Genomic DNA, 285698 nt, shown 5'->3' on the forward strand with positions numbered 1-285698 from the left:
GGGGGGGGGGGGGGGGGACTTCCGCCCACACCCCAGAAGCAACCTGGAAACTCCGTGTCTTCCTCGCTGCTCACCTTTCTTCTGCATTCTACAGGTTAGTACTTGGTCAAATGTGCCAGTTTCAGCTCGTGAGAGCTTTGCTTCACGCGGGCAGTTGTTACAAGGACACATGAATGTTATTTGAGCTTTTTGACGAACTTTAAGAACCGAAGAATCCCGCCAGAATCGAGGCGGCAGGTTCAGAGCCGCTCGGTTTGCAGACGCTATGCTGCGGGTCTGTTTCACCCTCTACCTTGTCTTACAGGCAGGTCGCTAAGGGTTAAAGATGTATTAGTTTTGCACACTGTTTGTGAAAGCTGTTTATTAATTTAGTGTGTACATCCAGAATATGAAAAATGAGTGATTGCTTGTTATAGATACAGTTTGGTACTGTGGTGACTTGCACTATAATCTTATAGTAACTGTGATTCACTTATTTGTCGGTGATGATGTGTATGGAAATGTTGTTTGAAGTGGAAAACAGATTTACTCCAGAAATGTGAGATAAATATGACTGGGAATGGATTCTGTGTAGTGCTGTTGAGGTGCTGGTATTCTTGGATGTTTCATGCACTTGAACTACAGTTATGGACTGAAAACAGAAACTGGATCTCAGAGAAATTTGTTTTACTGTAAAATGGAAATAAGCAAACTGGATGACGCACAGATCACTCTGTCTCTTTCTTGCTTCTGTATTGTTACTGTGGGACTAGTCTTGGGACCCGTAACAATGTAGTAATGTTATGAATGCATATGATAATATTTTAATGCTTATTGTAGCATTGGCTAATAGGACCAAAGTGCAGAGAACACAGCACATGCATCATTTCTGACAAAACAGAAGGTCAGGACCAGAGAGGGCAGAAATAATCAGCTGAACTAAACTGAACCACTCACCTAATCAAGGAAAGAGAGACTGGAACTAAGTTCACTTGCCGTCGCTTCTCCATGACTCAGCAACCAGGACCTCGAATAACAAGCTACTGTATGAGGCCACCTGTCCAGCACTCCCTGCCTGTGGGTGGATGCTGGCAAACATGTGACATGACTGCATTTTGACTTTTCAAATAAAGGAAATGACTTTGTTTTATTCAGATCACCCGACACTATGACCGTTCCTTCTTTATGTTAGGTTATCGCTGAGAGCTGAATATCTGTAGATGATGCTCTCTGCTCGGCACAGGTGGCTGTACTCATGCACTTTAATGATTCCAAACACTGACTCAAGAAGAAGACTAGACATCACATGATGACATCTCAGCCTGGACTTGAGTGGGGACGTCTCGTCTGCGTTAAGGCACAACAGGAGCTTTAATAGACAGATCAGCCACCATCATTCAGCTGTGGTGCACTGAGGAATGTGAGTGTGCATGAAGCACTCTACACTTCTGTGTATGTCATACACGCCCGTATTGATCTTACCTCAGGGGCTGTGATGCCCACACGGAAAAACACAGACCCACCCCAAACAGACACACACCTGCATTTACACACAGGTGGCAGGGCAGGTACAGTGTGCTCCTCTGTCCTGCCATCCACTGCTGGCAGATCTTTTATTTAGCCGCTGCAGCAAGCGGCTCCCTCTCATGAATTATGCAGCCGCGGGCCCCTGTAACAAGCTCCAGGCCGACTCTACACCTTGTGTGTGGCTTAAAATATAGATAAAAGCTGAACAGCCAGCTACAAACATAGTCTGTTTTTCAAGACAGAAGCAGGCTGGTGAGCAGAGAGTCCACAGCAATTAGGTGAGGCTGTGGTGCTGCAGAGTCGGGCCGCTCGGGATCTGCAGAGGAAAGTCCAGCTGTTGACTATGTGGAGGCAGAAACAGAACAGAGCAGAATGGAAGAGAATAGAAAAGAGCACAGCAAAGCCAAATACTGAACTGAGCTGAACTTATTAAAGCACAACAGAGCCGAGAAGCGCAGAGCGATTCACACCAAAGCAATAACAACAACAGCCGGAACAGTCTCATCCACGTTATTAGCTGAAGATGAAGGGCTGCGCTTGTCAAGTGAAATCTTTGTGCTCGTTTCTGCTCTTTGAGCATCTCGGGTGAAGGGAGTTCTTTGTGCTGGTGAGATGAGCTTGAAGTTGGCTCCCTCCACTGATTTCATAACAAAGCTTATGCAACTTCCAAGAAGAGAACAGCGTGTGCAGTAGCTGGTGTTATTTTCAGACAAAGCATGAAAGAAAACACTTGGTTAATTTTATAAAAGTTATTGAACAGCGGATACACACACACACACACACACATACACATTTTTTTAATTCTTTTTTTGTTTGTATTGTTTGTTGGTTCTTGTATGTGTATGGCTGCAAACAAGATTTAAGCTTCAGATATGGTGATGTGTGGGTGTTGTACACCTACAAATGGGTTGTCTGTGTAGATATTGTGCTCCCCATGCAGCTGTGTGAACACATGTGGCTGATGGGTTCATGTGGAACACCTCGTGCTCCTCACCTCTCTTGTTCTGTCTGGTCTTTGCTGATCATCTGATTTATTTATGTCTGTTTATGTCTCCAGAGTTAGACGGTCTGTAAGTTGTGCTGCCGATGGCCCTTTTACTGAAACATCCACATTTTTGTTTCATGAATATATATAAATAGACATTTACAATTTAAATTTACACTCAACAATCCATATCTTCATTGTTATTATTTATTTATTTTTCTGATATTCTTGCCTGTAGCTAATATATAATACACTGATAAATGAATGGGCATGAATGAATGACAGAGCTTGTTTACCATTCACCCATTAAAACCGTTGTAATCAGCATCTTAATTATTCAAAGTAAAAACCTGACATGAAACAGAATCTTAACATACAGTACGAAACATCACACAACTGTAATAGCTTCACTGTGTGCTTATAAATTGTTTAAAAACCTCATATAATCCTTTCATATACTGTTTGTAATGGTATCCGGATTCTTTGAACAGGAAAAAATGTGAATGTCACCGTGAATTCAACAGTGAGCATGATATCATACAACAGCGAGTTATCTATTCATGGCTCCATTAATGAATCATAGCCTCCCTAGACTTTATACTCCAGACATGCCCTCTTTGAATATGTCATAAGCTCTTATTCTTTTTTAATGGGCCAGCAAATCACGGCCAAAAACAAATATATAAAGTTGTGCAAACATTACAGCGGAGGAGGAGAGGGGAGGGGGCTCACAGAGGATCTCCGTGGGTTGGTCCAGCAGATGCCGGAAACCTGTACGAGGGAGTTGTGGTTCTACAGTGAGTGAGTAGAATGGTGCAAAATAACCTGTCTCCCTCTCCAAGTTACATTATTTATACTTTATACCCAGAAGACTCTTTAAACAAGTTAAAGCCTCTGTTTGCATCGCTTTGCTAGGCTGCACCTTGGGAAACATCAGTGCAGCGATGGACTTTAGTGTCTCTCCACAGACCAAACTCGGCTAAAGGTCAGATTTACAACAACATTGTGAACACCCTTTTTCCAGACACTGCTGCTGCTAGTGTAAGAAGAGTGTTTACATTGTTTCCCAGCTCAGGCTCACATCCACTTTAACTTTAAACAGCTTTAATATACGCAGCTCCGCTTTGCAAAGGTCAGCCGCTTTGACCTGTGTTTCTGTTTTGGATCTCTTCGGTTTCTGCAGTTACTGAGTTTACAGGTTTTCCAGTCGCAGTGTGTGATAGGACCACACGTACAGCTGAGACAGAGCAACCACTGAAGTCATGGTTTTGGCCACATGCACCTATATTCCATCTTTTTTTAAGTTTTAATTTCTGATTTGGTCTCAGCCAACTCTTCAGAAAATTGATTTGCTCTTTAGCGGTTACATCTTCTGCCTCCGTCATCAGCCACTCATGCTAAGCAGGCTGAAAATGCTTGTCTGAGCTTCTTCCCTGAAAACTTGTGCCATATGTCAGAACGGGCTAAACGTTGCTCACGGTACTTTTCAAGCTTTTCCAAAGTCGAGGAGTGAACAGCAAAAGCTCGGTCAATGTTTAAACAAATAAAACTTCAGTTTCAAAATCATGCACATTCACTCTTTCAGACTAAAAAATGAAGTGAGTAGTGGGTTTATTATAACCTGCTGAACTAATTTAGAAGTTGCTCCGTATTATTTTCTTCTCTGTCTCCTGAGTGTGTGTATGGAGCTCCTCCCGTCTCGTCGCGGTGCTTCAGGGAGACCTATCTTCCATTCACTGTGATCAGTCTTTAGCTTGGTAATCAACGCCTGGAGTCCGTTCACCGCTCATCTACTTCAGATCGATAAATAATGCACAGCTCGGCAATTAAAACACACAGATCTGATGCCGTGTCACTAATTTATTGATTACGCCTCAACGCTTCAAGATGACAGGGTTAAATGTCAATCAGATGATCTGAGTCACACTTCAGTTGGAGTTATTCATTCCTCCGGCCTGCAGAAAGAATACAATTTCCCCTCTGATGGGCCTATGTATTATTAACTGTTATGCTAAGTTGTGTTGGACTGCTTTAGGGAGATGCTGAGATCATTCCCGATTAGCTAGCGCCTTGGAGGACACTTTAAAGTGAATAAGAAAGTGCAGACTATTTGATGTTGGCAGCTGTGGCCACTCTGTCGTCACTAGAACAAAGTCTCATGAGAGCGATGGCCTCGCTGCCTGTTGTCTTCCTCTGATGGGCTGTGGTTGTACTGTTGATTCAGTCCGTCTTCTGATGTCCGCGTTTCATCTCTACGTGTTTTCGTAGATGAGGATTCCATTGTCCATGGTCTGGGGGAAAGTTGAGAAAGGCAGCGAACTCTGAGACTTTTGTGATCCTCTCTGGCTTTGAAAATAATGGCAGATTAACTTTCCATCTTTGTTTGACTTTCCATCGCTTATCAGCTCAAACTGTAAGATCATGTTAACATTTATCCAGATTTCAGTTGTATAGCATTAAACATCTTTTATATTTGTAGTCACGATCGTTCTCACTGAAGATTGGGATGAAGGATACAGGATGGAGGTGCAAGTATTAAATTCTAAAAACGCTTGTGTTTTTTCAGCCTGAAGAAGAAGAGCCAGGTTGAAACGCATGAGAAAAGGTGCAGGCATACCTCAGCTGATGTGTTTGCCAGGTGGTTGAACAGCATCCATAACTCCCTGCCCCTACACTTTTTGGACATCACAGTTTTCAGGGGCTTTATGTCAGCAATCCAACAGTCCAAGAAGTCGTCTTTTTACGTTCTTTACACAACAATTTCTGTCACATTTAACAAACAAGTGTGTTTACTGTATTTGGGGCACGGCTGTCTTAATTAACTTTGTTGTTTTTCGTTATAGAATTTAATTAAAGCACAGATGGAAAACACCATTTACAAACTGACCAATGCTACAACTCAGAGTTAGAGACTGAAGTTATGAGGTTTCCGGGAGAGCGGTGAGTTCCTCTTCCTGTTGACAGCATCTGCAGCCTGTCAGCTTCATCAGCGAGGAAACAGAGTGATGGATCCTCGTCTCACTTTAAAGTGATTTCCTCTGAGCTCTGCTGTCCTTTGGCTCAGAGTCCACAGTGACAGAGTGAAGCACTGTCTGACGCCTCTTTTATCGTTTTCACTTTCTCACTCCGCAGCCTACGTGTCTTCTTCTTTGGTTTCACCCTCAGTCCAGCTGTCCTCCTTCTCCTGTTCTCTCATCTCATCTTTTCTCTCCTCTTCTTTTCAGACATCTTGTTCTGTCACTGTGTATGAATCTCTGTGTCGGCATCTAGATTTGTTCAGGCTACAAGACAGGAGACAGAAAGACAACCAGAAAGAAAAAAAAAACACCATCTTTCTTTTTATTTATCTTTTTATTTATTTAATTTTCTTGAACATTTATGTGAGCCTAACAGTAAATGAGCGTTGAAAAAGAAAAACATCAGCAGAGCCCAAATGTGGGGCTTCGACAGAGGGACCTCAGGGACCCCATCATCCCAGTGTCTGCTGGAGTGACGGGGGCCTGGACGTGCAGCTCGCCCATGGGGCCCAGCAGACGGACCTGATCAGCAGGCAGTGTTCACTCTGTCGGCCCGCAGCAAGGCCTGCTGGGACACAAGACAGAGACAGGCATGTGGTGTCTGTGTGTGTGGTGGTTTGACACACATGGACACCACATCTGCCTCCGTCTCTTCTGCACCAAAGGCCCTACCCCCTCAACCACACACACACACACACTGTACTGCTCAGCATCTTTCTTCTTTGTTGTGCCCTCCTCACCAGCACAGATGTTGCAGTTGTTGAGAAGCCAGTGAGGCTTCGACCTCCCTGTCAATCATCTCAACCCACATTCTGGGAGGCAAAATACCCACACGTATAATAAGTGTATTTACCCAGATACTGCCGTTTGGTGTTTTGCCTCAGTGTTTCTGTTTTGTGTGAGATCATTTTAAATATTGTACATTTTAAGCAGCCACATTTATTAGATTTATTATCCATCAGGTTCACTGTAACCATCACAGTTTAACGACTGACTTTCTGGTTAAATTCACTTACCGTATGTGCCATATGATGAGGGATCACCACTGATATTTCGGTTTTGTTTATCTCTGTTTGGCCAAGTTGTTCGCTCACATCCTCTGGGCAGGCTCAGTGGGACGGCTTTTCCCAGGTGGTCGCCTGGTTACACCTTTGGCTGTAGGGTTGGTGGTGATTCGTGGCTCCTCCTGTCGGCATGTTGAAGTGTCCCTCTGCATGGAGACAGCACTGTCAACAATAAGTAAAGGATCTGAGTACTTTTTCACCTCTGAAACACTCACTGAGTATTTCTGATTGTTACCTGTATGCCTCCTCCATATCATCTCACTCCATCTTCACATTCAACACACACCACAAAAACACACACCTGGCCACCCAGAACACTTTTCAATTTCTATTTCTGATTCCTGACCTCTGATAATTGGCGATCCGGCTGACTGATGGCTGCCCGAGCGCAGTGCAGGCCTCCTGTCACCTGCAGCAACGCGGGCTCGGCAGTGAATTATTAATGGCTAATATCATTATGTAGGCACTGCTTGTCATAACAATCTAGCCTAGTGGAGGGAAACTCAATCTGCCGCCCCTGCCCCTGCGCAGACAATGCTTTTTAATTATTGATACGGACTAATTGGCTACAGGATTCGTGGGGCACAGTTACTTTTGTTCCCTTCACAGCTCGCTCTGCTCCTTCAAGAAACAATCTTATTAGGAGGCCAGCCCTCCCCGATGCCCCCATGTCAGCAAATTAGCAGGGAGGACGACCCCGCTCTCCTCTCTCTCTCTCTCTCTCTCTCTCTCTCCATGCCTGGCTTCCTCTCTCACCTCTTCTCCTCCTCTTTTCACACCTCGTCCTTCCTCCTCATCTACCCTTTTTCCTTTTCACTCAGAATTTAAGATTCTCCTCTTCCTCCTCTCCTCACCTCGACATCGGACACCAGTTAATTAAAACAGGACAGGGAAGGTAGATGGTAACTCGACGTGGCTGCATCGCTATTCACAGCACATCTCTGCAACACCGCAGGCTCGTTTCAGCAAAGGCTGCCTGCTAATGGACAGAAGAGGCAGAGAGAAGATGGAGGTGAGAGAGATGGCAGAGGGTTAATAGAGTTTAATTAGGGTCAGTGTGACGGTCCGGGGCTGCGGTCTGTGGGGCCACCGTCTCTGCTTTGCTGTTGTTGCCATTCATTACCATACTATTTAAGATCTGCCCTGCTCTTCCGTGTCCTACCTGAGGAACCACCACACCTTCTCTTACCACTGACCTACAACCGCTGACCTCTGTAACAGCTGAAATCCATAGATTTTCATACTTTGCACCCTCCCATAATGGCAAGTGGTGATTGAGATGGTAATCAAAATACAACAAAAACAATATACAGAACAACACAACTCCATCAGCTGGACAATGTCATTTTTCAGTGCCCTTGAACACAGTTAAAAATCAGCATTAGAGAGTGAAGTTAGTTTTATGGTCTGCTGTGGTTAAGGTTTGGTTTGGTTTAGGTAAAAATCATAGTTTGACACATCCATTCCAACCTTCTCCCTCTGTGGACTGTGGACTCTATAACAAGCAGTTTCCTCGACCTCAACCAAACATAATGAGAATCATCAGGGCCGTTACAGGGCTTCGTCAGTTGAACGTAAAAATGTGTCTGTTTTGGGGCTTTTGTTGAAACGAGTGTTTCTGTAATTTGCTGATGTAGCAGCTTAGTAAGTGAAGAGAAACTCGCTGTTTCTCTTGAATGTGACATGACATGACGTGAAATGGTAAATACGGTGCATTAAGGCTTGAGTCCGGCTGATCTCCTGAGTTTGTTGAGGTTGGGGATTGTTCTCCTTTGATTGAAAGTGTCCGTGTCCATTGCAGGTAAGATAATCACGTGTCTTGTTGGGGTCAGATGAAGCTGTTTAACTTGGGACGACCTCTAACTGCTGCTAATTCAGGTGAAATGTATCAGTCAGGTGCTTGTTTCTTTGAGCTGTGATGGTCTGAGCTGATGGTCAAGATGAATCTTTAATCTGGGAGCGAACCTGCAGTGTGGAGGGATGGGAGAAGGCCGTGTTTCAAAGCAACACATACACACATACACACATGCACACACAGACACACAAATATTGAGCATTTTCAGGGAGGCTGCTCAGGTGTGTAGTGTGAAGTGTGTCCAGAAGAAAGAATGTGCTGTGTTGTGTCTGAGTACTTTCATTGTAGGAAACATGCCTTTGAAGTTGTTGTGTGTGTCTGCAATGGTGTGTGCAGCTTTAAGTGAATGTGTTACCATTTGTGTGTTGTTGTACCAAATATCTGTGTGTGCCATAAACACCCATTTGCATGTGATGTGTGCTGCATGAACTAAGCTAAAAGTATCATGTGGAAAAAAGATTTAAATTCATGTGTAAATGGGCTTTTTATGTGAGAACACTGCTGCCAAAGGCTCTCACAGAGGAATTCTGTTGTACTTTTGTGTTATTGTGATATTTGTGATATTGTCATGTTCTCAACCTTGACACAAAAAATGTGTGGATTTGTTTTTGCCTCAGTATGTTGCCTCTATGGTTCCTAATGTAAAACCTTTAATTCCTCCTCCCTTTCAGGTGAGATATCTGGGATTGGAACACACCTGTAGACCACACTCAGAGCTGATGAGCTAATGGAAAACACCTTCTGCCTCCTACCACCTCTCTCCTGATTGGCTCTCCCTGTTGGTCTGTTTGCTGTTTAAGTCCCATGAAGCGCATGGTCTGTAAGTTACACTGCACAGGTCTTGTGTGTGAAACGTTCCCCTTTTGTTGCACTTTGATGAATGAATGAAACACGTGTTCTGCTAAGTTCTGTGATCCACCAATGAACATTCAGTGTATTTCAGAAATTCACTGAACAAACAGAAGTTCACAACACTGGCAACAGAGAAGGGTTTTAAAAAATCCCCACATCATTTAAAAAGCAATTTTCTGGTGACCTGGAGCATGGAGTCATACACAGGCTAATGTTGCATAGACAATACAACCTTTTGTTTCTTTACTCATTAAATATAAGATCAGTTGCATGTTGCAGCTTCAGAAAAAGTCACGCATAGCATATGTTATGTTACTCGTCTGAGTCTTGTCCACAGCATCAGCAGCCATCAGGAGGACGAGACATGATGGAAGGCATTTTATCCACAGAGGAGACACAGGCTGAACTGCCTCTATCCTCCACTTGTCTCTCTTTAAGAACAAGATTGTGGATGGCGAGGAAACGGTCAGGGCCTCTCAATTAAAACAGCTACAATATTTAAACATTGTCTGCAAAATGAGACGGGCACTTGCAAATTTAATGGGTCGAGTCTCTTTGAAAAATTAAAGCTTTGTTCAGCAGTATCATTGCCTGTGACTTCCCCTCTAATCTTATCACTGACAAATGTTTTTTTTTTTAAATCTTTTCTCTGTTGCAGTGATTTGGTGAAATAAAATAAATCACAGCTCCTGGAAATTCAGAATCAAGGTGCATCAGTATTTTTACTGTATGTTCACACACCACTCTTACCCATCTGACTAGCAGAGATAAACACATGAGATGGAAGCCTTCGTTTCTTTGCCAGCTGAAATATTAATTTTCTTTAAACATGCTGTCGAATGCAAAGACGGCAGACGTCTGAAAGTAGGGCAGCGCTGCAGCTGGCAGAGAGAGGTTGAAAAACATCAGAGAGAGAAGGCGAGAGAGAGGGAGAGAGAGAGGCTGGAAAACAGACAGATGCCCTGGCATACAGACAGACATACAGACACACAGATCAATGAACAAATAGATAAATATACAATATTGAGACACTGTGAGCAACAAATACTGGTTTTTGACTCCAGTGTCACGGAAGATTTGTCAGGAAGTCACTGCTCTCAACCAGGAAGCAGTCTGCCCCTAAAACCATAGACTGATGTTTTTTACAGCTATTAGCCTCGGTTCATGTGTTCATGCTAAGCTAAGCTAACCAGCTGCTGGCTGTATCTCCATATTTAACTGACAGACATGAGAGTGGCATCAGTCTACTCGTCTAAGACTCAGCAAGAAACTGAGTGAGCGTATTTCCCCCATCGATGAACTTTTTTTTTTTCTTTTACAGTTTCAGTCTTACAGTGTTTGATTAATTGTTGACATTGTGTTAATTGTCACATAAAAGTTGGTATTGAAATCATGGCCAAGTCTCAAATAATAGACAGAGGTGCAGCCACAATGAACAAATAAAAGCCGGCCATTAGGAAAGTTTAGGTAAGAATACTTTGAGGGAGTCATCCATAGTCTACAGGTTTTTATTCACTAAGTTTTTATCTGTCCCTGGAAATCCTGAAATCCTGATTTGACCTCCTGCTTCAGCTTTGATCTGCAGTACTCATTGCAGTTTTTTTTTTTTGTGCAGTAAAGGGGCTGTATAACTAACATTTCTGCCAAGGTCACTTTCAGTTTCACCTCTAAATGATGTAGTTTAGATAATTTGACTGTAAACTGTGTTTACTCACAGTCGGTCTGATCATCTGACTGCTCAGTTTCCTTCCCTGCTGGATTCTAGTGGCGCTGTTGAATCTCTCTGCTGGATATTAAATGTGGCTTAAGTGTATTCCATTTAATGGGAGGTAGTGGTCTGTACCATATGGGATATACTGTGTGTGTGTGTGTGTGTGCGCGCGCATCCCATAACTCTCATTCTGTACTGTGTCCAACTGCTACGTCTCCCCATTAAGACCAGTCCCGGGACACTGAACACACACACACACACACACATATGGGCCTTCGCTAAGTGGCTTGCCATCTTGCACTCTCCGTCTCCTGCCCTTTCACATGCTTAGACACACTCTCACATCCACACACACACATTTACCTAACAAACACACATGACACACACTACTCCATGTAGACAACATCAGCACCATGTTAGGAATGAGGGGAAACACAGGGGATGGAGATGAGCGAATCACACACACACTCACACGCACACACACAGACACACTGACACACACTCACACGCACACACACAGACACACTGACACACACACACATGCATGTGCTAATGCCGCCCTCCTGTTGGCCTCTGTGGAATAACCATGTCACAATCAAGAGGCTCCCTGGCCCTAATCTGCTTTTTAGGGCCCCGCTACAAACACTCATCTGCATAATCGGGACGACAAGTGTGGAGAGGGTGAAAGAGCAACAGAGGGAGGGGAGGACGGAAAAAGGATAGATGGAGAAGGAAAGGATGAAAGAAGGGGAAGAGAGGGTGAGCGGTTCGGATGGAGGGAGGTTACAGGCAAGGGGGGAGGACGAGGGAGGGCAGAAAAGTGGGGTGTTGACAGGAAATGAGGAGAGTAGGAAATTGTGAGGTGAAGTGAGAGATGAAAGATGAGGTGAGGGTGAAAAGGAGACGAGGAGAGGAAGGTGAAAGAGTGGAAAAATAACGACAGAAAGAAAGGGGAGGTGGAGGGAGAGGAGGAGGGTGGGGCAGACCAAAGGTGAGGGAGGATAGGAGAGAGGATGGGTGGCCATGATGAAAAGGAGAGGATGAAGTTAAGGTGTTTGTGTGTGTGTGTGTGTGTGAGTGTGAATAGTGGAGCATGAGGTGTGTGTCTGATATTGGTTATGACAGTCACACCTGCCGCCACTCCTCACCCCTCACCTCTCCTCCTCCTCCTCCTCCTGCTTCCCTCAACCATCAGGAGTCATTAACCACCAATTGAAGGGGGGAGGCCACTTTAAATCCTCCTCTCCTCCTCACCCTCTGTCTCCTTTCCTTGTTTGCCTGACAGGCTTCTCTCCTACTCAGTCCTTCCTTCGTCTGCCTTGTTTTCACTTTTTCATTCAAGCTGACTCTCAGATCAGTTGTCTCCAACCAAACATCATGCAAGTCTCTTCCTGATTTCTGTTGACAAACTACACGTGACTGGTCTGTTTGCATCAGTCTGTTTGTGTTGAAGCGGCTAAACCTATTTTTGAAATAGTACTTTGGCAGCAAACTCCCACACAACCTTCTTCATCTTTTTAGGAAGCAGAGTTCCAGATGTTCTGATCGAACTTGTTTCCTACAGAATACATTCATCTTGGATAACGTGACAATGGCAATGACTTCTTTCTAGTCCAGGAAGCGTGGAGTGTGTCTTTGAGTGTGGTTGTTCAGCGCTCAGAACTTTGACACCAGAAACCCGGGTCCTGGTCATATGTCCTACTTATTGATAGGTTACGGGAAACTGTTCTTTCCCTCACCCCAATGAAGTGCTTCAAGTTGCCTTAGTCATAAAAACATTCATCATACTTTAGGTGTTTGCAAATATTTTGGTCCAAAGGTGATTTCATTGGTCTCTTTCAGTGCAGTGTCATGCTTTAACTGCTTTCATGCTCTGTGGATTCTCTCACTGTCTCCCTCACACATGCAGATGTATTCACACAGTCTCTTCTCTCCACCTTGTTCTCATTTTCTTCCTTTTTCTTGCTCATTGCTTCTCTCCTCCTCTGCTTCTCTTTTGCATACGATGCGTGTCGCCCAGCGAGGCCAGTCCAGCGGCCACGTTAAAGAGAGCGGAACGGAGCTGGGGTTCAGGACCCCAGCCGAGGCCCGCATGCAGAGTGGGGATGAACAGGCACTTCCATGGACACCTAATTGAGGGCCTTTTAAAATTCCCACAGAGGACCAATCAGGGTTTTCATCTGGGGCTACGCGGGGACTGAGAGGGGCCAACCAGGGCCTCTCAAATAGAGAAAAGTGACAAGAAGATGTGGAGCCGCCCTGAGACCTCCAGCATAAATCTGCACATGGAGTGATTTTAATGGAAAAAATACTCCGTCTTATCCACTTAAATCACAGACGTGTTCAGTCTATTCCACTTCAGTCACCTTGAATTCACCCTATGAAACTGCGTTTCCAGGAAGTGGCTCATTGTTACAGTCAAACACATTTAGCAGTGAGTTGTTCACTCTCAGGTTTCTGGGTGTAAAGCATCAGACTACAGAACTAGTTGTTGAATATAGATGTGTACAGTTTACTGCTGATCAGCTGCTTTGTTTGGGCATCCTGGGTAAATAAAAGTCCCGTTCATTTTCTGAATTGACAGTGTGAGGTCAGTGTTGGTGCAGTCAAAGGCTTCAATGGGCATGAAACGCTTCTGGTTGAGTTATCTGTACAGAAGATGAGCAGCTGTGTCAATAAAGATCTATGTTTGCATACAATAAGTCCAGGGTACAAGGCTATGGACATGAAAGAACATGTGGTGGCAGAAGTCACCTGCAGCTCCCAAGAAGCATTTCAGTAGGAAGCAACCAATCACAGAGCTTGAAATTAAAAACAAACAGGCATGCAAATTAAAGTCACAGACCATTTATTTTATTTTTAGGTTGATTTTAGGATAAAAAAAAGAAAATGAAAGTACAGATGGATGGTGACAGTGTCTGGAGGCTGGACAGACTCCAAAGTAAATTTGTTATACATTCCACTATGATTTTTGTACTGATGTTCTCGGGTATCGATTACTCCACCATCAGCTTGTTATTGGACTAATATGAAATACTGAGGTGTGTTTTTATATATATAAATATAGATCTGAAATTTAAAGCTTCTGTTTTCCTTGCAACATGTTCCTAATGCTGAATCAGTTTTATCTCCCACCCAGACTGTTCCCACTGAAAGTTTATTTTGGGGTGGCCAGTGGCTTTGGATGAGAGGGTTCGTCTAATGAAAGCTGGTATGGGTGCGTTCCTGCGTCAGTCTGCGACGTAAATGTAAAACTATAGATTCATTATGACTGATTCACCAATTCTAACATAGTATTTGCGGCGGCGCGCTCACAGACATGATGCAAGCTAACAGCTACATGCATATTGTATCATCTCAACATATGTTTTCAGGGAACATCTCTTTTATGCATTAATATAAATCCCCCTGAGTTTCTGGTGCAAGGCGGCATGATCAACGAGGAAGATGCAGAATAAAGCGATCAACACAGGGAACCGCATTGAATTTCAGTGATGTTTCTGAAATTTAAAGACAACAATCCTCATAAGGTGGCAGGAATCAGGGTAAGGTGCGCCCTGAGGCAGGAAGAAATCAGCTGAGGGGAAACGATGTGTTGCTGGTTTGAGGTGGAAAGGATTAAGATATTCATGCTTCTAAAGGGGGGGAATAGTAATGACTTTGGTGATCTCCTGACCTTTCCCCCAGAGTGGCATTTTTTTATTTTCAGGGAGATGTCTCAACAGCAATTGGATGGCTTGCAATTAAATGCACTCATGGTTCCCAGAGGATGAATCCTGCTGATTTTGGTGAGCCTCTTACTTTCCCTCTAGCGCCACCACCAGGTTGATATTTGTGGTACAGAGTGAAATGTTTCGACATCTGTTGGATGGACTGCTGTGCAGTATGGTGCAGACGTTCATGGTCCTTCTGAACTGTGAGGATCTATCTTGTGCCATTACAGCCTCACATATTACAACAGCGCCACCTAACTCCACCAGCCATCCACTGGAACACTCATACAACCCTCTTTGTGCCATCCGGGGGTGTCCCTACAACAACTTGGAGTGTGCTCTGATCCATGATCCACAAATGCCGCCGCTCCTCCTCCTCCCCCTCCCCCTCCCCCTCCTCCTCTGTCTGTGGAAAAAGTTACATTAGTGGGTGAGGGAGCAGGCAGGGTAGGTGGATGGGTGAGTTAGTGTGAGCTTAGTGTATGGCTGCGTGCCTGTGTGTGTGTGTGTGTGTTGAAAAGAAGGGGGGATAGGGAGAGGAGATGGCGTAGGGAGGGTGTTTCCCCAGCGGGACGCATTAACAAGCCCATCCAGTTAAATGTAGCCCCTGCATTACCTAATGTACCGGCCCTTCTCCAGCAGTGTAGGAGACAGCAGCATCCATTATTGATCAGATGGAGCTTCGCCTCTGAAGCTGGAAGCCTGGTGGAGGGAGAGAGATGGAGATGGAGATGGATTGAGAGGAAGGAGGGAGGGGCAGAGGGGGAGAAAGAGGAGAGAGATTTGTTGTGAAAGGGAGATAAGTTGAAGAGATGATTATTAGGACTTTGCTCTCCTCTCACTCTCTTTACCACTCTGTCTCCCCAAATCCTCTCAGTTGCTGTCGCCCCCAGTCACATCTCCTGCTCACTTATCTTACTTCCTCCCCCCTCTTTCAGTCCCCATCTCTCTGTCCAACACCCCATGTTTCTCTTTTCTTTTATAGCTGATTTGTTAGCATCGATCACGTCTCGTCTTGCCTCCGTCCCCCGCTGACAGAGGCTCCACATCGCGTCGCTCACATCATCATCATCCCAGCCATGTTTTCCTTTAATCCCTCCATCGTCCGATCATTCAGCCGTCCTTCGCTCCATCATCTACTCCTCTTTCCCTCCCTGGTGAGATTGGCTGGGGGGAGAATTTGAATTTCACGGAGAGTCATTGGAGATTTGGTTTGCTTTTTGCTCAGTTTGTGGAGAGGGGGAATTGGGCTTGTTATTTCTCTCTTTCTTTCTTCGTTCTTTGCATTTCAGTCTCCTGATTTTTGTGTGTGTGTGTGTGTGTGTGTGTGTGTGTGTGTGTGTGTTATTAAATACACACTGCCATTCAACCCAAGAGCTGAAAATAAGCATCAGCCTAAGATCTTTGGCTTTGCCATCAGCCACTGTATTTACAGCTCAGCAGTATACTGGGTGGATTTCAATTCTGACTCCTGGCCATATTTGAATTACACTCAATATATCTGTCTTCACAACCTCTCTGCTACACCGATCTCTTTTGCCCTGAAGGCTGTATTAAGGTTGTCTTTTGATTTTCTTTTTATAGTTTTGTTCTTAGCTGCTCGACAGGCAGAGAGTGGCTGCATTCATCTGATAAAATAAGCCTCTGATCAGAATCATTGATGGGCTCAACATGAGCTATTCATGTAGCGATAGCAGCTGAGCTGGTGAACTTCTTGATATCTTGTAGAGCTGCTTGACCACAGCAGAGTTGTCTTCTTCACAGATCCTGATTTTGATTTTTTGGGTCATTTGCCTCCAACATAAACCATAAAAAAAGAATTCTGTGCTACGTGAACAGTGGTGTTCTGTTCTGTATGAAGTTTTTTTTTCATCTTATGAGAGTTTTGTTGAGGTTTCACATCTCTAACCTTACCCTTACACACCATAGACCCAACATTTTCACACACTACAACACAACAAGTTCTGCAGAACGAGCGTGCACACCAGTAATGTGTGTGTGTGTGTGTTTTTGTTTTTGTTTGGTGTACGTGTGTCACTGAGTCTTCCAGTCTTACTTGTCTGTGTGCATTATTATCAGTTTCCTTCAGCTAGTGTGTGTTTGTATAATGAAATGTGTCTGTGTGTGCATGTGTGTATGAGTCGGGGCGGGGGGCGGGGCTAAATTATTGATGGAGTTTCAGTGCAGAATTGTGTGACAGTTAGCTTTAATTTCCCATTTAGCTGGAATAGGGAGAGACGACAGTGCGCTAACGAATCAATACAACACAGTGTAGCAATACACACTAAGACTGAGGTAATGACACACACACACACACATACAGATGAGGTGAGCCCTGCTGATGCACATGAGTGCACATGGACACAACTGAGAATATAAAAAGTCACAGAGCATGTTCCCTCTGGGAGACAACCTGTATGGAAATACAGTATACACAGTACACTGACCAGCTTTCTAAGACACACACACACACTGGGAACAAAGGAAACAAACACTGACACACAAAACACTAAGAAAATCCTCTCACACACTCTATTCATGATATGGACAACACAAACATTTCCTCTCGCACACAAACGCACACAGGAATTTTCTATCATGCAAATCAAAAGAGACAGACCCTCTGTCCAGACCTGTCTGGAAAACAGATAACTGTGTATTTGTGAGACTGGCTCATGGGTCATTGTTAGGGTAAGAAAACATGGCTGTTTGCTCCCTCATTCACTCCTTCACTGCTCCTCTGTGAGTTTGTCCCACTGTGAGAATTTACAGAGCATAAATTTGACACTCAGAATTCAGACACGCAAATAAAATGGTGGACAAGAAATGTCAGACTCAGCCTTTGACGTCTCTTCATCAGATCTATGTTAAAGTACAAGTCACTTACATGACTTTTTCTTGTGATGCAGAGTTGTCATATTGTGGTATTACTGCTGAAGTAAAGGGTCAGAACGATTCTCTCACCCAAAAGTTAGTTTTAGTACATGAAACATACCCGTTCTTCCTTGAATGAAAAACAATTTTTTTTCATCCCCTCCCTCCTCCACCCTCTTGTCTCTCCTCTGTATTGATCTCCACCTGAAGTTGGATGATGATCGGAGCCGCTACGCCTCAAAGAACAATTAATTGTGCATGTGATCGATGTTCATCCAGAAATCAATAGACACTCTGCTCTTCTCTCTGTCGGTTTGAGTGTATCAGTGTGTTGTATGTGTTTGCTCATGTTGGTGTGCAAGAGAATGATAGTGTGCATGTGTGTGCGCACGTGTGTGTGCACGTGTGTGTGTGTTCTGGTTAGGGTTATTCTTCCACTTGCACCATGCACCACCAAGACAAATGACTTTTGTGTCCAACTGTAATAATTAACTCTATTTATTTGTTTGTGAGCGTATTTGTAGCAGTGTTGTTTTTGAGCATCTTGGGGTTGAGACAATGAATATTGTTTTGTTTTTCAGCAGCGTTTGTGTTATCGTCCTTTATAATGAGCACGTAAACCAACAAAACTTGGCTCAGTGATTCATGTTGGAAGAACAACCTGTTAAACTGATCATATTACATGAAGTTGCAGACCCCTTTACTGACACAGAGGATCCTCTTACAACTACAAAATCACATTTCTGTCTGTAGTAATTATAAAGAGGATGAAACTGACAAGGAGGAAGTCAGGTGATGTTGTTATAGAGACTCAATGTCCGCAGAGGGAGGAGGTTGGGGTGAAGTACTTATTTTTACCCAAACCATGATCTTTCCTTAAACTGGACCAAGTTGTTTTTGTGCCTAAATTTAACCAAACATTTACTTTAGCATTGTCACATCATTAATGGGATATTTATTTATTTTTCGTCAGTGATTTTTAGCCGTTCATCTGCACACCTCCTGCCACAGCGGGGGTGCTGATTCAGGAAATGCTCCTGTGGGTCGAATCAGAGTGCTGGGACAAACGACCTGGCAAACATGTTCAAGGCTACAGTTTATGCACAAACACACACAAAATCAAGCGCACACTCAGATGCAATCAAAGGCACACAGACTCCACCACCGTGCTGCTGTTCTCTCCTTTTCAAGATGTAAAATCAATGATCCATCCTCGTGGATGATACAGTTTGTAGAACCTCAGAGTAACCTTGGAATTTTGTTTTCTCCATCAAATCGTTGTTTTCCATTTTGTTTTTGTTTTCTGTTTCATAAGTGCTGGACGCATGAAGAGACTCAGGGTGGAAACAACAAAACTGAACTGCCAAATAAAAAAAGAGTGTAGAAATTATCATTCTTCAAACACTCTTGGAAAGTTTTTTCAAGAGAGTAAAAGTTTTTGGAGGTTGCAGCTCAACTCGACTCAGTTTTACAATGGACGAGTTTACTTTTTCAGTTTTAACTGAAACCCACAATTATGTTGGTTATTTGTAAAACATCCACAAGTTGCAAATAACTGACATGACCAATGAATCACTGAAAGAAAAGTGGGGGGGTAAAGAGGAGACACAGCTTTAGGGACATGGATAACATTCAACCAGTAAAGAAAAGGTGAACAGCCTGTATTCCTTTCTGATTTCCAATTATTATAGATATAGAGATGGAGGTCAGTTAGAGAAGGAAGATGGAGCTGTGAGTCAGAAAAGATGAGAAATGTGTAAATGAGCTCCGTACCAGAAGAATGTTAATGCAGTTTTAAGTTGGACCAGGAAACAAAATGAAAGGGAGAGGATGAGCTGAGGAGCAGAGAGGGGTGAGGCCACCCAGCTGAGTGGACTCATGAAAAAGTAAACAGGAAATCGGCACCAAAGATGGGGCGCTTTCCTCCTGCCACCCACCGGCAGAGAAGGGTGAGGGGGTCATAGAACAGGGGTTCGTCTGCCATGCCAGACTGCATGGGCAAATTTTTACCACCCCCCTTCCTCAGGTCGGAGTCAGACAGAGAGGATGGATGGAAAGATAAATTTTTGATTTGGGAAGTGGAAAAATGATTTTTAAAAATACATTATAAAAACACATGATGGCACCATGGAGTGTTATTTTAAATCTGGGCTTTCCACTGATTAAGTAAAATCACAAGATTTTATGTGACTAATTACATGTTTATTTACTTATTAAGATGCCTTTGTTTAGGTACTTACCATTTTGAATGGGTACATCATGAGCTGCATATTAATTTCAAGTTGAATTTCAGTTTTAACTTTAAATTAAACTTTGCATCTGGAGATCCACCTTTGTTTGTTTGCCATGTGGTCAACCTAGTAACTAGCATGTTGACCAAGGAGTCACATGTATCAGCCAGAGAGGCAGAACTCAGGGTGGTAAAGTCTCAAAAATACTTTTCCACACTGAGGTTGGAGCGTGTGTGATTTTGTGCTCAGATTACTGAATTACCTTTATATGTAAGAGAAGACAAAACAACAACAATTTGGGGTAAAAGACACTGAAGGACTGATGTATGATCAGAGGAGCTGATAAACAGGGCTGTAAGGACAGTTTTCAGTTTGGGATACTGTGAGAAACACCCAGTGCATGCTCGGAGATGTCCATGGCGAGACACAGATGAGTGAAATATTAATGAGACGTAACATTTTTGCAGTGAGGTTTTTTTTTCCTCCTAATCCCACTCATAGCGTCAGCAGGTATGTTGTCACCTTCTGAAACACACATGATGACTTCACACACACACACACGCACACACACACGCACACACACGCACACACACACAGACACACACACACAGCACTTCTAATGGCCCAGACAGGCTTGCGTCAAGAATGTGTGTGTGTGTCTGTGTCTGTGTGTGTGTGTGTGGAGGCCATTTGCAGGTAGGGAAATGAACACGTAGTGGCACTCAGAGGGCAGCTGCAGCCTTTCGATGTGTGAGATGCGTGATACACCCTGAGCTGGCAGCTGAGGCGGGGGAATGAAATGTGTTTGTTATTTTGTGCATGTGAAAGGTAAAGCAGTGAGTTTCAGAGTGCGCTGTGTGTGAATGTGAGAGGTACAGTCACTTAACCCTCTGCCATTTTAGGATGAAAAAGCCCCTGAGATGAATCACATCTCTCCGTGCTGCATCATCTGTTCTCCCTGGCACAGACAGCTGGTGACATGCAGGTGGTGACAAAGTTAAACATCAACTGATCGGGCAAACTTTTCAACTCGTGTCATAGTGTTTAAAAAATGTTTTGCTGATGTAGCAGGTAGGAAATAAAAATTTGTTGAACTGATGTAGCAGTTATACGGATAAAATGAAAAGAGAAGAAAAGAAAAGTCAGAGGCTAATGATAACGATAATGGGGTTAAGCCCTGATTCACTCATAAACGCTGTAGATAAAGCTAGTGTTGCTGGACACACCTGAAAAAATCCGGCTGACGGTTGATCTGACTCTAAACGATGGCCTAAGTGCTCGGGTTAAAACATTCGTTGTAGTGTGTCAGCGTGTCAAGATCACGTTTTCTCTTCAGACACGTTACCATACAGCACAACAGGATCCCGACTATGAACCAGTTCATTGTTACACTTTATTCTAACTGACTGGCTCAGTGTAAAAGAAAGTAAAGCAGGCAGCAGGAAGCTGGGCAGGTGTAAGAGCACTTTTTGACTCCACCTTTGGCAGCGCTTTCACCTCACTCAAAGCATTCAAGGACTTCAAGGAAAGTCTTTTTGTAAATTTTCTTTCTGCTGATGTTTGTGGCTGCAGATGCAGATGGGTGGGCAGCGAATGACGGAGGGAAAAAAGAGGAGATATAAATGGGAGAAGTGGTGAGTGGCCTCAATGCAGAAATAAGGCTGATGTTCGAGAGAAAGACTTGATCCAAAGGAAAGGAAGAAATGGTGGGGAGAGAGACAAAGAGAATGAGCGAAGGAAGGAGAAGGAAGAGGGAAGGAGGACAAGGCCCACCACACTCAGCTACAGGAAAGACTGCAATTAATAATTTACATCATCTGTCACTGTGCGCTCCACTGGACCTCTCAACAAACAGCACCCGTAATTTAAGGCAAAAACACACACACTCCCACACATGCAAGGGCACTGCACACACACACACACACAAAGAAAGAAAGAAAAGACATGCGTGCAAGGAGCTTTAACACACACATGCACAAACAAATGTGGTTGCATGCAAGCAGCTGCGCGCACACACACACACACACACACACACACACGCAACTCCACAACTCACCAGCGCAGCCCTCTGCCTGGCTTCCTGCTAAAAGCACAACAGCGGAGATCAAACGGCGGCACGGCGGCCCTCTCCTCTCTTTTATACCCGTTGTTTCATATCCCAACCCAGACCTCTGTCTCTCTGAGCCTACACTCCAGGAAGCGTGCCTCTCCCAGTCCTGCCTTTTGTCTGTGCAGCCGCCATGTTAAATTTATGCAGTGTATGTCACTGCTAGCTAGCACCCGACAGTAAATATTTGATACGTTTCCCATCCCTCGGAGAAATTCCCCCAAGCATACGATTAGACCTGTTGGGGGCAGGCCCAAAGCGAGAGCAGCCATGTTAAATTTACGACGTTTGTTTTGGAGAATAAAAATCCAGCAAATGCCCATGTGGAAAGTCATAATTGATCTGGTGTATCTACACCTAGCCGTCTGGTTCAGATTAAGGTGGTTTGAATATTCATCACTAACGTTAACTTTAGTTTTACTTTCTGAGGAATCTGCTGGAGCGACGAAGCTGCTACCACGAGACGTGGACTTAATCCATGTGCTAAGATGGATAAAAGACAGCAGCAATCTGCTCTGGTGTGACAGGGAAGCCCTTTGTATGCGCTCATTACATTACAGTAATAATACCACAGTGAACAACAACAGTGACTTGTACAAAATCCATGATTACGTTTTTTCTCAGCTTCAAAATCACATTTGAAATTTTGCTGACCAGAGGAAAACCAGCCAGATGTTGCAGTGACTGAAGCTTGTGCACAAGATGACTCATGACATTTTTCCGGATGTATGACTCATCATTTTTCCTGCTCTATGTGACTCATCACTTTACCTTAACTAGTAGATCATCAGCATTTTTAAAAAACAGAGGTATAGAACAAAGTTGAATGTGATTTGGCGTCCTGGAAACCTTAGACAATAATCCAAAGAAAATACATGTGAAATAAAACGGGAGATTTTTTTTATTTTTTTTATCATCACACATCCAAACAGTAGGAAAACAAAACCATGTTTGTAAAATATTCATACTGGCTGTCCATTCGAGAAACTTCACCTCGGCCATGACAACACAAAATTCCTTCATGGCCGTGACACTGTTGGAAAAACGACATCATGTGATCATCATGCTGAAAAGCATCATGCTGCTAAAAGAAGGCCGATGGTGTCAGAGGCTGAGAAGTGACTTCACGGGCTGCAGTCGTACTCTGAATAGTTTATGAACAGCTGAGTGGAAAGAGTCAAACTGTCTGTCCAGTGGTTTTTACTGCAGGGAGAAAATGTGTGGAAGAAGCATCTAGACAACAAACTCTGAGGAAAAAGAAGTAACTGTGCCAGAACGTAAACCTACCTCTCCTTTGACCTCGGCTGATTATAGCACCTCATGTGTTACTGGAAATAGCCTGGTCAGTGTCAGAGGCAAAATTAGCTATAATTAAGACCATTTATTTATGATACAACACATCTGCTTCTTGTGTAGGAAGGTGATAATCTTTGCAAGTTTGACAGCTTGAGGTATTTTTGTTTGCCAGCTCAATACAAAACACAAAAAGTAGAACAGACCAACAGACTTGTTGTCTTCTGACTTACACATGAAGGGCGGTGTGGCCTTCATGTGTAAGTCAGAGTATTAAGAAATTTAAATACACATTGGAATTTTGACAAGGCTGAGGGGAGCGATCACACTTCAAAGACAAGGTCGGTCACACACACACAAACCCAGAGCGGAAAACATTTCAATTTCACACTTCATCTGTCATAAAAATATCTGTCCCTGTATCCTACACACACACACACACACCCAAACACACACATACACAAAAGTGATGTCAGTCACTCATCATTGCACTGCCCCTCAGATTAATAGAAGTACAATCGAATGGGATGGGGTGATGTAACACCTGAGCCAAAACTTTGCTTTAAAATGCAGTTTCAGAGGGAGATCCCGTTTATTGAAGGAATTCCACATTTCAAAACATGATGTACATTTTAAAGGTCATAGTTATTTTATGGTCATTTAGCTGGCAGTGGGCGCAACGGTGGAATAAGCCTCTGTCTCTAAACCTGACCGACATGGCTGACTCAATCTGTAAAGTTATTTTTACATGAAAAAACAACACTACAAAAGATATTCCATACAGCAGATTCTACATCATGAGACAAGCCTTTAATCCGGTGTGTTTGCTCTACGGGCGTTCATGAATTGTGTGTTTGACCTGAGGCTATGAAAGTCTTGACTGCACCGCTGTATTGTATGACAGCTCACACTGAGAGATCGCGTTGCTGTTTAATTCGTCTGATTTTTTTGATCCGGGGTAAATTTAAGCTGAGACCACACCAAACAGCGAGCTGAGAGCGAGGGTGAGAGGTGATAACCGCTTCGTGGAAGACCCTCAGGTTGTGTTCTTAACATCCAATCAGCTACATCACAGACTCCGCTTCCCCTTGTCAATTAGTCTTTTTACGGAAATAGCGAGGAAAGTAAGAGATATCGTAGCTGCAAAGTGAAGTCTGTGAAGCTTCTTGTTGTTTTTATCTGTCCTTTGTATTTGTTTAGCTGTAAACATTAAACGGCCAGTTTAAAGTGCCAGTTCATCCGAAATATTTGATATTGTTTGTTTCATTGGAACTGTTTTCTACCTTGTGTCCTGTGGACTATGTGGACATGTTTGTGCTGTATGTTTGTGTTAATTTCACAGCTGCACCAACTGTAGCCAGTGAAGGGGAGTTTGGTGGTGTGTGTACAAATGTGTGTAGTGGGTTACATGATAAGAGATATGAAAATGACCGTTTGTCCATTTGATAAATTGGTACAAAACTGCCCTCGGTGATAAGATCCACAGCAAACGACATCTTCACAGCATCTCTGGAAATTCCTGCATCACAACGGCTGAACATCTTTCGACCTGATGGTCATGCTGATAGTCATGCCCTTCTGTGTGTGTGTGTGTGTGTGTGTTTGTGTGTGTGTTGGAGTTTTTCTTGAAATGCCAGTCATTCATGACCAGAGCTGGAAAAGATACAACTGTTTACCCCAAGTTATAAAATGTTGTGAAGCTGTTAGCTGTTAAAAGAAAACAAAACTGTCATCACAAACAAAGCATTATTTACATTTACAGTAGTCAGTCAGTCAGAGATGCATAGAAGCAGCTGTTTACGTTGACTGTCCCTTCACTTCCCTGTCGTTTCCCTTCTGTCTTTCTCCTGGCGATCTCCTCTGTTCAGTACGAGAAACTTTAGCAGGAAATAATAGAATAACAAAACCTTTAATATTGCTCAGAATGTATCTGGATCCTGTTCCAGCAGAACCACCTTTTTGCAAACAAATTTTAAACTTAATCACTTTAAATGTATTTCAATTTGTCTAATAAATTTTGATCCTCTAAAATTGGGTTGTAATTCTCATAATTCCTATAATTTGAGAGGTTTGTAAACACCTTATCGTAAAGCTAAAAGTCAGCACATGTTACAGTCATTCCTTTATTTCAAATTCAGCGTGCTGGAGCACAGAGCCGACTTATGAACTGTAAAAGTCTACATCACACATGAACACACACATCATAACCCCCAACACGTACAGTCTTTAAATACACAAACCACTCTAACACACTTACTGTGTAAGAAGCCCCCCAGACTGTGTGTCCTGCTGCTGGTTGGACCTCCAGGCCTCATCAATATTGTAAACTGGTACTTAGCGGACAAAAGACAGCAAAGACCGGAGGAGAGGACACCTGGGGCAGAGAGACAGCAGCGAGGAGGCAGGAAGAAAGTGGCCAAGACCTGGTGTGTTGTGGGAGTCTGTTTATCCACCTATCAGATTCTGCGTGTGTGTGTGTGTGTGTGTGTGTGTGTGTGTGTGTGTGTGTATAAATTTGTCCTAAAATGTGGTCAGATCATCAACATATCATCATGGAATATGATGTGATTTTTTTTTTCCATTAAGAGACCTGGTGACCATGTGTTGCTTCAGTTTCAGCACGGTGTGGTTGTACTGGGCAGCTCTGAGGTGGGAATATGTGCGACAGAGTGAATATGAAGCAGGACGATGCTGAAAAGGAGCGTCCACGCTCAGCTGACCATTTCTGGAGGAGGAGTAAAGGGACGTGGCCCTGTTGACTGACAGACGGTCAGAGATGTGAAAGGATGTGTTTACTTCTCCTCCTCCTGAACCCTGCCACTCAGCCTGCGTGTCCGCAGCATTGGCTCAGTTAACAAAATCAATAAGCTTGCGTGTGTGTGAACGTGTCGTGAGGAGTGTATAAGTGTGTGAGGGGGAGGACGGGGGAGCTGAGTGTGTGTGCAGGTGAGAGAGTTGTTCCCAAGGCGGGACGTCCCTTTCCCTCACATCAATTATTGAGGCGTCAGGACACACTGAGAGCTCCGGGGGGGTCACAGGTCAGGAGACCGGGACTCCAATGGGCTTTCAGGGACCTCATTGTCCCTTACCCCATCCACACACACACACACACCTTCCAGAGGAGGCTCAACACACAGTATACACTGGAGGTCAAGTGATAGAAAGTCTTTGAAGGGCAGCAGATTGTGCACCAATATTCAGCATATTCAGATTGAACTGAAATAGTGCGAGACAGAAAAGCCTCTTCAACCGCATTTAAGGCATCAAAGCGGCAAATCAGCCGCAGCACATCCAGTGTTACAGGTTAATGTGATGCACACTGACCCAGAGAGACTTTTTCCCTTTCACAATATATATAAACCGCTGTAAAATGACAAAAGAAATCATTTTTCTGTGCATTAAAACCAACCTGAAGTGATTCCTTATTATTCTTTATCTGAATTTGAATCTTATCCATCCAATAATAATACAGTGAGCTGGTCTGCTTGTGGACTCTTCAGCGGGGCTGGAGGTGGGGAGAACCCTGCGGTTCTGTCATCTCAGCGTCTACGGAGTCACTGAATTCCCTCACTGCACAGAAATGACCATTGAATCAGAAACAAAACTGCAGTTATGTGGTTTTGCAGCATCGGCAGCATCACATGTTCACGCTGAAGTACATTCTCCAGCAGCGAATACGCCGCAGCTCTCAGAGCAGCCCTGGAATTGTACTTCAGAGCCACAAACTGCTGTAAATCCCTTAAATCCACATCCTCTACTAGAATCCTGTATTTTCTCAGCAGTGCAGTGGCTGTTCAGCTCCGAGGGATTTTGAGGACTTTATACCCCAAGACAAGATCGTGATGATTTACTACATTCTCCTCCTGTCTCACCCTCGTTCCCCATCTCTGCTCCCCTTCTCAACCACCTCCCCCCATAAGATTTTGACATGTTTTGAGGGAGTTCTTACGCCATGAGACTTCCCATCACTTCGTCTTCATCATGTCTTTCGCTCACCTCCTCTTCATTTTTAGGAGGCTCTTCTGGCCCGAGACCACCAAGATACCCCCTCACCTCCCACTTCTCTCACCCTCACTTTACCATCACCCCCACCTTCGCTGGCTACATTAAAGGCTGGGATGGCTGATGCGTGTAGCGTTAAAGGGGCAGGCGGCCCAGCAGCGCCTGCCTGTGTCTGGGCCGGGGCCCGGCTCATGAAATATTGACAGGCGAGTGTCCCTTCCAGGAGCTGGCTCGCTTGGTCTTGGGAGGAGGAGGAGGAGGAGGGAGGAGGAGCAGGAGGGCCACATTAATATTTCAGACTGCAATCTCCTGCTTGACAAACTCTCCCACGTGATTGGGTAAAAAGCTGCTTGCATTGCCTAGCAAGCACCAGCACCACTCCCCCACCCACCCACACATCATCCCTTCCTCTCCTTTCCACTCTCTCTCTCTCTACATCTCTTTCTTTCTTCTAGGCTCACTCGTCCTTTCTCCCTCTGTTTGCTTTCTCACCCTCTTTTCTCTCTCCTCACTTCTCTTGCTTTTTAACCAAATGTGGTTTCTGAGTCTGGGTGATTGGTGTTTGGTCGTGGTGTGCAGATGCTGGGATGGGGTGGTGGTGGGGCATGGGTGAGTTGGGGTGGGGGGGGTAATTAATTACGGCCAGTGATTTTGGCCAGCTCTGGTAGTCGTGGGCCCCCGCTCTCGGCTGGCCGAGGCCTCCAGGGGTCCTGCCGGTGGGTCCCGCCGAATGAAGTGGCATCCATTTTTTATGAAGAGCAGGTTATCCTATTTAGTCAGATTAAAACAGGCGAGGAGGAGGAGGTGGAGGTGGAGGAGGAGAAGTGGGGACAGATCCAGGGAGAAGAGAGAAAGCCAGAAAAAATAGAACCACCCTCTTCTCCCTCCCTTCCTCCCATTTACCCCTATTTTCCTCCTCCTCCTCCTCCTCCCCCTTTTTCCGTCTGCTTTACTTTACTCTTAAGCTTCGCTCAAAAACAACCTTCCCCTCCCTCTCTCCACCAACACCACCGCCACTCCCATCAACTCCATCTCAGCCCCCACCACCCCACCCACCCACCTACCCATTAACCTGGTTATGGGTGCAGAGTGCTTCGCTGACCCTTTGCCAGGTGTGGCATAACCCTCAGTCTCCTCTTCCTCCATCTCGCTTTAGTCTCATCTCTTTCTTGTGCTGCTGTGACTCATACTTCTCTATTTCTTAGTCCTTCTTTTTCTGTCTCGCTCTCTGTCTTAGTACGGTTCCCCTTTTTAACTTTTCTGTGTTATTTCTGTCCATTTCTTCCCCGCTCTGTCCAGCTTTATTTAAGCTTCTCTCTTCCACTGCTTCAGCAGTGGGTGAAGTCAGGGCCTCTGATTGATTGAGGCAGGAGATTGTTTGCAACCGTGTTCAGTCATTTGTTGGTAACGGAGCGCTGGGAGTGAACCCAACAGTAAAACCTGTGAAAAACAAAAACAAAACAAAACAAACAAAAAATAACAATAAAAACCTGGTGTCGCATTCTTTGAATGTCACACATTTTTATAGCTATCTCGAACAGGGGAAACATTAATGTGAGTGAAATTTGCAGTTGAGAAAATTAAATTCTGCTGTAAATAATTTATCGACAGGAACCATTTCTGCCACCACTTCCACACTGGATGGTTTTATGGATCCGCCCCCTGCTTGCATATGCTTATATAACTGAAGACTGATATTTTCTGTCTTTCCAATACTGGTCTCTTCCCCAGCTGTCCTCTTTAGGAGGTGTATTCTTTGATTTTAGTCAGTCTGGTCAGTGTATTTGTCCTTTTATCCTTCTTTAAAAGACAGCAATAGGAAGAGGGTGGTGGGACATTTGTAAAAGCACACACACAGCATGCAGATTTTATACTTATACATATATGAACCTCCTGCCTCTCTTTCCGTCTCTCTTACTTCATCTGTCCTCTAATCCACCAGCTTCTCTCATGAAATCATGTTCATCCTGCAGACCGAGTGCTGTTGAGGGAGGCCGGATGAATGCTTAAAGGCCGGCTGCCTGGATAACTTCCCCTCCTCTGGGTGGTGGAGGTGTGAGTGAGATACATAATGTAAAAATAAAGATATACTCCTGCTGAACTTCATCACAACCAGAAAACACTCACACGAGCCCCCGGTGGACAGCGAAGAAGTGAAGAAACCACCCCCCCCCCCCCCCCCCCCCACCCCAAAAAAAGCTTAAAAGCTGGATGAATTAATAAAACTTACTCTGTCATTTCCTAAAACATTTAGGTGATCAGCGGCAAAGAGCATGAATCAGAGAGCAGTGGCATGAGGGAGCGAGACAACGTCTGAAATGTGGCACAAGAAATCTCCTATGAAATCAACACAAAAATCAATCCGTCAATCAATCAAACAAGCCAACTAGATTCAAGGTTTGTTGAGACTGAATGCAAAGTGAATTTTAGAGAGATTTTAGAAGCATGATTGTGTTTGTAAATTCACTGTTGGCAGCACAAATTAAGATGAAAACAAAAACAGCTGAACATTTTTTGATTTGATTGAATTTGATTGGAGTTTTTTTTCCTGACTCTTCCGCTTCATGATGCTCAAAGCTTCATGCTCAAGGTGTGTTTGAATTGAACTAGTTTGTATGATGTGTTGTCAGAACATGTCTGGAAGTGTTGTGGTTCTTCTGAACAGCCACTCTCAAGGGTGGGGTGAAAAGCTTGCCATCCCAGAGAGGGGTGAGACACGGTAACTGTTCGAATGACACACACACAGACGTTCATGGTGTTACACACCATTGTACATGTGAAAAGTGACAAAAGTAGTTGTGTTAAGGATGAAAATTAATAATTAAATCGTTTCCCTCAGATCGGAGAGATCGTCAGAAAAGCAAGGTGGTAAAAAAAAACGTTGACTGTGGAATATTTCACAGATGTCAGGCATGTGAGGCAGAAACTACATGTAAATATAGATGATGTGTGTGTGATTTGCCGTCTTTCATATTCTTCTTCTATAGTGGACAAGGTATTATGGGTAGCCCTCGATGAGTGGCTGAGACAAGTGGTAAACAGCGGAGTGGAAGGCTAAATGTTTCAGATCAGAGAAACTGTCAATAATTTGTATATTTGATAAAATTTTATTTTGGATGAGACATAGTGAGATTCTCTTTGAGCACACCAGCAGATTAAGTGTGCATTATTAAGAAGAATTTTTTTTTACTTCAGCTCCCTATCGCTCTCGTTCCCTCATCTCCTTATTTCTTCTTCTTTTTTTCCCTCCTCACTTATGTCTTTGCTTTTGTCTACTCTTGTTATTTTCTTCGGCTTGTCTTCATCCCCATGGCCTCCCTCAGCCCCACTTCACCCCATCCATCTCCACCTCCTTCTCTTCTTCTTCTACCTGTCTGCCGTCCCGCTGTGGGAGGTTACTGTTAAATGATGCAGGAGGCGGCAGACAGAACTGTAACATGGCAAAGCCAATGGCACGTAAAAACCAGCATGGCCAGCATGAAACATCCTCCTGGGGTTAGAGGTGGAGGAGAAGAGCAAGGAGCCAGGCAGGTGAAAGCCGAGAGAGGGAGGAGAGAATGGAGGCAGAGGAGAGGAAGGAGACATAACTGTGAGAGGTGAACGCAAGAAGGAAAGAGGAGGAGACTGGAGGAGACTCTTGAGGAAGCACTAAGCTACAACGCTCAAGGCAAAGGTCACATGACTGATGAAGGTAGCTAAGCTAACTGTCTGCTAGCGTGTTTTGAGTGGAATTTCTATAATAATAGAACAATAAAACAAAGTTGTGGCTAATGTGTATTTAGTTTTTAGTTTATTTGCCAAATTATGGGGATGACATCAATTTGCACACAACTAAAAAATGTGAAGGATGACACAGACTTATTCCCATTGTGGTCCATGATGTAAAAATAATGAATTGAAAGCATTAATATTCATTAAGGTTGTAATGTAATGTCATTTGTTGGAGAGAGGTACAGCCACTAGTCTTTATTTAGCTCCAGTTTGTTTCACACAGCATTTACATAAGGCACATTTATGAATATAAAAACTGTGTCATGTTTCTCTAATGACATACTGTTTTACAGTACAAGAAACCAAGCTTGCAAGACTATCAAAAATTAGCCCTCAGCTCTCAGCTGTGTCCATCGGTCAGACATTTGACCCTAACACAGAGCTGGTCTGATGTCTGCATCTGTCCACACAAACACTCCCTCACTCTCTCTCTCTCTCTCTCTCTCTCTCTCTCTCTGTCCCTGCAGAGCTGCCAGGGTAAAAGAAATCATGGCTCTCCGTTAGTGCTCCGAGTCCAGCCATGCAGATAATGTAAGGAGGTAACTCGGGAACACACACACTGAGTCACACACGCCAGTGAATTTCCTAACGGCTGTGTTTTAAAGGACAAGGCCGGTGGGACAGACAGTGAGCAAGAATCAATGAGGAGGTTGGGACTCCCCGTGTGTCTGTGAGACTGAGAGCTACATGCACTCGTGTGTGTGTGTGTGTGTGTGTTTTGGTTCAGTGTTTTTGGCCTCATTACCTTTGTTTGCAAATGTTAATCCAATGGTAACTTTTTGTTTTGTTTTGGTCTCCACCACCTGCTGAAGAACACACTTGGCTCTTTAGCTACCAAATGCCCCACTTTCTTCATGAGCCAGTCGCTCATGTTGTCCTGGGCCAGTAAATTCAGTTCATAAGAGCCTTTTCCTGCTGAAAACAGTGGAAATGAGGCTGATGAAAGGAAAGAAGGAGAGATGTGAATGGAAAACCAAAACAACAAGCTAAAAAATGCTGAAACCACTCCATAGAGTACGGGTGTACAGCAACAATTCCACATTTTTTTCATTGAATACTGCACTTGAAAATTGAATATATTCCACAATGAAAACTTCTGACACACGTTTCCCATGGTTGTCCATCACTTTATTGGCTCAACACTGATCTGGATCCTGGTGCACATTAAAAAAAAAATCGTAAACATTTTCTATTATTAAAATGGTAATAAACTTGGAGGACTGTGCAGCCTTGACTGAGATACACAATCTCTGTGCTGTCTAGTTTAGTTTGTATTTTGTGTGAATATTAAATATGAATGCTCCTTTCATCATGCCTGCATGTTCAGGTGTTTTTCCAGTGTTGGCATTTTGACTTTATCTCTTTATAACTGTCGCCGCTGATTGAATTGGGTTTGTCAGTTACATGTGGATTTGAAACTGTGGAAAAAAAGTTGCATGGATGCCTCAGGTAGCTCACACATGCACAGGTTCTCTAAGGTTAGAGCTGAACACACACACACTCTTAAAGCACATAGCCAGCCTTACTACACCCATGTCCCTACAGATATGTCCTATGAGAGGACAGAACATCCGCATGTGTAGTGAAAAAGCAACAAAACACTCACTGACACACTTCACTGGGCACCACAGATAATGACAGATCTCTCTCTCTGTGTCCCACTGGGCTCGCTGGCAGGACATCTGTTCAAGCACATTTTTTGAAACATCCAAGTGTCCAATTTAGGACAGCAGGATCTTGTACTTAATTTTCAACACATGAATGCATTTGAGTGTCCGTGACGGCTTCCTACTGCCACATGACGTGCTGATCACACACAAATGTTATTGTCATAAATGGGTCAAAGCCGTGCCACTGACAGGTTTCATAGAAACTGTTTCGCTGAGAGACGAGACCTCTCCCGATTCAAGGAACGCACATCAGGGAATGGCTAAAGAAGTTTCAAAATAAGTCACAAAATCACATTAATTTTTACTGTATTGTGGTGAGAGACAGATATCTCAAAACCACGACAAATAAAACCAAAACTAGCTGCATGGCTAACACTAGAGGTAGAGGAGGTGAGAAAGTTTTATGTATTTTGGATGAACTGACCCTTGAAGTTGCGATTCCTATTGTGAAACAAATAAATCTCGGTAACTGAAAAAAGAAAGTTAATCCTTTCTCTGACAGTCGTGCATTTTGGAAGTTGCACAGTGCGTTTTCACAGGTTTTTTAGGGGCTAAAAGGTCAATACGCTCACTCCCAACCCCTGAACGACCACGTTAACTTTCAGCCAGAGTGAAAAACATGAACAAAACCCCATCAAAACTGGAGGTAAGATGTTTTTACTCCCCCACTGCTCAGGACGAGATTACTCCATTAATGGACCTGCCTGCCTTTTTTTTTTTTCTCTCTCTCTCCCTCACCAACACTCTTACAGTACTCTTCCACCTAGTGAATTATGAATGGAGGGCCCCCTTGTTTTTCTGTCTCTGGCCAGCCCAGTGTCCACTCAGTGCACTCTACTGTACATGCACACATCGCATTTAAACACAGAGCAAAATGGGATGGAGCGAGGTGGTATCAGATCAGATCGATGAGACACAAGCTGATCACAGTCTTTTAGGCCAAAAAGACTGAGGCCACATTACTTTGGGACACCTTCGAAGGACAATTGAGACAGATACTGCGACACAGAGTAACAACAGGGAAACAGATACACAAAAAGAATTTAACAACATGGCGCCTCATTGCCCTCTATTAAGTTGTTTCATCCGACTCAAACTGTCATCCTTTAAGGAAACATCGGCAGCGCTAATGATGAGCTGCAGTCGTAATTAGCCTCATCAGAAGGACTTTCAAATTGTTTAAATTAGCTTAATCAGCTTTGGTACGTACTGCAAGTGTGTGAGCATGCAGGCACAGATGCACACAAGTGTGCACAGTCACACACGCGCACACACATACAGTAAGAAACGTGCACATGCTCCCTCTGTCCCTGTAGACGTGGCCTCAAGATCTTGTGCTAACGCGGCTGAGAGTTCACGAAAAGCTGCTGGTTTTAAAAGTTAAATGCCACTGTGTAAATATATTTCCAGGGGATGTCCAGGGAATAATCAACTTTTAATTTAGCTGCTAATCTAATTAGTCTCCACGGTGCTTGACTGTGTCCCTGAAGTGGTTTGAGGCAAAACAGAGAGAAAGAGAGCTGAAAAAACCTACAAGGAAATCGCTTGAAAAATCACTATCAAAGGTTTCTTACATTTTCTGTCCCGGGGATATCTGTACATTTGTGGAATTACAATAAGGGGAAAAATCTGAAAAAGAAGGGAAAAAGCGATGAGAGAGGGAAGATTTTGAAGAGTTTTGCCTGCAGTAGGGTGTCTCCCTCCCTTGTTAACTACAGCAAAGTTGATGCAATAGCATATTAAGTCAGTCAATGGGTTTTATCAATGCCAGGATCCATTAATAGACAACACCCTGCAGCACAAAGCTGCAGTGCAGAAAAGGCTTCACACATAGATTTGGTATAAGTTGATGTGCTTGTGATTTTATCATTTACAGACTGAGAAACAAGAGAAAAAAAAATAAATGGTTTTGATTTGGCAGAAATCTTATTTTTTATCCAAGCTGAAGTAAAACTGAATGTAATCCTCACTATTTAACTTTTGATGCAGTCATTGCATCGATGGGACACTGACCAATTTCAAAGCACTGACGGGCATCAGCAGTTTTACCACATTCCCAGCTACTATACCTAGTGCCGTGGACCTGCCTATAAACCCCTCTGTTTTAGTACAGCAGATGTGTTTCATTTACACTCCAACTATGACCAAGACTTTGGACTTTGATGATGAAATTCTGACAAACCCGACTGAATAATGATCAGAGAATTGGGACCTTAAAAATCTAAAGTGAAATAACTGTCCACAAGTCCAATGATAAACCGAAAATAAGACCTCTGTCTGAAGACAATATACCATTACAAATTTAAAATACACCTGTATTGTCCTGATTTTATGTCCACATTAAACACTGTACAAAACACCTACTGTTAATTACTGTGTAAAGTAATCCTATGATCTCGTGCTGCTCTGGTTAATGGTTAATGTTTAATGGTTAATGAGGAAATGCAATTAGCATAAAGCAGGTGGTGTTTGGGAGAGCTGAGGCTCCTGGATGGTGGCTGGTTGCTTAGGAATGCAAAAATCAAAGACTGTGATATGAACAGTGGTGTGTGTGTGTGTGTGTGTGTGTGTGTACAGGTGTGAGTGTGCGAGGGAGAGGAGGGAGTGTTGGCTTTTCTCAGTGTGTGATCAGCTCCTCAGAGAGACTCAGTGGGAAGAGGAGCAGAGCATTGCTGAAGAGACGATGGAGGGAGGGATGAAGAGATGAAGGTGAGGATGAGGCTCCCAACGCTGCAAAAAATGAAGGTAAAATGCAAGAGACATTTCATTTATTCATGCTTGTCAGCATTTAGTCAAAATCCAGCAGCAGCCAGGGCAGAGAGGCGATTCAGGTTTTCTCTTTTAAATGGAACTGTTGCATGGAAGAAGTTACAGCTGTTAACTAACGTACCTGGCATGTTCACTGACAACCTTTTCATTTTCTTTTCACCAAAATATTTGTTCTCACAATACAGAACAGTTATGTTTACACTGGCAATACTTGGTTAAGGTTAAGGAAAGGTCCTTTTCTGGTTTAACACAGAAAAAACTCATCATCACTTGAGCCACTGTGACTGAAGCAAACTTGCAGTCTGTGATCCTGCGATTAAAAAAAAAAAAAAAATCTCTTGTTCATTGCTTGACATTTTTTGCAGCATTTCCAGCCCAGCCTGCGGTGAAGAGGCCAGGGGCTTCATTAGAGAGATCTGGAGGCCGACCCTATCAGCCTGGGGGCACGCAGGAGGGGGCCGGGGGCCTATACCAAACTGAACTCCCGTCTCTCCGCTGGAGACAGGCTGGGCTCCCCTGGGCTCCCAGCGACCGACCTCCTGCTTCTGTGGATGGGCCAGAAAAATCAACTGCATTCCCCTTTGAACAACCTCCTCCTCCTCCTCCTTTTCCCGCTGCTCTGTCTCTCTTTCACGCTCTCTCTCTTTCTCCCTTTGCTCCCTTTCTCTGTGGACCTAATGAATGATTCATTTAACCCCTCCACCACCTCCAACGCCACCCAACTCATCGTCTCTTCACCCAACCACCCAACTACCCATCTTCCCCTCCTTCACACGATATTTTCTTTCTGTTCTCCTATTTTATTGCAAGTAGGGACTTATTTAATTAAAGAGAAAAAAGTGAAAGAGTGGGTTTGGGTGGTGGGACGGTGGTGTTGGTGCTGGTGGAGGGGCATGAAAAGGAAACAGAGGAAGCAACAAAGGAGGGAACAAACGCCCATTTGAGTCACAGATCCCTCCTTTATCCCATTAAAAACAATGTTTGACAAATTACTTTACACAGCTTGGATGTTGATTTGCTGCTCGTGTGTGTGTGTGTGTGTGTGTGTGTGTGTGTGTGTGTGTGTGTGTGTGTGTGTGTGTGTGTGTGTGTGTGTGTGGTTAAGGAGATGAAGCACTTGTCAGACACACACACTCTACACTGAACCGCTAATGAGGGCAAGATGGTAGAAAAGCCCTTTAAATGAGGTGTAACGACACACTAGAGCTGCAGAAAAAGGACGCCTGGCTGCCCAGATAAAATCAATTATAGCCCTTATTATCTTGGAAGAGTCGTTAATTTAATGGAATAATTGGCCGGGACATGAAATAGCTAATTGCCATGATGAAACCAAATTTCTAACATGAAAAGGGAAGTAAATGAATCTAGATGGCGCACATGAAAGGCTTTGAGAATCTGGGGACACTTTCAAAGATGGGTTTTATATTCTTGGATTTGTTTTCCCTGGGCTCTGACTCACAGGCTCCATGTGAAGAAAACAGGCGTGATTCAACTGGAGAAGAGATCTCTCTTAAGTCTGTGTCAGCTGGAGAAAATAGAACGCCTCCAACAAGAGGAGAGGAAGAGTCGGCAGAAAGGAAACAGGGCCGGGTTTGTGTGGAGGCCTTTGAAAAACCAACACATGCCACCTCTCAGAGATGATCTGGGATCTAAGCATTGTAAATATTTGACATAATTATGCAAAAGAACGACAGATTGTTTGAGAAACTGAAGGTCGTCTTGTCAGACTGAGGAAGAGAAAAAAGTATTACAGTATGAACAGATGAGAGGCAAGGGAAGAATACCACATCAGTGCAGGAAACATTAAGCTGTATTACTTTGCAATGCAAAATGTGTTTTGTATGTTGGGCTCAAATATACTATGACACAGGAACCGTGTAATGTCCCAGGAGGACACACAAGTTTAAAAAGAACAACACAAGATGATAATTGACAGATACTGAAAAAGGAACAAATCACCATCCATTGTTATTACCTGGCAACTTACGACTAACTCCCCCTTATTTTAAATTTGAATTTAAATCAGGCTTGTGATCTGCAGGGGTTCGTGAGGGTGGATGAAGGGTTCGGCGTGAGAGGCTGGTGGCTTCAGTCCTGGTGCAGCTCCTCGTGCTGTTTCAGTAGCTTCTGTAAGTAGCTTTTTTTTCATCTGTCTGTAAAAGTTAAACATGTTCCTGTGGTTCACTGTACTTATTCTAAGAGCAGCATGTTTAGAATATGGATAGTAACACACTTGCTATAATTTTACACCCTTTTAAACCCCTCGTGATTTTAGCTCCTGCTGTGAGCACCCACAATATGGTAAAACACAGTTGTAATAATGTAAACCATGTCCTCGTAGGAGAAGTAATAACTGTTGACAAACATCATACATTCATAAACACAAGTTTAAGTTTTACACTGTTTGGCCTTCTGGCTTGAGTGGCTGCAGATGGTCAAGATGGTGACACTTGACCCAGGATGGGACAGAGATGGATCTTTTATAATTTGTGTTATCACAAACGTCTGTATTATTTTAAATTAGGTTTTCCCACTGCTAGAATAGAACACAGAGCTCTGCTTTCACTCCAGTTCTTTATAAAGAAGCTTGTTAACCTCACTCGCACACACTTCTCGTGTGTGCACTGGTTGGCAGAAGTGTCTTCTTGTGAGCAGCAGTCTGTGCAACGCTTGGCAGTCACATCTGAGAGGCTCAAGAGACACAAGACACAACAGTCTCAGCCTCCTCCCTCCACTGCTGCTTCCTCTGGAGGAGACGAAGCCTGAAGACAACTCTGAGGCCAAGTGGCAGGACTTCAGAAATCAAGATGGTGGCCGGCCCCGTCCTATCCTACCTAATTATAATGCCAGAACTGCTATCAAGAGGGGAAGAAAGATTCTCTTCATCCTCGCCCATAATCAAAACACACTCCTTCACTTTCACACATAAACACAAACAGACACGCACAAACTTTTCCTTTTGAAGACAAAAATCTTAGATCCTCTGACATGCAAAGGAAGGACACCATCTGTTTTCCACCAGAGTGAGCGTAAACCCGACTGCAGACACAAGTTCGAGTCTGATTTCAGTTCTAGGTGTTCAGGTCCACCTGAACACCCAGAGTGAGGTGGTGCGCCTCAAAGCACACAACTTAAAAAAATATTCAACAAAAGAGTATTCAAAACAAAAAAAAACCCAATGAGTTTGATGGCAGCCCTCTAGAAGTTTCTTCTGATTGATGTGTGTTTTCAGCCTTTTGATCCGTGATTATCTGAGATAAATAATTTAAAGTACTAAAAAGTTAATAAAGACCCGAGAAAGTCTTTCCAATTTGGACTTCTGTGACGAGGGAAAGGATTTGATAGACATGAAGGACGGACTGGTGGTGTGGATGGTAGAGGAGACGGGTTGCAACTGGGGAATTAACAAAAAAAAGAAATTACATGAAAATGGACAGAGGAGGAGTGGAAGAGAGACAAGAGAGGAAGGGAAGTGTTGTAAGAGGAGGAGGAGAGGTGTGGCAGAACGGGCCGAGGGGAACCCGCCCCCCTAATTGGTACTTAAACACCCGCGCCAAGCAGAACTGTTGCTATCATAAGAAATTGATGAATTAACCGAGTGAGAGAGATAGGCAGAGAGAGAGCAGGAGACTGTGGGACGGCAGAGAGAGAGAAAGAGAGGGTTCTGAATCTTTTAAGAGGATAACTTACTTGGGCAAAACAGCTGTTTATGCATTATTTGTGCGGCGAGCCATTTACCACCGTTTAGGATGAAAACCTTGGTTCCCGGGCTGCAGGAGTTGCCCGCGGGGACACTGAGGGTTTTGGGAGGGACCCGGCGGCCCATCAGTCACTGATAAGAAAGGATGAAAAATTAATTTGCTGGTAGTTTCATTTTAAAGACTCAGATATCGGCCTGTCAGTCTGTGAGCTTCGGTTTAAGTGACAAACAGGCGTGCAGGGATTCAGGCGAGAGGAGGAGGAAACAGGAGGAGGAGGTGGGCATGGACGGACGGAAAGTTTGTGGACAAGGGAGGCTGCATCCTCATTAACTGATAATCCAAGAGACTTTTTTCATTTTATTTTGTCTCTGTCTTTTTTTGAAAAGCAGTTAGGCATCTGCTCTTCACTTCCCAGAATTCACCTGTCAGGTAGTACTGTAGGTAAAACAACACACCCAGCCTGCATCATGTTCATGTGTTATTTGATGCCTGTAACAAACACCAGACACGTCATGCCGACAGAACAACTAGTGAACATACAGGAGCCAGAATCCCAGGATCAATGTGCTGAAATGGCTGCATGTCTGGAGAGCTGACCGTGGACGTGTAACAGGAACTGGACTCAAAGATGGTTCCCACTCACTTTAATGAAAACTGAGCCTGTTGAGCCAGAACCTGTTGCTGACCTGAAGTTTCTGAATACCTAAAAAGTTCAGCAAGAACGGACCCGTGGAGGTGTGTATGGAGGAACAGAGGAATGGATCCTTAAACTCTGTCCAGAAGGACAATTTGACATCATCACTGCTTCACTTTGATCACTTCAAAGAAAGCCTTGAAGCCGACGCTGGAGAATCACACGACAAGCGTCACTGCAGTAAAACAGCCTCTGTCACTCAAGTCCAAACAAACTGGTGGAGCCTTGGCTCTGCATGAAAACAACAGGAGCAGAGAGTGAGTGTGAGTGAACTGGAAAACACACACAAAAAAAAGAAAACTAGAGGGTTTCTGAGTTTTGGGAGACTGAGGAGCTCACACATCTCCAAGGCTGTTTGCTGTTTGGTCTGCGTTGGGGCTCGCGTCTTTGTTTAAGTCACAATGGAGCGTTTGTGTGTGAAGGGTGATACTGAATGTTTACACTTTGCATCGTACATGCAGGCCTGACGGCCTTGGAAGGCTCCTATTATCTAAGATGAATCAGAATCCACTTATGTCCAGTCCTCGTGCCTTTGGGTACATTTGTTATTTGCTTTTAAATTTGCGTATGTTTAGTATTTCCATTTTCTCAAGGACCAAATATTTTTGGAAGCTCTCAGATATTTGAAAGCCTTTTAAGGAGAGAGTTTAAAGTTATGAATTTTAATAGAATTGCGGACATGTTAACAGATTTTGAAAGTACATGACAATCCCCACAAGCACAGCAATAAAAACCGATGTCTGCCCATGTACCCGGCAGCCTGTGCAGGCTTGTGGTTTACCTGCCTCCGTCACCTGCCCTCTCCTCTCGTCCTGTCTCCTCTCCTGTCATTCCTGCCATTGCCACGCTGACTGCCTCAGGGCGACAGACACTTCCATGTCATGTCGGGTGGCTGTGATGCTGATCGGTCCTGATGGAGAGAGCTTTGTCCCTGTTTGTTCACCTAAAGCGTCAGCATGTCACATCACCACCTGGGAAGGAACCTGTCTCTCACACCGACAAACGTACACAAACACACCCTGACACATACCACTCGGTGAATACTTCTGATCTTTCTCTGAGCTTTTGGCAGCGTTGGTTTCACTTTCTTTTCCTTTTACTGTCTGTGCAGCATTTTAACATCAATAAATCGTTTCAGTTTTGCAGATGTTAGAGTGGCGGTTAAAGAAAAGTGGGATCATTTTCATGATGATTGACGGATTTTACCAGCATCTTAACTGCATTTACAACGTGAGCCTGTGGAAAGATTTTTTTTTCCTGAAAAACAGCTAATTTTTTTTTTTTTACCATTTTTAGACAAAATGTGTATCACAAGGAGGATCCTGCTGTGAATTTATATTAATCTTGTGTTTGCATAATGCAGATGGTGGATTTCTGCCCTTACATCTGAATAGACTAGATCACTACTTAACAGGCCAGCTAGCTGCCTAACTGCAGAGATATAACTAGATAGTTAAACATATGTAGATAAATAGATAGATAAATAGATAGATGGATAGATCTATCAAGTCCTCTCACACACACACACACACTGACTCTCTCTTTTCCCACATAATGAGAGTTGGGTCCTAATGGAGGAGGGGGTGGACTTTGCCTGGAATATCATCATCATTCAGGGGCGCGCAGGGCGAGTCGTGATTAGCTGGCAATTTATTCTGCCGAGCGCGATTGAGAGGAAAGGGCCCAGAAATGGTAATGTGTTTAAATGTCAGAGGAAAGGTACGGTTCTCATCAACCTTTGGTCACCCGTCCGCTTTGAATATTCTTATTGCCGTCATGTATTAGTAATGAGAGTTGAAAAGTAAGTAAAATTTAACCTTCGCTGTACCTGAGGAAACTATGAATATTAACGAGGCCTATTATGTGTACCTGATCTGAAAGAATTTTAACCCCGCGCCTGGCTTGCTCGCTGGCTCTCTCTCCATCTCCACAATTTCCCTATATCCATCCCTCGCTTTGTCCCTTTCTTCTTCTTCTTGCATTCCTTTGCTCCCCATTTCTTCTCCATTTTTCTTGTTGTCTTGCTTTTTTCTGATTATCCCTTTTCCCCCTTTTCATTCCTCTGTTTTCTCTCTTGCCCCCATTCTTCTTCTTCTTCTTCTTCTTCTTCTTCTTCTTCTCTCCATTTTCTTCAATTTTCCTCCTGTTATTTCATCCATATTCCTCTTTCTCCCATTATCTTTCCTCTCTCATCCTCTTCCTCTCCCCATCTCTCTCTACCTCTTTCACTCTGTTGCTCTTCTCCTCTGTCTCTCAATCATTTCTTCACCTCCATCTCAAGCCCTGTTCCCTAATCCTGATCATTGTCTCAGAATTAATTTTCTCATCAGTTCATCAGTTATTGTATTAGACAGATTAGATGAAATAATAACATGTAGAGTGATTTGACTTTTTTTTTTTTACACAACAAAAGAATACGAAAAGTGATAAGTGAGTGAAACAGATTCATTGATTATAAAATCTTATTGGTCTTATTGTCTTATTGTAATTACATTTTTTAACTAATAATAACTTACTACGTTCAGTCAGTCCAGAACAAAACATCTGTCTCCAGGAAAACACGGACACCTGAGTCACAGCTGCGTTTGGTTGGATTTCTGTTTCATCAGCTGCTTTTTATTATGTTTTTATGCCTGATTCCTGTTAAGACGCTTCAAATAACGACTGAGATTTAGACCAGATGAGGATCTGGTGCTGATGACTTCCTTCTTCTCACTCTGCTCCACTCGCTCATTTGCTCTCTTCCATTTTCCTCTCTCTCTCTCTCTCTCTCTCTCTCTCTCTCTCTCTCTCTCTCTCTCTCTCTCCCTCTCTCTCTCTCTGTCTGTCATCCCTCCTGGCTTCTCATTTCTCTCTGTCATGAGAGGGGAGGAGGCTGTTTACCATGCAGAGATGGTGTTTGCATAGATCACGCCAAAGTGGGACGTGTGTGTGTGTTGGATGGAGGGGGTGTTACTCCCTGGATTAAGGCTTGATCAAGGCACCATCAACACAGACACCCTCAGTCCCTACTCCCCCATGAGAGCCTGGGGTTTTTGAGTTGGGGGGGGGGTTGTGGACTGCCACATCTATCTACAATGGACAACAAAGACATCGGATGTATTTGCTGAAAAATTCAAATCTCTCTGTTCCATCCTCTCTGTCTCTGTTATTGCCAGTCATGATCTGTACATGTCACACATGTTGTTTTTTTTTTTTTTTGTTTGTTTGTTTAGAAGACAGATGGTCAGGGTTCGGGCTGCACAGAGACAAAATCTATGTGGAATCTTTTAATAAAAGAATGTGAGTAATTAAACTTTATCAGGAAAAAAGAAAGAAGCAGATAAAAAAGAGCTCTGTGCACTATATGCAAAACAAATATGTCGTTGTAAACTACCACAGACAAAACATTTAGTGTGTATCATGTATGTGACGGATCATGAGGAAAAAAAGTGCATTTTTAATGTATATAATTCTATTACTTCTTCATTGTGTTGAATACCATTTAGGAATTAAAAGTAAACCCTCTCACCCCCCCATATCTGATACACTCCTCACGGGGGGGGGGGGGGGGGGGGGCTCCTCTCTCTCTTTTATCCCAGATAATGTTCACCAGCTTGGGCCTGTTGTCCTGAAAGCTCGCCCTCCCTCTGCCTGCTGTGATCTCTGGGTAAGCCGGTAACGCTCCAACTCTTATTAGCTCTCCTTATTGATTTGGAGAAGAGATTCAGAGCTGAACCGGTCTCATTAGCCCTGGATAAAGTCATAATCCACCAACCTGCAGGGTCAGACTCTGCTTTTCTGCCTCAGTGCCCGGCTGCCTTCCCTCTCTCTCTCTAACCCTCTGCCTCAAATTCACAGGTAACGAGTTGATTCCAAGATGTTTCGCTTGTTAAATGATAATGAGGCTTTTTCACAAAACCAATGATGAAACAAGGAGTTTTCTTTGAAACATTCTGACGACACCAACCTTTATTCTATAAGTGTAGATCGTACATACACACAAGAAAATGTTTAATTTAAGCTTTCTTTCCCATCTGTGCCCCTTTTCTAACAATTTCACCTCACTTTGCAATTTGTGTTTTTGTGTTAGTTTGGCCTTGTTCATTGCTACGCCACTTTAATTTGTTTTTAATGTAGTGTGTGGTTCTTTTTCCAGATGTGGGCCTTCTTAAGACACACATAAACATCTACACCTCTGTGTGTCTGTGGGACACTCTTGATGTTTTTCCAGAATATTTCTTAAAGTTACCTTGTGTTGTTTTTGACCATCAGTAGCACAATAGAGCAATGTTTACCTCATGAGAACGGGTTTGTGTGTACTTTTATACACATGCACAACAATGATGTAAACAATGCAGGTTTCAACCAACCCTGTCTGCCAGAAATGGTCTGGTTTCGATGTGTTTATTTACATTTACCCAAAACCACAACCTTTCCCTAAAATTAACCAAAGTGCTTTTCCTGTCTTATCCTAACCACAGACGGGACTGTGGAGGGGAGCCACAGCCTCCTCCTGGTGACTCCTTTAATAAAAATAAAGCTTCATTCACTCACTGAAAAGTTGCTTCTGAACATGATCTACTCACCACATAGTAGTGTACTCACAGAAATGCTGCTTTGCTTTTTCTTTGGCCTCAGCGTTACACAGCATCCATCCTGGTGAAAAACACTGAATGTAACATAAACTTTATTTCTTTCCAAGAAAACTAAACAGCGTACGTTTAAATGTTAGAAGGTTCATAAAATGGATTTTACGATCATCTTAGCCTTAAGATGCATTCGGGAAACAAAGCCCACAACAAAACTTTTCACGGCTGCTTCACTTCATTCAATATTTGGAGACGCTACAGTAGCCTTGAACAAGATTATAATCTGCCAACTTGACGCAAAATATAAAAAGTCTCCTCTCTCCTTTGGTCTAAGACAGTCGAATCGCTGTTTGTCAGCATGAGAAACTTTCTTCCAAACCAGGCCTTTTGTTTGGAGTGGATGTGGGTCCATGTAAAAAGTCATGTGGACAAATTTGCAAACATCTTTTTTTCCCCTCTTGTTCTAAGCGCTCTAAACCAACATTTTCCACCGTTATTTTCCACTTTTTTTCCTTCCTCTTCATAGAGTGTTAATTTGAAAATGCTGTTCCAGCATTGCACTGTTGCCTGGATGAGGAAAACAGAGCTATTCCATTTCAGGTGTCTGGTCGTCAACCCGTTCATTTTCTGAGAATCACGTCTTGCTGTTGCACTCCTCTACACTGTTTCTGTGAACAACAAAGTGTTTTTTTTTTTTTAATGGCTGAAAGCTGTTTGGTAGAGTTGACTTAAAGCTGCTGCCTCATGGCCTTTGTTTTCCCAGCAGAAAACTTTCTCTTGTTTTGGTGTTTTCTGGATGGAGAGTTGCTTTTCATGCCTGACAGGATTTTTTTCAGATTCACTCGTTTTCATTCATTTGTAAAAACAATAACTTTCAATCAGTTTCTTAATCATGTCAGATACTGTTTTCATTTCAGCCTGTCAATCACTCTCATTCTACTCATCACTTCTCCTTCCTCAGCAGAGCTGGTGGAAACCATCCTCACCCTCTCCTCCGCCTCCTCCTCCTCCTCCTCCTTGTCTTCCTCCTCAAGCCCTCCACACTGAGTTCACTCCTGGTGCGCTCCAAGCTGGGAGTTATCGATCTGCCGGTGTGATAGAGGTGGGAGGTGCGTTCGCAATGCGGCGGGGGTCTGGCTGCTCGGGCTGCATCTTTCAGAGGGCCAATCGATACCGACGCCTTTTCTCCCCTTCAAAGCTTTTCATTCACACAGACAAACAGGGAGAGAAAGGAGACGTGAGGAGCAGGGGAAGGAGGAGGAGGAGAGTGAGTGACATGAGAGTTATTTTTCTTTTCTTTCTTTTCTCTCCTTCGCCTTTCTCTTCTGCCCTCTCTGGACTCATTGCCCAGCCTCAGCGTCAAACTCGGGAAAGAGGGAGAAGAAGACAGGATGAGGGAGATGAAGAGAAAAGGAGAAGAGACGTGAGCAGCAAGTAAAGTCACGTGGGTGGGAAAAAAGAAAAGGCAGGTGAGGGAAGACTGAAGGAGCAAAATATATGTGATAAGCATCAGAAGATCAGTTGTGCTCACATGATGAAACACCACAAAAATAATGTGGTTTAGTTTCTGGTTTTCAGAAACAGAAAGTAAATATCTTTCAGTTCCATTCATTTCTAATTTAATTTCACCAACCTGTTAAATGCCCGCTGACGGATGCAGGAGACTTTGAAGGTTGAAGGCTGATGAAGATTGATGAGGAGACAGAAACGGACAGAAGGAGGGGAGGTATAGATGGATGAGGGTTTGCAGTGTGAGAAACAGAGAATGATTTGATGAGATAGGAAGCAGGCCTGAGGATGTGGGGAGCGTAAACACACACAGACAGACAAGACGTTTGCTCTCAACAGGCCGTGGCGAGGGTTAGACTCCTGTTGTTTCTGTTCAATAGTTGATGTTATTAAATCAATTAAGCATCCTCTTCATCCTCATCTTCCTCCCCACCTTCTCTTTATATCTTTTTACCCTCACAGTGCTCTCCTCCTTCTGATGACGCCTGTTCCTCCTCAGTAGACGCCAGTAGAAGCTGATGATTTTGAAGAATGTACCTAAACATTTTAGTGTTAAGATAAAAGTTTGCGAATCTAAAGCCGTACGTAATGAAGTCGCACATTTCAGTTTTCGTACTTTGATCGCCATTTTTGTGAGAAAGTTGTTTGTATTCTCATGTATTGATTGAAAAAAAAAAATCCTTGAGCATGTGAATACAAATTCATCTCTGTCAATGGACGTAAGCTGAAGTGTTTCTACGAGACACACACACATACACCATCTGATGAAAGCCGCATTAACCACAGTTTGGTCACTGGACGGCAGGAGATGATCAAAACATCATTCATTTGACATTGTGTTTGAGTCCATGCAATACTGCTTCAGTTGCTACAAGCAGCTATTGTACTACAAAATGTTATGTTTTGGAAGAAAACAAACATGTTGCCTGTGAATGTTGTACTGATGGTCCAATATCAGTTCACCTGCCATGGTGTAAGACTGTCAGTTTAGGACATGTATGTCATTTGTAAGACAGATGGGTTGGGGACAGTGTTGTAGCTGAAAAATTAGACTGTGTCTGTTTTTCAGACATATAAAATGATAACCCTGAGGTGTTTTCCAAAACCACACCATCATCTCCGTCTCTGCCTCTTGTTTTTAGAATAGGCTGAGGCTCGTAGATGAGAGACTCTGGGTGATAGTGTTGTGTGAAGCAAAGGTCTGGGATTTGTAAGGTTAAACCCTATCCATTAACAAACAGGAAAAATAAAGCCTTGATTATTCAAACACAGACGCCACTGTACGGCCTCCTCTGGGACCGTGATCCCAGGCATCAAAGGCTGTCAGCTCGTTCACTCTGCTGATCCACAGACAAAAACCTTCTTTTATCAGCTTTCATGGACGTCTTAAACAGTGACAGATGAAGAAAAAATTAACAAAAAAAATCTCACCTCATTGTGAAATATGATGGAGAATTCTCTCAAGCTGGAGATCAGCAGAGGGATTTTTACCTTCACACTGGACAGTCTGACGTTTTGTCCCTGTCAGAGCATTTTATTGAATACTACAGCAGCATCAGCGGCAAACTACAACAGCACTGTCAGTGAGTAAACTTTCCTTGAGAGCTTTCCTTGTGTCTCAGCTTGTAATGTTATCCACGGCTCCACGCGTCAGAGACAATTACGTTTTGGTGATATCTCTTCCTTTCTTCACCAGAGGTTCTCGCTAATTTGATGCTCTGGCGAGGAAGATTGTTGGCTTTAATACAAATCATGTTTCAATCGTTACTTGAAGACCTTAAGCCCTTCTCCAGCTCTCTGGAGGACCGCAGTAATGAGGCCTGCTGGGATTTCAATCATTTTTACATCTGTTGAAAAATAAGGAGAAAAGAGAAGAGGAAAAAAAACAGAGAAAAAAGAAAAATCAACTCCCCTCCCCTCCACCCCCTTCTTACTCTGCTGAAGAAAAATAATTTGTTTTGAGGATTGATAATGAAAAAAAAAATATATAAAGAGCTCTTTCCGTGTACTTGAAATTCTCTGGCCTTGAAATCTCTCAGCACAGTACCTCGATGCTTAAAACTCCCCCAACAATTTCTAAAGCCCTCTTCTTTCCCTCCCCTGGTTGCAAAATAAATAAATCTTTCTGATATTAGATTTCAGACACCTCTTTATCACACAAACTCACTCTTTCTCCCCATCATCCCCTCTGTCTCTGTGGCTTATGGTATTTTCCTTTCAGAAACCAGCAAGTCCCCCTCTGCGCAGAAACATTCCATCCTCCCTCCTCATCCTTCTTCTTTTTCCACTTTTATTCACTCTAAATAATTGTGCCCAAGGTCCAGGAGGGAGAAGCATACAGAAAAAAAAATCTGGATTAATATGGTATCATATCAGTCAATAGTGTCTGTCACCTTCAACAAGAAAATGTCCTCATTCCAATATGTGATCATAAACACGGACAGGTGGTGGCTCCTCTGACATCCTCTTTATCTCCTGTAGCTAAACTTATCAAGCTCGAGGAGGTCATGCTTATTTTCTTGTCTGGCGAACACCAGTGGTGTGACTGGAATACCGGTGTGAGATGCGGTGACGCACAGTTTGTTCCCACTTTGTCCAACCAACTTTTTGTGCTTGAATTTCATCACACCATTGTGAACTTGTCAGGACGGATGCCTGACTGCGAGACCAGAGTTGGGCAAGTTACTCGAAAAATGTAGTAAACAACTTAACGCATTATTCATTGAAAAATTACAAAGTACAAGTTACTAATTACTCAGCAGCTAAAATAAGACATTACACTACTTTACTTTCATTACTCAGTTTAACGAGCAGGCAGCTCCACAGTTTGTCCATCCAGCTGCTAGCTTAGCCTCGGTGACACACACCTTCCAGCTCTAAAAAGAGGTGACTCTTGAATCTACACGTACCTGCGGGGAACATCTGCCACATCAGCCAAGAACACCAGAAATTTAAATAAGACCAGTCAGGCTACTGAACACAGAAAAACCAAAGTGAAATCCCCAAAGGTAAAAGTGATGAAGTTTCACTGGGCTGTAATGTAACTGCAGAATTTCAAATTGTCATTCCCGACACCACCACGACTCCTTTTAACTCATCAGAAATTTCTTTAGCCAAACATACACTCATTCACAATTCACCTCGTCTCGGGACATCTGCATCATCGTTAAGACAATTTCCAAATTCACTCTCTTTTCTCTGGCTGGAAATGGAACATATTTGGTGGGGAGGAGCCCGAGGCAAGGTTAGTCCAGTCAGACTGTCCCAGGTGATGAGGAACTTCTCAGAAATTTGCATTGCTAAGCAGCTGTGAGGGTTTGCAAAAGTCTTGCAGCACTGATGTAACGGTTACAGAGGAAGTCGTGGTTCACACTGTCCCACGTACAAAGCTCATCATTTTCAACAAATGCTTAAACTACAGAGGTCGTGATACAAATTTTACCCTGGATTTTCCTACAATTTATTCTTTCAATATGATTTTCAGACATTTTACATTGAAATATTGAAAATGAGCATAGATGTGTGGACTGCATGCAACTGGAAAGCACCGCTCTCAGCAGTTATTGTGACAGTGTCACAGGCATTAAAATAAGCTACAACTGTGTATAAACAGAAAATGAGGCATTTTCTTACTCGAGGTGCCTAAAATGTTTCGACACCCGTGGCTACATTTGATCAGTGGAGTTTTTTTTTTTTTTTTTCAGAGCTCTAAAGCAAAATCAAACACATATTTGAATATCAAGCTAACAGGCGGACACATCACTGAAATCTGGCTGCCAGAGCAGCCTTTGATGCCTCCTGGCAGAGCTGCGCCAGGGGCCCAGAGCCGGCTGCAGTGGTTTTGGCTGCATTGAAGTTCTTGTTAATACTCCACCTCAACGGTGGATCAGAAGCACCCCGGAGTGAGACACCTCAACCCGAAGCCACAACATCAGAGGTCGGAGCCCGCCTCGATGTGTGTACAGGACATCCCGCTTTGCTTCCTACATCAACATCTGTGTGTTTGTCTGTTTGACTGATGCATCTTTCCCTGTGTTTTCTGTCTCCTCACTGGCTGCTCTGCCTGCGTCGCTGCCTGTCGCTTTGACTTCCCAGCTGTCCAGTTTGTCTTCCTGTTCCCCTGTCAGTACAGGACAGTACACGAGGAGACTATTCAGGAAGGGATGTGTGTTGGCATAATGGTGGCTGCATGCTTTTCTGCCACCCTTAACCTATCCTGTGCACATACATGTGCCATACTGTACTGTGCATCTCCCAATGTAAGCATGATTGCACAGCATGTTAAAGCGGCTTTATGTGCCTCCACTCTGACCCAGTTTCTTTCTTCAGTGTACAGATATAACATTTATTTGTCCTGCCCGCCGCATCTACTGTATCAGAATGTATGTGAGGCCATGCTGGTGTTACAGCACAGCTGACAATGTACAGAATGTGCATCTTCATATGGAAAAGGTCACATGGATCATGTTTCCCAGAATTTTGTGGAAATTTGGGATTTTTAAATGTATGGATGGCGACACTTTCACAAAACTTGAGACTTGTCTTTTCAGCTTAAGTCCTCACACATTCACACCATCGATTCACACATAGATTCTCACAGGAAATGCTACTGTTAGAGGATTAACATTAAATGTGTAGCTAACATACAAAACAGAGAGCTGTGCTCTGCGAATGTGCAGCTCACTGATCTCTGAAGTCGTCAGATTCAAACACGTTTCTTGTTTCTGCTTGGGGCTGTCAAAGTTGCTGATTGCAGCTTTAAATAATTTTGCATTAGAAAAAATAAACTACTAAATAAACTGTTGATTGAATGCACTAGATCCCAAATATAATAATGATTGATAACAGATCCGAGAACATCTGATTAACAAATAAGAGAATCTAAATTCCGAATAAATCAGGCATTTTAAGCTACAGCAGGATGGCAGTGCACGTAGACACTGAGTCGAGTTATCAGTCAGGTTGTCAGTCCATCAGTCAGACTTCAGAAACAGTCAGTTAGTCTGTTCATCAGCGGGGTACCCAGTTGGTCGGTCATACACAGTTCATCACTCAGGCAGTCGAACAGACGCACAGTCAGTTGGTCGCACACACAGATGCACAGACACATCATCACACAATCCGTCAGACGAATAAACAGACAGATAAACAGACAGATAATCAGTCAGACACATAATGAAACAGACACATAAACAGACAGTCAGTGAGTGAGAGTATCACAGGCTCAGGCCTTCTCCTCTGCAGATGACAGACGCTGGATGAGTGACAACTAACCTCCCTCAGTGCTACTTATTGATCAGACTGGGTTACACACATGCTCTGTGTGTGTGTGTGTGTGTGTGTGTGTGTGTGTGTGTGTGTGTGTGTGTGTGTGTGAGAGAGAGAGAGAGGGAGAGAATCTCAGCAACAGTCATCACTTGCGGTTCAGAGGTTTATAAATACAGTTTTCATTGACCCTTATATGAACTCCATGTTCTGCTCAACAGGTCCAGGCAGCCTGAATCCATCTGAGAGTGTACATGACACAGAGCTGACAGAGAACACGGCAGCTGAAACAGAGCAACTGATTTATCTTCCTAGAAACTGATTCTGATTATGAGCTTTGATCATCAGAAAAACAAAACAACTCAACGTCTTCACGTGCAGATCTGTGAATCGTTGACATTTTAAAAGCCTCTTGCTGCTGTTTGGAGATAAAGAAGAGTCTAATCAGCATCTGAAAAGAAAGTCCATCGCATCTTTGTACCTCTAAGTACAGTACAGTAAATTTAGACAGACAGACAGACGCAGGAAATAAACCCGAATTCATCACATTCACGAGTCACTTCAAATTTTGGAAAAACTCTCTGGCCCCACACAGAACTCACACCTGAACACAACACGTACACGTCTGTTTTCTGTAAAGGAGAATTCAGGGAATTGTATGAAATCACTGAATGAAGGTAGAAGTAGTCAAGACAGGCTGAAGTGAAACGGGGCCACACAACAAAGTGAATCACAACAGTTCATCCCAACATAACTTCTGGATTGTGTCAAACATAATAAATTGATGACTATATCTCCTAGCATGAGAGCACCAGAGGCTGGGTCTTCCCTTAAAAAACTTGGGTGGGGTGGGTTTGACTGAGGGAGTTCACCGAAACCAGAATCACTCCACCTGAGCTGCTTTGAGGCCACTGAGCTCCCAGGTGTGAACGTGTTTAACAGAGTGTAGCGAGGCGTCGCTGAGAAAACAGCATGTGTGCTGAGTCAGTCTCCCTCTGTAGGACCCGGAGATGAGATGACCACAGTCTGCACAGGTGGATTTAACCAGAACTGGTGCCAGAACGAGCTTGTTGAAGCTGGAGCTCCCTGAAGGTAGCAGGCTCACAGCAGATTGTCTGAGGCTCCTTGTTTTTATGGGCCCTGACTCCTTGCAGCACCAGAGGGAGCACACAGCGAAGCCTTATCACTCCATCAAGTCAACATTACAGTGCTCCAATACTGACACCCTGTGGTCAGAAACAGTAGCAGCTCCTGTGATGTTTCACTCAGATCCAAAACTCACCTGCTGTCCTCCATTACATCCACCCTTTCTCCTCCACTGCCTCTCTGCCTTTTCCTCCTTTTCATTTCTCCTTAATTGCTTTACCCTTCCTCCTCTACCTTCTTTCCTCTCCCTCTTAACTCCTCTCCTTCAGCAGAGGAGAGGAGTTCTTCCTCACCCTTGGTGTCCTCCTCTTCCTCTTCCTTCCCACTGCAACCCCCCCAAAACTTATAGTAGAAAATAGAGCATCTATTTATTATTAATGAGGGCAGCTCTGTGGTGAATGGAGGCAGGAAAATTAACTTTTGTGCTCCCTGCACTTTGCGGCTCTTTTGTTTTTACGGAAGACCTGAGACCAGCAGTACTGATGTTTTTACCTTTAAATAACCAGGATCTGTTGCTGTAACAGCCCCCCCTCTGGTTTTTGGCTTTCCACAAGAACTTGCAGTGAGCATCAGTGGGGTCAGCCTCTAATACTGAAAAAGGCCTGGCTCACAGTTCTAATTCTAGTTCAACCGCATCCAAAGGCGCTGGCTGGGGTTGAGGTCAGGTTCAGTCAAGTTCTTTCACCCCAAAATCATATCTTCATGGACCTGGCTTTGTGCATGTCTGCTTTATCATGTTGAAACAGTAAAGGACCTTCAACAAACTACTGTCTAAAATATAACTGTATGTTGTAGCAGTAAGAATTACCGCCTCCAACACTGAGGAGTGAGTGAAGCCCAAAACAAGAAAAACCTCAAACCAGGACCACAGAAAACGACTGCATTTGTCCACAAACTTTTGGCCACAGAGTGCAGGTAAAGAACTTGGGGGTACCTGACTTTTTTTTTTTTTTTTTTTTCACTCTGATTGACCAGGTGTGCGCAGGTGTGTAGGGGCGGGGACTGTACTGCTGCACGAATTCTGTTCCCGCGCGCGTTGCTGCTTCGAGAACTGACCACGAACTGGTTTGGAACCGGTTTCGGGGAAACTGTACCGAACCTTCGGAGTTGGATTATTTCGGGTGGAAGTTCAGATTCGGACTGTTACCGAGTGGGCAAAGCTTCACGGGATTTAAAGTCATTTTCACGGACTTGTTGCTGAGCTGCGCGTGTTGTGTATGTTCGGAGGACGCCGCGGACATCACGGACCACAGGTAGGACACACGCTTTTTATACTACACTTCATCTGCGTCTCTTGTTTTGCACTTGTTTTACGAAGTTTTCTGTTTGTCATGACTGGTTTAACAATCGATCAAGTAATCGATTACTCTGACAGAATTAACCGCCAAATATTCTGCGCTTTTCCTGAGAATTTGATGCTTCAGGCTTCTCTGAAAATGTTTTTCACCGTTCTTACCTTTTATAAACGAAGCGATTCATCGAAAAAAGAACAGATTAATTGCTGTGATTATTGTGATAATTGATAGTTGAGACAATCACTAGTTGCAGTTGTGATTTGGCGCGTGGTTTTACACAGCGGCCCTGCTGTTTCTGCTATGTTGTGTTTTGCTTGTTTTTTGCTGTAATGCGCTTTCTTCTGGTTTAACTGGCCTCTCATAGCAGTGCTTTCATTGTGTATATTTTATTAACAGTACAAATAACACATTATGCAGGAGCTGTACTTGTGTACTTGTGTGTATGTTTGGCTGACAACGGGATCTGGTACAGTAGGGTGACAAAGGGTGAAGTTTTGTTGTGGTTTATAAAGTGTGTGCTCAGGGAGAGCTGTTTAGAGCCAGATTAGTGGATGGGTAAAATCCTAACATTAGCAGGTTGTTCCAGCTTAGACTGATATAAAGGGAAGACACATTATGTAAAGTTATTGTTAGAAATCAGAGGCCTGACAGAATGTAATGTGAAAGGCTTTACTGTTGTTGTTGTGGGCAGCAAATACCTTCAGTGTTTCCTGGATTTGGTTAAAGCAGCTGATGTTCTTATTTGAATTTTTGATTTATCTTTGTGAAAGCCAAAGCATTTCAGAAGCTTTTCATAGTTCATCTGGTTAAACAAATATTTCAGTACAAGGGTTGTGGGTTTAACTCCTGTTTGAATCTTTAAATAAAAATTTGTCTCATAAAAACATTTCTCTGCAGAATTTCAACATTTTTCATGATAATGATTCATAATTTAATTGAAAGTCTGTTGTGAAAATAAGATTTAGTGGCAGTTAGTTGAGTTGAACACACCTGAGAATTTATTTTAATTAGTACTGTCAGTAATGTTACGAGTATTGTTCATCTTGTAAATCCCTCGAACAATGTCGGTTTCATTTAGTGCCCATATCTCTATAAGAACACAAGAGGGGGCTACAGCTTCACTAAAACTGAAGGCTTTTCTTCTTCTGTCAGCCACAGTAGCAGATGAACTAACACATTTACCAGGAACTAGAGAATAATAACCAACAAATTTAGAGTATGCGTCTGTTGGCTGGTGGTAAATTCCAACAATAAACCCGTAACTATGAAACTGTAGGTCACTCATCAAATAGCACATACTGCAGAATAAAAGGCTGCTTTGCTGTGGTTAGAAAACTGTGTGTGTGTGTGTGTGTGTGTGTGTGTGTGTGTGCGTGCGTGTGTGCGTGTGTGCTCTGACTCATCATATATTTGGCACACAGAGAAAAGATTCCCACACTCTCTCTGCACTGTGGGAAGTGCAGGACACTGTGGGAAGAAAACAGTGTGTGTGTGTGTGTGTGTGTTTCCAGTCTCCACCTTTGGACACTGAATTTGTAATTAGCAGGCTTTAGAATGGACTGAATGACCGCACTTTGTTGGTTTTGAGGACTGAGGTGACTGTGAATTTTCCAAACTGCTCTAGAAATTCAGACTGAGTCAAAATCACTAAAACGAGCGGGGGAAAGGGGGAGGAAGGAATAAGACAAGGATGAAAAAGAGATGATACAAAACAGTGGGTGCAGGCAGAGACAGAGAGAGGAGAGGAGGAGGAACCATAGTGGGAGAGAAGAGTGTTAGAGGAGATATGGGAGGAGAAGAGAAGAAGGAGAGATTTGAGATACCAAACACACCTTTAGCACTTTTAGCAGTTGATGTTTTAGTGCATGCAAACTGCAGGTGTTATGCTGAGAGTCACTTCACAGGTGATGCATACACTCCTGCTCAGTAGAAGAAGTTTCAAAAATAAATCTTGCACATAGGTCATACTGAGGTAATGAGACAATTTTCTTTTCAGTTTTTAGGCCATGTATTAACCCAAAGGCCAAATAAATAAAACCAACACATTTCAACCTGCTTTAATACATTTTTTGGCCACTTGGAGGCAGCAGTAACAGCTCTGGTATATTTTCATCTGATAACGTTCCTGAGAAAACATATCTGGCTCTTTAGCTGCTCCACTATGCTCACCATCTAGCAGCTAGCGTGTGTTAGCGTATGGTGGGTTTGTGAGACCCTGACCCTAACAGCTGCCTGCTGCAGCTGGACGCAACACTAATTCACAGTCTTCACAGAAACATGAATGACTTTGGTTTCAGTGTCACTGATGAGAAAGTTGACCAAACGGCTGAGCTTCCAAAAGCCTCTGTTCATTTTGAGTAATGGAAACAAATGTAGGCACTAAAAAGATCCCTCAGGTATTTTCAGTCAAGCCTGTGTGTGTGTGTGTTCCAGTGGCATGTTTGCGTGTGTGTTTGCACTGCGACCTCTCCTTCCTGCGGAGGCAGTGGGCAGTCTGTTACCCAGGGTCCTTAGCGGGGCCAGCTGTCAGGGCCTCCGTCCAGTGTTTTCCAGCTCAGACTGTGGGAAAGTGGGAACCCCAGTTCATCTCACAAGGCTCGCTAATATCTAACAACCGCCCCGCTTTCTCATCCTACTTCCTGGACCAAATGGCTAAATATAATACGCCCAGGGCCGTGGATTTCCTGCCCTGTCCCAAAATACAGCGCTGATATCGAGCATGTTCTTTCAGAGATTTTTCTCCCTAGTTTGTCACTTTCTTTCTCTCTGGAGTTGCATGAGTTCGGTTGCATTAATGAATACATTTACCATTTATAGCAAAAAAGTTGTACAGTTAGATTCTGTGGAAGAAGCTCTGCTCTTCGGGAGCGCTCTCAAAGAATCTGAGCAGCGACACAGACTCTGCTGGGAGAACTATACGGCTCTTGGAAACATATAGACAGAAAGTCTCGTCTTAGTGGTCAAAGTTATCAAAAATATATATTATTAATCAAAGTTAGTGTAATCAGATTGCTTGATTTTCACATGCAGTCTCTATTTGTAAATTAAATCTACTAAAGAAATTTGATGACTTTGTAAAATCAAGAATATGAAATCAAAGTTTAAAAGGTTTCAATTTTTCACAACAATGAAAAGATAAAATAGATGATACACACACACACACACACACAAACAAAAAAAAAACACATTTATCTTCAGGTTTTTATTTCCCTCCATTACTGCTGTTTCAGATCATTTCATTGAGTATTTTTTTAAGCAGCTTTCTTAAAGTTTTCCTCTGTAATTTCCCATATTTTTTTTTTGTTCTTTGTGGCTGTAAATAAACTTAAGGCCAAACCTAACCCGGATGGACTGATGGATGAATGGCTGGTTGGTTGCATGGCTGGCTGAGTACACACAGCACTTAACCCCATCGCTGAATACCACACCACCATCAGCAGCAGGCCATTACTGTTCAGGAAATATGCTGAATTATTCAATCACTTCCTCTGCATTCTCTACAGGATGCGCAGAGTCTGTTGAAAATCACAGAAAGTGTGTGTGTGTGTGTGTGTGTGTGTGTGTGTGTGTGTGTGTGTGTGTGTGTGTGTGTGTGTGTGTGTGTGTGTGTGTGTATTGAATTGATGACATGTGCACATGAAGGGACCGTGCTTGTGTGTATGTGTGTGTGTTGTAAAGCCCTGGTCATGACCTACATTAGGTTTCCTGCTTGTACCAGATTTACAGACGGTTACAATAAAACACAAACAATTTAACTTCCAGTCTTCAGTAAAAGAAATCATGTTTGTTATTATGTTCTTGTATTATTAATAGCCCACTGTTGATAACACACTGTAGGTTTCATAGCTTTTCATTTTCCTTATTTCTATGCAGCATTTGGTTTCAGCTGGTCTAAGTGAGTTAGTCATGTAATGATGTCTGCTTTTATTTTTGTCAGTTACGTCACGATTACATGAACATGCCTTTTTAAATAGTCCAAATAGGGTTGACATTTTGTCACTGCATAACCACAAAACAACAATGTAATGAGACAAAAATAAGCAGACACAATGTTCAGTAAATGCAGCTGTTGTGAGCAGTAATGCACTGTCGCTTTTGGGAATGGGCTAAAACACGATCCTTGATGTGAGGTGTGCAAGCCCTTGGCTGAGAAAATAGTAATATTTAACTGTATGTCAGTAATATTGTGGTTGGATGTGGTTACAGGTGAAGCAGTAGAACAGTGCTTTTTAATTCTGGTGTGTCGTTTTCATTGACCATAATTCATGTATTTGTGTGGTGACAGGATGAGGAGATCATCACGGTGTGGTCAGACCGACAGTTTTACAGAAGAAACGGCTTATTCATTAAACACTGGAGGAGTCAAAACACACCCAGAAAATAGAAAGGGATTTACATCTTCCTGATTCCAAGTCTACCCTCAGTTTGCTTTCCAGGTATGAAGTGTCATGTCAACATCTGTCGCCTCCTACCCATAAACACTTCTGTTTTGGGGTTTGTTTCACTGGGATTGACCTTTTTAAATGAACCACACCACATTTTGGTATTTCTCTGAACAAATAAAACAAGTTAAAGAAGTCTCAAATGAGGCTTTTTAAAGTGGGCGGGAACATTTTTGAACCAAATGGTTTATCTTAGTCCTTGAACACAGCTGCATCTGCTGACCCAAAATCAAAATGGGTCAGCAACAAACATCCGCAAATCTAGTGGACAGAGATACTTTACTGTCAGCTAACGTTGGTTTTACTGGACGGCAATGTGAACCGACTCTGGGTCATACAAGGCGTGTATGAAAATTCTGTGAAGTTTTAGTGATCTGATAAATCACGGTCGGGTTCTAAAGTCTGATTTATTAATTATTAATTTTCTGCTAAATCAGGGACATTTAAACCTAAACTATTTTCCTCTCAGCTCTTCTGATTCAGCACCTCATAATTTACATGAAAATATCTGAATGGGAATGCAGCCATTGTGAGTTGGTAGAGTGAGAAAAAGCTGAGGACAGGACTGGGGACGAAAGAATGAGAGTGGGAGGGAGGGATGGATGCGAATTCCAGAGGGCAGGGAGAGGAGTTTTGTCATCCCAGCAGCAGAAACAGGAAGTGAGTTAAAACCTCTCTCCTGACCTCTTGACCCCTGCAGATAACATTCCCACCCTCCCCCATCCCTGCAGCTGTGTGAAGCCCTCCCTCGCTCCCTGAATTTCTCTCTCCTACATGTTTCCTGTAAGCAAGTCCAACTCCACGAATCTCTGCTGTTCAATTTCTTTAGTCTTATCTTTCATGACTGATCATCAGAAACATCACTGCCAAAGCAGATCACAAAATTTTGAATCTGTTTGGTCACATGAGCACCTTTTAGCCAGTGTGAAGTTTTTGCTTTAGTGTCATGAGTTTTGAGACTTTTCCTCCTGCCACATTGCACAAATTTACACCAACACCTCAGGTCGGAAATTCTGTTATTAATTAAATTGAGGAGTGCATCTTATCATTACAGTATGTGGAAACTAGAGACTAGTTTACAGATGTTGCTAAAATGTCTCCAAAATTACCGACACACCCTTACGAGCACTTTCGGTCACTTCCCACCAAAACAAACAGTCTCAACAACAGCTCCTTCTCCACTGCAATACAGACCCTGGACTCCTTAAAGACACCCTGTGGAGGATTTGACCAAAGGAAGATGCATATGTTTGTACACAACCTACTGCAACTTGATCCACATTTCTGCCAGTGGTCTTCTATCATTTGACCCATTGACAGTGGCGGCAGTAATGTGCCAACAAATATAGCTCAGCTATGCACCAGCTAATGGCAGAGAAGCCTGCTAGCAAGTAAACATGGATGTTACCAGTGGCTGAGTTAAATAATTCAAAAAAGCATGTTAGCAAATGTTTTATGAGGAAAGAAATGCTTTCAACAAGTTTGTTCGGCCTCAGTCGTTCACATTATGCGTTTAAGAGAGTAACTTGCTGTAATTGTTGTGTTGTTCTTTATTTGTGATATGTTGATGGTCTGTAATGTACATGTAGGTGCATGTAACTAAAACTAATGCAGTAAATCTGCAATGAATCCCACTTTCATGAAGGTTATAATGTTCGGTTTTTGTAGAACTGTTTTAGAGAGGTGTTGATTCAACTTAGGTTGCAATGTGTGTTGAGTGTGTGTGTGATGCTGTTGAATTATTTTGTATTATACAGTAGCACCACAAGCTGCAGCCTAAAAAATGAGCTGAATCAATACGTCTGCAGATGTTGGATTAGAGGTTAGATTTTTTTTTTTAATGGTTTTTGCTCTGAATTCTTGATAAATTTGCGTGAGACAGTTCAAGAAAGTACTCACTTGCACAATTATGTCACCTCATATCTCCTCCTCCTGTCTTCATCCTTTCCTCCTTTCCACCCACGCAAATCCCTGACTTCCTATTGGAGCTTTCTCTCTCACTGACACACACACACACACACACACACACACACACACACACACACACACACACACACACAAGCCACAGCTATGACCTCTTATCTTTTCCAAACACCCTGCCAGTACCTGAGCCATCTGAATCCATTCTGTCTTGGGTCATTACATCATAGTCTTTGCCAACAATCAAAACAGAATTTCAGTGTTTCCCAGAACCATATTACCAGTTATGCTTCTTGTTCCATCATCAAATGTATTGTATTGGAGTTTAAACACACCTAAATGTTAGTTACAGCACATACCTTCATCTTGGTGTTGATGTTAAACATTGATAGTAAATATAAACAAATCATTTTAAATTGTCTTATGCAACAAATTATTGATTTTCAGGAGCTAGTAATAGTTTTTGATTGTATGATGTTTACCACAGTATATCAGTACTCACCACCGGAAACATGTTTGTGAGGTTCACATGTGTCAGCTCCCATTCACCTTACTGAAGTGTCCTTGAGCAAGACACTGGATCCCTCCCACCTCCTGGGCTGCTGTTCTGTAGCCAGTGCTGACCTTTGACCTTCTTTCATTTGCATCACTCAGTTTTTTTTCTCATTGCCCGTTGACAGCTATAAACCACAGTGATGTGTGTGTGTGTGAGGCCGATCTTATATGTGTCAGTGCTGGTCCTCTGAGGCAGCAGAGCGCCGGGATCGTCTGTAAACACACAAGAATAGTTTTTGGAGTGATTGACAGTTGCATGGGTGTTTGATGGACAGGCGGTTTTGTTCATGAGGGCCTGTGAGACTGACTCCCAGGGCGCACTGGGACAGCGCCTGTATAGAAAGAACAAGGCCCACAGTGAAGATGCACAAGTTGGCGAGGGTAGGGGGTCGGGCAGGATGGGGGGCGGCTCCTCACCTCTGGACACTCACTGCTTTAACAGTGGGGTCAGAGGTGACGGCTGGAAGTGGCATCACTCATCACAACCTGTCTCATCACAGGAGGGAAGAAAGAGAGAGCTTCTCTTAGTAAAGGAGAGTACATTTGCTTCTTCCCCCCACATGTCATCCTCCATAGCTTGACATAATTATTTAGGCACATGGAAGATACACCAGTTCAGAAACATGGATGTTCACAATCGTTTATTATAGGCGAACCTTAAATTCTGACCAGAAGTTTCTGCTGTAAACTCCCATCACAATTTACAGACTTCCAGGTCCGACTCTGACCCATGGTGCTTGTTGTAGCCATTTCCTGAGCAAAGAGAGACTATTGCCATTGTCGTGGGAGCGCTCTCTTTCAGTTTTACCTGACTGACTCATTTTTCTTCCCACGTGTCTTCCGTCCCTTTCCAAGAATTAAAGAGAGAGAGCGAGTGAGATTTCCTCTGGAAATCCCCACAGCGGTCTATCCTGTTAGGAGCACAACAGAAAATCCCTCAACTCACATCCAAATGACAAGTACAAGAGTTTTAACGAGGCGCAAAAAGTCAAACTCAAACTGACATTAATTCAGCTTTTAGTCTGGAGCTTTAGCATTAGATAAGCCAAAATCTGATTACACCTCTAATCATTATGGAATATAAGTGCTATTGCATCAGTGAAAATGCTTTGCTTAACTTAATTTGTTTAAATAGATAATGGAAATCACCTGTTGTTACAGTGACTAAACAGCTGGAAAAAAAAAAAACGTCCAAATGTAGATTCAAATCTGTGCCAGCACAGCCACACTCACATACATGTACAGATATCCTGCAGGTGCTATTGTATGTTGTAACGTAACTGCTGCAAGAGATTTCTACAACCTGACAAGAACTGAACAAAACCTAAACCTAGTATGAAAAATTAATGGCACTTACTTATTTACAGTATAACCTTTTCACTAGAGGGGTCAGAGGTCAGGGAAGACAGCCAGGGAGAACATTTAATGTGCAGCAGGTAAATAAGAAGACAAAAATGGTCAGTAACATGGGTGGATGCTTACACACAGCTGTGGGCGGTGGGACTGAACCACAGATCAGAGTCCAGGTGTCGGTGAATTGTGAGTTTATTGGTAAAAATGTTTGGTAATTTCTGGTCGCACACCTGCCAGAGTTGCGTGTGCTGCAGTAAGTGAGTGGGGGACTAGAGGCTTCTCTGTTTGCAGCTGCCTAGCTAGTCTCTACTGATAGTCTGCGTGTGAGGCGTTTAGGGGACATCTGTAAATTGTAGCTACAGAACATAACCTGGGATACACTCACCCACTCTGAACTGCACAAGTCTCTGCATTAACATCAATCACCCAAAACATATAGTGTGTGTTTGTGCGTGTGGCTCCGGAGGGAAGTGTGTAAGGGTTGAAGATGCTAAGAGCTCTGCTTTAATGGACTTTGATTTGAAATGAACAGAAAGGTTGTGCTGTTTTTTTTTTTTTTTTGTTTTTTTTTGCTCCAAGGCTGCACATAACACATAAACACACGTGCACACAAAAACACACACGTAAGTCTTGGTTTTCTTCCTCTAATAATCTCTCTCTCTTCCTCTCTTTTTGTGTGTTTCTTATGTGCACATGCAGACACACACACACATCTGTATTCACTGCTCTGGGAAGCCATTAGTGTGACCCAGCCTTGATTACTTATTTATGAACCCAACAGAGTAAAGTGAGGGGAGTGGAGTACCAGGGGGCCTCAATTATAAAACTGTTGTTTGACTTCACCCAGATCTCACCACAGTTAATGTTATCATTTCTAACAATATCAGCAAAATAAAACAACCGAGTTACAGCCATAGTGTTCAAGAAGGGCTCATTACTTTGGATCCTGAGATGCTTGAAAGTGGTCTGGACTGAAAGTCAGATTTCACAGAGTAGTGAGCTGGGAGGAGTTATTTTGGATGTCCTGGACTATGGGACAAAATCTGTCCTGGTTGAATTGCTAGCTCAGAAGATGAACAGCTGTGTTAGAAATTATATGGGTCTTTGGTTAAAACGTCAAAGGCACAAAGCTGTGGACATAAAAACATTTTAAGTTTTGTTAAATTGTCTTAGTGACTTCTTGATAATTTCATATTTGTGATTTTCGGTGGAGAGTTTTATTTTATGTCCAAACAACGTAGGCACTGTAAATATGACTTCATCAGCTGTATTAATGTCTCAAAGTGAATATAGTGTTAATTAACCGATAATAAGACGAGACAACTGCACTTAGAATCACTTATTTGATCACGAAGCACAAATTTGGTCTGTTTGGAAATTTTTTTTATTGGTTCATCTTTAGCCAGGAGGGTAGCAGCAGCCACACCACACTGAGAGGAACAAATAAACAAAACCAAAAGACAAACAACAACGACAACAACATTGGTGCTCTTCATTTCCTCTCACGACTGTAAAATAAATACTTCACTCATCAACATCATCCTCATGATTATTGTTACTGCTATTGTTGCAACCATTTAAATAAATATCCATGAAGCAATTTCAGCGATGAAACGGAAAGTGTGAAATGCATATTGTTCCATATATAATATATTCATTTTAGATATTTTTCTATATATATTTGTTCCATATACTCTCCTTAAATTCTTTTACAACATACAAGATGCCAATTTGTACCAAAAACGATGCTTGCTAAGACACAAGAGGAGACGTGTAGTGGTTATAGTGGCAGCCTGCACACGTACAGCATCAGACAGGTTCCTGACATGAGATCCGGTCCTGAGGGAGGAATGTTGGAAACACTGGAAGTGTTTGGGGAATCTTGGAATTCAGAGATTTGTATATTGGAGTGTTTTATTTGTACGTACAGATACACACAGCGTGGTCAGCAGAGACGAAATGACTGCCACGTCTTGTAGCTAACTAACTCCCTCATCAACTCTCCTAAAAGTTTTTAGCCATAATATTGATGAAAATTTAAAAAAGTAGTGTTTTTGGCAACTAGCAGAAATTATCATTTGAGTAAAACATTTGCTTTAGCTTTGTAAGATAATTTAAAAAATATATCTGAAGAGACACAGATTCAAACATTCAAATTATAACAGTTTAAGATGGTTAAAAATTAACTGACAAAATCTCTTTTGGAAAAAAAACAACAAACTTAATAAGTAAACATGAGAATCACTGGAAGTTGATTTGACTTGTGCCCCACAATGCACTGCTTGAATCACTGTGTGTATCTGTAGTCCTTAAAAACATTGCATACTTAAGTGGCTATGACTGAACTGTGACTGTAAATATTTTAAAGTTACTCTGAACGCAGATGAATCAGTTAAAAAATAAGCAAGAGTTTCCTCTGAAACATCATCCAGCTGAGATAGAAAACAATCCGGGTACAGATAAATGTTCCTCGAGTCATCTCCACAAGCACCAAGATCTGACTGAAGCCACCCAATCAATGTAGAGGAGAACAGTGTGTGTGTCTGTGTAGAACTAATCTGAGGCCATGCCCACAGTAATGACGTTAAATTTGAAAACATTTTCGTTTTGCAAAGGTTTCTGACCACGCTGTTGTTTCCAAACACCACAATCATCAAAAAGTAATCTTTGAAATGAAAGGCATGTGCAGATGATGTTCAGTTGGTCTGCACACGGCCGCCTACTGGGTTTCTGCTGTTTTTAAAGCATCGTCATTCACAGAGCATGCATGCAGGATAGAATGTGCCAGCGAATTATCATAAATGGCTCCCATGACAGGCATACAGCAGCATTTGTGAAAAGCTCAGTTTCTCCAGACTGGCATCTTTTTAAAAAACACATTTTCAGATGCTCTGCTTTGGGTGTATGAAAACGCATACTGTGGACGAAAAGCCAAAAAAAAAGTTTTCAAATTCATCAGCATTAACGTGGACATGATGTCAGCCTAGGTGATTTGCATTACTAGGTGTCAATTACATAGATTATGATTTTTGATTGCCCATACTCCTAATAATAATAATAATAATAATAATAGTAATTATAAAGTCATAGGTAACACTAAAAGTGGACAAAGTTGCAACACTGAAAAACAAAGCCATATTTAAGTTGAGCGTGTCCTCCACAGTTGCCAACCCGTCTCAAAGTGAAACCAGTAATGAACACAGAAACGTTTGGGGCAACATTTACCTTTTCTGAAAAAAAATCAAAAGCAACAAATTAAAACTATTAGAACATTTCTTGCCACAAATGCAAATAAACTGTTACAGCTTTGGTTAGTTAATGTCCTCGGCCATCTTAGCTTTCTCTGACATGTTAGCTTTGTTGTAATTCACCTTCTGAAAAAAGGGTGCAAAGTGTTTTGGCCAAAAAATGTAATGATTTACTAACATAAATAACTGCGAGCGTGTTGTATTGTGCTTGGAAAAAGGTAGTTTTTTACAAAATTTACAAATCCTCTGTTGTGGGACACAGCCTCTTGTTTCCACCATCAGACAGAGGTTTTCAGATGCTGTCAGATGTTCTAACAGGCACTTTGTTTGAAGCATGCTGAGGCCTTTATTTTAAAGCACGTCAAACTGTTTGATGCAGTGAAAAGTCCCACATGTTTTACTGATGTTACACACCTGAGAAAAATTGTTAGACAAATCCTAATGTTGTTCTTTTTAAGCCAGAAGAAAAAAACAGGGAATAATCCAGAATACAACTGACTGACAGCCAATCAGATTCAGAGCTTAGCTTTTGGTACTTGATACTAAAGAGTGTTTGGTCTCAGAAAGGTTCCTCAGAAGGGTAAAAAAACAAAAAACAAAAAAACAAGCCATAATACAGAGTTTTACTAAGGGAAGCAAGTCCTTGTTTAAAGTTTACTGTCAGTTGCCCCAAAAGTTCCTGTATTGATCAAGTGGACAGTAAATAAGTAAACGTTCGCTATAATGGAAAACAGCCATAATAATGTCAATCTCACAGGAACAAAATAAAGCAGAATAAAAATAGTTATACAGTTAATAGCCCATATTTACATATAAAAATATAGCAAAGTAACTTTTAATAAATCAGGTCAGTGTGTGCGTGTGTGTCTGTGCTCTGGGTGACACGTCCTGACACACATACACACACACATACACACACACACAGAAAAGCCCATATGCATCCAAACACGAACACACGCACACACACACACTTGCCTGATGCTGTGTGTGTGTTGTTTCTTTCATCAGCACTGAAGCCTTCCTTCCTTCCTAGCTAAGTCATGCCCTGTTGTTTCATTTGTTTGTTTGTGTACCTGAACTGCTGCATAGCTTCAGTACAAGCAATGAAAGTCATTTCAGCCTAAAAAAAAACAAAACACAAACCTACACTCCTCATTCTGTTGAACATTCATGGTCTCCATCTGACTTTGTGGCGACATCAACATCCTCTCGTTTTCCTTCACTTCACCCAACCTCTCCTTTTTCTTTCCAATCCTGCGTCCCTCTTTCCCCATCAGCTGTCCATCTGCCAAACACCACAACTCCACTCATCCTGTCCCGTCTCTCTTCCCTCCCTCCCACGCTCCATTCTTCTCCGGCCCATTAAGAGCTATCATGAAGCTAATTGCCTGTTTGATCAACTCTCTGTGGACCAGGAACTGGAGGCTTTTAGCCTTCTGAGCGTAAGAGGAGAGACAGACGAGTCAGGAGGGATATATGGGTGTGTGGGAATAATACGCCTTGAGTCAGTCGGCTTAACTCAAAATCTCACTTCCCCAAAACACTGGGTTGCCAAGAGCTCCAGCAACCCTGAGACCAGGTTTGGATTAGTTCTGAGTTTAAAGTTCTCTGGAAACTGGACCTCTAATGCATTTTGAGTAGAAACACATTTCCTTAGCATGATGTACTTCAGTTACAACCCAACCAAGGCTCAGTCGGTGTTATTGTGAATCAAGAAACTAAAGCCACTGTTTTTCTACCTTAAGTCACTCTGGACCAAGGTGCTAATGGACAGCATGAATGAGAGCGGGGCAGGGAGATGGTCTGCAGAAAAAGAACATTTGATTTGAGAATGGGACGAGACAGGAGGAGAGAATTAACTGGGTTGGAGGAGCAGGAGGAGGCAAGAATGATGGAGGTGGGGGTGGGGGTGGGGGGGCAGTGAAGGAGGTCGTTCAGAGGAGGGAGGTTGGCGACAGACTGACTTTGGGAGGAAACCCGACCAGACCCCCAGAGCTCCACTGAAGCGGCGTTGCTAAAAATAAGACAAGGGAGGCTTCTTCTGCTGACAAAACAACATACACACGGGCTCTACATACACAGGTTGTTGTACAGTAGGAGGACACACACACACACAGACACATTCACGCTGCCTAGTCACAATGGGTGCACCCTCCCTCTGGTTAAATAACCCCCATTCAGCTCTCGGCTGCTGGGGAAAACATTGTCCATCTACCTCACAGTGCTTGTCCTTTACAAATGAGCTTAATAGTATTGAAGTTCACACAGTTCATACAGTGCATGGTCCCTTTTTGGTGTCAAACTGTTGTTATGGGTGTGTTACAGGTGTCTTTATTCTCACTTTATGCCTTGGTGCTTTGCTCACAGTCCCAGTCAGATATTCACTGCAACAGAACATTGGTATCTTCATTCATTCATCTTCAGCCTTTTGTGGAGTTTTCTAAATGCCATTGTGGTCGAAGTTCTCAGTCTCTCATGCTTCTTCTGATTCTCTCTTTCAAGAGGACAGAAACTCTGTTGGCATAGACCATTCACATCACTACGGGTGTCTCTCTGTCCTGCTCTGGCCCATCGCCTATGTCTGTGCGTTCTCTTTGCTCACGGCGGGGAGGAAGGAGGTTCAACAATAAATAAATAGATTTTAAAACGTCCAGATCACACCACAGAATGCAGAGAGAGGTGATTTCTGTGCGGAAGTCTTGGTTAAGGTTGAAGGGCAGTCCAGCAAAGCACGACAGCTTCTTCGTTCAGGATGAGTTTTTGTTTTTAGGCATGAAGTCTCCAACACGAACAGGCACAGTAAAGCTTTGGTCCCTCCTGAGCTGGAGAAGAAGTAAATTCAAGGTACATGGTGAACAACACTTCATGGTTGGTTGGTTGGTTGGTTGGCTTGTCATATGTAGGTGGGTCACAATGGCATTGTTGTCACAATGTCAGCTGTGGCACTGTTGATTGGCGACAGCGTTGCTTTGGCCACGGCTTAGGGGAAATGGATTTACCTAGCCCCCATCCTAGCCTGTCATAACGGCTTCTCCAGAGCTTTGCTGCGGAGCGAGGGATGACCAGGGTTAGGGTTGGAGGCAGAAATCTTGCGGCACACAGTGTTGGTGTTGCTGCACCTGCAGCCTGGGCGGGTGGCCCGGTCGTGGGCACACTGGCACAGGGCAAGGCACAGCCTGGCAGGGGGGTAGCAGCAGAGGCAGGGCAGGCAGAGCGCCAGCAGCCCCATAGTGCCCCAGCGGGCACAGGCGTGGGCTGGAGTACAGGAGCACGGCCGGTCAGCACAGTTATCCTCGTCATCCTGGGCGGAGCAGTGATAGAATAAGCCTTTAACGCAGCACAAGCAAGTGCCGTACTCCACGGCACTCTCAGCAGAGCACAGACAGCGCTGTCCACAGGCCCAGCAGGAAGGCAGGCGGCGGGGGGCACAGCACTCTTGGCACTTGCAGCGACCACACCGCTCGCAGATGAACAGATGAAGGCCCAGCTCGGCCTCATCCTCTGTTAGGCCTTTACCCAGGGATGCATCGGGCTTGAGTTCCCCTTTAGGTTGAGAACGGACAACTGAACCTAGCAAAGAGTGAGAGGGCGTCAAACCTGCCAGTAGCCGCTGGTCTGACGTGGCACTGGTCCGAGACATGGAAGAGCTTATGGTACTGGAACGGCTCAGGTGGGACAGGTGAGCTTGCTGCTGCTGACTTTGGCTGCGTGGCAGGGCAGACTGGAAGGGGGGCTGGGAGTGATGAGTGTGGACTCCATGAGGGTAACGGTCATCGTGAGCATAAAAAAATCCGGACTGTGATGCCGGTTCCAGCGCCACGGGCCTATCCACATAGTCATTGTTGGCCCGGATGGCACGTATCTGGTCGAGCGACAGCACTGGAACCTGCCCATCCAGCTCCATCCTAAAGGAATGAGCAGGGTCCATCCTGGTGAGCCAGGCCGGGTGGCACCAGGGCTGCAGGCCGGGGCTGGGGCAAGGTGCTCCCAACACTCACGGCACATCAGATAAACCTGCAAACACACAGAGAAAGGAAGCAACAACTGTTAGTGATGTTTAATTTAACTGTCAGTGATTCAGTTATCTAAGTCCAGATCGCATTTATTTGTATATTTGTTCATTTTATTGCAACTAACACAACTAAGGCTTGTTATTGTTTGAAATCTTGCTACCCTTGTAGTTACAAGCCTTTTGATGTCATTGCAAGTTTACAGCAGTGAGGAAATTTACTCCCGTCTCCATCCTGATAGTCTTTGCCATAAACATCGATGAACATAATTATGTTATTTACAAATCACCCAGTTTCTAGAAGGTCATAAAATAGGGGAAAGTTCCCAGAGCCTAAATTTAAATTTAAATTGCTTTGCCTGACAAATGATCCAAAACGCAAAGATGGAAATTCCCAGAATTTGAGAAGCTGGTTTGAATGTTATTTAGTGCATTTAGATTTTCAAAGGATTCTTATAATCATTAGTCCAAATTATTGTCAGTTCATTTTATGTCACTCGGAGTGTTCTGGCAAACAGCTAATTGCTTCAGAAGGAGCACAGAAAGTAGCTTTGCCTACTTTTGTTTTCTTGTACTGTAAAGTTATAATCTGGAATATTTTCGTATAAACACCTGCGCATTTACATAATTCTCCCTGATCCAAATGATCTAATACAAGAACAGTTCAGTCTGTGTTGCGTGTTCACATCGTCTGGTGCACAGGAACTGATGTGTTTTGTTTCTGGTCTTTTAGTGAGAATGTGAACCAAAGCCACAGTGACTAGACAGAAAAAAAAAAAAAAAACAGAAATGTACCACCAACAGAAACTCAAACCCAGGGAAGAAATCATAGTCCTGCCCACAGTGTGACTCACAGACGAGCTTTATTACGATACTGCTGAACACACAACAAACAGTAGCTTTCTTATTAGTCTCCAAACATTTAAGCAGCACTTGGTCAAAGATGGATTTTGGCAGCAGAGTTTCCAACACAACCGTCACCCATGTCACCACGACTGCTGAGGTTCTCCACTGCTCAAGTTAACGCTATTATTAGCCTGCCAGAGCCAGAGAGATACAACCATGAGGCCCACACTGTAATTTAGTATCTGTTGAACACAGCTGCTGCTGCCTCGGAGGAAACCCACCTGCAGACAGAGAGGCTGGCAGCACGGCCGAGCAGCTACAGACCGAGGAAAAGTAAAGCCGCAGGTTTAATCCTAAAATAAATTTTGTTTATGATGAACAGACATTTCCTGTGGAAGGGTTAGAGACTTAACCTGCTTTACCTTTATAAGACTGCTCAAGTAGATGGATCATTCCCGTTCAGAAAAATCTCACTGGGAAGATGCCTTATTTTAGAAAACCAGTTTATAAATATAAAGTACACAGAGTTTTGGTTCGTGGTTCCAGCTAAGCAGCGACCACAGCTGAAAGCTGTAGCTAGTGCAGAGATGCTTTATGATACAGTTTCTTTAGCAGCCAACAATATCTGCATATAAAAAGTTTTTTAAAAAGTTATAAATCATCTGTTTTCATTGAAACTACTTTCTGCCAAAGAGGTGTGTGTGTGGGTGACTGGGAAAGATTTTGCTCTTTCCCAGCTGTTGAGCTTCTTGAAATGCTTTGAGCACAAATGAAACCTTGGGGCTTTAAAACAAAAGTATGTTCATGGTTACACCACTGAGGCTAAAAAGAAAGAAAAAACTTGGTGAACTGATCCTTTAAGAGGGACACTTTTTTTTTCTTCCTGCCTTTTGACCAAATCGTGTTTTCTGACTTCTGAAAGTGATAAAGATGAGCAGTAAAATTAATCTTCAAGCTTCCAAACAATCCTTTTAGAAAATAATCAGGGTTTTTAAGTAGACATTATTTCAAGTAATTAGTTCAAGTATTTTCATTTCCTGTGAACACATCATTGCCTCAGTTTCATGTACTTCTATTGACTATTGTGCTTTTGTGTCTCTGCACATGTTCTTGCAGTTCTAAGATGTGTAATCATGATATGTTAGTACTTAAGTCAGTTTTGTAGGAAATGTAATCGCTGGCTTATTCATGTTCAGAGGCAGTGTTTTTTCAACAAATGAGACATTTTATCGATGCCTTCAGTATCAACGTATTTAAAACTTGTTAAATACATAAATTAACAATAGAAAAAAAAATCCGGTTGCAATTATGTTTCCTACAAAATTTGTGCTTACAGTTAGAGATGTAATTTTGAGGACACATGGTTGGATAGTATGCAGCGTGATGTGTACTTATTGTAATTATTAGTAAGACTGCAACTAAATGCTTAAAAGGTAAATATAGATCTGCTTCCAAGTGCAGTAAATGCATAAGGAAAAGTCTAAATCGAATGAAAGGTCTGAAACTACTGGAATATGCAGCGGATTTTAATTCAGACATCAGATGAGCCCTGAATGAAAAGACAGAACTCTTGATATTTGTTGTCCACGTTGGAAGGAAAATGTGTATTTCTTTGTGTGTGTGTGTGCACGATAAAGACAGTACAAAACCTCCCCATTTAACATGCTCAAATACTGTACACTCATATACACACACACACACACACATACACACTCAGCTATACACTCACAAAGAAACTGCAGTCTTGCCAAGTGGCCAAGGGGGAGAGATAGCTGGCCCGCTGCTCACATGGGGCCGGTCCTCTCAGAGAGTAATGAGGCCAACTGGAAATGCATTTAAAGCAGCTCAGATCATGAGATTAGATAGAGGAGGAAGGTAAGAGGCAGCAGCAGCAAATACACAGTCTGAATTCACATCCATGTGATTCAAGACTTTTTGTTTTTACAGTTAACATCTACACTGAACTACCAGAACAAAAACCTTTTTTTTTTTTGTCTTAATTCAGTCATCCGATAGCAAACTGATGCATAACTGCCACTCTCTGCTGATCCACCTCTGTTGCAACAGCCATGAAAACTTGTGCGGTCAAACACGGTCAGACGACATATCACGTGAACTCCTTCGACCTTAACCACACCATCATGTTTCTTTGCTTAGCCTTAGTAGGTTAATACTTTTTTCTTGTACCCCTTGCAACGGTAGGTCCCACACACATCTCAACAATGTTTGTGCAGCCATATGTGTCAAACAACATTTGTTAATCTTATAGGAAGTGAAATCAGTGAATTGCAAACAAGAACAACAGGCTAATGTTATACATAAAGGTGTACACCCGTGCATGTTTGCTTTTACACATGCTAGAGAATTATGTTCCAGCCCTTAATCACGTCCTCGGCTGATTAACTGAGACACTTTGATGAGTTTATGTTGAAAACAAAACACAAGACATTTCATTGTATCGCTGCCCTGTTATGTACAGCTAAACCGTTAAATACAGATAGAAGGAAAAAGACAAGTGGCTTCTGGAAAATGCAGTGCAAAAGCAATAAGCAATAATAAGAGCAAACAGAAGTAGATATGGGGGAGGTGGATGAAACCCGAGAATGGCAATCCGTCACTGGTGAGGAAGGAAGCAGAGATGATTAGCAAGCCGGACTGTAAAAAGCAAAAATAAAACAAACAAAAAAAAAAACTCTTCCTGTCCTCCAGGCTTTCCAAGGAGAGACTTTTGAACAAACGATAGCAGCCGGAGCATGTCGGTACTCCCTGCAGCCTCTCTGTGTCTTTCTCTGGGACCTTCCAGCCATAAAGCAGCAGATAAGGAGGCCCAGGTTGGTTAGATGAGGATGCATTTTCAAATTAGTCCGAGGAGAGAGGAGAAGTCCTGGTGACTAATCACATCAGGGAGAGCGGTGGCCACGGCTCGCTCATACTCTGCCCGCCTATCAGGCCATCTAATTGTTAAAAAGAAGAGGCCTGCCGTCCATTTCCATGACCTCATTTTTAATTACTGGTTGAGCCTCCACCACCCCCCACCCCCACCAACACGACACCAATACTGCAAGTCATGATAAAAAGTTAGAGACCATGGCACTGAGAGTGGAAAATGTAGTGGAGTGTCTTTTAAAGTTCAGCTTCAAGTCTAAATGTGTCTAAAATGCAACGTAATAATTTGCTTCTTTTCTCTGTTTTATCTATTTATAAATTTAATATCTTTTAGTTTTAAAGACATCACCTTCAGCCGTGGGAACTAGTAATCTGTGTTTATTCTGACATTTTATAAACAATTGCTGAATAGATTAATCCAAGAAAACAAGCAGATTAATTCATATCGTCAGTAATCATTAGTTGCAAAAGGAGCATTTTAGTCTTAATTTGACTGTTTGGCTCATTTCAGGGCTAACTAACCATCACCAGTTGCATTTACCGGTTTTACCAAACTACAATTGTAGGCTACAAACCACTACCTGTGGTTGGCCTGGCCATATGTCACTCAGAAAGCAGTCAGCCAATCAGAGGAGAGGCTCAGAGACTGACACAAAACTTAATATATAACACAGGAAGAGTGTAAAATGTGGGACCTGTTTTTAAAACCCTTCAACCAAATATCATCTTATTGTCACTAAATCTTTTGTAATCAAGCCTGAACTGGTATCGGCATCAACACACCACCTGTATCGGCTACACTGATTGGCTGTGCTGAGGTGTGGGGATGTGGGGAGTGTCTGTTATCAATTATCCGGCAACAACAGCTAAGATGAGAGCTCTGTGTGTGTCTGTGTTTGTGGAGGATGAGGCAGGCATAACCCGCCCCTCTCACTGTGTTGTTTTTTTTATGTGTCACATGTGTGTGTCATCGTGTCTTCGTGATTGTGAGGATCCTGGGTAGATGACTTTCCAAACATGGTTTCCACGGACACATCTTCCAGTAGAGGGGTGGGAGATGAAAACCACAGCAGTCACTGATTGTCTGATTACATTCTCACATATACACATGTACATAATATGCACCACATAACTATAAACTGGTTTATAAGTTACTCTGACAGTGGGTTTGGGGTTTTTGTGTGTGTGTGTCATGGCACCCTGAGTGAGGCATTGATATGTATTTATAATGTTCTAATCTGTATTTATTTAAGGCTTTTAATTTCTAACTATCGACCTCCAGGTGCCTGGAATCTGGATAATGGCATCATTTTTATTCTCAAAAAGTTTTAATAATAACCTGAAGTCAGTTAATATTGTTACTGATCAACTTTTATATTTAAAAGTGGTAAGGATTCATTTTATTTTTAGTACCAGTGCCAATATGACGCCTGAGTGAGAAAGGTATTCGGGCAAATTTGTTAGCGGCCCAATCAGTAGAATCTAAACCTTCATATTTGGATCACATGCTTTCCTCGTCTTTAATGTTCCCACAAATGTGATGCTGGTTCAGGGGAAACTTGATGCAGGTTTATGGCAAACACTGAACCATCATGGCCGCCAGCACAATGAGTGTTTTATTTAGTAGATAATCCATCTGGCTCAGAGGAGAGAGGAAAGAAGATGAGAGGCATCTATCGCCTCTCTCTGTCTTACTCTTTGTGAAACTGGTGCTCAACAGCATCATAACATTTTAAAGAGAAGTGTCACTGTGGAGGAACAAGATGAAACGAGAAAAAAGGGGAAGCTGAAAAGCAGACGTTAACAAATTACTCAAGCTTCTTTTTTGACTTCTTAAATTCTGTCTCTTAATCTGCTATAACTTCCTGAATATGGCGTGTGTAAAATGTAAAAATAAGTGTCAGTGAAACAAACCGAACTGAAACCAAAACGGCCACAGAGAGCTGGTGTTTCAGGGGACCGTCAGTGGTAACCTGAGGATGGACCTCTGTGCTGGGGGAGTATCAGTAATGACTGAGCTTCTGCCTTGTAACGGACGCACGCACACACACACACACACACACTGTCACACACTCCTGCTCCGAGCACTCTTTTCCACAAAAACACACACTTTGTTTCTGCTGCCCAGTCAACAGTTGCTGATGTGTTGTCTTGTGTAAATGTTGGATAAATTCCTGAATAGTACAGTCAGTAAGTATCTTCATACCCAGCTGCCCCCATTGAACAGGATTGTGGAAATCAAACTGATCTAAATGAAAAGACTATTATTGGAGATGGAACTTGCAGCAACAGTGTAAAGATTTTTAGTAAGATTTTAAAATCTATAAGTAATTATGTCCAGTTCAGTAAAGAGTTTTTTCTGTAGAAAATGTAAAATGCCTGAATTTAAGTCGACTGAAAGCTGAAGAATTAAAGAAGTAAAAAGTGTCTTAGGTTTAAAAACTCACTGATTCAGATGTTAAAAGTCAAAAGAAACTTATGACCTGTGCTGATCCCTCGTCTGCTCGCTGACTCTCTGACTTCCGCCGAGTCTGGACTCGACCTGCCGATGGTCGATGGAGTTTAATGGACAGAGCATTGCTGCTTCTCACCGATGACATCATGGTTTCAGGCTATTTTAAAAGTGACCCTTCGCCGTGGAATGAGGAGGGGTTGCCCTCACCTCTCCTCTGCTTTCCTGTCTCCTTCTCCTCTCCTCCTCTCATTTCTCCCCCATCCTCTCACCTCCTCTCCTCCCTTCATATCACCTTCACCACCTCCCTTCACTCTCCCCTTTCATTCATTCTCTGCTGTCCTGCCCTTCACTCCCCTAACTTTTCTTTCTCTTCTCTGCTTTTTTGGGCCTGTCCGGTGAAACCATGCCGTCTTTGGTCCTTAATTAATAGGAAATAACACTTTGCAAGTGCAGCTCAGCAGTGACATTTGCAGTAAATGAATAACCCTAAAAATTTAAAGCAACACATTTTGGAAAATCCACTTATTTTCCGATGAGAATATCAATATTAATTTAATCTCTGTGTATTCACAATTCCAGTGAACCTACCAGCTATAAAAAAAAAACTTCCAACAACTCCAGTTGTTATGACGAGGCTCTAACATGGTAACCCAGATATCAGGACGGGACTTCTGAAAAACTTCTGTTTGTTTAATGTTGCTTCTCCAAGGACATGTGCATCCATTTCTGCAAACCTATGCAGAGAAGGGTGTTGTGGGTAGGGATGGGCGCTGGTAGCTGCTTTCACATCAGATCTGGTTCCAAGTTGGTAAAATACCTGTATTTGTTCAGCTCATCACCAAATACTTCATTCATGTTCTGTTTAGTCTCTTCTGCTTCTTCCTGACACTCACACATTGGCAAAGAAAAAAGAAAAAAGACCCGTCATGCACACAAGCAAGTGGAAACTCAGTGACGTTGTTGTTAACAACAAATATAGCAGATTGTTTCAAAATCAGTGGACTGACTGCAAAATGAAATACTTGCAGGTGGATACTCACAGTGGAGGGGATAACAAGCCCTTTGTTTAAATATCTAACTTTGTTAAAGTTTGTTAAAGTCAGAACTTTAACAAACTGTCAGCAACTGTTATTCTGTGTTCTGTGCTCGAGATGTAGCAACTGCTTCTAAAACCACAATGTTTTCTATATCTACATGTGTTAAATACACAGGATACAAAAATGTTTTAGTGATAAGTGATTTACAATAACTAGATAATTATTAGAACTTTAAATTCCTGATTAGGGAACATTACGAGCAAGCAGCAGCAAAGAAGGAAGAATGGACTATCTCATGATAGCAGGTCAGGAAGTCAGGGTGTGGAGGTGGTTGGTGGGCAAGAGACCAGAGTTTGTCTCACTGTGATGGACAGTGTGACTGAGGTGTTGCTGTTGTGTTAAAGTCATCAAAAAAGAATCACTTAAAAGATAAAATGTGGGTAAACTACACATGAAATCAATAAAATCCAATTAGGTCAGAGAAAAAGAGAATAAAGTCAACAGATTCATGGAGGTCAAAACATTTGACCACAGTGGTGCCATCTTTTCTGGGTGTATGACTGGGCGTGCGGCCTGTCAGGCACTAAGACCCAGGGGCCTTCCTCCTGATGCCCTCCGGGAGCACAGCAGGATTGAATGACAATAAACTGGATGAGATACCGGATGTGCCGAATCTGACCCCAACGGAAAGACTGAAATAGACACTGCAGACCAGCAAGTCCAGGCACGGGGGGTGGAGAACAAGAGAAGGGGGAGGAAAACAGGAAAGAAAGGGGCAGTGAATGAGTGAGGGATGGTGATACTAATAATGGTAAAAATGAAAGTGGTGCAGCCAGATATAGAGAGAGAGGGATGAGAAAGATGGAAAAAGTCAAAACAAGCCAAAGAGAAGGAAAGCGTGAGAGCAGAGGAAGAAGTAGTAGTAGTTTTGTCGTGTAACATTAAAGCCTAAACCAAAAACAACGATTAGAATGTAGCTTTGCCCAAATTTAGGCCGGGTTTTGGTAAAATCACTGCTCACAGCAAAGAACAAATGAAAATTTGACAGTGAAATTCACACTCTCCTAAACTGTTTCAGTGAATTATAACATAATTGCTGCAGCTTTTTCGTCGCACATGGTCAAACTTTTCCTCCCTCCTTTAATTATTTGTACAACATCTGCTCATGGCAACAATAGTATGGTTAGGAAATATTTAAGGTTTGGCCACTGAAGCACTTGAGTAAGGAACGATTGTGGGCGTGGTTATAAAAGCTAAGATATTTGTTTGCCTGAAATGAACTTGAAACTCTGCGTCTTACTTTTGACAGAAAGGAAGACAAAAAGCTGCCACTATCTAAAATGTCTTCTGGGCAAAACAAACTCTACTTCCTGTGTAGACACTGAACGTATTTGCTTTGTCACAGTTAATCCATGGGTGGCTGTCGCTCATCTGTTAGTGTCTCTGGTTGAAGCACATAAACAGAGCTCCTTCTTTCTGCTCAGTTCCATGTGATCCAGGACTTGTAACTAAGGTCAGAAGCAGGTTGGTTCTTGGACAGTTTTGGTAACTCTTATCTTGCAGTTTGGTCCCATAGCATTATATCCTTCAGCCACAAGTCAGATTATGGGACAGTAACATAAACTGAGCATGTGAATATGATGCAAATGTAAACTAAAGGTTAGATCTTGGTTTTATCTTAGTTAAAATGAAAAATTGCTATTTTAATTAAACTAAATATGAGTTTGTAAAGATACTTTCTGTGTCCAGTGTTATGGGAATTATGGTGTTTTGGTAATGACATGTGGAGGCAGGTGTTTTGAACATTCAGTGAATACTGTGCTGTGGTGTTACAGGTTAGGGTTAGGGTTAGGGGGTTAGTTTAAAGTCGACTCTGTCCCTGAAGCACCTGAGAAACACAAGTGAACTGGTTTGTTCATGGTAGAGAAAAGGTAAAGAAAATGCAGCATTTCTCTCACTTTTTGTTCAAGGATAAAAAAAAAAAACACCAACTGTCCTTTTAAAGACCAGACTCTGTCCTGCCTGTCCTTTATTTGTTATCCTCGGCTTTCAGTGACGCTGCCTACTGCTGCTAACATCTGTCTCTTTGTTTCCATAATTTCTTGAATATTGAGACTTCCTGTGCAGAGTCAGCGCATTCTTTGACCTTTGGCCTTGCTTTATAAATGACTAATATTCGATTATCAAAACAGTTGCCAAAGATTTTTCTGTTGATCAATTAATCCATCAACCAGTCCAGTAAGCAGTTCAGCACTAGTTGAGACTCTGTTCATGTGGGGGAAATAATTCATTTAATTTGTATTCAAAGAGAAACATCACAGTGTTTTCCCACTCGCTTCAATAAAGTTGTGTTACTGTGGATGAACTACATCTTAAGACAGCACAGGACTTTTTCTGTCAGAAACAAAACTGACCCACATTTATACTTTATTGTATCTTTGAAAATGTCAAGCATTGTTACTTTGAAGAAGACACACCAGGCTGTCTCTGTTCTGTCTTCTTTTTTGCAAAGTGTGTTACTGTGAATCTTTTCTTCCTCTTTCCACAAGTTTGTGGTTCTACAGTGCATTAGTCAGTGCATTAGCTTCTCTGCTGTGGCATTAAAAAAAAAAAAAAAAACCCTCCCTCTCTCCATCCATCTGACCATCCATCTATTTCATCATTCGTTCATGTATCCGCCATATTCCCCCCACTTCACACATGCTGTCCCCTCCCTTTCATCCATCCATCCCTGGTCAATCCCTCCTCCTAACGCTACCACTCCTCTTGTCCCATTCACTCTCTTTCTCTCTCTTCCTCCCTCCCCATCAGTCAGTCCCATCATTTGCTCATCCACCCACCCCTCCAGTCCCACCCCAGCGGAGATGGGTATTGACATTCTGCATCCGACCTTGAGGACAATCAATCCCGACCCCACATGTCCCCATCACAGTTACACACACATGTATACACACACACACACACACACACACAAAGTGATAAAATACACTGGGACAAAAGTTAACACGCAGCCGAACAATCAGTTAATATGGCTATTTTGCTCTGTGTGATTAAAGTCGTCTGACTTTTCCTCCAAAAGTTGGTAAAAACACAAACTGCATGTTTCAGTGCAAACTAATAAACTGTCAACAGGACTAATTCACTAATTCACTACAAGTAGAACACTGACTTGGATCAGTTAACTTGTCTGCAGACACTTCATCCATCAGCAAGCTCAAACACACAACCACATATTTAACTGTCATAAACACCCAGGGAAAAAAAAGATGAGTAGCTGTGTGATCAGTATTTATAGAGCAGATGTATTGATGGAATCTAAAAAGTGTAAAACGTTTCTTCGACTGTTCCTCCACCCAACAGCCAAGACAAGAGATGGAAAACTGGGCAAGGACAGAAATATATCCGAGTGATATTTGATGTATTTGATGTACGTAATTGAACACAGATATTTAGGAGGCACCTTCCTGATGTTGGTTTTGATTATTTGGTTTAAGGCTTAAAACAGTTCTGTCCACTTCTTTATCTCCAGTGTATGTGTGGCTGCACACGATTGGGGAGCATCGAATTAGAATTTTCACCTGGATTTACCTGCTATGTCTGTTGATGGGGCAGGTTGCCCTCATGTTCTGTGCACCCCTCAGGTTTGAGTTATATTGGATCTTATGAGTTTGGACTTAAAAGTCCATCTCCACTTGATCTGATATAAGTTTGTAAGACGGTTAACTGTACATTTCTTTTCTAACATCCAGGGATCCGATCACAGTGTTTAAGAAAGCAACCAAAAGTTTATCGTAACAATCGACAATTCAAATTAAAAACAGATTTGTAGCAGTGCTACAAAAAACTGGATGTAAAAGCAAAAAAATCAACAAATATTCATGAGAACATCTCATCCATCTGTGTCCGGTTTCCATTCATCGCCCTGCTGTGTTTGCAGAGCTCCAAAATATCTGTTATATTTCTTTAAATATTCTGCAGAATTATCTCTGACAACACATTCGCATTAAAACTCAGCAGCTGTAAATCTTCTGCAGTGAAATCTGTGAACTCTCTACAATCTTAAGTTTAAAGAAAAAGCTGCGTGTAAAGCTAGAAAAGCCTTTTGAATAATTTCTTATTTCATCAAAAATTCCAGAGATGAACTTTTTTCATTCCAAGGTCACGCAAAGCATCAATAGTTCATCAGCAGATCGGATGGCGACAGGATGAATTTATGCTTACCTCTGACTGGTGGGAGATCCATTCTGCTGCGGCGTGCTGGGGTGTCCTGTGTGTACGTGTCCGTGTGTGTGTCTGTGTGAATGTGTGTGTGCGCCTCTGACAAAAAAAAAATCTCTACAATAGTCCTATAATATCCTTTTAATGATTTATATGTGGGTGGAATCCAGTGATGACTTTGTCTTGGCCTTCAGGCACTTTTTCAGTTTTTAATTTTACTAAGATCTTACTTTATGTTGCTGCAAGGGGCTGAATTAAGTAAAATATTTATATGAGCCCCCAATACAGATATTTTATAAGATTACTAAAGCCCTGTGGTCTTAAGGGTGTGTGAATGTAAGGAGGGACAAGGCTGGGAGGATGCTCTTTCTCTGCGTGACGCACCCTCCTTCTTCTCCTCCTCCTCCTCCTCCTCCTTTTCTTCCCGGAGCTCTTCCAGGAGCGCTCTGATCCCAGTGCGTCTTCCTGAGGTCACCTCCTCCTCCCCCTCAAAAAACGAACAGTCCCTTTCTACACGCGCTGCTCTGAAGGGCTCCACGCTCCCTGTCCAAGTTGTAGAGACAGTCGAGTTGCAAGAGATGCTTCTGATGTAGAGATCCTGTGTCGGCGTCTGACTCTTAGTTTTCAGGAAGAGAAAAATGTCCTCAGTTGCAGGAGAGAGAGGTGGACGTATCTCCACGCAGAGCAGAAGGAGCAATGTGAAATACTCGCAGCAGCACAGTATTTTGGGTGTAAAAAGAAATGGTGGTGAAATGTAAAACTCTGGAGCTGGAGGTCGCAGTGAAAGTCTTCCACAGTCAGAGATGAAACACAACTTTTTTTTTAAAGATCTTCCCCTTTTTTTTTTCCAGTCAAAGAAAATGTGTCTTTGCTCGTCCTCTTGTAGTTTCCTCTCCTCTCTCCGAGAGATGAATGACTGAGGGCTGGATGCACTTTCTCTCTCTCACTCAGTCGCACACACACACACACACAGACACACACTCAAGTTACCCCTCCTCCTCCCTTCCTCTCTCTCTCCTCTCTCTCTCTCTCTCTCTCACACCCCTCCCTCCCCCATCATTGAATTCACTTCAGTTCTGCTTTATGAACATGATGGGGCAGAAACCTGCATGTTCCTGAAACAAGTGTTGATCCTTTCAGGCAACATTCACACATTCACAACTGACTTAAACGTGATATTGTCTTTTTTCTTATTAATTTTATTCTATTCTTAGCTCAACCAGTTTCCATGAGCAGCACTGATATAAGGGGATCCAGCTCCAGTTAAGAGTATACTGCCTTTATTCAAAGTGAAGTTAATTTAGAAATTATAATGAATTATTTCCCAGCTCCATATTATATTCAGTTTAATCTGATTGTGTGGTGCAGTGTTTCTTTTATTCTCTTTCTGATCCGGGAGTAATTGCCTGGTCAGACGATCAGAAGTGACTCAGGGAAATTCATTTGCACTCCCTGATAAAACAGGCGGTGCAGGAAGCTTCGTGGCATCGTGGCTGCTTGAGGGGATGGTTGGTGAGCTAACCGCTGCTGCTAGCCAGTCAGAATTATCTGCCATGTCGGCTGGTTAACTGCCAGGTTTTTGGAAGTGAACTGAAATGAAAATGTCCATTTTAACCCCCAAACAGTAACATAACTGCCGAAATACAAACAGCGATGTCGTAATGAACAAGAAATTGAGGCTGCGTTTTCTTGTTAAAGTCCCTCACTAGCTGAGCAGGATGACTTCCTGCCGTCTGTCCACACACGCAAATTGAATTCAAATAACTTACTGATTCCCTTTTTGGGGTCATTAACATTTTTAGTTGGACCCAGTGGCTCAAATATCCATTCATTGCGTAGAGTTTTATAAAAATGTATTCATCTTTCTACAGCCTTTTCTTTTGTAATAACAGATTAGGCTACTCACGAAAGTGTTTGTGGGCTAGTGGATCACACATAACCTGCAGTTCTGACAGGTCATTGGTGCTGATGACTCACACCTGTATGAAACTGTTGAGTGTTTGTTGCGTAGCCAGTGGTGAAAAAGGAAGTGATTTCATCAGTTTGCTTGAGATGTAGTTGCACCATCGACTCCTGTCTGAGAGACTGTAAACCACACTGTGTCTCAGCAGTTGATGTGGTGCTGTAATGTCGTCGACATTTTTTGTGTTCTGGATTATTATTAACCTTGTACAGCATTTTTACTGTGCTTAATTATAGTCATGGGAGAAAAAGGGAGAGGGAGATTTTCATTCATTCATTCATTCATTCATTCATTCCATAAGGACGAGTGACATCACTGACAATATGCTGCATGACTGTAATATGAACCTCCTTCCTTTGTCTCTGTGTGTGTGAGGATGCTCATGCATGTGCGTGAATGTGTGTGTGTGTGTGTGTGTGTGCGTGCGTGCGTGCGTGCGTGCGTGCGTGCGTGCGCACTCGTCTCTTTTGGTCTGTGCCCTTACTCAGCAACTTGCAGCTATAGCAAGACACACTAGTGTAGGCATACAAACGCACACACACATTAAGGTAAGCGGACACTGGTCCCTAATGGGGGGTGGTGGGGGGGGGGCTCTGTTTCCTGTTGAGGAAAATATCTGAGATGAAACAAACTGCTGATGGAGAGACACGGAGGGGGAATAAGGACAAAGAAATGTGATTATCTAAGATAAATCAAAGCTACCTTCAGGTGTTTTTTTTTTTTTTCTTCGTTCGGGATAAAGTGAGTTCTTGAATTGACAGGATACAAACAATAGGATCCATTTCACATGCTCTTCCAACTGCAGCCACCATTTGTCCATAAGGAGGAAACACAAACGGCGTGTCCTTTGCAGTCCTCACTGTCCTCAGTCCATTCTGTGTTGGTCAGTTGTATAATGGAGCATTCTCGTGAGTTGAAACTACACAAAGTCAGTAAATTCATAGACTAATCAGGTTCCGCTTGATTATTTTACACACAAACAAGAAATTTCAAATGCTGCTTGTGTAACACACAAAGTGCATGCAAGAATAACTAAATGGAGGAGTGTGTGTGTGTGTGTGAGAGAGAGAGGGATGGAGAGATGTTCTGGGTCAGGCAGGGATCAATGTCAAATGGCCTGGTTAACAGCATACAGCTGACAAAGTCATTCATTTCTGCCGGCGCTCCACTCTGTGTGTGTGTGTGTGTGTGTGTGTGTGTGTGTGTGTGTGTGTGTGTGTGTGTGTGTGTGTGTGTGTGTGTGTGTTTGCCTGTATGATCTGGTTGTGTGTCATTGTGCTGCAGTAACAACACCTCCTGGATGGGGAGGAGGCGTCCCACCCATGAAGCACATGGGTGTCAACTTACACAACACATTACAGTATGTCTCTCACGTGAGCACCACTACACACACAGACACACACACACACACACACACACTTGCTCTTGACTGGATGCTTTTATCTGAAGTGCTTGGCTGAACAGTCAGACAGGAAGTGAGGGGAAATTTCTCCTCTCTTAAAACTGCACCGATGACAGGTTCGATGAATCGACGTGACACGACTGCAGAGCAGTTTTCCTGGTTTTGGTTGACGCCTTGTTCTTGGTTAAAAGTGCAAAATGATGAAAGTCATGATGGTTTCTGGGAGGATGTTTTGAAGTTTGGTTTGGGACCAGTAACACCATGGTAAAATCGTCTCTTCAAAACTTTCGTTACAGAATTTATGTGAGAAATAATGCATGATGAAGTGAGGTAGAGGAAGATAAAGGAGGTATGCCTTTAGCACCATTATTTTAAATGTCCGTACAGTGTATTATCACAAGGCCACCATTTGGGTCCAGGCTGAAATATCTCAGTAACTACTGGACGAATTGCCATGAAATTTCATGCAGACATTCCTGGACCCCAGAGGATTCCTAATGAATCCTAATGGCGTTTGGTGATTCTCTAACTTTTTTGGTAGATTTACAGGTTCCCAGATGACTTGGTGATGGTGAGCCCATGACTTCCCCTCTAGCGCCACCATGTTGTTGTACAAAAAGCATGACAAACACTTTGTGTTGCCCTTTGCCTTCCTCGTCAAACGCATGTAACAGGCCAGATTATAAACACGGATGATTTTAGACTTGTTTTCACATTTCACTAATTTTCTGGTTGTGCTCACTTGTGTATCACCACACAGCTCCCACCCTGGTCACACCCCCACACTGTCTAATTGTTGCTGATATTTGGGTGTAGAGAGGAGTAGAGCCACTGATCCATTAACTGACCAGGCCTTGCTTGATTGGCTCCGGACGAACCCCTGAAATAGCAGGATTGGCTGTCAGCCAAGCACCCATTTCCTGTGTGTCTGAGAGGAGCTCCAGCCACTGGGGCTCAAATGCATTTCCTGACTGTGTATAAAACTTTTATTAATGACCAGGAGTGCATCAGTGGATATGCCCACTCGCCCACACTCACTTGCTCACCCACTCATTCGCTCACTCATCGAGAGAGGGAGAGAGAGAGGGAGAAAGAAAGGAAGGGATGATGGAAGTAAAAATGAGTTGCAAAGAGACATGATGTGAGACAAGCAGAGGAGGATAGAGGAAGAGAGAGAGAGTGTGTGTGTGTGTGTGTGGTGGTGGGGGGGGGGACACTGATGGATGGATCAGGAGATGGGGAGATAGAATTAAGTGAGACAAACCAGAGCCGAGACATTAAAAGAGAAAGAGCGATAGGGAAGAGGTTTTCTATAAGCTCACAACCTACAGTATCTCTTACAGTGTAACTCCATTACGCACCAGTACAACGCAGGTCACTCGGTTCACCTTCTTTCCACTTGATACAAGAAAACGACACCTAACGCAGATCTGAAGTATGTATTTCCCTGCAAAATGACTGGTGATCATTCTTTAAAAACTACAGCTGTAGAGCCACAACGCTGCAGCATGGGGCCAAACTGTGAAGAATAGCCAACTCATCATTTAGCTTTTTTTTAGAGGCCAACCAGTAACAGGGACTTGCTATGTCAAGTTTGTCCTGAGGGTGGCGCTACACAAAAGGCTCTGCTTTAATAAAAATTAAAATGGCTTATCATCTTGGAAGCATGACTGTGGTTGGTAAATTTCATGTTTTTAGGCAGAGTAGCACCATGGCTCTGTGTCGGTCAGTCCTTAGGTCAGATTTGATGGATTGAAGATCGATGAAATTCTACGTCGATGGTGCCCAGAGGAAAAAAAAAAAAATCTTAATGATGTTGGTGGGCTTTGGACTTTTCTTCTTGAGCTACCAGCAGGTTGAAATTTTGGGTTTTTAGTGAAATTAACAGCTGTTGGATGCATTGCCATGAAATACGGTACAGCCATCCAAGGTGCCACCATGAGGTTGACATTTGTGGTTTTTAGTGAAACGTCTCAGCTGGATGGATTGTTGGATGGATTGCCATGAAATTTGGCACACGCGTTCATTCACTGGAAAGCTTGTGAATTGTCCGGCATGGAAAGCGTTCGATCTGCGGGGAGCATGAATGTGTGAAGTATATTTCATCGTGGCCATCGTGATGATGGCCTTGGCAAGTGTCTTATCAGACGTAGATTCTCCAGGTATTAACTAAGAGCTGTAACTGTACCTGAGGTTTGAGCAGGAGAAGCTGAGAGCTATGAGACAAACAACACTACAGTATGTGGCCTTTCATCACACCATAAAATGTGAATGGAGAGTTTCAAATGTGTATAGAGGAGCATAATTACATCAAATGGATGAAAGATGAGAGCTGTCAACACTTTCCTGGCAGGATGGAGAGACTGAGGGAGAAAGATGGGGGAAGAGAGAGAGAGAGAGAGAGAGAGAGAGAGAGAGCATGAGGCAGAGAGAGAAAGAGAGAGATGACTGCCATGACTGGTGAAAAACTGAAAATGTCCAGACTGATTAGATGCAACTTGGACAATTATTCAGATCTGCCGACCCAAGAGGGTCAGGCTGAGACGGTTTTCTAGAAGAGGAAGTAGTGCTGTCATTGTTGTGGGTGAAAAATGTAACAGCTGTAACTTGTATACATATCTATTTGTACTTCAGTTGAGTTTGTGATTGATATTTCTTCCTTTGAAATCAGTGCCATGCAAGTTTTGACCTTTTTTCTGAGGTTATACTATGGTTATTGTCATGGTCTCCATTACCAGCATTTCAGGTGTGATCATTTGCAGTTGTACCTCCTCTGCTGTAATAATTTCTTTCTTAATCTTTCTATCTTAGAAAGTTTAGCTTTCTACAAGCTTTAGCTTGTACTGCTAAAACACAGACACCAGCTGCAGCTGGACTTGCATCAGTGTGAGCTGCAGCCTTTTTGGCTCCACAAATGCCTGGCTGTGCCCCAGTGTGGAGGTGGTGGGTTGGTGTTGATATTTACTGTGACTCTGTGTACCCATACACACACACAAACACAAACACACACTTCCCGACCCCACAGCCAGGCAGGGGGCTTCAGTGGGTCACTGACCCCAGGCATGGGGCCTGGTTACTGGGAGAGCAGGGTCGATAGGCCTGGCTGTGTGGGGGAGAGAGGGTCAATATGGATGAAAGACACTGAGAAAATGTGATTTTCATTGGACCTATTGTTGTGTTTTACCTATTCTTGATAAGTAAATTATATTTACTTAAACTGTTATCAATGATTACCTTAACATGCACATACAAACCATGTTACTGGTTACATACTACTGTATGTATATTGGATATAAAATCTACTGACTCTTTTGGCATTTTTTAATCATTTTATGCTTTTAGGCCAATAGTATTGCTCTAATCCAAATAAATTAATACACATATTCATATAAACAGTCTGAATATATTCACAACGTGGATCAGCTGTTTGTTTTTTTTCGTCCCTTAATCTCTCTTGTTTCTGTTTCTCATTTATCTTTAAAAAAGTCTGATATAATTTCTCAAGTCTCAAAACTAGAAATTTTTGGAGACTGTTCAGGCCTCGTATCCACTAATTTAAACCATTAACCGTCATTTTTCTGTGCGTTGCCACCTTTTGTTGATTCCCCCTCCCCTTTTGCCGAATATTAATATCATACCTCCATTCATGCCAATAAAGCATATTGATCTGATTAGGGAGAGAGAGTGAGAGGCTGACTGGAGTGTGTAATGGGGAAGCATTGATTATGGCTGATAACTCTGGCTCTTTGATGTGGATAATGCAGTCTCTTTCTTCCTGCCTCTGCACTGCCTTTACACTCTAAAACCCCCAGGCCTCAGAGGATATTGGGTTTACGGAGAGAGAGAGAGAGAGAGAGAGAGAGAGAGAGAGAGAGAGAGAGAGAGAGAGAGTATACATCAGACATGGTGTATAAGCTTAAATGTGACAGAAGTTGTATTTGGTGGAGACAGACAGAGAGAGAGAGAGTGGGCATGTAGTTTTGTGTAAGATATTAAATGCTAACGTGAAAAGACATAAATGTCTGAGTGGGGCAGAAAGTGAAAGTGTGTGTCTGTGTTTGCAGGTTAATTAGAAGTGTGTGTGTGTGTGCGAGTGAAAGTGAGAAAAAAAGAAAAGTGCATTTGGTGAAGAAAAGGTTGGAGAGGGGTGGAGTCATGGTGGAGGAATGGGTCAGCAAAACTTTGGAGAGTGACGTTTGCTTTATCGTTTCTTGCCGACAGTCGACACTGGTTTGATGTAATCATGACCACAACAAACTTAATGTCTCATACAGAATAGGAAGTATAGGACAGGGATGTACTTTTTAGTAAAATATCCTCTATCTGTGCTGATTTCTTCTGGCTGGATGATTATGGAAATTTTTGACCGCTGCAACTGTACTTTGTGCTGTAAACCCATGAGTTGGACACTTTATATCACTAACATTACCCAACTCTGTACTTCTCCTTCTGCTCTGTAGGGCAGTTTCAGCATCTCTCAGCTCATTGTTTTGGTTTTAGAATTTTCCCCACAACTTCCCTGTTCTGGCTCATTCTCACTGCTCTCCTCAGTGTTGCTTTCAGCAGCAGCAGGGAGCCGTTTTCAGTGAAAACACTCTGATAAACTCAGTGTACACAGCCCGCCAAGCACCAAACAGCAGACAAAGTGAACGACTAACTAGTGAATAATGTGGAGCATTTAGCAGCCGAATAGATGTTTTTTCCCCCAGGAACTGAGAGAGAGCACAACCGAGCTAAAAGGAGAATGAATATTGTATTTATATTCAGAAGGTGGACATAAATACAGCTGGGTGGACTGTGGACTCGATGCCACTCGTTGAAAGAACCATAATCGGCTCTGCATCAGTGGCAATGTCACAGAGAAAAAAGAAAAACTATAACAGGAAGAGTCAGAATCTGTCTGCCAGCAGATAATTCATATACTGAGTCTGTTCCGGTGTAGATTCACACCCACAGACGAGCAGTGAATTTACAGTGGCCGACAGTTTCAGCAGCACCACTTCCCTGCCTGTTCTTCTAAAGCACTATTACTATTCTTTGCTTTTATTATAATGTGCATTTCTTAAAAAGAAAATGGGGGGATGTGTCATGATTGAATCCAGGTTTTAATAGCATGTTGGGTTTTTAGGGGTTTTTAGTTTTGTTTTTTTTGTTTGTTTTCCGTGTAACTCCTCATATTTAATTCATGAGGCCTACATAGAATGGGCTGCATAATCGATTCAGTCAAGAAATGTGTCAGTGAGGAGAGAGGAAACATGGAGTGAACTCAGCCATATCATGAACTTAGTCCCAGTCACAGTTGTAACAGTGATAATCTTTATATCAAGTTTAAAGGCTTGAAAGGGCTTGAATGACTGAACACAAGAATAAATTCTACAAGATGAAACAGAAAAACATAAACTTCAATTTAAAAAACATGTACAGAATAAATCCACAACGAAACCAACCGATTCAACCAAGAATAGTTTCATAAATGTCAGTTGTGCTGTTGATGTGTCAGGGTACAGGTGCAGGTAAGCTCTACTTAATTAGAATTAAGTAGAAATTACAATTGAATAAAAAAAAAAAACAATATATTTAATCAGTTGTAAGAAAAATAGTAGCAAGTAGTAACAGAAAAACAGTTGAAGTAGTGTATAAATGGTAGCAACAGAAGGCTAACTGAATAGAATTTTCTATCATATCTTTTGGCACCAGTTATTATCTTATGGCAGCTCTGTACTCCTCGGTATTTTGGTGACTTCTTTTCCAGAATCTCAGATCAGATTATTTAATTTGTTCAGTATCAATAATCACTGTGATTCTTCAGCACGTAGTCGGCTCGTTCCCGGACCTGGTCATGTGTCAGGACGGTCTGTGATGGTTAGTGCTTTCTGTGTGACCATGTGGGCTTCGAGAACAGTGACTGAAGTCAAAATGGTTGATGAGCAGCCAACTGAGCCAAGCCCTACAGAGCTGGGATGACCTCATTCTCTGTCTCTCTGCTCCATCAGCTCCACTCGTTGACCCCGAGCTGGGAGCGAGGTGCTGAGGGAGCTGGCTCCCTCTGCTGGAGACACTTAGACTAGCACCTTTATCTTCGTTGCATGGACTGTAAATACTGCTTTTCACTGGATGCGTGCTAGGATAGACTCCTGCGGCTGAAAGGGACAGGAGGAAAAAGGAAAAAAGGTGCTTCTTCTTTTTTGGAAGAAAGGCATGTGATTGCTGAAAGTTATTCCTTGAAAGCTGTAGTGTAGTGAGTGAGTGGGCTTTTGCCCTTGAAACAGAAAGTAAGAAAGGAACAAGAAGGGGTTAAAGGAAGTATGGACAGAGGAGAAGGAGGGAAAGAACAGAACAAAAAATGAAAGAGGAGAGACGGATAAAAGAAAGGAACAAAGAGAATATTTAGGCATTCATTAGTTCATTCTTAACTGATTAAAGGTCTACTTACTTGCTTTTCTGGGCTTATGACCATGTTTTAACGGTCTTCATTCAGTGTATGGAACTGGCTGGAGTGAGATACAGTTGAAATCTCTAAAGTTATTAAGTAGGCCTTTGAGCTTGGATTATTTTCTTACATAGAAAGGAAATAGAAACAAAAGACATGGAAACATACAGATATAAGACAAATTATAGGCTAGAAGACAAAAGTGAGGACAGAGGGACATTTAGTTTTCTCTGTAATTTGGGTGAACTCACGCTTTAACATGGTGTTGATTGCTGTAACAGAGTGTTTAGTAAAAAGCAAAACGAGTGCACTTTTGTAAAGACATATCACTGATTTTAATCACAATCTATCACAGCTCAAACATTTGTCATTGAGAAGGACTGAGACAGCGTAGTGAGGCGTAGCAGGCCTAATCCTCCGGGACTGGAAAATAAAGAAAATCTTCTGCATACAAAAATATATGTAGCCCTATCTATTTGCAGATTAGCTACAACCAGTTAATTTAGCTCAGCGTACAATTTATCCTCTGCTGGCAAAGGGAGGCAGGCTCTGGTTTTCTCAGAGATTACCCAGATAGCAAGCAAATGAAGGACTTTCTTAAGGCAACAGCCACTATTGGTGCGATTCTGCCAGAGCTGTTTGAAAATGATCAGAGTATCCAGATCTTAACCTGATGATGATGATGATACTTTGTCAACCAAACACTGTTGCCGACCCATTTGCTTGTTAACAAGATAAACACAATAAGGCACTTGATGCTCCACAAAAGTCAAAATATTTTTACAGGCTTCCTACAGAAATTTGGCACCGTGTCCACTGGGTGGCTCTTTTCTGTCAGTGCTGTTAATGAGATGTTGAGGAGGAATGTCTGTGCAGCACGTCTGACACTCTTTGGACGGTGTGGTGCTTGTTAAATAAGATGTTTTAAAACACTCCAGCAGCTAGGACCTGGTGCTGCAGCCTGTCAAAGCACATGTATCTGTTTCATCTGCTGCAAACGGAAATCATAAATTTAAGTTACATCTTAAAACAGTAAAATCGGGCAGGAGCTTTAGCACGATGCATGACTCTGAAACAAGCACAAATAAGTGCTTGTTTTCTTGGCAACAGGCTGATTAAAACATAACGGTCTGTAATGTAGCTGCACTCTTAAGTACATAGCCTCAGTGTAAAGTTAAGTAGTTTCTGTTGAAAGTTTTCTGTAAACCTTCCACCCCGACCTGCAGTCAAGCTGCAGATCAGCTGGTGGAACATCCTGCACGTTAAAGGTGAGCACCCGGTGGACACGAAGCCTTCAACATGCTTCACTATGCAAAATAAAAAATTAATAGCCTGAACAAAGACAACCAGGAAAACTGAGGAAGAGAAATTCTCGCTATACGGTTGACATAATATTGTGCTTTAACATTTTTCTTCCACCATCATAAACCCCCATTAAATCATGCTCCAGTTCCGTACATCCAGCCATCCACCTCTTAACCCCACCCCCACCCGCCCACCGCGATGCATTACACCCATGGGAGTCAGTGCAAGCTTGCATCTCCTCTCATGGATGTGAGACATCACACAGACCTGACCCAGATCCCACTGTCATATACAAACATGTCAAAGCTACATGTGATCTACACATTCCCATGCACCTCGGAGTGACACAAGATGTACAAACCACAGAGTAAAATGCATTAAAAACAATTACACAACTGATACATACAAACCATTTAGCACAAAACAAAAGCAAAGCAAACTACCCAGTCAGAACATTTTCAAATGTTCCCTTCTTAAAAATATATATATTTATGTATATATATATAAATATTTACATGCAGAGTAGCAATCGTAGTAACGCATCCACTTCCTCGTCCCCTGGGCTAGCATGGCTGTGGTGGCTTTGAGGATCTCATGCTACATGCTAGATGGTACCAGTCTTAGTTCAACGTGCATTAGTGACAACTGGAAACTGAGACAGTGCCCGTCTACATTACACTCAGATTGACTGCGTTTAGTTTGCATGCTGTGGCTGGAGTGTAGTTGATTTGCAGTTCATATTGAAAACCTGCTTGGAATCTGTGTGTTGTACCATTTTCAGCTTATTAGCTCACCTGCCAAGTAGGGATGGGACAAATAATTCATACAGCAATACATCACAATACAACCTCTGTGATACTGAGACAGCTGCGACTTTCTTTGACTCTTCTGCTTTCTGACAGTTTGGTTTTTTTGCCTCACTTGAATCTAAGTTTTTGACAAACCTCAGTGAAACTTAATGCTGTTTATCTGGGAAGCAGTAAGCACAGGAAATATCTAGATTCTTATCACATATTCTGCCATTTTATCAATGTTTTCTTCTTCAGGTACATATATTTTAATGTATCACAGATGATTGTCTAGCAATGTATCACAGAATCACCTGTTCAGTGATTCCATCATGAGCAATGAGTCACAATTCCCAACCCCACTGCAGAGAGCTGTAATGGATTTTATTTAACAGAGCAAATGTATTCTGTTCTTTGTAGGAATGCTGTTTGTTGTGTGTTAGTGTATAGAGTCGCATCAGGTGAGAGATTAAAGATTAAATTAAGCAGTGAACATGTTAGAGTTACTCTTTTGTTTTTATTATTTTAGTATTTCTCAAATGACATTTAGTTTAGTAGCCAATCAAAAGCCAGTTTGGGACACACACAGTGTTTTACCTGGTTAATTGTGACATCAGACATTAGTTGAGATGTTTTTAACCTTAAACTTTTACTCAATCAAACAGAATGAAATAATGAAGGTGAGAAAATAGAGACCGTGGGTTTATGTGTAATACATATTCTCAGCTCTTATTTTAAAAGTTCCCAGTTCCCAGTTGTCACGATCACTACATTACTGCCACCTTAATCCATTGCACAACCGACTGGTTGTAGTATCGTGTGAAAAGATTTGGTCTTTGATTATTAGTTTATCTGTTCCCTTTTTATAGATAAAAAAAAGCCCAAACAAAACAGTCACCCCGAACGAGCCCAATTTGGTCAAACCAAAGACCTGAATCAGTGATCCCAAATTTAGGGGGGGAGGGAGAGGGGGGGGTTTCGACCACCACCGACCCTGGGAGCCCTGAGGATGAGGGAGGGAGGGAAGGGGAGGGGAGGGGGAGGAGGAGCATGCAGGGTGCGGGGAAGAGGGGAGGGGGGTGACGTCTGGGTCTTCTTGTCGTTCAATCATTCCTGTCGGAGAGAAGCAGTGTGTCTTTAAGGGGTTGTAATGATTTCCTGTTCCGAAATAAACAGAACACAGGAACAGTTGTTATGTTTTTGTACAGCAAGCAGAACACAATCGAACAGAACATCGTGTTTACTTCATAACATCGGTCGTTTGTGTTGTGTGAACGTGAAAGGTTCCTGTCAGAGCTGCTTCCCTCTGTCAGAGCCTCCTGTACTTACCACTGACGTGTGAGCAGGCTTAAAATCCAGTGTATGATTAGAATGGGCAGTTAGTCTGGTTGGGTGTTATGTCTGACTTTGCTGACCCCCAGTGGTAGTTTCCGTCATGACACTTTTTTTTTTTTTTTTTTTTTAAAGCAGTAGAAATGTGATGACAGTTGTGGGGATGTTTGCTATGTTGTCAACACTTTCAGTCAAATCACCACAGTGTGTTTTTTCCCCATAAAACTTCGATTTCTCATTTATCATAAATGCAACACAAATATCAATAATCCTTCAACAGTCCTGTCCCGGCTTTATGTCGTAAAAGAGAGCAACTGTGCATTATTTCAAAGATTATACAGCCACTTAACAATCATCTGACACAGATACAGATTTTAAAAGTATGCAGTTGCAAGTTTCCACCTAAAAACCTCGAGCAGAAATATCTACAGTAGCACCTTTTAATCAGAAGGTGGCGCCAGTTCATCTGATTACAAACCCGTACTCTTTGATGTCAACAGGGACCCAGAGTCATTCTAAATGTAACCTGCCACTTACAAACCAACATGTTATAGAACTGTACATGCTGTTCCAGTTCTGTTTTGTGTTGTTGATTTTTTTTCCATCTTGGAATTATTATCTTGTATGTATATCGTTACAAACCCTCACCATCGCTCAGAGCTCTGACCTCTGACCTTTGGGTCCCACCCTTCATTATGTGAGTGCTGAATGTGGTGCGACTTGGTGAAGGTCCTCTGTCTCAGCAGGTCGTCTGTTCGGCAGGGACAGAATTTAGCACAGGGACTCAAAAAGGGACTCATTACCACGGGCTTCACTCAAACAGCAGCGGTGCTGAGTGTCTGCTGTGTTATTACAGTGAACAGCGTGAGGGAGGAAGACTGGTCCTCCCGGTCTTCCTCCCTCACTGGTCTGTCACATCCCGACACCAGTCCACGTGTCCCCCAGTTGGCAGGTTATGCTGGTGATTGTTGGGCCATAGCAGGCGGCTGATGTTTCCTATTTGAACATTTCTTTTAAAACTAATCTCTACCTCCCTCCTGTTTTTACCTGTTTGATCATCTCTCCAGTTCTCTCGATCACGATGGTCTTGGCCTCTTTGATGGGTGAGGTGACCTGGTAGTCGTCACTGAGCAGACCAAGGATGGGATACTGGTTCCTGTACCTGCACATACGCACACATGGAGATATGTTCAACTATGTCTTGAACCGACAGACTGCAGTGGATAGTATTAACACTTAAGGGTAAGATCATAATTGGATTTTACATCTTATATTGGGGCTGATATTTTTCCTTTTTGTAATGATTGACTAATCATTTCAGCTCTGTGGTGCGGTGAAATAATAAGAGACCTTTTCATAGGTGTAATCTCAGACAGTTTGCGACGGTGCTGTACCTCTTGGTGATGATGGTCTTGGTGACGTTCTTGGAGCTGTCGTTCCTCTCATGAATCAACCTCTTGATCTCCTGAGGGCCACGAGAGGTCAGAGGTCAGCAGAGAAGTCAGGTACAGTACTAGATATTGAAGTTCACTAAAATAATATATCTGAATTTCTCTGTATCTCAGTAGCTGATTTGTTTCCTGTCGCATCTTTGTGTCTGTTCTCACAGTTTTTGAAGCTGTGCTCTTTGCTTTAAATCTACATTAACTTCACCCAAAACTTGCAGCTGCCATTTGTGTGCGAGTTTGTGTGAGAAACCATTACACAGGTATGTGATTCCAGCACCCTGAGGTGACAAAAACATTCCAGAGGTTACAGGAAAAAAAACAAAAAAAACAACATCAGAATGCAGTTGGTCCTGAAAGGTGAAAACTCATCTGTGAAGTAATGAAACAAATCAGCTCACGAGCCTGGAAGGGGCGTACGCGTGTTTCTGTGTAAGCAGATCAGTATTTCTGTAACAGCAACCAAGTGATTTATACGCTTCATTCCAGGTAAGGTGCAGAGTTTTTTCCTGCATGACTGAACACACACCCATTCCTTTGGTTTACTCAGAGTTTATGGTTAACTGATAGCTTAAAGAATCTTTTTGGTTTGCACTGCAGCTTCTTGGAGTAAATTGTGTGAGAACAGTTTTCCTGTGAATTTACCAACAAGCAACACTTTACTACATACGTGACCTAAATGTGGTCAACTGTTGGCTTGTTTACAAGCTAACTCGTCATGTGACTGCTCGTGATCCCGTCAGACTTCTTTTTAGAAATGTTGGATTGTTCCCAGACCTCAGAAATGTACTTTGTGAATATAGAAATGAAACGAAATGTTGTTATAAACAGGAATTAAAGGACCATACCACAGGTTTTGCATGTATTAGCCCCTTTACTACAAATAACGCATGCTTTATATCAAAGTTAACCATTATGTAAATATACTGCAGTGTTAAATAAATCTGTATTTTTTCCACAGTTCCACTCGTCCACTGCCTTCCTTCCATATCCATACATCAAAATCTAATAATGGACTTGAAATTTGCATGAGTACTATAATCCATCACTGTGGGCATCATCAAATTTACACTGTTATTCTAGACCTGATGTTCACTGTGGTGAAATAATCAACATAAGAACTTTTCATGAGTGTCGTACTTTCATTTCATATTGTACGGAAATTAATAGAAACCGGTCAAATTTTCCCATTCTCTCCCTGAGCAACTGTAAAATAGCTGAGTGAAACAGCAGAGACAGTGTTGGTGTGGTGTGGTGTGTTGCAGACCTCCTCCTGTCGGGTGATGGTGGTCTGTCTCTGCTCCAACATGGCGAGCAGCTCTGAGATCTTCAGCTGGAGACTCTTCTCTGAGGACGACCTCTCGCTGCTGACCTCCGTCTGCATTCGTGTTATCTGGGACTGGAGGAGGAATGAAGAGGGACGAGGAGCAATTTTTAAATCATCAACCATCTCACTCAAATCTTAACACGTTATCCCGCCAAAATCAAGACCTTGGCCCCGATGAAAGAAAGGTAAGTAAAACCTATTTATTGAATATAACAAGCTAAATGCTAACATGCTGATGTTTAGCAGGTGTATTGTCGACTGTTTTATCTTAGTTTGGTGTAGTCTTGTTTCCATCTCACCCTCAGCCTCTGTATCTCCTGGTCTTTTTCTTGTCTGATGGTGCTGAGCTGCTCGTTGTACTGACGTGACAGCTCCTCCGTCTTGATGTGCAGGGTGGAGTTGCTGCCTTGGCCTGCCAGCTGAAGCAGAAGACAGGAAAGAAGAGAGAAAGTTATCACCCTTGTCGCAGAGTTGACATTACCCGCCTCCTGATTTTTATCTTCCCACCCACATGAATTTTAGATTTTCAGTGAGTTTCCAAGTCACAGCGAGTGCCAAGCTCCTTAGATATCTCCATCTATGTGGGCTGTTTGGTTGAGTCTGTACATGACTGAGCACTTCAATGAAGTGATTTAGTCATGAAGAACAAAAAGTTGGTGTGTGAAGTTAAATCTACCTGCATCTGGTTACCAAACCCAGACGTACAAGCTCATTTGTGATCACGTTAGTCTTTTTATATGAGTCACTATTTAGATAGAAGTGAATATTTTAAATTAAAGAAAATTCAAAATGGTTCAAAAACATAGAAGTGACCTCTGCACAAGTTATTTTTAGAGCACGACTAAACTGATGACTTCCGAGGTTTGTTTTTCCAGATGGATGTACTTTTGGAAGAGACGTGGAGGGTGGGACGGGTGGTGTTTTACCTTCTGTCGGAGCATCTCGTTCTCCTTCTCCAGCGCTCTCATCCTTCCCTCCACCTCTTTGATCTTGAACTCGCGGCTCGAGTCGGTGTTTCGGCTGCTCATCAGCTGGCTCTCCAGGGAACGCTGGGCGGTGCTGGCTTCCTTCAGAGACAGCTGGAGATGGACCACACACACACACCCACACACACCCACACACACACACACAGGATGTCAGAATCACACACACACACAGGATGTCAGAAACACACACAGACACATAGAGATACTAATGCAGTATAATACAAGAGAACTGTAATAATTACTGGAAACTGGAAACTTTCTGTTTCCAGTATTTTCTCCATCTGATTTCTGTCAGTGAGCTTGGATCAGATATTAGTCTAAATACTCAGACATTAAATCTTTTAAATCTTCCATTTGAATATTTTAACATGCCATTATAGTAATACATGAGTTTTTTTTTTATCTTTTGAATCTCATTTCCTGTAACTTGAGAGATTATCAGCAACATTTCATGTGAACTCTCTCCAAATTTCAATAAATTAATCTGGACAATCTGTTTACAACCTGTCTGGTGGTCTGACTGCTTGTCTCTTCACTGTAGTGAAGTGACTGTGCTCCCACTTCTTAATGAGCACAATGTAATAACTGACTGAAATGATGAAACTGCAAATATAACACGGATGTTGTAATAAACCAGAATTGTCCTTTAATAATCCAATCGTAATATTTAGATATAAAAGCATTATGGTCTATGACAGTCATCAGTGAATACATCTACACTGACAGTGTCTGCACACTAATTATTACCCAAACACTCACTTTAAAGCTATTTCCTCATCTTTCTGTCTGCTTCAGGCTGTCCTTCATTAATAAAGTAACACTCACACAGACACACACACAGTTAACAGACAGGTGCACTGTACCTGGAGCTGTCTGTTGTTTTCTCGGACGGCCTCCAGGAGGCAGTCATACTGCCGAGCCTGGTCTGCTTTGAAACTCAGATCTCGCTCCAAAGACTCCTTCTCACTCTCCAGACGCTGTGACAGGAGACAGACAGAGGGAATCAGTCATATCTCCATGTTTGCAGGAAGAAGAAAACATGATAAAACTTTAAACAAAACCAACAACAACAACATTCATGTATCCATTTTTGAGCTGCTAATTGCTTATCTTCAGGAATGCAAGTATACAATAAACCTGACGCCACCACACCACGTTAAGTCTGCTAATAATACGAGGTTATTATCTGGCCTGTGGCTTGTAGCCTGTGGCCTGTACATGTCTGTAATTTCATTTTATTTGCTCACAGGCTGTGAAGAGCTCATGATGTGATGTGCAGGCTGTGGGGACATACTGTTCCGACCTGACACACGCTGCTGTAAAAATCTGGATCTGGATATACACACGTTTTATTTATGTGAACTGACGCATCCTTTGCTCCATTTCACTGCTGAGCTTTGTTGTTTTTTTTTTTTTGTTTTTTTTTATCTGATACAGCAAAGTAAACGTGGCAGAAGCTGAGGGTGTTGCTTTCCAAACAAATCTGTAAAGTTTCCCTCTCCATGTTCTTCCCTTTTTTTTAAAAATTATCTTGCTGTTTTTTTCTGGAGGAGTTTGTTTGTGTCGCTTGTCTTGTAGTGAATTTTGTCAGTTCAGGATGATCTTGTCGGAAACTGCTGTTGGGTTTATGTTCTCCTGTCACCATGGAGTCAAACTGGAGCCTCGGGCTTCTTTAAAAGCTACATTCACGGTTAAGAGTCAACAGTTTGTACACTGAACTGTAATAATCCTATTTCACTGTCATGCTGATATTTAAGCCCTAAGGTGGAGGATGAAGGAACTAACTAAACTCCTTCAGCATCTCTTCACATGGAGAAGTTTCTCCTTTCGGGCGGCGGCAGCTCTTACCCTCAGGTCCTCGGACATGTGGAGGAGCTCCTCTCTCAGGCTGCTGAAGGTTGACAGCAGCAGACGCATGCTCTTATCTGCAGTGAGACGAGTCTGACGCACAGAAAGAGGAATTAAAAACTCTTCTGTCTGCACAATATCAGAAAGCACTGAGGACAGCTGAGAGAATAAACACAAATCTAGTGCAGTATGTGTGATATTGAAGATTAATGTGCATCAGTACAATATCTCAGATCGTGGTCTAATGGGGAATTGTGCTACTGTTGTACTGAATTTTACTGGAATCTCACTCACCTGCAGCAGGTAGCGCATTTGTTGTTTGGTCAGTTCAGTGGTTCCTCTGGGAATCAAAGCCTCCACCTCCTCTCTCTCCACCTGACGACACACACATACAAATGAAACAAGTGAATAAGATCAGCCCTGGGAAAACAAAGGAAAATAATTTCATTTTGGATGAATTTCTACAGATTCATATGAATTACTTTTACTCGTTTAGTGTTGAGAAAGTGTTTGGTTCCTTAAAAATAAAATGCAGGAACAAGCATATAAAAGTACTGGCTACATCAATATTTTTTATTTTTTTTATCTGTTTTATTTTCAGGTTCTAAGTTGAGCTTGACCAGTGATGAAGTTGTGTCTGCTGATCCTGGATCAGATGGATTTATCAGATGTGAGTGATGCTGCTTTGTTTCTCACCTTGTAGTCATTGCTGGGATCCAGCCGGTGTTTCCTGTAACACACAGAGAGGAAAGACAAACAATGAGAATCGGAACACGACTGGAGAGACCCGAGAGGTAGGGTGTGTGTGTGTGTGTGTGTGTGTGTGTGTGTGTGTGTGTGTGTGTGTGTGTGTGTGTGTGTGTGTGTGTGTGAGAGTGTGTGTGTGTGTGTGTGTCTCCGTTTGCAGGGTTTACTCGACTCTGATTGCCACAGTGACTCATGAGTCTTAAGTCAACAGGACCTCAACCAGACACTGAGACTGAGTGGTGTGTGTGTGCGTGTGTTACCATTTTGTGCACAGTGTCAAAACATTTAGTCTGAAGAAGGTAAAGTGTTTATTTTAATCTTAAAATGTTAAATTCATGTTTGTTTGGATGAGACAGTATTCAGCAGCTACACAAAAACTCAGGTCAACTTTTTAAGGAATTAATGTAATTATTCCTGGACAGTATATGATTCACCCATGTCTGTCTCTGTCTGTCTGTCTGTCTGTCTGTTTGTTTGTTTGTTTGTCAGCAGGATCACCAAACTTGGTGGAGGGACGGGGAACAGGCCAACACGCCAACATTGTGCATCTGGAGGTGGAGGGTTGGTAGAACTAGACAATTACAGTTGGTTTGTTTTTTTTCATGGGATTATTTCACAATATAAAACATATAAACTGTCACTACATTTCTACTGTTACAGCATAATATTGCTTTCAACCACATCACCCAGCCCTGACTATAACTCAATACAATGACCAAAGAAGCATACTGGTACCACTGTGTGTGTGTGTGGCTGACAGAGCTGAAAAGTTAGAGGAGCGTTAAGACTTTATGGTTAATCTCTCAGGCAGGCGCACGCACACACACACACATAATCCAGCAGTGGATCTGCATGATGGCACCCGCTGAGTCTGCAGGAGACATGTGAGGTAAGAACATTAATGACTAGAGACTTCAGGAATTACGAGGGCAAGAAACCAACCGAAACTCTCCTCAGACCTGTTGGAGCACGCTGCCGAGGATACAAACCAAACCAAACCAAACCAGGCGTCTGTCTCCATGACAATATCCTAAAGCCGTTATCTAGGAATCTACTAGCTTATCTACCACAGCAATAAACTCAAGACTGTTAATGATATCATCACATAAAACTCTGTTATTCAGTGTTGTGAAATATGTCTGTGGTCTGTTTCATCCAATAAGAAAATTTTCCTGCAGTGTTGTGAAGCTGTTCTGAGGAAGAATAGCACCTCGTGTGTGTGACACGAGTCAAATCCTACAGATCTATGCACGTACTGCCTGCATATAAGGCTCTCTTTGAGAATTACTACTACCATTATTACTATTTTAATGTCTAGGTGTAATTAGTGGATGCAAAAGATGTTTGTTAGAGTAATTTTGTTTACCGCTTATTGTTTTTTCCTGCAGTCTCATTGCTCACCATGTTGTGTTCTGTTAAAGCCATCATCCAGTTCAGGTGTGTCCTCAGTGATGTCAGAAATATTTTCTGCTTTGATAAATAGCAGATTTTTCTACATGATTATTATATATTACTAATTGGTAGGTTCGATCCCCTTAAATAAATTCCATGTTTGTAGACTATGAAATTATGAACTCATTTGTCTTCACTGGGACATAATTGGCAAGTTGTATTTTATTTTTATTTTTTAAAATTGACAATCACATACTTCTATTTATTTATATCTATTTATTTTATATGTATGTCATCACTTACTGTCCACGGATCTTGGACACGTGCTCGGAGATGCAGGAGTGGATGTCACAGTTCTTCCTGTAGACGTCGGCCAGCAGCTCACCAAAGTAACGCGTGTCCAGCTTCGTCGGCTGGGGCGCCTCCCTCAGGTTGGTGTTCACCTCTATCCTGGTGAGCTTCTCTACCACTGGTGGCGGCTTCTGCTGTACGATATTGACAATCTCCACCTCTTCCACCTCCACCGCCTCCTCTTCCTCTTCCTCCTCCTCTACTTCTTGCTCCTGGAGGAAAAAGAAAGAGGTTTAACTGTCTGTTAATCATTTGTGTCTGAATGAGATGAGTTAGTGATCTTTCTGCTTTCTCCTTTTATTTTTCTGATCCTTATTAACTGTATGCACAGTGTGTTTTGGTACATTTGCAAGTACTGGGCTGGGGTTTAAGTCAAGTCTCAAATTCTACCACACAAAACCGGGAAAGCCTTTTTTTATGGACCTGGATTTATGCACAAGGAGTATTATCATGATGAAACAGAGGTTGGAAGCCAACAGCCAAACCAAGACAGACAGACCCTGAGGTCCCAGTATCTCCACCTGCCATTCTGCACAGTCCACACTGTTCTTACACACTTCACCAACATGAGATCTGAGCCAAACACACCCACCACCTCCTGTTATCAGCATGTATCAACAGAGTATCAACAGAATAGTTGTTGCATGACCTGTTACCTACCACCACGCTGAGCTGAGCTGCCTGCTGTGTGTACTCTTCACACAGAAAGCACCTTCACTCTCTACAAACACCTGCCTGTCAAACTCTTTGTTTGCTGACACATGACAGACTGGTGGTCAACACCAACGTCACGTATAATGTTTGTCTTGTTTCAAGCTTGTTTCTTTAGGTCCTGCGATTGTGCTGTTTGCACTTTCAAAATCATTTCTTCTCAGTTGCACCCGCCAGATCTTGACTACCATCTTGCAACGAGACCACCTCATCGCTGATGTCTCAGTTTAGGGAAGTCCAGGGTCCTAAGTGAGATTAGTCCAATCCAATATAACATTAGAGCTGGTGCATGAGTTTCTCAGAGTCCATGATTAGAGTCATTGACATTTCGGTCAAATTTGTGCATCAGATAAACTAGAGCTTCTGTGTCCCAGCATGCATCTGCCTTAACATAGCAAGTGTTAACTCTCACTCTGCACCAACACTGAACCCCTGCAGGCACAGGGTTAGATTAACAGTCATAACTGCTACACCTACGTCCCTGTTTGAAATTATACTAAAGATTTAAGATGCAATAAGGTTAAGTTTTTAACGCTGTATTGCAAATATCCTGAAGCTAAAGCAGCTTTGAGCCAACTCACAGTTTAGTTTCACTCTTACACAAATTATCTTGATAGTTTGTTCTTTGGATTTAAAGGAAACATAATTATACAAGAGATTAGTTATAATTTTCTGAAAACATTTGTGAAGGGAGAAATGGAGGGAAGTCTGAAAAGAGAGCCATGCATGTTCAACACATGAAATGTTCCAGGGTCGTTACATGATTTAATTTGTTTTTTTTTTGTTGTTGTTTTTTTTTATCTAGGTTTCACTGACGGCAGAGAAACACAGTGGAAACATTTGGTCTGATGTCAGACAAAACGTCTTAAATATCCAAAGCTGTGGCTGAGCAGAGCAGTCAAACCAGATTCCACAGGAGCCCGGGGGAAGATCAGGAGCCAGAACTTCCCACAAGAAAAGTTATTGCCATTGGAGGGCCACCAAGACCCACATGGAGCCCTGAAGCATTTCAATATCATGTTCAGTTTCAGGTGAGAGAGGGGGGTTCATTCCACTCTGTGGTCAACTCTGAGGCTGTTGTAAGTGGTAGTGTTATATCAGACTGTGTCATACTGACTGGTTTTTGTAATCTGAGCACCATAGCCCTGTGTGCTTCCTGTAGCCGCCACTCATGCGGCGGGACCAATGGAAGAAAGACTAAACAATGATGCCACCACTACCAGGAAATACTGGCACAAGAGTTGCATTTTCACCAAAAAAGAAAAAGAAAGAAAGAAAGGAAGGAAGGAAGGAAACAGCGTAAAAACAAAACAGGGAGCGATGCGGCTAAAAGGCCTGAGAGATCACAGCTTTCGTTCCAACACTGAGCCCAAAGAAGCTCAGGTACTATAAACAGGCATTTACACCTCAGTGGGCAAAAACTGACACTAAAAGAGGCTGTTGGGAATTTGATTCCTGCTGGGAACCTGTTGTTCAGGTCAAGAATGCTTTTTGGACTTTGTGCACAAAAACTACGGTAACTCGCTGTTACAGTCAGTCAGTGTGAACTCACAGTCAGTGTGAACTCAAGCTCCCATAAAAAAGTGGGATTTTTGTGAATTTTTTTTTTGTATGTAAGTATGAAGCACAGGAGACACTGAAAGCACCATAAAAGCAAATGACTGTGACCTGTGCAATTATATTTGTCGAAACACATCCAGATCTCACTGTTTGAATCATGGCTTTGTTCCAAAGAAAGCAACTCAAATGACGCACAATTATATCTGACTTTTATCTGACAGTGTGAGCTCGTAAAGTCAAATACCGACCGGCTGCAGTGAAGACGATGTGAAAACTGGCCTCAGGTCTATGATCGAGCAGAGCTCACAGCAGGACCAAAGACTGGCACGTTTAGGGTTCTCGTTTTGGTTCTTAAACATTAAATGCAAACAGAAGAGACGGAGAAGAGTCCAACACGAGGGATAAGTATGTGATGCCTGCGATCACATGGGGGTGGGTGTGTCTCAGCGCTGCAGGGCTGTTGCTGCTACGGTAACATGCCCGTCATTCCTGCAGTGAAAGGGAGAGTAGAGACGACAGACAGACCTAAACCAGGTCTGTCTGGAGACTAAAGTCGAGGACAATTGGCTCATTTTCAGCAGACATACCAGCAGAGGACAAGACACAGCACTGACCAGCGGGTTACTGCTGTGAGCTGCTGGGAAATAATGCTATTTAAATAATGACCTGAGGTTAGAGGTTCACTGACGTGCAGATTTGTTTTCAGGACACTGAGGCTGTGTGGTCGTCTGCATTTTCAAGCATGACAGAGTTTAATACGCAGCTAACCTGAAGATGCTAAATTCCAGGGATGTGCTGCAGCCCTGAGCTCATACTGCTGTGTTGAATGTGTGGGAGGATAACAACAACCTCATGATGAGAGGTTAGCGGGTTAGAGTTGCAGCAGAAGTGTGTGTGTGTGTGTGTGTGCGTGTGCGTGTGTGTGTGTGTGTAAGGCAGACTGACCTAGAAAAGAATGGCAGCACGCAGAGAACAGAGCGCCCTCAGTCAAAGTGAGCACTAAATTGTTTCCACCTTATCAAGTAATTTCTGAATTTCTGAGTCATTAAAATCTTTTTTTCTTTAAAAAAGCAATTAACTGTTTTCCACTACTGATTTTCTGTATATTAGAAAAAGTAAAGATGAAGGTTGGTGACTGAAGTTGATTTGAATCTGAAAACTTGCTGAGATAATGAGAATGAAGCGTCAGATTTCAGCATCGGCAGATCAACAGATTACTGTTACCCTAAACTAGTCTTTCTGCACTACAGGGTTGATTCCCAGTGTTCCCATGACGACTACAGTGAGAGGTTGAGATAAGTTTCATTTCCTTCTCCCTGCCTGGAGACCAAACCCTGTTTACAATGCGATGAAACATCAGAAATTACTTAGAAGTAAAGTGTATCTTGTCAAATAAGCTGAGAGCAGCAACTTCCTGTTCAAATACAAACAACAAATCACTCTGTTCAGGATCAGAAGCTCAAAGATCTAGTTTTACTTCTACACGCTGTGTGAAAGGAGCGTCCCAGAAGACCAGTAACCCAATATCCAAACTCAATACATCATCACATCACCTCTGCACCACGGCAGGTCCTCTGGTGCACGCGTGCGTGCGTGTGTGTGTGTGTGTGTGTGTGTGTGTGTGTGGGTCAGTGTGTGAGCCAGGCTCTCAGGACTCTGTGACTGAGTAACACTAGAGGTTGTTATTGGAGAGAGAAGAGTCACCTTACCACACAGGCTCTTTGTGTGTGTCCCTGAGTGTCTTTGTGATTGTGTGTAATTCAAAACATCTTGTTATCAAGTAATTTGCAGTGAGAATATTTCCAACTGAGCCTAACTGCAGCTTTTCCAGTATTCTCTAGAATTAAGTTTCATGCTTCACTCTCAAACAAGGAAAAAGAATTTCGAAAATAAGACTACAAAAAAAAAAAAACACACTACTACTACACTCTGCTTAGCTTTGCACAAAGCCATAAATCTCTCCAGCTCTTGGGGCCTTCCTCGGGTTTTAAACTTGAAACTCATCTAAGAACAGAATGATTTATTCACCACGTTTATCTAGAAAACCGAAAGGGAAGCACATGAGCAATTAGAGAGTTGGTTAGTTAGTTAGTGTCAGATGTTGGGCAGCAGGCCGAGGTGCTCACAAGCAATCTGTCGTAATCAGCAAGTTGTCTGACGGCTGCAGAAACTAATGTCTTACATTCGTTCTCAATTCTGCACCAACTGGCTTATGTACAAAATGAAGCAGAGTAGTTTTATTGATGGGATCAAAAGTCTCAGGATAGACAGATTTAGGTTTGAATTTATCAAAACAGCTCAACACAAACCTGCACAATATTCTGTTTTAGTGTCAAACAAACTGTTCTGTCAGTAAACTGACCACAATGTCCGCTGTAAAAACAAAACCACAGCTTTGCTTCTACATTTCAGTTCTTGTACAAATCATTTTAGTGAGTTACTAAGTGAGCTTTAGAGCTGTTCCCTGTTTCCAGTCTGTATTCTAAGCTAAGCTAACCAGTCTAGTATCAATCTTCTCATCTCATTTCCCAAAGTTTCAAACTATGCGTTTGAGCTAAAAACGGCCTCATAATGTTTTCTGAGGTGAATAACCCTGAGTACCACCCTGTTTTTCTTACAAACCTTTTCTTCAGTTTGACATATTCATACATGTCAAACAATGGCTACATTTACTTAACCAGTTGTTTTGGCAGGGGACTCATCACTTGTCTCATTTGGCATGGGAGTGGTTGTTTAACTTTCACCAGCCTGAAATGCCGCCATCACTCATTGGTTTAGCGGTTCACGCAGTTCTGGTGTTGTGATGGTCGTTTCCCTCGCTGCAAAAAAACAACCGAGCCAATCTGAGCTTTGTAGGTGGGATTTTTCTTTCTGTTCCAGAGTCAGAAAAAGTGTGGTTGTTGTAAGTCAACTTACATAAATAACAGCTCTAAAATCTGCAGATTTCTTCCTCTGACAAACTGTAGCTATGACGTTCGACTGAATGATGAGGCGAAGCCAAAAAAATTCAACAAACATTCACAACCACCAATCAAAACAAAATTAATAATCCAAATGGCAAAATATAAAAAGATAACCACCACTTAAGCAACTCCACAAACTATGTGCAGATATAAACTTGTTGCACTATGAGGCCATAACTCTACGCTACACCACCAGCATGACCAGCTTCAGAGATGTGAGCGTTTATCAGCAACACACTGGGATGCAGATGGCGTACAGATGTGATAAGACAAAAATACACAGCTGTATTAATCTGAATGAACACAACTCAAGTGAGTTCAGCCGACAGTATCTGAGCAACATGAGCAGCTTTCCTGTATCTTTATAATCATCTGGCTGCCTGTGAGGAGCAGACAGGAATAGTGTTATCTTACTCATAATCCTGTAACAACGGAGCACAGATAAACTTTTCTAAAGGCCACTAACAAGCACGGATAAGGTGCGAGATAAAAGTGTGAAAAACACGGCTGCAAACCTGTAAATCAGGGGCAAAGCTGCAAATTCTGCCGATTCCATAAAAATTTAGATGGTGAGGCTTTAACTTGCTGTTTACGTGAAAGTTTTCCTGCACAGTGGTGACGAAAGTTAATTCTTAACGCTGCAAATCAGCTCCCGACAGATACAGAGTCATATGCGAGGGAGAAGGAAAAATATTATTTATGCTTATTTAATTAAAGCTGTATTTTTCCTCTTTGACTTAGAAACTGTTGGAGATACTGAACAGATTCCCTCATAGTGAATGTTCTAAACATGCTGTCCCAGCTTGTGTTCTTGCCTCACCGCATCGTGACGCCCTCCTTCACTGTCCTGTAATTAACTCTGAATACTTCACATATCCTGCAGTGAGAAAAGCCTCTTAGGAAGCCGCTGAAAAAAAAACTACTCTGAAAGGAACTACGCTGCAGCTCAGCTCTCGGATACAGTCCGTCACACTCACATAATCTGTGTGCAGACGCTGCAGAGTCATTCTCCCCGTATGAAAAGAGTCTCTAAGTCTCTAAAAGATGACAGATTCATCCTAAAGTAGCAAACGTCCGTCAACAACCGTCCTGCCTACTCACGCTTTGAACTTCAATCTGCTAAAGAAAAATCTAACACCTTTCACTCAGCTTGTCTGACTCTTGTCTCACCAGAGTATTTTTGCCAGAGAGAAACGACATTGTGAAAGGTCTGGTGGTTTACTCTGGATAATACGAGGATAGATGTCTAAAATGAGTCACTGTGATGCTGCAACGAGCCTCCTCAGGCAAACTCTGCTGACATTTAGTGTCACCTTCACTGAACCTCAACCATCAGCTGAACACAGCTAAATCATTTGTCAACCACGATAAAATGTTTTTCTCCAGTGCTGTTGAACTTTCTGCAGATCGTGAGATGAAAGTGAAACTAGCTGAAGCAGAATTTATGAGTCTGAGAGAGAAAAGATGCAGTTAGTGAGGCCTTTTTCACTTTTTTCATAACTTTATAAACAAATTACCTAATTGTAAAAATAATAATGAATTGATGGTGAAAATAATCTTGCAGCCCGACTTCTGCTTGCTCCTAAGGTGTTCAAAGAGACTGAGGTCAGGGCTCTGTGACAGCCAGTGAAGTTCTTCCACACCACAATGGAAAACCATTCCTTTATGGACCTGGCTTTGTGCACAGGAGCATTGTAATGTTAGAACAGGAAAGGGTCAAACACAAAGCTGAAAGCAAACCATTGTCTATAATGTCATTATATGCAGGAGCATTAAGATTGTCTGTCACTGGATCTAAGCATGCATGTGTCCACATACTTTTGGTAATATGTGTGAATGCAGAATTTATGGAGCTGTTTAACTTTTCTTTTTAATGCAGATAAAAGTTGAGCCTGAATAATCAAACGCTTTCTGCCACATGATCCACACGCTAACATATACAGCTGTGGGTCTGCGCTGTACAGACCTGTCAACATTAGGTAACAGCTGCAGGCAGAGCTACACGCTGGTCTGTATAGGAGGCATCAACCAATCACTGTAGAGGCTGACTTAGCGTGACAGCGTGTCACGGTTCATTTAGCTCAATGACTGAAACAGTTTAATCGACAATTTAAAAACTTGTCTTCCAACTTTCTTTTTTTTCTTCCTTTTTGACCTGATGTATCCATCAGGGAGGTTTTTTTTTTGTAGAGGATAACACATTTAATGAAAGTTAATTCAGTATTTATGATTTATGTTCAGGTTTGACACAAGGAAATGCTGTGTTTGTCTGATTCTCTGCAGTCCTCCGGTGTAGGATTCAGTTACTCACAGCTGGTTTTCCCACACCTTCCACTCTGACAGTGATCACTGATCCCCATTGTTAATAAATGATGGTGTGTTGATTTTAGCGACATAGTTTTCTGTCACTGCTGTCAAAGACTCTAAGACCATGAAAAAGTGACTTGATTAAAATGTGACAGTGTTGTCACATTGTTGTGTTCTAATTTCCTAAACTTTTGATTTTGGATTTTTGTGCATTGATAATTCTTAAAAAAAGTTAAATTCTACACGTGCCACAGTTCTTTAGATGCAGATAAAGATCTAAAGAAAACAGCTCTGTGACCTCTGTGACACCACGCTGTGCAACTCACAGGTGTTAGACAGGTGCCATATATGTGACCCTCCTAAATCTTTGCGTGGCCACAGGGTGTGTTACATTATGTCAGCTATCTATCTGTCTTGCTGTAAATCTTCACTGTTATTTTCTTGCACCCTGTATGAAGCTTTTGACTTTGTAAAGCACTATGATCACTCTTGAATACCTGTGTGTGTGTGTGTGTGTGTGTGTGCGTGTGCGTGTGTGTGCGTGCGTGTGTGCGTGCAGTCCGTCACCAAACAGCAGAGATCAAAAAGCTGAGCCTCCTGACACTTGACAACACTTCACCCTTCACTGCAGCCATGGATCTGTTTGACCTGTTTCCCTCCCACACACACACACACACACACACACATTTTTAGCACTTCAGCCCCGTCAGCTTCACTAGTGGGTCTGTTTTTATTATAAACACGTGAGAAGATGAGAAACTCAAGAGCCAAAAATGGCAAACACGACACACTGTACAACAAAAAACACTGAGTCTCAAAGAAGCTTCTGATGTCTTCAATAATAAATGAAATGAAATCAGGACCAGGATGAGGAAGACCCCATTTCCTCCATTCCTGTATTAAAACGGCCGAACAGGTGTGGTCGAGGTGTCTCCCAAACAACCAGTTTTATCTGATTTTGTCCTCCCCAACAGTAAAATCATCAGAGGATTACCCCGGCCTTCTCCAGAAAAGCTGAGTAGCAGATTATTGTCTGAAGCCTGAGAGCCCAAATTATTTTCTGAGGTGCCTGACACAAGCCTGAGCACATACCGAGCAAGTCAGAGCAACAAGCAGATTAGAGGCAGCGGTGACTCCAGAACACGATGATGTAAGGGGGAAAGATTAAAAACCTCAGAGAGTAATTACAGGACAATACTTCTCACAGTACAAAGAAGGAGGTGATAAAAAATGATGAAGACGTAACGGCAGCAAGCCACATATACTACACTGACACGGAGGAAACAGCTCACCCAGTTCCCAGCCAACAAACTTTCATTTACTCCATGTGCAATAACTACACCTCATCCAAACACAGCACAGAAACGCAGCCTATCACTTTATCTGATCCTTGTTCTTGTTTGCTGCAGTTTTATTATGGACTTTTGTACCCAGAGCATTATTGAAAGATGTTTAATGTCTTATCCTGTCCTCTTGTTTTATTCTGTTTTTACTGTACTGAAAACTGCCATCGCTACATTGAACATTTTCTTATTGTGGTGTGAGTAATTAAATAGTTGATCACCACCTGCTTTTCTCTTTTTTTTAACTGTAAAAATATATATATCTGTGAACTGTTTTAGACCATTGGTCAGGCAACAACTGGAAGAGCTTAATTTGGGAAAACACTTCCATAAAAGCTGTTTCCAAACCATTTTCCCACCAGAGGCGATGAACTGCGGATAAAACTGTCACTTCAGTGAATGAATAAAAGGCTACCTGTGATTCCTCTGTAAATGCAACAAGGACTTTCTCACTTCGTGCCAAGACTAATGGCATCAAAGCTGTGTCATAGCCACGATAAATCAGAGAACCTCCCTGTTTTGACAACAGCCATATACATGACGCTGCAGGTTCAAATCAAAGGAATGCACCCACCCACAGCAAAGGCCTATGGGAAGTGGCCGGACACACCTCGATTTTACACCCACCCTGGATGGTTTGTCAGAGCTGCGACAGTTGAAGGTCCTGTGATCATGAACAAAGTGCTGTTGTAACAGTGTGAATGTGGAGGCAGGGCGTAGCTCCACACAGAGAGCATGCGTGTGCAGCAAACTGCCCTCGGCTGAACTGAGAAGGGAAAAAAAAAAAAAACACATGCGCTCGTTATGCTACTGTTCTTTCACCGACATGTTCCCATGTTGAGGCTTCATGTTGATGGGTGTGTCTGCTCAGAACCAACAGATGGCCGCCAAAACCCCTCGGCATTTTTTTTTCTTTCTTTTTGTTTCTCCAACTTCAAGAACTTTTAGATTACACCTCAAACAGGTGTTCGCCTCAAACAACACAGAGACCGGGATCAGAGAGATAAGGACAAGTCAGCTTATACAGGAATCAGCATAGTTCCCAAACTAACTTAAGCTGAACACTGCATGTTTTCGGTGATGACCTTCTGGTTTCCTTCCATAGTCTGTACTTGCTGGACTAGATTACAGAGCGGCTGCAGCATTTCTCTTCTCTCACTTTCTCTTATTAAGTTGACTGACGTTTTCACAGAGTGGCATAACCTTGAACTTGCTGCGACAAGTTATGGGCTCATTTGCCTACAAGCACTGGATGTTGTGTGTTTGCAAAAGCCACTGACTTTAATTTTATGTCAAGGAGTTTCCTCCTGATGTCAGGATTTTTATTCTGCTGACATCAGAAGTTTGATTTTCTGTTCTTATTCCCAACTTTATTTGCATCTATTATTATTCTCTGTTTGAGTCCTTCTGTATCTTATGAAGAAAAAAAACTTACATAGATGAGAAAAACTTTACTAAACTAAACTAAACTAAGGCAAGACTTAACACGGCTTTTGCTTCAGTGGATGAAGTGAATGACACATATTTGTGATGCTGCCAGATCTCTGTTTTACTGAGCATATTCATCAGAAGGCTTCATTGTGAAGTGAATTTGTAGTTTTGTGTATGTTCATGTGTGTGTGGTCTTGCCTCCTCCTCAGCACTTGGCTCGGGGCTCTTGGTGGGACTGGACGACTGGCTGAACACTGATGAAGACTTCCCGCTGATGCTCTGAAATAACAGACGAAGGTGGCAGAGAAAAAGAAGAAGAAAAGGTCAGATTTTTAAACAGAAAATAATGAACTGCAGTTTATTTTCTCGTAAAATTAATAAACTGACGCTGTCTACACTTGCTTTACTAAACACTTAGTGAAGAGGAACTGGATTTTAAGACGGTTCTTGTCTGGTCTGGCCCTTATATAAATAAATACTCAGAGGCAGATCTGATCTGTCCAAATTACAAAGGAGGGGAACTGAAGCATTTAGAAATAACATTTGAAAATGTCAAAAGATATCACTGTCAGCAGTTTTCATTGGGAACAAAACAGCAAAAAAAAAAAAAAATCTTTGCACTTAGACATCACAAGGGATAAGTAAGAAAGTGTATTTTAAGTGATGTAATTCAAAACAGCATGAAGTGGATGTTGATACTTGTCCTTGTGCCCTGATGTCACTCTGGCATTAGCAAGATCAAAAACTGAATCTGAGCCAATAACAGTCAAAATAAATTCAGATGAGGTTAGATAGGATGTGTATTAGACAACTAAAAAGCTGTCCAGCACATCTGCCTCTAAAACCAACACAGTTATTCATTCGTGGTTAATCTATTTATTACTTTTCTACTATGTGTGTCAGAAAACAGAGATAAATGCCAATCACAGGCTCCAGTGGTTCAAGGTCACAACTTCAAATTGCTTGTTTTGTCCAACCAACTAGATCAAATCCAAGAACAGATTTACAGAGGTTTATATAAAAAAATGATTTACTAATTTATCAAAACTTTTCTGTCAAGCCATGATTCCACCTATTTGCATGGAAAAGCAAAATCAAAGAACGAGAAGAAACCCTGCTGTCTAACCTCTGATCACTGAGGTGATCCAGCCAGGTGGAAGAATGTGTTTGTCTTCAAATGTAAGGGTGTGCCTCTTTACCAGACTCAGACCGGGTGTGGCAACGCTTCTCTATCAAATATTTCATGACCATTTAGCTGTGAATGCAGTTACTCAAACAGCAGAATTAACTTGAATTAGTAAGAGATCAGCTAAAACGGACAGCAAAATTCTGCTGTGCTCAATGCAAGACAGGGTTTCGATAAAATTAGGAACAGAGCGAACAGGGCAAAATACAGGAAACAGACGAGGAAAATGAGAGAAGGAAGATATGATTTGAACGTTTTCAGGCCACAACAGAGACCTTGTGTAAACCATCCCAGGGGCGAAGGCCAAGGCATTCAGGAAGCGATTATCAGCACAGGAAAGAGTTTGCTGGACCAGACTTGTAAAAACTAATCAATGAAGAGAAAAACGCAGATAAACCAAAGCTGTGGGAAAACACATTAACAGGTGACACACTCTGAAGCCTGCAGCACAGTTTGCATTGGTTATGGGGACTGTGCAAGTAATAACACTGTATTATTTCATGGAAGTGATCGAGCGTCTACCAATCAGTTAGTCAACTGGCAAAGAGCAGGAGTGGCAGGAGTTTCTTAATCCTTCGGTGAATGTAAGCAGATAACGTTAACTTCACTGGAGCTCATTCTGTCAGGAGGGGAAGGGACAGCAAACACTTTAAAACCCAGTTAAAGGAAACAAATTTTTTATATCAATCCCAGTACACTACCCCAGTTTCAGTACAGCGCCAGTTGCCAGTTGTTCAGTTATCAAAAGAATGGCCATTCATTTTCTGTAATCAATTAATTTCTTAATTGACTGTCCACTGCCATTGCAGCTCAAGATCCAAGCTCTATTTATCAATTCATACAGTAAAACTGAATTTCTTCACTACTGCCAGCGTGAACTGCTGTCTATCAGATATTTCTCTCTGATCATCAGCTGTGAAAATTCATAGCACGGTGTCAGAAATAATAAGTCAATGCTATAACGGCAATGTGCTTACACTGCTAATGTTTTTCTGACGGCTGCAAAGTGGTTCATAGTGTATTCACCCTGCAGTCGACCACTCCTCTGCTCTGACAAATGAAACTGGCTGTGACTGACAAAACTAATGAACTATCCAGAGCGTTTAACATGAGAGTGTCATCATTAACCGACTGACACATCCACTCAACACAAAAGCCACAGATGTAGACAGAGACAGATGGTGACATTTACAGGAATCAGTTACTCAAGAAAATCCAAATCCAAAAATCATATTCAGCTGAGAACAGCAGAGCAGACGAGTACAGAGCATCAGTTATATTCACAGCTCCTCCTTCCACTTTTACCAAGCTACTTCTAAACGAGGCCCAGGTATAAACCAAACAGGTGCTTGCTTTACAGCCCGGAAAGGCCCCAGACTGACTCAGCCACCTGCAATGGTCTGATTTAGGTTTGCAGACTCATGAACTGACCAAATAACATCAGCCCTGTCTCTGACACTGCAAATTATAAAGCTGAGCATGTGTCAGATGCTGCTTGAGATCCCAAAAAGTTTTGTTACAGCTTCATTCATAATAATAATAATAAGAAGAAGAAGAAGAAGAATGATGATGATGATAACAATGATGATGATATAGATGGTTTCAACAAGAGTTTTCAGCAGGAGAAGATGCTGACCAGGCGACTCACCCCCATGGTGCTCTGCTGCTGAAAAACCAGGTCGGACTCCTGGCTGCTGACGCTCAGGTGTTGCATACCCTGCAGGTATACCGGGGATACCATCTGCCCCATCATTGGCTGAACCATAGGCTGAGGCATCAGGACGAAGGACTGCTGCTGTGGCATGGCCTGCTGCACCGGCACCAGGTACCGCACCGTCTCGTAGGAGCCGTTCATCGCGTACGGCAGCGGAGACACCGGCCCGGGCGAGATCACCGTGCTGGTCACCGTAGGCTCCGGAGAGGCGACGTTCACGGTCCGGTAGGTCGTCGTCGTCTTCTGGCTCGACCGGACAGACATCTTGATTAATCGGCGAAGCTGTTCAGCTCAGACCCCCCCACTAAACCGGGAGAAAAACAACAGCAGCAGCAGAAAGTTGGAAGTTTCTCAAAGCTGAGATACTGGCTGCGGGATAAAACCACGCAGGTTCCTCAGGTTGTTCTCCGATGAGGGTTTTTCAGCGGTGGCGGAGCGGAGAGGTGAGCCGCCCCGGTTTAACTTCCTCCTCTGCTGGGAACACTGGAGAGGAAAGTCCGGTTAGAAGAGTTCTTCCATCGAAAGTTTAGATCCGACGGCTGAGGGAGGTGCTCTGCCTCTCTGTATGCAAATCCTGCTCAGTGCCTGAGGCGGTGGGAGGAGGGCTCAGAGACAAACGGAGCTCACAGGTGGCACAAAGTTCAACCTGACTGCTCCGGTTTCATTCCACATTTCCAAAACATTCAGGTGAACTGAACGTTTTAATTGTGCCGTGAATATGAAAATGTACTTGTGCTCTAATAAGCATTTTTCCTTGTCATAATTTGGTGATCAGAAATCAGTAATCAGAACTGTAATACATTATGTCATACTAAGATTACCTGCAGCGGGGTCAAGGTAAAGAAGTTGGATCAGCCACTAGGTGGAGATAAACAGCTGCCAAAATAGCCAAGACAGAGCCCCTTCACGAGAAGGTGTCAGATATTAAGCTAATTATTCAGGACCCACTTTAGCTGATAATGTAATTTATCACCAGTCAAAACAGAGCCAGAGATGTGGTAAAATGTTATATATTTTCTCTCTATTTAGAGACAAAATATATTTATGTTATTTATTGGTACATTCATGCCGGCTTACTACAGTGAACAACACCATTATCAGTGTTACTGGTCATTCCTTATTGGTTACACCGGCTTTTCTCACCATGGCAAATTAAAACTGTAAGACATGTTTCCAGCATAGACTGTATATAATATAAAATATGTATATACAATCTATGGTCTGTAGTGAAATTTCCGATATTGGGCCTAACAGTTTATTATGCGTGTGCGCGTGAATGTACGCGTTCAGACTCCACTCTCGCGATGTGCAGCGAGAACAACGACGTGGAGTACCACTCAATCAGGAAGCGTCTTTTGTTAAGCCGACACAATAATGGCAGCTACCCAACGGCTCCGTTGTTTTCTGCACGGTCCAGTCGACATCGGGGGGTTTCCTATGTGTCAGTCTTCGCTCTGAAGCCGCCATTACCTCCGGTGAGAGAAAATAAATCAGTCTATGTTGACAGTACGGTGTTGACAATCGTCGTTGATCGCCAGCTGTTTAGCATCTTGTTGTCCTTCAGCCCCGACTAGCTCCGACGTCTCGAGATGCTACCGGCGGCCACCAAACTGCACTCAAAATATGTATAATTTAACGACGCAACGCTTCGCAGTCGACTCGTGTGGAGGTTAAAAATCTACCTCGTACATTTTGTGAAATGTCTAGGAGCCACTCTTCAATTCGGGATTGTAAAATACAACAAACAGCTGCTGTTTTAGTAAATATGAACGTTTTAAACAGGCTCCTCTGTGTTTCTCCCTCCTCATCGAAACGCGCATCAACAAACAGCCAGTAAGAGCTGCTTGAAAACAAATGTGCTTAAGTGATTCAGATATTTGTTGTATTTGCAAAGATATCATGTCCGTCTCGAAGGTGTTACACAGTGACAATGTACCCGTCACCCTCTCTGTAAAGGACCTTAAAATGCCTCATATCTGAATGAGGTTCGGCGAATACGGCTCTGTGGCCTCTGATGTTGACAGAATTTGTTACCTTATCTGCTGTAAATCAATTTTATTTTAGTCCGTGAGGTGAATGTACTAAACGATTAAGTGGATAATGCTAATTAGATAATATAGTGGTTATGTAGATGCTATAGCTTGTTTAGTTCAGCAATGCTAAGCAGTCAAAAATCATCTATTTCAAAACACTAACATCATGTCAATATGTCCATTTACGTTTTTTACTATTCGGTGGTGCTGGTGGTCTTTATTTGTGCATGTATGTGTATCTCACACATGTAATCTGTATCTTTTATTCCTTGATTCAGAGTGAAATTATTTAAAACGTTTTAGCAGAGAACGATTTGTTTAACGAGCTGCTTGACACAGAGGCTCCCTGCCGGTTTGAATATTCCTCATATGTCTACTGTATAAATTCAACACCCAGAAGTCAAGTGAGCTTTTATTTTGAAGTGAATCACCGGTCTCTGTCAGTGATTCAGTCTCTCTGGTGTTATGTAATCCATCCTCTGGAATAATCCTTCAGTCTTCTGCTGCTTATAAAAGGGGATGAGCTCCGTTTGTCAGATGTTATCCCTTTCTCAGCACACTGTGTGTTTTCTTTTTTATTTGCAGAATTTTTTTTTAAACTTATAGTTTAACATTTTTAAATCTGCCGTTCACATTACAAATGCATATGAGACTGATTATTGCTTAGACCCGCAGAGGTTCATTTTAATATTAGTGGAATTTTTAAAGTTTGAAGAGTCAGTGTCACGAGGATCTGCCTCCAAATCAAATGAATGATACTGTCTCATGGTTGTCCTTTGACCTCTTATGTCTCTCTAGTTTTTCCCCTGGCCTTGCTGCTCACCCACAATGAATTACCAGAGGCTTCTGTGTGTCTCAGACAGACCAATGTAACTGTGGCCTCCACTCCATCTAGTGCACACCACAGCAGTGCAGCAGGAAGGTAGGAGCCTTTTCATCATCTGTTGTTATTTAACTGTAAAATGTGCAGGATGGAGAATTTTTCATCCTATTGTTTTCTGTCCATTTCTTCTGTGTGCAGATGTAATAATATGGAAACCTCCCTCTGCCTTGTTTTTTTCCAGGTCCTGTCCCGGTTGCTCTTGTTCATTGTCTTACAGAAATCATGTCTGGCTCAGGCGACTTACCAGGTGAGTGTTTCAGCAGCTGAAGTCTTGATGTCCTGGTCTGTGGCTGGGCTGCACGGAGCCCAGACCTCAGCATCATCTAACACCTCAACACTTTTGGGTCTGTGACTGTGAGTAAGGCGTTATTGCCCAGCGTCACTGTTGGACTTCACTGAATCTCTTGTGGCTAAATATGAGCAGAAGAGGAGGCTGTTACAGCAGCAGATTAATGCCCATGATTTTGGAATGGCATGGTCAGAAATCACGTTTGAAATGTTTGGATGTCCACAAACTTTTGACCATGTAGTGTACGAGCTCAGTTATTTGCTCCCAGTATCAGACAGTGAAGAAAAAGCTGTTGTTCAGTTGCCGTCGTTGTTTGCGTCCACAGCCATCGAGGGTTCCGGGATGGGCGGGATGAAGCTTCCCATCGGGATGACTCGACGAGCCCTCAGCTATGACGATAACCTGGAGGCCCCCATGTCCACGCCCCCCCACGACATCAGCATCAACAACCTGTGGAGACGACCCATCATACCGGAGAGGAAGTTCACACAGCTGGCTGAGGTGAGACAGGGCCCCCCCCGTTCTCTTATCATCTGCTCTGATGCAGAGTGTCGATGATGATGATGATGATGATGATGTTGATGTTGATGTGTTGTTTCCACCAGGAGGATGAGAGTGGTGCAGTCAGTCAGTCTACAGTGACAGACAACGCCCCCTCCAGGTCACCAGGTGTAGTGAAAACCAAGGCTTCCTCCATCATCATCAATTCCCTCATCACCAGTACGTGTACAGTACAGTACTCTATTTCTGTTTACCCTGACTGGGACCCTGTATATAAACTATAAGCTGAGAATTTGATACATGAATAAGTTTAAAAAACAGGAGGGTGGGGTGGTAAAATAATAGTTAACTGTGGAGTTATGAAATTATATTGTTTAACTTGACTTGACTTGGTAGTGATACAGTAATACTCCAATCAAAGTCTGTCTTTGTAATCACTGGGATTCAGAGTTTTAATGTAAACTGTCACTGTAAATAATGACTACGTTTATTTATTCCCTCTCTCAGAGCAGACTCAGGACAGTATGTACAAGTTTGAGCAGAGGGCGGGGCTCACTGACACCAGCTACACGCCCCACAAAGGCCTCACCGCTGAGGAGACCAGACACCACCACCGCATACCTGAATCCCTCCAGGTAAATATACACACAGGCCGCACCACACGTGCAGCCAAGATGCAGATGATTGTTTATCAGCGGGTGCATCACTGCATGTTGCCTCATGTTCTGCTGAGACAGTAAATAAATTCAGGAAGTCCATTTCAAATAACAGATCCATTAGTCTGAAGGCTCATCAGACGCCAAGATGCTGAACAGCAGTTTATAATTCTAAGAGATGGGATTTTACAACTCTGGAGAGTTGCCATGGTGACGATCGTTTTATCTTTTGTCGACTGACGGTAGAAATTTGCTCCTCAAGTCACAAAATGTATCCTGCCAATCTGGGAACGGGCCCTTGTATGTGTGCGATTGTCCAGCGTAACAAATCACCGGATTAAGTTGCTTCGCATTTCGGTGAAAGTTGAGCCTGGTTCAGCTTCTCTGCGGGAGCCCTCACAAGGTCTGAAGCTCCAACATCTGAGGGTGATTCTTATGTTGCTGTCGTTGCCATGTTGCTGTTGCCAAGTGTAACATTGCTTGTTGTGATTGGCTGAAAGTATGTTGTGACAGGTGAACTGTCATAACGAAGGTTACACAACTCATCATGGAGAGAATTACATAAAACACATTCCAGCAGAGGAACATTTCACTTCACGCAGATATCCGTGATTTTAATGAGGAAACGCTGTGTTGCCACTGAAACATTGTTTTTTTGTTGCTCTTCAGAAACTACAGATCCAGAGCATGGAGGCCAGGGAAGAGCGAGAGAGCTCCTCCGCCCAGTCCACTCCATCCAACACACCACACAGCTCCCCAAAACAACAACGCAGGTATGCACACACACACACACACACATGCACCGCCTCAAACAGGATTTAGAACTGTCGATCTTGACCCAAAAACACGGATTAACACTGAAAATCTATAACTCGGTCAAGGTTACACACTTTGTAACGCTTTGTTTGTGCAGGTTGTGGTTTAGTAGCACAGGTTCAGAGGTCAGTCTTAGCTCGTCCAACAGCAGTGTGGACATGGGAGGAGGAGACACGGCAGCGGGAGGAGTAGGAGGTGCGGTTGAAAAGTGGAGCATGTTCACGCCTCGGCCTCTCGTCCAGAAGTCGACCTCTGACCTGGGATCAGACTCTACAACTGCAGGTAAACAGCACTGCCTGAGCGTGATTGAGGGCTGGTGTGTCGTGTGTGAACAAAGCCCCAGAAAGGTCCCCGTCTCCTCACGCCTGAAGAGCCACACTGAACTTCTTGTTCAAGTTTAAGAATTTATTTATTTGTTTTTATTTTAAACCACACTGCAAAAGGAGTCACTCCAGTAAAAGCTCAAATAAACCGCTTTGAGCACAGCTTCAGAGACTCCCTCCTGTTTGCACGACCATAAACAAAAACTCTGTGAAAGGTGACTCCGTTTTTTTGTCCCATGCAAACAGTTACATGCAGGATTTGGGTTCACAGGCCAAACAAATGACCTTTAAACTCACAGTAAACACTGACAAACATTTAGAGCTCACCGACCAGTGAGTCTGTTCACTTACTGGCTTTTACAAAAAGGTGAAGCAGAGTTTCTTTGCTTCCCTGTGACATAAAAGTCAGATCAGATTTAGATTGCTGACAACGGCAGCTGAGAAACAACGTCGAGATTTTCACATGTGGGACGGTTCAGTCTGTTTGGAAACTATCAAAATCTTTTTTCCAGGATGACTTTGGGTAGGTAATAAAAAGAAAAGCCACAGAAGTTTGTGTGGAGTTTAGTTTGAGGAACGACTGAGGAAAAAAAAGGTCTGTAGACTTTTCAATTAATTAACTGGTTGATATAATTTACAAGGCGGGAAAATTAGTCTGAGTTCTTTTTTTTTTAAGAGGCTGCTGCAGTAAAGTGACGCACAGTAAAGTAACTGTCCTTCAGATTTTTAGTTTCTGTAGTTAGACTAAAATAGATTTGTTCTTTGAGCAGGCATAAATACATGAAACACAGCTGCCCTTGATTATTGACATAATCTTAAAATACATTTAAAACAGCCTTTAAATAAAGTCATAGTTTATATTTGGAAAAAAAAAAGCTTTAAGTAAATCATACCAGAGTTTTACAGTCACAAAAAAAGACGATGAAAAGCATTAGGATAAATATTTCAATCAAAGACGAGAAAAACGTTAAAAAATAATGAAACACGGTGAGATGGTGAGAAACAGGGTGATAATATAACCTCAGGTGTCCTTAGTGATGACTGGGTCACTGTGCCCATTTAGTGTTAAAGTGTTAGAACATTAAACCTTTGCCAGTGTGCTGACCAACTCAGTAATACATTAGCCAGATGATATTCTACCAAGAGTCACAACATTTGTAGAACTTGTTTTTAAAACATTTCAGTCAGAAATCAGATTTGAACAAACATCTTACAGGCTGGTTTTGTTATTTAAATTCTCTGAGTCTTACGCAATTTCTTTGCCAAAGTATGAAAAATGGTTTCCCTTTTCTCTTTTTCGCAGCAGGCTTTGCACTGCAGGCGTACCGCGGTGCCCAGAAGCCGACCCCCATGGAGGTAATGAAGTCACAGGCCACGCGGCTGACTGACAGCGCTGCCGCTCAGAAGATGGCCCCTCCCAAAATGGAGATTCCCACAGTGGAAGGTCGGCGGCAGGGGGCGCGACCACACAAGCTCAAACACAGAGACATGAACATCCTGACGCCCTCTGGCTTCTGAGAGGACACGCGACATCTGTCAAAGCTGCTCGTCGCTCCGACTCTAAAGGTCCCATGAAATGGAAACCTCACCCTGTTGTCACCATGTGTCCCTGTACGTACTGTCGCACAATCTGTGGTCACTTTTAAAATGTGTCAAAGTCATTTCATCTTCAGTTGCTGTCAGTCGTTTGCATTTCTAACCTGTTAACATCCATAACAGTGTTAGTATGGTCCCAGATCTCAAATTACTGTGATGGCTAAAACCACACAGCTAACTGGCGCTGGCGCTAACTGGCGCTGGCGCTAACAGCAGCGGCCGTCATCATCATCATCATCCGTTCTGCTGCCTTTTTTATGTGAAAACTTGTCAAACATCAGCTGTGCAACCTCAAGACCATTTCATGGGATCTTTAACAGCAGCTGCAACATTCAGATAGCCACTGTACCGTCCACCATCGTCACCACTGAAACAATTATGGATATAAAAAAAGAAAACGGTGAAAATTTCCCATCTTCGCTGCTTTGAGGCACGTGCTCTGTGGCTTGGCCATAAAATCTCAGTCTTGACATTTCTCTCATCCTTCACTCTTTTAACTGTTAGACCTAGCTGTTGCATGCTGGTGTCAACACTGAAGTTAAGAAGTTCAGCATGAATCTGCCCCAGAGTTCAGATGACATGGAAGGCATGAGGTCAAATATTTAAGAACTTTGTCCAGTTGAAGGTGAAGATGATGGTGGTCCTGGTTTAGAATGATCCCCTGTGAATGCACTTTATCCTCGCTCTTCCCCCAACATGAGCTCGATTATCCAACCCCGACCCGTGTTACACAACAGGATGAAAATCAATGCAAGAAAACTGATCTTAACATCTTATCTGTCTCTAAAATTGGTCCATTTGTGTTTCACTAAGCACGGAGAAGAGAATAAATTAAACCAAATCCTTAAGTGTAGTTTAATACAAATCAAACAACCAGAACAAAAAAAAAATCTGAATTGTAAAAAGTTTGACTCAGGAAATTGGCAGGCTCCTGCTCACTGAAACGTTCCACTTGGGTTTTTTTTTTTTTTGTTAGTTTTTCTTTTTTAATATGTTTTATTGTGTAGAATAAGATTTTTTTTAATCTGCTATTGTAGCAACAGATTTTCTTTCGTTGTGATCAGAAGAAAAAAAGAAGTGCCCACCTGGTGTGTGTAAAAATCAGAGCTACATGTGACTCGCACACTGACTCTGGAGTCCATCAACATGGATAATGTAATGAAAACATAGATATATATATATATAAAAATATGAAGGATTCTTGTTTTTGACTTGAGTTTTGGTGCTTAACCACTGCTGTACACACACTGACTGAAGACTGAAGAGAGAGCTGGTGTGTTCGCTGGCTGCACCCTTCAGATATTTTAAAAAGGTGAAACAGCTTTTCACTCTGTCTTTGCTTTTGGTTTTACAGGTGAACTCAGTCGTCACAGTGGAAAGAAGAGCAGGAAATAGCTGAAATATGGGATTTTAGTTTAGAAACTGCAGCGAGTTTTCAGTGATTTGTCCCATGATTGAGGTGTCAAATGTTTCTACAGTGCTAGCTTTGTGGTTAATAATTGATTTTATATGCAAGGCTTCTGCAAGATGGCGTGTTTGAAGCGTGGTAGATCTTAAAAAGTTCTATGATTCACGTGTTAGATGAAAATGTAGCTCCTGGCTCATACATTTTTTTTTTTTTGCACTATTATTATAAAGTGGATTCAGTCTGTTTGCTGGTAAAACAGTAGATTTGATGTGTATTGTGACCCAGCAGTGGACAAATTTATCTGTTTAATGGAGTGAAAAATTCAAGTCCAACCCGTTTGCCACCTGTAACTCTGCTGTGGTGTTAGTCAGATGTTGTGTCTTTCCCTTTTCATCCTGTGAGAACAATCCTAAAGCTGGACACAGAACAAAACACACTCTGCCGCCAGCAGCTGTAAATATGAAACGAATTCGACTGTTTCTGCTCGGTTACGTTTTGTTATGTTTCACAGTGTGCGTTCACAAGTGCTTTGTGTTTAAAGTGTGACGCTGTTCCCTTTAAATCTCCTCCTGACTGAAGCAACACGTCTTTCCTCTGTAAGATGGTGAGAGACTGATTTACTCTCTCTGTTTATCTGTCTGGTATTTTTTTCCTGTTGATGGTTAAAAGACATTTTTCAAAACAGTTTGACAATAAATGTTACATTCTCATCACAAAAACAAGTAACAAGTGCTTTTCTGGTATGAAAGAAGTGTTTTTTTTTATTTGTTGTTTGTTTGTTTTCCCACAGATTTTGCATGGCCTCCCCACAGTTAAACTGTTTACTGTCCTATAAATGTTTCCTGCCGATCTGTAGTAATTTATTTCTGCCTCTAGAGAGCCTCAGTTCACCATCCAGTAAAACTGTTGTTCTCGTGTTGATTCATTAGAACTCATTGTAATTCATTACATGTAAAACAAAACAGTTTACACAGTGAAAGGTGTATGATGTCTGCTGTAAAGGCATTTCATTGGATGATATTTGCTCGTTGCTTCTCTGTTATCAGTCAGGGCGGAGCTTCCTTTCCTGTCGCATTTAACAGGAGCTGAAGGACAAACAAAACTGAAACCCGTCAGATTGTATTCCTCCTCCTGAGTTACTCAGCAGACCTCACTGGACTCATGCAGGTCCAGCAACGACAGCACATTCACTGATTGGAAAGTGGAGGTAATGTTTTTTTTTTCTTCTGTTTTATTGGAAACGTGTCTTCATGCAGAATGATCAGGACATGTATCATCTTGATGTTTGAGAAAGCCATTGTACACTTTCAGTCCTTGTGATATCTGGCATGAAACATCTTCAACCTGCTTCTGTCGAAGTTCGGTTTCAGTCTATAGGACACGGGAAGTCATTCTAGTTTCTGAAAAATCAAGTCATTTAGTACAGCATCCAGTCAATATCTTATTATTACTGTTATTATAGCAAAAACCAATCTGGCAGCCGGTGGGAAAACATCCAGTTGGTTCTCTTAAAGTAAACGGCATTGCTCCAATATACCAACTCATCTGATGAATGAACATTCTGAACATCAAGCTGATTGTGATCGATTTTTTTCCTCCATTTATCAGAGCAAAGACAACAGAGCTTGATGTTGTGTTCAGCTCACAGCCAGAAGTCAGAAATTCCCAGACTTTGGTCCTGAGCTGTGAAAAACCAAAGAACCATGGACGTTCAGATTTTCCAAACATGAAATGTGCAGCATCGAACATTATCTGAGCGTTCAGTACATGTAGGAACTGCTCAGTCACCTGCAGAGAATGAAAATACTTAAGATTAATACATCTGTAAAAAGCCTCACAGTGTTCGCAGTGTATTTTGACTTGATGAAAAAAGTCAGTCATGAGAAAACTGTCCCACGTGGAATTCAAACTTCATTTATATTTAGATGTTAGAAACTCAAAAACACCTCTGATTTCCCTGGAAGAAGCTTTTTAAGTCCTCTAAAGTCCAGCTCAACTATACAACTCTGGCTATGAGTTTCCTGTCCCACATAAATTTTTGAGAACTCAGACTGAAACCCTATCTTGTCAGAAAGAGACGCATCTTGACCTTTATTCCTGAAATGTCCCAGATGCTAAGAGCGTAAACGTCAAACATGTTTGATTGTATTGGCAAAAACAGGATGCATTTGTTGTTGGAGTATCTTGGAGAGAATTCCAAGTCCAATCTGAGCAAATGACACAGCAAAGCAACATAACATGGCTTCAAATGAGGCAAAGACCAGCATTATTATGCCAAAGGTGGAGTCCACTCATTCATTGCACAGGTGAGGAAGCTAGCCAACATCACATATTAGTCTCCTTCCTTCAGATTGTTGTCAGGATCAGACAATAACTAATTTGATTTCTATCCCTGGCTGATTTTTTTCAGGATCTGCTGTCTCCATGGTCTGCACTGAAGCTAGGAGTTGGACTTCCTGCTGAGATCATCGTCTTCCACTCACTCTTTCACATCGTTCATCCATCCATCCCTTTCATCAAGCTCCTCTGACCTATCTGTACGCTTCAAAGAATTTCTCTCTCTTTCCCTTTCTATCCATCTTCAGAGACTGCCTCCTCTTCCTCCTTGATCTCCTCTTCTTCGGATCTCTCCGTACATCTGGAAGAACAGCTCCATCTCTCTCTGCAGCGAAGTGTTTCGGCGGTCTGCGTCAGCTTTGGCCCGCTCCATGTTGCGGATCTTGATCTCGGCGACACTTTGACTGCGCCTCTGCTGCTCCAGACTGACCCGGAGAACCGCAACCTGCCGCTCGAGGACGTCATTACAGCGCTCCAGCCTGCAGCACACAAACATACCACATGTCACATACACAGGCCTGAAGCGAACAGTAGTTCCGTGCTGCACTTTTTGAATGAAGGCTAGTTTGAGTGTTCAAATCAACATAAGTTGTTTTGATTTAAAATGTAGTTTTCCCACCTACAACTTGCGATAGACCCTTCCATCGTGTAACTAAGTAAACAACTCTTGTCTGTTTAACTGTCTCATTCCAAAGCCATGGGGATTAATATGTTGTCATAACAGCTTCCTGTCCTCTGGGACCACTTTCCACCAGATTTTGGAACTAGGTTAAAGGGAGTTGCTCCCAAGAGCAGCAGTGAGGTCAGCCGCTGATGTTAGCTGGATGGGGTTGAGGTCAGTGCTCTGTAAAAGCCATGAATACATGAAGGGACTGTGACTCTGCCATGCTGAAACAGGATATGGCAATAACTAAAGTTTGCGATGAAGTTGGAAGCACTCTGTTGTCTGTAATATCACTGAATACTGAAGTCTTATGGACACCCCTGTCCACATACTTTTCGCCATATAGTAAAGCTGCAATTACTTTTCTATATAATAATGTTGACAACAGTAAAAGGAGACATGATCTTCGCTGAAAATAACTACTAATCTTACCTCTGTATCCTGGCCTGGTACTCAGCCTTCTGCTGGGCCATCTGCTGCTGAAGCTCAGCCAGGAATGAGTGAGCCTCCCTGGACTGTAACTGAGGTTCCTGCCCTTGCAAGTCTGGAGGGCCAGAGGGCAGGAACACCTCAGAACTGCCTGTACTGAGAGGGCTGTCACTGAGTGCAGAACAGGAGGCTGGGGAGTTAGGGTGGTGGACGCCATCATCATCATCATCGTTATTGTTGGCTTCATGATTGTCATTATCACTTTCCTCTTCAGCTACCCGACTGGAAGGTAACCTTTGAGGTTTCTTTGGCGACATGTCAGGACTAACCACGTCCACAGGCTCACCACTCTCATCTAATGGTAGAACCTCACAGGAGGACCATGAAGAGGAGGAGTCCCTTGTCCGTCCAGCCTCCTCTAGCTCTGCCTCCTCCTCACAAGTTCCAACATGGCCTCCTGAATCGTTGGTTTCAAAACGTTCACCGGTGACATGCTCCATCCTCTGACGTGAAGACACTCTGTCCAGGTTGTCATAGGCAGAAGGAGTGCTGTCCTCCTGAGCCTCACTGCTGCCACCACTAGCTGCTTCTGGCACCGCACCCTCTCGATCTGCAGCAGCAGCAGAGCTCCAGAAACCAGCTTCTGCCTCTCCCGGGCCCGGCCACACCTTTGCCCAGCCCATGATCATCAGTCTGGGTTTGGAGATGTCTTGCAGCTGGAGGCTGGTTGTAGAGGCTTGTACGTTTGCAGCAGATAGCCCTTGGCCAGCATGATGCTGGTGATAATCTATGTTGTGTCTGTCAGAGTGGTGCTGAGGGGGCTGACTAGTGGAGGGCAGGGGGTAGAAGCAGTTCTCTGGGTGGGAGGAGGTGTAGCGATGGCCAAGAAGTCTCTTCTGGCCACAGGATGAGTCTGATTTGGCAGCAGCAGAGTAGATACAGCTTCAGAAAGCAAAGCAAAAGAAGTTAGATTTTCAGCATGATCAAGTACACCACAACAGCATGTGATAAAATGTTTAATGCTGTAAGGTAGCATTGAACATCGATGGGTGTGAGAAAGGGGATGAGCAGAGGCATGGCATTAGAAAAGCTGGTCAGCAACTTAAAACCAAATCTGAGGAAATTCAATTTCCATCTCATTAAGCAACTATAGAGAGGAAGTAACATCAAAATGCTAATGTTGTGTTGGTGTGCTGTGCTGGTGTCCTTCAGATCTGTTGTACCTGGAGCTCTGAGGGTCTGTGGTGGCCTGTCCCGGCTCTCTGGAGCGCTCTGCAATGAGAGGCATAGACAGCTGGCGAAGGCAGGGCGACGGGCGAAGGTGAGGCTGCCTCAGAGCACTTGGGGATGCATGCAAACCTCCAGGTGGACGGGTGGAGATGGGTGGGGCGACTTTGGCAAACAGAGACTCATGCTCTCTGATCAACTCCAACATCAGCACATGGACCAATGCTGCACCTAGGACACAGATTACGTTATCCTTCAAAGAACTCTTTTGGTTCTCTAAGGTTCTTGTCATACACTATATATTAATATAGTTCATATAGTTTAATATAGTTTTTTTTTTCAGCTTCAGAATGATGCTGTCTTCTACCTCCCATGATGCTTTGAGGGTCTTCAGCTTTGGCTCGGAGGATGTTTGGCCCAAACACAGTAGCCAGGTTTTGGTCACTCATCTTGTTATTGTCAGAGTAGCTCTGGACCTCATTCAGAAACCTGTACACACACACACACACGCAAACACAGGGTACAAATGTACAAATGCATTTCCACCACCTGAGTAAACCATAAACAACAAACAGTGCCATCTTTAAGAAGTCTCATTGAATTTAACCATTTACACTGACTTTTTCCATTAGTTATTTCACGTCACAAAATGTGAGGGGTCTTACTGGCAGATGAAGTTGAGTAGGTTGAAGTTTGCAACTGGCAACTCATGAAGAAGATTCCTCAACTCCCCCAAACCCTGAGAGAGGATGAAGGAAGGAAGAATAAGGGAACGGGAGTCAGGAAGAGGGAAGAGAAGAAGAAAGCAAAGACACTACAAGGAAGAAGGGAAGCTTTTTTCTTCCTATACCGGCGCCAACACGCAGAGCTGCAGTTACCTGTGTGCGGTCACTCATCAGCCTCTGTCCGCAGAGCAGGAAGTCCTGGTAGCGGCTGTAAGGAACCAGAGGTTCTGGCAGCTGTCTGAGGTAGAGCTTCAGCAGTGATGCCACCGTGTGGACGTCTGTGCTGCTGCAGGCAGAACACACAGCGAGCTTACTTTTTTCACAGAACCCTTTAAAGACCACATGATCAGAAAACAGTGCAGACAGAAAGCAGGTGGATTATACCTGTCGAAGGACGGTCTCTCCCCTGCATCGAAAGCTTCCTGCAGCTCTTTAACCAGACTGGCCTGTCCAGGCTGGCGAAACAAACCCACTTCATGCAGGCCATGCTCCCTGATGAAGGCCACACACTGCTCCACCACCAGAGGAACCAAACGCACCCCATAACGCCGCTCATACAAAACCGTCTCCTCCAGACTCTGACCAAAGACCCCTGCGACGGAGGAAGATTTGAATGAGATTCCTCTCTGGGACCAAAAGGTCCACTTCAACCAATCAGAAACAAGATGGATGACCAAGCCAGGTCTTTGATCAGATCAGAAGATCAAGATGAAACACTTTTACAGAAAGAATCCAACCTGTGTGTGTTTACCTGTAAAAGGGATCCAGACTCCTTTGTTGAGGCTCTTCAGCCACTCGTCACCCTGACCGGCGCTGTTAGACAGGAAGAAGTACGAGCCTGGGCTGGCCAACACATCTCTGTTGCCTGTATACATATAGACATGGACACTTTTGGGAGGACTGTCCAAGGCAAGTCTCAGCTTTTTATAACAGGGTATAAGCCATGATGCAAGTATGTTATCACTGACCTTTACAATGAATCAATGGAAGAACCAGACGTATGAAAAGTCGCTCACTTTGACTTATTTAGAATTTTTACATTCTGGTATTGGTTCTTTTACCTAAGTAAAAGATCTGAGTTAGCTATGATCCACACACACACACACACACCACAAACTCTCTACCCCACCCCATTCCCTCTCTTCATCTCTCTATGGTGTACGGACTTGTTAACATTCTTTTCTCCCATGTCCCATAATGCTCTGCTGTCTGTCCTCCTCAAAGTCACATCAAACACACACATGCACATACATGTACATGTAAAGGACACACACACACACACAGTCACCTCAGATCAGAGCCTAAAGACCCTGAGTCAGCATTTAACTGATGTCACTCAAGGGCAACACACACGAACACACACAGTTGGGGAGGGATTAACAAATAATATGTTGATGGTTTGTGCTTGTGTGTGTGTGTGTGTCTGTGTGTGTGTGCGCGCCTCACCTTTGTGGCCTGTACTGTCTTGCTTCCAGGACTTAAAGCAGCTGAGTCCCATGCTGCAGTCCTGCTGCTCCGGTTGCTGCGGTAACGGTTGTAGATGCTCAGTGCAGATTACACACGACGATGTCTTAGGTTTTTTTTTGTGAAAGTTCAGAAGAAGAGACCCCAGCGGAGCATAAAAACTGCATCACTTCTGATTTTTTATGGCCTTTTTTAACCACCCAGAGTCCCAGTTTTAGCTTGATCGTGGTGAATATCGTAACTTTTTGGTGGATTGGTGATTCTGGTGGATGTAGTGCTTTAAAAAGAGATTCCAGTCGGATAACTGGCTCATAGAGAGGTCCCTCGTGGACTGTAGAGGTTAAAGATCTTTAAGAAAAAGGAGAGGCTATGGTTCAAATTTAAACCTTAAAGAGAGACTCCGGGTTTGTACAGTTCCCAGTGGATATTGTATCAAACATGTAGTACCATGTAGGAAATTCAGCCTTAAAAGGAGGTGTCAAATGGTTTTTCAAAAGGCTTCATTTAATCTTAAACTGAAATACCTGCAGGAGTCAAAGTAGGAGTTCTACAAGGATATTAAACTTTAAAAAGAGGATGCTTTGGATATTTAACCTTGCGTGTAAGTTTCTGGTGAGTACACAAACCCAAAGTTGATCTTTGAGGAAATAAGGTTTCAAGAAGCTCCTTCTTTAAATGTGTCTTACAGAAAAGTTTCTTGTGCATGTGGGGCCTCACTCAGAGATTTTAACCTCAGATGGCGGGGTATCTGAGGTCAGCCTTAAAGAGAGATCTTTGGATCCAGGATCACACTTTCAGGAGCACTTCCTGGTGGACAAATTCTTAACAGGAAGTTCCTGGGCGATGTAACGTATTCAAAGGAGTTCTTGTGTGGAAACACATTGCAAAGCGAAGCTCCCTGTGGACAGTATAGGACCTTGAAGAGAGTTCCTTTTGAATATGAGGGAGAATAAAGTCCCAGGATGTCTCAACCTCGCCCCACTCAGCAAACACACTCACCCTGCTCGGGCTATTCTTAAAATATTTTCCCCTGCTCTCCTTGGAAATCTCCAGTTGCCACAGATGCACAGACGGTTTCAGCTGATTTATTTCCTGGATAAATCCAACATTTTCCGGCATGTAGTGTTTCCAGCATCCTCTTCACAGGAGCCATCTCTCCAGAGCCACTAACAACACAAATGACTCACTGGCTTCTTTGTCATCTCCTGAAAAAAAGTTCAAAATGTGAGAGAATGATCTCAACATACACGCTAACAAGGGTTTCACAACATTCAGGGAACATTCATCCACATCCAGAACCTCAGATTCTCTGTCTTCATTTGAGAGGACAGACTGTGTGGAGGATGTACCCGCTCACACCCATGAACTCCAAACTGTCTCCGGTTTGCTCACGCACCAGGAGCGAGCTGTCTGACTGTGCTTGCTATCTTTGGGATATTTCATGGTGTCTGTCTCATTGTTAGAGACACAGGATCAGCATCAGTCCACCTGTCTCTGTCTCTATATTTCTCTCTTTTTATATCATGTTTTCTCTCAGCAGCTGACAAAAAGTAAAACCATCCTGAAGGAACATTTTACTCTTTCTCTCGTCTCACTGTTTCCTTCCACCAGCCGACGAGTCAAACAAGTCCATCGTCCATAAGGGAAGAGACGATCTTAGTATTCCCTCCCGTATCCTCCCACCCTCCTTCTCCTTGTCTCCCTCTCTATGTCCTTTGCTTTATTAGCTCTTTAACTGGACGTCCTGCTCCATTTCCAGAACAGTCTACACATCTGAATATCCACGTCTTCATCATCCCCGTCCCTCTTCTTCCTCCTTCTTTTTCCTATGTGTCTCTCCCGATGTCCATCTCTTTGTCCCCCGTCTAGCATGTCCTTCTCTCTCAGTCCCACAATCCTCACTCTCTCTCTTTCTCTCTCTCTCTCTCCATTTCCCAGCAGTGTGTGTGCCCCCTTGTTGCCCCCCTCCCCATTTACCTCATCAATAACCATGCTGTGTGTGTGTGTGAAGGCTGTGCATTAGGAAAATTGGTTCTCTGCGACGCAGCGCTGTTTTACCAAAGTAATCACAGCTGATGGTGAGAGAGGGAGAGAGAGACAGAGAGGAAGAGAAGAAGAGGGAGAGAGAGAGAGAGAGAGAGAGAGACGATCTGGCTCAAATTCTGCTGCTGCTGAAGTATGGTCTGCTACTACACAAACACACACACACACACACACAATCACACCATGATTCAAGTGGACATAAAAGCGAGAGAGGCTGGTCGGCCCAGTCAACTTTTGAACTCAATTAAAGTATGAGGAACCTCTCTCTCTCTCTCTCTCTCTCTCTCTCTCTCTCTCTCTCTCTCTCTCTCTCTCTTTCTCTCTCTCTCTCTCTCTCTCTCTCTCTCTCTCTTTCTCAACACAGTCCAATTCAATAAGCCTCACTGGGCTGAAGTACAACATAGTAGCCTATACAGTAAATTGCTAAAACATTGTTAGTAATCAGTATAAGCAATCAAATATCGCCAGAGGTCCTGCCCACAGGCTGAAATATACAACAGACATATCACCAAAAGTGTGTGGACGTGTAAACGTCACTGCAGGATTTTGGGACCTGGCTACAGAGATTCGCTTTTACTCAGCCACAGGAGCATCAGTGAGGTCAGGCACTGATTTTGAGTGATAATACCTGTCTTGGTGTTGGATGTGGTTGAGGTAAGGGCTCTGTGCAGGCCTGTCAGGCTCTTCCACAACAAACAGGGAAAATGTTTTGCCTCATGGACCAGTTTGGGTTTTACAGACCAAATAAATAAACTCCTGTCAGGTTTTTTTGTGCAGTCAAGCAACTTCAAGCATCTTGGTGCCGTTTATTTAACGAATAACATCTTTTTACCTGACAAAAAAATGGCTCAAGGACTCAATTTGTAATAGTCATGTTAAACAGTATGGGATTGTCCCAGTAACCATACTTAAACCACACTTACAGTGTCTACGAATAGTGACGTGTCTACACGTGACATATTTCTGGTGACTGCCACAGACTAAGATTAAGACTGTTTACCAGAATATCAGTGGGACACACTTGACTGATAAGAAAAGCCCATTGTTCATGCAAATACAAATACCACACATGGCAGAACCCGGCTCAGAGGGTTCTGAGTTATCTAACTTATTTTGAAAGGTTTGTGCCTGATAAAAAAAGAACAATGACACTCAGATCTCAGAATCTTTGACAATATCAGATGTGTTATATTACTCTAAAGAACAGAATCTTAATATCATGTGTAGTCCATCTGTGCAGGTTCTGCCATAACAACTGTAGTGTTTGTGCATAAACAATAATATTCACACTGAATCAAACATGTCGTTGGCTCAAGCTTCTTGAGTGGTAGGAACAGTGTGCATGCATCCATCGTGTGTAAAGTGTACTATGTGCTGGCATTTTTCTGATGTAGTACACACTTGCTTACTATCTGGTGCCATGTGAATACACACATGAGTTCTCAATATTTGGAAGTGTGGTATTGGGACAGACCAGACCAGTTAGGGTTGTTTTAAAGGCGACCAGTATCCAGTAGATAATAATGCCATACTGTGCATCTGCCTGTTTGTGTGTCTGACTGACTGAATTCTAATCACAGCGGAGAGCTTTCACATCTGTCTGTCAATACAACTGGCGCTGGACGGCATACTCTTCATTACAAAGTGCTGTGTGTGAATGTGTGTGTTTCTGCATGTGCATGTGTGTGTGTGTGTTTGTGTGCTCTCCACTAAATGAAATTTGTCACCTCCTCTCGTCTTCGCTTTAAATGCATGTCTGCAATAAATCACATGCATGGAAATATTGCTAACTAGAAGCAGTCAGCTTCTGTCTCTGTCGGGAAAAATTGACTTCGCTGCTCGTGTCCCCTAGAGGAAACACAAAGTCCAACAGCGGCGCCCCCAGGTGATCACACACGATAACTACAATCTGAATCATTTAAAGAAACTTACATTAAACTGTACATACTTTACACATCAGATCAGGTAAAATCAAAGAAATTTAAAAAAGTTTGACTGATAAAAACAGACGGATATACTGTAGTTTACCCTGTTTGTTGTTTCACACTTAAGAGGAGAAGATTCTGAGGAAAAAGTCAGAATGTCATTAAAAAGATAAAAGACCAACATATAATGAAATTATAAGAATAAGAAGTATGTCAGAAATCTAAAAAAAAAAAAGAAAGAAAGAAAGAAAGAAAGACCAGATTTGGTAAAACAAATATTAAATACATAGTCAAAATACATAATCACTTTTTCAGAGGAGAACACTTGTGCTTGCAACGGTGTCAGCGTCTAGTTTCAGAATTTGAACTATGCTAGTTGTTAAATGAGGATATTTTTATTTTTTATGTTGGTGGTGGTTTTTATATGTGAGTATATAAAATTGTATATGCAGTCAAGGGGTTTTGATATTGGATGCACAGTACATACTGTTGGAGTCAGTCATCACCTGCAGCTGCTGCCAGGTTGACTTCGCTCCATTCAAGCTGCTGCGCCTCAGCTCTGATGTAACTGCAGGAACTTTGAACTTTGGCATCTGATGGAAAACACCAGAAAATATCTGGTGAAAGGATCTGTGAGGCGTCTGGCTGCCCGTCAGCCCGCCACATCCTCTCTGGGATTTCATTTAGCCGTGGTGTTTGGATGTTAATTTTAGCTTTTGCTGTCAGATTTAGCTCCGTTACAGGTTGTAAAAGATGTTCAAATGTTTTATAGTGAAAACTTGACCTTGAAAAAATATATTTTTTTATGAGTGTAATATGTCCAAGGGTGCTCAGCCCACACGGCTTCAGGAACAGTATGAGTTCATGAAGAGTGGACTGTGAGGCAATCAAAAAATATTCATGATAGTTCATGAGTCAAAACTTAGAAACAATCGAGGATGCAGGCGCAGCAGTGAGGTAGAAAACAAAGAACTTTCCTTTCTAAAAAAAATGTAACAGGAATAATGTGTATGGACCAACATTTATGGAACTGAATCTTGTGTGATACTGTGTTTACATGGAATCAGGAGTCATGCTGGAAGTGGGGGGTTAGCATGTATTTAGTGTCCAGTATCATTCATAGAGTACATCATAAAAATCTCCTGCATCATCCTGCATCGACAGTTCCACATCAGACACAGGACACTATGTTTTCTCCTGAGCATTGAAAGAAGAGCCCCCTCCTGGGTCAAGCCAAGGGTCGAGGCTGGAGCAGCTCCCCGGGTCCCTTTTCACTGCAGCTGGCTGAGGATTTTACTGCCTAGAGGTACGCAGGAATGTCCACGTCTTGGTTTTCTGTGGGACATAATGTTTTATTGCACCGCAGACACCATTTCTGTCCCTCCTTGTTTGGCACCTATGTGGCGTGGCAACATGAGTTTGTGTTCCCCCCAGGGAAGACTGGTAGGAAGAAGACGAAGAAGAAGAGGAAGAAGAAGTGGAAGAGGAAGAGGAGGAGGAGGGCGTGCTGCTCAAACAGACCAGAGGGAGCCCAGATAGCACAGACCCAGCAGAGAGAAGCAGCAGGAGACATCACAGCTTCAATAATAACAGGTGAGCAGAAAAATTATTTTCATTATACAGCAAAACATTTTAAGTCCAGTGAGAGCAGGAAACTCTCTCTGCTTCAACAATGGCGTGACTGATGCAGGTTGGAAGCTGAAAGACAGATTTTTAGGTGAGACAGATTTTTCAGGTGAGATAAGCCCTCACCTGTGTGTCTGGCACAGCTTGTATTTACTATGGACTGTCCATTTACCCAACACGTCCATTTACAAGAGCACTGTCATGGTGGGACATCTCCATTTTTTCACACTTACATGAATAAGTAATTTAATAAGTTCTTATTAAAGTGCCAATTTGTCATAATTAGGCAAAAAGAGAATCTGTATTCAAGTAAATTAATTTTATAAAGCTTGCCACAAAATAATTTTCACTGCTAACAAACCGAGTTTGATCTGTTTCCCCAGTGAGAGCTGACAGACATGGTGGTATTGAGACATTTAATTGATGCTAAGCCACCTGTATTACAGCTCCATGCTTTCGCTGTGGGACTGTGACTCAGTATCATCAGTATGCTGCATGAATGATCACACTGCACCCCACAGCCTGCAGTGTGGTCAGTGTGGGCATAGTGCTCATGGTTGGAGCTGTGGATGATGGTCAGTTTACAGAGTCGGGACTGATGTTAGATTTCATCTAAGTGTATTTTCAGCCATATCAGATGGACTGTTAAACCACAGCTGATAGGTCCAAATAATCCGCTTCAATTAAAGCCATCAGTCACCTGTCTCAACCATTTGGATTGAATTTAATCATATTACAGTCAAAGCAGAAGGAAACCAGAGCTTAAAGAATCAGTTTGGTCCAAGACGTCTGTTCTCAGTAGAACTGGAAGAAATGGTTATTTGTTCAAGCCAGTGATTGTGTTTTCCTGGTGGAAAACAATAAAAAAGACAGTAACACAGACAACAACAGTCATAAACAAAAACATACAGTGTGACATTAATGGTAGTATTATGTGGCAGAGAAATGGAACTGTGGTCAGTGCCAGATTCCCAGCAGCACAGATCAGAAATGGACCTAAAACGAAAAGTTACAACACTTGTAAAAGTGGAATTATGACTTTTGTGCATCAAGTAGGAGATAGTGTCATGTAGTTAAAAAGCAGCAGTCAGCAGAGAGAGGAGGCCGGGGTGGATGGATTGGTACAACAAGCTGTCTGATGCTGACGGTCTTACACAAGTTTTTGTGGGCTGGAATTTCAAACAACAAATTTTGTTTAATTCTGAGGACTTGTTGTGAAGACACATCACGTCACCAAGCTTACAATTCTGCTACTCAGATCACTAATGGAGAGGTAGAATTAGATGTAATCAGCAATTTTGAAATAAGTCTATGATCCAAGAAAGACAATAACCGTATAAAATAAAATCATCTGTTATTCCAGCCAAGTTTTGAAAGCGTTCATGTAAACTAGCTTGTTTTCTGGATACATCGAGTGTTGGTGGCTGCAGTTGGAATGGGCCTCCTAACTCCGGCTGTAGTTTAGTACCTTGTGGTGTCAAACTGTTTGCAGAGTGAAACCTGCTGCACTTTCTGGCAGTGGCTTGCGAGTAGTGAGTGTTGGAGGATCTTAAGTGAGTGACAATGGTCCTGCACGTTGTCAGCAGCAGCGAGTCGTCCTCAGCGCTGATTTACAGTCGATCTGACGCAGCTGAGCCGGGCGGCGTGGAAAGACAGATCTATTCCCGAGAGGGCAGGAGGAGGAGGAGGAGGAGGAGGAGAGCCCTGCTCTGGAATGATTAACACTCCTTCACATTGTTGGCTATAATAAGCAAAGTGTCCCTGGCATCTCACGGGCCGAGTCAACCAAAACATGTGAATAATTCAGTATAGCACCATGAAAAAAACACAGAGTAAATAGTAAAATGCATTAAAAATAAAAATGTTTTTTGGTGGAATATTTACCTGAATTTCAAAATATTAATTTGTGAAAAATGGAAAAATGGGAAGAAATGGGAAAATTCAAATCTGGAAACTTCTGCAGGTTGTCAGTGCCTCTGGGGGTAAGAGGACATAGCCATAGCACAGGACAGACGTGGAGGAGGAGGTGATGAAAAGATGAATAAGAAATATCACAGAGTGAGAGAGAAACTCCCGCTGTGAACGGCATGTCTGCTATTTGTGGAAGAGGGACAGGGAGAGGTTTTCAGGGTGTGATGATACAGTAGAAGCACTGACAGGAGTAAAGCCCATGGTCCAGTGAATGCGACGAATCTGCGTTCCATCATGTTTGCGACTGCAAACTGTGGACGGGCCGTTGTCAGACCGTCAATCACCAGTGGAAAATCTGATGTAGCTGCTTGAATTAAAATATTATCAATCATTCAAGTATTATCTGTATATCCAAAGTCTGATACAGCACATTCCTCTTCGCCAGAACCACACTGCTGCACTGGCTGGTATGTTCCCTTCATGGCCATCAATATGGTCATACAAGTTTATTTTGAGCCAGTTTCTCACACACGCCACAGTTGCTGGGAACAAAATGGAGAACTAAAGGCTGAAAATAGGACCTTGCATTTATGGCTTTTAAAATGTGACCTGATCTTTATCAAGTGTACAAGAAGCTAATAACACACAGACAACTGTTTATTGAACACACTCATTAAACTTCCACAGTTCTGGTGGAAAAATGTGTGAAACTTTGGACTGAATAGCTTTAAACCTCTTTTGGAGACAATAACCTCAAACAAGACTCTGACCTTATGCTGTAAGATGAACTTGGAAATTAATTTTCCCCTCGATGACAGATCATGATGCTCCCTGCACTGCACTTCACTGTTGGGATGCAGTGGCCTTTTTCACACCTTGTGAAGTCAGTATTGTTTCACTGACCGGGTTCCAGGTTTGCTAACTCCTGACTGAGATTAGTTTGTTTTGATGTCACAAGCTGAGGGGTTCAGTGTTTATAAGTCTCGTGGTTTCCCTGTCTCCTTGTCTGGTAATGCTGCTTAATGTTGTTTGCCAACTGCCATAGAACCTTAAAAAGAAGATGATGTCTCCTTGTCAGTTTGTCTGTGTCTCTACCTGTGTTTCAGCCTGTGTTTGTCCTGCATCTCTGCCTGTGTCCCAGCCTGTGTCCGTACCCAGAGTCTATGCTGAGCTGAGCTTTTGAGTTTAATAAAAGGACTCTTAATTCACCCATCTGTCTGTCCTGGACCTTCTGCATTTGTGTCCTCTCCCTTGTGTTCCTGGCTGCACAGCAGTGAACTGTAACATCTGTACGTATTTTTCATTTCTGATTGAGTAATGTTTTCTAAAAACTACAGTGTCCATCTAGGTAATCACACACTTACTTACTTTTAAGTGTTAAATATTTGAAGTGTTAGATCTTCAGAGGAAACAAACAGCCCTTTTCCAAACTTCATTCATGCATGTCTTTGTGCCAATTGTGTATAAGACTGTTCTATTCATGTTTCTACTCTAGTTTACTTTGCCAGATCCAATGACTGCTCTAAAAACCTAATTTCCCCACAGGGACCGTTATAGTTTCATGTTTTCTTCTCACCCCTGTGGACGCTGCCCTTCTAGGTGGGGGGTTGTAACTAAACCTTCTCCAAAAGGCCAGGGGAAGCCCTGGAGATAGAGACGCCAATAAGTTTTCAGGTTGGACGGGTCTAACACTATGTATAGCTTTGAAAACAGAGAAGAGAGCACCAGGGGTTGAGGAGACAGGGAAAATGTTGCCCCCTGTAGATCAAGGGCTGTGGAGGGTGGAGGGTTTGAATACCAGGCAGAGCACGGAGGATGAGCTGAGACGTTCCTGCCAGCAAACGTAACATTTCGGATTTTGTTTGTATTTTCTTCCAAATTTATGGCGCTTTTCCGCTTTTACAAACTGTGGCCGAACAGCAGAGAACAGAGAGAGCAAGGCGCTGCCAAGATTTTTACCTTTACTCTCAGAAACCAAGGTCTTCATTCAGATGCAGCAACAGATCTCGTAAGTTATAATTCTCTACCTAACTGTTTTTACAACCACTTATACCAGGATGGAACAGCATGTTAGTAGTTGTATGTTTAGAGATTTGAGGAATGCGTTTTTAAGTCCTGGTACATTCACCCACCAACCTCTTACAGTACAACTGTTCTGCCTCATGCACATTTAAACGCATACAGCGTGTTTACATCAGATCCCAAAATATCTCCAACAGAACAGGATGTACAGAAATACATGTGTACAGTTAATAACATGTAGCTTAAACAAAAGTCCACATACTGTATGCACCAGCTCAGTTAGCACATTAAAATACTAATTCAGTTCGGCTGAGTTCAGTTTGGTTCCGTTCAGAGCTAAATGTTGGTGTGCTAATGTTTTCTGGCTCCACTGTACTCAGCTCAGTGCTTTACTACGTTGTCAACAGAAAAGAGTTCAGCCAAGTCTGACAATGCAGAGCTGAGCCTGACAAGCTGAGTCTGCAGAGGATGAACCACTCTCTTGCCATACTTTATTTTTTTTTTTGCTCTGCTAAGTGAAATGATCTCACATGAATAAATTCTCTACCTGTGTGCTTCTCTTTCGCACCTGTTCAGTCATCATCAGACCTCGAGAGGCTGGAGAACAGGGAGCAGAGAGTGGTCTCACAGCCCAGCGTGGACAGCAGTGCAACGGGAATGAAGGACGACGGCTGTGGTTCCTGGACAGGTAACAGCATTTCCACATCCAGTGCAGCTCACACTGACGCTGTATGTAACAGCTCCTTACTGAAAGACACTTAAACAAGATGCATGTTGAAGAGAAGACCATGGAAATAATCCACTGCTTCTGAATCTGATGCTGGTGCTTGTTGCTTCTGATGGGTGTTTTAAATGTATTTACACAGCAGGAAATCACCTCTCTGTCTTTCTTTGTGCTGGTAGATGGTGTTGGCCCCAAAACAGACCTCCACACTGACAGAAAGACTGGAAGTCTCAACCAGCGCACACACTCAACCACCCCAGAAACTGCTAACACGGTACAATAGTCTTGTTCTTGTTTAGATCTGGGTTTTTCTTCATCTTCAGGGTTGTTTTTTTTTTATTCCTCTGTCGCTTTTTTTGTATTAAAGAAAAGGTTCTGAAATTGTCTTTCTCGTCCTACTTGTCCATATGCTGGCCTGTATGTCTCGAACACAACCACCAACGCCATGTACCAACACACACTCGTGATGTCCAACATTCAACTCAGCCTGAGGACAACTCGCTCCGCCTTGAATCTGCTTTTCCTGGCGATGATGGAGTCAAGAAGAGTCACAAGGGAAAGAGCTGTGAAGATGATGAAGAGGGCCACCTGGTTTATCACGTCGGCCTTGTGATGAAAGAAAGATGTACTTAACACCTTCCTTTGTCCTTGGTGTCTTTTTTTTTGTCCTTGTCACAGCATGGATGTGTTGAGTTTCTAACACGGCAGCAGGAAGGTAACTTTACAATCACACCACTAGCAACTCCAGAAATAGTTTTCTGTTGCCACTCATTAAATTACACTCACACCCTTCAGTACTTTGTACAGCACGTTAGCTCTTAGGAAAACTGTCAAGGGGCTCATTTGGATCAGTACCAATGAGCTTGCTCATGGTGTGAACACTCACTGTCTAATGAACAGAAAAAAACAGAGAAAAGTGGTTGGAAGCACTTAGGTTTTTTTCTGTTTAACAACATTAACTGTATTAATTTGGAAGCATGTTACAGCCTGGTGTTTGTATCACTACGGTCAAATGACAGTAATTTCCTGATCACTGACTAAATGTGACTTGGAAAACATAAGCTGATCCGTATGTTATCTGCTAAAAGCATACAACACAATATTTTCAAGTAACTCCTGTTTATTTTGGCTTCCTTCAAAAATCCTACACTAACCTTTGCATGAGCCTCTCAGTACTTGTTTATGCTCCTAACCCTTGTTAATGTTGGTCTGTTTTTCTCAGATGAGGTGGTCTCTACACTGGGAGCGGGAGCCTTTGGGAAAGTGGTGGAGTGTATCGATAGAGACAAGTAAGCAAAGCAGAAATAATCAGTGAGTAAACTGAATGCAAGAGGATGCATTTTTGGGGCCTCGGTGCCATTACTCCATTGTGTGTGCACCTGCCTCTGCGTTCAACAGAGACGAGCGTGTAGCTGTGAAGATTGTGAGGAACATTGAGTGTTTCAGTGAGGTGGCGAGGTCTGAGATTGCAGTGCTGGAGGAGATCAACACCCTGGATGACGACAATATATTGTGAGTGTAGCTGCAGCAGAACCTCAGATTAAATCCCACAAGGCTAATTAGTCTAAATTTAAGACTAAAATTATTACATTTAACAGTATATATTCTTTATTTACCCATGTGCTATAGATAAGAATACAACTCAGTTTGACATATGAGCAAAATAAGTTGTCAGGATCATTTCCTCTCTCCTGTCAGTGCCTGTGTTAGGATGCTGGACTGGTTCGAGCATGAAGGCCACATCTGCATCGTGTTCGAGCTGCTGGGCCTCAGCACCTTTGAGTTCCTCCAACAGAACAAGTTCGAGCCGTTCAGCGTGGAGCAGATCAGGCACATGGCCTTCCAGATCTTCAGAGCCGTCTGCTGTGAGTCTCTACCAGCCCCGTGACCTCTGACACCTGACCTCCTCAGTGCTGACTAACGTTTTGTGGTGGCGATCTTGGAATTGAATTGGAGGTTCTTGAACGTCGTGGAGCTTGATTTGGCTGAACCACCACACACAAAACAACAACTGTGTCAACTGTGTGAGAAGAAAAAAAAAAACTCTTTTAACAAATGGATAATTATAACATGTTTTTTACAGTCCTGCACCGTAACAAGCTGACTCACACGGACCTGAAGCCCGAGAACATCCTGTTTGTGAGCTCTGACTATGACAAGTACAACAACGAGAAGGTAAAGATTTTGTACACATACATTTCACCTATCTGCTGTCAGAAAAAAACAACTAAAACTTCAATATGTCTTCAATATGTCATCATATCATTTCAAGGTTTTCAAGTTGTAAAGGATGTTTAGCACAGTGTGTGTGTATGTGTGTGTGTGTGTGTGTGTGTGTGTGTGTGTGTGTGTGTGTGTGTGTGTGTGTGTGTGTGTGTGTGTGTGTGTGTGTGTGTGTGTGTGTGTCAGCAGGAGGAGAAACTGAGGAGTCTGGATGTGAAGGTGGTGGATTTTGGCACCGCCACGTTCGACCATGAACACCATGAATCCCTGGTGTCGACTCGCCACTACCGAGCTCCAGAGGTCATCCTGGGTACACACACACACAAAGCCCATGCACACAGTAACTAAACTGGACCAGTGTAACTGCGAGTCTGATAATCCTTGTTTTTATTTTTTGACCGTGTGTTTGTGCTCAGATCTGGGCTGGAACCAGTCGTGTGATGTTTGGAGTCTGGGCTGCGTTCTCATGGAGTTTTACCTGGGACGCACACTCTTCCCGGTACACACACACACACCTACAGTATACAAGAGAATCCCCACTGACATAATGTATTCACCAACACCCTAACCTGATTCTAACCTCAACCTTCAAACTAATCCTTAACCGTAGTAAAGATCGGCCAGAATATAATCCTACACACACACAGAAACAGCAGTAAGTTCTTCTGCCTGTCTGTTGTTTCAGACCCACGACAGTAAAGAACATCTGGCCATGATGGAGAAAGTCCTGGGACCTATGCCTGCCCACCTGCTGAAACAGACCAGGTAACCACACACACACACACCGATCTGACGTCTTTGTCTGCTGCAGTTTTTCCGTCACTTCAGTAGAAGCTTGTGTGACATTTAAGTCACGCAAGCTTTGTGTATGTCATGAAGTGAGCAGAAACAAGGTGTTTCTATCTTACCTGCAACTATCTGTAACCCATGTGCATGTGCTGTATCGTGTGTAGAAAGCAGCATTATGTGAACAACGAGCGTCTGAACTGGGACGAGCAGAGCTCCTCTGATGATTACATCAGGAAACGCTGTAAACCCCTCAAGGTAAACTGCACCCATATCAGCCGGTCGGCTGCAGGTAGAGGTGGCAGCAGCAGGCAGTCAGAGTAATGGTGTGTCTCTCTCAGCAGTACATGAGGAGGAAGAGTGAGGAGGAGAAGCAGCTGTTCGACCTGCTCAGCTGCATGTTGGAGTACGACGTCTGCAGACGGATCACCCTGGAGGAGGCGCTGTGGCACCCGTTCTTCAACCCACTGAGGACCCCAAAGCATCAGCGCAGTTAGCACACACACACACACACACGCACACACATCCACACACGTCTATTTTTCATCTACCTCAGGCTGTAATTTCATCGTTGTGATTACTGAACTGTTTGTTGATAATTCTGAATGAATTATTTGGATGATTTTCATTGACATTTACCGTCATAGTACCAGTTGTGGAGAGCATTCCTGTTTAACTGAACTACATTAACAGTCTGCATGTCATTGCAAAACGTCAGTTGTAATGCAGAGTGATTCCTTTATTGATCATTTGTGTCAGCTGTTTGTTAATAAATATTTTGCATTTTCGTGTGTTTTAATTCTGTTTTATACTATTTACTTCTGCTCAAACATCATCAGAGTTGGATAGAGAAGTATATTCATGTCTGAGTATCAGTTAAATGCCTGGAAATTTGTATATTAAACTTGGACATCATTTCTATCACTTACAGATCTGGGAGCATGGCGTCATTCCTACAACTGTGTGGTGAGAAACAAACACAGTTGTAATAATGGTAAAGAAGATGCTGATTCCTTATACTAACTGCAAAAAACAGTATACGGTAAAGGTTAGTTGTATGTACTGTATAGAGTGAGTATTTAGCAGGGAAGTAGGACACAGACTACAGGCAGGAAGACCGGGAGACAGAGCGTGTGTTCGTCTGTCACGCTAAAGTAAATGTTAGCCGTCTAACCCCATTGAGAAAACCCTGACATCATCTGGCGTAACTGCTTTGTTGATACAGACTGCTGACACGTAAAGTGGACGATATTTATCAAGATTCAAGCAGCCGAGGAAGTTTCCATGACTGAATAGTTATCCAGCTAGAAGGTATTACATGCACAAGTGGCCACTCAGATAAACCGCAGGCTCGTCTGCTATCTGAGAGACATCAGTTTAAAGCTACTAAATCACATGGATGTAATAAAGCAGTATAAAACAAAGTGAGTCAGAAGGCCGGGGCACATCGTTTGTGTATAATGTCATGGGTTCCAGTCTGTCTCATGACCTTTGCCACGTGTTGTTTGTGATCTGTCCTGCTTCAGTTTGCTTGGCACAGAAGAGACATCACAAGTCTAAAGCCAAAACTGTGATTTACGGGGACGTCAATGCTGGGTTATAAGACTATGAGTTTATTATTTTCTGGTGGCCTACATGAACGTACTGTTAGATTTGGTTTCCAGGTTATGGTCAAATGATGCATCAGTAAAGCTGTCAGTGTCAATCAGAAACAAAATTCACTCTGTTACAACAGTAAATTAAATTAAACTTAAATTTTTCACATAGTGGGTACACAAGTCAAAAACACCAATCAGGTGTATACTGATCCTTTATGAAAAATAATAAGTAAAAAGTAAATTCAGTTTACCTTTCTTCATTTTCAGCCTTACAGCTGGCTTCCCTGTAGGTTTTCCCCCAGGCAATATACCCTCAAGTCTCTGTGGGATATCAGACTTGCAGAGAGTGTGCATGAAGTCAGTGAAAGCCCCTCATGCACTCATTGATTTCACAGTGGGAGAGTCCTCAGTGGCACACGTCAAAGCCTATGAAACTGGACCGTTGAACTTCCTGCCTCCTGCTGCCACTGTCCTCTGACCCCTTTGGTCTCACAGGGAACCGTGGAACAAATCTGCTAATTTTTTTTTTTTTTGCCCTGATGTCACTTTAATGGGTCTCCCACCGACAACACAGTGAACCATGAGGAGAAGTGGACCGTCTGTGTTCTCATCGCAGGTAAAATGACTAACAAGCCTTTGTCTTCGTTATTTGTTCACTGCCGACATATTTTTTAAAATGTATAAGTACTGAACACGTGATGACGGATAGTTGAAAAGCTAAAGTAAAAGAAAGGGAGCAACGGTTTTCACTTTATTAGTGGTTTGGTCTCAGGTCTAAGTGAATTGGGTCAAATTGAGCTGAGACCCAGTGGCACCGTAAGATACAGACTGATTCTGCAGCAGAACCTGAACGTGACAGAGTGAGCTAAGGACAAGATTGTACCATTTTGAATTTAATGTTGAAAGTAATACTCAACAGTGGCATGTTTAAGGGTAATATTTTTATTTTTTGGCTTAAATACCTCTGCTTTGTAAGGAATTTTTGGAGAATCAATCCAGACTGTGTTTCCAAAAGCATCACTGACATTGATGAGACACTGTTTTGTACAGTTTCTCTGGTTTTCCGGTTTCCTTCATAAGTGAGTCGTGGCAGACAGCGCCGCAGTGTGAGGCTCATTGTTGCAGGTAATTGGCTGCAACAAAGAGGGGTTAACGGTATCTCTACCAGAAACACAGACTTGAGTCTGCACAGGTGACTGAGGCTCATATCTTTCTGTGATACCTGGAGGTCCAGCAGCCGGCGACCTGCCTGTAAAGCAGGAAAACATGGCTGCTAGCTGCAACCGCACCTCCCTTTGCCAGAAGGCGTACACCAGGGGGTTGATCAGCGAGTTGGTCAGTCCCAATAGCCATAGATGATTCTCCAACACTTCAGTGAGTTCACAGCTTTTACACAGAACGTGCACTATGCACACCACAAAGAAGGGGCACCAGAGCACTAAGAAGCAGCCCACAAGCACTGCCACCGTCCTCAGGGCCTTGACATGACTCCAGTAACCACTTCTCAGCTGCTGATGCTGGTGGTTATTTTGACAATGTTGATGCCCCTGGTGATCAGCTGTCCTGGAGCCTGCTTGCCTAACCTGAAAGATCTGCTTCTGGTGGCTGCAGGCGATCTTCAGGATGTCCAGGTAGATGTAGACGAAGACAGAGAGAATGGGGAAGAAGCACGCGCTGAATAAGACGATGATGCCCACTTCATGAATGACGGAGAAGAAGGCGCAAAAGCCGTTGTAGCCCTCGGCCTGCAGCTGCCGCACCATGACTAGAGGACATGGGTTATTTCACATATGACAATACTGTTACATACACACAGTATTATTTGTGGAGTTTTCAAACAAAAATGCAGCTCACCTGGCAAGAATCCCACAGTGAGAGAGCTGATCCACAGAGTCAGCAGGGACCAGACTGCTATCCCCTTCCCCGAAAGCAGGGAGTACCGCAGGGGCATCTTGATGGCTGCATAGCGGTCAAGTGAGATCAGGAACATGGACATGATGGATGCCGTGCAGGGCGATGTCACGAAGGCCATCCTCATCAAACACCGGGTCCTCCCCTGAGCAGGAGGTATAGCGTTTGTGGGGGGGTCAGCAGTGATGTGGGGGTGCTGGCTCTGAGAGATGTTCTTGTTGCTGTTGTTGAAGTCTTCTGTGGCCAGACCAGTGATGGCCACGCCTACCAGGGCGTCGGCTAGTGCCAAATTGAGGACAAAGCACCAGCTCTGGCTGCTCTTCTTGAGGAGCAGCTTTAGAAGAGCGACTGCCACCAGCAGGTTGGTGGAGATGATGAGGCAAGCGGCGATGCTCAGGATCACACCCATCGCCCGAGGCCTCACATCACTTTGGGCTGTCGGCTCGTTGGAGTCCACGCAGTCAGGAGTCATGCTAACGGAGGGCCCGGCGCTTGCTTGTCCAGTCAAATATGACATGTTGACAAAAAAAAAAAAAAAACAATTTTAAGGTGAAATTCAAAAAGCCTTTATGCAGTTGAGACGGCCTGACACTCCTTCGATCAGAGGCAGTGTTTTATCCGTTACAGCCGTTGTCCATCATAACACAACACGTGGCTCATGCAGTTATTTACCACCAGAAAAAAACATAGAGATCTGTTAAAAAGCAAACCAGGTCAAAACTCTGAGAAAGGCTCAGACTGTATAAATAATGTTGTGAATAATGTATCTGGAAATATCAAGTATCATATCAAATAACTTGCTCCATTAGCTTAACGTGTGACTGCACTAAAGTAAAAAAAGATTCCAAGCATCAAACTGTTTTGATGAAGAAAGTCGTCCTGTCACGTTAATCCAGCGTCTTGCAATAAGTCCACGCTGACTGATCTCAAAGTTTTAGAAAGTTAACTTCTTCCTAAAACATCCGTTTGATCTCACTGGTCTCATCCCCGTTGGTTGAATCCCCATAACAAATGCTGAAGGACAGAAGCACTCACAGTATTATCAGCAGGTCTAGCTTGTCTCCTCCCCTTACACACACACACGGCCTATAGACGCACACACAACTCCACAAACACATAAGCACCCTTCCGCTGCTTATCCCTTGCTGTCATTGTCTCTCTGGGACTGACCCTTGCCCCGGCCGTCCGCCTGCTGGCGTTCTCCCAGGCAGGAAGATATTTTTATCATCAATCAACAAAGAAGACTTTGTTTTTTAAAATTAAGGTTTGATTATAACTAATTTGAAACAGATATACAAACCTTATGTAATTGGGGACTAGATGATGAATATAAATGAATTAAATGAATGTGGAATAAATGAATGAATGAATGACTAAATGAGCAGCTTGATCTACATTGGTTATTTCACTTTTAAATTTATGATTCGTGCATAATTCTGACCCATCTGGGACTGTCTTTTCTCTTCCAAAACCAAAACCTTAACTGAAAATACTTTCAACGAAGCACGAATCTCACCTCGGCATCGCTCGTCATGTGGTAGTCATGTGAGCACATGACTACCACATTACGATGTCTCCCCTTGTGGCCGTTGGAGTAAAAAACACCCACTACAACTACGGTCCTCATCAACCATCATGTTGATGTGCATCTTTTCCACCTCAGCCAAAAGTAAAAAAATCTTTGCACCTTTTGTTTTAATTTGAAATTCTTTTTTTTTTTCTGTTCAGAATTTACATGTGCATAAAACAGGTGGATGGAAATGCAACAGCTCGAACTGTGCAGTGAAGTACAGGAACATGTTGCAGTGGAGATGAACAGAGATACACGGAGAACATTCTGACTCTTCACTGGTATAAAAAGGATGTGCTTAGACCACTATAAAGTCCAGGGGATTTGATTAGTAGTGACAGTGTTACAGTTAAAAAAAAAAACAAAAAAACGCGTATCTTCTGGTTTGCTAAAATTCATTCAAACACAAGCAGCTGCAGCCGTGTTTGTGTGCTGCGTAGAGCTGAATGGGCTTAGTTAAACTCTAACCCTGTTGGCTGCTGTCCTTTTCAGGCCCCAGGAGAGACATCTGGCATGATGGGACCATTTTCCACCAGGATTCACACACAAATAGATCTGGCTAATGATGCTCTCTCGCTGCACACACTCAAAACATCATCTGGCATCACACCAGCTTCTCAAACTAGCGAGCGGCAGCTACATCATGTTCTGAGAGAAAATATTGAAAGAAAAACGTAAAATGGAGCGTTCTGAGACATCGCTACCCAAACTGGCTAATGATTAGTCCTGATTGTGTGTATGCCAATGACATTTTAGCTTTGCCTCAAGGAAACATCATGTCACTTTTGCCTCCAAAAGTAAAAATACTTCCAGCTAAATCAGGATGTCCTCAAGAAGGGACTCGTCATTGATCAAAGTTTCCCAAAAAATGATGTCACAAAGTGTCCTGACTATGAATCATATTTTCATTTTCACCAAAAATGCACAGCCAAAAATTACGTCTCTTTGAAAGTTTATTTGACTGCAGGTAATATATAATGAAAAGCATTGTTAAAATTCTGTGACGTGTTGTTGCTTGAAGAAACACGGAGTAAAGTTTTTTATTTCACAGTATCTAAGCAGAATTTATTCTGATCACTTTTGTCTGCCAACCACCAAACTTAACAGGACATTTTTAAGTCTTGGTCCAGGTATGGCTCACATGCTGCACATTGACGTCAGTTAGGATCAAATACATGTGAGTAAAAGAGAAGGATGTGTCGGTGTCCCCTTTCAAAACCAGCATCTCAAGGTTTGATGCCAACTACAGATTTTAGCAATGTTCACAGCATGGAAATACAGATATAAACTGTGAAATGACAGATCTATGAATGGTAAGGGCCATCATCAGGTTAAAATTTAATTTTGCCCAATACTTTGGACTACAATCAAATACTTAAAGCTAAAGTAAAGCTAATGACATTTCCATCAGCGCCAACTGTTCATTTTGTTTAATGCCAATAAACAAATGTTAGCATACTAACACCGTATGGTGAACCAACACTGGCATGGCTGTAGATTCTTGTGAAAAATATGATGATAGTTAAACATAACTGGACCTCAGTAGAAAATTAGCCACAGAAAAAAAAAAACAGAACCGACTGGTAAAAATCTGAATGTGCGAGCCCAATCTGACTGTTCGGTGTTTTCACACCTTCTCACTCAGTCGCACAAACACATCCTCAAACTCCAACACTGCAATCCCAGCCAGCCCAGAGCAGCAGAGCACAGTTTCACCAGGTTCAATATGAGTCCAAAGCAACCTGAGAGGAAAGATCCTCTTTTTATTACCTCTCACACCCCCTCCCTCCTGACAAACCAAAATAGCTCCAACAGACACACAATGTGGGAATGTTATTCACCCCTGCTAGACCTTTCAGGACCTTTCAAAACAAAGTGTGGGTCAGCAGTAATTGTGCCCAGTGCCCAGCAGCACCCAGGGAGCCGGGGATCCTGTTTACACCTCTGCCAACACCATCCTCCACCCGCTGGGACGGATACTTGTAACTCCACCTTAACCTGGGATCTGGTTTGGAGGAACCACTGAGTGTTTTCAGCCAAAGTGAGGAGTCCTCCAGTTTTGGAAGATCAACCTGTCAGGAAAACATTCCCCAGGGAGGATTGTTAAGGTGATGATGATGATGTTATGTGAATGATGTTGTCGGGAAATGTGTTATGTTCAACAGGAGCAGGGTTTAGCTGCTAGTTCCTGTTGTTGTTCCACATTAATGCGGCCTGCAGCAGAGTTTGAGTTGTGTCAGAGGTCTTGGGGTTGTACCAAGACCAAAATCCCTTACTAACTGTAATCTCACCTCTCTGTTTTCCAGATCTCATTCTTTTACCCTGCTCTGCTTCTTCAGAGTACAACTGAAAAAAATAAAAAAATAAAATGTTTTTAGAAAAGGACACATCATGTTATCCATGATGTGTAGGCTAATTTAAATGAGGAATATAACAGCATTTCAGATAGTTTTATAGATCAGATCATCATGTATTTTGTTCTGTTCATTCTGGTTTCACTCATTAGACAAATTTCATTTGGAAACACTGCTGTAATAGCAAACACTCAAAGGCCTCATTAAAAACTTGTTCATTAAGAATGTAACAGTTGTAAGAATCAGTTCTCCCCTTTAGGTCTCTCCGGCCCCATGTTACTCTGTTCCACACTCTATATTAAAGTTGTAAATTAGTTTTTCTATGTGACTTTTTATGTGTTTTAACTGCACTGCCATTGAGGTCAGGTCTGTTTTGTAGAAATGATAATGATAAAAGATAAGATTTCACACATCAGTTCTATTAAAAAAAAAAAGAAAGCAAAAGATGGTCTTAACCCTGTGAGCCCGTACGTATCATATATGATACCCACATTTCTGGGACTCATTGCATCACCATCAAGCATAAACTTTGCATTTAACCCTTTTAGATGAACTCTTATGCTCGTATACTGACTCCTGGTAGACACTCCTCACTTTTCTAAATGTTTTGACATGTGTGATACAAACAAAAAATATACTTAGAATTTTTTTTTTTTTTTTTTTTTTTTTTTACATTTTGTCAAAGGGACAAATAAAGAGTTCATATTTGAAAAATTAGAATTTTCTGACCATTCTTTCATAGTTCAGGTCTCACAGGGTTAAATCTAGTGTGAGTGTTCATCAGCATACATTTCCATTTCATGTCTGATGTTTTTTCATACCAGTGAAACTGATTGCATTTGTGTTTCTACCAGACCGAAGATGTCTTTAAAGAGACGGCTGCTGTCTATGCTGTTGTGCTGTGTTTACTGTGTGGCCTCGCTCTTCTGCCTCCACCCAAACCGCAACAACTGCTTCTCTGTTGGAAGCCGGTGAGTCTGTGTTTGTGTGTGTGTGTGTGTGTGTGTGTGTGTGTGTGTGTGTGTGTGTGTGTGTGTATTAAATTTGAACAAATATTTAAGAACTTATGACTGACTGACTGACTGATGTTTTAAACATCTCATCATATTGTACTTCGGGGAAATTAGAGTTATTTCTCCTCCGGGAATTGCCACTGTAACTTGGTGAAGGGGTTTGTGGGGTGCACCTGGTGGCCAGGCCTTGATCCAAGAGGCCCAATCAGCCATAGCCTGAAAAAATGACATGTGGCTGCCACCCTCTGGACCCCACGACCTCCAGGGAGAGGAACTGGGATTGGGTGCTATGTAAGCTGGGTGGCAGGCAAGGGCGAGCATCTAGGTTTACCGATCCCTGGAGCCATAGTTGGTGTGGGAGGTGAAGCGTTACCAACCAGATATAGGACTCACTTCCACACACAGCACTGGCTTTGGAACCAAACTCCTGCAGAGGGGCTGGACAGTCCTTTTCTGGAGTTGCCCGGGGTGTGAGCACCCAAGTGTTGCTGTGTTAGATTTCTCCCTGGAGAACAAGAGAGTTGCCTCTGTACAAGTAAATAAGAAGATATGAGAGACTGAAATGATTTACCTCTGTAAGGTGTCTGGACTCATTCTTGTAGATAGGGTGAGGAGCTCAGATGTGTGGGGGACAACGCATGTCTCCTTTGCGTTGAAAGGAGAGTTTCAGAGCCAGTACACTCCTGTATTGTGCATGCTGGTTTACTCATACTGTTTATTGACACGACTGCTCTTTTGGCCCGTCACTCAGTATTCTCTCTTGTCCATCTCTGCTGCTCTTTCCCATATGTCACTCTCCCAATTCCCTTATCTTTTCACCCCTTACTCTCACTTGTTTTCCCCTCCCTTAGGAATCTGGTGTCAGTCGTCCAGCAGCTTTACCAGCGTGTCATTCGCCTCCTGCGCACCACTCTGTGATCCACTGTGCTTTTTCTGTTTGAACCAAAAATCCACAACCTATCCTGTCACTGTGGTGGTTCTGGCTGCTGTGGCTGTTTTCAAACATGCACTCCAGAAGTGCATTGCCAATTAAAAAAAAAAAAGAAGAAACACAGGAAGAGGAATGGTGTTGCATGACTCTTGGACTGTGGAGTTTCCATCAGTTCAGTATTCTCTGCAGTGGGCCCCCTGCCCCGATCTTCTCACTGCTGCATTTCTCTGACTGTATTTTAGCTGGAGAAGAGAAGAATCTCTAAAATGTCTATTTTTCTACTGATGAAGGTTAAAGTGGATATTTGCTGTGTCAAGTGCCAGTGTGGTGGAAAGGACATTAAGAGTCCTCTTCTAAATGCATTTTGAGGGTTCACTGGATCCTTGGCTGCTCTGCTGATTACTGCACATGCTGAAGAATGAAGACTGAAGAAACAGGTCAGAAAGAGATTTGAGGATTATATGATATGATCCAAAATGTAGTTGACTCAGCACTAGCAACAGTTAGATGCTCAACCAGTTAAGGGTTAGCTAGGGTCAGAAACATACTATGACACACCATGTGATCAGAGTTGATAGCTAATCTGCCAGCATCCATGTGCTTTTGTGACACATGAACACAAAACCCATGGCCACATAACAGGACCCCACCCAGACCCTGTTAGAATGAATAAAAGTTGGACTACATTACTGGGAACCAACAGGATCTGTGAGGGTCTACTCTGAAGTACAGAAACTGCATTGTAACACATAGGTTGTGCTTTGCAAATATGTAGAGCAGCTGTACATGAGACATGAGCATCAGAGAAGGCAGCTTCCCTTTAAAGTTAACAAGGCTGCACATGAAACTGACAAATTAGGTCAAAGCATGCAGACTGGCCTCAATGACAGGATGAGAAAAAAACCCTCAGCACTTTTTTTTTAAGTTTAGGCAACCAAAACTCTTTGAGGGTTGGTTACATACAGTGTTTTCTTACTTACTTACAGTGGTTGCATGCAGATAACATTGTTTTGGCTTTATTTATGAAGGTGTTGTGACATCTCTGGGATTTGTGCCTCTACGCTAATAACAATGGAGGTGAATGGGATTCAGTTTCTGGGGCCCAAAGCAATGAAAACTTATTATTTAATATAATATTTATGATTTAAAGAATCCAGCAGCAAAGAGTTTTTCAAAATACTTGTCCCTGTTACTCTGGATAACCCAACTATTTTTTGGATGAAAACAGTTTCAACAAAACTTTTCACTCTGAGCTTACAGTGACAATGCTTGACAATGCTTATCAGGAAAACATATACACATATAAACACTTTTAGTGGAAGAGGTGATCACAGATATCATTTCATTTGGAATGTTTGAGTGAAGTGAATGGGCTATGATATTCTGTGCTGCCTGAATAGATGTTGTACGTGTTGTGGTAGACAACTTTACCTTTGCACACTTTTGTATGAACTGAGTGACTGTGTTACCCCCCCTAGAGGATTAAGTAGTCAGCATCAGATGTTAAAACTAGGATGTTTGGCTAAATAAATGAAATTTAGAAAAATCTTGTGGCATTTGAACGGTGGTGAATACATGGTGTAAACACTGGCATATGACAATTATCCACTGATATTTTAGATTGACTGCAATAGCAATTTACCTTAAATAGAAAAGACAAAATTGTTTTGTTTTTTTTAAAGCAAGCTTTTATTTTGAAATCCCCCTGTGTTTCTGTGGTTATGAGAGTGCCCAACCCAGTCTGTCCTTTTGCAAGAATATGCTGCATTCAAGGTCTGTGGGAATAAAGCCATCAAATTACCTCAAACATGTACTTGTGGACAAAGGGGCAATACTCTGCAGAAACGTGATTTTGGCTTCTGAATTAAACTTATATAATTTAAAGGAGATGTTAAGAAATGACACTTGGGTTTTAAGTCATAGTAACCACCATGAAACTGAAGCAGGGCATACTGGAGGGAATATGAGATACTTTAGGGGAAATCAGTGTTTCCTTTTCTTGAGAATAAACAATGTTCCTCATTAAAAGATGTAATGTCAATTGTCATCTTTTAGGTGCACATATCTAAAACTTCCTGTTTATATTCTACCTTCTCTGATATAGAGTGGATAAAACATATTGGTGTGACACAATGCAATTCAACAGCAACACAAACTACACTCTTGAAAAGTATCATTAAACTTGAGGCAACATCTCCTTAAAACAGTTTCACTGAAAACTACACATTATAACCTTGTGTACAGTGCCCAGTCCTACATCTTAATGTGAAAGGTGTTTTCAGACAGGTGTCCCCGGCTTTCTACGAAACAATTTAAATTATTTAACATTTAAATAATTTATTTGTTTCTACAAAACAAACAAATTATTTAAATGTTAAATAAGGGAGGCACATTCATTCTGCTGCATGCCAGTGACCCCAAACATACATTCAGAGTCATAAAGAAGTAAGCAACAAGAATGAAGAATCCTGCAACAGATGGCCTGCCATGGTCTATTTCCAAGTGTAGTTATGTGATTCTAATTTAGCGCATCAATCTATTTATTTATTTTTTATTAGGTTGTTAACATCTTTTTACACCATATTAATGACCCTCATGACCTTCTTTCAAACAAGGGAGGTCATCTACAGAGGATTTTATTTTGAAAATCTTAACGGATATCCTGTTTGTATCATATCTGGTGAACTTGGCGTTAGCTGAAATGGGAAGCTAATAGCAGGCGAGAAGTTTTCTGCTTGCACTTTACCAAAGTCAGGCCACGTACATGTATTAAATAATGGAAACCCAAGTCAAATAGCAGGTCGCGACACCGACACCGCAGGCACGTGACGTTTCGGCTGAATGTAACGGTAACTAGTTGCTAATCGGTAACCTCGGTAACAAGCGGGCTAGTAATTTCCAGAAGTGTTAGCTGACTAGCTGTTAGCCTAGCCGGTGCCATCTGCTCCGAGCTAACAGTTGGCAAGGCCATCTCTGTGATTAAGACTATTACACTTGGTGGTTTTATGTTGTTAAAACTGCACATCATAACAATTAGGGTCATTTATACTTCGTTAATTTTGTATTGATTAAATGCGGTAACGGTAATAAATAACTTTAATTCTCGTGACACTGTTGCTGTCGCTGTCACTCATGGTTTGCCCCCCACCGACACACCAGCCAATTGAATCATTGAAACGTTTGATTGACAGAACTCACAGCCAATAGAAACCCCGCAACAAATATGATGGCTCTCTTGGCGTTGTTCGACACAGCGGGCGTCTCTTTCCGGCGCAGTATGCTGGGATGCTGATGCTGAGGAGCCTCGTTGATCTGTAGCATCATTAGATCTCAATGTTTCTCGACATGTTGTATGGTCTGAGGTTGCATCACTGTGTTGACCTCTGTCTGGGCGGCCTACTCTTGTTTTTAGCGGGGCTGCAGCAGGTGGAAGCTGCCGCCGCCGCCGCGGAGATGACCAACTTGAACTGGAAACCGTTCATCTACGGAGGCATGGCCTCGATTGTCGCAGAATTCGGTACGTGATGCACCACAACATGCAGCCGCTGACCGTCATGTATGTTATTGGGTTTATACGCTATTATGTTATTGCAATACATGCTTTTATGCAAATAGTCTTTAATGTTCCCAGAATTTGCAGCCATAGGAAAATTCTGCACCAGCAGCTGCTGAGTGGTGGCAGTGCTGGCTTCAAAATAGGAATGATGCATCCAGCTGAATAAATATCCAAGCTGTATGGTGCACATTGTATGTATTGTAATGCAGCTGCATATGCACACAATTCATAAACAATACATCAGTCAGGTTGTTTGTTAATTTCCTCGGTGCTCACTTTATAATTTTCACAATACACAATAATCTGTTTCACCATAGCATTTACCCCAGTAGTTAGCCCCATTTTGCATTGCTTAGGTTTTAATATTACATTATTTAGATCATCCACTGTATGATTTAAAAAAAAAAAAGATACTTAATCTTTTTTTTCTGTTGTGACTCTCCTGTCTAGTCGAGGACATCATCCAAAATTTAAAAGTTTACCAGCTGTTTTTGTATAAATTAATGTTGCTGTCTGTTATTTTGTCATATTTTCTTGTGCCATACAAATTGAGAAAGAAAATATGACATTTTCAGTAGCTGGATAGGGGTGGCAACAGTTCTTCTTTTTCTTTTTCTTGTTCTTACTATTATTATTTTATCTTGAATCCACAGGGACATTTCCCATTGACCTGACTAAGACCCGGCTACAGGTCCAGGGCCAGTCCCAGTACACAGAGGTACGCTACAAAGGCATGTTCCACGCCCTCTTCAGGATCGGCAGAGAAGAGGGCATCCGAGCGCTATATTCTGGGTATGGAACAACTTTATAAGGCTCTCAGGACACAGCACATTCTGTTTATACCCACTGTTTTGGCATTGCTGCAGATTTTTTGAGACCAGACCAAGTCCATGCCATGTTCATACCCATTGTGACAATTTTATATTCACCTAAAAATGACCAAATCTAAATGAGATGGACAAGAACTTTTTTCCCCCTCAGTTGTTTATGAGCCTGTTGTTATGTACAGTACTTTATTTAAATGTAATTGGTCAGTCAAGAAAAATCCCATAGTCCCACTCAATCAAACACTAAGTGCAGATGAATTACTGTTGTAATTACTGAACTATTACTATTTTGGTATCACTGATATGGATGCGGGTGGCATTAATGTTGCTTACAGCACAGCCGCAGTCTTATGGTGGGAATAAAATGGACGGACTGCGCATTAATTGCATTACTTTCATAATAGGGTTGATTCAGTTGGCACAACATGGGTTGTTCCTGCACAGTCTGTTCTGTGCCACTTTACCAGATAACTCCTGCCTTTGCTGAGGACACATCTGCTTAAAGCCTTGGAAACTATCATTAGAATTTCCTTAGAATTTCTGCCCCAGGGACCCTCAGTTCCAGGAAGGTGAATACGGTCTCCAGCTGCTTTCACACATGCACTACAAGCCTGAACTTATCTAGACAGTACCTAGAGGAGCTGTAAATGTGAACCCAAATGTCTGAATCAGTTGAACCGAACATTAAATGGACTTCACCCTGTCAGCTCCGTTGTACAAAGTCGGTGTACTGTCCGATTGAGCCGATGTGAGAATAGAGCAGGGAATTGTCCAGAGAATTCACAGTGAGGGAGCGGATGTGTTGATAATGTTTCTATCCTGCCAACCTCAAGCTCTACCCAGTCACCACCATCGCCTAAACCAAACAGAATATTTCCAATAGGTGAGAACATGGACAGTCTCTGGTTGTGTGCAACATGTGTGAACGAGCCACTCCAGATAATGTCCTGGAGTTCATATGTGAAAACAGATTCAGATATCTTCCTGTCTGAATCCAGATGAGCTTTCGGTTAAACCCTAATGTGCTGTTAAGTAATTCTCGTTACTTCTTGCTACATGTTTGTGATTTTCTCCATGCCGCTGCAAACAGCATGTGTTCAGTACAGTATGCAGTAATGAGCTTTGCACAGTGTTACGCTTTGTGGGTGGTTGAACTGTGACGTTGCCGAATCCAACTGCAGATTTGAAAGAAGCCCGGTGGGACAGAAAATGTATTCCATTTTGAAACAGGCGGAGAAGGAGCTGTTTGACTTTTAAAGCAGTGGGTGTGATTCACTGAGTGCTTTTTTTGTCTTTAGTTATTATGGTTCATCTGTGCTTTTGAGTAATAGACAGTACACCTGAGTTTCAGCTTCTCAGTGAAGCTGAAATTTTAGGGATTTTGCATCTTAAGCCACATGAAAAAAAAAACGCGGCGAGGAAAGTAAATGATAAGCGCTCCCTCCTCTCCTGCACCTGCGTTCAGTTTACCCGCAGGGTAAAGGTTAATAAACATAGCGTACCTCTCTTCTCAGGATTTCACCTGCTCTGTTGAGACAAGCTTCTTATGGGACGATCAAGATAGGAACCTACAACTCTCTGAAGAGGCTGTTTGTCAGTCGTCCAGAAGGTGGGTGTCACTGTTTACTTCTGCCTCTTAAAATCCTGTGTCCTGTCTTCTTCCTTTCTGCTAACCTGTTTTATAAACTCAACTTAAGGGTCTAAACTGCCAACATGGAAGTAGTAGTATCTTTGTCATTCACAGCTTACAGTTACTTAGTGTCACGGAATTCTTGAAAGCATTTTCGAACCACAAGATAATGTTTTGTAAAAACATTCACAGGCAATCAGTTGAGCTCGGCAGATGGCCCAGCAGGGAACTATGGGAGGCGATTTGAATGGTATTGACAGCGTGCAGCTGTATATTAAATTTAGATTCATATTTGCATTGCTGTTCCCTGACTCGTTTAAGGCTCATTCAGGCTCATGTAAAGTATGTTTGGATCATAAGCATAATAAGCCCTGACCCAACTCAGCCTGGAGTTAGAGTAAAACACTGGCAGCAGTAGCAGCTAAGTCATTTTCGTAAATTTACATTTTAGCCTGTTAACTGATGGTGTTATCCAGAGTGAAGCATATAAAGATTATGGCTGAATATATTTCACTCCCTTGACAAGAAGCCATTAATACAGAGCTGAAAGTTAGAAGTAAAATCCCAGACGCAGTGCACCTTTGATTGATGGCTCTATGGTGCAGTGAAGGTGGCAGATGAGTCTCAGCAGTGTGATATAATACCTTTATTCTACATAAGCTGACATAATGAATGACTTTAAATGAATGCATCACAGCATGGGTATGGCAATTTAGAGGATTATATAGATTTTAGAATACGGCTTCACGGAATAAATTTTAACTGCGGGTAACTGATGAAAACGGAAACAGGTTTGGAGCTAATCATCAGGACAGACTAAAGCACAATCCGAGCAAATATTTAAGTGTAAGAGTACATCTAGTCAAAGTATTTCAAGTAAGCATACCTTATTTATAGATATTATTAAACTCATCAGAGTACCAGAGTCACACATTTAAAGTCAACCTCACTGTAGTTTCTAATGTGGTTCTTAAAAACTTCAGCAAATCTTTGTTGGCATATTTCTAAACTGTAGAAGTCTCTGAGGCAGATGAACCAAAATGTTTATTTGGGATCCTGCTTGTGTTTCATTCTGCTGCTGCTGCTTCTATCGCAGATTCTCTCATTTCTTTTCCACCTGTTTGGACTCAAAACATTTTTCGTGCCTCAGACGGCACAAACCCCTTGCAGGCCTTCTCTGCTCTTTGTTTGTGTTGGGACAATTTGCATGCATGTTGGGTGTTTTGACGGTAGATTGCTTCTGTTTACAAAGCAGTACAAAATGGTTGGCCACGGTTGCGATCAAGAGAATCTTCCTTTGGGAACCAATAAAGTGAAATTAGATTAATTGTACCATCTGAATCAGAATTGGTATGGTAAATAATGTGGGATCAATGCACAAACACATGAAGTACACAGCAATTTACCCTGGTCATATTGGTGCAGTATTTGTGCAGCAGCAATACTGTCTGTGTCTTTCAGTTTTTTGCGGTACACTGCACATCCAGCAAAAAAAAAAAAAAAAAGGTTGGATGTGTCGTGACAACCTATCTTGACCTGTCTGGAAACGGAGTGATTGTGTGAACCTGCCGGCACTAATTTGCAAGCTAAATAAGAGGCAAAGGGCTCCCAGGAAGGAAGGAAGGAAGGGATGGAGAGGGAATAGCTGAGACAGAAGGAGACAGGGAAGGGAAGGGGCAGGGTAGAATTAGAGAGTGAGTCAGGTTACACTCCCAGCGCAGCTGTGGGTGCTCTCTCCGATGTGCTTTTCAACCTGCTATCGGACAAAGATCTAGTATTTTATAAACAGTCTGAAGCACAAAATTGTGTTAGTTTCATTGACGTGTAAGTAAACAGATCTTAAATCATTTTAAACACAGTCAGGATACTTGATACCAAGGAATATGAAGATGCCACCTTTAACACGATGACAAAAACAATTAATCAAGAAAATAATCACCAGATTAATCGATAATGAAAATAATCATTAAATGTGGCCCTTTTCTTTCCATGAATCATAGCTGTGTAATTGGTGATGTTTGTAGATAGATTTATTAGTTTCTGTGAATCGTGCCCTTGCTCCAACACAGTGCCTGTATTTAAACACTATTGGGGCAGAAATAGGATGGGTACAGCAACAGAGGGGAAAGTCCTGAAAACCTGAGGGTGGTTCAGTTGTTGTCAGTTTTCAGGAGCTCAGACGATCAGCTCATGCTCTGTGTTGACAGATGCAGAGAGCCACTTCAGTTATCAGCCAAAATGGGTTTCCACTATATTTATCAGCCATCGGCTGGTGCCAGCGCGTTTCTGAGACCTGCAGGAGGTTTGTGACCACAGGCTCGCTCTCTTCCTTTATTCCCTCTCTGTCTGCTTTTTTATTTGTCATCTCTCTTTTCTCACTGACTGGATCCTCCTTTATCTGGCCCTGCCTTTCAGAGTTTCCTTCCACTTTGCTTGTCTTTCGTCCTTCCTCTCTTTCTGCGTCTCTCAATGTTTAATGGCCGATTAGTGTAGATAAGCTAGAAAATATGAATAATGGATTAGATCAGCGTAGGAGAACTGAGTGATTAGAGGGAAGGACAGAGTGATGTTTATATGTGAGGATTTTTGTAAAAAGTTCAACATTTTGGAAAATACACATATTTTCCCATTTTTCATAGTTGTGTGTATCAGGTGAGTGTTTTCTGCTACAGCAAACAGTACAAGTCTAAGTGTGTGTGTGTAACTGTGGTGTGTTTATATTAAGATCTTTGTCATGCTGTTTAAAGTTTGTATTAAACTGATTGGCAGCAGAAATTCTGCACAACACACCCAGTCCCACTGTTTTCTTCTGCATCTACAGTTTGTGTGTTGGCTCCAATAAACCAGGGTAGATGTCTCATGCTTCCAGTGTACTTGAAAATATTAATGATTCTGAATCTAAAGAGAGAAAGGGGTTTGAGGGGAAGGGAAACTAATGAAGGGATGAAGATTTCACAGTGTGTGTGTGTGTGTGTGTTGATTGTTTGCCTTTCCACTCTGCATGCCCTGTGCCACGATGGAGCCACTGTGTTTTGAATGCTTGTTTTGATACAGGCTTGGGTTTGCCCTGTGGTTGTGGTGGGATCGAAACGCCCGTTCCCCTGCCCAAAAAATGAGCGGCGCGAGGACCGCCACACTAACTGTTGGTCAGATTGATCAAGGATAACTGTAACTATTGTTCTAAACTCAATCCATTATTATTTTGTCTCCTCCTCCTCCTCCTTTTTCCTGACTTTACTGTAGACACCATACTGGGTTACTACTAATGAGATCCACCACTTTCTAACACTGACAGACTCTGCCGAGGCTAATCGCTAACAGTGGTTTCTGTTCACGTAAAGCCAATGCTCAGTGTGTGCAGTCTCTCCAAAACAGCACTTTCACATAATTTACAGAGTTTGTTTTGATCTGCTTGGAGACCCACACATGTGGAATTTGACATGTAAGTTAAAACAGTTTGAAGGTCCATGGAATCTAGCTTTGTGGTCAGCCACTTATTCTGATCATAGTAGAGTCAACTCCACCCATGTGGTGCTCTGAGTGATTAAAGCAAACGTGAACGGCTGTTTGCAGACATTAAATTAGACATAATGATATCTGACAACAATAATCTATGGCTCACATACTGTGTTCTTGTATGAAGCTCAAGTTGAAGTCATATCAATATTAAAAATGATCGCTTCTCTGTAAGACATTAAAAACTTTATCATCGTTTGTGTTTACATCTTAAATCTAAAGCTTAGCTTGGATCACACAGGAAAAAGGTCCGCTCTTAACGTGTCACTTTCAACACACACTAAACTGTGTCTTGTTTGGGTCAGCGCAGACAAACAAACAAAAAGCTTTACAGTTCCTGTAATAATCACAGCCTGAGTGATACTGGATTTTACTGGTACTGATGTCAGTATTTCAAAGTTTCCAGAAGATTTAGTGGCACAGGCTGACGATGATGATGACGACGACGCCGTCGTGCATTGCTTCCTCCCAGTGGTTTGTCTGCATGAGGACTCGACCAGTCAGAACTGTATTGGCAAAATCCGTTATTTATATAGTCAACCCAGAGTACAGAGTATTATTCATACTATGTGAAAGTATTAAGGTAATATGATCATCACCACAAACTAGACACTGTCTATTCTATTATTTTCAGACGTAGATAACAACAGTTTCGAAAATGTTTTTACCAAAGGTAAATTAGCTTCAGAGCGTGTACATAAATGTTTTGTCCCAAACAAGATCACCTAGTGTCCCTGAAAGTGACACACGGTTTCTTAAAGTGGAGAGTCTGCATAGTAATTTTATGATCTATGGGAATGATTTACTGTCCCTCTACACAGCTATACATAGTAAATAATAGTCAGTCTTGACTGCATTGTGTTTGTGTGCTTTTTGCTTTTTGTGTTAATATAATTTCTTGTGTCTTTTCCAACAGATGAGACCATGGTCATCAACGTCTTCTGTGGTGTCGTGTCTGGAGTCCTGTCCTCGTCTCTGGCCAACCCCACTGACGTCCTCAAGGTGATTCTTAATGCTGGGGACAGGGTTTAGACTGGAATATCTTAAAACAGTTCTTACTGAAGCGTTCATTAAACAGCAGTTAAAGACCAGCTCTGTCACCCACAGTCTTAACCGTGCATCCAAATTTTAGATTCTTTTCAGATCTAATCAGCTTTTTATGTTTCCATTATTTCCTACTTTACAGGCTTAATGTGTCCGAGTTGCACTGACACAGGATACTGACTCTGTATCAGCACTAAGCAGACATACACCTATTTTTATGAATCAGGAGGGAAAAAAGGGTTTATTTGAACATTGTTTGTGTGTCTGTATTTGTTCCAGATCAGAATGCAGGCACAGGGCAGTCTGCTCCAAGGCAGCATGATGTCCAATTTCATCAACATCTACCAGACAGAGGGCACCAGAGGGCTGTGGAGAGTGAGTGCTCGGTTACTCTGTGTGGGGCTGTGGATGTGCCTTATGTATTAAGAGTGATGGACACTGTGCCAGTAACAGCTGTGATGGAACTGAGAACTAAGTGAACACAGTTAGTTTTTCATTTAATTAGCAGCTGTTTGTTGTTTCCAGCTTTACAGATCAAGCCAGTAAAACTTTCTCACTTTCTGGCATAAAGTTAGACGAGAAGGTTCACACCACTCTCCTCTGTTTTTGTTAAATATGAAGCAATAGGAAGTTACAGCCAGCAGCTTGTCAACTTTGCACAAAGACTGGAAACCAGGTCAAACAAGGTTCATCCAGCAGGAACAGAGATTGGTCCAGGACATGTTTAGCCAGGTTATAAACGATAAATAACTCTAACTATATCTAAAGCTAAATATAACATGAGCTTGTTGCATGTTGACTCAGCTCTATACAATGAGTTGCACTGCATTACTGTTAAACAATCAGACTGACTTCCTTCATCCTCCTTTTCCTCAGGGTGTCATTCCCACAGCGCAGCGAGCAGCCATTGTCGTCGGGGTGGAACTTCCTGTCTATGACATAACAAAAAAGCACCTGCTTCGCTCGGGCCTCATGGGAGACACCATCTTGGCACATTTCATGTAAGTTTTGACCATAAAGAACGTCTTCGAAGAGTATTTTAGCCCTGATGAAAACTGCACTGGTGTACATTTGACTTGTGAATGAAGCTCCACAGCTTCGGACTGGTGCGTTAACCTCGGCCCGTGTCTTTGTGTGTGGACAGTTCCAGTTTCACGTGTGGCTTGGCGGGGGCACTGGCCTCCAACCCTGTAGACGTGGTCCGAACGCGTATGATGAACCAGCGAGTTCTGTCGGGAAGCCCCATGTACAAAGGAACGCTGGACGGAGTGATGCAGACATGGAAGAATGAGGGCTTCTTCGCTCTCTATAAGGGATTCTGGCCAAACTGGCTGCGACTGGGGCCTTGGAACATCATCGTATCCTTTAAAACCTACAGATTTCCCTCACAAGGGGGAAAACAGAAACAGAATTCCATGTCTGAAATGTCTGATCTCTTCTGGTCGCTCATATTTCAGAGCTTGTGTCGGTCCACAGAGCAGCTCTGAGTTGTGATGTGAATCATGAAGTTTTCCTTAACACGCTTCCTCAGTTCTTCATCACCTTTGAGCAGCTGAAGAAGCTCCCGTTTTAACACCAGCAGGAAGTGGGACTTTGCCGGCCTGCCAGACTGTGTCAGGGATAAGTGGAGTGTGAGCACGGCAGCACCTGGAGTTTTGACCCCGTATTTTCACACTCCCATCTACCCACGCTCATCAAAACCTTATACTGATTTTTTTTTTTTTTTTTTTTTTTTACAGTGTTTTATTTATTGTCACTGTTTTGTTTTTTCATGCAGTTTGAAAGACTGTTGCTTTGATGATTACTCTCACCCTCAATCACCTTTGACACTCCCATGGCAGCTAAATGTCTGCTGGTAGCTGAAGACTGAAGTTTTGGAAGACTAGGTTTGTGTCCTTGAGCTGATGAGAAAGACGAAGTTTACCACTGTGGATTGGGTGAGTGGAAACTTGTGAGCCTTCGTATAAAAAAAAAAAAAAAGACAAATACTGGTGAATGTTTGCTCAGGACACACTCACTCAGAGATCTGGAAAAACATGGGAAATTAATTTATTAACATGCGAAGGCATCACAGAATGTCAGTTCAGACACGCATGACGTTGCAGTTTGTTCAGTTTAGGGTAAAGAAGAAAAGAATATAAAATTTAAACCTGAATGATGTGTAGGAGGCCTACATTTTAAGGGTATAGGCACTGCATGCTGTGCTAGGAGAATAGCTCAGATTTATCTGTTGAATGTTAAGGAATTGCATGGAAGAGTAGTACAAAGGACAAACTGACTGTTACAGGTAGTTACTGTACTCTATGACAACTGCACAGAAGGATTTAAGACAGAGTTCACACTGAAAGAGTGGAGGAAATGCTCTTCTGCAGCTCTTCAGATGAGTTAGGGTTTGTGTTACGACCCAGGGATGTGTTATGACCTTTGCTTTTGAAAGGCGTCAGAAATTTTACACTGCGGTTTTAATCTTTCAGTGGGTTCAGTGGTGAGAAAATTCCCCCAAAACATGATTTTCTATAATAATCCATTAATCTAAAGCTGGAAAAAACAGACTTTTTTCTATTAATGTTTCTATTAATATTCTATTGTTTTTTTTTTGCTGGGGCACATTAAAAGATAAACTGTTGACATCTGTGATCTTAAAGAAAACAATCAGAAATCTGAACCAAAGCCGCTAACGAGAAAAGGGAGACACTTTTGCTGTCTTATTCGTTCACAACCAAAACTAAACTAAATCTTTTTTTAATTTACATTTTTTGGTTAAGGAAATGTTAAATCCAGATTAGTCACTCCTGTTGAAGTTTTTTTTAGTATATTTTTTCTGTAGAGTTTTTCTGTTTCGCTCACCTCCGGTCTGCTGCATTAGGGGGTAATGAGCTGTGGTTTGCTGCCATATGTCATTGTTGACCCAGAAGACAACAATCCAGTACACAGTGTAAATGGCTGTACAGACATTCACTCACAGAGGTGGATGTATTTTATCTTTGGCATGTCCAGATGTACGTACGATGCCTTGTTGCGCTATTTTAACTGTTGTGTCTCTCGTTTGAGGTGAAGTCGTTGCATGAATGGAAAAGAGGCAGCTGGTGTAGATAGGAAGTGGAAGAGAGGGCCTTTGTGCCAAATGTGTTTCTGCCAAACGGGGTTGAATGTATTTGCAGGTGAATTCTTCTTGTTTTGGTTTTGTTTTCAGCTCCTCTGGGGCCTTGTAAAATGTACTTTGCAGGAGAAGCTCAGTGCTGGAAAGAATTTGAAAGTCAGCGTCTTGTTTGAAAACAATAACGTATATTTTTTTTAATGAATCACATTATCTAAACTCAGCCTGTGTAAAACAAACCAAACGCATTTCTTTAATAACTTGTATTTCTTATTATTTACGGGAGCCCAGAACTTGTATCTTAACAATAGTCACGAGAAATGCTCTGGATTATTTGCAAATACAATTTTTCCCTTGTTTGACTTGGTCAGTGAAGGAGTGTATCTTCCACCACAGGTGACCTCACCCTTTCATCCACCCAAACCTTTTTGCTTTATGTCAAACGTAATATTTTCATTTTGGATTTTTAGTATTTGATTTGTTTTAAAAGCTGAAGGTATGCCCCCCCCCCCCACTCAACTATTGCTCATCCTCGTGACGGCGTTTTTTAAAGTGGTCAGTCAAAGGGCGTTCATCGGGGGCAGCCATTTTCCTGTGGCTGTACATCTTTGATCAGATGTGTGTCTCAAAACTGTCTTGAGACAGACAAGTCCGTAATCTTCTGTTGTAATGACGCAAACTTGGTGAATTATATATTGTAACTGACGCACATTGAAAATATGCTATAATCCATAACTTCAGCAGCACTTCTGCGTGTCTGCTGCTGTGGGACATGATACTGGTTGATTATTTATATTCCCCAGTCTGTACTGCTGTTGGGCTTGTTGTATTTGAGCAATAGATTGTGAACTAGCTTGACTCCATCTTGGTCATATTTCATCCATACTTCTGTTTTGCCTTCTTCATGGGTCAGTATGTTCCAGTCTAAACTCTGTCTCTTTTTAACACCATCACCGTCTTCTAGGTGCTTTCTTATTATTTTTTTCCAGCGATTAGCTGTTACTCCAATTTCCATTTCATTGTGCGACAGTCGAGTTTTATTTGTTTGCATTTAAGTGTACTTCATTTAGTCATTTTTCCAGTGTTTCCAGTGCAGCATACTCAAACCGTCGGTATAAGACAACGTTACACGGCGTGCAGTTTGGACACGGCTCAGAACTGTTCTGGTTTTAGAGGCCACGTTAGGTTTTGAGTGTGTGTTGGACTCCTGTGGACAGATTGCTGGAAAGTGTGTGTGTGTCAGGCGTTCGCAGTGTGTGTCTGCCTTTCTGATGAAGATGCTTTAATACAGTCCTGGAGTCCTGGGAGACTTGCACTGTTACAGCCTTACACTTTACAATTATCACCTGTTAGTAATGTTATTCTGTGAGGATGTTGCTTCGTGTCCACATTGACTGAGTGTTTTTTTCTCCATCATTTCAGATTGTACTTACAGTCGTCAGTTTTGAAGTTAACATGTTAAAATCCGGTTTCCATACAGGTCAGTGCAGTTGTGGGGAGATGTGTTCTGTTACCTCAGCAGTCATGCTTTCCTGAGCCATTTAAACTGTCTGCCAACAGTTTTTCATTTCAGTTCCTGTGAACTGTGTGCAGAGGGATTCCGATGAGGTTTCTGTGAAGTTTAATCAGCTTGTCGATTAACAATTAAGCATCAGCTGAGTTTAAGGTGAGTAAAAATCAGCTCCTAATGTAGATATTCAGTGTGTGAGTGCAGGGTCAGTCTGACTGCAGGGCTTAATTGAAAGAATAGGTTCAGGACTCAGGCTGAGGTCAGAGGTCAGGCGGAGATGCAGCTAATATTTGGGTAAGGCTGTTATAGATAATACAGATGCGTCTGAATACACATTTTTTTGCCTTTGGTTTCGGTTCCATCCACAGTGAAGCAACTGCCAGTGCTTTAAAATGCTGAGATTACATTAGATGACATTAGTCAGCCATGTTCTGTTTTCAAGAGATGGAAGAAAGAGAGACGTGACTGTTTTTGTAGTGTTTTTAGTTCTAGAACGATCAGTTGATCAGCATGGACAGAATATTATGTATTGCCAACAATTTCATTTATCAAGCAAAAATGCTGCTTTTATTTGATTTCTATCATAGTAAATTTAATATCTTTGAATTTCAGACAATTTAATCAACATATTAATAATAAAAAAAAACAGAAAAAACAATAATGAAAATAGTGATTATCTCTGATTTGACAGCAAATGGCAACGTGTGGATGGAAACCTTTAAAAAAAAATGAAGCGCTTTCAGATTTATACATATTAATGTTGACATCAGTGAACATGTCTGTTTGTCAATAAAGTTGCCACACAAGTTACAAAGAGGGAAGGTGATTTTCAGATTTTGAACGCTGCTGAAATGCAGTGAAAACTGATTATTTTCAGCTCGTTGTGTTGAACCGAGGATTGAAAATACAAAAGAATACACAAGTCTCAAAACTGTCAGTGAAGCTGGTTCTAAAATTGCTTTTATGCTAACCAGCGACTTGCTTTGTGTGTCCCTTCTCACATTGTTGTGAATGTAAATGTGGTACTTGGTCTGGTCATGTACCTATTAATGGAAACCGTCTAACTAAACAACAAAGCTAAGTCAGGAAGGCCTGCACAGGAGCACAGTGGCAGCCTCAGCTCTAAGGGATTCAAATGAAAGTCCTGTAGTTAAACTCAGTGATTGTTTGTGTTGTACAAATTGTTCTGGCAAATTGATTTTAGAGCCGTTTTTGGGAATTGCTTTTTGTTTTAAGCTTATGCAGAGTTTTATCTGTTTTCCGATTATCTGAAAGTGAGTTCTGCTTCTATGTTTGATTTTGACCTTCTATTTATTTGACTGTGTTCAGTGAGCCTGAATACAGTTCAGCTGATGCTGCTTTCCATTCCTGCTTTGATTCCTTTAAAAACTATTTAACGCTCACGCTGGCTTTTTTTTTTGTGTGTGTTATAATTTGAACTGTTATCAAGTGCTCTGAGTTGACCACATTAACAGCTATTCACTTATTTGCCTAGTTATTCATTCCCTCCGCTGCCATTCAGTGTTCACAGTGAACAAACTGAGTTTCGTTAATGTGTACAGCACGTAGCAGAACACAATCTGAACTAAAGAGAAGAACAGCATATTTTAATGTATTTACTTGTCTGTAAACACAGAGCGACTCCAGTTCTTTGACCGAGCAGTGTCCTAAATTATTCTCTGAGGAAAAAGCTCAACATTTTGGGAAAAGTGCTTTAAACAAAAGTGTGGTTTAATGGGGAGATATGTGCTGTAACAGTTCCTTTGTGAATTTCCTTTGGAAGGAATCAAATTCACAAATAATATCTCAGTTAAGAGGGAACCCATAGTGTGGCCTGATTTTAGCTGAAACTTTGTTGAGTGTAAACTGATTTGTCTCCACAGCTTTAGTCACACATCAGCCGTGCGTAAAATGTGTTGGCAGCTAATAAACAATACTAGCTTCGAGCATTGGGATAAGATGGGATTTTTCCCCAGCTGAAAGCTCCGGAAAAGCCTGGAAAGCAGACCTTGAGTTGAGATTATTCTGGCAGACTAATAGCTGTGGTTTAGTTTTATCACCAGTTTGAATGAGAGAGTCATCACAGTGTTTAGATCCAAACACAAAACTGCTCCGTGGCTCTCGTCATCGAACACGAGCTTATTTTAAGAAAACGTGGGTTTTTGGGCAGAGAGAGGACCATGCGGAACTTTTTCCTTTTCTTCTGCTTCATAAACAAACTGATTACGAAAGAGAGTTTATGAAAGAGAGATTGTGATTAATAGAAAGAGTCAGAAAATAGTTCAGGAACCTCTGCAAAATGTTTTTTCCCTCTACCTGTGTGCCATGTGATTGTTTTTTAAGGTTTCATCTTTAAACGCTTTTAATCAGTAGACTTCTCAGTATAAGGTGTGGTATTTTCTTTTGTTTTACCTCAAAGCGTCTGATTTTTCACAACCGAAACACCTTTCCCTTCAAAGTTGGCCCAGTCTGTTTCTCTGCCTGTAACTGGCCCAGGTCTGTTAGCATTTTGTTTTCCCAGCTTGAGCGCTGTTTCTTTTTCTCATGTTGAACTAATCTCACATACCTTTACACTGATCGAATGAAGAAGATATTCGCCATTAATTTAGTGTTGGATTCTAGCCAGTCGGCATCATTCCGCCTGATCAGAGCAGAAAAACAGCCTGAAAACCTGTAGATTGATTGAAATTTTGTCTCTCGACGTTTAAGTTATGGTTTGCTTGTTCACTGATAACTTTATTAATGAATTCCTCATTTAAAGGCCAAAGTAGTGCACCCTTTGTTCTTCGTGTCCCACTTTCATCAAAATGCTTTTTCAGAGGCTTGTGGAAATTGCTAACTGACAAATCCTCATCTGTGTGGCAGCCTGACAGGATAAGAACATCTATAAATATTTTTGTAAATTTTCTCGTCACTTCCACTGATCATTTGCACTTTGGTGGCTGCTCAGCTTGTACCATTACTCTCTATAACCTTTTCGCTTGTTTACTTGATGAATTTCTATGGTGGAAGTTTTAAGTGGAGAGTACTTTTTTATTTTTCTTTGACAGAATGGGTTTGGCTTTATATAAATTCAGTGTTCACTCAAATAAAATATATGCTGTGATTGTTTCTGCATCACTTTATTTCTTCTTGCTGGTACGGTTTTAAAATCTAATAACAATATGGAAGTCTGGGAGCTCAGAGTAGGAATTTTTAAAAGTTTTGGTGAGTCGGGGAAAAGAAATTCAAAGCTTTTACCAACTTATCCATGACAGACAGTAGTGTAGTGTCTGCATGTCTCCCCAGGATGAAGCAGTTGAATGGAAAGATACCTTTCCCTAAGCAATATGCTTTTTCTCCCTAAAACTTTTTTTTTTCCAAACATTGAAATGCAGAGAAATACAAAGATAGTCAATCTACGTGACGCAGGGACGGTGTGAAAAATAAATAATAGAGCTGCAATCATCTTTTCATATCCATTATGGTTTCTCACATTCTAGAAGCTGGAACATCTAAATGTTTGTCTTAGCTTTTAGTTTAAATTTATATCTCTTCTACGCCGTGGTTTAAATGTCTCTCACAAACTGCAGCCACAAAAATTAGTTTGAGTTGAGTTGAAATTCAACAACAAAATTCGACCACCAAGTAGGACTACTCAGGTTCATCATATTGGACAGTGTCTCTTTTATTTTGTGTCCCTCCTGTATGTCCAGGTAACCAATAAAGTCTTATCTTGCAGATGAACAAAGACTTCTGAAGACGTGTTCCCCTTGAGTCTACATGTATGTCACAGCTGAATGGCTACAGACCAAACTCAGAGGAGGAGCAGTCCATCAGCGTAGCGAGAGTGCGTCAGCTGAGGTGACAGTGTGAAAACATTTTCATTTTTTGTCAATTGACTAATTATTTCAGGTCTAACAATTAAAAATAATCCCCCAAAAAAGGAAAACATCAAATGTGTCAAGAAAAGTCGTTTAAAACTGTATTTTTTGTAAACGTATTTTTGACTATTTACTTACATATAATTAAAAAAGACATTCATTGAGAAAGTCAAATACTTGAGGAAATAATTGGCAGATTAAATCAAGACGATGTTTTTATTTATATTATGGGATTGTGGGAGAAACTGGAGCACCCAGAGAAAACCCACATCAACACGGGGGAAACGTGCAACGTCCTCACAGAGAGTGAAGGCAGGGGATCAGACCCTCGCTTGGCTGTAAGGCAATGTGAGCCTGTACATGTACGGGGGAGTATTGGCGGGGTGGGGGGTATTGGCTGGGGGTGGGGGGTATTGTTTGGGGGTGGGTTAATTAGTTAGAACCTGGACTTACACCTGAATGGCTTCATAATAACTTTGCCCACAGATGAGAAAAACCTAGCGATGGCGTTCTTCTTCTTTGGAGTCAGTTGATTCTTCAAGGCCTGGATAATGAGTTTGTCAGCCGGACAGTACTCTGATGTCACGGCTTTGAGAAGCACATCTGCAGAGCCAAGCGTCCGACACAGGTCTTGGAAAAGAGCCTTGTAGATCCTCTTGAGTGTTCGCTGGTCTGACCTCACAACACTGTCGGCGAGCTCAATCTCTTGCAGTGCCTTACGTGTCAGATTGGTGACGATGATGTTTAAATCTACTTGCCGCAGTGTCGCAGGCGTGGCCTTCTCTGTGGCACACAATAGCAACCCTGTAAACACCGTGAAAACCAGGCTGTGCTTTGGATCATCTTCTGGCGCTGCTGCTGACCTACAGTTGTCAGAAGAAACGTCTCTGACGTCGCTGTCACGCGGGTCGCATGTGTAGTTGTTGCTCTCGGAAGGTAACTCCTGGTCGTAGTACTCAACATCTGTACTCCTGTAGTCTGAGGAATCGTCACCGGAGGTCGGGTCGGGTGCCCAGAGATCCCGGTCGTCTTCGTGCTGCACTTGATTTCCATCCGCGAAATAAAGACGACTTAAATCAGTGATCTCTGTCAGTATAGCCATTACTTCTTTGTGCAAAGTAATATATGTAACGTTACACAGACCCTTCTCTATGACCTGCCGCTGTTTGTTTTGTCCTTTGGGCTCAATGCGTTGGTTATAGCTGCTGGTGAGCTCAGGGATCGTGAGCTCGAGCAAGCACTGGCATTTCCCTTGGTGAAAGCATTGTAGTGAACTGGAAACTAGTTCAACCATGCACTGAACAGTATTAAAATTGATACAGTTACAGTCGTAAGTCCTTAAACTCAAATTTGAACGGTTGGAGTTAAGTCTCACAGCTATGCGATAGTTGACTCTCTCCGCCACCTCTCTTGCAACCAATCGGCAAAACATGTCTAAGCTCTTGCAAGGAATTATCTTTGAGGCGTTTGACGAGTAAGTGAAACAGACTGGAATGATGTTTCTGAGGTCTGTCAGGAGATAATTTTCATCTATACCAAAGAAACAATGCTCAGGGGACACATGCGAATATATCGACTGGACTTTACTGTGCCATTCTGAGACAATAAGTTTAATAGAGTCCAAGATTTGTGCCGATGTCATATTAGCAAGGTCCTCACATAACTGAAACATTAAATGCCGACTCCGAAAAGTGTGATTGCCAGATTCTATCACTGAGCTGTGATGTGTAGTTAATATCCTGATGTATGACTCGATCCATATCATCCTTGGTTTAAGATGCGGAAATGTCACCTGAGCCCAAACTTCAGACTTAACTGTATCCATGGTGACTGGCCCTCTGGCCTTCTGTCAAGATGTTTCTCACTTTGTCTTTTACAATGCAGAATCAGTTCGCATCGAATCTGCCCTCCTGTCACTGTTGTTCAGGTACAACGATCACCCTGTGGAAGTCCTGCACTTATAGCCTTGACATCTATGACGTCATAATGGCGTCACGGCCACAACCAGATTGGCTTTGATCGCTTCTAAGAAAGTGACGCCATAGTTTGTTTGTTTGTTTTGTTTTTTCGGTTGCCAAGCAATGACGTGGGGCGCAGCGAGTGAAGAGTGACTGAATTGACTGAATTCTTTGTATCCGCGTAGATCTGGATGTAACCGTAGCGACTCTGTGTTAAAGTGTGAATTTAAAAAAAAGTAAACTCCTTAGCTTTGTTTTTCCTCTCCCACCTTGTTTCTATGCAACTGACACTTTGTGGACATACGAGTCTTCGGTCTTCACAAGGCGGTGTCCCCGGGATGTGTGGGGTGCGCAGAGAGTGCCCAGTGCCGGATCCCAGTGCGCTCAGACACGACCGGAAAACATGAATTTAGCTCATTTAATGAACTTTTTGTTAAGTCTAAACACACAGCACCCCAAATACGCTTCCGGGAGAGGAGACTGAAAGTCCTATCAGTGTGCAGCCTACATGGCGTGTGCAAAGTTATTTTGGAGAGAGAAATTTATCTATGCATTTTACCTAGGACTACCCACAATACCCCTGCTAACAAGGCAGAATTCAGAGGTAATAAGGTTTGGAGATCTGCTTAACATATTCCAGTATAGTTTATTTAAAATATTCCAAATCATCTTCCTTTATAAATGTCTCACTCTCAATCTCACAAGAAGCCAAGAAGAACAGAAAACAAAAGGCTATTTGTTGGCAAAATTAAATCAAACTGATTTCACTCAAACCAGAGTTAAATTACTTCTACATGGGCATATAACTGTGAAACGTGTGAACTTTAACAGTTAACTCTTTAACCTTTTGTTTTTGCAGTGATGTGGGCAAAGTGACCCTCTAATGTTTCCCCTGCTGGGACTTTAGAGAGTAATTTGGTGTCTGTAGACCATATGACATGGTCCCTAATTTCTTCACATGTGGGACATTTCAAAACCAAAATGCTGAAGCCAAGCACACACACACACACAAATAGAGAGAGAGAGTCATTAAGTCAACCAGCTTCAGGTGTGCCAGCTTGTCACACAGCTGACCTGTGGTTTCAGTAAAAACCACATGAGAAACTAAGGAGGGAGTGACTCTTTTATTATCTGATGTACTGAGGTTTCCGCTCCTGAACAAGCTGCTGCTTCATACAGTTTTATATAGTTGTAGATGTCCAGGCTTTGTTATTTATTGATGTAGCAGCATCAGAAATCAAAGCTGAGTTCTCTCTTGAGCTCCAGCAGCAAATATGTTTGCTTGAGTTTTCTGGCTTCCAGTTTGTCTTTCTAGTTTTATTTGTTATCTTTTGCTTTTCTGTAACAGTAGGATCAACCTACACGTTTTACTGTTTGAGGAGGTTTTTAACAGTACAGATTTGAATTCGCTAAGCCTGATTGGGTTTATTTAACTAGAGGTTAGAGAGAGAGAGAGAGTGTGTATGTGTGTGTGTGTGTAGCCATGAAGGAAGAGATTGCTGCTGCTGTGTTCTTTGTGGCTCGGCTGGTGAAGAGATATGGCTGTCTGGATAATGACAGTAGGGAGCGGTTCGCTGCTGCCCTCACCTCTGTTCTGTTTGAGAACTACAAGAACCACTGGCACCCGAAAGCACCCACCAAGGGACAGGCTTACAGGTCAGTAAACATTTTAGAAGATAGGAAGTTTTAGTTTTAGTTAAATCTGGACAAATGAAACCAAAACCACAACAATACTAGAGGCAAGAGAGAAAGCTGAGTTGAAATTAAAGGAGACATTGCACATTTGCAGGTGGTGAAGGTAGAAGAAGTCTTCTGATCTAAAGTTGCTCAGGCAGAGTTGTTTCATGCTCTGTGTGTTTCAGGTGTCTGCGTATGAACCGTGTACAGCTGCAGGACCCGGTGCTGCAGCAGGCCTGTGAGCGCAGTGTTGTGCGGTACGAGGATCTGGGCCTTCCCCAGGAGCTGACGGTGTGGGTTGACCCTGGAGAGGTGTCCTGCAGGTCAGGCCACTTCACTCTGCGGCTGATGGTTATGAATGTGAACCTGAAAACTGAAGCTCTTCTTTGGTTCTATGACGGAAAAAAATTTAGTTAATATCCCTCAGATTGAGTGTAAACTTTGTCTTGGACAGACCTGCTTGTTTCAAATTTCATATCATGCATAGCTTCAAAAGTCAATGTGAGCTTCATGTTTTTTCATTAAGCATCAGCTAATCTTTGCCCTTACACTAACACTGTGCTCTATTATCTTACTCCTTCAACTTCTCTAAAACAGACTTGTAAAATAAATGTTAAATCAAAAAAAGAATGTGTTTGTAGTTAGGGAAGGAAATGTTTTATTTATTTCTGCAACAAATTGTTTTTGTTGAATTTTTTTTTTGTCTTTCCCACTCCTTGCAGGTACGGTGAACATAGCACTCCATTCTGCGTCTCCGTGGTGGACAGTTGCCGGCGTGGAGATGGAGAATTTTCCCGCCGAATCCATGATGCTGTGGAGCGGGCAAGCCTTGACGTCCAATCGGGAAGCTCTTCAGATGAGGAGGATGGGGGCGGAGACAACTGCATGAGCAGCAGCAGTAGCAGCAGCAGCAGCAGCAGTAGTAGTAGTAGCAGCAGCAGCAGCAGCAGCAGCAGCAATGGCGGCCTATCAGCTCTCTGTCCTACTCCAAATCCACCCACCATCCCTGAACCCAAAACCATCCCAACTGTCAGCAACCCCAACAGCGTCTACCGGGTAGGTTGAACACTTAAGGGAATAATGCCACAGTCTTTTGGAAACCTTAATCATACGATAGTTACCATGCACAGAAACTGTACAGAGAAAAAAAAAATAAAACTGGACATTACCTGGAGTCTAGCAAATCAGGCATCAATGTTGTTGCCTGGTGATACGGTTGTGCATCTGGGAATCAATCTTATGTTTTAGGTCTCTATAATAGTGATATAGATGAGAACTGACAGACAGATTACCTGGTAAAACTGTCTTATCTGTTTTCTTTATTTATTGGTTTATTTAAAGTGACAACGCTCATTAATATGTAAATTGTAAGGTACAATACTGTCCTCTAACCCTCTGCTCCTCTCGTCCTCAGTTCAGTGAGTTTTCTCCCGGTGCCCCTCAGACCTGGCTGAGGGAGAAGCGGAAGGCCTTTGCTGGGGATTCATTCCCACCTCACGCTCCTCCAGCTGGAGGTCCAACCTCCCAGTTCTCTGGCCAGAAGGGGTTCAAGTCCTATCGAGCCACATTTACCTTCACTGGGCCTCGTGTTGACAAGTACCACTGGGTCAGCAAATCCCGATCCTAGAGAAAGCCGTGCCTTCAACCTAGAACCAGAATTGGGTTGCTGCTCAGGACAGGAGCTGTGATGCTGGATCAAAGCACCGTGTGCAGGGAAAAAAAGTGTCAGGACAGTTTAAATATCTTTAAAGGATAAGAGTTTATTATTCATACATGATTTAAAGTAATAATGTAATGCTGTTTAAGCAAATTTTTAAACTTTGAAATCAAGTATTTTAACTAAACCCTCCCTTCTAAATGTTTTTAAACTAAAATTAAAGTAAGTGTGAATAAAGTAACATTGAACTGTCATTGAAAAGAAATAAATGCGTCTGTGTCAGCTCTGGTTATTGTACAGTGTTTTCTCCATTTCATGTTTTGGCCCATCTTTTGAAATCAGGATACTCCTGACTAAATTTGAATTAACTGATCATGAATTTCTTCAAGCCAAAAGCAAAACAGAGCTTTACAATCAACAAACAACTTTAATCCTGCAGAACAATGACGTAGGATAAAATCATTACAAATAATTGTAGCCACATAATATTGCTGCTATCCTGACCAGGACTCTTATATAGAACAGATCTTTTCATTTCAGTGAGGAACTTTCTTGGTTAAATAAAATGAGTGATTTAACTCCTTTTCCTAAGCAGCTGTGTGTGTGGTGGTGGTTGTACTGGTAGTGTAGTTAGTGATTGGTGTGTAGGAACAATCAGCTAACAACACTGCCTGCACAGCAACCCCAATCACAGTCACCATTAAGAACCAATTAAAGTACAGTAAATACTGAGCGATGAAAGTGTGAAAAATACAGATTTAACGTTGCTTGTTTTTGCGCGATGGCTTCAACTTTAAATTACACTGAGAGACTGGAGCGTCTGGTCAGGACGGTTGGACCCAGCTGACCATCTTCATGCTGGAGTGAAGAGAAACGTTATAGAAAATCTAAAAATGCAACTGTGCTCTTACCTGTGGTCGCTGCAGTTCTCACCACTCTGTTCACAAGTGACCACTGCTGGAGAAACACAACAGTATCCACAGCTACACTTTACCGTGTGTGTGTGTGCGTGCGTGCGTGCGTGCCTGTGTGCCCATCTCAGGTCCTGCCTCAACTTGCCCCTGGCTGGCAGGTATAGTTGATGTTGCCAAGGCGAAGCAGTTAGTGGCAGCAAAACACTCACCCTTAGCCCCAGGATTTGCCAGTTTTGCTGTGTTTCATGTGACCACAACACTCTCATGTATTTTACCTATATTTATCCCTTTTTATCAATAAAAATATTTTTTATTGTGCAGTGTACTGAATATATTTTCTTTTTCAGATTTAACCTGACCTGTTTTTTAAACTTTCAGAAACAGATGATCAGCTCTGTAACTCAAATGATGATAACATGAGAAGAACAAACTGGGGTTGGAGTTGAAGTGAACTGGTGTCCACAATGCAGGAGCAAGCATTTTTGGGTAAACCATTCCTTTAATCTGTAGGCCAAGGCCTTTTTAAACTCTGCATATTAACATGGACATCTACTGTTTAGGCTAACAAAATTATAAATAAGCAGTTTAGTATTTCTTTACCAAAACTGAATACCTGTTATCTGTTATGATGTATTTAGATACGAGCCACACATTCAAGGGTTTTTCCTCGGTTGTTTTGATGCATTGTTAAAAACAACAAATACAAATGCATGCCAGACTTCTTTTTTCATGCCTCATCATTTACAGCAACAAACTTTTGCAGCCCAAAGATGAATATTTAAAAAAATAAGTAAAATAAAAGAACAACGTAAAAATACACGTTGCAGTACTTTTTGCTTATGAAATGCAACACATAAAGTATGGTCGGTGAAGTCGCCTTTATTGTCGTTTATTCATGGCTTGTTTCCCTAGACCTGGTTGCTCGTTTCTCTCGCGAGATCTGGCAGCTCCGTTGGTCACATCCGGTCGTATATATGTTGCCACGAGTTAGCGGCGAATTTGGAGAGTGTCCATTTTGAGTAACGAGTCGGCGTCTCTGGTATTTTGTCTTAAAGTAAGCACGTTTTTTGTTTGCATTTGCGCAGTAAAATATAGGCGAAGAAGATCAGGTTAGCATAGTAACTCGTTTCAGTGCAGTGTTTCCCATCGGCCTACTTTTATCTCTGCGGTGTCCTCTTGTTAGCAGTAAATCTGGCTAACTGTCTGTTAGCCGCAGTTGTGCTAATGTAGTTTAACGCGGTTATTACACTGAATGAAAAGCTCCCCTGCCGACTGTATTAAAAGCGAAGCACATGTGCTTTTTCAGTGGTTAAATAGGCTTTTCCTTACGACATTTGCTTCTGTTTTACTGTAATTTTTATTCAGGTCTGGCTGCCTAGCTACTAGCCGGGCCTGCACTAGATCCCGAGCGGTAACGGAGCAAAGCGCGGTCCGCTTGAAACCTTAACATGGAGATTCACGCCGGTTTATTGCTGCCTTTTGTCTCCGTGAACAAGTAAACATTCAGCAGTGTTTACCTATTGCGTTAAACCGGGTGTATGGTTATGAATATGCGGAGGATGTGGTTGAAATAAAAAATTAAACAAATTGACGTTAGTAACTGTTTGTTAGCATTCAAAGTGAAACTATAGCTTTTCATTCTCTTTGACGGCGCTGCGCTTTAAGTTGTGACTTCAGAGTGATCAATAGGCGTAAATAACAGTTTAAATGATGGCATTTGAGTTGTTGTGTTTGTTACAATGCCATTATGCAGGGTTTTAGAGCTGGATCAGGTAGTTGATTAATCAACATCGGATCAACAGAAAAATAATCGGGCACGAGAGAACTTGCGCCTTTTGTTTTTGTTTAACATTAAACGGCTAATAGCTTAATTGAACATTATTAGCGGATAAATTAAGAATGTAAATACAGTAATTGTTAGTTGCAGTGCTACATGACTTGGTCAGGCCTCAAGGCCCCAAAACACGTTACAAAGTTTAATTGAAAAGATTCAGATTTTATCCTAAAGTAGATTGGATTGGTATGCAAGCTATACATTTTTTTCAGGATCAATATCAAAGATCTAGTAATGTAGTTGTTGCCAGCAGTTTTCTCACAAGGCAGTTGCTTATTACACTTTATTATCTTTTTCTTTCTGATTCTGTTTTTGTTTGTATTTTGTATATAGCATGTGACCCTTAAGTTTTTTGCTGCTGCACTGGCTACTGTTTATTCAGATAAAGAATTACTAAGAGTGTCTTTTATTGTGGCAGTCTCTTGAAGAGCCCACCGTCACAATGTCAGACGCTGAGAATCTGCTCATGGAAACGTCGGAGCAGAATGGCAACGAGGGGGACGATGACCAAAATGGAGCAGAGCAGGAGCTGGATCAGGAGCTAGAACAGGAGCTGGATCAGGAGCAGGAGCTGATGGGTGGAGATGATAGCCAAGATAATGGCACAGATGGAGGAAAGATTGATGCCAGCAAAGGAGAGGAGGACGCTGGGTGAGTGTTTTTGGCTTCCCTTAGATCGGTCACATTTAATGTAGGAGCACCTTTGGTGTTCATTAATATCGTAATGTCATGAAACATAAATTACAGTTTAACTTGTGGTGAACAGAAGATTGATCTGTGACCTTGTTAGGACATTATCACACCAACGGACAAGAACAAATCAGCTAGAAATAAACGGTACGGTGTTCCTCTGTTTGCAGTAAAATGTTCGTGGGTGGCCTCAGCTGGGACACGAGTAAAAAGGACCTGAAGGATTACTTCAGTAAGTTTGGTGAGGTGTCGGACTGCACCATCAAGATGGACTCCAACACCGGCCGGTCCCGAGGCTTTGGCTTTGTTCTTTTCAAAGACTCCGCCAGCGTGGACAAGGTGAGTCCCCTCTGATTAACTGACCGCTGTTTCTTATGAAATCAAGTCACGCAAGGTGCGAGAACTTCTTTTCATGTTCTTGGTTCATCATTGCTCCATGGTAATAACAACCCGTGTGTGTGCTGTTCTGCAGGTTCTGGAGCAGAAGGAACACAGACTGGACGGACGTCAGATTGACCCCAAGAGGGCGATGGCCATGAAGAAGGAGCCTGTCAAGAAGATCTTTGTCGGAGGTTTGAACCCTGAGGCGACTGAAGACACCATCAGGGAATATTTCGGGGCCTTTGGAGAGGTTAGTTATGCTGCACAGAGCCACAAAGATACACTAGACCTCCAGGTAGAACACAGGGGCCCTGTATGTTCAGGCTTATGTTGTTAAATGTTTTAACAGAACGCCGGGTTGTGGCAGTTAGGTTAATTAAAGTGATCCTTTTTACAGAATCAAATGGCAGTCTAATTGAACTGAAGGTAATTTGAGAGCCACTGGCTGAAGCACTCACCTTTAGGCACAGACACTTCTCTACCACAGGATTCTGAGGGGAGGATGGTTAGTCAGTTTTAATCCTGTGACTGCCCCACAATCTTGCTGTTTAGTCAGCCCAATCCTTGACCTGGGCACAGGCACTTTTCCTAATTGAGCTACTGGCTGATGAGCAGGTGGCTGATTGAAACCAATTTGTAAGCTCATCTGAGGACAGGCTTCCCAGGGAAAAGAACTCATGTTATAGTAACATGAACCAGAATTTGGAAAAGTCAAACTTAAATGTGGGCTGTGTGTTTTTAATCATTGGTGGTAACTCAACAAGAGACTACAGGTAACAGACTGGCTTTGGTTTCTTAGTAAGGTCACCAGTTAAAAGCATCTTCTAAGTGTAGGCGCATAAATATGTGTTGTTTTTGACCAAACTATTTAACACGGGTACCTCCACCCTCTTCTGCTCCTTCCAGATCGAAACCATTGAGCTTCCCATCGACCCCAAATCAAAGAAAAGGAGGGGTTTCATCTTCATCACATACAAAGATGAAGCAAGCGTCAAGAAGTGTCTGGAGAAGAAGTACCACAACATTCAGGGGGGCAGGGTATGTGCACATAAAAATACAATTCGTGATACCACCCTGCAACTGGAAGGCTGCTGGTTCTTAGCCATCACTTTCCCTGTTGCTGGTGTAACCTGTGAGTGCTTACTCTCTGTGAGGAATGCAGGGTTATTTTTAACTTTATTCCACCACAAATGAACTTGTAATAGCCAGCTGTGATCTTGTAGGCCTACGGTTTTGGAGTCAGTACTGCCATATGAAGGATTTAAGTGCATTTTCCACCTCTGCTTGTCGGGTAAGGTCAGGATTCAAAGTGAATGTTTGCGACTCATCCACAGTGTGAGCTGAAGATCGCCCAGCCGAAGGAGGTGTATCAGCAGCAACAGTATGGAGCAGGACGTGGTGGTGGTTATGGAGGCCGGGGTGGCAGGGGCCGTGGAGGTAAGGATGAGGATTCTGCACCTTTTTTGTCTCCTGGTTTTTCAAGAATACACATACCTTTGTTTATTGACACAACCCCCCACACAACCGATTTTGTGGTTGTAGTGGTCAGGAATGCTGTTGAAACTACAGGTTTTATGCACTTTGTGTCTCAGGTCAGAACCAGGGCTGGAACCAGGGCTATGGAAACTACTGGAACCAGGGATACGGTAACCAAGGCTATGGCTACAGTGGGTACGGTGGCTATGGCAACTACGACTACTCTTCTGGTTACTATGGATATGGTCCCGGATATGATTACAGTAAGCGCACACACACACACACTGTTGCATGCTGTTCTTGTCTCATCAGGGTTACGTGAACTTCCGCATTATGATTAAGATTCACCAGTTGACATTTTTCTCTACTGATACCTAAACTTAAAGTGTAGACTGTAATGTTTTGTTTTGTTTTTTTTTTAATCCAATAGAAGTTCTTTTAACAAATTGTGTTCCCACGTTTCTTCCCATCTTACGGATTCATGTAAACATTAATATGCATGGAATGATGAATAAGAAACCAAAGGGATTGGCTTCAGCCTTCTGCATCTGTAGACATTGTTTATAGGTATAGTCTTGACATTTTTGGGAACATGGACGTGAAAATCAGTATCCGTTTTGTGTATGTATGTTGAGTACAGGCCATGGTTATCTGAAATAATTCCCAGAACAACTCCTTTGAACATAGAGCAGTTGGAAATCTGTCTCTGACTCATCTGTTCTCTCTCTCTGTCTGCTCCACAGACCAGGGCAATGCCAGCTACGGAAAAACCCCAAGACGGGGGGCACACCAGACCAGCTACAAACCATACTGATGATCACATGGTATTGCAAGGTATGATATGGCTATAATTACCTTCCTTTTACATACTGTAAAGGTGGCCATAAGAACAGGTGCTACAATCCCTTCTGCGTACAACCATCATTCAGTTTAAGGGCTGACAGAGCTGGTAAACCGCGTCCCACTGCTGCTTAAAAGTTTGGTAGCAGATAACTTGCCATTTTTTCCCTTCCTTTTAAATGGACACTTTTTTTGGCTTGTATTTCTGTGTCACTCTTCTGTAGCACATTCAGTTTTGCTGCACAGTTATACTTTTGGGCATTTCCAAGCCTTTCTAATAGACACAGAGGTGCAACAGAGGTCCTCACATGGACTTGATTCATGGATGTTGTGGTTCAAGGCTGGCTCCTTAACTCCTTATCTCAAAATTTAGTTTAGCTTTGTCTGTTTGCTTGATGAGACACTGTAGACTTTTGACTAAAAATGTCTCTGTAGCTTAATGTTTTGTGTTTAATTAAAAAGATGTGAGCAGCTTTTGTGTGTCATTCCTCAGGACTCCAGTGATCCACTGAGACCGACTGCTGAACGGACACACTGGGCCTAACTCGACCTCTTTTATGACACAAGACCATTTGTACAGAAAACATCCAAAATGTAACTTTTCCATGTTTTTTTTTTTCCCTGTTTTTTTTTTTCTTTTTTTTTTTTTTTTTTTTTTTAAATTCTATAATTTTTAGGTTTTACTTTTCCCTTTTGGTGTTCTTTTTTTTTCCCTCCACATTTCCATCGGCGGAAGTGTAATTTTTACTGTACTTTTTGGTACCGTTTTGATTCTAATGTATTGTAAGGGTTGTATTTTACATGTTTGCTGGCTTTACAGGTTTAAAAATCTTGGCGCTGTAAAGGAGCTTTTTTGACAAATAAAAACAGTTTTCAGTAATTTTTTTGTTCTGATGCTTCTAAGTTGTGGGGTGGAACATTAAGAAGTTTTTAGGTTTAGATTTAGTAATCAATACTTTAGAAGTCAATACTGATTGCTCTTGGTGTTTTGTAGCCACACAATCCAATGATCTGTAATAATGAAGGATGCTAAGCTTCTGAGGTTGTCAGCCCAACTAAATAATTTTCTTTACAACCTCTCAGTTGACACATTGGATTTATTTATTTTTTTAAACTGCCCCCCCCCCCCCCCCCCCCCCTTTTTTTTTTTTCTTTTTTTTTTTTAAATGGAGTTCAGTGTACTGAGTGAAACTTAAGTTACAATTCCTCAAAACTGAAGGCCAGGACCTTCTGAATTTACCAGGGTATTAACATCTGAAAGTATGCAGATGTGTGGGATGCAATGGGGGGAAATGACTCCTCCACACTTAACTGTAAACCCCAAAATACCTCTCAAAAACAAACAAATTGTTTAAGTTTCTATTTTGATTTAGTTTGTGTTTGTCAAATGTCCTTGGTTTTAGAAATACCCACCCTGAAGTCTAATGTCTACTTCGCTTTTCTGGACAGACTTCAGACCTCTGGAGTCTCCTCAGTTAGTGTCTCTGGCAATCTATTAGTAATAAACATTCTTGTTTGTAATGATTTGTGTACTTCTAATGATTAATGTTACTGCCAATAATGACGTGAGTCCTGAGGAATAGAAAATAGTAGCTTTTGTTTTAGTTTGAAGCTTTTAAGTCCACCTAAGAAAGTCTGAATCCCTGAGGACTTGACCAAACATGTCTGTTCAGAACATGAATTTTCCCCCCGGGTATCAAGATAAGGCATACAAACCACAGTACACAGAAAAAATAAAAAAGTAGAATAAAATAATAAAATAAATATATCCAGGATAAGAAATATACAGTATATACAGTGCACACAGTGCACACTGTTTATTGCACATGACCTGCTTTCGGAAAGGTGGCCAGTCAGATTAAGTAAAGTTATGTGTTTGCATTGATTAGGGCTACTGCCCTAATCAAGTTGTAAAAGCTGTCCCTGAGTCTGTTTGTTCGCATATAATTTAAAAACACCCCGCAGACATGCCAGTTAAACTATGTATTATCTTTTAAAAGTAGAAATAAATTAGGCATAGGGTGACTGCATCTCTAAAAACATTTGGATGTATTGTCTGGGTACAAAGTACAAAGTTAACAGCATTCTATGTGTTTTCAACACATTCATTTGCTTTAGAAATTCTGACCGTATGGGTAAATCAGGCATAGGATCCAGCCAGTGGTTTCATAGATTTGGATTTTAGTGATGGACAAGAGGAAATTCACACCTGAAGGTGGTGTGGGCAAAATGTCAGAGGGTCATTCACTCAATCTCTGGAAAATAGATAACAACACTAAATTAAAGCTGCAAGCAGTGATCGGCGGGCCCTCGTACCCCTTGCGAGCAGCAGGAGTCGTCCTCTCCTCTCTCCTGCTCCTCTCCCCAGAGAAGCACAGCAGCATACAGCAACAGAAGAGAAGAGTGTGAAGGGCATCCTGATTACCTGTGCAGAGCAAACATGTAATTTGGTTTAATGGACAGTGTGTTATTTGTAAATTACTTTAGTGTTTAGAGTTTGTGTAAACATTTCAATGGTGTTATTTTCAGCCACATATGTTAAGAATACCAGGATGTCCTTGGTTAAATATATCCTGGTATTTGTGTTATGTGACTACATGGGTAATGTGGTTACAATAAAGTTGCACGTTAAGAAAAAGTATCATGAAGTTTGTCAGAGGATAACTCACGCAGTCAGTGTTCAGTTTGAGAGATGTTGATGAAGCAGGTTGATGGAGCCTGTTGTTAAAAGTTAGACATTGTTTTTCCAAGCATTGTATAATTTGTATTTTAACCATGCATATTTCATGATTAAATGTAGGGAGGTGGGACTTTAGTTGAGTGGGACTAGTTTGGTTCAGTGGTGTCCTATGATTGATGAATGATGTCTGTGGCCACACCCCCTTTTGTTTTGGGAATTCTGCCAACGTGTGAATAAAACAACAACAAGGTGAGTTTAGGTAGACATTTTTGAAATAAGTAAAGAGTAAAAAGTAAAAGGAAGTTGCATGTGTGACAGATTTAAGGACAACAGCATCTAAAATGGAGTGTCTTTCACAGGTGTGTGTTGTAGACTTCCCCCCCACGACTGAATGTTGCTGTGGAGCTGCAGGAACTGCTATGACAGGAGTATCATCGTGTTGCAACATCTATGGGTGGGTGTTATTGTATGAGCTGTCAAATTGTGTTAATGGTTTGTACTGTGGACTACATTCTTGGAGGTCTAACTCCATTTTTTTGTTATGTAATATCTAGGTGTGAAGTACTGGCACGTTGCTGATCATTTCTCCATGAACAGTCTACATTTGTGGAGCAGAGATGGGATTCCATGTTTGCTGCTGTATATATGGTAAGTGAGTAAAACAGCATTATTGTGTGTATAAGATTGTATAACATAATGTGGTTTGGTTCTTGTTCACATTTTCAGCTACTGGAGACAGCAGCACCCAAACCAGCAGCTGTGGCTCCAAAGAGATCACCATCAAAAGTGTTTCCACGCATGGTTGTCTCAACAGGGCAACCCAGCAAACCACCCACAGAGGCTCCAGGACCTCTGGAGTTTGCACTTGTGAAACGAGGCAGCAGGGTAATAAACTGTGTAGTGTGACCTAAGATTTGATGCGGTTTGTGTGTGTTGTTTGTGTGAAATACAATGATGTTATTTTTTTTTCATAGATGCCTGCAAAGCGTGTGGTGATGAAAGAGTGTTTCATCCCTTTGAATCCCATCAAGTTCAGTCCTGACTTGTTAGAAGCCATGAACCAAGTTGTCCCATCTGACCTTGGTGGAGTTCCTGAGAGCACATTTGTTGCCAAGGTACAAAAAAATCATATATTGTGTTATGTGAGACAGTTTTTGCCATGTTTAGTTTAGTAAAAGTATTTTTTGTGAAGTGTTATAAACAAATTCTTGAATGTTTATCAGAAAGTAGCACGTGGACAGATTAAAGAATGACTGCAGATATGTGACTAAACAAGTAAGAACTGAACCTCCAATACTGCGATACGCACATTGCTCTGAGACCAAAAATCCAGAAATATTTTATCAAAGTCTTTTGCAGTTTTTACCATATCGTGACGATTCACAGCTGAAACAACCACAGTTTGAAACATTTGAGCAGTTTTACAAAAACGGCTCTGTGACATTTATTGATGGAACTACACATTCTGTCCTGTCAGTGGTTCAATGCAATCGAAGGTTGTTTGAAAAAGAGACCTTGACAACATCCAGATTATACTTGAATATAATGTTGTATTTGAAGATGCATGGTGTAACTTATGCCCTGAGCAGGAGCCAGAGTGTCTAGAATGTATCCAACAAAAAGAAGGTAAGAAGAAGCAGGTAATAAACATACACTGGAAGAAGAATCACAAACAATTCCTGATTTAGCCATACTCAATCAGTGAGTTTCCAATGTGGAAAAAAGAAATAACATTTTCTGTTGAAAGAATGTTTTGGCATTAATTTGGACTCTGAATGAAAAACAGCTGTCAGTGTTTTATCATATTCGGCAGTGGTGTTTAGATAAAATCTCTGGGAAAAATCCTCTACATATTTTTATCACAGGTGGTGCAGGCACAGGGAAAAGTCACCTGATTGAAGCAATTCAATATGAGGCAATGAGATTATTGTCACCACTATCAAATAATCCAGATAACATGCGTATTGTTAACTGCTCCAACAGGAATTGCAGCACACAATGTGAATGCATCAACTATTCACAGCACATTTGGCATTGGCAAAGATGTACGCTTACCGTACACACCACTGAGTGAAGAAAAGCTAAATTCTTTGCGCGCTAAATATATGGATCTCCACATTTTAATCATTGATGAAATCTCTATGGTTGATCACAATTTACGAGTTGTCAAGTTAAAACCTTGGCTGGTGTAGTTATTCAAGATTTTGACGAGAAACACATATATTGTAAAGAAAACATTGTTTATATTGTTTTTGTATTGTTTTGTTGTCATGCACAACCGAGATATGCGCTGCCATTTTTACCATTTGTCCTTTACTTATATTCTTATTTTACCTGTGTTTCTATTGGTGATGCAGAACAGAGATATGTTGTAGTCTTTTTTACCTGTTTTTCTGAACCAGAGCTCTGGTGCATTTTCTACATTTTTACATGTACTACATGTTTGTGTGCTCTCTACATGTCCAAATCCTTTGCTTTCTCTACTTTCTCAACAATTAAGAACTATTTCAAATCTTATACAATCATGTACATCACCACTTACCCACAGACATAATGCAAAAATACATAACACATTATAGATTATATGTCATAAATCCATGCTTTGATTCTATAGCAATAATACCTACATATATGTCATATACATTATTCAAAGTAAGGTTTTCTTTCCTACATTACAACAGCATTTCCACGAGTGCCATATCTCATTCTAACTAGATATGTTGATAACACAATATTTAAGAAATGCTGTTGAAATATAGGTTTTGCTTTACCTTTACATCACTTCAAAAAGCAAAAGGCACTGGTTATGGTACACCTAGTACACTAGGGTGGGGTTCAATTCCCTGCAGTGCCCTGCTAATAGATTGATGATGTAAGATCCACAGAAAATCCTAAATCTACACAGCTTGTCATGACAACTTTTAGTCATGAAGGCCTTAAGAGCAAACAGAGCAATTTTCAGCATGATCGGACGATTATCCTAGAACGAGTTCGTTAAAGTACAAGCGGTGCGAAAACGCAGAATGGCTGCATTTTTCCAAAATGGCAGACTTCCTGTACATCGTAGAACTTTCCTACAAGAGACTTTTTTTCTCGTATGAATGTGATGCATCTGTGTACTGAATTTCAAGTCCGTCTGTCTTACTTAATATATTTTCACACTCTACAGGGTGCTACAGAGCCATTTGGCTGCACTCGGCCGCATGGACAGGGTCAAACGAACTTTTGTCGGGAGAAAATTTTGGACAAATTTTGGTGAGTATGAGTTGAGCACGTTCAGGGGGTCAAATTAGCTGACCAAGCGGCAGGAGAAAAATAAAAGAGGAGAGGAATACTAATCCCTTCAGTTACAAAAGGACTTCTCACAAATTTCCCTGATAAAAAGGTCATAGTATAGTAAGGCTTCAAAATCGGACAAAAAAAGTAAAAAAATTTTTTTCGACCTCCAAAAGTCATAAAAAACGTCATAGTATAGTATGGCGTTTTGTTCAGGCAAAAAAAGTCAAAATTTTTTTCGACCTCCAAAAGTCATAAAAAACGTCATAGTATAGTAAGGCGTCAAAATCGGTCAAAAAAAGTCAAAATTTTTTTCGACCTCAAAAAGTCATAAAAAACGTCATAGTATAGTATGGCGTTTTTTTCGGGCAAAAAAAGTCAAAATTTTTTTCGACCTCCAAAAGTCATAAAAAAACGTCATAGTATAGTATGGCGTTTTTTTCGGGCAAAAAAAGTCAACATTTTTTTCGACCTCCAAAAGTCATAAAAAACGTCATAGTATAGTATGGCGTTTTTTTCGGGCAAAAAAAGTCAAAATTTTTTTCGACCTCCAAAAGTCATAAAAAACGTTATAGTATAGTATGGCGTTTTTTTCGGCCAAAAAAGTCAAAGTTTTTTTCGACCTCAAAAGTCATAAAAAACGTCATAGTATAGTAGGGCGTTTTTTTCGGGCAAAAAAAGTCAAAAATTTTTTCGACCTCCAAAAGTCATAAAAAACGTCATAGTATAGTAAGGCGTGAAAATCAGTCAAAAAAAGTCAAAAATTTTTTCGACCTCAAAAAGTCATAAAAAACGTCATAGTATAGTATGGCGTTTTTTTCGGGCAAAAAAAGTCAAAGTTTTTTTCGACCTCAAAAGTCATAAAAAATGTCATAGTATAGTAGGGCGTTTTTTTTCGGTCAAAAAAAGTCAAAAATTTTTTCGACCTCCAAAAGTCATAAAAAACGTCATAGTATAGTAAGGCGTCAAAATCGGTCAAAAAAAGTCAAAAATTTTTTCGACCTCCAAAAGTCATAAAAAACGTCATAGTATAGTATGCCGTTTTTTTCGGGCAAAAAAAGTCAAAAATTTTTTCGACCTCCAAAAGTCATAAAAAACGTCATAGTATAGTATGGCGTTTTTTACGGGCAAAAAAAGTCAAAATTTTTTTCGACCTCCAAAAGTCATAAAAAACGTCATAGTATAGTATGGCGTTTTTTTCGGGCAAAAAAAGTCAACAATTTTTTCGACCTCCAAAAGTCATAAAAAACGTCATAGTATAGTATGGCGTTTTTTACGGGCAAAAAAAGTCAAAATTTTTTTCGACCTCCAAAAGTCATAAAAAACGTCATAGTATAGTATGGCGTTTTTTTCGGGCAAAAAAAGTCAAAAATTTTTTCGACCTCCAAAAGTCATAAAAAACATCATAGTATAGTAAGGCGTCAAAATCGGTCAAAAAAAGTCAAAATTTTTTTCGACCTCCAAAAGTCATAAAAAACGTCATAGTATAGTAAGGCGTCAAAATCGGTCAAAAAAAGTCAAAATTTTTTTCGACCTCAAAAAGTCATAAAAAACGTCATAGTATAGTATGGCGTTTTTTTCGGGCAAAAAAAGTCAAAAATTTTTTCGACCTCCAAAAGTCATAAAAAACGTCATAGTATAGTAAGGCGTGAAAATCGGTCAAAAAAAGTCAAAATTTTTTTCGACCTCAAAAAGTCATAAAAAACGTCATAGTATAGTATGGCGTTTTTTTCGGGCAAAAAAAGTCAAAGTTTTTTTCGACCTCAAAAGTCATAAAAAACGTCATAGTATAGTAGGGCGTTTTTTTTTTCGGTCAAAAAAAGTCAAAAATTTTTTCGACCTCCAAAAGTCATAAAAAACGTCATAGTATAGTAAGGCGTCAAAATCGGTCAAAAAAAGTCAAAAATTTTTTCGACCTCCAAAAGTCATAAAAAACGTCATAGTATATATAGTAAGGCGTCAAAATCGGTCAAAAAAAGTCAAAAAATTTTTCGACCTCCAAAAGTCATAAAAAACGTCATAGTATAGTAGGGCGTTTTTTTCGGGCAAAAAAAGTCAAAAATTTTTTCGACCTCCAAAAGTCATAAAAAACGTCATAGTATAGTAAGGCGTGAAAATCGGTCAAAAAAAGTCAAAATTTTTTTCGACCTCCAAAAGTCATAAAAAACGTCATAGTATAGTAAGGCGTCAAAATCGGACCAAAAAAGTCAAAATTTTTTTCGAAATCCGAAAGTCATAAAAAAACGTCATAGTATAGTAAGGCGTCAAAATCGGAAAAAAAAAAGTCAAAAATTTTTTCGACCTCCACAAGTCATAAAAAACGTCATAGTATAGTAAGGCGTCAAAATCGGTCAAAAAAAGTCAAAATTTTTTTCGACCTCCAAAAGTCATAAAAAAACGTCATAGTATAGTATGGCGTTTTTTTCGGGCAAAAAAAGTCAACATTTTTTTCGACCTCCAAAAGTCATAAAAAACGTCATAGTATAGTAAGGCGTCAAAATCGGACAAAAAAAGTCAAAAATTTTTTCGACCTCCAAAAGTCATAAAAAACGTCATAGTATAGTATGGCGTTTTTTTCGGGCAAAAAAAGTCAAAAAAATTTTTCGACCTCAAAAAGTCATAAAAAACGTCATAGTATAGTAAGGCGTCAAAATCGGTCAAAAAAAGTCAAAATTTTTTTCGACCTCAAAAAGTCATAAAAAACGTCATAGTATAGTATGCCGTTTTTTTCGGGCAAAAAAAGTCAAAAATTTTTTCGACCTCAAAAGTCATAAAAAACATCATAGTATAGTAAGGCGTCAAAATCGGTCAAAAAAAGTCAAAATTTTTTTCGACCTCCAAAAGTCATAAAAAACGTCATAGTATAGTATGGCGTTTTTTTCGGGCAAAAAAAGTCAACATTTTTTTCGACCTCCAAAAGTCATAAAAAACATCATAGTATAGTATGGCGTTTTTTACGGGCAAAAAAAGTCAAAATTTTTTTCGACCTCCAAAAGTCATAAAAAACGTCATAGTATAGTAAGGCGTCAAAATCGGACAAAAAAAGTCAACATTTTTTTCGACCTCCAAAAGTCATAAAAAACGTCATAGTATAGTAAGGCGTCAAATTGGACAAAAAAAGTCAAAATTTTTTTCGACCTCCAAAAGTCATAAAAAACGTCATAGTATAGTATGCCGTTTTTTTCGGGCAAAAAAAGTCAAAATTTTTTTCGACCTCAAAAGTCATTAAAAACATCATAGTATAGTAAGGCGTCAAAATCGGTCAAAAAAAGTCAAAATTTTTTTCGACCTCCAAAAGTCATAAAAAACGTCATAGTATAGTAAGGCGTCAAAATCGGACAAAAAAGGTCAAAATTTTTTTCGACCTCCAAAAGTCATAAAAAACGTCATAGTATAGTATGGCGTTTTTTACGGGCAAAAAAAGTCAAAATTTTTTTCGACCTCCAAAAGTCATAAAAAACGTCATAGTATAGTATGCCGTTTTTTTCGGGCAAAAAAAGTCAAAATTTTTTTCGACCTCCAAAAGTCATAAAAAACGTCATAGTATAGTATGGCGTTTTTTTCGGGCAAAAAAAGTCAAAATTTTTTTCGACCTCCAAAAGTCATAAAAAACGTCATAGTATAGTATGGCGTTTTTTTCGGGCAAAAAAAGTCAAAAATTTTTTCGACCTCAAAAGTCATAAAAAACATCATAGTATAGTAAGGCGTCAAAATCGGTCAAAAAAAGTCAAAATTTTTTTCGACCTCCAAAAGTCATAAAAAACGTCATAGTATAGTATGGCGTTTTTTTCGGGCAAAAAAAGTCAAAAAATTTTTTCGACCTCAAAAAGTCATAAAAAACGTCATAGTATAGTAAGGCGTCAAAATCGGTCAAAAAAAGTCAAAATTTTTTTCGACCTCAAAAAGTCATAAAAAACGTCATAGTATAGTATGGCGTTTTTTTCGGGCAAAAAAAGTCAAAAATTTTTTCGACCTCAAAAGTCATAAAAAACATCATAGTATAGTATGCCGTTTTTTTCGGGCAAAAAAAGTCAAAATTTTTTTCGACCTCCAAAAGTCATAAAAAACGTCATAGTATAGTATGGCGTTTTTTTCGGGCAAAAAAAGTCAAAATTTTTTTCGACCTCCAAAAGTCATAAAAAACGTCATAGTATAGTATGGCGTTTTTTTCGGGCAAAAAAAGTCAAAAATTTTTTCGACCTCAAAAGTCATAAAAAACATCATAGTATAGTAAGGCGTCAAAATCGGTCAAAAAAAGTCAAAATTTTTTTCGACCTCCAAAAGTCATAAAAAACGTCATAGTATAGTATGGCGTTTTTTTCGGGCAAAAAAAGTCAAAAAATTTTTTCGACCTCAAAAAGTCATAAAAAACGTCATAGTATAGTAAGGCGTCAAAATCGGTCAAAAAAAGTCAAAATTTTTTTCGACCTCAAAAAGTCATAAAAAACGTCATAGTATAGTATGGCGTTTTTTTCGGGCAAAAAAAGTCAAAAATTTTTTCGACCTCAAAAGTCATAAAAAACATCATAGTATAGTAAGGCGTCAAAATCGGTCAAAAAAAGTCAAAATTTTTTTCGACCTCCAAAAGTCATAAAAAACGTCATAGTATAGTATGGCGTTTTTTTCGGGCAAAAAAAGTCAACATTTTTTTCGACCTCCAAAAGTCATAAAAAACATCATAGTATAGTATGGCGTTTTTTACGGGCAAAAAAAGTCAAAATTTTTTTCGACCTCCAAAAGTCATAAAAAACGTCATAGTATAGTATGGCGTTTTTTTCGGGCAAAAAAAGTCAAAAAATTTTTTCGACCTCCAAAAGTCATAAAAAACGTCATAGTATAGTAAGGCGTCAAAAAAAGTCAAAATTTTTTTCGACCTCCAAAAGTCATAAAAAACGTCATAGTATAGTATGCCGTTTTTTTCGGGCAAAAAAAGTCAAAAATTTTTTCGACCTCCAAAAGTCATAAAAAACGTCATAGTATAGTAAGGCGTTTTTTTCGGGCAAAAAAAGTCAAAATTTTTTTCGACCTCCAAAAGTCATAAAAAACGTCATAGTATAGTATGGCGTTTTTTTCGGGCAAAAAAAATCAAAAAATTTTTCGCCCTCCAGAAGTCATAAAAAACGTCATAGTATAGTAAGGCGTCAAAATCGGTCAAAAAAAGTCAAAAATTTTTTCGACCTCCAAAAGTCATAAAAAACGTCATAGTATAGTAAGGCGTCAAAATCGGTCAAAAAAAGTCAAAATTTTTTTCGACCTCCAAAAGTCATAAAAAACGTCATAGTATAGTATGGCGTTTTTTTCGGGCAAAAAAAGTCAAAATTTTTTTCGACCTCCAAAAGTCATAAAAAACGTCATAGTATAGTAAGGCGTCAAAATCGGACAAAAAAAGTCAAAATTTTTTTCGACCTCCAAAAGTCATAAAAAACGTCATAGTATAGTATGGCGTTTTTTTTGGGCAAAAAAAGTCAAAAAAATTTTTCGACCTCCAAAAGTCATAAAAAACGTCATAGTATAGTAAGGCGTCAAAATCGGACAAAAAAAGTCAATTTTTTTCGACCTCCAAAAGTCATAAAAAACGTCATAGTATAGTAAGGCGTCAAAATCGGACAAAAAAAGTCAAAATTTTTTTCGACCTCCAAAAGTCATAAAAAACGTCATAGTATAGTATGGCGTTTTTTTCGGGCAAAAAAAGTCAAAATTTTTTTCGACCTCCAAAAGTCATAAAAAATGTCATAGTATAGTAAGGCGTCAAAATCGGACAAAAAAAGTCAAAAATTTTTTCGACCTCCAAAAGTCATAAAAAACGTCATAGTATAGTATGGCGTTTTTTTTCGGGCAAAAAAAGTCAAAAAATTTTTTCGACCTCCAAAAGTCATAAAAAACGTCATAGTATAGTAAGGCGTCAAAATCGGTCAAAAAAAGTCAACATTTTTTTCGACCTCCAAAAGTCATAAAAAACGTCATAGTATAGTATGCCGTTTTTTTCGGGCAAAAAAAGTCAAACTTTTTTTCGACCTCCAAAAGTCATAAAAAACGTCATAGTATAGTATGGCGTTTTTTACGGCCAAAAAAAGTCAAAATTTTTTTCGACCTCCAAAAGTCATAAAAAACGTCATAGTATAGTATGGCGTTTTTTTCGGGCAAAAAAAGTCAAAATTTTTTTCGACCTCCAAAAGTCATAAAAAACGTCATAGTATAGTATGGCGTTTTTTTCGGGCAAAAAAAGTCAAAATTTTTTTCGACCTCAAAAGTCATTAAAAACATCATAGTATAGTAAGGCGTCAAAATCGGTCAAAAAAAGTCAAAATTTTTTTCGACCTCCAAAAGTCATAAAAAACGTCATAGTATAGTAAGGCGTCAAAATCGGACAAAAAAAGTCAAAATTTTTTTCGACCTCCAAAAGTCATAAAAAACGTCATAGTATAGTATGGCGTTTTTTTCGGGCAAAAAAAGTCAACATTTTTTTCGACCTCCAAAAGTCATAAAAAACGTCATAGTATAGTAAGGCGTCAAAATCGGTCAAAAAAAGTCAAAATTTTTTTCGACCTCCAAAAGTCATAAAAAACGTCATAGTATAGTATGGCATTTTTTTCGGGCAAAAAAAGTCAACATTTTTTTCGACCTCCAAAAGTCATAAAAAACGTCATAGTATAGTAAGGCGCCAAAATCGGACAAAAAAAGTCAAAAATTTTTTCGACCTCCAAAAGTCATAAAAAACGTCATAGTATAGTATGGCGTTTTTTTCGGGCAAAAAAAAGTCAAAAATTTTTTCGACCTCAAAAAGTCATAAAAAACGTCATAGTATAGTAAGGCGTCAAAATCGGTCAAAAAAAGTCAACATTTTTTTCGACCTCCAAAAGTCATAAAAAACGTCATAGTATAGTATGGCGTTTTTTTCGGGCAAAAAAAGTCAAAATTTTTTTCGACCTCAAAAGTCATAAAAAACATCATAGTATAGTAAGGCGTCAAAATCGGTCAAAAAAAGTTAAAATTTTTTTCGACCTCCAAAAGTCATAAAAAACGTCATAGTATAGTATGGCGTTTTTTTCGGGCAAAAGAAGTCAACATTTTTTTCGACCTCCAAAAGTCATAAAAAACGTCATAGTATAGTAAGGCGTCAAAATCGGTCAAAAAAAGTCAAAATTTTTTTCGACCTCAAAAAGTCATAAAAAACGTCATAGTATAGTATGCCGTTTTTTTCGGTCAAAAAAAGTCAAAATTTTTTTCGACCTCCAAAAGTCATAAAAAACGTCATAGTATAGTATGGCGTTTTTTTCGGGCAAAAAAAGTCAAAATTTTTTTCGACCTCAAAAGTCATAAAAAACATCATAGTATAGTAAGGCGTCAAAATCGGTCAAAAAAAGTTAAAATTTTTTTCGACCTCCAAAAGTCATAAAAAACGTCATAGTATAGTATGGCGTTTTTTTCGGGCAAAAGAAGTCAACATTTTTTTCGACCTCCAAAAGTCATAAAAAACGTCATAGTATAGTAAGGCGTCAAAATCGGTCAAAAAAAGTCAAAATTTTTTTCGACCTCAAAAAGTCATAAAAAACGTCATAGTATAGTATGCCGTTTTTTTCGGTCAAAAAAAGTCAAAATTTTTTTCGACCTCCAAAAGTCATAAAAAACGTCATAGTATAGTATGGCATTTTTTTCGGGCAAAAAAAGTCAACATTTTTTTCGACCTCCAAAAGTCATAAAAAACGTCATAGTATAGTAAGGCGTCAAAATCGGACAAAAAAAGTCAAAAATTTTTTCGACCTCCAAAAGTCATAAAAAACATCATAGTATAGTATGGCGTTTTTTTCGGGCAAAAAAAGTCAAAAATTTTTTCGACCTCAAAAAGTCATAAAAAACGTCATAGTATAGTATGCCGTTTTTTTCGGGCAAAAAAAGTCAAAATTTTTTTCGACCTCCAAAAGTCATAAAAAACGTCATAGTATAGTATGGCGTTTTTTACGGGCAAAAAAAGTCAAAATTTTTTTCGACCTCCAAAAGTCATAAAAAACGTCATAGTATAGTATGGCGTTTTTTTCGGGCAAAAAAAGTCAAAGTTTTTTTCGACCTCCAAAAGTCATAAAAAAACGTCATAGTATAGTATGGCGTTTTTTTCGGGCAAAAAAAGTCAACATTTTTTTCGACCTCCAAAAGTCATAAAAAACGTCATAGTATAGTAAGGCGTCAAAATCGGACAAAAAAAGTCAAAATTTTTTTCGACCTCAAAAAGTCATAAAAAACGTCATAGTATAGTATGGCGTTTTTTTCGGGCAAAAAAAGTCAAAATTTTTTTCGACCTCCAAAAGTCATAAAGAACGTCATAGTATAGTAAGGCGTCAAAATCGGACAAAAAAAGTCAAAATTTTTTTCGACCTCCAAAAGTCATAAAAAACGTCATAGTATAGTATGGCGTTTTTTTCGGGCAAAAAAAGTCAAAAAAATTTTTCGACCTCCAAAAGTCATAAAAAACGTCATAGTATAGTAAGGCGTCAAAATCGGTCAAAAAAAGTCAAAATTTTTTTCGACCTCCAAAAGTCATAAAAAACGTCATAGTATAGTATGGCGTTTTTTTCGGGCAAAAAAAGTCAAAGTTTTTTTCGACCTCCAAAAGTCATAAAAAAACGTCATAGTATAGTATGGCGTTTTTTTCGGGCAAAAAAAGTCAACATTTTTTTCGACCTCCAAAAGTCATAAAAAACGTCATAGTATAGTAAGGCGTCAAAATCGGACAAAAAAAGTCAAAATTTTTTTCGACCTCAAAAAGTCATAAAAAACGTCATAGTATAGTAAGGCGTCAAAATCGGACAAAAAAAGTCACAAATTTTTTCGACCTCCAAAAGTCATAAAAAACGTCATAGTATAGTATGGCGTTTTTTTCGGACAAAAAAAGTCAAAATTTTTTTCGACCTCCAAAAGTCATAAAAAACGTCATAGTATAGTATGCCGTTTTTTTCGGGCAAAAAAAGTCAAAAATTTTTTCGACCTCAAAAGTCATAAAAAACATCATAGTATAGTAAGGCGTCAAAATCGGTCAAAAAAAGTCAAAATTTTTTTCGACCTCCAAAAGTCATAAAAAACGTCATAGTATAGTATGGCGTTTTTTTCGGGCAAAAAAAGTCAAAATTTTTTTCGACCTCCAAAAGTCATAAAAAACGTCATAGTATAGTATGGCGTTTTTTTCGGGCAAAAAAAGTCAAAATTTTTTTCGACCTCAAAAGTCATAAAAAACATCATAGTATAGTAAGGCGTCAAAATCGGTCAAAAAAAGTCAAAATTTTTTTCGACCTCCAAAAGTCATAAAAAACGTCATAGTATAGTATGGCATTTTTTACGGGCAAAAAAAGTCAAAAATTTTTTCGACCTCCAAAAGTCATAAAAAACGTCATAGTATAGTATGGCGTTTTTTTCGGGCAAAAAAAGTCAAAGTTTTTTTCGACCTCCAAAAGTCATAAAAAAACGTCATAGTATAGTATGGCGTTTTTTTCGGGCAAAAAAAGTCAACATTTTTTTCGACCTCCAAAAGTCATAAAAAACGTCATAGTATAGTAAGGCGTCAAAATCGGACAAAAAAAGTCAAAAATTTTTTCGACCTCCAAAAGTCATAAAAAACGTCATAGTATAGTATGGCGTTTTTTTCGGGCAAAAAAAGTCAAAAATTTTTTCGACCTCAAAAAGTCATAAAAAACGTCATAGTATAGTAAGGCGTCAAAATCGGTCAAAAAAAGTCAAAATTTTTTTCGACCTCAAAAAGTCATAAAAAACGTCATAGTATAGTATGGCGTTTTTTTCGGGCAAAAAAAGTCAAAATTTTTTTCGACCTCCAAAAGTCATAAAAAACGTCATAGTATAGTATGGCGTTTTTTACGGGCAAAAAAAGTCAAAATTTTTTTCGACCTCCAAAAGTCATAAAAAACGTCATAGTATAGTATGGCGTTTTTTTCGGGCAAAAAAAGTCAAAGTTTTTTTCGACCTCCAAAAGTCATAAAAAAACGTCATAGTATAGTATGGCGTTTTTTTCGGGCAAAAAAAGTCAACATTTTTTTCGACCTCCAAAAGTCATAAAAAACGTCATAGTATAGTAAGGCGTCAAAATCGGACAAAAAAAGTCAAAATTTTTTTCGACCTCAAAAAGTCATAAAAAACGTCATAGTATAGTATGGCGTTTTTTTCGGGCAAAAAAAGTCAAAATTTTTTTCGACCTCCAAAAGTCATAAAAAACGTCATAGTATAGTAAGGCGTCAAAATCGGACAAAAAAAGTCAAAATTTTTTTCGACCTCCAAAAGTCATAAAAAACGTCATAGTATAGTATGGCGTTTTTTTCGGGCAAAAAAAGTCAAAAAATTTTTTCGACCTCCAAAAGTCATAAAAAACGTCATAGTATAGTAAGGCGTCAAAATCGGTCAAAAAAAGTCAAAATTTTTTTCGACCTCCAAAAGTCATAAAAAACGTCATAGTATAGTATGCCGTTTTTTTCGGGCAAAAAAAGTCAAAAATTTTTTCGACCTCCAAAAGTCATAAAAAACGTCATAGTATAGTAAGGCGTCAAAATCGGACAAAAAAAGTCAAAAATTTTTTCGACCTCCAAAAGTCATAAAAAACGTCATAGTATAGTATGGCGTTTTTTTCGGGCAAAAAAAGTCAAAATTTTTTTCGACCTCCAAAAGTCATAAAAAACGTCATAGTATAGTATGGCGTTTTTTTCGGGCAAAAAAAGTCAAAATTTTTTTCGACCTCAAAAGTCATAAAAAACATCATAGTATAGTAAGGCGTCAAAATCGGTCAAAAAAAGTCAAAATTTTTTTCGACCTCCAAAAGTCATAAAAAACGTCATAGTATAGTATGGCGTTTTTTTCGGGCAAAAAAAGTCAAAATTTTTTTCGACCTCCAAAAGTCATAAAAAACGTCATAGTATAGTATGGCGTTTTTTTCGGGCAAAAAAAGTCAAAATTTTTTTCGACCTCAAAAGTCATAAAAAACGTCATAGTATAGTAAGGCGTCAAAATCGGACAAAAAAAGTCAAAATTTTTTTCGACCTCCAAAAGTCATAAAAAACGTCATAGTATAGTATGCCGTTTTTTTCGGGCAAAAAAAGTCAAAAATTTTTTCGACCTCAAAAGTCATAAAAAACGTCATAGTATAGTAAGGCGTCAAAATCGGTCAAAAAAAGTCAAAATTTTTTTCGACCTCCAAAAGTCATAAAAAACGTCATAGTATAGTATGGCGTTTTTTTCGGGCAAAAAAAGTCAAAGTTTTTTTCGACCTCCAAAAGTCATAAAAAAACGTCATAGTATAGTATGGCGTTTTTTTTCGGGCAAAAAAAGTCAACATTTTTTTCGACCTCCAAAAGTCATAAAAAACGTCATAGTATAGTAAGGCGTCAAAATCGGACAAAAAAAGTCAAAATTTTTTTCGACCTCAAAAAGTCATAAAAAACGTCATAGTATAGTAAGGCGTCAAAATCGGACAAAAAAAGTCACAAATTTTTTCGACCTCCAAAAGTCATAAAAAACGTCATAGTATAGTATGGCGTTTTTTTCGGACAAAAAAAGTCAAAATTTTTTTCGACCTCCAAAAGTCATAAAAAACGTCATAGTATAGTATGCCGTTTTTTTCGGGCAAAAAAAGTCAAAAATTTTTTCGACCTCAAAAGTCATAAAAAACATCATAGTATAGTAAGGCGTCAAAATCGGTCAAAAAAAGTCAAAATTTTTTTCGACCTCCAAAAGTCATAAAAAACGTCATAGTATAGTATGGCGTTTTTTTCGGGCAAAAAAAGTCAAAATTTTTTTCGACCTCCAAAAGTCATAAAAAACGTCATAGTATAGTATGGCGTTTTTTTCGGGCAAAAAAAGTCAAAATTTTTTTCGACCTCAAAAGTCATAAAAAACATCATAGTATAGTAAGGCGTCAAAATCGGTCAAAAAAAGTCAAAATTTTTTTCGACCTCCAAAAGTCATAAAAAACGTCATAGTATAGTATGGCATTTTTTACGGGCAAAAAAAGTCAAAAATTTTTTCGACCTCCAAAAGTCATAAAAAACGTCATAGTATAGTATGGCGTTTTTTTCGGGCAAAAAAAGTCAAAGTTTTTTTCGACCTCCAAAAGTCATAAAAAAACGTCATAGTATAGTATGGCGTTTTTTTCGGGCAAAAAAAGTCAACATTTTTTTCGACCTCCAAAAGTCATAAAAAACGTCATAGTATAGTAAGGCGTCAAAATCGGACAAAAAAAGTCAAAAATTTTTTCGACCTCCAAAAGTCATAAAAAACGTCATAGTATAGTATGGCGTTTTTTTCGGGCAAAAAAAGTCAAAAATTTTTTCGACCTCAAAAAGTCATAAAAAACGTCATAGTATAGTAAGGCGTCAAAATCGGTCAAAAAAAGTCAAAATTTTTTTCGACCTCAAAAAGTCATAAAAAACGTCATAGTATAGTATGGCGTTTTTTTCGGGCAAAAAAAGTCAAAATTTTTTTCGACCTCCAAAAGTCATAAAAAACGTCATAGTATAGTATGGCGTTTTTTACGGGCAAAAAAAGTCAAAATTTTTTTCGACCTCCAAAAGTCATAAAAAACGTCATAGTATAGTATGGCGTTTTTTTCGGGCAAAAAAAGTCAAAGTTTTTTTCGACCTCCAAAAGTCATAAAAAAACGTCATAGTATAGTATGGCGTTTTTTTCGGGCAAAAAAAGTCAACATTTTTTTCGACCTCCAAAAGTCATAAAAAACGTCATAGTATAGTAAGGCGTCAAAATCGGACAAAAAAAGTCAAAATTTTTTTCGACCTCAAAAAGTCATAAAAAACGTCATAGTATAGTATGGCGTTTTTTTCGGGCAAAAAAAGTCAAAATTTTTTTCGACCTCCAAAAGTCATAAAAAACGTCATAGTATAGTAAGGCGTCAAAATCGGACAAAAAAAGTCAAAATTTTTTTCGACCTCCAAAAGTCATAAAAAACGTCATAGTATAGTATGGCGTTTTTTTCGGGCAAAAAAAGTCAAAAAATTTTTTCGACCTCCAAAAGTCATAAAAAACGTCATAGTATAGTAAGGCGTCAAAATCGGTCAAAAAAAGTCAAAATTTTTTTCGACCTCCAAAAGTCATAAAAAACGTCATAGTATAGTATGCCGTTTTTTTCGGGCAAAAAAAGTCAAAAATTTTTTCGACCTCCAAAAGTCATAAAAAACGTCATAGTATAGTAAGGCGTCAAAATCGGACAAAAAAAGTCAAAAATTTTTTCGACCTCCAAAAGTCATAAAAAACGTCATAGTATAGTATGGCGTTTTTTTCGGGCAAAAAAAGTCAAAATTTTTTTCGACCTCCAAAAGTCATAAAAAACGTCATAGTATAGTATGGCGTTTTTTTCGGGCAAAAAAAGTCAAAATTTTTTTCGACCTCAAAAGTCATAAAAAACATCATAGTATAGTAAGGCGTCAAAATCGGTCAAAAAAAGTCAAAATTTTTTTCGACCTCCAAAAGTCATAAAAAACGTCATAGTATAGTATGGCGTTTTTTTCGGGCAAAAAAAGTCAAAATTTTTTTCGACCTCCAAAAGTCATAAAAAACGTCATAGTATAGTATGGCGTTTTTTTCGGGCAAAAAAAGTCAAAATTTTTTTCGACCTCAAAAGTCATAAAAAACGTCATAGTATAGTAAGGCGTCAAAATCGGACAAAAAAAGTCAAAATTTTTTTCGACCTCCAAAAGTCATAAAAAACGTCATAGTATAGTATGCCGTTTTTTTCGGGCAAAAAAAGTCAAAAATTTTTTCGACCTCAAAAGTCATAAAAAACGTCATAGTATAGTAAGGCGTCAAAATCGGTCAAAAAAAGTCAAAATTTTTTTCGACCTCCAAAAGTCATAAAAAACGTCATAGTATAGTATGGCGTTTTTTTCGGGCAAAAAAAGTCAAAATTTTTTTCGACCTCCAAAAGTCATAAAAAACGTCATAGTATAGTATGGCGTTTTTTTCGGGCAAAAAAAGTCAAAATTTTTTTCGACCTCAAAAGTCATAAAAAACATCATAGTATAGTAAGGCGTCAAAATCGGTCAAAAAAAGTCAAAATTTTTTTCGACCTCCAAAAGTCATAAAAAACGTCATAGTATAGTATGGCATTTTTTTCGGGCAAAAAAAGTCAACATTTTTTTCGACCTCCAAAAGTCATAAAAAACGTCATAGTATAGTAAGGCGCCAAAATCGGACAAAAAAAGTCAAAAATTTTTTCGACCTCCAAAAGTCATAAAAAACGTCATAGTATAGTATGGCGTTTTTTTCGGGCAAAAAAAGTCAAAAATTTTTTCGACCTCAAAAAGTCATAAAAAACGTCATAGTATAGTAAGGCGTCAAAATCGGTCAAAAAAAGTCAAAAATTTTTTCGACCTCAAAAAGTCATAAAAAACGTCATAGTATAGTATGGCGTTTTTTCGGGCAAAAAAAGTCAAAATTTTTTTCGACCTCCAAAAGTCATAAAAAACGTCATAGTATAGTATGGCGTTTTTTACGGGCAAAAAAAGTCAAAATTTTTTTCGACCTCCAAAAGTCATAAAAAACGTCATAGTATAGTATGGCGTTTTTTTCGGGCAAAAAAAGTCAAAGTTTTTTTCGACCTCCAAAAGTCATAAAAAAACGTCATAGTATAGTATGGCGTTTTTTTCGGGCAAAAAAAGTCAACATTTTTTTCGACCTCCAAAAGTCATAAAAAACGTCATAGTATAGTAAGGCGTCAAAATCGGACAAAAAAAGTCAAAATTTTTTTCGACCTCAAAAAGTCATAAAAAACGTCATAGTATAGTATGGCGTTTTTTTCGGGCAAAAAAAGTCAAAATTTTTTTCGACCTCCAAAAGTCATAAAAAACGTCATAGTATAGTAAGGCGTCAAAATCGGACAAAAAAAGTCAAAATTTTTTTCGACCTCCAAAAGTCATAAAAAACGTCATAGTATAGTATGGCGTTTTTTTCGGGCAAAAAAAGTCAAAAAATTTTTTCGACCTCCAAAAGTCATAAAAAACGTCATAGTATAGTAAGGCGTCAAAATCGGTCAAAAAAAGTCAAAATTTTTTTCGACCTCCAAAAGTCATAAAAAACGTCATAGTATAGTATGCCGTTTTTTTCGGGCAAAAAAAGTCAAAAATTTTTTCGACCTCCAAAAGTCATAAAAAACGTCATAGTATAGTAAGGCGTCAAAATCGGACAAAAAAAGTCAAAAATTTTTTCGACCTCCAAAAGTCATAAAAAACGTCATAGTATAGTATGGCGTTTTTTTCGGGCAAAAAAAGTCAAAATTTTTTTCGACCTCCAAAAGTCATAAAAAACGTCATAGTATAGTATGGCGTTTTTTTCGGGCAAAAAAAGTCAAAATTTTTTTCGACCTCAAAAGTCATAAAAAACATCATAGTATAGTATGGCGTCAAAATCGGTCAAAAAAAGTCAAAATTTTTTTTGACCTCCAAAAGTCATAAAAAACGTCATAGTATAGTATGGCGTTTTTTTCGGGCAAAAAAAGTCAAAAATTTTTTCGACCTCCAAAAGTCATAAAAAACGTCATAGTATAGTAAGGCGTCAAAATCGGACAAAAAAAGTCAAAATTTTTTTCGACCTCCAAAAGTCATAAAAAACGTCATAGTATAGTAAGGCGTCAAATTCGGACAAAAAAAGTCAAAAATTTTTTCGACCTCCAAAAGTCATAAAAAACGTCATAGTATAGTATGGCGTTTTTTTCGGGCAAAAAAAGTCAAAATTTTTTTCGACCTCCAAAAGTCATAAAAAACGTCATAGTATAGTATGGCGTTTTTTTCGGGCAAAAAAAGTCAAAATTTTTTTCGACCTCAAAAGTCATAAAAAACATCATAGTATAGTAAGGCGTCAAAATCGGTCAAAAAAAGTCAAAATTTTTTTCGACCTCCAAAAGTCATAAAAAACGTCATAGTATAGTATGGCGTTTTTTTCGGGCAAAAAAAGTCAAAATTTTTTTCGACCTCCAAAAGTCATAAAAAACGTCATAGTATAGTAAGGCGTCAAAATCGGACAAAAAAAGTCAAAATTTTTTTCGACCTCAAAAAGTCATAAAAAACGTCATAGTATAGTATGGCGTTTTTTTCGGGCAAAAAAAGTCAAAATTTTTTTCGACCTCCAAAAGTCATAAAAAACGTCATAGTATAGTAAGGCGTCAAAATCGGACAAAAAAAGTCAAAATTTTTTTCGACCTCCAAAAGTCATAAAAAACGTCATAGTATAGTATGGCGTTTTTTTCGGGCAAAAAAAGTCAAAAAATTTTTTCGACCTCCAAAAGTCATAAAAAACGTCATAGTATAGTAAGGCGTCAAAATCGGTCAAAAAAAGTCAAAATTTTTTTCGACCTCCAAAAGTCATAAAAAACGTCATAGTATAGTATGCCGTTTTTTTCGGGCAAAAAAAGTCAAAAATTTTTTCGACCTCCAAAAGTCATAAAAAACGTCATAGTATAGTAAGGCGTCAAAATCGGACAAAAAAAGTCAAAAATTTTTTCGACCTCCAAAAGTCATAAAAAACGTCATAGTATAGTATGGCGTTTTTTTCGGGCAAAAAAAGTCAAAATTTTTTTCGACCTCCAAAAGTCATAAAAAACGTCATAGTATAGTATGGCGTTTTTTTCGGGCAAAAAAAGTCAAAATTTTTTTCGACCTCAAAAGTCATAAAAAACATCATAGTATAGTAAGGCGTCAAAATCGGTCAAAAAAAGTCAAAATTTTTTTTGACCTCCAAAAGTCATAAAAAACGTCATAGTATAGTATGGCGTTTTTTTCGGGCAAAAAAAGTCAAAATTTTTTTCGACCTCAAAAGTCATAAAAAACATCATAGTATAGTAAGGCGTCTAAATCGGTCAAAAAAAGTCAAAATTTTTTTTGACCTCCAAAAGTCATAAAAAACGTCATAGTATAGTATGGCGTTTTTTTCGGGCAAAAAAAGTCAAAAATTTTTTCGACCTCCAAAAGTCATAAAAAACGTCATAGTATAGTAAGGCGTCAAAATCGGACAAAAAAAGTCAAAATTTTTTTCGACCTCCAAAAGTCATAAAAAACGTCATAGTATAGTAAGGCGTCAAATTCGGACAAAAAAAGTCAAAAATTTTTTCGACCTCCAAAAGTCATAAAAAACGTCATAGTATAGTATGGCGTTTTTTTCGGGCAAAAAAAGTCAAAATTTTTTTCGACCTCCAAAAGTCATAAAAAACGTCATAGTATAGTATGGCGTTTTTTTCGGGCAAAAAAAGTCAAAATTTTTTTCGACCTCAAAAGTCATAAAAAACGTCATAGTATAGTAAGGCGTCAAAATCGGTCAAAAAAAGTCAAAAATTTTTTCGACCTCCAAAAGTCATAAAAAACGTCATAGTATAGTATGGCGTTTTTTTCGGGCAAAAAAAGTCAAAATTTTTTTCGACCTCCAAAAGTCATAAAAAACGTCATAGTATAGTAAGACGTCAAAATCGGACAAAAAAAGTCACAAAATTTTTCGACCTCCAAAAGTCATAAAAAACGTCATAGTATAGTATGGCGTTTTTTTCGGGCAAAAAAAAGTCAAAAATTTTTTCGACCTCAAAAAGTCATAAAAAACGTCATAGTATAGTAAGGCGTCAAAATCGGTCAAAAAAAGTCAAAATTTTTTTCGACCTCCAAAAGTCATAAAAAACGTCATAGTATAGTATGCCGTTTTTTTCGGGCAAAAAAAGTCAAAATTTTTTTCGACCTCCAAAAGTCATAAAAAACGTCATAGTATAGTATGGCATTTTTTACGGGCAAAAAAAGTCAAAAATTTTTTCGACCTCCAAAAGTCATAAAAAACGTCATAGTATAGTATGGCGTTTTTTTCGGGCAAAAAAAGTCAAAGTTTTTTTCGACCTCCAAAAGTCATAAAAAAACGTCATAGTATAGTATGGCGTTTTTTTCGGGCAAAAAAAGTCAACATTTTTTTCGACCTCCAAAAGTCATAAAAAACGTCATAGTATAGTAAGGCGTCAAAATCGGTCAAAAAAAGTCAAAATTTTTTTCGACCTCAAAAAGTCATAAAAAACGTCATAGTATAGTAAGGCGTCAAAATCGGACAAAAAAAGTCACAAATTTTTTCGACCTCCAAAAGTCATAAAAAACGTCATAGTATAGTATGGCGTTTTTTTCGGACAAAAAAAGTCAAAATTTTTTTCGACCTCCAAAAGTCATAAAAAACGTCATAGTATAGTAAGGCGTCAAAATCGGACAAAAAAAGTCAAAATTTTTTTCGACCTCCAAAAGTCATAAAAAACGTCATAGTATAGTATGGCGTTTTTTTCGGGCAAAAAAAGTCAAAAAATTTTTTCGACCTCCAAAAGTCATAAAAAACGTCATAGTATAGTAAGGCGTCAAAATCGGTCAAAAAAAGTCAAAATTTTTTTCGACCTCCAAAAGTCATAAAAAACGTCATAGTATAGTATGCCGTTTTTTTCGGGCAAAAAAAGTCAAAAATTTTTTCGACCTCCAAAAGTCATAAAAAACGTCATAGTATAGTAAGGCGTCAAAATCGGACAAAAAAAGTCAAAAATTTTTTCGACCTCCAAAAGTCATAAAAAACGTCATAGTATAGTATGGCGTTTTTTTCGGGCAAAAAAAGTCAAAATTTTTTTCGACCTCCAAAAGTCATAAAAAACGTCATAGTATAGTATGGCGTTTTTTTCGGGCAAAAAAAGTCAAAATTTTTTTCGACCTCAAAAGTCATAAAAAACATCATAGTATAGTAAGGCGTCAAAATCGGTCAAAAAAAGTCTAAATTTTTTCCACCTCCAAAAGTCATAAAAAACGTCATAGTATAGTATGGCGTTTTTTTCGGGCAAAAAAAGTCAAAATTTTTTTCGACCTCCAAAAGTCATAAAAAACGTCATAGTATAGTATGGCATTTTTTTCGGGCAAAAAAAGTCAAAATTTTTTTCGACCTCAAAAGTCATAAAAAACATCATAGTATAGTAAGGCGTCAAAATCGGTCAAAAAAAGTCAAAAATTTTTTCGACCTCCAAAAGTCATAAAAAACGTCATAGTATAGTATGGCGTTTTTTTCGGGCAAAAAAAGTCAAAAATTTTTTCGACCTCCAAAAGTCATAAAAAACGTCATAGTATAGTAAGGCGTCAAAATCGGACAAAAAAAGTCAAAAATTTTTTCGACCTCCAAAAGTCATAAAAAACGTCATAGTATAGTATGGCGTTTTTTTCGGGCAAAAAAAGTCAAAAATTTTTTCGACCTCAAAAAGTCATAAAAAACGTCATAGTATAGTAAGGCGTCAAAATCGGTCAAAAAAAGTCAAAATTTTTTTCGACCTCCAAAAGTCATAAAAAACGTCATAGTATAGTATGCCGTTTTTTTCGGGCAAAAAAAGTCAAACTTTTTTTCGACCTCCAAAAGTCATAAAAAACGTCATAGTATAGTATGGCGTTTTTTTCGGGCAAAAAAAGTCAAAATTTTTTCGACCTCCAAAAGTCATAAAAAACGTCATAGTATAGTATGGCGTTTTTTTCGGGCAAAAAAAGTCAAAGTTTTTTTCGACCTCCAAAAGTCATAAAAAAACATCATAGTATAGTATGGCGTTTTTTTCGGGCAAAAAAAGTCAAAATTTTTTTCGACCTCCAAAAGTCATAAAAAACGTCATAGTATAGTAAGGCGTCAAAATCGGACAAAAAAAGTCAAAATTTTTTTCGACCTCAAAAAGTCATAAAAAAGTCATAGTATAGTAAGGTGTCAAAATCGGACAAAAAAAGTCAAAAATTTTTTCGACCTCCAAAAGTCATAAAAAACGTCATAGTATAGTATGGCGTTTTTTTCGGGCAAAAAAAGTCAACATTTTTTTCGACCTCCAAAAGTCATAAAAAACGTCATAGTATAGTATGGCGTTTTTTTCGGGCAAAAAAAGTCAAAAAATTTTTTCGACCTCCAAAAGTCATAAAAAACGTCATAGTATAGTAAGGCGTCAAAATCGGTCAAAAAAAGTCAAAATTTTTTTCGACCTCCAAAAGTCATAAAAAACGTCATAGTATAGTATGGCGTTTTTTTCGGGCAAAAAAAGTCAAAAATTTTTTCGACCTCCAAAAGTCATAAAAAACGTCATAGTATAGTAAGGCGTCAAAATCGGACAAAAAAAGTCAAAAATTTTTTCGACCTCCAAAAGTCATAAAAAACGTCATAGTATAGTAAGGCGTCAAAATCGGACAAAAAAAGTCAAAATTTTTTTCGACCTCCAAAAGTCATAAAAAACGTCATAGTATAGTAAGGCGTCAAAATCGGACAAAAAAAGTCAAAAATTTTTTCGACCTCCAAAAGTCATAAAAAACGTCATAGTATAGTAAGGCGTCAAAATCGGTCAAAAAAAGTCAAAATTTTTTTCGACCTCAAAAAGTCATAAAAAACGTCATAGTATAGTATGCCGTTTTTTTCGGGCAAAAAAAGTCAACATTTTTTTCGACCTCCAAAAGTCATAAAAAACGTCATAGTATAGTATGGCGTTTTTTACGGCCAAAAAAAGTCAAAATTTTTTTCGACCTCCAAAAGTCATAAAAAACGTCAGTATAGTATGGCGTTTTTTTCGGGCAAAAAAAGTCAAAATTTTTTTCGACCTCCAAAAGTCATAAAAAACGTCATAGTATAGTATGGCGTTTTTTTCGGGCAAAAAAAGTCAAAATTTTTTTCGACCTCAAAAGTCATTAAAAACATCATAGTATAGTAAGGCGTCAAAATCGGTCAAAAAAAGTCAAAATTTTTTTCGACCTCCAAAAGTCATAAAAAACGTCATAGTATAGTAAGGCGTCAAAATCGGACAAAAAAAGTCAAAATTTTTTTCGACCTCCAAAAGTCATAAAAAACGTCATAGTATAGTATGGCGTTTTTTTTCGGGCAAAAAAAGTCAACATTTTTTTCGACCTCCAAAAGTCATAAAAAACGTCATAGTATAGTAAGGCGTCAAAATCGGACAAAAAAAGTCAAAAATGTTTTCGACCTCAAAAAGTCATAAAAAACGTCATAGTATAGTATGCCGTTTTTTTCGGGCAAAAAAAGTCAAAATTTTTTTCGACCTCCAAAAGTCATAAAAAACATCATAGTATAGTATGGCGTTTTTTACGGGCAAAAAAAGTCAAAATTTTTTTCAACCTCCAAAAGTCATAAAAAACGTCATAGTATAGTATGCCGTTTTTTTCGGGCAAAAAAAGTCAAAATTTTTTTCGACCTCCAAAAGTCATAAAAAACGTCATAGTATAGTATGGCGTTTTTTACGGGCAAAAAAAGTCAAAATTTTTTTCGACCTCCAAAAGTCATAAAAAACGTCATAGTATAGTATGGCGTTTTTTTCGGGCAAAAAAAGTCAAAATTTTTTTCGACCTCAAAAGTCATAAAAAACGTCATAGTATAGTAAGGCGTCAAAATCGGTCAAAAAAAGTCAAAAATTTTTTCGACCTCCAAAAGTCATAAAAAACGTCATAGTATAGTATGGCGTTTTTTTCGGGCAAAAAAAGTCAAAATTTTTTTCGACCTCCAAAAGTCATAAAAAACGTCATAGTATAGTAAGACGTCAAAATCGGACAAAAAAAGTCACAAAATTTTTCGACCTCCAAAAGTCATAAAAAACGTCATAGTATAGTATGGCGTTTTTTTCGGGCAAAAAAAGTCAAAAATTTTTTCGACCTCAAAAAGTCATAAAAAACGTCATAGTATAGTAAGGCGTCAAAATCGGTCAAAAAAAGTCAAAATTTTTTTCGACCTCCAAAAGTCATAAAAAACGTCATAGTATAGTATGCCGTTTTTTTCGGGCAAAAAAAGTCAAAATTTTTTTCGACCTCCAAAAGTCATAAAAAACGTCATAGTATAGTATGGCATTTTTTACGGGCAAAAAAAGTCAAAAATTTTTTCGACCTCCAAAAGTCATAAAAAACGTCATAGTATAGTATGGCGTTTTTTTCGGGCAAAAAAAGTCAAAGTTTTTTTCGACCTCCAAAAGTCATAAAAAAACGTCATAGTATAGTATGGCGTTTTTTTCGGGCAAAAAAAGTCAACATTTTTTTCGACCTCCAAAAGTCATAAAAAACGTCATAGTATAGTAAGGCGTCAAAATCGGACAAAAAAAGTCAAAATTTTTTTCGACCTCAAAAAGTCATAAAAAACGTCATAGTATAGCAAGGCGTCAAAATCGGACAAAAAAAGTCACAAATTTTTTCGACCTCCAAAAGTCATAAAAAACGTCATAGTATAGTATGGCGTTTTTTTCGGACAAAAAAAGTCAAAATTTTTTTCGACCTCCAAAAGTCATAAAAAACGTCATAGTATAGTAAGGCGTCAAAATCGGACAAAAAAAGTCAAAATTTTTTTCGACCTCCAAAAGTCATAAAAAACGTCATAGTATAGTATGGCGTTTTTTTCGGGCAAAAAAAGTCAAAAAATTTTTTCGACCTCCAAAAGTCATAAAAAACGTCATAGTATAGTAAGGCGTCAAAATCGGTCAAAAAAAGTCAAAATTTTTTTCGACCTCCAAAAGTCATAAAAAACGTCATAGTATAGTATGCCGTTTTTTTCGGGCAAAAAAAGTCAAAAATTTTTTCGACCTCCAAAAGTCATAAAAAACGTCATAGTATAGTAAGGCGTCAAAATCGGACAAAAAAAGTCAAAAATTTTTTCGACCTCCAAAAGTCATAAAAAACGTCATAGTATAGTATGGCGTTTTTTTCGGGCAAAAAAAGTCAAAATTTTTTTCGACCTCCAAAAGTCATAAAAAACGTCATAGTATAGTATGGCGTTTTTTTCGGGCAAAAAAAGTCAAAAATTTTTTCGACCTCCAAAAGTCATAAAAAACGTCATAGTATAGTAAGGCGTCAAAATCGGACAAAAAAAGTCACAAATTTTTTCGACCTCCAAAAGTCATAAAAAACGTCATAGTATAGTATGGCGTTTTTTTCGGGCAAAAAAAGTCAAAAATTTTTTCGACCTCAAAAAGTCATAAAAAACGTCATAGTATAGTAAGGCGTCAAAATCGGTCAAAAAAAGTCAAAATTTTTTTCGACCTCCAAAAGTCATAAAAAACGTCATAGTATAGTATGCCGTTTTTTTCGGGCAAAAAAAGTCAAACTTTTTTTCGACCTCCAAAAGTCATAAAAAACGTCATAGTATAGTATGGCGTTTTTTTCGGGCAAAAAAAGTCAAAATTTTTTCGACCTCCAAAAGTCATAAAAAACGTCATAGTATAGTATGGCGTTTTTTTCGGGCAAAAAAAGTCAAAGTTTTTTTCGACCTCCAAAAGTCATAAAAAAACATCATAGTATAGTATGGCGTTTTTTTCGGGCAAAAAAAGTCAAAATTTTTTTCGACCTCCAAAAGTCATAAAAAACGTCATAGTATAGTAAGGCGTCAAAATCGGACAAAAAAAGTCAAAATTTTTTTCGACCTCAAAAAGTCATAAAAAAGTCATAGTATAGTAAGGTGTCAAAATCGGACAAAAAAAGTCAAAAATTTTTTCGACCTCCAAAAGTCATAAAAAACGTCATAGTATAGTATGGCGTTTTTTTCGGGCAAAAAAAGTCAACATTTTTTTCGACCTCCAAAAGTCATAAAAAACGTCATAGTATAGTATGGCGTTTTTTTCGGGCAAAAAAAGTCAAAAAATTTTTTCGACCTCCAAAAGTCATAAAAAACGTCATAGTATAGTAAGGCGTCAAAATCGGTCAAAAAAAGTCAAAATTTTTTTCGACCTCCAAAAGTCATAAAAAACGTCATAGTATAGTATGGCGTTTTTTTCGGGCAAAAAAAGTCAAAAATTTTTTCGACCTCCAAAAGTCATAAAAAACGTCATAGTATAGTAAGGCGTCAAAATCGGACAAAAAAAGTCAAAAATTTTTTCGACCTCCAAAAGTCATAAAAAACGTCATAGTATAGTAAGGCGTCAAAATCGGACAAAAAAAGTCAAAATTTTTTTCGACCTCCAAAAGTCATAAAAAACGTCATAGTATAGTAAGGCGTCAAAATCGGACAAAAAAAGTCAAAAATTTTTTCGACCTCCAAAAGTCATAAAAAACGTCATAGTATAGTAAGGCGTCAAAATCGGTCAAAAAAAGTCAAAATTTTTTTCGACCTCAAAAAGTCATAAAAAACGTCATAGTATAGTATGCCGTTTTTTTCGGGCAAAAAAAGTCAACATTTTTTTCGACCTCCAAAAGTCATAAAAAACGTCATAGTATAGTATGGCGTTTTTTTCGGGCAAAAAAAGTCAAAATTTTTTTCGACCTCAAAAGTCATTAAAAACATCATAGTATAGTAAGGCGTCAAAATCGGTCAAAAAAAGTCAAAATTTTTTTCGACCTCCAAAAGTCATAAAAAACGTCATAGTATAGTAAGGCGTCAAAATCGGACAAAAAAAGTCAAAATTTTTTTCGACCTCCAAAAGTCATAAAAAACGTCATAGTATAGTATGGCGTTTTTTTTCGGGCAAAAAAAGTCAACATTTTTTTCGACCTCCAAAAGTCATAAAAAACGTCATAGTATAGTAAGGCGTCAAAATCGGACAAAAAAAGTCAAAAATGTTTTCGACCTCAAAAAGTCATAAAAAACGTCATAGTATAGTATGCCGTTTTTTTCGGGCAAAAAAAGTCAAAATTTTTTTCGACCTCCAAAAGTCATAAAAAACATCATAGTATAGTATGGCGTTTTTTACGGGCAAAAAAAGTCAAAATTTTTTTCAACCTCCAAAAGTCATAAAAAACGTCATAGTATAGTATGGCGTTTTTTTCGGGCAAAAAAAGTCAAAATTTTTTTCGACCTCCAAAAGTCATAAAAAACGTCATAGTATAGTATGGCGTTTTTTACGGGCAAAAAAAGTCAAAATTTTTTTCGACCTCCAAAAGTCATAAAAAACGTCATAGTATAGTATGGCGTTTTTTTCGGGCAAAAAAAGTCAAAATTTTTTTCGACCTCCAAAAGTCATAAAAAACGTCATAGTATAGTAAGGCATCAAAATCGGACAAAAAAAGTCAACATTTTTTTCGACCTCCAAAAGTCATAAAAAACGTCATAGTATAGTATGGCGTTTTTTTCGGGCAAAAAAAGTCAAAAATTTTTTTCGACCTCCAAAAGTCATAAAAAACGTCATAGTATAGTAAGGCGTCAAAATCGGTCAAAAAAAGTCAACATTTTTTTCGACCTCCAAAAGTCATAAAAAACGTCATAGTATAGTATGGCGTTTTTTTCGGGCAAAAAAAGTCAAAAATTTTTTCGACCTCCAAAAGTCATAAAAAACGTCATAGTATAGTAAGGCGTCAAAATCGGTCAAAAAAAGTCAAAATTTTTTTCGACCTCTAAAAGTCATAAAAAACGTCATAGTATAGTATGGCGTTTTTTTCGGGCAAAAAAAGTCAAAATTTTTTTCGACCTCCAAAAGTCATAAAAAACGTCATAGTATAGTAAGGCGTCAAAATCGGACAAAAAAAGTCAAAATTTTTTTCGACCTCCAAAAGTCATAAAAAACGTCATAGTATAGTATGCCGTTTTTTTCGGGCAAAAAAAGTCAAAAAAATTTTTCGACCTCCAAAAGTCATAAAAAACGTCATAGTATAGTATGGCGTTTTTTTCGGGCAAAAAAAGTCAAAAATTTTTTCGACCTCCAAAAGTCATAAAAAACGTCATAGTATAGTATGGCGTTTTTTTCGGGCAAAAAAAGTCAAAATTTTTTTCGACCTCAAAAGTCATTAAAAACATCATAGTATAGTAAGGCGTCAAAATCGGTCAAAAAAAGTCAAAATTTTTTTCGACCTCCAAAAGTCATAAAAAACGTCATAGTATAGTATGGCGTTTTTTTCGGGCAAAAAAAGTCAAAAATTTTTTCGACCTCAAAAAGTCATAAAAAACGTCATAGTATAGTAAGGCGTCAAAATCGGTCAAAAAAAGTCAAAATTTTTTTCGACCTCAAAAAGTCATAAAAAACGTCATAGTATAGTATGCCGTTTTTTTCGGGCAAAAAAAGTCAAAAATTTTTTCGACCTCCAAAAGTCATAAAAAACGTCATAGTATAGTATGCCATTTTTTTCGGGCAAAAAAAGTCAAAAATTTTTTCGACCTCCAAAAGTCATAAAAAACGTCATAGTATAGTATGGCGTTTTTTACGGGCAAAAAAAGTCAAAAATTTTTTCGACCTCCAAAAGTCATAAAAAACGTCATAGTATAGTAAGGCGTCAAAATCGGTCAAAAAAAGTCAAAATTTTTTTCGACCTCCAAAAGTCATAAAAAACGTCATAGTATAGTATGGCGTTTTTTTCGGGCAAAAAAAGTCAAAATTTTTTTCGACCTCCAAAAGTCATAAAAAACGTCATAGTATAGTAAGGCGTCAAAATCGGACAAAAAAAGTCAAAATTTTTTTCGACCTCCAAAAGTCATAAAAAACGTCATAGTATAGTATGGCGTTTTTTTCGGGCAAAAAAAGTCAAAATTTTTTTCGACCTCCAAATGTCATAAAAAACGTCATAGTATACTATGGCGTTTTTTTCGGGCAAAAAAAGTCAAAAATTTTTTTTACCTCCAAAAGTCATAAAAAACGTCATAGTATAATAAGGCGTCAAAATCGGACAAAAAAAGTCAAAAATTTTTTGGACCTCAAAACGTCATAGTATAGCAAGTCGTCAAAATCGGACAAAAAAAGTCAAAAATTTTTTTGACCTCAAAATGTCATAAAAAACGTCATAGTATAGTATGGCGTTTTTTTTGGGCAAAAAAAGTCAAAATCTTTTTTGACCTCAAAATGTCATAAAAAACGTCATAGTATAGTAAGGCGTCAAAATCGGACAAAAAAAGTCCAATTTTTTTTTACCTCAAAACTTCATAAAAAACGTCAGAGTATAGTATGGCGTCAAAATCGGCCAAAAAGTGTCAAAAATTTTTTTGACCTTAAAATGTCATAAAAAACGTCATAGTATAGTAAGGCATCAAAATCGGACAAAAAAAGTCAAAATTTTTTTCGACCTCAAAAAGTCATAAAAAACGTCATAGTATAGTAAGGCGTCAAAATCGGACAAAAAAAGTCAAAAATTTTTTCGACCTCCAAAAGTCATAAAAAACGTCATAGTATAGTATGGCGTTTTTTTCGGGCAAAAAAAGTCAACATTTTTTTCGACCTCCAAAAGTCATAAAAAACGTCATAGTATAGTATGCCGTTTTTTTCGGGCAAAAAAAGTCAAAAAATTTTTTTCGACCTCCAAAAGTCATAAAAAACGTCATAGTATAGTAAGGCGTCAAAATCGGTCAAAAAAAGTCAAAATTTTTTTCGACCTCCAAAAGTCATAAAAAACGTCATAGTATAGTATGGCGTTTTTTTCGGGCAAAAAAAGTCAAAAATTTTTTCGACCTCCAAAAGTCATAAAAAACGTCATAGTATAGTAAGGCGTCAAAATCGGTCAAAAAAAGTCAAAATTTTTTTCGACCTCCAAAAGTCATAAAAAACGTCATAGTATAGTAAGGCGTCAAAATCGGACAAAAAAAGTCAAAATTTTTTTCGACCTCAAAAAGTCATAAAAAAGTCATAGTATAGTAAGGTGTCAAAATCGGACAAAAAAAGTCAAAAATTTTTTCGACCTCCAAAAGTCATAAAAAACGTCATAGTATAGTATGGCGTTTTTTTCGGGCAAAAAAAGTCAACATTTTTTTCGACCTCCAAAAGTCATAAAAAACGTCATAGTATAGTATGGCGTTTTTTTCGGGCAAAAAAAGTCAAAAAATTTTTTCGACCTCCAAAAGTCATAAAAAACGTCATAGTATAGTAAGGCGTCAAAATCGGTCAAAAAAAGTCAAAATTTTTTTCGACCTCCAAAAGTCATAAAAAACGTCATAGTATAGTATGGCGTTTTTTTCGGGCAAAAAAAGTCAAAAATTTTTTCGACCTCCAAAAGTCATAAAAAACGTCATAGTATAGTAAGGCGTCAAAATCGGACAAAAAAAGTCAAAAATTTTTTCGACCTCCAAAAGTCATAAAAAACGTCATAGTATAGTAAGGCGTCAAAATCGGACAAAAAAAGTCAAAAATTTTTTCGACCTCCAAAAGTCATAAAAAACGTCATAGTATAGTAAGGCGTCAAAATCGGTCAAAAAAAGTCAAAATTTTTTTCGACCTCAAAAAGTCATAAAAAACGTCATAGTATAGTATGCCGTTTTTTTCGGGCAAAAAAAGTCAACATTTTTTTCGACCTCCAAAAGTCATAAAAAACGTCATAGTATAGTATGGCGTTTTTTACGGCCAAAAAAAGTCAAAATTTTTTTCGACCTCCAAAAGTCATAAAAAACGTCAGTATAGTATGGCGTTTTTTTCGGGCAAAAAAAGTCAAAATTTTTTTCGACCTCCAAAAGTCATAAAAAACGTCATAGTATAGTATGGCGTTTTTTTCGGGCAAAAAAAGTCAAAATTTTTTTCGACCTCAAAAGTCATTAAAAACATCATAGTATAGTAAGGCGTCAAAATCGGTCAAAAAAAGTCAAAATTTTTTTCGACCTCCAAAAGTCATAAAAAACGTCATAGTATAGTAAGGCGTCAAAATCGGACAAAAAAAGTCAAAATTTTTTTCGACCTCCAAAAGTCATAAAAAACGTCATAGTATAGTATGGCGTTTTTTTTCGGGCAAAAAAAGTCAACATTTTTTTCGACCTCCAAAAGTCATAAAAAACGTCATAGTATAGTAAGGCGTCAAAATCGGACAAAAAAAGTCAAAAATGTTTTCGACCTCAAAAAGTCATAAAAAACGTCATAGTATAGTATGCCGTTTTTTTCGGGCAAAAAAAGTCAAAATTTTTTTCGACCTCCAAAAGTCATAAAAAACGTCATAGTATAGTATGGCGTTTTTTACGGGCAAAAAAAGTCAAAATTTTTTTCGACCTCCAAAAGTCATAAAAAACGTCATAGTATAGTATGCCGTTTTTTTCGGGCAAAAAAAGTCAAAATTTTTTTCGACCTCCAAAAGTCATAAAAAACGTCATAGTATAGTATGGCGTTTTTTACGGGCAAAAAAAGTCAAAATTTTTTTCGACCTCCAAAAGTCATAAAAAACGTCATAGTATAGTATGGCGTTTTTTTCGGGCAAAAAAAGTCAAAATTTTTTTCGACCTCCAAAAGTCATAAAAAACGTCATAGTATAGTAAGGCGTCAAAATCGGACAAAAAAAGTCAAAATTTTTTTCGACCTCCAAAAGTCATAAAAAACGTCATAGTATAGTAAGGCGTCAAAATCGGACAAAAAAAGTCAACATTTTTTTCGACCTCCAAAAGTCATAAAAAACGTCATAGTATAGTATGGCGTTTTTTTCGGGCAAAAAAAGTCAAAAATTTTTTTCGACCTCCAAAAGTCATAAAAAACGTCATAGTATAGTAAGGCGTCAAAATCGGTCAAAAAAAGTCAACATTTTTTTCGACCTCCAAAAGTCATAAAAAACGTCATAGTATAGTATGGCGTTTTTTTCGGGCAAAAAAAGTCAAAAATTTTTTCGACCTCCAAAAGTCATAAAAAACGTCATAGTATAGTAAGGCGTCAAAATCGGTCAAAAAAAGTCAAAATTTTTTTCGACCTCCAAAAGTCATAAAAAACGTCATAGTATAGTATGGCGTTTTTTTCGGGCAAAAAAAGTCAAAATTTTTTTCGACCTCCAAAAGTCATAAAAAACGTCATAGTATAGTAAGGCGTCAAAATCGGACAAAAAAAGTCAACATTTTTTTCGACCTCCAAAAGTCATAAAAAACGTCATAGTATAGTATGCCGTTTTTTTCGGGCAAAAAAAGTCAAAAAAATTTTTCGACCTCCAAAAGTCATAAAAAACGTCATAGTATAGTATGGCGTTTTTTTCGGGCAAAAAAAGTCAAAAATTTTTTCGACCTCCAAAAGTCATAAAAAACGTCATAGTATAGTATGGCGTTTTTTTCGGGCAAAAAAAGTCAAAAATTTTTTCGACCTCAAAAGTCATTAAAAACATCATAGTATAGTAAGGCGTCAAAATCGGTCAAAAAAAGTCAAAATTTTTTTCGACCTCCAAAAGTCATAAAAAACGTCATAGTATAGTATGGCGTTTTTTTCGGGCAAAAAAAGTCAAAAATTTTTTCGACCTCAAAAAGTCATAAAAAACGTCATAGTATAGTAAGGCGTCAAAATCGGTCAAAAAAAGTCAAAATTTTTTTCGACCTCAAAAAGTCATAAAAAACGTCATAGTATAGTATGCCGTTTTTTTCGGGCAAAAAAAGTCAAAAATTTTTTCGACCTCCAAAAGTCATAAAAAACGTCATAGTATAGTATGCCGTTTTTTTCGGGCAAAAAAAGTCAAAAATTTTTTCGACCTCCAAAAGTCATAAAAAACGTCATAGTATAGTATGGCGTTTTTTACGGGCAAAAAAAGTCAAAATTTTTTTCGACCTCCAAAAGTCATAAAAAACGTCATAGTATAGTAAGGCGTCAAAATCGGTCAAAAAAAGTCAAAATTTTTTTCGACCTCCAAAAGTCATAAAAAACGTCATAGTATAGTATGGCGTTTTTTTCGGGCAAAAAAAGTCAAAATTTTTTTCGACCTCCAAAAGTCATAAAAAACGTCATAGTATAGTAAGGCGTCAAAATCGGACAAAAAAAGTCAAAATTTTTTTCGACCTCCAAAAGTCATAAAAAACGTCATAGTATAGTATGGCGTTTTTTTCGGGCAAAAAAAGTCAAAATTTTTTTCGACCTCCAAATGTCATAAAAAACGTCATAGTATACTATAGCGTTTTTTTCGGGCAAAAAAAGTCAAAAATTTTTTTTTACCTCCAAAAGTCATAAAAAACGTCATAGTATAATAAGGCGTCAAAATCGGACAAAAAAAGTCAAAAATTTTTTGGACCTCAAAACGTCATAGTATAGCAAGTCGTCAAAATCGGACAAAAAAAGTCAAAAATTTTTTTGACCTCAAAATGTCATAAAAAACGTCATAGTATAGTATGGCGTTTTTTTTGGGCAAAAAAAGTCAAAATCTTTTTTGACCTCAAAATGTCATAAAAAACGTCATAGTATAGTAAGGCATCAAAATCGGACAAAAAAAGTCAAAATTTTTTTTGACCTCAAAACTTCATAAAAACGTCATAGTATAGTAAGGCGTCAAAATCGGACAAAAAAAGTCCAATTTTTTTTTACCTCAAAACTTCATAAAAAACGTCAGAGTATAGTATGGCGTCAAAATCGGCCAAAAAGTGTCAAAAATTTTTTTGACCTTAAAATGTCATAAAAAACGTCATAGTATAGTAAGGCATCAAAATCGGACAAAAAAAGTCAAAATTTTTTTTGACCTCAAAACTTCATAAAAAAGTCATAGTATAGTAAGGCGTCAAAATCGGACAAAAAAAGTCATATTTTTTTTTACCTCAAAACTTCATAAAAAACGTCATAGTATAGTAAGTCGTCAAAATCAGCCAAAAAAAAGTCAAAAAATTTTTTGACCTCAAAATGTCATAAAAAACGTCTTAGTATAGTAAGGTGTCAAAATTGGACAAAAAAAGTCATATTTTTGAAAGACCTCAAAATGTTAAGTACTTAAATAGATTAAGTATGTGGGAGAAACACCCACTAATACATCCATTTTCTGTATTTTGGCATAGGGTGAATTTCTGGGTGCCGCCCCGCCCACACCGTGTAATTTTTATCAAAGCTTTTGCTAACTTTTACTCATCAATGTCCTCTGAACCATGAGACAACATTTCAAATGTATCAGATTAAGTCCCTAAGAGGACTTCATTAAAATACAATGTGTGTAATGTGGAAAATAGCGCTAAAAATAATGCATACAGCCAGTAGGTGGCGCTATGATTCTATCAGCATATTAGCATATCAATCTGTTCATAATCACATGCTTATCATGCCTGATCTTTTTCATCAACATTGGATGAAGTATATGGGAGATAAAGCCACAGTTATATCCGTTACAATAGGGCTTCGCATGAATTTTGTGTTAAGGCAGTTCACATGTGTCCAGCATGAATGAACACACACACACACACACACACACACAACGAGAACGAGTTGCTGTAAGGCAGAACACAAATTGTGCCTTTACTCTTGGCCATTCAGTATGAGTTACACCGTACTGGAGACTGACATTAATACATGTGCGTCATACTTCACTATGGTTTCCGTAGTGTAGTGGTTATCACGTTCGCCTCACACGCGAAAGGTCCCCGGTTCGAAACCGGGCGGAAACACATTTTTTTTTTTTTGTTCTTTAATACAGCTACTTAAACAAGGACCACAACGAATAATATAAGAAAGTCAAAATTCATCTAACCAGTGGTGATTTTGTACGTTCACGTTTACTTACGGACCACGAAACACGGGGAAGCGATCACGAGATAGTTTTTATTTCATATTACTTTTTTTTTTTTTACTTTAAAAGGAAAACAGCTTTGGATGTACTTGGCCGGTTTGGAACCGTTTGTTCGAAAACCGGCGTTAGTGAGATTCAACCGTTTAAAACTTTTTTTCCCTTTGATTCTCTATGATAGCGATTATCAGAGCGGATGTAATACTCTCTCTGACCACAATGTGGATTCCAACGGCAGGGTGGCGCTGTTTGAACTTTCGTCCGTTGAATCCAGTGAAATGTCCAGAGGACAGAAGCAGCGATTCAAACCAAGGTGAAATTGCACCTGGAATACAAGCAGAGCGAAAACGTTTGAAATTCTGATTATTGCTCTGGTTTAATGTTATGTGATGTCAAGGGTAATATTCTTTTTAATGTAATTCAATGAAGTTAAATGCTTCCCCCTTAATGTTAACGCTTGTTGTTAACTATTTTTATATTGTAGATTAAATGTTTTAGGGCATTAGAGAGTGCCATATAGTTCAGTATAAGCAAGTTGATTGCTAATTGCTGCGTCTTTGGGTTCAGCTGCTGTGTCCACTTACAGCCACTAGATGACACTGTTTATTCATTTGAGTTCCTACATTTGTTGGCTTAAATATTAATGTAAATATTCACTGTATTTATTAAGGTCACGGTGGTTAATTTTATGGTTAATACCATAACCACTACTGTTAATTGTATCCGTATTATTATTTTTTCATTTAAATTGACCAGTGTGTCCTATTAAAAATGTTTTTGGAATTCAGTGAAATAACTAAAAACTATTTCTTCAACTTTAGCTTAGTGAATAATGTTGATCAGGCGAAAAGATTTATGGCCCAAAACAAAGCTGGTCAGTTTAGTTTTGTTCTGTTTATTAGCACTACTCTTAAGAATCCTATACCTACACATATGTATAGGATAGGCAATAAGCCTTGTGCTTCAGCCTATTCCTTTTTTGGTTATTGACTGTGACATTGTGTGAAATGATCCTTGTTTATTTTATAAGATGTATGTAACCGAAATAATTGAACTTGAAAAAAATGAAAAAGAACCTTACCTTAAACTGCACGGCGCGATGTTTGTTTTTCTGTTGAACCACATCTGTCAGTCTTCACCAACCCACAGTTGCATTTGTACATATTAGAGTTTTAATGAACAGAAGAAAATCCGCATCAACACATTAAATCATAGATAGATTGTGCTTTCACAGAATCACAACAGCATTCATGGGATTCAACATCCACCATTTAACACAGGATCTAAGGGCTAGATTCTACTACCCTTATCACGTAGCAGAAGAAGTGTAACCAAGTTGTGTTTTTTTACACACACTTGCCTTTAATTCATTGTGGCATCAATGAAACTTGTCTATATCTCAGCAATGACTGGTAGTATCGGGGCCTTAAATCTCCTGGGCTGTCTGCATGGGACCCGACAACCAGTTGTCCAGATACGCACTTCTTTCGATCTCTCTGCCTGTCTGTGAGGTGAGGATGCACCTTCAGCTTTCTGTCTTACTTCATCTGTCTTTTTTTCAGAGTCCACCTCTCTGTCCTCAGCTGTCTTCCTGCTGTTCACGACACAAACCCGGCTGCTCCAGGGGTCCTTCAAGCAGATCTCAGCATGCTTCGGACCCTGATTTCCATATGACTGACGTTCTGAGCAGTCAAAACGGGAGAACTGCCACCCTGTATTCTTCCCCTCCTCCATCCATCCTCTGCGGACAAGCCGAGCTGCAGTGAGAAAAGAGTCTGTCTGGCTGTGCAGCTTCTCAGGGGGGTCTGACAGTATGGCTGACATCCTACTCAGGCCAGGAGGCACGGCCTCTGGCTGGCTGCTGCCCTCCATTCTCCTGTTCACTCGAGTCCCTACCTCAGCGACAGCAACACCTGGTGTGAAGAAATAAATCTTCAGTTGCTCTGAAACATTTGTAAATCGCATTTTAATGCAGATTAGAGGAAATGATGTCAGATGAGATTAGTTAAGGATCAGGACCCCACCAATGGTCACAAAGTCTGGGAGATTGTGAAATGATAACAGGATTTTAAAAAATACTTTTTCTAATCTTTGCTTTTTGACTTTTGTGGTTTTATTATAATTTTTCAAGTTCAAATGGAAAAAAGCAGCTGTTAAAACTGTTGAACAGGGATCAGTTCAAAAAAGCTGAAAACACAACACTGACCCATAAAGTTGTTTAGAAAGTTATAAGTTGTTATAGTGAACATGTTAACATGTTGCCAATTCATACACCTGCAGACATGATGCAACATTGGCATTAATGCTGTGTCATGTTTCTGCCCTGATGAACCTGAGTCCAGGATTCACCAGCCAGCTACAAACTGCAGAGTAGGTGATAATCTCTGTGGGCTGTTAGTGCTTTGAGGTGTGTTCATAAAGTCTTCACTTTTGGGAGTCAGAGATCCCATGAAAGGATTTCACCAGGGAGACCAATACATAGAAAGGCAGATGTGAAAGCAACAGTTCCTAGAAAACACATGATCGTTTCTTCATGCTTCAGTCTTCAAGTGAACCAACCAAGCTGAACTAACCTGTGGCTCCTGAAGCTGTTGTTGAAGAGGTTCAAACAAGAGTAAATAATAAATCTGTCCTCTGGGTCTGGAGACCCTGACAGCAGCTGCAGAGCCCAGGCTGACTGAGGACGTCCTGAGAGAGAGAGCAGGATATGGCAGCTGGAAAGTGGAAACCCAGGGCTGGTGGCTGCAGAGGTAACCCTGCAGTGTTGGGGGAAGAGTGTGAAAAAGATGAATAATAAGAGGACTAAGAAGAGAATAAGAAACATTATATATTGCCATAACGTGATATATTACGGCTGCAGTCCCAGAATAATCAGTGCACTTTTTGATGTGCTGTAATTTTTAATGCCAAAAATCTTGTTACATTAGATATTCACAACACAACATTTACCAATTTACGTCTAAGTTAAATACAGTCACTGGGTGTCTCATCTCATTTAAAAAATATTAAAATAATACAATTTGTAGAAACTGTTGTGATGGAAATCTATTTATCTCTTAAACACCACACACCACACTCATGCTGTGCAGCTAAAACTTTGTTCAAACTAACTGAGCTTTATTTCAAATGTCAGTGACACCAAATATGTCAGCATGAATTTTGGGAAAATTTGCATAAAATTATGCACAAGACATAAAAATATTTTGGATGGATTGATAGTTTCTGGATTTGAACAAGGGATGCTCCGATCCACATTTTTCCTGATACCTGAATTTGGACCAATGCTATTCTATTCTACCAGAGCTCTGTTTGCTTTAATATTATTATTATCATTACTGTTGATTTTATGTGATGCTGTAATAAATCTTCTCTACAGGCAAGTATGATATGTATGGATGTATGCATCTATGTCCCAAAAGGCAACCTGAGGTCAGAAAAACAGAAAATCCTGTTAACGGTCAATATTTATTCAATTCGAGAGATACCCATAAAGGGTAACCTTCTTTTAGACTACCCCTCTACAAATAAAATAGAAATAAAAAGGGCTACTTGATCTGATCAAGGTTTTTCTAATCTCAAACATCCCGAGGAGCGGAAGCTCACTCGCGGTTCATTTTCTTCCTGCTGCACCTAGAAGGAACATAAGTCTGTGACTAATATATTGTTGGTGTATGACTTACCTGTTAGGGTGTCCCGCTTTGGTTTATCATTTGTGTGTAACAGTTAATACTGCGACCGATGCTAATGCGCTAGCCCGTCATTGGGATTCTCCATATTGTTAGCATCGAGCTAATCGCTACTTATTACCACTATAGGTCGCGACGGAGCTTCCGACCCTCGGTACAACGGCAAACATTGCACGTTGCACGTTGCTGTGTTGCTATGTTGTGTTTCTAGTGCAAAATACTTCCACACAGCGACATGTTGCGCTGAAAAGTTGTTTAGCCACGGTGCTGCTCAATGCTCGCCTGCTAGCTGGCTGCAAACCGTGGAATGGATTTCCTGAACGGCGGCGTCTCCGCGTCTCATTGAGACACGTCTCCGTTCAGGAAATCCATTCCACATTTTGCAGGCAGTTAGCAGAGCAGCCGGCAGGGAATCACCTGTGGAGTCATTTCAGCAGACAACATGAAAACACAGAAATGTTTCAGGGATCGGAAATCTCCGCAGGTTGGATATTTCTGGAAATTTCAGATCCGTGAATTATGTTGGTATCGGAACCCAATGCCGTGGATCGGATCGGCCCCATCCGTGAATGTTTCACTCAGTGTAAACATCACATGGCTTCAATTAAGTGCTGAAACAAGTGGATACAATGATGCTGTGAGACAGTGTGAAAAATGATTTTTACAACCTTTAAGCTTAAAGGGAAATAAAACCGTTTCATCAATCAGCTCTATTAAGCTTTCAGCAGCTTTCAGCTCATTGTTTTTAGTTCGGTTATGGAAGCCGATCTGAATAATATGTAACCTGCCAAGCACAAAAGAGGAATCAAAGTTGATGCATACATGAACATTTCTGAAAAGTAGGTGGTACCGGATTTCAGTGTGAGATCCACGTCTCTCTTCTCTCCTCTTCCTCGTTTCAGGACTGACTGCTCTGTCTGACCGCCTCTCTCCTTTTCCTCTCTCTCTCTCTCTCTCTTTCCCAACTGAAAGCCAGCTTATGAGTTTTTCCCCAGGCTGTCACCCGTATCATGTGGTACTCATCAGAAGATGTTTACTCAGTTGTTATGGCGATGCATTGATTCACATGTGAGTAGCAGCTGTTAGGCTTTAATCCACAGCACTTTCAGAACTTCTTCTCCAGCCTGAGAAAGTTTTTTTTCCTAGCAGCTGCTTTCAGTAAAGAAAGCTCTGATCAGCCCTCTGTATGTTACCTGCCCTGGAACATTGAGGATCCAAAGAGCCACATATTCTTCTCACGAGTTGCTGGGGATAAAACAGACCTGAGAGGAGAGTGAATATTGGACTTACAGTCTTCAGGTGGCCAGAGGCAAGACTTCAAATAAATGCTAATGTTGCTCTGTGTCTGGAAGATGCACATGTAGACATAGAAAACTGTTTGCTAACCTGTTTTTAAGTGTTGAGCAAACACATCCTGCCTCTTGTCTGAAGTCAGTATTCCCATTTTTAATATCTAACCAAAACTTTAACCATGTGCTTTAAGTTGCCTGAAAAGAAACTCAAAAATGTTAATGATGCCCCAGTTAGTGTGAGAATCACTGAAAGTTTAGCAGATTCGTCCAATGTGACATTTCTCTCAAAGCATATTTGCTGTTGCAGATTAGTATGTAAGTGTAGTTTTTAGGAGACGTGTTTGCTGTAGCTGCGTCGTTTCATTTAAAATTTATCTTCTAATCTCGTCGGCTTGCAGCTGAACTTGGCCGCCTCTGGGGAAAGCCTTTTTGGGATGTCAGAGAAAATGTCTACATCATATTGACAGGACATGGACTGTAACCTCAGTCTGAAGGGCTGCTGATCTGCTGTCTGTTTGCTCTGATCAGAAATTTGCTCTCTGGTCATCATCTCCTGAGTTCAGCAGGTTTATCTGCTGTGGACAAAGCAGGAGGACCATAGGACACCAGGGTTCGGTTTGAGGTGCGTGTGTGGGACCACATATAGAAAAACAGTTCTTGAAACAAAGTTGCAGGGTTCAAAACATCATTACCTGTAAGTCTGGTTCAATGTGGGCCTTGTGCAAGAACCATTATATGAGGAAATTTAAGCTTTGAAAAAATAAAAAGAATTTAAAGTTAAAATGTGTTACAGAAATGAAATATAACGAAATTAAAAAAAAAAAAAAGTTAATGTAAAATTTCTCCTCTGTTTACCGTGTGATTAACCTTTACCTAGAATGAAAATATATGCTTATTGTTTGACACGATCAGTTCCCACGTTGAATCAATATTTGCTGTCCCAAAATACAGCCCATGTATCTTTATACTTTTCATCTTCTGCTCTGTTAGCATTGTCTGTGGCACATAAGAATAAATTCAAAGGCACAAGTCAAGAGCATAGGGCTGTTGTAATCCCACCTACTTCCAACTATTCCAAACATTTAAGGATTTCACTAAATCATGTGATCAGTAGCCTCTAAAAGCTGCGGTTCACATGTTGACCTGCAGCTCACCTTCCATTCATAGAACTCTCTGGATCAAAGTTCACAGGAGGAAAGCAGGAGCTGGATCGTGGTGCATGAGGGTCAGTTTGCTTGGCTCGTGCTGGGTCATGGTAGTCACTGATCTGGGTCAAAGGTAATGGGAAAGCTGCAGAAGCACAGGCAGAATCAGGAAAAGCCACAGTCCTGACATTACACTACAGCAACCACAGCCTTTCTGTGTCTGTACGTCTCTTATTGTGAACACAATCCTTGAAAAGACCAAATCTAAAACTAAGTTGTACAAAAACGATTTAAAACACATCAATAGGGTGACACTTTCTTTCTTTCTTTCCATTGAAAATGGCAGCTGCTGCTTACCTTGAATCAATCCCAGAGACGCTGCCGGACATCGAACATGCTTTAATATAAAAAGAGAAAGATAAAGATAAATCAAAAAGATAATTCAATGTTTTTTTCAACTCCAACAATAATGAGCCCTAAATAAAACATTTTGCAGCAGCATCAGGAATGGAAAAAAGAAAAGCACTTAAATACACGAGGAAGCTGCTGAAGATAATCTTTTCATGAGGGCGTCGGCAGTGAAAGAAAGAACTACCACGTTACAAAGAATATGAAATAAAAGTAAACTGCTGGTAGTTTATCAGATCTACTGACGCTGATAAGTAAATGAGGCACTGACTGCTGATCAGCTGGACTTCAGTTCTCACGTCTTTCCAGCTGAGATGTGAGGAACTGTGAGTTAAGGTGTCACTGTGTTCGAGATGAAGGTGTAAAGCAGGTAATCTCTGTGGCATTTTGTTGGCAGGTCAAGAATTCAGGGCAGGGCAGCTCTGTGCCTGTGGAGTTCAGTTTCTCTTTCTTTTTTCTCTTTTATTCCATTTTGTTGTATTCATTACTGTTCGTCTGCTATTCATTTTTTTCAAACATCGCTTCATGCTCTTCTTTTGCCTATTGAAGCGTTTTCTGAGTGTTGTTCTCTAACATTCACAGAACATTCACAGCCTTTACTGTGGTTTGTGCTTTGCAGTTTCTGTTGTACCTTGAAAATGTTTCTTAACAGTAATTGTTAAAGGATGGGAGAGGTTTATTTAGTCATGACTCCTGCCCAGATTTTCCAAAGGAGGACAAACAGGCTGCCTCTTTGTCCCAAAACCATCTGTTCAGTTATTCAATTGCTGTGTGATCTGAACGTCACAGGTTAGATCCCAGTCAGTGTTATTTACTGTGCACAGTAAAGGAGAAATATAGCTGCGCTGTATTATAATTTTCTATGAACAAGAGTTCACCAGGAAGAGTTTAAGAGTTTCTCTTGTTTCCTGATAAGAAACTTCTCATGGTGAGTAAATAATGACTGTGCTCATTACATAGCTGAGGAAAAAGTGGTGCAATGTTTTTATATCTCTGTACAGAGACTGAGATTAAAATGAGTAAAATTAACAAAATCCATGTCCCAGATCTGCCACTTTGTGCTGATGTTCTACAGTCAGTTTAGACACATTCACACCAATCATGATTTTTAACCAGAGAAATCAAAGTCAGGTCGACTGATGGGGACAGATGTTGAGCAGCATTCATCTGAATAAATAGAAGCTTTCAGGAAAACAGCGTCGTGTAGTTTTTGCATGTCAGACCAAGACATGGGTTTGGAAATGGATCCTGTCATGGCCTCACCCTCAGTTTGATCCTTCTCTGTTTAGAATAAATAAAAGCGATGCTTAAGGAGTGCAGGATGGACCAGTCTGTCCGGTTTGTCCCCTCAGGTGTTCTGTTGTCTGCAGGTATTTTTGATCTGACTGGGAAATGATAGCTTCTCAGTGCAGACATCAGCTGTGACAGGACGACCAGCACAGACCTCTCTCATCACACAAACACACAGGTGAGACAACTGCCAGGCTCTTTAGGATCACAGCTCAACTACGTGTGTACAAATTCATTACCGTTCGTATTCATTTGCTCTGAAACTAACCTTTTTTTTCATGTCGTGATAATTTTATGCTTTTTTGTTGTGCACTATGCACTTTGTCTATATTCATCCCCAAAGGTGAGTCTAACGTGTACTGTGTAATCACTAACACTGAGTCGAGGGGATATTCTGAGATAGATATTTTGTCATATCTTCTTTTTTTCATTTGGAAATATGTTTGTGTACTCAATTCATTCACACAAACATAATAACAATAATTAGAAATTAATTATGAATGGGTGATAATAATGAATTAGAAATTAATTAATAATTTAGTAAAAAAAATTGGGACCTAAAACTAAAGCAGAGCAGTAAGAATATCTGCAGAAAGGCATCAAAGCACAGAAAATTTTTATTTGCAAGCAGGAATGATTTTTTTTTTATCAAGATAATTTTATTTTGAGTGATCAAAATAAAATTACCCCCCCCCCCCCATCTAAAACCACAACACCTTACTGAGCAAACTCACAGACATTTGTTGTACGAACTTTGCATGTGCTCATATTTTTTTTACATGTGACATCAGTGAATATGTTTAACATGAACGCTACATCCTGGTCCCCCCGTTAGACAGCACCATGTCTTCCACGCTGGTCATCAACCAGCCTCAGCCTCTGATGGAGGTCCGAGACTCAGATGAGTGGGGATCTGGGATATGTGACTGCTTACAAGACCTGCCTGACTGTAAGTGTCTGCGCTTCTGTGACTTATTTTCACTCAGACCAGTGAAAAAAATTTGTTATCACCAGCGATTAATAAAAAAAAAAAAAAAAAAAAAAAAAAAAACCCAGAGGTTTACTGTACGAAGTCAGTTAGTCTCACAGCTCATTTATAATCAAACTTGTGTGAAAAAATCTGATGCAAGAGGCATAGTTCTACCTGAACCTGAGAAAGGTCACATGGTCACAGCGCAGGATAAATATTTCCTCAGTGATGTTACGGAAAAACATATAACCAAGAACAAAGATGTCTCATTCACTTCCCTATATCTTGTGTGTGTGTGGGTTTGTAGGCGTGTCTTCTCTCAGTATCAGTGTCTTCATCTGTTCCTTGTCTGTGTATTGTTTTTGGTTTTTTTTACTGGTTAAGGCTGTTTTGCTTTCTGGTGCTGTCCCTGCTTCGCTTGTGGTATCAGCGACAAGTACGGTGAGTGTCTCTGCCTCCCTCTGCTGGACTTTTTCACCTGCCTCATCCCGCCCATCACGATGTCCATGAGGGTCTCCATGCGGCAGCGTTACGGTATCAAAGTAAGGACACATTTTTTTTTCTGCACTTTGTGGGTTGAACGGTTTGAGTTCTGGTCTCTTTAAAGACCCAGTGCGTCTGTAAGTGTAACTTACATGGGGAGACAGTGAAGCCTACAATAATCTGAGCAGAACAGCAGCTGTGATCATTAGATCAAACAGCAGTTTCCTGTTCCTGAAACAACTGCCTATTATTTTTCAAATGTTCCACATTATCCTCCATGTGAATGATTTGTGCAGATCATCAGGTTGGTCTGTGATTATTATCCTTACTGCTGACCAACATCACCGTGTTTTGTCTGCAGGGCACCATGTTCAATGACTGCGTATGTGCGACCTTCTGCACCTCGTGCACCTGGTGTCAGATGTCCAGAGAGATGAAGAGAAGAAAGCTCCACGTCGTTCTGGTCAGTGCCAAAAACACCTGACCTTCCCGCGCTCGTCATCACCACCAGGGCAGTCGGATATTTCAACAAACCACAGAAGGGAAGTTAACTAACTTTTTACACTAGACAAGTTGTTTTGTATCATGACCAGTGCCTTGCCTTGTCCGTCCCTTTTTATTTTTTCTGCTGAGGCTAAAAAAATAACCATGGTTACAGTTTAAAAATATGTCCTCCTCTCCTTACTGGCCAGTAACTGGGGACAAAATCCACAGTCCTCTTCTCATGCAAATTTTAATTTCAAACTTCAGTTGAAATGAACTGCGACATGTTGACAGTTTGTGTTAAACAGATCACATCATGTGGATATCTTCTAAAGTTGTTGTTTTTTTGTTTTTTTATTTACCAAGACTGTTTCCTTGATATGTCGCAGTGGGAAAACAGTAACACAAAGAGGGAATACATCAAAGTAAAAAAAAAAAAAATGTAATTTTGGAAGATACCAACTTGATTTGTCAGAGATGAATCTTAGAAATGATTACTGCACAGAGTGAGGTCTGTGAAGTTTGTCCCTCATCTATAACTTTGGAAAAAATGTGACCCTGTTGGTTCTATAATCAAGCCCACAGCACATGTTTATTATCAGTAAACCTGCTTTATACATGTTGTATAAGCTTATATTGTTTTTGATATGTCTGCCAATGTTATCACTTTATGAATTAAACTAAAATTAATTGAACTTTTATGACTACATGGGAAAACAAATTGAGTGCAACAACTGATTGATTGATTTTTATAATTAAATATAATAATTGATTTAATATCAATAAAATGAATTCAAAAGTCTGTTGTATGCTGTTATTTCTTTGTGTATTCATACAGAATACCATTCGAAAATAACAATTAATAAATACACAAACCTAAGAATGTGTGAAATACAGACACACTGTATGGAAACTTTAACTTATTTGCTTTGAATTTACGTTAAATAGTAAATACTAAGTAAAACACAACTTATCCATTAGAGGGAGCCATATTCTTCACAACGATATCATGTCTCACCTTATACTGGTCGTGTCACCTGTCCACACAGGAGAACAATTCATTTTCACATTAAAAAAAAAAAAAAAAGTCATATAGAGGACACTGCCTCTGTAAGTTGCCTGATGTTGCTTTGAAAGCGCTCTGCTGAAAATGGGGGCATGCAGACGGAGGGCACAGCCATCTCTGCAAATCTTGGGAATCTTGCACTCAGGCCTCTCCAAGAAAGTATAGGTTTTCAACTCCTGTGATAAAAGAAGAAAAAAACATGTGCACATGTAGTTCTAAATGTCTGTTTCATTTACTGATATATAGAAATATATATATGATATAGAAAATAATAACAACACTAAAAATATATATTATGTGGCTGTACTGACATGATTTTGATTTCTTTTATTTTGAACGTGTAAATTTAAAAATATCAGTTAAAAAAGAAAAGAAAAAAATATGGAAAGGAAATGGACAGTATTTCCACTTCTATCACAATATTATATCCTGATTTACACGTCCAGAAAGTAATGCTTTTTAATCTTATTGTATGTGCATGTCAGAAAGACTCCCCCGTGGGATCAGCTGTTTTCCGATTCTGATGAATCAGCTATTAATCATCATTTATTTTTAATAACCTATATTCAGTTATCCTATTACATCGTTATACATGTAACGATAAAAAGTGAAAATTATATGATATTGAGGGACGTGTGGACCATTGTACTACAGGCTGTTAAATTCACATTAACTTACCAATGACGATGGTTAGGACGCTGCAGTCTCTTGCAACAGAGAAGATGTGTCGCTCAAACACTCGGAGGAGGTGTATCTGGCGAAAGCTGCTAACATTGTCCTCCCTGTTTGCGGTGCTTCTGCAGAAACGGACGCAGTTTTGTCGTCTGTTCCAAGGGGATGTCCGCCTCAGAACACACTCTTCAATAAACTCTTTTCTTGAGTCCGATGACTTTAATGTAGACGCAGTAATGAGCGTCTGTGGGGACGCGGTCTTGCTAGCATTAGCTTGCTAGCGCTGTGTGGTCACTGCACGTATTTTTACGTTTCCAGGCAACGGAGCGTTGACAGAATCTGCAAAACAACGGTTCGCCTGACTCACAGAAGTCGTCCGGGAACTGCTCGGCTCTGTACTGAGGGGTTAGCCTCGAGTTTCGCAGCTTTTTCGCCGACGAACACTGAGCCGTGGGCAGCCGCTCCGCCATGGTAACGTTGTTTTGAATGGGGAGGGGCTCAGTCTGTGGAAGGGGCTTGTTGTGCCACACAGATTTGCTTCCCTCCGTCCAGTTTCCCCCAGACACACGTTCCTCTTCCACACGAAAAACAACATTGCGGTCGAATTATGTCAAATTCCGCGTTAAAAAGAAAAAAAAAAAATCCTGGACCAGTAAAAGAAAGGCCACAGATTTGGCCAAGAAAGGCCATGTCAAAATATTTGAAAACCTTCTTTACGCTGCCGACCCAGCACCAAGCAACAGGCAGAAAAAGTTAGCGAGTTGCTGGTGAATACAGTGGAGCATTTGGCAGCTAAAGAGGCAGACATTCTGCTGGAGATCAAAACAGAGCTAAAAGATGGTCATTACTGCACCTACATTCTTCAGGTGGACTTTTACAACTCCATAAGCAATGGTTATGTATTTGTTGGCTTGTTTTGGTGTTTTTCTGCCCTCTAGTGGCCAAACATTGATTAATGACAACATCTGCACTGTGCGGTCAGTGAAATGTTTGCCAAGAACCATTAAATTTAAAAGAGGACGGAGAAACGGAGATTTAACCTCATTCTCTCTTGTTCAGCTTGGACGGGGAAACTTATGGAGTCACTATCATATCATATTTTGTCAAATTACTCCCAATAAACTTTGCCATTTGTTTGGTCCAGTTTGCGTTCCAGTGGAGGCCATCCCTCCCGTTTGCTGGCAAACTTGGCCCTGGTGTTCACTGTAAATTGCTCAGTGGGTTGTTTTTAATAGGATTATAATGACAGTTATGGTTTGCAAGAATTGATGTTTGTGACTTTTATGAGGTGTGAGTGAAGGGGCGGGTCCAGGCGGCTCATAAAGGCTGCAGGAATGTTAATTGGTCAAGGCCACTGCTGCCCTCTTTGTTCTGCTCGCTCACACTGGGCTTCTGTTGCGCCTGTTAAAGGCCAAAGAACTGATTTAAAATCTGTGACTTTAACCCTGCACACCCCCCTCCCCCCCACCACACACACCCATACACACACACACACACACACACACACACACACACACACACACACACACACACACACACACACACACACACACACACACACACACACACACACACATATGCTTCCAAAACTTATCCCACCTACAACCCACACCCCCCACCCTGTTCATCCCCTCCCATTCTTTCTTCTGGGCTTTTCCTTCCCGCTTCTGAAGAAAATGGACTCCTTTGCTTCTCTCATTTCCTCCATGTTGCTTAATCAGGTGGTTGGTGCTGCCCTCCCCGCTGGGTTTGATCCAGTGTTGGGGGAGTAATTTTATCACAGCTTTCTTTTTTCTTTTTTCTTTCTTTTCTCCTTTGGCCACACGGACGGCTGCACGTCCAGCCAGGACGAAACAGATGATTCTGTGCTGAGGTGAGGGAGGTTTCTCAAAACCAAAAGGGGATTTATGTCTGAGGTGTTGTTTGGAAATACTGATTAAATGAGCACAATTTCAACTAAACTGAAATACTGCTTTAGTTCTCACTGTCAAACCTGAAAATGTTTCAGTGTCTGATAAGTCTGATAAGTTGTCCATCTTGTTTTTCATCTTGCATCATTTTTGGTTTCAGTCTTGCCTTTAATCTCTCATTTAGATCTACATTAGCTTTCTTATTTCAAGACAGACAATAAAAAGATAAAAACAAAACAACTTAACAAAGAAAACGTGACAAGACAAGACAAAAAGTTACAAGCTACAAGACAGAAATATAGGTTTGTGAAAGTTTTTCATTACAGATCTAAAGAGAATCTGAGGTTCATGGGAGTGTCATTAGTTTTGCAGCAACAAACAAAAGTATTGGACAAGTGAAGATTCTGACCTGATGATGGATCCTCACAGTTTTTACAGTCCATCCCGGAGGGAACATGATGGTCTGTACCAGATTTCATGTTGAGATGTTTCACTAAAAAAAAAAAAAAAGAAAGAAAAAAAAAAGTCAACCTTGTGGTGGCTCAAGCAGAAAAGTCTGGAGATCACCAGTGGTATTAGGATTCATCCTCTGGGAACCATGAATGCTTGTGCAAAATTTCACGGAAAATTCATGATCTACTTTTTTGTGTATTTTTTAGTTGAAACTGGCAAAGGATGAGCCTCAGTTATACTCAGCCAAATCAGTGAATCTTGTGTGGACAGAGCCTGACACGGAAATCAGAGGTCATGAGACGGATTTGAACCTGGAGGACAAGGAATCTGCCTGAGCGTCCCTGTCTGTCCTGAGGTTTCTGCCGTGGCAGACAGAAACACTGTCTATCTGCCCTGAGTCTGTCCATAATTTCCTGGGGAAGTGTTCCTTTTAAAAGACAAGCTTGGAGTTGCCGGGGAGTCGGCTGATAACGGCTCAGGTTAAGATGAGGCGGGAGGGGGGGAGGCGTAGTCCGACACACACTATCAGACGAAGAGCCTCCGAGCAAACAAACAGCTCTGACCTCTCAAAACAACGGCAGCAGGGAGTAGCTGATAGGGAGAGACGGATAGGTAGAGGTTGGTGATGGTGCAGCAAGTGTGTGTGTGTGTAGGGGAGGTAGAGACCAGGGGGCAAAGGGGCATGCAGGGCAATAATTATCTGATCCCTCCGTGATCTTAGTGTCTATTAAAATCAGAAGGCTCTGTGTGTGTGTGTGTGTGTGTGTGTGTTAATATGTGAGTGGTAGTTTTCTTTACATTCACTGAGTCCCTGTGTCTTAAAGAGCTGCTTACCCAAAAATAATGCCAACTCTGGTTTCAGTGGAGAGTTTGTTATCTGCACTGAAATGTTGAAACTGGAGAAAATAATTAAAGAACTGAAAAATGTGCAGCAGCAACATTCAGCGCTAATGTTATTGACATGGTGTGAGTGAGATATATATAATACTGTGTGTAACATGGTGTTGTTCTGACCCTCTGTTTCCTGATGATTTTAGAATTTATCAATTTAACTTTCCAAAAACCTGGTCTCTTTTTCAAAAGAGACCAGGTCATGATGGCAGCATTACAAGTTTCAGACAGCATGATACAACACCAGGCGCACAAATAAAACAATACTAAAAACCAGGTGACAAAACACGAAGGCTCAGTTAAGCTGAGAACAAAGACAGACACAAAACATTTGTCAGTAGCAAATGTTTTACTTGTGACCTGCCAAAGGACCTGCAGATGAAAATTAGCTTTAAGCTAACTCTGCTAACAGGTAAGATATATATTTAACAGTGCACATGATCTCCAAGATAAATAAATAAAATGCTAGTAACTTTTGGCATTTTTATAGTTGAAGCATGACCACCATCTTTCCCTTCCCGCCTTCGCCAACTTGTTTTAGAATCCTGCACCAACATCAGTGCCAGGCACAGATGTTGGTGCAGGATTCACCTGATAAACACTTGATGAAAGTTTTTGCAGATAAACCGTATAAACTGTGGTTGTGGTTGATATGTGGAGAATATTAGAACCAACAAAATAGGCTGTCAGTGCTGTCTCCAGCATTAAGACCAGGACAAAAACATCAATCTTCCACCTCTATGCATGGATGGATTATGAGGGAATGGGCCCCTGGACACAGACAGATAAAAGGCCCCCACCTCTCAGACAGAAATTATATTGATTTGCGTGTCTTTGCGGTCTTTTTGTGTCTTTGAACTGAGCTCTGCTGAGTCACTTCATGCACAGGCATTTCTGTGGACATGGCCTGAGTGTGTGCACACACACATTTGTCTGTGACACATACAGACAAATGAGGAAGGAGAGGGATGGGAGGTGCAGCAGCAGAGGAGAGTCCGGTGAAGGGGAGGGAGGGTCAACAAATTCTTTGATTACTGAACCTTGTCATTCAGATAGGAGAGGGCTCGAACACTTGGCGAACACAACGAAGGGCGACAGACTGAAGACTAGAAACAATGAGCATTTTCACTGGTCAGCCGCATCGAATCGTCTTTTAATCACTTACTGTTTAGTTTTTGTCCCCCTCATTCTAAATCAATCATGTTTACTTTGCTAACTACATGTTCTTAGTCTCGTTAGAGTTTATATGTTCACTTCCGTTATAATTATCATTCCTCCGTTCTCTAATAACCAATTAAAAATAGTTTTCCAAACAATTTTGGCCACAAATTGAGTTTTAAGTTATTTACCAAACAGTAATCTCTGTAATTTGTCTCTGTTTTATATCACAGTAATTTTAACATCTTTGGACAGATAATTGGACAAATCAAGACATTTGAAGACATCATGTTAGGCTCTGGGAATTTGTAATTGACTCCCATTTTCTGGCATTTTACAGACCAAACACTAAAATAATATTTTTTCTCTGAAAAATATGAGGTGTAGTAGTTGTAACAGTGTGATCAACAGTATTCATACTAAACCCTTCTTCCACTAGGGGGCAGTACTGAGTGTCAGACTGATGCTAGGCTCCCCTGAAGTGGATCTCCTGTGTTGTTAGCCTTGATATACGGCTGCTGCAAACATCCTCTAAGTGCATCTCAAGGTTCATTGAAAGGGTGAATAAGACCTATAACTCTTGTGCGGGTGTCGTCTCTCTCCTGTTGTGTCAGATGATGACGTTACAAACTTGTTTAGTTTCAGGAGTAAAAATGTTGAGTTGCTTTATTTGGCCTAAAAAAGATAATAAACACACTTGCATCTCATTTGCATGGAACAAACACAACAGCAGTCTGTATTTTGTGTTTCTAACGATTAAATCTGATGATATGGTACCTTCACATTGTCACTAGTTTTTAAAAAAAAGTGTATATACCAAAGAAATCATCTGAATTTATACAGATCAGACCAACTATAATCAGCTTTGGAACAGGTCAGTAATTTATTAATATAGCGTAGTTATTGATTACGTTTGAGCAGCTTGACATCAGCAGGTTCTGACGCCCTGTCTTTTCTCCACTGTCTCTATTCTGTGTGTAAAATTCAAATGTTTGATGCAAATGAACCTGACACAAATCAGAAGTAGGTGATCAAACCGAAGCCGGACTTTTAAACATCCCAAGAGATTCCCTAAATATGTTACATCCCACAGTGACTCCAACGTTTGCAGACAGCCAAGAATTAATGTGCGTTAGGGGAAGAGTGCAGCCTCAGTGGAATTACCTTTCACAGTCAGCAGCAGTTCAAACTGTCCAGGGCAGCTGTGGGGGTGCTGCACAGTCACTGTTGTCCACGCTCGTAACAACACACACTGCAACAAACCTGTTGTAAACAATAGTTTGTGAACATCTAGCACACGTACACATAACACATAATCAAGTGCATAAGTCTGTTTCCTAAACTTGTCTCCACTCCAAAGACTTTTATCAAAACTCGCAGCTCTGGGTTTGTTTCAGGAATTTTTTTTTTATCTTGTTATGTGCAGATTTTGTTTGTAAGAATGTTTGAATCTTTGTTTTAATGTCTTAAACTCAGATTTTTACCACAGAACTCCCCCTTTAATTAGCTTTCAAACATTAGATAAAACATTTTACCCACACAGGCACTGTGTGCCCTTCACCAAATTTAACAGCCTTTTGTTTTTTTTAATTTCTTCAGATATCTTTCAGAATAAAATTTCATAATATTTCGAAGCAAAATGTTCAGATGGGCCTCAGTCTGTTATTCATTTGACATAATCACAATCAGTTATTATTTCTGATCAGTTACTATTTTCTGATTATTTCTATTTTCTGAGCTGAGCTTTTTATGTTGCTGTTGCTGATCTTTTCTTGATCACAACAAAGTCCCTACATCTGAATGTGATAATCTGAGGTATCACCTCAGATTATCACCTGCTGTCACCTGTTGCTGGAATAAACAGGAGAAAGATTAGTGAATATTTACTGCTTTCAATGTCCATATGACCACGTGAGTATTGTTTTAGGAAATAACTGAACCTATGTTTTCAGAAATAAAAGGTTTTACTGCTGTACCAGGTAACTTTACAAACGACCCCCAAATCTGAACTTCAGTGTCCAGAAATCAGGTCATTGTGTTCATTGTGTACATTCTGTGACACTGTGAATGTTGTTTAAGTAAGAGTTTATTCTCTTTTTACCTCTTAATTTAAAATTAGTCATTTCCTGTGTAGAGAGAGGTCGTCGAGGCAAAACCTCTGTCACAATTAGAAAACTCACAGTTGCAGATTTTTTTTTTTTTACGTGTGTATTTTTTGCAGCACACCCTCCCTCACCAACATCACCACTAACTACCCCGACCCACCAGACCCCACCCCCACCCTCACCCTACCCCCACCCTCACCTTTACCCAAGACCTAGACTCTTTGTCACCGTGGTGATTGGTAGACTAAACAGCATGCAATATTCACCAGATCCACAACCCACTGGATCATTACAAACATTAAGACGATACAAAAGGAAACAAAACTCGTGACCCCGCCCCGCCCATGTGTCCCCCTGGCCTCTCACACTCTCTATTTTAAGTGCACAATCACGTGGACGTGCAATTGCAGACACACACACACACACACACACACACACACACACACACACACAGACTGAAGCCTATATTCTTAACATTCTTTGTGCAGTAAACAAACGGGCCACGCAGATGCATCACCCTCTGCAGACAGACTGATTCTGAGGGCTGGGAATGTTTACACGGTCCTGTCGCCCCACGAGGCCTCATCCAGAGCCGGCGAGGACCCAGACAGAGGAGAGAAACACTACGAGACAACGGTCATCAAGTCATGGACCGGCTGATACAGCTCCTGATAAAACTACAAGGCAACTGTAAAACGGGGTACGACGATGGCAGTGACAGTGATGGCATCCAAGAACCAGTCGCCTGGAGATAGAACATCACAGAAGTCAACTGAAATACAAACAAATTCATCACATCGTCGTTTTCTTGGCCTTTTCACTGAGAGCTGTGTGCCATCCTCTCTGAGTTTAGGGATGTTTATATCTCTGTCCTGAGTTTGCTCAGTTGTCATTACCTGACCTACGTATGGAACTTTGGTCACATGACAGCAGGTGGTTGCACATGCATCTGTTCAGAGATGCTGTCTGGTTGTGGATGTGAATGTCCTCCATGACATTTCTCTGACCAGCCTCTAACTCCAGGTTGATGGTTTTTACACCTCCTCAGTTGATGTGTGGTTTTGGTCGAAAAATACAACAACCTGTTATCAGGTAAATAAAGTTCCATACTTAAGTCACATTTTGACAACTGAGCAAACTCCGCTTGTTGATGGAAATCATGAGATGAGAAAATGTAGCTGGTAGATTGGTTGTTTTGCAAGGCCATGAAAAAAAATTGTTGTTTAAGTTATGAGGACTTGTTATCTGAGCCACTGGCTTCAGAATGGATAGCTCTGCTGCCCTCCTCTGGATAAGATAAGATAAAATAACACTTAGTGGATCCCCAGCGGGGACTTTGAAAGGTGGGCTGCTGTTGCCCCAAACGAATTTGAGTCTATTGTGAATATTCTTTCACTTTTCTAAGATCTGGGGGTCGAGCTGACCCTGAGAAAAGAGCAGTTTTCGTGTGCAGCACTGAGACGATTCGTGGGGACTGAATAAGAACCAGCCAGCAGACATGTTGGAGTCCCCCGTGGCCCTGGACACGAATGAGCTGACCGCATTCTACCGTGACTCCACATCAGTCAAAAAGATATACGCCACTTCCTCCACACACACACTCAGAAAAAGCCTCCATCCCCGTCTCCATCAGTCAAGTCCTGCGGCCGATGAACTTCCATCGTCTCCAAGGTTGATAACAAGCCTCTTAAGCTTGGCGGCTAATCAAGCTCAAAGGAGGGAGAGAGGGAGAGATAGTGGAGGAGAACAAGAGGTCTGCCTGTGGATATGGTGATGTCTCTCTCTCTCCCTCCCTTTCCTCTTCATTTTCAATTTTTCCTTATCTCCCTCTCTCCGCAGGGGGAGGTGGGGGGAGGCTTAATAGCTGGCCGGGGTGGGGTGGTGGGGGGGGACTGTGGACTCTCCAGAGTCTCTCCACATACCAGTCATTTACTTTAACTGGAGAGAGAGAGAGAGGAAAGAAAAAAGAGAGAAATGTCTTGATAAATCACCCAGGGTCACACGGCTTCCATGTTCCCCCGAGTTACGGAGATAATGAGTGGAGACAAAAAATGAAGGAATGAAAGAAAAATGAAAGAAAAACCAACAACGATCTGTCTCAGATGTCCATGTCCTCTTTGATGTCTGTCCCATCAGACAAACATCATGAGGCTGAAATAAACAGAAACAAGTGGCTGCTGCTGCTGCTCTTTGCAGTTTGCACCCGGGTTCAACTCTTTCTATTAACGGACTTCCTCGACTCGCTCTAATGAGTTCCGCTTCGTGTGGAAATATGAGCTCAGATTTAATTTGGCTCCTGTGTTTCACAGACAAACTCTAATCTGGAGTTTATTTCGCAATCTACATTTTTCATGTGTTTGTAGTCTTTAAAATCAGCCTTTCAGAAGTTCAGGTCACTCTCTGCTGCAATTTCCCAACTCACATCACTGCACGAAGATTAATACAACCATTGGTGGAGATGTTTGTCTTTTAAAAATTTTTTTTTTTTTCATTTGACCAATGACTTTGTTGGAAAATGGTTCGCAGATATGATAGCAGTGTTGTTCTGCGGCTGACTTATCTCTCTCAAAGCTTCTCTTTCTTGCTGTTTTTCTTGTTCTTTCACAACTCCTCATTTTGTGACATTTCACTCCTTTTATTTCTAATCATTCCTTATAAACAAGTACACGGTATCACCATGGATTCAGTCCACGACAGTAATATATATCTTGGGGAAAGTGGGAGCAGCAAACATATCAGTAACAGGACAGATGAATTCGACATGAATGAATCAAAGGAACAAGACTGAGGGTTTGCAGCCATGATAGTTTAGGCTCTGTGAGGCTAAAACTGAGTTCAATACTAACATCAGCATAATTCTAGCAGGTCGATGTTGATGGACTTTTACCTTTATTAGTTGATGCAGCAGGTATAATGTGCATCGTGCTCGCCATGATAGTTTTACATGTTGGCTCGCAAACACATTCCAATTAGCAATAAACATAGAGTAGCCCTGAGGCTGATGGGAATGTCATTAGCTTTGTTTGTACAATAATATTAAAAAAAAGAGTTTGGTTAATTTACAATCAAAATATTGCAATAAAAGCCAAAAATGGTGCTGTAGAAGAAGGATTACCAGAGTCATTATTATACATCCTCTGGGCTCCATGAATGTCTGAACAGTTGTTTCAGTCTGGACAGAAATGAACAACATTTCTTCCTGATGTTAACAGAACTGTAAACGGTTGCAATCATGTTTCCTGCAAAACGTATTTGCTGTTGCAAACTGAGCTCAGTGTCTTACATGTTAACATGTTCGGCAATTTCTCAGGAAAAGTTTCTGAAAGTGTCAGAATTCCAGATATCGACTGAAGTACTGTTATTTTTATTTTTCAGTGTTTTAAGCTGCACGGATGAATTCACTTCACCTGTGTCGTTGGCTGTGTGTGTGTGCTGTCTTTGGCCTCTGTAGCTGCAGGTGTTGTAGAAGAAAAGCGGTGAAGAATTGTTTTTGTAATTCCACCTGATCACCTGCAGAGGCTCACAGAAGATTTCTCTCCCTCTCTCTCTTACACTCTTCCTCTTCTTCCTCCGTCACTCTCTCTCATCTCTTTCCCACGACTCTCTTACCTCATCTCCTCTCCGCCCTGTGCCCCCTCCTCCTCTCCTCGGCTCTTGTCATCTCTCCGTCTCAAATCACCTCCTCTAACCCTTGTCCCGTTCAGCCTCTCCACCAGCTCGTCTTCCCTTTAACGGTTTTTCCCAGAACCAGGACGAGAGTCTCTCCTTTGTGATATTGTTCTGCAGATGAGAAGGAAACAGGTACAGCAGGCGATGAGGCCTAGTTGTTTATTGTGTAGTTGTATATGTTAAACACATTTTATCTCTTTTCTTTCTCTTTCAGCACTTAGATTTTTTATGTTCATCTCTTTTCGAATAAGCTTCTCATATTCATATTTAAAATAACACACACTGTGTGAATACAACCACGTACCTGTATCTTCTACAGGTTGACAGAATTGTCGGTCACTACAACGTGTTTCTAGTCTTTGAAACTGATGTGAAAGTTCCCAGATTTTCTGTTTGTGTCAGTTGGAAGCTTTTCACAGTGAACAGTCCACAACATCAGCGTAATTCAGATCCCCAGCGTTAGACGGTCTGCAGTTACAACAGTGAAGAGCTGCAGAGGTCAGAAAGTGGACGGGCATCTGAAGAGGAGAAATAAAAGTGAGGAACACTCTGAAGGGTGTGTGTTGAAAAGAGAAAGAGAAGCACACACACACACACACACACACTCCTCTACGTCTCTGTCTGCCCCCCCACCTCCCACCTCCTGGTTCTCTGACGTCACTCCTGCTGTGTAGATAAGGCCGAGTTGGGCTGTCAGCGGACGCCATGTCTGTCACATACACACAAACACACACATAGGCGCACACACACACTGACAGTCGAGGAGGAATGGTTGGATTAATATATCAGTTCATCAATTATGGGGCCAATATTGTCCTTTTGATTGGAGCGTAATCAGATAGCTCCGACCAGTACGGCTGGAAATGCCCTCGAGAAAGGACTGCAGTCTGACTGTCTGAGCCGCCACTGTCCACATTAGCTACCAGCAGTAAATGTAATGTGTCTTGATTGTGAGCTGCATGTGAGTTGGTCCAACAGGGAATCAGAGTCAACAGGCAGCTGAGACAATAACAAGCCACATCTTCAACAACATATTTTACATGAAAGTAAATTTATGTGGAACCGTGTCTCCTAGAAATCATGATTATGTTCAGCTAATCTGTTTCACCAAATACGCTTTGAGGGAAAACTAATGCCGCCTGGATTATGTTTTATGGCAGTGTCTTTTCCAGTGAGCGTGGTCAGAGCGGATGCTAGGCGTACAAAGTGCTGGACTTCGAGACTGAAGACCGAGGTTCAGATCCTGCGTACGGTTAGTTTAAGGCCAGGAAAAGATTGTGGTTTCACCAATATTTTGATTCATATTAACATCCAAAACGTTAGAATGGATCAAGCTGAATGTTACATCAACACGACCTGTTCAGCGGTGGCATCCTCAGGCCAGGCTTTACATTTTATCATCCTACTGGAGGTAAATATAAAGAAAAATAGAAATGTTGTCTCTCCATTTCACGTTATCCTGCAACCATAAAATATAAACTAACCTAAAAAAACCCTGAACTTTAACTTTACTAACAGCTAGGGGCAAAAAAACAACAACAACAACATAAAAAAATAAAAACATTCATTTATGGTACAAAATTGAGTTTTTCATAGGATAGATACAAATAGGGGCAGAGGTTATTCCCATGGATTGCAAACACACACGCACACACACGCACACACTCCCATCCTTTCTTTTCAGGAAGACTGAAATGGAGGCGACATTATACCATTAAGGCGGTCACCAATCATGCTCGACTGTTACCCTCCACGACTTAATGTGTCTCAACTAAACCCCCATTAGTGGAACCTCCAACCTCCCCCAGTATGTACACACACACACACACACACACACACACATACACACACACACACACACACGTCCTCCTGCTTAAGACCCCTTCCCCTCCAGCGACCCCCATGTCCTCATCCTAAAAGAAGCTGAGGAAAGCCGGGTGTCCCCACACCCAGACACATACCTCTGCACTTAACATCCATGTCTCCAAAACTGCAGCCTCTTAAAAAGCTCGAGGTGTTGCATATTGTCAAGGTTTAACACAGGAGGTGAAGTGGATGGAGGGGGGGACCTGAGAAATTTAAAATAGAGACAAAAGGAGCAATAAAACGGCCAAGAAGGAGTGAAGAATCTCAGAAGAAGAACATAAAAAGGTGAAGGTTCAGGGCGCGTGGAGAAATGTTCATTTATTTACTCTTCAGCCTGAAGCATAAACTGATAATAAGTCACTCAGCAGGGGCCTTTGGATCTCCTTCCAGCCGTTTTACAGTAAAGGATTGTGGGCCATTAAAAAGAGGAACTGGATCAAAACAACGTGCTGCGATGAAAAATGTAGACGCCTCCCAGATGTGATGTAGCAATCAAACCAAAACGCAGTGTACTTCCGTGACTGACCTCACAAAACATACACGCACGCCCTCGGATGCTCTGACAGCCAGCCAAGCTCTAATATGTATCCCATGATTCTTTGGGTCCCATTACTAGTTGCTCGTCTTGTAAACGTCAGCGGTGCAGAGGGGGGGAGAGATGGTGTTAAATCCTCCAGAGGTTGAAATCCCGCAGAGAGACATTTTTCTTCTGAGCTTCACCTTGTGCTGAAAAGTAAATGTTTAAGCGAGCCGTGATAAACACCCCTAAATCATCATCGTGAGCCGCGAGCGCACACCTTATGGGGGAATGGAGGAATTCTGGGAAATAAAAGTTGTCCCTTGGCTGTATCTCTGCGTGTATCAGAAGTGTGACAGAGCTGAGGAGTGTGTGGACATGAGGACACGCACTTTAAAAACAGATTTTGTTAGCGGCTGGAGTTGCCAGGCTCCTGGCCGCCGTCCCCGTTGATGTTTCTGATTGCGCTGAGATAGGACGGCGGGTGAACGCATCCTTCAGCCTGCACCCTTAATCCTGGAGATGGAGCTGTGGAAAACTGGTTGAAATTTATTTTAGAGGCGCACATCTGTGGGAAACACTATCTCCTCTGATTCATAATGAAAACAAATGCCTGTCTTTGCTTGGGATGTAAACAGGGATTAGACTTTTTATTTAACAATATATTTGCTTGACTTACCCCCGCCCCCCCTCTGTCTTCTTGAAACCAAAACAAATCATTAATGTAATCGCAGTTTTCCAGCAGGACGGTCCTGTGTGGCCGCGAGGTTAAATGCCACAGTTACAGTAGGAGACACAGAGCTGCCGCAGAGACTGGAAGTTTGTTTTTCACCAGAAAAGGATTTGACCTGCTGGTGCTTCTGAAGGTCACAGTGCACAAAACATCAAAATACAGATGAATATGCAGCTTTAGAGAAACATTACACATTAAAATGATGGTTTTAACAGGGAGGCAGGGGATCAAGCACATGGGCACTTTTAGTCTTGGGCCCTTCGAAACTACATATCTAAACTTTTATTCCTCGTGTTTTCTGGATCCTGATCCAGCTGGAGAAGGAGGAAAAGCCTCAATGACACCAGTTACACAGACATATGACATACTCTGTGGGTATGAGCTTGATTCACGAAGTAAAAACATCTTACAGCCTTTACATGAGCCATTCACCTAAACAGTGTTGAGTGGTGTGTTAGGGCTGCTAAAAAAAGGTCCCAGTGTTTTATTGTATTTTACTTATTGATATATTAGTGATTTAATCTATGAGTACTGTCTTTACTGTAAAAAAGAGAAACTCCTGCCACCCACTGTCAGAAAACTCCCCTGGATAAAAGTCACCTCACCTCACGTACAGCGATGATCTGGAAACAAGAGGTGTGACACACCCTTCGTGGTATTATTTTATTTGGCAGTCCTACTGTATGGGCAGTGCAGGGCACAGGCAAGTAACCCCCTCCTCCACCCCCCCAACACACACACACACACACACACACACACACACACACACACACACTCCCTTCTCCAACACACACCCCACCACCTCCTCACCTCCCCCTCAGTATCTCTCAGCTCCCAGGAAGCTGCCGGGCTTGGCTGGAGCCAGAGTTCTGCCCCATCCATCATCCTTATCAGGGAGAGTCTGGCTGCACCGAGGAGAAGAGAAGAGAGGAGAAGAGGAGGAGAGAGGAGGAAAGAGGTGGAGAGAGGAGGAAAAGGAAAGAGGAAGAAAAGATGAAGATCAACTTGGGAATTAAAAGAAAAATCGTTATATTTACAAGATGATTTAACAAGACAAAAAAAGCAAACAACACGCTGTCCTGCTCTGACCTGTCACCTGCATGATGCACTGAGAGAGGAGTGTGTGTGTGTCTGTGTGTGTCTGTGAGTGTGGCAGTGGTGAAGGATGGGGGTGAGGTGGGGGCTGAAGGTGGGGGGTGGAGGGTCGGGCAGTGACAAGCCCTGATACAAACAATAACAACAGGCACCATCCAACCACATCAAAGGCCCCATTTAGATTTGGGGTTTTGGCTGGTTGAGGGGGTGTATGGATGGGGATGGGCAGGGGTGTGTGTGTGTGTGTGTGTGTGTGTGTGCGCGTGTGTGTGTGCGTGCGTGTGTGCGTGTGTGTGTGTGTGTGTGTGTGCGTGCTCTGCAGTTACAGTTGCTCATCAAAGCCTCAGCAGCAGCCTGACCCTGCACCAGGGCAGTTTGGAACATCTTTTACAACTCTGCTTCAAATAAACAAAACACAGCGAAGAACACAAAGACGGAGGAGGAATGTCCAAACCGACCGCTTCAGTCCTGATAAAGAGTTTATGGTCGGAGCAGACGGTGCTGTTTCTTACTGCTGAGGACAACTGTCAGTGCGTCCTCAGATGTCCGAGGACGTGCTACGCAGTTTGGGAACAAGCTCACTAAGAAAACGCAGATGAAGATGAGGCTGTGTTGCCTTTTTTTTTTCTTTGTCTTAACCATGATACGGAAAATAAACAGTCTAATATGTGAGGATTCACACTTACAGGTCATGCAGCAGAAATGGGGTTAAATTATAGAACAGATCAAAAAGATGCCAGTGATACCAAATATGTTAGGTGGAATCACAAAGGTGCACAAAATGATGCTTGTGATATCGATATGTCTGTTGCTGAAGAGGTCCAACTTTTTTCTTTTTATATTTCACAGCCATTTAACAATGATCACAGTTATTTTCTTAAATAGGGCTAATATGACATGCGTTGAAGATTCGCCCAGGAGCTGTGTGACGCAGCCTGGACCAGAGGACACATTCGGCTAAATCGGCTCCTCAGAAACTTCAAACTGCGGCTGTGAGAGCAGCAAAGCAGCTTCAGCATCAGAAATGACCAAACAAAAGCAGATAAAAATCAAGCTGCCTGGGGTAAAATGGAGTAAAGTGAATTTCAGCATTATTTTTTTTAACCAAATGAATAAAATACAATCTGTGTTTTATGCCCTCCTGATTCTGTACAGAGATACTGTAATGCAGGCACTATCTACCCCCCCACCCCACCCACCGCCACCACCACCAGTGCCAGAGGGACACATAAACTCATTCATCTTGATGATCACAAAAAACAAGAGCAATCCATCTCTCTGGAGATGACTGGGCTTCTCCAGGGCTGGATACGTAATAAAAGTGGCTCTCTAATGGAGTATAGTTGTATTAGGACCTGGTTATAAAAGCCATAAGGCCACTGTCAGACAGGCAGGGAAATACAGCATCATTACGGCGCTGCACAGACGTGGATCAGTCTCTGATAACATTAAAGCAAAGCTTCCTTTGTGTGGCGGTGGTCTGCTCTCCACCACTGTAACTGGTTTTGGCGTGAGCCAGACACGCAGCAGCTTTGAAGCCGCAGCGCGTCGCAGCGGCTGAGGCTCAGCTGATGTCGCAGAGCCGCGCAGCTGACAGGATGAGTGTGGGCTGTTTGAACTGGAGGTGCTGCTCGCCGCGTGATGTGATTAAAGCTACATCCTCTGACAGAGTGAAGCAAAGGGGCGCTGTTAGGGGCGATTAAAGGGCCATACCGGAGTGTATGCATGTTTTATTGATTTACTATCAAGAGTAGAGGTCTATAGTTTGGCCTGAGGGAGGGGCCTGATTAAACTAAATACAGTGGCCATTTTAGGACACCTCAGACTCAGCAGGCTTCGCTCTACATAATCACAGCTTTTAGCAGATTTATGCTCTCGCCTACTTCGTCGGCCTTTTCGCCTCAGCTGTGCGTTCAGCTGAATTCCCAGATGTTGTGCTCTTTGTAGAAAGGAACCAGAATCACTCACTCATCTCTTTTACAGCTGTAACTGAACGCAAGACATTTGGTCAGATTTTAGGAGTCATCAGTAATAAACACAATTTAAAGCTGGCTGTTCAAGACGTCAGATGAAGTTTTCAGTTAAATGTTGTAATTTCTATAAAGAATTTTTGGATTAGGACCTTTTTCCATCAAGGCTTTACATACTTTAAAGTCTGAAGAGCAGCCAGAAATCTCAAACCCTGGTCAGTGTGGAAAATAGAAGGCATAATGGTATTAAAACATAAAAGAATGTTGGTATTTTCTTTTTCCTACAGACGACCAAACATTCTTAAAATCTGATTTTATTTTCCATCGTTTCAGACGAGCTTTAGCAGCAAACACGTCACAGCTGGAGTTAGTCTGGATTAACTTGATTCACCTCACAGTAACTGAAATGGTTCCAGTGAAACCAGCATCTGAACACCACCACCACCCAGCTGGTCCAGTTCAGACCAGTACACTTGCTTTTCACTACACTTTTACTCACATTTCTTTTACTTGTAAAACCTCATGATTAAAATGATTCTGGTTTGTCCGGTGAACTGGGAAGGAAGCCATGTGACCTCCCTTTATCTCTCCCCATGTTTCCTGTCTCTCTGTACTGTAGTCTCAGTCCCAATAAGAGCAAATGCCGAAAAAACAAATTCCTGTCCTGAACTAATTAATGATAAAACCACAACCATGTAAACCACATTATGATATCTGTAAAAAACGAGCAGCCTTCTGAACATTGCTGGGACACAAAGCTCTTTGATGTCCTAAAAATATAATCTGATCTTTCTGCATGAAAACTTTAATCCAAATAAGATGATGAAGAAACAAGGGTGCATCCATACACCCAGAACTGTGCACTGAAAGCAGTCTGTTGATTAAGTTAATGCGCTTCAGTTATGTATATATAAAAAACTGGGGTCATAAAATGTAATTCTGCTCTGACTGCCCTTAAATATGTCAAGCTGAATGTTACTAAGACAATCTCACTCTGCTGGAGAGATAAAGAAGCAGGAAAAAAACAGCATTTGGTCAAATTTGGGCCTGTTTTCTGTCCGCAGAGACAACAAAGAGAATAAATTCAGAACACGTTCATATAAAACAAAACAGAAAATGTAAAACTCACCACTTTTCTTTTTTTTTTTTTTAAATCCATCTGACAGAAGATAAGTGAAAAATATCAAAAACCACTCGTCCCCTGCAAATTCCCCCTGAACTTCAGCTGTGAAGTGCTGACGCTGAATCTATCAGTAAAATGATAAATGACAGTGTCTTTCACTTGTTGTTTTGAACCTCAGCAGAGCTCAGAGATGAATTTCAAACATCGGTTTTAGATGCGAGAGCGTGATTCCTGCGTGCGTGAGTAAAGTTTCTATCTCCTGTGGATCCTTGTTCATTAGTGGTGGAAAGTGTGTGTGTGATGCAAAGCACTAAACACACAGGAGCGGACACACAATACAAAGTAATGACCAACAATTCATCATGGATACCTTATTAAGAAGAAGCTGGCATCAGCCATTAAACGCAGTGTCAGTGCTTTTAGCCAGAGTTTTAATCAGTTTTTAAAACTGCTGATAAAAGTGCAACCAGGGCGGAGGCAAGGATTTTAGAAACACTGAGGTCATGAGAACAAATTCCCACAGCACACTGCTTTCCCTGCAACACGTCTGACCAGCCACCAAAACATTATATCGTGCTGAGCATTATTTTCCCCAGTATGGATGAAGTCATGTTGTATTCATCACAACATCATCACTGATTTGTTGTTTATATTTCATACTATTTTCTAACTATGCAAAGTAAATGGTAACTATAAAACAAACGGAGCGAAGTAAAAAGTGCAGTGTTTGCACTGGAGCAGAAATATTTAATATCAGTTTAACAGTGGTGTGACGGGTGTTTCTGTCATAATGCTAGGAATATAATTCTTCCTCAGGTCAAGGTACAAATCACAGATGAATATTTAAATGATTCCCTGTGCTGCTTCGTTATAATACTGTATGTAACTCAAGGCAGAAGAAGCTGAGACGCGATCAGGCCTTGGAAGAGCATGAAAAACTGCTCCAGGCTGCAAACGGCCCAGCGGATCCCTGCGGTCCAGACCGCAGTGGCCCTGCGTGCTCTTGTGCCACTCGTTGTTTTCATAAAGGCCAAAGCTCGGAGGCCCCCTGACAGTTACAGAGATGTAATTGGAAGCGTCTGGCGTTGCGTGTCAGCCTACGGCCTCAGTGCTTCTGTCTACACGTACAGAGAGATTCCGACCTGTACACACACTTAAAGTCGAGTCACAGTATATCATGACCCGACGTCACAGGTTTGCTTTTACACTGATCTATTGGCTGCGAGAGACCGTGGGAGAAGGGAGTGGATGCACGTCTGCCCAGAAGGCTTGTCCACATTTGGTTATGAAGTAGTAAAAGACAAAAAAAAAAAAAAAAGGGAAAAAAAAGGTAAAGCACAGTGGAGCACAGTCACTGTGGTTTGTGTCGCTTTAGATTTGGTTCAGAAAGTTTTATTTCTGTGCTTGAGTCAGAAGCTGTTGGTAAAGGTTTACACAGAGAATCCGTAGACGCTGACGGGAATAAATCGCTTCTGCTAAGACTGCTTAGTATTAACTGAAATTTATGTATGTGATGGTTTAAAAGTACCATTTACTACACTGTATATGTTAAGGTGTAATTGAACCTCACTGTAATGGAAATCCTCACTCTTTTGCCATTTTTCAACATGCTTATGAAATACAATTCATTCCAACAAGTCTGTCAAAATAAAGGACACGATGTGGTGTCTGTTCCCGCCTCCAGAAGCACATGTAGAAACTTCTGATTCCGCTGACTGCAGAATAATCTGTTATATGATTTAACAACGCTACTGTCAAAGTTTAGGTTCAGGCACAAACACGACTCGGCCCGGGTCAGGGGAGGATATTGGTTTGGGCTGAAAATACTACTTGTCACTTGTCATTTGACTTTGTTCTCCACAGAGTGTCAGGGCCAGTTTATGGTCTGTCAGAACCAGTTTGTGCGACGAGCTGTCGGACCACGTCGGAAATCAAAATATTTATAGCTGATCCGAACGGCTGAACGTTGCTGTGTTAGATTGTCAGTTTGGGAGTTGACTTTTAAAACATCAGCAGTGAGAGGAGGGGAACACTGACAGAGGCAGTTGTGATCCCCGCACACCTGCTCAGTCGCTTCATTAAGGGAGTGTGATTGTCGGATTGTCAGTCTCGTAAAGTTTCTGATGCTGGAAAGTTGGTTTCAGACGCTGCTAAGTGCTCTGACCAGCACTCAGTTTGAAGCACGAGGCCATGCAAGTAAAGGATGAAACATAAACCCACAACATTAGTTTAACCCTAAACAGTCAAACAAAATAATGCAAATGGCAATTTTATTTTATAAAATTATATTTGCCATCTTTCTTATGTGAATGCTTTGTCTTTAAAAAGCAGGCAAGCCCTGCAGAAATCACCAAGAATCACATTATATTTCTTATGTGAACAGCTATTCCTCTGCGTTGCTTCCTGATTATCACCGGGTGAAAATCAGCCAAGACAGGAGCAGTTAACACCTTCAGCTACACAACCACAGTGAGCACACAGTTTTACACTTCAGCAAAAACCCCAAACATCAGACGGGACGGTACCAGCATGAGATCGCTGATAGGGAAGTAGAACTACACAACATGTGACACGAGCAGAATGGACCATAAATCCCGTCCAGGGCTCAACGGGAATGAGCAACAATGAGTGGCTGGAGCGAACGGCCAGATGTGGAGCGGTGCTGCTGAGGAGGGAGACAGATTTATGGCCTCTTCTTTAATGAGGTAACATCCTTTTCACTCATAAGACTTTTAAGAAGTTTTTTTTTCTTCTCCCACATGCAAGAAAAAGCTATTTCTCGGGAAGCGAGGAGAGGATGTCGAGGGGGAAGAGGAGGACGAAAAAAAAAGACGCAAATGTAAAATGCAACTTCTTACATCACCGAAGCAGCTCGTGCAGGGGGGAGTTATGGGAGTGACAGGGAGGATGAAAAAACAGATAATACTTTAACAGCAACATAAACAGTACAGAATGATCTACAATGCCTTGTTGTCTTATGTGAATGTAATGATTTGCAGTTTTAATGTTTGGAGCTGGTGGGAAAAATGCTAAATTACAGACAGGACTCTTTATTAAACTGGCAGAGTGTGTTACACTAAAGCAAATATTTCAAAAATAATAACAGTAACGACGCTTCCTGACTCCATCAAGGTCCATAAAATGCTTGTTTTTTTGAGCACCTTATGTTGTGGCTCATCTGTTGGACTTACAACACTTAGTTGTTTGTCTTGTAATCTACAGGTAAAGGTGTTTTTACTGAGCTGAACACTGTAAACATCAACTCTCTCTGCAGCTTCTCTGCTAAGATGCTAAATACATGAGCATCAAATCATAAAGGACCAACCCCGTTCATGTTTCCTGTTCCCTGCTGGAGCGTTTTGGAGAAGAGCTTTCTGTATTCTGCCAAACAAAGAAGTTGATGAATATTTCAGATGCCACTTCATGCACTTTGTACTGCTACAGAAATGATATTCTACTTCAGTGGTGAAAATTTGAGCTTAAAGTAATGATGTAGGCCCAAATGAAAAGGGGGACCATGGGAGTCTGGGACCTGCTTTGCCTTGTTGGTAAGTCAGCTTTGTTATAATATGACATTAATACAACTTTAACATCAAAGAGAGAAACTGAGTGTGTAGCCTTCAGTTTTCAGAGGGAGTTTTGGTTTTTGTTTGTTACTGACATCAGTAACTGAGACTCTTCACTCTGCAAAAGCCCCAGGCCCCCTGACCCTGCTGGGCCCCTGGGCCTGTGGCCCCCGTTGAAATGCTGATCCATGCACATTCATATTGTACTATTCACAAACCAAGAAGGTTGGTTTTACAGTATAAGTTCGTAAAAGGAAAACCCAACGCTTCCTGCAAGTTATTAAACTTTGGGTTTGGTTTAATCACGTTGCCCTGACAGTAACATCCAGCTGTTTTCACATCCAGCTGTGACGTTAAACAAACAAACCTCTGTCCTCAGTGTCACCTCTTATCAAACCAAAGCACTTAACTATTAAAAAAATCCAGAGGAGTGATTAGGGCCCTGCAGCAGGCTGCTTCATATAAAACTGAAGCTTGTTTTTGCTGAGGCGGTGGGCGGCCATTTATGAGCTGCTAACATGAATGAAACAAGGTTTTAAAACAGAGTAGGTAACAGAGGATTTGTGTGGCTGCACTCGAGGGCCTCGGCCTGAAACACTGGCGCAGATTGTGCTCGGGCCCTGAATGGCAGAGTCATCACCCTCTAACTCCTCTGCTCATTATACAGCCTCTCCACTTTCACTCAGCAGTGTTTGAACAGCGCTGAAGGACCCTACAAGAATGAGAAAACACGCCACCAATTTCATGAATGGGCACCGGTCCCCTCTCAAAATAAATCCGAGAGAAAAAAACAAGGTGGGTAAATACTGCCGATCCCAGAGGTGACTGAGAGCGACAAGAGACGAAATTGAATTTCCGTGGAAGTGATGTAATCTGCCGGCCCAGGTCAGACCGAGATGTTATTATCTTAATTTGGGGTTCATTAATCGCCGGCAGAGCGGACCGATGACAAGGTTTCCACCTTGTCCCAGCTGCACGGAGCTGCCAGCTGATTTAGGACGGCTCCCTGCCTCGGTATGTAAACCATTTGCAGCAGGAATGTATAAGCAAGCTGTAAAAATAGGATTTGGCCTGAGACGTACAAGACAGATCGCGCCGTAAAACAACGCACCCCATCTCCACCGCAGCCTGGCGGGGGCAGTCGAATTGTTGTGGAGTTGGGGGGGGGGGGCAGTATATTGTTGGTTAGGGGAGGGAAGCCCGCAGGTTCAGAGTTCGGGCCTTGGCGACAGGCCGTAGATTTGAGCAGGGGTGTGTGTTTAAAACTGAGAATGGATTACGGGCTCCAGAACGCCGTAATCCTCCTCACAAATAAACTATATATAACGTTCAGCTCTCACGCGGGGGCTTGTACGGAGGAGACACTTTCACACGCGGGCAGGCAAACATACACGCGCGTTTGCATCTGCGCGCACGCATGCACATACCTCAGAGAAGAAGAGGTTCCTGCACTAAATCTGAGCCAGTAAAAAAAAAAAAAAAATACTACCTGTTAGCCGAGACACCAAATCATTATCCAGACGGAGATAAGGCTCAGCGGCCTCTGCGACAGCATGATGCGAGGCAGCAGCGCCGCGCACCACTTTCCCATCACCCATCCCATCATTTAAAAGCACGTATGAGCAGGAAAAAATCAAAAGGTGGAACGATTCATACATTCATCATCAGGTCTGAAGAAGAATACCAATAATCTTTACCTATAACCGGCTCAGACATTTCCCAGTATCAACCACTGTCGAAAATCATGGAACAGACGTGACTGGACTGATCGGCCTTCCTGACAGACGGAAGAGAGAAAATGCATGAGCAGACATCGTGCACGGATCACAGTTATGTCTGCGCAAGAATGTTTAAGAAACAATGACTTAACTTTAATCCTAAACCAAACAACCCAATGCAAACCTCGGGCTTCTTTAACGTTTAAGGAGTTTACTGCAGCATGTTAACTGATTAAACGTCAGAACCGGCGCAGAGACCTTTCGGTGAATTTGAAACAAACTTAAAGAAGCCTGGGATGCTGGGATATTGGTTTGTCTTCAGATAGAGACGCGGATGCCGGAGATCCTTAAAGTCTGTGTGGTTCAGCCACAACATCCACAACTTTTCATTAACACAGCAACAAAAAGATTTAGTCTCACATGAAGGCGCAACGAGATCTGCCTCTGATTTCACTTCATGCAAAAGGTCTACGCATCAATCTTTGATGCAGAACAGTCCAGAGAGTTCAAGACCTGCTGAGGTTTGATTCTTTGGCTTTAAATAACACATATGTCGAAGCTGAGTCTTTCATTCCTTGTGTGTGACTCACCTGCTGATACTGGATTTTAGAAATACTGAGGTGATGAGTCCAAATCAGCTCCACCCATCAAATGTCTACAGTCACTTTAGTCACCATCAAAACGCTGTGAAATTTTCTGAAAAACATTTTTGAAACACCAAAAATTATTTCACATTTTAATAATTTCAGTGTTTAATTATATTTTATACAAGTTAATCTCCCTGCATCATGATCTGAATGTAGTTCTGGTGGAGATTACATGATTTTTGATATATTTAGTTTCTGTTTTGCCTAAAAAAATATAATACATTCTGTCTAAAGATAAATGAGCATCAGCTTTGAAGAACCCAACGTGTGTAATCGTGGAATGTAAATGTCATTAACCCCCAGACATTTCAAGAAATATCACGGGGGGAAACGAACCTCTGTGTCCATAGTCTTAAAAAAAATAACTTGTACAAATACAAATACTTGTACAAATATGTATGATGACTGTTTACAGAATAAATACATAAGTAAAAATAACAATAAGCCAGGAAAAGTGATGTTCATGGACTTGACGCAGCGTCGACTGTGGTTGGATTCGTTTTGCTTACTTCAGTCTCTCCTCTTGTCACAGTGACCCAGAAAGAGAAGCTGCCTCAAGACAAAAAAAGAAAAAAAAAACTAGACAAACTGACAGGGGCAAAGTTTAGTTTAGATTTTAAAGTGTACCAGGCACACGCACGTTTGAGGTTCATACATGTCAAGACTTGAGCATTTATCATGTTGCTGTGCTTCATGTGAGCCTTCACGCAGACGATATTATCTAAGATCTATATTCAGGTCTTCATGCAGACATGGAGGTCCCTTGGTTTACACTCTTCTGAAAGGCGTCTACCCAAAAACAGCCGTGCGTCATGTTTTTCTTTTTTTTTTTTTTAGGACAGAACAACCTAATATAGAATATAGAATTAGCATGAAATGATTTAAATGAAGCTCCGTCTCACTGATGTTATTTGTTATTGTTTTCACTCCCTCAGGACGATTAAAGCGATGCACTCAGCATCCAGAACCTCTCCACCCCTCTCGGCTTCCTGCTGATGCTTTTGTGACTCAGCATGCAGTTTATGGTGGTAGGTGTCTGTCACTGCTCTTCCATTCAAAACACACTTTACTAACTGCATGCCAAATAAACTGTCTTCTTGTGTGGGTGGTTATAATGATAATAATGATGTCAGGATGGAGGAAGGATTTCATTTCTAGATGTAGTCTAGCGTGCAGCCCTCTGTCTTGAAGTCTGAAGACATTCAAGTGTAAAATTTGGTTTGAAATGGGGCCGGAGACACGGCAGGACCGTCGAATTAAAACAATAAAATTATGCTTCAGAGAAGTTTTCTGCATCTGGCCAAAGAAAAGCTGTTTCCGTTTTTCAATCTTTCTTTTTTGTAAAACGTTTAGCCTCCATCTCGACCAAGAGGCCGTCAAGATCCACAAGATTACGAGATTTGGGATATACTAATCCAGTCTCACGGCAGTTTGTGAAATAGTCACAGAATTTGAATCTTTCGATTCGTGTTCGTGGACAAACTGCATGACAGTCACACCAGAGACTGGGGTTCACATCCAGAGTCCAGTGTGTGGTTAGTGTCTGAATCTCTGTGAACTTTTTCTGTATTAAACCAGATCATGATCTTTTACTAACCTGAAGACTCTGACCATCACCAGAAATAAGTGTAACAGAGCGCAACATGTACACAAATCAATACATTAAATTTCGTGGTGATTCAACGAGCTGACGTGAGGCTGGGGTGTAAGTTTACAGTGATGTTTACCTACAATAACGCCTGTAACTTTTGGATTTTCTCTAAAATGTTTATTGTTGGTGTAAAGAGAATTTTTACTTTTACTTTAAACAATTAAGGTCATTCAACACAACTGAATGGCTTTTCAGCATCCACTATTTCAGCAGGTCTCACTCTTGTATCTATAATCCGGTGCTTATTTCGCATGTTGTGTGTTCATTTGGAAATCTGGTGGAACCTTTGCTATTATGTAAGTTTAGTTAATTTATTATGACAGGTCATTATATTTATTGCTCTATAATCCACATGAGTTCTGTGGAGTTTTTTATGTCAAAGTAAGAATCAAAGGACAGCGGGTCTCACATGTTGCACTGATTGGATTTTGGGCTTGGCTACATAAATAAAATTGACTTGACTTGAACAATCCCTGTTTGAAAATCTTTGCCTTTTCTCTCGGTTAAGTGATTTTTTTTTTTCTCCTTCATACTCGCTTGTTAACTGCTCTGTGGTTATGATGGGACTGTTTAGGAGTCAAAATGGCAGCATCAACAAAACACTCAATCACCTGCAAGTCATGGACAGAGAGACGGTGGACGCCATAACTTGACAAAAAGCCGCCCTGTTGTAATGAGCTACTCCCTCACTTCCCAGCATCGCTCATAATTCAGCCTCCGTTATTTAGACTGAGAATAACCGCCGGTGTAATGCGTTCAGCTCGGTGGCAGGCAGCACAAATGCTTCTCATGCAAATGAGGTAAATGTGTACACCAAATTACAGCTTGTCATTCTGCATAACACAGCAGCGAGCCGGACGATCCACAGAGGCCATCGTCCAGACGAGGCAGCACGAGCGGAATAAGAAAAGACCTGAATGAAAATCTCCACAAGACAAAGATGATTTCTTGCTCTCTGAGGCTGCTCTTTGATTGGATTACAGTACAAATGTGTTTTGCAGAGGATAAATCAAAATGCTGTTATCACTGATGAAAACTGGCAGAGATGAAGATTTGGGGAGTTGGACTCACCTCACAGAAACATCTGAGCAACAATATGCACATTAAAAAGCTCAGTTCGTACTTTAACCCATACTGTTCTGGTTTTATTTTGTTGTGTATGGACGTGTACATGCAGCCTAATGCATGGCAGAGGTCATGTGTTAGAAGCCCTGCCATAAAAAAAGCCCAAGGGGCAAAGGGGGGGAAGAGAAGAAAGCCGGCAGAGGAGGAGGAGAGAGGGGGAGGAGGGGGGAGGGCGGCAGCAGAGGAGGCGTCTGTTTTTCCTCAGGAGTGAGGCTGCAGAGCGAAGTCGACATGGAAAAGCCGGGAAATGGGAAAATGGTGCAGGGAGCGTCGGGATCGCGCCTCAGCCGAGCTCCCAAACCCTGCACTCGGTTTTACTAGACTCAGCTCCGTTAGGTTCTGCTGAGATCATTTGTGTTCTGGTCGACTTCCTCGGTTCGACTCTCTGCAACAGGTTTTTCAGTGTTTCATGAGAAGAGACTGAACTCTCAGTTTGTTCTCTGGATGTTCTGTCAAGCGGTCGCCACACGAAATGGCCAGTGGTTACCATGTTCTGCCTGCATTCCAGTTCATCAGCAAACTGATGAACTGGAAAGATCAAAAGTCATTCTGGGAAATGTAGGAAATCACAAACTGTAGTATAACACGTAGCTGCAGCATCAGCATAGAGGCACAGAGACAACAGACATTTACCAGTTAGTATTAACCTGGAATCATTTGGAATGTTTGGTTATAATTAACTGATAGTTGCTGATTAATTTTGTGTTTACCCGTTGTCCCAAATTGTTCCATTATTTTTCCAGGTCATACTAAACATCCTACATAAACATGGGATTAGAAGACACTCGTGTCCACATCAAAAATATACTGTAAAAAGACATCGTCTTCCAACACATACGCAAAACCAAAAGCGAGCTCCATCACAGCTGTTGGAAATATGTGGTCTGTTCAGTCAGTTAACTGCAGGAGGCCAGAGAGGAATGCATATTATATTCAATGTTAAAGTTTATTTGTGTTTACTAAAACCCTGTTTTATGATAACTGCATATCTTCTTGTGAAATCACAAATATGTGAGGAATCAGATGTAAATGGTTGGATACTATGACTCGTGATGTCGTGATATAAAGTGTTGATCCCAGCCTGAAAAAAACCTTCATCCACTCTACATTTTCTTTTCAGGTGCTGAAGTTCACCTGCTTTATTGTCTCTAGACGTCCACTTTTCTGCCTCTGATAATGACGGGGTTTGTTTCTGTGTCGTCTGTGGAGCCGTGTGTGGGTTTGGTTTTTCTCACAGGAAAATTATTTGACAGTCGGTTTGATAAGTGTTTGCACGATTTGAAAACTTACCTGATGTCATTATCTCTCCTGTTGCTCCACGCAGGCCGAAACAAACAGCAATTCTTTTTCTCAGACAGTGTTTGACCTGGGTCTGGTGTCAGCGCTGTCTCAGGGTCTGTCAGGGGAACCAGGGGGTCCACTGGCACCAGCAGGGCTTAGCCCAGATTGACCCCAAGTCTCTCATCTCCCTTTTCCCAGAGGAGGACTGACCTGAGAAGCCACAAAGTACTCATGGTCAGATTTATGTCCCAGAAACAGAATCACACCCTACAATTCTGCAGTCAGCTACATCTCAGCTGTAATTTAAAGTGGTAATAATTATCTTCAGAGTATTCTAATACAATAATCGATGATATATAACATTATTAATATAGTGACTTATTGTAGAGATGTTTCTTTCTTTCCTGCTTTCCATTTAAGGCAGCAGCACAAGCATTTTGTGAGGAATAAACAGAGGGTAGTTGGCAGGAGCAGCATTAGCCACCGTGCTCAGACAAAGAAAAAAAGACCAGACACACCTATGGTCACACGTTTGCATGAGTTAGCAGTCTATGGAAAAGAAATCACTGGATCACTGTGACACCCAAGAAAACTTAAAAACCTACAGATTCTCAGGCAGGTTCTGCAGGTATAAGGAGGCTTATGAATGTTTATTTGCATGTCAGTGATAATGACATCTTCGGAAAATTAAAATCAAGCTGAATCTGAAATTACGTGCATCATGTCTGTGTTCAGATTTCACTGAGTTAAAGGAAAGATTTTTCAGGGTTTTGAACACACCTGCACACACCTGTCCCTGTCACCTCACATCTCTCACCCTCTGTCCCTCCCTTACAGCTTAAACCTCTGGAATATAGCGGAAAAACCTTCTGTAGGTAAAAACTGCCCTTATGGTACAACAAGAACAAGAAGCCCAAATCATAACAACCCATCCAAATCAAACTTTACCTGCTGTATTAAAGAAAACGTGGCAGAAAACCACCCAGCCTGCTGCCGGAAAGCACCAAAGACTCATAGTTCTACTAATACATGGGTAAATATGTTGCCACTATCACTCTCTGTTAAGCTCTGAAGCTCCACCTGAACTCCGCCCCGGCCTCAAAACCTTTACTTGTGACTTTTTCAAAATATAGTCACTTATACAAAGTCACTGCATAGATACAGTCTGTAAACAGTGATGATGTACAAGCAACAGAATCGATGCGACCGGTTAGATGAGTGAAGAAACATCGTCAGAACCACACGACTCAGTAAGATCCTTTAACACACTACTTCTACCGCATGTCCCCTCAGTCTGCATGACTGAGGAGCTTCACGGACGAGTGGCGTGAGCGGCAAATGACGGAATAACTGCACATAATTAATGAATGTCCCTGTAGAGACTGTCTCAGAGCAGAGGTCCCAGATCAGCCAGTGAGAATAGCATAAATACAACATGGGTTCTGTAAACTAAATTAAACACAGGTCACACTTACGGTCAGGCAATGCTACACATTCCTGGGAGCTACACACACACACACACAAACACACACACACGCACGCACGCACACACACACACACACACACAGTAAGAAAGTAACAGTAAGTCTGAAGTGCTGACATTACTCATATTTTTTTCTGCAGGCCAAAAGAGATTTTGAAGAATTGCAGGAAACAGAGACTTATAGTTTGAGTGTAACTTGTCTCTCTGAGCTTAATGAACATGTTTACATGTTCCATGCTCAGCACTTCATCCACGTAAATCCTGTGGATTTTGTCTAATTGAGCACATTTAGTATTTAGTGCTTACTCCAAGATCTCCTACTGTACTGAAGCTTTAGTGCTGTCCCTCACGTGTAAGATGCTTTGGATAAAAGCGTCTGCCAAATAAGTAAATGTAAATAGAACTGTGTTCTGTAGGTGCAGCCATAATACACACTCCTGAATGCACAGTGTGAGTTAACTGCTGAAACATATCATCTTCCTGTTTTAATTTAAGGCCATTAAAACTAATTTTGAAATATTTGTCCAACTTTCATTGCTGCATCTTCGTGTGCGTCCATGATACAATAAAGCTAAAAAGCCTTGTAACTCACTAACGATACTATTTTGGGGTTACAGGTCTGGTGATGGAGCCTAAAGGTGTGAAAAAAAATATCAGGGAAAGTCCAGTCGTGGCCACCTCGCCCCGCGATGGCATCCGATGCTGATACCGTAAAGGTCATTCCATGAGCCCACAACAGGATACGGTTATGATAAGCATCCAATCAGAGCTCACGCTGCTGTGATAAGCATCCAAATCTGAGTCTGAGAGCTTGTCGCTGCATTCCACATGCTGATCTGACACTATCATGAGGCCTGATGCCAGCTGGACCACAGAGCTGCGGGGCTATTTTAGGGTCTTTACAGATAGGAAAGAGTTTCAGCACAGCTCAGACAAACGGAAAGAAATCTGACCGAGCTGCTCTTCAAACGAGGACATGCTGCTTTAACCCTTTCTGATTTAGTTAAAGTTAGCCAGTGGCTAACATACGACATCTTCAATTCAGCAACAGCTTTGCCAGCAAATTAAAATAAAATTTCACAGAAGTTATAAGTAAACAGTTTATGTTAATGCAACCTTAACCAGGGGCTGTTATTCTATACATAATGCTTTAGACACTACAAGAGGATATTGCACAGCAAGGTCAAATATTCTGGCTCAAAACAAATGTGTGTTGTCTGTGAATATTTTACTGAGACGTTAAGTATCAGTATATGTGCAACTTGCCAAATATTGAAATTAACAATTAATTTCCTCATCGTCTTAATATAAAACATAATCTGGTCACAGCGTGGAACCTGGCTGCAGGGATTCAGACCAAAGATCCGAAGGTGTTGGATGGTGTTGAGGGCTTTGTGTAGGCTAGTCAAGTTCTTACACATCAAACTGGGAAAACCATTTCTTTGTTATGTTGAAACAGGAAAGAGCCTTTCCCACACTGTTTCCACAAAGTTGGAAGGATGCAATTCCCCAACATCTCATTGTATTCTACACGGCTTTAAGGTTTCCCCTCATTTCAGACCATGAAAAACAGATCCGGACCCAGAAGTAGTTCATAGATGGCAGCTACATACTTTTGGCCATATAGTACAGAGACCTTGGTGTGGATAAAATGACTTTACCAATGTCTAATAACTACCTCCTGTGAGGATTTGTGATTCTTCCTCCAAAGAACCTGTTAAAACAATGAATAACCTCCGCTGAGGATTAGGACTGGAGATGTTGCTCTTCATTTTGTTCCTGTAAGTAAAACCAGGTTTAAAAGATCTGTTTGTCGGCCAAAGATTGATGCAGGACTTTGGAACCATTAAATCCTCCAGATTTATCTATTTCTTTTTAGTGTGTCGTTAAAAAAACTACCTTTGAATTTCTAAGAACATCTCAGCTCGTTGTTTCTGCGCATGCAGCAGGTAACATCTGTCAGTGGACGAACACGTCCGCTCACAGCATCGTGAGCACAGGCGTGTTTAGCCTGGGTGGGCCCAGTGGGGAAACGAAGCCCTCAACCTGGTGTTTAACTTCGCTTCCTAACTTCACCTCTTCCAAAGCTCCATCCAGGTAACACTAATGGGCGACTCCACATCTGTGGTCCATTCACTGCTTTAATGAGCAGGAGAGCGAGGTGCAGAGAGCCGAGTATGAATGGACAAGCGGGGGACTTTAACTAGCTGCCTCTGCCATTAAGAGCCCGAGGGGCAATTAGGTTACCAAGCACAATGACCTCAGCACCACTACAGTGTGTTAGTACACACAACAGCCTCCACACAGCTCAGACTGATGCAATTCTTTACATGTATGATAACTGAGGGATAAATAAACCATCCAACATTTAGAACAAGCTGCAGCCAAAAGTTAAGACCTGTAAGGACGCTGTTCTCTTTATGTACCTCCCGTGCTATTTCCCTATTAAACAGGTCAATATGTTTATAATATATTTTAAACAAGAGCAGAGTTATGTTATATGAAAACAGCCGTAGATTGAAAATTAGCTTTGTCTGAATGCTATGAGATGTTCTTGGTAAAGTGAATAACAGGACTGAACCAGGAAGAAGTTATCTGAATATAGAAAATGAGAAACTGAAACAGTCACATTAAACTAGATGAATCCATCAGTAACATTAAGAATAAAGCTTGAAGAGGAAACTGTTGCTGCTCATTTTCAGCTAATAAAGTTTGTTTATAACCTGAACAGTCATGGCGGCCGTTTCAGTATTAAAAGTGTTGCAGCCTCCTCGGTGTTAAAATGCCTTTAGAGAAGTTGTTCCCTGAACTGTTTCCACCTCTCGGTTTCTCAGGGTCAAGCCTTTATGCCGATGTTTTGACTGTCAGCCTTTCTAAACCCTCTGGGGTCGTCTGACACAGAGCAGCCACCCTCTGTTAAATCTGCTGCTGTGAAATCATTAGAGCCCGGCCTGCCGGTGGTCCACGAGCCCAGAGCACAGGGCCCGACTCTGTGTGTGTGTGTGTGTGTGTGTGTGTGTGTGTGTGTGTGTGTGTGTGTTTGTGTGTGTGTGTGTGTGTAGAGGTGGGAGGCTTGGTTTGATGCTTCTAACCAGTGTGAGTATAAAAGTAAGGATCAACATGGATAAGAGAAGCTTGTTATCGACCCACGTGACACTGCACTACACGCTGTGAACTCATAAAGAATTACAGGTCTGCAACAGAAAAAAATGATTTTCATTATTAACTGATCTATTGATGATCCATTCAATAAACTATTATTTAATCATTTGGTCTTTAAGAAAAAAAAATTAAAAATAAAATGATAGTAAATGGTCCACATGATTCACGTCAATATTTCTTTCTGAATAAGAAATCCTCGGCTCATTTCCTCTGAATTCAAATTATCAAGATATGAAACAAAAAACGTGAAACTTGAAAATGTTTGGTATATTGACTTAAATTGCCAAAATGATTAATGATTAAAATAATCATCAATTAACTTTACAACAAATCGTTTTAAGGTTAATTAATTTTTAAAAAAATATTTCCTGTGTGTCACAGAGATCATCATCTTGACCTTGTGGTGACCTTTGTGTTCCTGAAATAATTATTAGATCATTGGAAAATTATTTGACACAAATTCTGATAGTAACATATAGATAAAATCATTTTAAGTCACTTAATCACTTAATAATTTTGCATCCTTTCCTCTGTCTCATGTCATTGTGCAGTGAGTGTCTTTGGGTGAGTCAGCAGATGATTATCCTGTGCACAGCTGGCAGCTCATTCGTCTCCCACCATGCTGAGCTGCAGCAGGTAGGAGGAAAAACCTCTGCCTGTCAGAAATTACTATCAACAGATTAATCAATGATGGAAATAAAGTTTGTTTTGCTGTAGTGTTTCTGCTCTTTACCTCCCAAAAATCCTGTTAGTCAAACTATTTAATGTTTTCTCTTTTTGCTTTTTCCTGTTGATGTTTAAGTTTCTAAATTAAATAATAATATTGCTGCTGCTGAAAAGAAAAGAAAAAAAATTCCTGCACAGCAAAGGACATTTCCTTTGTAGGGAGTATTTGCCAAACTACAAGTCATAAACTGTTCATATATTAGTTTATTATATGTTAAAACAGTGTTGTTTTATAACTGATATTAATTTGTAGAAAAAGTGTCCAAATGATTTGTCAGATAAACTAAAAGGGTAAAAGGTAGTTACAGGACGTGTTGGAGTTTATGTGCGTTTACCTCCCTTCAGCTCGTCACTGTCACCTCTCTGCTCCACATTCCAGCCGCGCTGCTCTTATCTTTATGGGCTGAGGACGGGCAGAATTACAGCAGTTAGAGGACAGTTTCTGGAGCTTTGAGACACAGATCACCAGAGAGACCAGAGAGCAGACGTTCACAGAGACGACAATCACTTACCAATGGATAGATGACAGGAGAAGGCAATATATGAGAGAAGAAAGCAGCATCTGATGTTGTAGAGATCCACTCAAGAGTTTTCTGTGTTTAGAGAATATAAGAAAGTAGAAAGTGAGACATAACTGACAAAAAGCTGCTGTGGTGCGGCTGTAGTGAAAGTAAACGGTCTGGTAAAGCTCCCAAATGATAAACAATAAACTGTGTTTAACCACAGTTTCTACTCCAGTTGTAGCTTGAGAAGAATCAGCTCAGAGCCTGATTTATACAAAGAAAACCTGTTATCCGGACAATAATCTCTGCAGGAAGCATTGAAAGAGATGTAACTCTTTGCATTAAACTAATCCAAACCACTAAACCATTACTCCACCTTAAACCAAAAAATCTTACATCAACTTTAACCCAAATGATTTTACCAAAATTTGACTAAAACCTTAAACAGGTTTTGTTGTTATTTTGACAAACGTGTAAACCACAAACATGGTCTGACATACAACACAGACAATAACAGACACAGACAATTAAACTGATCACTGGAGACATATTAGATCATACAGCTCATATGAGAGGAGAAGGATTCCTGCTGGCAGATCAGTGATTGATTGACGATTGGTTGAAGTCACAACACCGCAGCTAAAAGTAATAAGATAAACAATTAGACACAAAAGATGGTAACTAAATGATGACAAAGAACAAAGATGAAACAGTCAACTGAATCTGACGACTAATGTTTAGTCTGACAACTAAAACTGAAAACTCTTGAAGTCAGAAGTGGATGAGACTGAGACGTGGTTGTTTTTGCTCGTGTTATTTCACATCTTTTGAAGATTAAACTATTTTCTGTCTCTGATGAGATCTGCTCCACTTTATCCGGGCCTACAGAGGACGCTAAGTGGGGTTTCTACTCCCATCAGGCACTGGGCCTCTGAGGGACTCCTGGAGCGCCATGTCATGACCCAGTTTGCCCACATTTCCCAGAATGAGGAGGAGCCGCCATGCCTAATTCTATCCAGTGGGTTTAATTAGCTTTGCGTGACGGTGTCACTGCACGCCAAAGGTGGATATATATACTGTAAGAGCCCCTGCATGATAAACACTTTGGGCTGAGCGTGCTCTGCAGCGTTTTCCGTGCCGAGCGTGTCCGGCTTTGAATAAGGGCGAATATTTGTTTGGAAATGTAGAGTTGAGGGTAAGCACTCTGAAGAGGAGGGAAGCAGTGTCTATTGAAAAATCTACATGATGACACAAACAATTATGAGGAGAATTCATAACACGGCCAAGATGGCTCCTCATGACCTATTTTGGACGTTTCCCCTGGCAGAGCAGCAAGAGGGGAGAGAGAGAGAGAGGGAGAGAGAGAGATGACTGGAGTCTATTGGGGTTGAAAGCAAAATATGAAGAGACTATTACTGCTGCCCAGGTCTTTCAGCACCTCCAGCGATAGCAAGTCAAGAGAAAAAGGGAAGATCAAAAAGAGGGAAGGTTCTGGTTAAAGGTCTGAAGAAAGTGATGTATTGAAAGAAAGAATGGAGAGAGAGAGGTAGAATAAAAAGTGGAGGAGAAAGTGATACAGAGAGCGATGGAGAGAAAGAGTAAGAGGGGGGTGGGGTGGGGAGTATGACCGGTATTGTATTTCATCTCTGTGTAGTGGACGTCTTAATCAACAGTGTCAGGTTTTCTTTCTGAAGGCTGCATGGTGTTTTTCACGCTGACAGCAGAGGTAACATGTGAGTGGCAAACAGGACAGAGCGGAGGATGTGCCTTCACTCCGCTCATAGGCAGCAACAGCTCGCACGAAAATATGTAAACGGTAATATTATTGTTTTATGCAGAGACTAGTGCATTAGCAGTTTCCTTTTTTTAAAGAACATGTCAGGAAAGAACTTTGGATTTTAACATCCTGTACGAAATGTAAACGAAACAAAAATTACAATCATATTAGTTTATGCATTGTATTACAGTTTTGAACATCTAATATATAATATAATACATAATATAACTCCAAAACTAAATACAGCTACATTCAGCTGAGGGGCCACATGAGTTTTAGGCACCAGGCCCAAAAGAAAACTACAAAGTGTTCAGATCAGTAAAATTAAATGTATTAAAGCACCACAGACTCACTGTAAGCCCCTTTACGGATATAGTAGAAGTACTGTGTGTAACCCAGAGCTATTTAAATCTTCTGTTATTTGGTGTTCATGTCTTTTTCTTTAAACAGCTGCAATTCTTGTCTTTTAAAAGCTATTAAACTCGTAAGCAAACTCATCAAAAGAGCATATTCATAATTTCTGTGCCCTGTATCTTCTAACTTTGATACTAATTTGTTTCATCTGTGTGGATCTTTTCCTTCATACTGTCATTTCTGTGATTTTATTCTTTTTCCTATGTTTTTCCCCCTCTTCCTCTATGAAGCACTTTATTTTGAAAAGTGATACACAAATGAAAATTATTATTAAAGGCTAAATTCTCCATATTGTTCTGCTTTCAAGGTGTCGCTGAAGTAAAAGTCCTGCAGTCTGTTCAAGTAGCAGAAGTAGAAGGAGCTCACTGTGAAGAATGACTCCCTCCAGACTGTTAAATTAATGATGCATTAAAGTGAAAGCAGCATTTTAATGTTGTATCTGCTCCAGGTGCTGAAACCTCTTTAGGTCATTTTAACTAGAACAAAGTATTTTATGAGCCAGTCATACTTTTTAACATTTAAATCTGAATCTCACTGCATCAAAAGAATTCATAATAAATTACTCAGTAAATAAAATGTAGAGTCGGTGGAAACCAAGTTTAAAGTTGGAAAAAATGCAAATAGTCCAGTACTTCTGTCTGTAAACGAGCACATGTAATTTACAGTTACTTTATATTTACATTATAGTGATAGACGACATGGTCTTATAATGCCACAGGAGATTTAAAAAAAAAAACAAAAACCCGCATGTGAGAAAGTACTAAAATAATGCAAAGCACTTATGGACATTTTGAAGCGATTATAAGAAGCGTTAGAAGAAATATGAATAAAAACATGCAAAATCACAAAGTTATGAACCTGTTGAAAAAAAAATATTAAATGAATATGAAAGAAGGGCACAGCAGGAAAAGGGGCGAAATAAACATAAACATATTTCAGTACTGTAAGTATTAAACATTATATACGCATGTAGGAATATCATGGGAAAATTCCGGAGCAGATTTCTGTACATCCGTGTGAAATAAGGGACATTAAGTTGCGACTGATGATTATTAATAGTAACACGGGCGGAGGGTAAAATCTGCTGCAAGCGGCCGCGCTGTAAACAGTGAGCAGGCCAGGGGAGCTTTTATGGAATACACGTACATGTAACCCTGCTGGAAGTTGACACCTCCTGATTTATGACTGTATTTAGATAAGACGCGGTCGTAAATGGTTTCTAAATAGCGTCAAGGTCATGTAATGTAATGGGATAATGTTTTTAGGCGATGGAGATAAGATGATGTGTTTAGTGTGTGAGGAGCTGTGAGGAATTAATGCGGAGATAAAGCCGCTACAGGCCTTTTCCCCATACTGCTGAGGTATGATGACAACAGGCCGCGGACTGCGTCGGTCCCACAAGGACCAAATAATTCATCAGACCTTTCGTTTATATTTCTCGGGGCGCTGTGAAATATACCTTGTGTTATTACTGGAAAAGGAGAGTTGAATAAAATCTCCTTAGGCCAACACGCACTGATAATATTGTCAAAATTCAGCCGTTTGATGCACAAAACGACCATTACGCGTTTAAGAAAATATGAAAAATCTTTAAACAAACATTAGGTCGAAAGAGCTGAGGAGAAAAGTGGGAAACAGAAAACTGATCTCATATTTCCAGGGTGAATTAATCGCTTGAAGCAACATGCTGAAGCAGGATGAGTGTGTTTTAATAGATTAAAAAAAAATCTGCCTCCCATTATTAGTTTAATCTTTGAAAATGAATCAGTATTATACCAAATGAGAACGTTACTTTATCTAAAAAGAAAAAAAATAGTAATTAAAGTCTAGCGAGACATAATGAGAAATAATAATAATTGTGGATTTTTGTCAATGGCAAGAATCTGAGTGATGTAATCTTTTTCCTGTAAATATCAAAATCCTATTCCCGTACTTCTACACTTAAACCCCCTGTTGCATTCACACAGTCCAGTTTCCCACATCATTGACCTTGAGTTGATAAGTAAAATAACATAATTATTTCAACCACTGAAATACAGCAGCACCTAATTAAACTTGTATGTCCTAACAGATGGTGCGTAAATTCCGTGCGTAAAACCTCTCCAAAACTGAGAGAAGGCACTCAAACCGAAAAAAAACATAAGTGTTCCAAAACCAGTTAGAGAAAGTTAGACAGTTAAACCGCATTTTTTTTTCCTCCTACGTGCACGACTGTGAAGCCAGCAACTAACTCCAACAAGCAGATATTTGCTCCTTGTGTAGTGTCTTGAAATTATGGCACCATGGCGCATGTTATTACAGACCTCTCCAGACTCTCCTCCCATCCTGGGCGCTTTCCTCTATTGGCTGCCTTCTTTCCACGCTGACATCCAAATCATATAAACCTGGGGGCCTCACACCTTCACCCGGGTCAAATTTCTTGGGCAAATCAGAGCAACCTCTGTGGGAAACGATCGCAAGAACGAAACACAAGTGGAGCTCAGCACATCGCAGAGATTTGTTCCCTGGAATGAAACGTTTTGCGGCCTGTTTCGCCTCGGCTGAAGTCGCTTTCAGAATGACGACGATGTAAAACCCGGTGGCTGCGTTTGGCCCGAATCGTTAATGAATTCAAGGGAATACATATCTGAGTCTTGAATGAGTCCTGTTGGCTGCAGATCCCCGAGCAGTGACCGTTTTGGGGCAGCAGCTGAGAGTGACCGAGGGCGACGGACAACACGGCAGCGACGTTATTTGCTATCCCGCTCAGCATGAACCTCATCGGGGGCTACCAGCATCACCACCACCTGATGCACGAACCCTTCCCTTTCGTCCAGCGGTGTCACCAGGATGCGCCGTACTTCCAGAGCTGGGTGGTGAACCACGGCGAGGTTCCCCCGGACTTCCAGATCCAGGCGCCCTACCCGGCCGCGGAGCTTGGGGCGCCCGGAGCGACGCACGACAGCCGGCTAGAGGGGCTCCAAGCGGGTGTGGGGAAGAGGAGAGCGTCGGGGCCGAAGAAGGAGCGCCGGAGGACTGAGAGTATCAACACAGCTTTCGCCGAGCTGAGGGAGTGCATCCCCAACGTCCCGGCGGACACAAAACTGTCTAAAATTAAAACTTTGCGCCTGGCGACCAGTTACATCGCCTACCTGATGGACGTCCTGGCCAAAGACTCCGGGGAGACGGAGGGCTTTAAGGCAGAAATTAAGAAATTTGAAAACCGGGATCTGAAAAGGAAAAGAGAGCTGGTAAGTTTGTGTGATCGTACGAGGGCTTCGTGTTGATCAAATAACTGCAACCAAAAAGATTTTTTCTATTAACGAGTGGTTTATTATTTTAGACTTATGACTCAGTGTAAAAAAATATCTGGAAGTTTAGTAAATGACTTGAGTTTTTAAATAGTCACGTGTCATTTAATTGAAGCCAATAATGTTTCTGTTGAGCCTAAATTTGACGTGATTTTCAGATTTTTATTACTTGTATTTTTTAAGTCTGAAAACAACCAATTGCAAATATATCAACTTTCCCTACTAAAATGTGATTAAATTACATTTTTATCCAACAAACATCAATCTGGGCTGCAACATACCAGACAACACATATGCATTTGATGGTATTTTTGTCATTTATGGTCCACTGTAATTATATATGTATGTAGTGTATCATTATGGAGGCTCGCAGCTTTGCTGAAGTGTCCTAAAGATCAACACCTGAGCTCATTACAAAAATCAGGGTGTTTAAGAGTTTGTTATGATCATGTTGATGTTTAAACCCTTAAATCTTCATACTCACTGAGATTCTCTCACTCAGGCACATGTTTTTACTGTAGTGTATCTGGAAAACAGCATCAGTTACACCTTTATAATTAGCTTAGATTTTTTCCACTTCAAAATAACTTCACAACATTTAGGTCATACAATCATATAATACACGGTCATTAACATGTTCATTTCATACGCTACAAAAAGTAAAGGTTCAGTGTTAAATTAAAAACAAAATGAAATTATGTTTTGCTCCAATAAAGAAAGTTAGTGCCACATGAAGCCCATTAAGCCTTCAGGTATGAATTATTATTTCATATTGCACATTATAACGTGATGTAGGTTATGTTATGTTTAATATTTGGTGAATCATTTTGGCTGAGTTTAGTCTCTGAGTTTACACGGGGGCCATATTCTCCTCGGTCTTCTCGGTGAAATCAGACTCTCAGAGCAGGATAAAGTTATTATATTAAAATGTCATGTAGTGACTTCACGGGAAATGAGCAAGCTCCAGAAAAATGGGGAGTCCAGTGATTCTCACTAGACTAAAGTGAGTTGTGTAAACTGATGTTGAGGTATTTTAGCCTCCCCCGCTGATGATAATGTGGTGTGTTTGGTGTTTTGGTGCCCCCTCCTCCCACAGACCGACGGCCTGCAGGACTCTTTAGGAGCCGAGAAGAAAGTGAAGGGCCGGACCGGGTGGCCGCAGCAGGTCTGGGCTCTGGAGCTCAACCAGTGACCCTCCCTCTGTCCTTCCTCCTCCTCCTCATCCCCAAAACCTCTTCAGAGACTCTGGATTCAAATCCGCTAAAAACCACTGACTAACTGAACCTGAACACACCGCTGTGCACATGCGCAATGATGAGCAAAAAGCGAGAGAATTAAAGAAAAAAGACGTAAACAACAAGGTGAACGGTGGAGGAAGACACCGCGGCGGACACGGTGTAGTTTCAGAGTCGACTCACAAATCTGAGTGTAGGTGTTTGATATTTGTGGTATTTCTGCTTTTTGATGTTTCCACCCTCCAGTACTGTGGACCAGATGTTGACATGGTGTAAAAAATCAAAAACAACAAAAACAACTGTCTCCCCCCAGAAATGTGCCGATCCGTTGTGTGGTGGTGTTTCCCACATCTGATGGCGCTCAGAACAGAAAAATAAAAAACGCAGTAAATATAGTGTAGGTTGTAGTCTGATATGTATACACATACATACATAACATATAAAACCACAAAGCAAAGCTACAAAAATGAAATGATTTGCTATGTTAATTTAATTGTACCTGACTTTGCAGCGCGTAAAAAACTGCCCGGTGCGGAAATGTGTCACAGTCGCGCCGGCGGCAGGTTTCACTATTTATTTTAAATCTTAATTGTTTGGCAGATTTTTAGCCAATCAGAAAGCAGTTATGACGCTCGGTTATCTTAAGTCTTAATTGTGTTTCATTAAGTTTAATACAGAAACACGTGTGGCATCAGTTTAATGTCTGCTTTTCTTTCTTTCTTTCTTTCTTTTTTTGCCGTGTGTTCCCAGCGTGCTGCAGTTGTTTTAATGCCAAAGAGAAATTAAATTATCATGAGGGAAAATATTTTTGCATGTTTCTTGCTATTTTTTTCTGGCCTGAAAGTCTCTATCGTTTCTAAATTTTCAACCATAATAAGGAAAAAAGTACTGAAAGAAAAACATGATAAATAAAAATATAAAAAAAAGATTTTTTAAATCAGTAATTAATTAACCGATCAGTTAATAAAAACCTGACAATGACAGGCAAACTAATAACTGAATATGAATGTCGACCATCTTCTCTGATGCTATGACATGAAAATAGAAAAATAAAATCAGGATCAGAAATGTTTTCCAGTGGAAACACATTTTGAGGGGAGACAGTTCGTTTTTGGTCACAGTTTCATCCCATTGAATTTGGCGCAGTCCGAATATTTAAATATATATATAAATATATTATTAATCCAGTTTTCCCTGTTAGATATCCAAGGAAAGACTCAGATGGAGCCCTGACCGTAAACTCTCCAGGCTGTTGTTGTTTCTTGTAGAAAATGACTGAATATACTGAACTGAATCTACCTCAGAATTAATGTCACTGTCCGGTTTGAGAAGAGGAAAACATTTAGACTGAGACACCGAATGTTCAGTTAACGCACAGCTTTCACCCCGACATGTAAAACACGAAAACAAAAAGGGAGGAAACTTTGATTATTGTGCGAAATGTTGATGGAAATGTACATTAGATGTGAAGTTATATATAGTTCCGTAAATAAATGAATTATTTTAAGACACTCCAGCTGTGGTGAAGGAGAGATCTTATCGTTTTTCTTATTTTCTTCATTGACATGTTTGTTAGGGAACGTAGAAGAAACGATGGAGGCGGAAATAAGAAGTAAATTATTCTTTTTACTTTTCACGAATTTAAGTTTTAAATGTTCTGTCTTTTTCCTCGTAATTTCTCCACAGTCAGAATTGTTTTTAATTTTCTGAATATTTCACCGGCTGTGATTTAGATTTTTAAAGATGTTTAGATTTTCTCTTCTTTACACGATTCTACGCTTAAAGCTCGACATCAGCAAATGTCCTCAGTTGTCTTCAGTGGACTCCAAACATTCAGGCCTGCATTAGATTTAAATGTTGGTCTTTTTAAATTTCATATTTATAAAAAGTGAATTTCCTGATTTGTCGTGCGCAGTCACAGTTATTTCATTACAGGTGAGTGAAGTCGTGACAAAGCTCTGTTCTGTCTGTCAGAGGCTTAAACGACCCGCGGAGCGTTCGTGTTTCTTTGACACTGAATAAAAATGAGGTTTGGTTTCAAAAATAATCTGCTCCATTCTAACAAATCGTCTGAGTGCAACCGCGGGCCTGAAGGCCCCCAGGTGTTTTAAAATCCAAAACTCTGTACCTCGTTCAGTAGGAGAGTCCACAGCGCCGCCCAGTGGTCGATGCCTGTCACTGAAACAACAGCACGAAGAAGAAACTCCACTCTCCACCTAAAAAGACAAAATCAAGTTTTTAAATCCTTAATTTCAGTCACAGATATTATTTCCACAGCATGTGAATGTTTAGACATGCAGTGTGAAAACAGCAGGAAACACCCACACCATGTGAAACAGCTGATCAATGAATAAAGGCGAGACTGTAGCTTCTGCCTGTACAATACATTTATTATCATTATAATTATAATAATTATTAGGAGCAATAAGCCATATTTAAATATGTTTCTTCTAATACAATAATTAGGTTAATGTGGCATGGCCTATGTGTTAATTAAGTTGGGTGTTATCTACATAAGACACTAACAAACCTACAAGCAAAACTGAAATACAGACACAAAAAAAAAAACTTGTCAAACGGAGACAAACTCAGTGTGGTGGACAAACTTAAATATAATGTGACAGAAGAAGATGAGTGAAAAAAAAAAATCTCCCCCCAAAAAAACCCAAAGTGTGTGTGTACACTCCCTGTGGCCACCATCACCAAAAAGACAGAAAGAAGAACAGAATCAGAAGAAGAAGAAGAGAAGCAGGGTTTTGAGAAGATGGACAACCAACTGAAGATAGCCTGGACGCTTCAGCACCACACTGAGAATTTAAATAAACTTGTCCGTGTTGGATTCATCATATTAAATGTTACGTGTGAAACAGGGGTCATCAGTGGCGACCTGCCCGGTCATTTCTCATCACGGCCTCGTGGCTTAATATTACTGAAATATAAAAAGAGCCGGTCCAACAAATAACAGCAACATTCTATTCTAGTTTTTCCTCCTTCATATCACTGGAAACTGAAAACTGCCGGTCAGATAAAACAGTTTGAAGACGTGGCTTTGGGCTCCGGGGACTGCAGTCATTTCATACACTTCACAAACTGAACAATCAAATCAATTACTTAACTCAATAAACGGCAGGTAAACCAGAAAATAATCATTGGTTGCAGCCAAAACGCAGGGTCACTGTACTTCACTGTTTACATATAAAAGTAAATCATTTACAGAGTCAGGATATTCATAAACTCAAGCAGCAACACAAATCCAGTCATGGTGCCGAGTCAGATTCATGTTGGAGCTTTATGACTTTCTGGGGGGACGAACACGAACCAGCAGGATTGTTTCAATAGTGCATAAAAACATTTACGACTTCATTAGCCAACATCCGCTAATACCGAGTTCTGCAGGATGATATGGAAGAAGGGGAAATGACATGTTCACGTTTTAATTACTCAAAATTAGGAAGAAAAAAAAAACTGCCTTATCGTCATCGAGCCAAACTGTCGACCCAGCTTCTTAAAACACACTCAGGTATGATGAGTATCAAACCGAGAGTTGAGACGTCGTCCAATATAAACACTGCTCTTAAATATTAAAATGGACCTAATAATTATCCTTACAGCCCTGTCACTCACGCACACACACACAAACAAGTTCCATTTCAGATGGGGGAAAAAAAAGAAAAGAAAATCATATATGCAAACAAACACAACTTTTTACAACCTGTAGAATTAAGGCTCAACTAAAGAGAAAGGAAAGAAACTTATTTAAAAAAAAAAAAACAACACCTGCAATGCACAGAGATATTAGTATGTGTGTGTGTTCATATGTACATACAATAGCTAGCATGAAGTAAAATAGTGGGTCATAGCCAAATGCCACATCATTCACCACGTCTAATGGGAAAAGGGCGACTTGCAGATTTAAACTTTTTTGTATTTGTTTTACAGATTATTCAGAACGTCGGTTTTTCTCTGTGAATTTTGTGCCACTCTGGGTAAAGTGGGTAAAGTGACCCCGAGCCCTCATAAGCCCGATGTGACTTCAGTGAAGGCGGCACCCCTTCCCCTCAATTCATTCATTCACAATAAAGAAAAAAAAAACCCCACTCAGCATCATTCAGTTCCAGCACGTTTCTCTGTTTGGCACACGCGTTCCTCACGGATGGTGAACGTGTTAACAGTCAACCGGGCAAAGGAAAAACACCCCAAATCACCAAAACGTGTTTTGCGTTTTACTCTTAAGGCAGATATATTGTACATTGCATTCAACCAGGTTACTTTAGATCGGACGTGGTTCTTTTGTACATATCGACAAGTTACATTACAGCATGACGACGTAAAACCCTGCGGAGTGAGTCCTGGTCCTAAACAGTCTTTAGGGACCCAGCTTTTGCTGAGGAAAGAGGAAACACCTTTGGAGGAGGATCAACCTTTGTGACAACATGTGCACAGACTGTGTTTATGTGGAAAGGGCGAAATGAGCAAAAGCAAACTCATCCCACCCTGAATTCTCCTCCAGTCCCCGTTAAATGCCCTTTGAGTCCAACGAGAGTTCACGTTCTGGTCTTACAGAGGAGCAGGACGGTGCCAGGGATGCAGGAGGAGCTGGTTTTGGTTGCTGTAGCTGTTGTTAGTGGTGCCCAGCTCTTGTGAGTAGTTGCTGCTGCTGCTGCAGATGGTGCCTGTAGTTTCCGTCTGTCACTGTGGTTATGAATCACTGGAGATTTCGCTGTGGATTCGGCTGCGGTTGGGAAGCTTAGTCCAACGGTTTTCCGCCGTCCCCTTTCTGGTCCAAACGGCTCTTGCTGCTCTTCACCATGTAAATGAAGTAGGTCAGTGTCTCCTTCTCGTTCACCGGGATATTCCTGAAGTGACGACTCACCGTCTACAGGGGGAGAGAGAGAAGGTTAAAATAAAAACTCAGTGCTAATTGTGTCTTATCACAGATCGTGGGGTAAAGAAAAGCCCCAGACATACGAGCCCCACCTGCAACACCTTTATAGGTGCCCAACACCTCGACAGCCGCCGGATTAGTAAACGTATGGTTTCACACACTTTGGTGATGGACAGATATCTGGATGCCCTCTGGACACCCACCATCCTTGCCTTTCTAAGAACATTAAGAGTGAGCTTCGAGCTCGTTCTTGGTAATCTGGTCCAAAGCAAAGAGTTGCTGTTGCATCAGGCAACTCATGTGCAACACATATGCAAATGTCATGACAGAAGTGACTGTGCACAGGCAGGATTTCTATTCTTCTGCTCACTCAGGGGGCAAGTGTCCGTGAAACAAATTCTCCTCTGACTCAAAACACAACATTTCTTATTTGGCCAAGCTGAGCTCCACTCTGCTGAGAGGACACTCCTCCTGTGCCTGCACTGAAAGTGATCTGTACATGATCCCACGTCATCTACCAGCTATGTATGCCACCAACAGACACTGCCAGCCACTGGAAAGTACCTTTCTAAGTCTTTTATAGTGGATGTTTTTCTTTAACTAAAAGAAGATGGAAGATCAGTAAAAACACAACCAGCGTGACGCAAAACTGAGAAATGGTACAAGACAATAACAACTGAATCCTTTGCAGGGGGCACACGTTGAATTTAGCTTTAACAGAAGCCAAAGTAACGACTGTTTGGATTTATGACGTAACATGAAGGAGAAGATGACAAACGTCCTCTATGCAGCCCGTCGCTGCTGTGCTCAGCAGCCACTGGTCCTCCTGAACGGGGCTGGACACGGGGACAGCTGCAGCTGGTTGTGGGGCTGTTGACTGGTGCTTTATTAATGATGTGGGAGGCTCATTAGTAGGAGGGTCTGAACCTGACTAAAAGCCTGGGGAAACATTCAACTTACAGCTCAGTTCCATTCATTCATTAATTCCCACTGTTAACTCCACAGCTTGATCACATCTGACCGCCGCCCACCCCCCACCACCCCCACAGACAGACCGCGAGCCCTACATACAGGAGGTATTTGTAAGGATGAGGACCGGGCCAGCTGCATGAAGTCCACCTGTCCATTTGGCAAATTAGTCTAACAATCTCTCCACGACCAATTACTGCGGAATAGAGCCTGCAACACTACGTATATCACAGTAAATGAGTAATATAGAGGTGAGGGTCGAGAAGAAAGATGCTGGGAACACCTAATGAAGGCAGCTCAGTGGCCTTCAGTGTTACGCCAAATGAACTACCAAAAAAAAAAAACCACAGCTTCCTCCCAGGAAGCTGCTTAAAAGCTGTGAAATTAGGTTTCTGTAACTCTAAAGGACTGATGTTTAGTTTTTAAGTAGATAAACTGATGGCAAACAAGATAAAAAAGATAATATCTGTGGTAATACATTTCCTGAAAACATAAATCAAGAAGTGATGTGGGGTTAATTTTAACTTTGAAACACAACAGACACCAACAAACCAGTTCATAAACACACTGACTAAAAAAAACATCCACTGTAATTATTGTTATTAGAATTTAAGTTTTAGGGGTAAAACTACAGTTATCTTCATCACAGATTAATCTGATGTTTATTTTTTAGATTAATCAATTGTTTAAATTCTCGTCTATAAACCATCTGAAAATACTCATTTCACATTTACTCAGAACAGAGAAAACTCAGCAAATGCTCAATTCAGAGGATCTAAAACCAGCAAATGTTTAGAAGTTTTACTTGATAAACTGATCTTAATAAATAAAAAATTGCTGATTCATTTGCTTTCGATCAACCAAAACAATTGTTTCGCCACTATTTAGAATCATTGTACTCCTCTGACATCCATTTGTTAGATTCAAAACACGAAAAGGGTGCATTCAGTTTTGTTTCTTGATGTTTTTTTAACATCAGAAAACGTCACTTTTAATGTCAACAAACACAGATGAATGAAAATGTACACAAGTTGCAGCTGCCTGACTTTTGTGTTTGACCAACCAGCCCTGAATTTCCTGGGCCACTAGAGAGTACTGCCCTCAGAGTAAGGACCGGGATCTACGCCTGAGAAACCAAAAGCAGAAGTTAAGCTTCCTGAGAAGGTGCTTACTCTGGAAACAGGCTTATCTGACATGGTTTCATGGTCAGTACTGAACAGAATGGACATTGTGTCCTTTGTCCAAACAGAGTACAAGACATCCATTAGGAAGTAGGCAGACACATCCAGTTGTCAGTGGGTTCTTACCTCTGCCAGCTGGGCCTTGTTGAGGCCAGGTCTGGTCTGCAGCTTGTAGTGTCGCTTGTAGCGTCTCAACGTGTTCACCTGCAGCTGGAAAAGGTCGACCTGAAAACACAACACGAGCAGGGCAGCAGTCGGTTAGTCAGTCCAGAGAGATGAGAACTTTTCATCCTCCCTCCATCTTGGACACATTTCAATGATTTACCCACAGTTGCTTCTGCCTCTTTTTCAGCTTTTAAAGGGGATGAAATTTTAATGATCTCTGCACAGAAACTGGGTCACTGCATCAATAAACACTGAAAACCAAACAAGGAAAACTAAACACAGGATGGATATAAATTTCTTTAAGAGGTGGTGGTTATGTAAGCACAGTCTGATTTCACTTTATGTTTAAGGATTTCTCTCCTCTGTCCTTGTGTTTTCTTTTTTACTCTGCAAAACGAGAAATCTGTTCTATACTCAGATATGATGTCTCCATTGAACACTGGGAGCTACACTTCAGTCCACATTACCTCAGGCACCTCCACATCGTGGTCTGGAGATTCCCCTCCGTCATCACTGGTCTTCCTCTTTCTCTTGTTGCGGACACTCTGAATGAAGTTCTTGTGAAAATCGCAGATGTAGAGGTGTCGCACCTGTAAAAGATATTGATGAGCACTGAGGAAGTCGTCTACCACGTACAAAACCTCTGTTTAGTTTAGCAGTCTCATGGGATCACATGAATACATAAGACTGACTGTGCTGGCTGTCAGAAATTCTTCAAAACTGGTGTCAACACAACACTTCAGTTTCAGTACTGGTACCATAACAACACTACTTTTTTCCTACAATATAATTTCTGACTTGAAGGAATATCATCACTTTAAATTCAACCCTATACTATAAACGTTGCAGTGTTTAATTTCGTTTTAGCACAACCAGTCGTACAAAAGCTTTGTCTAAATAAACCAATAGAAAACTGGCAAAACTATGACTTAAAACAGGATGTGTCTGAACAAAGGTTTTGCACACAATACATCAGCACTTGACTACTTTCAATATTCAATGCTACAGCTTGTCACACAACACATATTGAGGAATGATGCCCAGCCCTAACTGCAGGCTGTTTATAAGGTAATACTAACTGAATAATTGAAACTTGTCGTCTTGTTGCATTTGCTGCCTCAGCTGAATCCCTCAAATACAACACAAATCCTGGCCTCGTGTGAACTCCTATGCATGTCATTCTACTGAGCCACGCACACAACATGTGACTTTCTGCATGAGTCCCGGCATGCCTGGGAAAACTCGCTGGCAGATTAGCTGCAGAACAAACACAAATGCACACCTCATTCCTCAGGCTGCACTGTCTGAATCACTCAACGTGGTGCTTTCTAGGAAACGTAAGGGCAGGTAGAAGGCCCCTGGTGCAATGAAGGTGAAGTGAAGCCGGGTGTAGAGGGGCTTACTGCACCAACAACATATTTGTTAGGGATCCTTATATTCACTGATGACACTGCTGTGTGTTAGGGAGTTTCAGAACCTATTAACTTTATGAGCCATATTTCGTTTGCTAGATCCAGCTTTTTCTTTTTTAGCCATGAAAAACAAAACATCTGAAAACATTACACTGGGAAACTGGTAGACAACTTTCACTACTTTCTGACACCTAATCAACAAAATAATTCATTTTCAACAAATGAATCATGGGCCGGAGCCCTAACATGCTGTAGTGCATATTGCCGAACAGCCTTGTAATAGATAAAATTACCCCTAACTAACACAGGGCCACACAGGGAACCTAGGGACTTTTGGGCTCCTGGGGGTCTGAGATATTTGCCTGGTTGGTGATCCAGCTTTAGTTACCTGTCAGTGCCAATTGTCTAGCTGAGCAAAGTCTCTCTCTGCGACACTGAGTAGGCCACTGTACAATATAAATAGGCTTGTCGTGTGAAAAGTAAAGCATGTTTTGGCAAACCCACCAGTGAAACTAATACAAAAACTACCATGAGAAGTACAGCTCCAGTGCGGAGCAGAGTGCCACTTTCCGGTACTTCGGCTAACATCAACTGTTTGTAGCTCTTTGAGAAGAGGCTAGTTGTTGTAACCGAACTGGAGTAAAGCAACTCACAACGCTTCATTGGCAACAGCCATTTTATGAAGAGCAGCGGGGGCGTGTTGGAGGAAACTGTTGCAATGAGAGAAATCTCCAAGTTGATGTGGACAGGACCCTAATGTTCTGCACGTCGTCCAGGTAGCTAGCACAGCTAACGCTAGCCTGACATTTAAACCCGAGTGTGAACAAACTGAGCTACAGACAATACCGCTATTCACCGCTGAGGTAAAACCGGCGGCAATGGAAAGCTGTGACTATATGATTTTGTTTATTCACGTTAACCAACCTGCTAACTAGCATTAGCTGACAACTGGAGAGTCTGAACAGTTTTCTCCAACAGCTAGTTACTCCAGCTCTCACTTTGCTCACAATCACAGATTCAAGCGTTAAAACAGAGTAGTAATGGTCTTACAGTTTCACTTACACTCTTGTCAATGTCCAGTTTCAGTTTCTTCTGCGATATGCTTTTCTGGATCCTCTTGCTGAAGGAGGCGTTTCCAGCTGACCGGCCGCAGCGCTCCCCATCCTCGATCAGGCAGCAGCTCTGTCCATAAAACGGCGGAGCAGGCGGTCCGTCGTGGCTGTCTTCCTCTGTGCTGAATCCATTCATTCTGTACGGTTGTAATGCTCTCTGTGCGACAGCCCAAGTGAAATGAGTTAAAAAGCCAGCGTCAGGTTGGCGACCAAGTCCTTTATTCACGCGTTGCCCCTTTGTGAAAGACAATCCGGTAGCGTTAGCTAGCTAGCTAGACTAAGTGGTTTGGTTGGCGAGCTAACAGCCCTTGGTGTTTTATCCGAACTCCGACGACTTATTTCGAAACACGACTGCCTCTTGTTAAAGACATATTCCTGCAGATCTCCGCCAGATTCACACTACAAAACAGCTGCTGCTAACGTTAGCTAGCTCCAGTGCTAGCGGGACCGCAAGGTGGCTCAGCTGCCGCTAACGAACAAATTCCTCTGGTGAGACCGCCGCTGTTTGTCCCCGTAACAACCCGCTACTTTTCGGTAAGAATCACGTATGACAACAGTCTCACACGATTCTGAGCTAAAAGGCGTAAGCCGGCTGCAACAGATGAAACAACTTTGAAGAAATCACGTATTTAACAACCTACACTGCAACAATCGCGGCACTCTTTGAGAACAGCTCGTACAATGGGACATGCTTCGTCTCTGTGGCGGAAGTTCTCATCCTGGACCAGGATTGGCCAATTTTTCAAAAAGGCGGGGTTAGCGTGCAAACATTGCTTTGCCATTGGCTGTAAGGAACATCAATCTTCTAGAGGGTTCTTCCTGTATCGCTCGGCGTCATATGTTTTCTACTATGAATAGGAGTTAAAAGGTGGCGTCTCCGCCAGTTGAAGGGGTTTGTAACCACACCGCAAAGACTTGGCGATTGTGCATTTCGTATCAGCCTTCATTCTGAATAAGTTTAAATGAATTATAGCAGCTCGACTACTTGTGAAGTCGATGTAAATTTACATGGATGAACGGGAAATCCAAACTCACAAGGTCTGACACCGAGCTGTAAGCCGACCAACAGCACTCTCGTCTGCTTTTCAGGCGAGGTGCATTTCGGTGCAGCTCGATGTTTTTGTGGCAATGAAAAATAAATGATACAAACAGGAAGACAAAAGGGTTGACAGATGTACAGTATGTATCACGTTTTCACATCCAAAGTCAGTGTTCGGAGTTTGCAATCTTATGGTATTTTTTTCCTCCATGAAATTTAGGCATGAAAGGAAGTGACAAAGTTCTTCATCAAAGGCAAGAAAGGATGGTTTAGTTTTCCTGATTCTTTATGCAAATAGAAACAACCATGTATGATAATAGCATTTAGGCCTACTTCACATCTTTTGTCTTTCAAGATGATACCAAAAATACCTGTTTCCCTTGTAAAATCAGATTAAGAGTCCAACAAATTACCCTCAGGGATATATTCCTGTAAAGGTTTAAAGTTAACTTTGTCCATTTTTGGTGGAAAAGGGAGTGTAATATAATAAGTTCTTATTAAAAAAATCTTTTGAGAAGTAACCTACATGCAATAAGTATAGGCATTAGTGTATTTCTGTGTAGAGTGTATTTCTTTATTTTATTTTATAGTGTGTATTTTGTACTTTTTTACAGTATTTATTTGAAGTCTTGACTCCAGAGTAACGCACAATGTGCCCAGACTGAGTGTTTATGTACAAATGGCAAAGATCTTGATTCTTGATTCTTGAATGGAGGCTTGGGAAGGGATATGCCTCTCTGCATGAAGAGTCTTGACACATACTACAGGCCATCAGGGCCACTGAGTGAGGCATGAAGAATTAAAAATACTGCAAACTCTTTATGATCGCCTTAGAGGTCATACTTTGCATAGAACTCATTTAACATGTGCACCACAGACCATATTCCTTTTCCTGTCCACTACTTCCTGAACAGCAGAAGTTTGTTTTTCACAATTACATATTTCCAGTGGTGTAGTGTGGGAATTTCATAAATTAACTGTAAATTCAGTTTGTGTTGATGGAATGAAAAAGCCATAAAATATTTTGCTTTGTCTAAATAAATAAATAAATAAATAAAATAAAATAAAATAAAATAAAATAAAATAAAATAAAAGCACACCAACCAAGGAATAGCCATGTGCTGCACTCCACAGTATGGCATAACAAAGCTGTCACCTTCTCCCACCTACTCAAATTTATATGTCACCAAATTAACAGCCAGATGTATAAATGGAAGCACATAACCTTAAATAACCTGTGCTCCTGATTCCTGATGTTTGGCTGAACAACTTTTAGTGCCTAGTGTTGATAATTGTTTTGCATTTTGATTTAAATACCTGTATGGTCTCCATGTGTTGTGTTTCTGCCACTGTCATGGCACAACAACAGGCATAGGCTACTGGATGGTAATGTTTTGTTTATTTGCTGTAAAAGTACACACAGCACAATTATCACAGTAAGTTAAGAAATAACAGTTATTGATTTCATCAATTATGTGCTTTATGTAGCCTAGAGCTTCATATTTTGGGAAGGTAATGGTGCTTATTGTTTTGATG

General features: G+C 40.9%; 12 protein-coding genes, 3 long non-coding RNA genes and 1 other non-coding gene across 28 annotated transcripts; 9 read left to right on the forward strand and 7 right to left on the reverse strand.

The window, feature by feature from the left end:
• Nucleotides 1–66095: 66095 nt before the first annotated feature.
• Nucleotides 66096–81411, reverse strand: LOC121191110 (protein sprouty homolog 3). Its single transcript, XM_041052188.1, has 2 exons — nucleotides 80574–81411; nucleotides 66096–69133 (listed from the first exon to the last, which is right to left on the reverse strand). Exon 2 carries the CDS (start codon nucleotides 69045–69047, stop codon nucleotides 68139–68141), a length of 909 nt encoding a protein of 302 aa, XP_040908122.1. The 5' UTR covers nucleotides 69048–69133; nucleotides 80574–81411; the 3' UTR covers nucleotides 66096–68138.
• A 9270-nt stretch (nucleotides 81412–90681) lies between these two features.
• pof1b (POF1B actin binding protein) lies at nucleotides 90682–115635 on the reverse strand. 2 transcript variants are annotated; one of them, XM_041052462.1, is made up of 13 exons: nucleotides 115036–115635; nucleotides 112400–112480; nucleotides 101839–102098; nucleotides 100093–100126; nucleotides 99691–99771; nucleotides 99397–99489; nucleotides 98412–98525; nucleotides 97489–97641; nucleotides 96862–96981; nucleotides 96503–96634; nucleotides 95185–95255; nucleotides 94838–94952; nucleotides 90682–93571 (listed from the first exon to the last, which is right to left on the reverse strand). In XM_041052462.1, the coding sequence occupies exons 1-13, from the start codon at nucleotides 115363–115365 to the stop codon at nucleotides 93566–93568; spliced, it is 1590 nt and encodes a 529-aa protein (XP_040908396.1). In that variant the 5' UTR covers nucleotides 115366–115635; the 3' UTR covers nucleotides 90682–93565. The 2 variants fall into 2 exon arrangements, with proteins under 2 accessions (XP_040908396.1, XP_040908394.1); XM_041052460.1 differs by having other exon boundaries at nucleotides 90682–93616.
• LOC121191282 lies at nucleotides 101837–112552 on the forward strand. Its single transcript, XR_005895081.1, has 3 exons — nucleotides 101837–101966; nucleotides 103403–103628; nucleotides 112411–112552. It is a non-coding gene; the product is annotated as an uncharacterized LOC121191282 (long non-coding RNA).
• Nucleotides 115636–116434: 799 nt separating the features above from the next.
• LOC121191281 (putative monooxygenase p33MONOX) lies at nucleotides 116435–124334 on the forward strand. 3 transcript variants are annotated; one of them, XR_005895080.1, is made up of 10 exons: nucleotides 116435–116576; nucleotides 117933–118056; nucleotides 118199–118264; nucleotides 118632–118807; nucleotides 118912–119026; nucleotides 119315–119442; nucleotides 120133–120236; nucleotides 120377–120561; nucleotides 121906–122213; nucleotides 123553–124334. XR_005895080.1 is itself a non-coding variant. In XM_041052465.1 (9 exons), exons 3-9 carry the CDS (start codon nucleotides 118240–118242, stop codon nucleotides 122118–122120), a joined length of 948 nt encoding a protein of 315 aa, XP_040908399.1. In that variant the 5' UTR covers nucleotides 116435–116576; nucleotides 117933–118056; nucleotides 118199–118239; the 3' UTR covers nucleotides 122121–123379. The 3 variants fall into 3 exon arrangements, 2 of the variants coding, with proteins under 2 accessions (XP_040908399.1, XP_040908400.1); XM_041052465.1 differs by lacking the exon at nucleotides 123553–124334 and having other exon boundaries at nucleotides 121906–123379; XM_041052466.1 differs by lacking the exon at nucleotides 123553–124334 and having other exon boundaries at nucleotides 121909–123379.
• Nucleotides 124335–126187: 1853 nt separating this feature from the next.
• LOC121191278 (rho GTPase-activating protein 22-like) lies at nucleotides 126188–130486 on the reverse strand. Its single transcript, XM_041052459.1, has 9 exons — nucleotides 130435–130486; nucleotides 129740–129853; nucleotides 129373–129580; nucleotides 129142–129274; nucleotides 128929–129002; nucleotides 128631–128752; nucleotides 128260–128494; nucleotides 127040–127978; nucleotides 126188–126422 (listed from the first exon to the last, which is right to left on the reverse strand). Exons 1-9 carry the CDS (start codon nucleotides 130484–130486, stop codon nucleotides 126188–126190), a joined length of 2112 nt encoding a protein of 703 aa, XP_040908393.1.
• Nucleotides 130487–135927: 5441 nt separating this feature from the next.
• Nucleotides 135928–144393, forward strand: LOC121191280 (dual specificity protein kinase CLK4-like). Of its 2 annotated transcripts, none has more exons than XM_041052464.1 (13): nucleotides 135928–136013; nucleotides 140556–140667; nucleotides 140883–140977; nucleotides 141190–141328; nucleotides 141926–141992; nucleotides 142102–142215; nucleotides 142402–142568; nucleotides 142787–142878; nucleotides 143116–143236; nucleotides 143343–143425; nucleotides 143612–143691; nucleotides 143880–143970; nucleotides 144054–144393. In XM_041052464.1, exons 2-13 carry the CDS (start codon nucleotides 140637–140639, stop codon nucleotides 144207–144209), a joined length of 1236 nt encoding a protein of 411 aa, XP_040908398.1. In that variant the 5' UTR covers nucleotides 135928–136013; nucleotides 140556–140636; the 3' UTR covers nucleotides 144210–144393. The 2 variants fall into 2 exon arrangements, with proteins under 2 accessions (XP_040908398.1, XP_040908397.1); XM_041052463.1 differs by lacking the exon at nucleotides 135928–136013 and adding an exon at nucleotides 139877–139965 and having other exon boundaries at nucleotides 143113–143236.
• Nucleotides 144394–146383: 1990 nt separating this feature from the next.
• Nucleotides 146384–147738, reverse strand: LOC121191063 (glucose-dependent insulinotropic receptor). The gene is made up of 2 exons (XM_041052124.1): nucleotides 147165–147738; nucleotides 146384–147075 (listed from the first exon to the last, which is right to left on the reverse strand). Exons 1-2 carry the CDS (start codon nucleotides 147736–147738, stop codon nucleotides 146384–146386), a joined length of 1266 nt encoding a protein of 421 aa, XP_040908058.1.
• Nucleotides 147739–155780: 8042 nt separating this feature from the next.
• Nucleotides 155781–171375, forward strand: slc25a14 (solute carrier family 25 member 14). 3 transcript variants are annotated; one of them, XM_041051098.1, is made up of 9 exons: nucleotides 155781–155938; nucleotides 156502–156606; nucleotides 157299–157437; nucleotides 158987–159081; nucleotides 163535–163620; nucleotides 163942–164037; nucleotides 164539–164663; nucleotides 164807–165020; nucleotides 165194–171375. In XM_041051098.1, exons 2-9 carry the CDS (start codon nucleotides 156543–156545, stop codon nucleotides 165233–165235), a joined length of 861 nt encoding a protein of 286 aa, XP_040907032.1. In that variant the 5' UTR covers nucleotides 155781–155938; nucleotides 156502–156542; the 3' UTR covers nucleotides 165236–171375. The 3 variants fall into 3 exon arrangements, with proteins under 3 accessions (XP_040907032.1, XP_040907033.1, XP_040907031.1); XM_041051099.1 differs by having other exon boundaries at nucleotides 155782–155910; XM_041051097.1 differs by lacking the exon at nucleotides 155781–155938 and having other exon boundaries at nucleotides 155973–156606.
• A 657-nt stretch (nucleotides 171376–172032) lies between these two features.
• btg4 (B-cell translocation gene 4) lies at nucleotides 172033–177921 on the forward strand. 2 transcript variants are annotated; one of them, XM_041051657.1, is made up of 4 exons: nucleotides 172033–172112; nucleotides 175953–176090; nucleotides 176490–176823; nucleotides 177182–177921. In XM_041051657.1, the coding sequence occupies exons 1-4, from the start codon at nucleotides 172036–172038 to the stop codon at nucleotides 177392–177394; spliced, it is 762 nt and encodes a 253-aa protein (XP_040907591.1). In that variant the 5' UTR covers nucleotides 172033–172035; the 3' UTR covers nucleotides 177395–177921. The 2 variants fall into 2 exon arrangements, with proteins under 2 accessions (XP_040907591.1, XP_040907590.1); XM_041051656.1 differs by lacking the exon at nucleotides 172033–172112 and adding an exon at nucleotides 175135–175746.
• Nucleotides 177922–179280: 1359 nt separating this feature from the next.
• On the forward strand, nucleotides 179281–185080 carry LOC121191186 (heterogeneous nuclear ribonucleoprotein A/B-like). The gene is made up of 9 exons (XM_041052306.1): nucleotides 179281–179392; nucleotides 180591–180823; nucleotides 181033–181201; nucleotides 181335–181493; nucleotides 182150–182281; nucleotides 182578–182680; nucleotides 182836–182982; nucleotides 183463–183553; nucleotides 184053–185080. Exons 2-8 carry the CDS (start codon nucleotides 180615–180617, stop codon nucleotides 183531–183533), a joined length of 990 nt encoding a protein of 329 aa, XP_040908240.1. The 5' UTR covers nucleotides 179281–179392; nucleotides 180591–180614; the 3' UTR covers nucleotides 183534–183553; nucleotides 184053–185080.
• Nucleotides 185081–221644: 36564 nt separating this feature from the next.
• Nucleotides 221645–221717, forward strand: trnav-cac. The gene has a single exon. It is a non-coding gene; the product is annotated as a tRNA-Val (tRNA).
• Nucleotides 221718–222990: 1273 nt separating this feature from the next.
• LOC121190824 lies at nucleotides 222991–228358 on the reverse strand. 5 transcript variants are annotated; one of them, XR_005895014.1, is made up of 5 exons: nucleotides 228317–228358; nucleotides 227969–228104; nucleotides 227507–227564; nucleotides 224410–224592; nucleotides 222991–223749 (listed from the first exon to the last, which is right to left on the reverse strand). It is a non-coding gene; the product is annotated as an uncharacterized LOC121190824 (long non-coding RNA). The 5 variants fall into 5 exon arrangements; XR_005895013.1 differs by lacking the exon at nucleotides 227507–227564; XR_005895015.1 differs by lacking the exons at nucleotides 227507–227564; nucleotides 227969–228104; nucleotides 228317–228358 and adding an exon at nucleotides 226345–226708.
• A 1361-nt stretch (nucleotides 228359–229719) lies between these two features.
• On the forward strand, nucleotides 229720–232093 carry ponzr2 (plac8 onzin related protein 2). 2 transcript variants are annotated; one of them, XM_041051833.1, is made up of 4 exons: nucleotides 229720–229835; nucleotides 230493–230606; nucleotides 231012–231169; nucleotides 231472–232093. In XM_041051833.1, exons 2-4 carry the CDS (start codon nucleotides 230501–230503, stop codon nucleotides 231592–231594), a joined length of 387 nt encoding a protein of 128 aa, XP_040907767.1. In that variant the 5' UTR covers nucleotides 229720–229835; nucleotides 230493–230500; the 3' UTR covers nucleotides 231595–232093. The 2 variants fall into 2 exon arrangements, with proteins under 2 accessions (XP_040907767.1, XP_040907768.1); XM_041051834.1 differs by having other exon boundaries at nucleotides 229765–229835; nucleotides 230497–230606.
• Nucleotides 231959–233851, reverse strand: LOC121190825. The gene is made up of 2 exons (XR_005895016.1): nucleotides 233338–233851; nucleotides 231959–232835 (listed from the first exon to the last, which is right to left on the reverse strand). It is a non-coding gene; the product is annotated as an uncharacterized LOC121190825 (long non-coding RNA).
• A 37456-nt stretch (nucleotides 233852–271307) lies between these two features.
• LOC121190706 (heart- and neural crest derivatives-expressed protein 1-like) lies at nucleotides 271308–274903 on the forward strand. The gene is made up of 2 exons (XM_041051659.1): nucleotides 271308–272104; nucleotides 273261–274903. Exons 1-2 carry the CDS (start codon nucleotides 271625–271627, stop codon nucleotides 273354–273356), a joined length of 576 nt encoding a protein of 191 aa, XP_040907593.1. The 5' UTR covers nucleotides 271308–271624; the 3' UTR covers nucleotides 273357–274903.
• An 874-nt stretch (nucleotides 274904–275777) lies between these two features.
• Nucleotides 275778–283809, reverse strand: sap30l (sap30-like). Its single transcript, XM_041052170.1, has 4 exons — nucleotides 283074–283809; nucleotides 281067–281189; nucleotides 280561–280659; nucleotides 275778–278275 (listed from the first exon to the last, which is right to left on the reverse strand). The coding sequence occupies exons 1-4, from the start codon at nucleotides 283257–283259 to the stop codon at nucleotides 278147–278149; spliced, it is 537 nt and encodes a 178-aa protein (XP_040908104.1). The 5' UTR covers nucleotides 283260–283809; the 3' UTR covers nucleotides 275778–278146.
• Between the last annotated feature and the right edge of the window lie 1889 nt (nucleotides 283810–285698).

Source organism: Toxotes jaculatrix, chromosome 12, assembly GCF_017976425.1.
Source record: "Toxotes jaculatrix isolate fToxJac2 chromosome 12, fToxJac2.pri, whole genome shotgun sequence".
NCBI classification, from domain to species: domain Eukaryota; kingdom Metazoa; phylum Chordata; class Actinopteri; family Toxotidae; genus Toxotes; species Toxotes jaculatrix.

What these genes read in the sequence shown, in the direction of transcription:
- LOC121191280 (XM_041052463.1), top strand. Translation starts at nt 140,637, where the DNA reads ATGAAGGACGACGGCTGTGGTTCCTGGACAG. An exon ending in CGGCTGTGGTTCCTGGACAG is followed by an intron (nt 140,668 to 140,882) that starts GTAACAGCATTT and finishes TTGTGCTGGTAG; the next exon opens with ATGGTGTTGGCCCCAAAACA. An exon ending in CCCCAGAAACTGCTAACACG is followed by an intron (nt 140,978 to 141,189) that starts GTACAATAGTCT and finishes CATTCAACTCAG; the next exon opens with CCTGAGGACAACTCGCTCCG.
- sap30l (XM_041052170.1), bottom strand. Translation starts at nt 283,259, where the DNA reads ATGAATGGATTCAGCACAGAGGAAGACAGCCACGACGGACCGCCTGCT. An exon ending in AACTGGACATTGACAAGAGT is followed by an intron (nt 281,190 to 283,073) that starts GTAAGTGAAACT and finishes TATCTTTTACAG; the next exon opens with GTGCGACACCTCTACATCTG. An exon ending in ACAAGGCCCAGCTGGCAGAG is followed by an intron (nt 278,276 to 280,560) that starts GTAAGAACCCAC and finishes CTCCCCCTGTAG; the next exon opens with ACGGTGAGTCGTCACTTCAG.
- LOC121191063 (XM_041052124.1), bottom strand. Translation starts at nt 147,738, where the DNA reads ATGTCATATTTGACTGGACAAGCAAGCGCCGGGCCCTCCGTTAGCATG. An exon ending in CACTGTGGGATTCTTGCCAG is followed by an intron (nt 147,076 to 147,164) that starts GTGAGCTGCATT and finishes CATGTCCTCTAG; the next exon opens with TCATGGTGCGGCAGCTGCAG.
- LOC121191186 (XM_041052306.1), top strand. Translation starts at nt 180,615, where the DNA reads ATGTCAGACGCTGAGAATCTGCTCATGGAAACGTCGGAGCAGAATGGC. An exon ending in ACTCCGCCAGCGTGGACAAG is followed by an intron (nt 181,202 to 181,334) that starts GTGAGTCCCCTC and finishes GCTGTTCTGCAG; the next exon opens with GTTCTGGAGCAGAAGGAACA. An exon ending in GGGTGGCAGGGGCCGTGGAG is followed by an intron (nt 182,681 to 182,835) that starts GTAAGGATGAGG and finishes TTTGTGTCTCAG; the next exon opens with GTCAGAACCAGGGCTGGAAC.
- LOC121191281 (XM_041052465.1), top strand. Translation starts at nt 118,240, where the DNA reads ATGTCTGGCTCAGGCGACTTACCAG. An exon ending in TCCCCAAAACAACAACGCAG is followed by an intron (nt 120,237 to 120,376) that starts GTATGCACACAC and finishes TTGTTTGTGCAG; the next exon opens with GTTGTGGTTTAGTAGCACAG. An exon ending in ATCAGACTCTACAACTGCAG is followed by an intron (nt 120,562 to 121,905) that starts GTAAACAGCACT and finishes TCTTTTTCGCAG; the next exon opens with CAGGCTTTGCACTGCAGGCG.
- LOC121190706 (XM_041051659.1), top strand. Translation starts at nt 271,625, where the DNA reads ATGAACCTCATCGGGGGCTACCAGCATCACCACCACCTGATGCACGAA. An exon ending in TGAAAAGGAAAAGAGAGCTG is followed by an intron (nt 272,105 to 273,260) that starts GTAAGTTTGTGT and finishes CTCCTCCCACAG; the next exon opens with ACCGACGGCCTGCAGGACTC.
- pof1b (XM_041052460.1), bottom strand. Translation starts at nt 115,365, where the DNA reads ATGTCTGTCCGGTCGAGCCAGAAGACGACGACGACCTACCGGACCGTG. An exon ending in ACATGTCCGAGGACCTGAGG is followed by an intron (nt 98,526 to 99,396) that starts GTAAGAGCTGCC and finishes CTCCTGTCACAG; the next exon opens with CGTCTGGAGAGTGAGAAGGA. An exon ending in AAGACCATCATCACCAAGAG is followed by an intron (nt 94,953 to 95,184) that starts GTACAGCACCGT and finishes GCGTATGTGCAG; the next exon opens with GTACAGGAACCAGTATCCCA.
- ponzr2 (XM_041051833.1), top strand. Translation starts at nt 230,501, where the DNA reads ATGTCTTCCACGCTGGTCATCAACCAGCCTCAGCCTCTGATGGAGGTC. An exon ending in CTTACAAGACCTGCCTGACT is followed by an intron (nt 230,607 to 231,011) that starts GTAAGTGTCTGC and finishes TTACTGGTTAAG; the next exon opens with GCTGTTTTGCTTTCTGGTGC. An exon ending in GGCAGCGTTACGGTATCAAA is followed by an intron (nt 231,170 to 231,471) that starts GTAAGGACACAT and finishes TTTTGTCTGCAG; the next exon opens with GGCACCATGTTCAATGACTG.
- btg4 (XM_041051656.1), top strand. Translation starts at nt 175,574, where the DNA reads ATGAAGGAAGAGATTGCTGCTGCTGTGTTCTTTGTGGCTCGGCTGGTG. An exon ending in CCTGGAGAGGTGTCCTGCAG is followed by an intron (nt 176,091 to 176,489) that starts GTCAGGCCACTT and finishes CACTCCTTGCAG; the next exon opens with GTACGGTGAACATAGCACTC. An exon ending in ACCCCAACAGCGTCTACCGG is followed by an intron (nt 176,824 to 177,181) that starts GTAGGTTGAACA and finishes TCTCGTCCTCAG; the next exon opens with TTCAGTGAGTTTTCTCCCGG.
- LOC121191110 (XM_041052188.1), bottom strand. Translation starts at nt 69,047, where the DNA reads ATGGACCCTGCTCATTCCTTTAGGATGGAGCTGGATGGGCAGGTTCCA.
- LOC121191278 (XM_041052459.1), bottom strand. Translation starts at nt 130,486, where the DNA reads ATGGGACTCAGCTGCTTTAAGTCCTGGAAGCAAGACAGTACAGGCCAC. An exon ending in TGATGAGTGACCGCACACAG is followed by an intron (nt 129,003 to 129,141) that starts GTAACTGCAGCT and finishes ATCCTCTCTCAG; the next exon opens with GGTTTGGGGGAGTTGAGGAA. An exon ending in ACAGACCCTCAGAGCTCCAG is followed by an intron (nt 127,979 to 128,259) that starts GTACAACAGATC and finishes TGCTTTCTGAAG; the next exon opens with CTGTATCTACTCTGCTGCTG.
- slc25a14 (XM_041051097.1), top strand. Translation starts at nt 156,423, where the DNA reads ATGTTTCTCGACATGTTGTATGGTCTGAGGTTGCATCACTGTGTTGAC. An exon ending in ACCATCTTGGCACATTTCAT is followed by an intron (nt 164,664 to 164,806) that starts GTAAGTTTTGAC and finishes GTGTGTGGACAG; the next exon opens with TTCCAGTTTCACGTGTGGCT. An exon ending in TGGGGCCTTGGAACATCATC is followed by an intron (nt 165,021 to 165,193) that starts GTATCCTTTAAA and finishes ACGCTTCCTCAG; the next exon opens with TTCTTCATCACCTTTGAGCA.